The following is a 254,258-nucleotide window of genomic DNA, read 5'->3' as shown; positions in this document are numbered from 1 at the left end:
TTTTTCATTGTACGATTCCGAGATTGTGCTCATGTCCAATCATCGGAGCATGCGCAGGCGGTGGCTGATGATTGGACGAATTTTTGATGTAACAAATGCGGGTGAAAAATATAGATACACGACACAAGGAATTACGTGGTTCGGTTTACTGAGGTAAATCTACGTCCACGGGAAGAAAGGAGGGCGAGATTGTATCGCTTGATCTGGTTTTCAGCTTACAATACAGACTTGCTATATGATATTTTGTGTCTAGAGCGCTTTTCTATCTGATCTAAGTTCTATTTATACATTGAACTAAGATCGTGGCTTGCATCACCACTAACTAGGTCGTGGCTTGCATCACCACTAACTAGGTAGTGGATGTCGTGGAGGTCATGAGATCCTGCATGGGTCCACTATCTCTTTGTTTGGTCCGCTATCCTGCATGAGATCCTGCATGAGTTGACACCACTAAATAGATCGTGTAGTGGAGGTCGTGGAGGTTCTGCATGAGTCCACTATCTCCCAGTTCGGTCGAATACTGAGACCGAACTTCTGAACTATTGCCGAGCAGCTTTTGCCGATCTGAGAGTAGAGCTTGATTGGTCGGCTTTTTACCGAGCTGTAGGCTGGGGCCGAACTCTTTGGTAATGCCGAACTGATTGGTCGCTTTTACCGAGCTGTAGGCTGGGGCCGAACTCTTTGGTAATGCGGCTGGGGCCGAACTCTTTGGTAATGCCGGTCGGCTTTTACCGAGCTGTAGGCTGGGGCCGAACTCTTTGGTAATGCGGCTGGGGCCGAACTCTTTGGTAATGCCGAACTGATACTCTTCCTTGGGCTTTGGGCTGATGGGCCGTCACTGCTATTGGGCTTGTTTAGTACGTACTCCATCACTACCCCCCCCCCCGAAAAGCGAAGTGAATCACTTCGGCGAAGCGAGTCACTTCGGCATTCTGGATAAAGGTACGGGGGAGGCTGACGTCAGGGGACGTGCCTTGCGCGTGACTGCATTAAATGCGACAGTAAAATCCGGCCGTTGAATCCTGAAAAGGTGGGATTCGAAACGGTGCGATGATTTTGAAATCTTCTCCGAATCTGATAAATACGTCCTTTCTTCATCAGTTGAACACTTTTGCTATTGCTTCTTCTTCTGCATTCTCTCTCTTTTGCGAAAAAATTTCCTTCCGCTTTCAAGAATTTCTTCAGAATTTTTTCAGACTTTCAAAGAGTAAGAACTATGTCTTCTTCTTCTTCTTCTGAGTCAGGTAGCGGTAGGAAAGGGGATAAGGGGTCTTCTAGCCGGAAAGAATCCGGGGAGAAGACCGTAGAATATTTTCACAGCATCTTGAGTAAGGATACTGTGATATCTTTACACGAAAAATATTTTTTTCCTGGGGGGAAGGTTGCGATTCCCGACGACCTTCATAGGGCTGACTCGCCGCCGGAGGGTTACGCCACCGTTTATGAAGCCGGCTTGGAATGCGGGCTTCGTTTCCCTCTTCCCCCTGCCTTTGGTAGAGCTGCTAGATTTTTTCAACTCCCTTTAGTCAGGTGACTCCGAACTCTTGGAGGCACTTATCGGCCTTTGCTGCCGAACTGCGTAGGCTAGATAAGGATCTGTCTCTGAGGGGCAATCCTTAATTTCTTCCAGTTTAAGAGGAAGGGATCTTGGTTTTACTTGATCCCTTTACAGCCTTTTAGGGGCCTTCTGCAAAACCAAGTGGCCAAAGTGGCAGCATCGCTTCTTTTTTATAATAGGACAGCGGCTCCGGGCTTTCCCTGGAGAGGGCCGAAGTCCGTGATTCCTCATCCTCGGTTAGAACCGTTGGACGAGCTCGAGGGCGAGCTCAATAAGATTCCTATGATTAGGAAGCAGTACCTGGAGTCTGAGCTCGTCAAGGGCGACTTCGTGTTCGACTCCTCGTCTTCGGACGAAGAGACTGAGGGTGAGGAATTCTTTTTTATGCATTACTGCCTTGACGACGAAAACTAACCTTGTTTTCTTGCTTTTGGCAGTGAACTTGCTGAACAAGATTAGCCGCAAATCCTCCGAATCTAAGGAACCGGAGAGGCCGAAAACCACCCAGCTCGGCGTCTGATGCCGAGAAGAATCCGAAGAGGCAAAAGACCTCTTCGGATCCAAAAAAGCCGGAGTCCACTTCGGCAAAGGGGAAGGGGAAGGCCCAGAAGCCCCCAAGAGCGCCAGAGAAAGATGTGGTCTTGGCGCCTCCTTCGGAACATATCTGTGAGCCCTTTTTATGGCCCACGGACTTCGCCGAGGTGAATTCTCTTCTTGATTTTCTGGCCTTGCTTTTTTCCTGTATTTTTTGTGGCCCCTCGGTTGACTTTTTCCTTTTTCCATTTTCAGAGGAACGATATGCTCTCCAAGCTCGTCGCCGTTGAACTCTCCAAAGCGTCCAACGATTATGCTGAGATGCAGAGGAAGTTGGCGGCAGCTCGTCACCCAGGCCGAACAGGCTAAGGCCGACTTTGAGAAGGCCAGAGCTGCTAGGATCTCGGCCCAGGATGAAGCTCAGTTTGCCAAAAACCAGCTCGTCATCCAGCGAGAGCAGACGAAACGGAGGGATGCTGCCGCCGTGGTTGCCCAAGGGGAGGTTCTCCGTGCTTTCGCGGAGAAACTCTTTCTGAGCAATCAATTTTCGGCCTTTGTCGGTGATCTGCTGAAACTGATGACCGATAATGCCGAGCAGGGGCCCGAAGTCGTTCTGCCGCTGTACGGCCGAGAGATAGCAGCTCGTCTCCAGAGTCTGCCGCTCCTTGAGGAGCTTGCTTCGTCCTCGGTCCTGCTTTCTGCTGACCGAGTTCGTAGTTGCCGAGCTGACCGGGACGAGAATATGGAGGCTATCTTTGCCTCCTTAGGGCCAGTTTCACCCGCTCCAATTTTCCACGGAGAGGGTGAGACCGAGCAGCCTGATCAGCAGACCGGAGACAGGCAGGCCGAGCAAGAGGTGCTGCTGATCGGTGATGGGGGCACCGAGCAGGCTGGGAGGAGCAGGGAGGGCCGAGGCTGAAGCTGAGGCAGACAAGGAGAAGGAAGCTGAACCTCACCGAGGAGCCGGAGACGAAGCTGGCGGAGTATGATTTCGTCTCCCTTCTCTTAGTTTAGTTTCTTCCTTGTTGTAAAATGGCTTTGAAGCCCTCCTTGTGTAAAAAATTTTTTCTTATGAATGAAAAAATTCTTCTTTCTGCACTTGTGTCTTCGTATAGCTTTTCGTACTCTCTTTTACTCCTGTTGTGGTTTACTACCTGCTCAGTAAACTGAAATGCCGAACTGACATAGCTGCTTTGTATTCTTAACTCTTAAGGAGCTGGAGGTACTTCACTGGAAGCGGCTGTACTCTTCCGCTTTAGACGAAGCTGAGAAAAAAGCCATAGCTGACCAGATGAAGAATGACGAACTCTTGGCTTGTTTAGTGAAGCTGGAGGCCGACAATAAGGACTTAGAGTCCGAAAAGAAAGATCTGGAGGCCGAGCTGAACACTGCCGTCGCTGAGAGGACTGCGTATGAGGATTTCATCTGCAGGCGCGGGGGAATGACCATCTCTGAAGTTCAGGAACGAGTTGACGAACTGTGGGAGGAAAATCATGTACTCCGGAGGAACAATGCGCTGGAGAGCTCGGCTTGCCAACAAGTCGTGAAACCATTGCGGCGCTGGGCTTCTCGGTACGACATCATTCTTTCCCGGCGTCCCTCAATCGAGAGATTCCTTAGGCATTTCCCGCCAACAGATGGTCACACTCCAGCTCAAACCCCTGATTCACTTGCTCAAAACCCTACTCCAAGTCAGCAACGAACTCAGGAACAGCCGGAAACGTCAAGACGAGAACGGACTCAGGAGCAACCGGAAACGTCAAGACAAGGACGGACTGAAGTTCGTAGAGGAGCTGTGATTATGAGTGAGCAAGATCAACAAATGCTTCGTGAAGAGACTCTTCGCCGCCGAGGTGCTAGAGCTTCCCGGGCTCAGGGAAGAGGCGGTAGGTCGATTAGAGCATCTCGTCGACCTGCTTATTCTTCAGCTGCCGAGAACGCCCGAACTCGGCTTCACGAGGATTTTGTGAATAGATGGCTCAACTTTAGCAACCAGGGACAGTAGAATAGTCCTTTGTAATGGCGTAACGCCTTCTCGTAGGGCAGCGGAGTTGTATGCCGAACAAGTTTTAATAAATGAAATCTTCATTTCGCTTCTATCACTGCGTATTTACAGCTCAGCGAAAAAATTTCATCGTGCTCGTCCTCGGTCTTATGAAGTAAACTTCTTTGACCGGACTCGTCCTCGGTCTTATGAAGTAAGCTTCTTTGACCGGACTTGTCCTCGGTCTTATGAAGTAAACTTCTTTGACCGGACTCGTCTTTGGTCTTATGAAGTAAACTTCTTTGACCGGACTCGTCTTTGGTCTTATGAAGTAAATTTCTTTGACCGGACTAAGCTTGTGTCCTAATTCGGCGAGTTTTATCGCTCGGATCGGACTTTCCCTTGTCCTAATTTGGGGATCGGACTTTCCCTTGTCCTAATTCGGCGAGTTTTATCGCGTGGATCGGACTTTTCCTTTGTTGCAGTTCGTTTCAGACGGACTGCTTGTTTCTTAAGCTGAATTGTGGTCTTGTATCCTCCTTAGAAGCTTGGACTCACAATCGTTGGCTTATATATGTTCTAAAAAGGGGATCAGCCTTCGAAGAACAAGATACCTCAGTAACATTTGTAAGAGACGACACGCATATAGACAAAACGCACATAGACGAACAAAACGCACATAGACAAACAAAACGCACATAGACAAACATGAAAAACAAGTAAAAAACAAAGAAAGCACATACCCCTAGGACCGAACTAGACACAAGACTGACTGACCGGACTGTCTCTTACAAATGGAACTTCTTGAGGTTGGAAATGTACCATGTTCGGGGTACTTGTTCTCCTGACATGTGAGTCAATTTGTAAGACCCTTTGCCGAGGACTTCTGACACCCGATATGGACCTTCCCATGTGGGTTCGAGTTTGCCCAGCTTTTCTGCTCGGCTTACTTCATTGTTTCTCAAGACGAGATCTCCCACTTGAAATTGCAGCTTTTTCACCCTTTGGTTATAATACCGGGCTACTTGCTCCTTGTACTTGGCTGCTTTTATGCAGGCCAATTCTCTTCTTTCTTCGGCCAGATCTAGTTCGGCTCTTAGTCCGTCATCATTCATTTCTGAGGAGAAATTTAGAGTTCGGGGACTGGGTACGCCGATCTCAACCGGAATCACGGCTTCAGTGCCGTACACCAGACTGTACGGAGTTTCACCGTTGGAGGTTTTGGGTGTAGTTCGGTAGGACCATAGGACTTGAGGGAGATTTTCTACCCATTGTCCTTTGGCTTGTTCTAACCGAGCTTTTAACCCTTTCACCAAGATACGGTTTGTTACCTCCGTTTGTCCGTTTGCTTGTGGGTGGGAGACCGAAGTGAACCGCTGTTGAATATTCAGCTCTTGGCACCAATTCTTGAATGTCTTGTCGGTGAACTGAGTCCCATTATCCGAAATGAGGATGTGGGGTATGCCAAATCGGCACACTATGTTCTTCCAGACGAAATCCAATGCCTTCGAGCTCGTTATCGTAGCTAATGGTTCAGCCTCCACCCACTTCGTGAAGTAATCCACGACAACGATAAGGAATTTCATTTGCCGAGGAGCTTGTGGTAGTGGTCCTACTATGTCTATGCCCCATTGCATAAAAGGCCAAGGGCTTTGCATAGCACATAGATCGGTCTGCGGCATCCTTGGGATATTTGCATGAATTTGGCACTTCGTACATGTCTTGACGAGCTGCACTGCTTCTTGTACCAAAGTTGGCCAATAATATCCCCATCTCAGAACTTTTTTAGCTAAAGCTCTAGCTCCGATGTGGCTACCGCAAGATCCTTCATGAACTTCTCTAAGGATGTAGTCCGTCTCTTCTGGTCCTACACATCGCAATAACGGTTGAAGGTAGGACTTTCTGTATAGGACTCCTTCATGAAGTTCATACCGAAGTGCTCGGCATGTGATTTTCCGAGCTTCTCTCTTATCCTCGGGCAGTTGTCCTTGATCTAGATACTGTAAGATCGGCGTCATCCAGTTCGGCGAGCTGGTTACTGAATGTACCTCAGCTTCATCAATGCTTCGGTGTAGTAATTCCTCCACCTTTGAGCTCGGATATGAGGCCAACTTACTTAAAGTATCTGCTCGGCTGTTTTCCGCTCTGGGAATGCGGATTATCCGAAAATAAGAGAAACTTCGGCTAATGCTTTGCGCTTTGTCCAAGTATTTTTTCATCCTCTCATCTCGGGCTTCACTTGTACCCAGCATGTGATTCACTATGACTTGTGAATCACAATGGATTTTGAGAGATTTGACAAATAGACTTTGCGCTAATTGAAGTCCGGCAAGGAGGGCTTCGTATTCGGCTTCGTTATTAGTAGTTGGGAATAAGAACCGAAGTGAATAAGTTACCTCGTGTCCGTCGGGAGCGATAAGTAGAATACCAGCTCCACTTCCCGTCTTATTCGAAGCTCCATCTACGAATCCACTCCAGCAGTCCGGCGGTTCTACTTCGGATTCCTGGGGCTGTGTTAGTTCGTCATTGGCAGGATTTTCCTGTTCGGCAATAACAGGGATTGCTTGATCGAACTTTGCCTCTGCAAGAAAATCTGCCAAGGCTTGTCCCTTGATGGCTTTCCGAGGTAGATATTCTATTGAGTGTTCTCCCAACTCTATGGCACATTTGGCGATTCTGCATGATGCTTCTGGCTTGGTCAAAACTTGCCGAAGTGGCAGATCGGTTAAGACGCATACCTTGTGAGCATAGAAGTATGGCCGCAGTCTCCTTGCTGCATTTACTAACGCCAGAGCAATTTTTTCCAGAGGTTGATACCTTGTTTCTGGACCTCTTAATGCTCGGCTTGTAAAGTAGATGGGAAGCTGCTTTAGGCCTTCTTCTCGTACAAGCACCGCGCTAATGGTTTGATCTGATGCCGCTAAGTATAAGAATATCACTTCGGCATCTGTTGGAGCAGAGAGAATTGGAAGCTTGGCTAAATAACTTTTGAGCTCGTCAAAAGCCTTTTTCTGCTCGGCTCCCCACTCAAACTTTGGTGCCTTTTTCAACACTTTGAAGAACGGCAGTTGCTTTTCGGCTGCTTGGGAAAGGAATCTATTCAGTGCGGCTAGACATCCAGTTAACCTTTGCACATCATGTATGGACTTCGGCATCGCCATGTTCTGAACAACTTGAACTTTTGAGGGATTTGCCTTGAGTCCGTCCTTTGAAACCCAACAACCCAGAAACTTTCCCGAATCTACCAAAAAGGTACATTTTTGGGGATTGAGTTTGAGGTTGGCTTTTTTGAGCACGTCGAGGGTGGATTTGAGGTTGTCTTCGTATTCCGAAGTGTTTCTGCTTTTGACGACTATGTCGTCGACATACACTTCGACCTCCTTTCCAATCAAGTGCCGAAAAAGCTTATCTACCATCCTTTGATAAGTGGCTCCGGCATTCTTTAAACCGAATGGCATCTTTTTATAAGCAAAGATGCCGAAGTCAGTAATGAAAGCCGTTTTTGAAGCATCATTCTCATCCATTAAAACTTGGTGGTAGCCTTTGTATAAATCAAGAAAACAGAAAATTTCGAAGCCGATCAAAGCTTCTACTTTTTTATCTATGTTCGGAAGGGGATAGCAATCTTTAGGACAGTGCTTGTTTAGATCGGTAAAATCTATGCACATCCGCCATCCTCCTTCTTTTTTCTTGATCATCACAGGATTGGCCACCCAAGAAGGATACTTCACTTCGAATAATACATCCGCCTTCAATAATTGGCGGACTTCGTCATGGATGACTTGACTTCGTTCTGCCGTAAAGAGTCTTTGCTTCTGTTTTATAGGCCGGACTGAAGGATCAATATTTAACCGATGAGTGATTACCTCAGGGGGCACTCCGGTCATGTCCAACGGAGACCATGCAAAGACATCTTTGTACTCCTTGAGGAGCTGGATGGTCTTTTCCCGGAGTAGAGGCGTTCCCGCGAAACCGATCTTGACCGTTCTGGATGGATCATCTTCGTATAACTGAACGGTCATTGAGTTCGACTCTGGTGTGACTTCGGTCATTTCGCTTGCCTCAGACTCCGACTGCTGTGATTGCTATGCTTGATGATGCCGATCTGATTGCTCGGCACTTTTAAGCGCAATCTGCAGACACTCTTTTGCTCTCTTTTGATCACCTCGAATGACCGCTATCCCACCTTTAGTGGGAATCTTGATGGTGAGGTGATAAGTAGAGCAAACGGCCCGAACTGCGTTGAGCCAGTCTCTTCCCAAGATGATGTTGTACGGGGACCGAGCTTTTACCACAAAGAACTCGATCATCGTACTGGAGCTTGTAGGCGCTTTTCCCACCGTGATCGGAAGGCTGATAATACCTTCAGGGCGGGTGTCCTCCTGGGCGAAACTTTTCAGAGGAAGTGGAGCCGGACTGAGCCGAGCTGGATCCACTTCTAGTTTATCGAAACATTCTTTAAAAAGAATGCTGACTGACGCTCCGGTATCCACAAACACTCTGTGGATCAGTTTGTTTGCCACTCCGGCTTGGATGACAATAGCGTCTTGATGAGGAGAGATGGCCGGGACGGGATCTGCATCTGAAAATGTAATCACTTCGTCCTGCTTCAGCCTTTTATGCGTTGGCTCCTCTCGATTGAAGCCTCTGCGCTCTGACTTCAGGGATGATTTAGTCTTCCCGGCAGGGAGAGCATCAATAGTCAGGATTACTCCATCATATTGCAGCTCGTCATCGTCTTCAGGGTCCTGTTGCTTTTTCAGATCCTGAGGAGCGCAGTTTGCACCTCTTTGCTTTTTGTTCTTTTTCGGCTGCTTGCTTTGGTATTTTTTTAACGTCCCTGCTTTCACAAGAGCATCAATACCTGCAGCCAAATGTCGGCACTCCTCGGTATCGTGACCGTGGTCTTGATGGAAGGAGCAATATTGATCCTGAGGTCGACGCGCGGCCGATTTCGTCATCCGCTTTGGTTTTTCGAACATATCGGAATGCAGTTCGAAAATTTCCGCTCTCGACTTGTTCAATGGTACGAACTGAGCGGGCGGCTTCTCAGGATTGAGACGTGGTCCCAATCGGTCTTGCACCGGAGTCCTTTGAATCCTTTCAAAAGGAGTTCGGCGAGGATGTCCCTGATCGCCAAAAGGAGTTCGGCGAGGATGTCCCTGATCGCTATGATCGGGCTTCCTCCTGTCTCCTCGGGATGAGCTGTCTAAAGACCGTTTGCGACGGTCTGCCTCATCGGCACGGGAGAACTGGTCCGCAATGTCCCACATCTCTTGAGCTGTTTGCGGACTGCATTCCACGAGCTTTCTGTAGAGAGCTCCGGGCAGGATTCCATTTTGGAATGCCGAAATGACAAGTAGATCATTGAGATCATCTACTTGTAGGCATTCCTGGTGGAATCTCGTCATAAAGTCGCTGATCTTTTCGTCGCGACCTTGACGTATAGAAAGCAGCTGAGCCGAAGTGATTCGGGCTTCCGCTTTCTGAAAGAACCTCCTGTGGAAAGCATCCATTAGATCTCGGTAAGATCTAATGCTGCCTTGGGGGAGGCTATCGAACCACCTTCTTGTGTTCCCGATAAGCAGCTCAGGAAACAGCTTGCACATATGGACCTCATTGAGACCCTGGTTCGCCATGTTATACTGATAGCGTCCCAGGAAGTCATGAGGATTCTCTAACCCGTCATAAGTCATCGACGGAGTTCGGTAGTTCTGTGGCAAGGGAGTTCGGGTGATATCGTCCGAGAACGGAGTCTTCAATGCTCCGTACATGGCGAACCCGACATCTCTTCGGTATGGAGGAGATGGAGTTCTCCTGTGATTCCGGTACCGAGGAGGAACAGGAACATGTCGGGGTTGAGGATTCTTCTTCCTGGAAGACACGGCACTACTGCGGTAGTGACTTTCATGTCTGGATGAGGAGGGAGAATCCACCGTTTTCGTCTCCGGCTTTTGGCCCTTTTGCAGGAAAATTAAGAACTCTTCCTGCTTCTCGGCCAAAAACAACTTGACAGCCTCGTTCAAATCGGGCTGCTGGGAAGACTCGGTGCGATGAGTCTTTGAGCGGCTTGTTCCTTCTCCGTGAGAACTGGAAGTAGATTTCTCCCGAAGCTGTTTTCCAGACCTGCGGGCTGGACTAGCTTCCTCATGGTTATCATGAACGGTATTATGGGTGTTACGTGATCTGGTATGCATTTTTTTTTTTTTTGGGGTGGAAAAAGGGTCAAAAATTCGCTTTATCACAAATTTGGTTCTCTGTTTCCCACAGACGGCGCCAGTGATGGTTGGGCGAATTTTTGATGGTAACAAATGCGGGTGAAAAATATAGATCACGACACAAGGAATTACGTGGTTCGATTTACTGAGGTAAATCTACGTCCACGGGAAGAAAGGAGGGCAAGATTGTATCGATTGATCTGGTTTTCAGCTTACAAATACAGACTTGCTATATGATATTTTGTGTCTAGAGCCTTTTTCTATCTGATCTAAGTTCTATTTATACATTGAACTAAGATCGTGGCTTGCATCACCACTAACTAGGTCGTGGCTTGCATCACCACTAACTAGGTAGTGGATGTCGTGGAGGTCATGAGATCCTGCATGGGTCCACTATCTCTTTGTTTGGTCCGCTATCCTGCATGAGATCCTGCATGAGTTGACACCACTAAATAGATCGTGTAGTGGAGGTCGTGGAGGTTCTGCATGAGTCCACTATCTCCCAGTTCGGTCGAATACTGAGACCGAACTTCTGAACTATGACCGAGCAGCTTTTGCCGATCTGAGAGTAGAGCTTGATTGGTCGGCTTTTACCGAGCTGTAGGCTGGGGCCGAACTCTTTGGTAATGCCGAACTGATTGGTCGGCTTTTACCGAGCTGTAGGCTGGGGCCGAACTCTTTGGTAATGCGGCTGGGGCCGAACTCTTTGGTAATGCCGGTCGGCTTTTACCGAGCTGTAGGCTGGGGCCGAACTCTTTGGTAATGCGGCTGGGGCCGAACTCTTTGGTAATGCCGAACTGATACTCTTCCTTGGGCTTTGGGCTGATGGGCCGTCACTGCTATTGGGCTTGTTTAGTACGTACTCCATCAGTGGCGTCCGTCGCCACCGCCGTCCGCGCCGCTGGCACGGACGCCATCCGCCGCCGCTGTGCTCGCGCCGCTGGCACGGCGCTGCTCGATGTATCGAGCACGTCCGTGCCAGCGGACGCACACGTGGCGCGCTCCCATTCGTCAACGACATAGCCGTTGTGTTTAAACATTATTTATTTTTTTAAAAAAATCAGTATTTAATTATAAATAATGCTAAAAAATAAAAATAAAAATATTTTCCAAATCCCAAAAATATGGCCGTTTTTTCCCATTTTTTCTAAATTTTTTTGATTTTTATTTTTTTCCCAAAATCATCTATAAATACACACATTCATCACTCATTTATCACATCAATTCACCTCTCATTCATCTCTCATTCATAATTCTTATACAAACTATCAACACATTCAACATTCACTCAAAACATCAAATGGATTTCACTCATCTCATGGCGGAAGCGGAGCGCGAAGAACAAGAATACTACGAACAACATCGTGCCGCTTACGAAGCATATGTCGCGGCGAATACCCCCGCTCATCCTCCTCAACGCACTAGATCAAATCGCCGCTACATCCATCGTGACCGGGAGGGAGCCCACGAAAGGACGAAGCCGGAAGCTCAACAGCGAGGTCTCCCCCACGCCGAGGCGAGCATACGACAGTTGGCCAGAGGATCGAGACAAGACACACAATGCGCGATACTCGAATCCACAATCAACTACAAGAAGACCTAATCAACCACATGTGGGCGAAATTCGGCAACGAGTAGTGGTTTTTTTAATTTTTAGGATTTTAATTATGTAATTTTTAATTTTTAGGAGTTTAATTATGTAATTTTTCATTTTTAGGATTTTTATTATGTAATGTTTAATTTTATTTGTCATTTGTAATATTTGTTGTGGTTTTTAAATGAATTTTAATATTATAGAAATGTTATTGTTTAATTGAATTTTAAATTAATTGTGCTCGTCCTTGCGGAAGAGCACAGTTGTGGGTGTTGTGCTCTTGCCAGAGAGCAGGCATGAATAGTACCGTCGTGGCCCACAACCGTGACGCTGGCAAGAGCACGGTTGTGGATGCTCTCAACGCACTCTCCACGAGCTACCTCAAAGTTTCGGAGCCTGCTCTTGAAGCGTTCCAGAAATTGATCGCCCGCGGCTACTTGCACGGCGAAGCGGACCCCAGCGGCGGGGCGGAGGCGAAGTTTCTCTCGAAATTGATCGTATCCGCTTGCAATTGCCACGATTTGGGGGACGAGTATGCGGAGCTGTTGGTGATCAAGTCGCTTCTCTAAGCGGTCACGTCGGTTTCGCTGCGGCTGCACGGTGATTGCCTGCTGCAAGCGGTGAGGACTTGTTACGACTTGTATTTGAATAGTAAGAATGGGGTGAATCAGACGACAGCCAAGGTGTTGTTGATTCAGATGCTAGTTATTGTGTTTAGGCGAATGGAGGCCGATTCTTCTACGGTGCCATTGCAGCCTACTGTGGCCGCAGAGCTTATGGGGCCAGTAGAGAAGGCGGATGGGGAATTTGAGATAACAACCTCAACTGTAGAGGGCACGAATCCGGCGGATTTGTTGGACTCGACGGATAAGGATATGCTGGACGCTAAGTATTGGGAGATCAGCATGTATAAGACGGCATTAGAGGGTAGGAAAGGAGAGTTAGCAGACGGTGAGGGAGAAAGGGATGATGATTTGGAGGTGAAGATTGGAAACAAGTTTAGGAGGGATGCTTTTTTGGTTTTCCGGGATTTGTGTATGCTTTCTATGAAGACTCCACTCAAGGATGCTGCTGCAGATCCCCAAGCAATGAAGGGGAAGATTGTGGCATTGGAATTGCTCAAAATTTTACTGGAAAACGCTGGGGAAATATTTAGGACTAGTAAAAGGTATTTGTTTATTGCATTATTTCTTCCAAAGTTTTTAGTTTTACGCTGCTTAATTTATGTATTTGCATATAAATATGATGCCTAAGCATGAATATCTGGCTCACAAGATTTGTTGTAGTCTATAGAACACTAGAGATGCTGTACATATATAACTGGAGAGAGTGCCGTGCATTTAGCATTAAGATAAGATATGGATATTCTTTGTGACGGGACTGCATCATTGGGTATAGAAACTATGCTGATATGATGTTGATTGCTAGAATAGCCTCGCACTCTTTTTTTTAATCAGATAGGGTTTGCTTAAATTGGAGGATTCGTATACACTAGCAGTGTTATTAATAGCGTATGGCGGCTTATGGCGGTCGGTCAAAAAACCGCCATAGGGATATGGTGGTCGGCATGGCGGTATTATGGCGGTCGATAAATTAACAAATAAATAAAATATAATACATAACATAAGATGCAAAAAAATTAGAATAGATATAGGAAAATTAGAAAATTAAATGGTGGAGGACAATAATTATGGAGACGCTTTCATCGAGTAGAATAGTTATAGGGAAAGAGAGAGAATTATACAGTGGAATTAATCCATGCATCGAGTAGAACAGTTATAAGAAAAGAGAGAGAATTAAATAGTGGAATTAATACAAACTGAGCATCCATAATAGTGGATTAGTGCCCGCCCTAGCCACAGGCTAGCGGCTAGGGCGGGCGTCTAGTCCACTATTGCAATCGGCTAACGGTAAGGACGAGCGCAGAGCGGACAAGAGGTTGGGCATGGACTAACCGGCTAGCCGATCGCCGGCCGCCTATTTTGCGGCAAGCAATAGGCTACCCGATTTATTTATTTATTTATATTTTTTTATTTATACTCTATATTTACAACTCATTCCAATTCATTCTTTTAATATTTGATAAACACCAATACTTAAAATGAATTAAATCGTATTTGTCAATTTATTTGTTGGGCTAGGGCATTGACTAGGCTATTGTTAGCCTATTGCTAGGCTGTTACTTGGCTAGGACAGTGGCTAGGCTGTAGGAAGGGCATGATGATGTGACAGGAAGAGTTTTTGGCTAGACTATACTAGTCTGATGCTACTGTGGATGGTCCAAGTAGTAGTACATAAAAATTTTCAGTTATCTTGAATCGTGAATGAAAATCTAGAATCTGGAGCCTTGTGCGTGTGGAGACTGGAGAGACGATAACTTGGATTGACAGCATCGGTTATGGTTTTGAAGCCAGAAACTCCCATAAACCCTGTAAATAGACTGTTTATAATGGCCAATAGGCTAGGTTACATGTCACGTGGGCCGGGTAGTGGGGTAAGTGGGGTCGTTTTACAAGGCAAAAAGGCATCTCGACCGCCATGAAAGCCATATCCTGCCACGGCGCTTCGCGAATGGCGGCTGCCATTCAAAAAAGGGAGTAAACTGCCATATCACATGGTGGCGGTGGCGTTGAGCCTAGAAACTGCCACCGCCATCCGCCACGGCGCCGCCATCTCCGCTTTTTAATAACACTGACAGTAGTGAGAATGTAATTTTCTCTAAATGACTAAATGGGAAATTTCTTATGGAGTTTGCGCAGGTATTATTCAATTCGGAATTTATGACCAAACAACTAAGTGACCCTAATGAGGAGTACTCATTTATACCCATGTCATTAGAGGCTCATCTTATTTCCAGTCCTGTTTGTCTTCTAGGTGACACTTTTCTTTAAATTGTAATAATAGAATTGGAGAGTAGTTTAAGAGGACCATATGATATATCCATCCTTTGATATCTGGGAATGGTATAAAAATGCGAGTTGCTAGTTGATTACTTTTTGCTTGTTGAAACATCCATTGTTTGCTGTCTAGCAAGCATTTTATGTTCATTTAGTTATATTGCAATAGTAAATGGTTTGCCATGTATTTTTTACATTCTGCATCAGTTGTTCTAGATTTGACTTACCCTAGTTCAGGTTCTCTGTCCTTGAACTAAAAGTGAACACTTCATAATGTGACCGTTATACAAGTTACTACTTGACTCCCAATGGGTATGGTGTCCCCATGCTCTTGTCTTATCAACACCTATACTACTCAGCTCCTCAAGAAGAATTGTTGAGTTTGACAATTGCTCAAAAATATCTTAGTATTCTTTGAGTTAGACTGTTAGATTCTGCTAGTATAGTTAGCATGGCGATGATATATAGTTACTGTACCTGTTTTGAACTCTCTCGCAGCTCTTCCACCAGGCGCATCCATCTGCTGCTTGTTTCAATTTTATTTTCCAGTATTCCCACTACTGATTTCTTCTTTCCAGATTTGGCTATTCCCAGTTCACATGCTGATTATTGTCTTTAGTCTTTGTATAGGTTGTTTGAGAACTCTCCCTTTTGTCCTTTATAGCTGTTCTATCTTTCTCAGTTTGAATGCAAAGCATCCCTAATTATGGTCATTTGTTAAACAGATTTTTAGATGCTATAAAGCAGTACTTGTGTTTGTCACTATTGAAGAACAGTGCTTCAACTCATATGACCGTTTTCCAGCTCTCATGCTCCATATTTATGAGCCTGGTGTCGCGTTTTAGAGCTGCATTGAAAGCAGAAATCGGGGTATTTTTTCCTATAGTAGTCCTCCGAGTGTTAGAAAACGTTGTGCAACCCAATTTTCAGCAGAAGATGACAGTCCTTCACTTTATGGGGAAGCTGTGTGTAGATTCACAGATCTTGATAGAAATATTCCTTGGTTATGATTATGACTGTGATGCTAATGCTTCGAATATATTCACGAGGTAATGACTTGTCCTCTCTTTGTATTTTTCGTCCAACTTATATCTGATATTTTTGAGTCAATACCTTTTTAATCTTTTGTCAAATAACTGCTGGGATTCTAAGTTATGCATGCAAAAGATATCATTGCTAAAATTCAACAATAATATGGTCTCTTGTTTCTCTTGTCATTTCATTTTCTATTCCAGAATGGTCAATGGACTACTTAAAACTGCTCAGGGTGTTCCACCTGGTGTTTCAAGCACACTTCAGGCCCTGCAAGATGCTAGTATGAAGCTAGAAGCTATGAAGTGCTTAGTTGCTATCCTAAAATGCATGGGTAACTGGATGAACAAGCAATTGCAAATTGCAGATATTCAGTCATCAAAGAAACTAGATGCTGCAGACAATGGTTCTAATACTGGGAGCCCCCCTTTCCCAAATGACATTATAGATGAGCCAACTAAAGGATCGGACGCACAGTCTGAAGCCTCCAGTGAAGTTTCTGATGTTTCAACCCTGGAGCAGTGTCGTGCCTATAGAGCTCGCAAGTCAGACTAAGCTCGATTTTGAAATCTTCTGCCTAATGGCAAGGAATCTAGGACTTGTTTTGATCTTCATGTCGTTTGGAAATTTTAGGTCAATTTATTATTCCTCCATAAATACGGTGGTCCTCAAGTTCATGATTGAAGAATGTTGGGCTCCAATGCTGGCTGCCTTCAGTGTTCAACTTGACCAAAGTGACGATGAAATTGTGATAGCCCTCTGCTTAGAGGGCTTTCGTAGTGCAATCCATGTCACTGCAGGAATGTCCATGAAAACTCATAGAGATGCTTTTGTGACATCATTAGCCAAGTTTACCTCACTTCACTCACCTGCAGATATCAAAAAGAAAAATATTGATGCAATCAAGGTAAATTTAGTTCTTTGTGATTGCTGTGTATGGTTAATCTTATAATGATATGAGAAAGCCTTCCCATTATTTTTATGTTTTAAAATTTTTTTTGCTGTCATTTCATTTTGCTCAGTGTCATTCGGTCTATTCTTGTCTTTTTTGTTGGAATTATGTGCAATCATTATCTTTTAATCTATTTCCGTGTCCCTAACTTCCCTTTCTTGTTTAGTACCGTATTCTGTGATCTGTATTAAATTCTTGTTTGTCTATTGATTCATTTATTTATTGGTGGGTTTTTGGTAGTGTGTAGTTCATTATTCATGGTTACACACCTTACATGGAGTAGAAGTTGGTAGTGCATAATTGAATTGTGCGATTAAGCCCGAGGTCCTTTCTCCTCTCCTTTTTTTTTTGGTAAAAGATATTCTTAAATATATTCTGATTTGGTTAGCTGCATATTATTTGTGGGATGATAGAGCGTGATGTTCCTAAAAACTTTTCAGTTCTGTGCTAAATCTAACTGAAATGATTAATGCTCATTACTCATGTTCAGCAATTTTCAAAATTTTCTGACTACTCCGGTCCATCTGTTTACTTGTTTTAACAGGTTATAGTCGCCATAGCAGAAGGGGATGGGAACTATATACAGGATGGCTGGGAACATATATTAACATGTGTTTCACGGTTTGAGCATTTGCACCTACGGGGTGCAGGTGCATCACCAGATGCTTCTTTCTTTGCAATCCATCTTAATGAATTAGACAAATCTAAACAAGGCAGATCAAATATTCTTCCTGTTTCAAAAAAGAAGGGAGCTGGGAATATTCAGAATGCAGCTTCTGCAATGAGGAGGGGTTCATATGATAGTGCTGGTATAGGTGGTAATGTTGCTGCAGGAATAACATCTGGACAGATGAACAACTTGTCCTCTAACTTCAACATGTTGGAGCAAGTTGGTGATGTTAACCGCATATTTATACAGAGCCAAAAACTTAATGGTGAGGCAATAGTTGATTTTGTCAAGGCTCTCTGCAAGGTATCTATGGATGAACTACGATGTACATCTAATCCTCGGGTTTTCAGCCTCACTAAGATTGTTGAGATCGCGTAAGTTAATTGTCACTTGATCCTTTATTCTTTCCCCGTTCACCGTGGAAAAACTCCAGTCAATTATTTTTACCATTTTTTGCTTATTTGGCCATGCAAGTGACTTCTATTTTATCCCTCTTAACAGGAACTACAACATGAACCGCATTAGGCCTGTGTGGTCTAAGATTTGGCAAGTACTATCTGATTTTTTTGTGACCACAGGCTGTTCAGAAAATCTTTCTATTGCAATATTTGCAATGGACGCTTTGTGCCAGTTATTAATGAAAGTCTTGGAAAGAGAAGAATTGGCTAACTTTAACTTTCAGAATGGGTTCATGAAGCCTTTTGTAATTGTAATGTGCAAGAGTAGTGCTGTTGAAATCCGAGAATTGATTATCAGATGTGTTTCTCAGGTGGTGTTATCCCAAGTGAATAATGTCAAATCGGGATGGAAGAGCATATTTATGGTACGGAACCTTTAATGTGGCCTTGGGAAAATTATTATTATGTGAAGCTTATGGCGATAAATTTCACGTTCAACCCTCTGATTACATTCTTAATTGCAGGTCTTCACAACAGCTGCGTATGATGATCATAAGAACATTGTCCTCCTCTCATTCGAAATAATTAAGAAGATTTTTCGTGATTATTTCACATATATCATTGAAACTGAATCTACTACTTTTACGGACTGCATAAATTGTTTAGTTGCATTCACCAATACTAGATTCAACAAAGCAATTAGTCTTAATGCCATAGGTTTACTTCAGTACTGTGCTGAAAGACTTGCTGAAGGAGATCTAAGGAAGGAAGCTCCTGAAGTGGCTTCTCCACCTTCACCTCAAATTGGTAAAGAAAGAAAAAGTGACAATGGGGAACCTGCAAATAGGGTGAACCATCTCTATTTATGGCTTCCTTTGTTGACGGGTAATGATGTTTTTTTTTGTATTTGAAGCTGATTTCACCTAAAACGACTCTTTTTGCCCCTGCATATGCAGAGTATGATTAATTCAGGTAAAATAAAGTATCTCTCTCTCCCCAGGTTTATCTGAACTGAGCTTTGACCCCAGTCCTGAAATCAGGGAGAGTGCCTCACAAATACTATTTGGTACTTTGCGTAACTATGGGCTTCACTTCTCCCTAGCCTTGTGGGAGAAGGTGTTTGAATCTGTCCTTTTTAGTATATTTGATGGGTCTGCGCACATAGACAATGGTGAGATGGAGGAACTAAATCAAGATTCATGGATGCATGAGTTGTGCACATTGGCTATGCAATTAGTCGTAGATCTTTTTATTAATTTCTGTGATACGATCAATCCCCTTCTGAAGAAGGTGCTGATGCTACTGGTCAGCTTTATCAAGCGTCGTCATCAAAGCCTTGCTATTATTGGTATTACTGGTTTCGTTCGCCTAATGAGCAATGCTGGGGAGATGTTCTCTGAAGACAAGTGGTTGGATGTGGTTTCATTTCTCAAAGAAGCGTTAAATGAAACATGTCCGGATTTTTCCTTTAATCTTGATGATAACAATAGCATAAGAGAGGCCCAGGGAGATGATGTGAATGAGAGCAGCCATGATGAATCTGCCGGGGCAGTCACCTGCAACGATGATTCAGATAGTAACTTAAGGAGTCGTCGTCTGTACGCAGCTATATCCGATATCAAGTGCCGATCTGGAATTCAGCTTTTACTATTAAAGGTAGGTAAAATCATAAGTTTTGTTTGTAGCCCATTCCGGTTATTTAAGTCTGACGATAACTCTTACATGGAATATGGCAGGCTATAGAGGATATCTACAAAATGCACAGAGCTCGATTATCGTATAAACACATTTTTATCCTTTTCGACGTTGTGCATGCTGTGGCATCTCATGCTCGCAATATAAATAGCAATGGAGAGCTACATCAAAAGCTCAAAGAACTAGGGTCCATGATGCAAATGGAGGATCCTTCACTTCGCCTCGAGACAGAGTCTTACAAGCTTTGCCTCAAATTTCTGCAGAATCTTGCACTTGATAAACCTCTTAGTTATGAGGAGTCAGAAGTGGAGTCTTATCTTGTCAACCTCTGCGAAGAGGTCTTGCAGTTCTACATTGTAGTTGCCTGCTCGGGACATCCTCCCGACAGGCAACCACAGTGGACGATACCACTAGGGTCTGGAAGACGAACAGAAGTGGCTGCACGAGCACCTCTTATCGTTGCTACTCTACAGACTATAGGTACCTTCATTCCATAAGAACTTGTCTTGCTTCTTTCCATTGCTTTCGAGCTTGATAGGTTGTGAACACTTTTCCAATGAGGTCCAACTCGTGCTGAGTGATGTGTTCCACTCATCAGTGGGTCCAATTCTCCTACGTTCGTGTTGACCTCTGACCCACACCAATAATTTTTTTTCTTACAAAAGTATAGGCTATTAGTGTGTTATATTACAGTTGATAACTTGATATTTGTTTGAGCTTTTGAGAACTGTATCGGTTGAATTTGGGAAAAGTCATCATGCAATAAATCTATTTTGTGAACTCCAATTTTTACGTGGAAAAGGCAGAAAGTGAGCGAGAAAGAGCGCATATAAAAAAAATGAAAGTTAAAAAGTCTAACTTGGATTATACAATACAACTGGGCTTTTTTTTTTACAATACAACTGGGCTTAAACATATTAAAATTTCCAATTATTACTTGTAACCTAATTAATATATCAACAAATATTATTGACGGATCTGTCGATTAGATATCCATGGCTAATTGCTGAAATTAATTTCTTATATTTCCTCAGTTCAATTTAAAGTGGATTTTTTTGGCACAAAATTCAGTATAAAGTTGAGTTGTGGGTTAAATAGAGAAAAATGTAAAATAGGAAAGGGAATAAAGGAGTAATAAATTTATCGATGGACTCGATCCATTGGTAATTCAGCAAGTTGTCAATTCAGTCGGTCACATCTTTATCTTGTTTTTTCCCATAAGGGTGTCCACTATGGATTTGGATCCCGTGCTGTGCTGTGCACACAGGGGATAATAAAAAAATAATTTTTTTTAATTATTATAAAATTGTTTTGTGAGTGTACACAGCAGTGCTGTGCACCGCAGGGGATCCACCCCCGTCCACTATAGGAGGGCAGCCGCCTCCTGCTGCCGCCCCCCCTCTCGCACAGTCGTTTCATAGACGCGGCTCACTGTTTCCACGCAATAGGGTGCCGCGGCCCTCGCCCCACCCCTTCTTCCTCAGCCGTGTCCTCGGCGCCGAACGCCCTTCCGCCCCCGATTTTTTGTCCACTTCGGGGCGGACGCCCCGCCCACGACAGACAGGCGCGGCTTAGCCGCTTCCGGGGCGGGCGGCGCCGCCCTATAGTGGACACTCAACACTCACAATGCTATCACCCTCTATACATGTCTCTCCAATGAATTTGCACTATTTACTCTCCCTCCGTCCACTTGTAAGGTTTAAATAAATGACACGTGAGTGGAATGAGTTAATGGGTGGTGGTTCTTCAACTACTTCACTTTATTTTTCTTAATTTGATTAACATTTGTAACGTTTTCAATGTTTCAACTACTTCACTTTATTTTTCTTAATTTGATTAACATTTGTAGCGTTTTCAATGTTTCTATTTCTTTTTAGAAGAGAGGGAGTAGTATTCTCTAACATGTAAAACCATCTTCAACAATATTTTGAAATTAAAAAAAAGTACGTAAAGCTCTAATGGTTCTCCAAAGTGCATAACATTTTGAATTTATTAATAAATAAACTCATTTTTAAATTTACAAATACAAATCCCTTCTATAAATTTTGTGAATAAAAAAAACAGTTGATAAAGTAGTACACTATATTCTTTTAAATTTAATATAAATAGTTGAAATATACTCCTTCCATCCCAGCTCAAGTAATTGATCTTTTTGGCTATTGTTTTGCAAAGATGATAATAAATAGTTAAAGTGGAGAGAAAGTAAAGTAAGAGATAGAATAATATAGAAGAGAGTCGTATATACATTATTCTATTAATTATTTTACTTTCTTTCCGCTTTAACTATTTATTTCATTTCTTCAAACAAGTGTCGAAAAGCAGTCAATCACTTGAGATGAGATGGAGGGAGTATTAAAATGGGTTTAAGTTGCATTCACTCCGTCCCACGAAATTATGTGCTATTTTCGTTTTAGTACGTTCAATAAGAGTATGCATTTTCTTATTTAAAAAAAAATTCTCTAATAAGGGAGACTCATTCTTCACTGACAATACATCAATTACTTTTTTTCTATTCCATCTGTCCCATAGGAATATGCCATATTTCCTTTTTCGTCTGTCCCATAGAAATAGTCCATATTCATTTATGGAAACCTTTTTCTCCTTCTTTTTCCTTTATTATTTATGGGCCCTCAATCCACTGCATAATTTCAACTATTTTTTCTCCTTCTCTCTTACTTTACCAATTACACATTAAAACTCATGTCGATCCCAAATGACCTATTTATATGGGACGGAGGGAGTACATCTTTCTTATTTTACCAATTGTACATTAAAACTTGTGCCCAACCAAAAATGCGTACGAATACGAGAGGGAGTAGTAATTAGGGCTGACAATTTTTGATACGCCACGATAATACAATATGGACTAGCATGAAGTTAACATGACACGAACACGCACGTTTAGGATATAGGTCCTTATAGGGTCGACCCAATAAGAATCCGAAGATAACGGGTTGGGTCGGGTTAGTGTTATACGTTAAGAAAAAAAATTACTTTTTATTAATTAAAAATTATTAAACTTTAATTTTAGTTATTTTTGTTGATTAAAAAATATTATACTTCAATTTTAATTAATTAAAAAAATATTATACTATTAATTAAAAAAATACTATACTTTAATTCATTGATTAAAAAAATATTAATTAATTTTTTATGAATTTTAAGAAAATTTTATGCTTATATTTTATTAAAAATTAATTTTTAAATTATTTAATTTTATTATTTAGATATAATATTACTATACTTTAATTTTATTATTTTTGATTAAGAAAATAATTATCTTAATTTGGTAATTTTTTATTTTATCGTGTAATATCATGTTTAAATCGTATAATAACATCATGTTTTAGTCGTTATCGTGTCGTGTCAAGCTAACTGACCATCATTAACAGATGGTTGATTTTTTGGGGGGTACACGATAACACGCACGAATCTGACACGAATCTATTGGGTTGGGACACGATAAGAACCTTATGATTTCGGGTTGGGTTTTGACCTTATTGGGTTGGGTCGATAATGGGTTGACACGATAACAACCCAACCCGCACGATTTGACAGCCCTAGTAGTAATTAGCTGGAAATGCTCTAAGTATCTAACCCCCAAATTCGAACCGAATCCGTAAGGGAATGGATCCTCGGCAGTGTTAAAAAACATAACAGAGGCTGCAGTGTTTAAAACGCAGACCAATTCCATTGAAACGCAGCAAATATAATAGGACCTCATTTCTTTATTCAGTTTAATGTGGGCCCACATACAATGGAACTATATAATGTATGGTTGTATACAAAGTCCATACTTTCCTTTCTCTCTTTATAATTCAGGTAGTAAAATATTTAGTAAAATATTATGACATCATATGTATATATATTTTAATACTTATAAATTATACTCCCCGCCTTATAATAAATATCATACTTTCCTTTTTAGTTTGTCTCACAAAAGATGTCACATTTCCATTTTTGAAAAAAGTTTTCTCTCACATGAATAAAATTATTATATTTCTCTCTCCATTTAACATACAAAACAAAACCTCCTAAAATCTCGTGCCGTCCCATACGTGTGACATCTTTTATGGGACGGAGGGAGTAACTAATAGTATGTTATAAATATTTGTATATTTAATTTTTTAAATATTAATATCTCTAAATTAAATTAAAATTTTTGAATTTTCTCAAATTGAATATTTACATATTTGTCAATATCAAATAGGAACATCTTCACATAAAAAATAAAAATCATGTATGAATCAACATGAAAGAATAAACTATTTAAAAAATGAAATATAAAAATATTTATTACATCATAGTTACAATTTATAAGTATTTTAATGTACATACATATATAATATTTGATTTTATAATAGTGTTAGTATTTATAATTGGTATTTTAATAAACATCATAGTTACAGTTTATAGGTATTTAAGGCTAGGGGTGAGCTAAAAAACGAAAACCGAATATCCGAACCGAACCAAAATTTTGAAATTCGGTTCGGGCGAAAAAAAAAATAAAAAAAACCGAAAAACCGAATTTTATTTTAAATATAATATTATATATGTTTATTCTATCAATTTAATATATTATATCATATATATAATATATATTCTTTTAATATATTTATATAATATGTATTATAAATATTCTATTAATTTTATATTATATATTTATATTCTATTAGTATATATAAAATAAAATAATATATATATATATATTAATATATACTATTTTTTCGGTTTTTCATTTTTTTTAATTTCGGTTTTGTTCGATTTTAGAAGTTCGGTTTTCGGTTTTTCGGGTTCGGTTCCGTTTGGGTTTTGAACTAAATTCGGTTTTTCGGGTTTGGTTCGGTTTTGGCAAAAAACCGAACCGAAACCCGAATGCTCACCCCTATTTAAGGCAAAACATATCCTTAAGTCCTTGTATTTTGATTGTTTGTTTCAATAGGTCCTTATACAAAATTTTGATTTTAGTAAGTCCTTGTACTTTTATATTCGATATATTCCAATCCTTATTTGACGGAACCATTAACTTTTCCGTTATAAAATAACAAATCATATATTAATTATTTGAATAAATTCCATCTAATATCCTAGTTGAAAAATATGAACATAACATTGTTAGGTTTAGTATACTGAAAAGCATGTTTCGAGCAAGTTCGCGCGAATAGAATCTTGCTTGTATACAGAAAAACTCTACAATCCACTTTTAACCCGATTCAGTATTATTCGAGCAGTTTGCACGAATAGAATCAGTATATTATTACATTGTGTTTACTTGTGCGTTTATAAGATGTTTTATAAACATTTAAATGCATAAGAAGTAAACAAAGCCTAAGTCTTTTGCTTAGTAGACTGGTTGTGGGCGTCGTCCACTTTAAGGTAACTACAGTCGGTTCTATGCAATGCTTTGCAAAAGAAAAAAGAAGAATTTCACAACCTAGATAGGCTTTGGCTACCTATCGCGAAAGGTTGCAATGTTATTTCGATTATTTCTAAGCCTTATTGAAATAAGATGACGTTGGTGTGGTATAGCACTGAATGGATCTAACAACAAGACGTGTCTTTATGCTATCTACTGAAAGACTAGGTCTTGATAAAATACTATTTCTTAATCTACATACTTTAGCATTGAGCATACGATATTGATTATGCACTACTTTGACTTATCAAAAGGTGTGGGTTTTTCGCAACCCAATAATCCTGATATATTGGGTAGTGGTGATTAATATCTAGCGATGCTAGGATTACTATTATGTTGAATCGTGCGCGAGGTGAGTTTCGTTTGATAATATCCTCAAGAGGAGCTTGAGCAAGATTTTTATTGTTCGGAAACTTGCCAATTGGAATTTAATTATTCCATGAATAATAAATAAGTGTTTCTTGCTAAGTCCACTCTTGGAATTAATAAGATGTTAATTAATTAAGTCCATAACACACTTTATTTAATTAATGGACATTTATATCTTAAGCACGAGAAATAAATAATAAATAAAATGGAAACCCGGATTACTTGTAATTTCGGATTTGGATGGGGAGGTCAATATTACTTCTGTAGTGGCTGCTCGTAATATTTCAATATAAGCTTGTATTAAATTGTGGGTTCAATTTAATTAGTAAAAAGCTAATTGGGGGAGCTCATATCCAAAACCTTCCATAGATCCCTGACTGGCACAATATGTAGCTATTATAAATAGGTGAATAAAGGAGACAGAAAAGACAATTAATTGTGAGAGAGAAAATTTCATCCCTCTCCTCTCTGCAGTAGGGGATGAAAATTTCAGCTCTCCTCCGTGAGTTTTTCAGCTCCTCATCCGTGAGAAAACTCTGTCTTCTTTATTCGAGTCCTAGTGTTTCGATAAGATCAGCCCACAGTGATATCGGAATACAGTTCGGGAACCAGTCAGAAGATCCGTGGTCTAGTATTGAAGATCATCGTGGAGAAGGCGCGAGCAATCGACGATTCTTTGGAAAATCAAATCGGTAACTCTAAACCGTAGAATTCATGTTTTAGGATTTATATTCTTTAAGCATGAATTATTTACGTTCTAGCATGCAATTCTGTGTTAACATGTGAATAGATTAATCTCATAATCTGTCAAATAGATTATACGGTCTGATTTATTTGTTTTGTACAAGTCTTCCGCCGTGCAAGTGGCTCCAAACCCCAACAATTGGTATAGAGCCAATTTTTGGCTGGTTATGTGAATTGCTTGAATGCATGATCGTTGTTTATATGTTTTGTGTGAAGTAGTTAATTGCTTAGTTGCAATTGATGAAGTAATTGAAGAAGAGAAGAAAGGTGTATGATCGTCTAAGCTGGAGAAAGCTCAGCAGCCGTTCATTCCGTAAGATGAAGATGATTAAATCTTGACCGCAGGATTAGATTTTGTTAAAGTAGCCCTTAGTTGTTATAGCGGTAGTTTAAAAGGAGCTGAATGTATAGTTGCTGGATTGATATTTTCCTTTTTCAATTCAATAAAATTTCTCTTCAAGATTCAATCACAAATACACAACGTCAAGATTGTGATCTTCAACAACTCGTTCGATTAGAGTTAACAAGTGGCGCCATCTGTGGGAACCGAGTGGCGTTGAGGAAGATACCTCCAGAAAGGAGTTGATTGAGCTCTAAAATCGATGTCGATGACTTCGCGATTTGAAGTAGAAAAGTTTACCGGAAAAAATGATTTCGGTTTGTGGAGGATGAAGATCAAGGCGATGCTGATCCAGCAAGGGTTGGCGGATGCACTCAACAAAGATGATCCGAAGCTGATTCTCGATGATAAAGCAAAGGTGAAGCGAGCGGAGATTCTTGCTAAGGCGCATAGCGTCGTGGTGCTATCTCTCGGGGATAAAGTCTTGCGAGAGGTTTCGAAGGAGACTACAGCGATCGGAATTCTTGAAAAGTGCGAGGAGTTGTATATGACTAAATCGCTTGCTAATCGACTATTCATGAAGCAGCGATTGTATTCATATCGGTTTAGTGAGGAGAGAAGTATTTTGGAGCAATTGGAGGATTTCGGGAAGGCCATCGATGATCTTGAAAACATCGATGTTACCATCGGGGAAGAGGATAAAGCGATACTACTATTGAATGCCCTGCCTAAATCGTATGACCAAATGCGGGATGCAATTCTGTTCGGAAGGGAGGGGACTGTGACTTTATTGCAGGTGCAATCGGCCCTCAGATCGAAGGAATTGCAGAGGAATGGGGACAAAGAAAATGAGGTTGTTCCCGAGAGCTTGAATATCAGAAAATTCAAAGCGAAGAAGGGATTCAAGAAGGAGAAGGAAACTCTGAAACCCGGTGGAAGCAATCAGAAAGAAACGCGTTCTTGCCATTGGTGCAAGAAGCCGGGGCATCTTAAGAGGGATTGCTTCGCCTGGAAAAGGAAGCAAGCTCAAGAAAGTGACAACCCCAAGCCGAGTTCTGATTGTGTTGAGGAGCAAGAGATCACTCATGCTCTGAATGTGATGGATTGGCCTTGCACTGAATCTTGGATCCTTGATTCAGGATGTAGTTTCCACATGTGTCCAAATGTGGAGTTCTTTGATGAGATTTCAGAGGCTCAAGGCACTGTGGTGTTGGGAAACAACCAGGTTTGCCAAGTTAAAGGAATTGGGAGTGTGCGGTTCAGGCTTGAGGATAAATCTACCATGATCTTGAGTGATGTGAGATACATACCTGAAGTGAAACGAAATCTGATTTCATTGGGGTCACTTGAGAAGAAGGGTTGCTCGTTTAGCTCTATTGGTGGTGAAATGGAGATCAGAAGGAAAGGGGGTTTGGTGTTTAAGGGCAAGAGGAATGGTAGCTTGTACTATTTGTGTGGATCTGTATTCAGGACTGGTGCTCAGGCAAATGCAGTCAAGGCAGAACCTATGGAGCTCTGGCATTTGAGACTTGGACACCCGGCTGATGGTAGCATCAAGGAGTTGTTCAAGCGGGATGTGATCCAAGGATCTGCTGAAGGATCTAGCAAGCCTTGTGAGGAATGTGTCCTTGGCAAGGCAAAAAAGCTCCCATATCAGAAAGGTAAACACACCTCCACTGCTCCACTTGATTATGTGCATAGTGACTTGTGGGGGCCGTCTCCTGTGCTATCTGTTGGGGGAGGGAAATACTACATGACTGTGATAGATGACTACTCTAGGAAGATGTGGGTGTACATATTGAAGGAGAAGTCAGAGGCTTTCTCCAAATTCAAAGAATGGTGTCTGATTGTGGAGAAAGAAAAGGGTTGTGTAGTTAAATGCCTAAGAACTGACAATGGCTTGGAGTTCCTATCTAAGGAGTTTGAAAGCTTTTGTCAATCCAGAGGCATTAAGAGACATAGGACTGCCCCATTGAACCCCCAACAAAATGGGGTAGCAGAGAGAGCCAATAGAACTATTATGGAAAGAGTGAGGTGCATGTTGTTTACTTCAGGCATGGGGAAGAGATTTTGGGTAGAGACTGTGTCCACTGCTGTCAAGTTGTTGAATAAATGCCCTTCTTCTAGTATAAACAGTGACACTCCTGACTTGAGATGGTATGGGAGTTATGGAGATTATTCACATCTCAAGATCTTTGGCTGCAAGGCATATGCCTACATGAAGCAAACCAAGCTAGATGCAAGAGCTTTAAGGTGTGTGATGTTGGGTTATCAGCCCGGGGTGAAAGGTTACAGACTCTGGTGTGTGGAACCTGGCAGGGAGAAAGTAATTGTGAGCAGAGATGTTGTGTTCACTGAGACTGAGCTCCCTTTCAAGCAAGCTGGAAAACCATCTGAGTTCTCTACTGATTCTACATCAGCTACTGGTACTGGAGTTGAGAGGGTGACTGATTCATCAGAGTCTGAGGGATCTGATGAGGAACATCCAGTGGTTGGGCAAAGAGAATCTGAACGTCCAGTGGCTGTGAATGAAGATTCTGATCTAGCAGGGTACCAACTAGCAAGAGATAGAGTCAGGAGGCAGAATGTAAGAGCACCTAGCAGATATGCAGATTCAGAGATGTTATACTTTGCTCTCTGTGTGGCAGAAGAGTTGGACTTTGCAGAGCCAGGTTCTTACAAAGAGGCAATGAATTGCAAGGAGAGGGACAGATGGTTGAAGGCTATGATTGAGGAGATTGATTCCCTCATCAAAAATGGGACCTGGATTCTAGTAGACAAGGTGAAGGGCAGAAAACTGGTGAGTTGCAAGTGGCTCTTCAAGAAAAAAATTGAGTCTGCTAACAATGAGCAAATAAGGTTCAAAGCTAGATTGGTAGCGAGGGGGTTCACACAGGAGTATGGTGTTGATTACACTGAGGTGTTTTCGCCAGTGGTCAAGCACACATCCATCCGGATCCTTTTGGCCGTGGTGGCAAGAATGAACTGGGAACTTGAACAATTGGATGTGAGGACAGCTTTCTTGCATGGAGACTTGGAGGAGACTATATATATGTCTCAGCCTGAGGGATTCATCAAGCCAGGAATGGAAGATAAGGTGTGTTTACTCAAGAAGAGTATATATGGCCTCAAGCAAGCCAGCCGGCAGTGGCACAAAAAGTTCGATGATCATGTGCTCAAGAATGAGTTTATAAGATCCAAGTACGATGAATGTGTGTACATAAAGAAAAGGAAAGGTGTTGCTGTTGCTTACTTGCTACTATATGTCGACGATATGTTGGTAGCAGGGGCCTCTCAAGATGAAGTCCAGAAGGTTAAAGATGATCTAGGGTATGCCTTTGATATGAAAGACTTAGGTGGAGCCAAGCGGATTTTGGGAATGAACATAGTCAGAAATAGAAAGAAGGGGGAGTTGTGGTTGAATCAGGCTGACTATGTGTCTAGGGTCATCAAGAGGTTCAAGATGGAGGATACTAAACTGACAAGAACTCCATTAGCCCAGCATTTCAGACTGTCATTGGAGCAAGCACCAAAGACAGATGAAGAAAGGTTGGAAATGCAAGCTGTTCCGTATGCAAACATTGTAGGAAGTGTGATGTATGCAATGATTGGGACCAGACCAGATTTGGCTCAGGCAATCAGTTGCACAAGTAGATACATGAGCAATCATGGAAGAGAACATTGGCTAGCACTTCGTTGGATACTCAGATATCTCAAGGGAGCTGGGGATATTGGGATACTATTCAAGGCTGATACTGGAGAAGAAGCTGAGGTGTTGATGGGATTCTGTGATAGTGATTTTGCAGGCAATATTGACACGAGAAAGTCTCAGTCCGGGTATATATTCACCATGTATGGCACGGCCATAAGCTGGAAGTCGACGCTGCAAGATGTGGTGGCATTGTCCACAACTGAGGCCGAGTATATTGCTCTCACATCTGCAGTCAAGGAAAGTTTTTGGTTGAGAGGAATGGCTGCAGACTTTGGGGTGGAGCAGGAAGCCATTCCCATAGGATGCGACAACAATGGTGCGTTGTGTTTGGCGAAGCACCAAGTCTTCCATGAGCGTAGCAAGCACATAGATGTGCGGCTACATTTTGTGAGGGAAGAGGTGGAGAAAGGTAGAGTCAGATTGTTCAAAGTTGATACGGCAGAGAACCCTGCGGACATGCTGACAAAGCCGTTGGCACGAGAGAAATTTGAGCTTTGCATGAAGTTGGTTGGACTGCAGAAACAACAATTTCAGCTAAGCAATGAAGGTGGAGATTTGTGAAGTAGTTAATTGCTTAGTTGCAATTGATGAAGTAATTGAAGAAGAGAAGAAAGGTGTATGATCGTCTAAGCTGGAGAAAGCTCAGCAGCCGTTCATTCCGTAAGATGAAGATGATTAAATCCTGACCGCAGGATTAGATTTTGTTAAAGTAGCCGTTAGTTGTTATAGCGGTAGTTTAAAAGGAGCTGAATGTATAGTTGCTGGATTGATATTTTCCTTTTTCAATTCAATAAAATTTCTCTTCAAGATTCAATCACAAATACACAACGTCAAGATTGTGATCTTCAACAACTCGTTCGATTAGAGTTAACATTTTGTACGTGTAAACAAAGTTTGAACTCTATGCGTGAAGTTTAATCATATATGTGATTCCGTGACGTGATTACATGGAGTTCAAAATCAAGGAATTGTGATCAGGGCTGATCACTAGAATTTCTTGCGCTGAACGTTTTCAAGCACCGTAATTAGTTTTGTGTCATGGGTGTTTGCGATGACGAAGCAGCGGGCGACATAGCACGCTGGGCAGGCTGCGTCGACAGCCCAAGCCTACGGACTGGGCAGTTTGTGCGACGCGGCACAGCAGGTGCAGTCACGACAGCCCGAAAACAGCAGCCACAGCGTTCAGCGGTGACGAAGACGACACAGCAGCGACGTCGTCACGCAGGCAGGAGCGGCTGTGGTGCGAGTGGGAGCCCTTCGTGGGAAGTTCCCGGACTCGATAGGCGATCAGCGAGCAGACGTTGCAGCGCCGATCGGACCGCGACACAGCAGCTGCTACAGCAGCGTTTGCAGGGGAAAAGATGCAGCGGCGCTGGCAGCTGGAGCGACAGCGATGTCCCAGCAGCAGCGAGCAGCGTCGGTGTGTAACGTCAGTGGTTTGACGGTGTCGACGCAGCGGCGGTGTTGATGGCAGTTTCGTCGGGCAGCAGAGGCGGTGTTTTGAGTGGGAGCCCTGCTAAGGCTCCCGGACTCGTGTTCCATCGCCTCGCATAGCTCAACGGATAACTGCTTTCCAAAATGATTAGGATTTTCAAATGCTTGCATTCAATTTTGGAAATAATCAAGATTAATTTAGAAATAAGATTTGAATATATCTTTTGTGGATTTTATATATTATATGAGATTTAATTTATGAATTAAATCATGGATAAATTAGATTTTTTCCTTATTTATGGAATTATATGGATTTAATTTCTTGATGAATCATAGTTATATTTCGAAAATGACAATCTAATTTTTATCTATATCCTATGAATTTCTATGAATTTATTCTTAGACAAATCCTAGTTGGATTTAGATAATGATAATATTATTTTATTCTTATCCGATGAATTTATATGAATTTATTCATATATGAGTTCTAGACGGATTTGGATAGTAATAATATAATATTTTATTCTTATCCTATGAGTTTATATGAGTTTATTCTTATATGAGTTCTGGATGGATTTGAATGGTGTTAATATAATATTATCTAATTCTATGAATTTACTCCAAGAAAAATCCTAGATGGATTAGGATTAATATTTATATTAATTTATTTTTATCATATGGATTTGGATAGATTTAGTTCTATTACGACTAATCCTAGATGGATTAAGGAGACAGAAAAGACAATTAATTGTGAGAGAGAAAATTTCGTCCCTCTCATCTCTGCAGTAGGGGACGAAAATTTCAGCTCTCCTTCGTGAGTTTTTCAGCTCCTCCTCCGTGAAAGAAATCTGTCTTCTTTATTCGAGTCCTAGTGTTTCGATAAGATCATCCCAAACTGATATCGGAATACAGTTCGAGAACCAATCAGAAGATCCATGGTCTAGTATTGAAGATCATCGTGGAGAAGGCACTGGCAATCGACGATTCTTTGGAGAATCAAATCAGTAACTCTAAACCGTAGAATTCATGTTTTAGGATTTATATTATTTAAGCATGAATTATTTGTGCTCTAGCATGCAATTCTGTGTTAACATGTGAATAGATTAATCCCATAATCTGTCAAATAGATCATACGTCTGATTTATTTGTTTTGTACAAGTCTTCCGCTGTACAAGGGGCTCCAAACCCCAACAAACATAAATATAAAAAAAACCAAAAAACTAAAGAATTCCAAAGCATTGAAAGAAATTTGTTGTTTGATTATTTGAAGTTCGAATATTAAGAACCAAATATATATGAATATTCGAACTTCAAATAATCAAACAATAAATTTCTTTTAACGGTTTGGAATTCTTTAGTTTTTTTGTTTTTGTTTTTATCTTTTTTTATATCTATGTTATGTTCATATTTTCTAACTAGGATATCAGGTGAAATTTATTCAAATAATTAATATATGATGTGTTATTTTATAACGAAAAAGTTAACGGTTCCGTCAAATAATGATTGGAATATATCGAATATAAAAGTATAAGGACTTACTAAAACGAAAAAATTGTATAAGGACCTATTGAAATAAACAATCAAAGTACAAGGATTTAAAGATATGGTTTGCCATAATACAATTTATTGATCATTTTCCTATAAATACATATATAATAATATTTGATTTCAAAATATGTTTAGCATTATAAAGCGAGAAAAGCAGAATAAAAACAAGAGTGAATGCCAAAACAAAAAAAAAACACTGGTCAAAACTATGCAAAATAAAAACAAGAGTAAATGCCAAAATTGGTCCTGAATATATGCTCATTTTATGATTTTGGTTCTATACTTTATCTTTTAATTTTTTCATCCTGGACATTTCAACTCGGGTCACAATTGGTTCCACACTAATAATTCTGTCAATTTTTAAATGGTTTTAACCCGATTTTTAAACGGTTTTAACCCGAATGAGACCGTTAAAACCATCAAAATCGGTCAAAATAAAGTTAAAAACGTTTAAAAATTGACGGAATTATTAATGTAGGACTAATTGTGACCCGAGTTGAAATGTTTAGGATGCAAAAATTTAAAAATAAAATATATGATCAAAATTGTAAAATAGACCTACGTGGAGGTAAGTTTTAGCCTTGTACTCTAAAAACAATACTAATACCTGCATTTTAAAGAAATGAGGTCCAGTTTTGGTCCAGTATCGACTTTGTATACATTATATGTGGGCCCACATTAAACTGAATAAAGAAATGAGGTCCTATTTTATTTGCTGCGTTTCAAGGGAATTGGTCTGCGTTTTAAACACCGCAGCCTCTGCAGAGGATCCATTCCAATTCCGGATTCCGTAAAGCCTAAAGCAGCAGCTGAAAATTTTAATTTAGATTTGAACGATGGCAGAATTTGTGGAAGCAGATAATGCAGAAGCCATTTTCACACGAATCGAGCACAAATCGAGCAAGATCGAGAGCCTACTCAAACAGTAGGCCAAAATCTTATACAAAATTGCTATCGCATTTGATGGTTTTGTGAATAATGGTTTTAATTTCAGGTATAAACCGGTTGAAGCTTTGAAGACAGCTCTTGAAGGTTCGCCCCCCGTCACCAAAGACGAGCGTTGCAAGGTAAGAATTAATTAATCATTTTATTTCAGTTTTTGTGTGATTCCCTTACATCACTGATTTCATTAATTGAGTGTTGATTTTTCCTTTTGAAGTCTGCGAATTGGATAGTGGTGCATAGGGCGATAATGGCGATAAAAGATATCGATAGTTTGTTCTCAGCTCTTGATCTGGAGTACTACGATGTTCTGATGAAGTAAGTCTAAACCCCTTAATCGTGAAATAATTGTATCTTTGTTGATATTGCATCATAGTTTATCCAAATTACCATTCATGGATAGTTTCTGTAGATGGTATTCCTATGGAGATTTTTCAATAAGAAGTTTGATCTCCCTGTTTTGCTTATTCAGATGTAGGAGTAGTTTAGCGATATGAGGTGCTGTTCTAAATTTGATATTTCAGATCTTCTAATGGTTTCGGATTTTATCTTGTGAGTTGTGATGGAAGTTGCAGGCTTTACCTATAAGATGCATTTCTCTTTATTGCTTGTGTAAATTGTAGTTGTTGGATTTACCCAGGCATGATCTAACAAATAGTATTTGTTTAGTTTAGAATTTTGGATGATTGGGAGAATTTGTTAAAATGGTTAAATTTATTAGTATTTGGGAAAAGAACAATAACTGTAGATGTTAAATCATGTCTGGAAAAGTTATTGAGCTTGCTGAGAGGTAAAAGAATCAAGGAGACGCAAGTGCTAATTGGAACTGGTGCATATCCTAATAGTTGTAATTGACTTGATATGGTATGGCACTTTTGCAACAACTGCACAAAATGAGAAGATAAGCCAAAGTAGTTTATGTTGTTTATAGATCCTTTGGACACAATTTCATCTAGAAATGTAGCAGAATTCATGAAACAGGTTTAACTTGGACAAGTGACGTATTCTGCATCATGACAGGGAGCAACTAATAACCTGATTCATATAGAAAGTTCTATAAGAAATACAATTGCTGAAGTCTTGTAGATGATTTAACCTGATCCGTGGTATTGTTTGAATATTTAGTTCATGGAAAGGTTTGAAGACGTCTTACTATTGTGCTCAGATTTCATCTCGAGAGTTGAGCCTGGTATAAACCACCCTTAAGCAGCCTCTGGACTCCTTAAGGATATTTTTATATCACCCTAGTGAAGAAGGTTGGCCTGTAGCAGTCATAGTAGATACCATCAGAGGGTGTTTATTTGTGAAGTGGAAAACACACTTTGGAAGGAAGTGTGAGGATGTTGAAAAAAGAATTCTTCCGAGTCTGGATAATGTTAAGTATTGGAGTAGCTGGAAGAAGCTAACTTAGAAGGTAAATTTATATTTTAAGAGGAGACTAATTTAATAAGTAGGCTGCTGCATATATGAAAGAAGAACAAAAAAACGAACCATCTTGTAGGCTATCGTCGAAGGTGCATATACTAAATGTAGAAGCTATGGAATGTATACCTATACTCAGAGTGGGATGATATCTAAATGTTATAGTTGTGTTTTCTGTTCCTGAACATGGTCATGTGATGAATCGTTGAAACATTTCTTCCTTAAGATAATCTTTCTAGTCATCCAAGTCTCTCTGTTGCATAGATATCATCAATCTTATTATAAACAAATCCATCTATGTGATTAATAGGTACTTATATCGAGGTTTATCTACTGGAGATCGTCCTACGTGTGACCAATGCCTAAAAATTCATGAAAAACTCACAGAAAGAGCGGGATTGGGATGCATACTACGATGCCTGGCAGACAAAGTCAACACTGTTTAATTGTAATTTGTTCTTGTCTCTGCACTTGTGTACAGGATTATCAACTATATGTATCCATGAATAACCCCTGTTTTGATGCAAATCATGAGTTATTCTTTGCTCAACTTGTGTTATTATGTGATGATGATAAACAACTTTCAAATTAAAACATCGTTTGATAGTATAATACAATGCTTACACAATCCTAAATCAATAGATTTGAAGTTGCTTTGGAGGAAAGAATTGTGATGATTCTGAACCATTGGTTCGTGTTTGAGCATTTCTTTTGGACACGTTTATATGTGTTTTTAATTGTGGGCGCTGACACTTTTATTCATATAATTGTCAATTCTAGTTGTAAGAGCTCATATAGGTTTTAACGGAGGAGTGTTATGTTGCTAACTCAATACTTAATTATTAATTATAATTAAATAATAGTCATTAGATATTCAAATCAAAGGCCTAGATCATCAGCCTCGGAATGTCAATATGATAAAAAAAATGTCTATAAGGGTATTAAGGTCAATTTACAACAAATTAGTTATAACTAACTTTTAAAAAATATCCCATAACTTTAAAACGCATATAACTTTCTCGTTTTAAATTATATTTTCGCACAACATATATCAAATTAAATATAATTTCATAAGGATTCTAACGAGATTTCACTTGCATATGTTCCGATGTCAAAATTTGAAAAAAAAAATCGAAAATTTTCAATTTTTTCGTACAGCACAAATGTCAACATAGTATATAAAAAATGTCAATATAATATATGTAAAATGTCAATATAAGCAATGTGTTAACATTCTCAAAGCATTATGTTGACATTCTCAAAGCATTGTGTTGACATTCTCAAAGCATTGTGTTGATATTTTCGAGACACTGTATTGACATTTTCATCCAATACCCTAATTTGGTAGTTTTTTATCTTTTTTTATTTAATTAATAAAAACGAAAAATTACACGTAGCAAATTTTAGACCACAAGATTTCTAAAATCCTATGGTCTTAAATTAGTTGTAGTTAGCAATTGATCACTCCACGGTTTTAACAAATCTAAAAGGCATAAAAAAAGTAGGAAACATACAATTCATCAGTCAATAACACTACAAAATTACATTTCCAACTCTATAACATATGAATGTTGTGCATACAAAACAAGCCACTATACGAAAGACCTACAAAGCTCTTGTATATGCCACAAAACATACATTGTGTATGCAAATCTCAATTCAACACTGCAAATTTATTCAGATATGCTTGTGTACCCACGAGGAACGAAAACCTCTCCTCTATCCCATCCTTATTCCGGTGTCCCCTCTCATAGGGAGAGAGACGTCACCGGTTTTGGAAAAAGTCATGTAGAAAAGTTGAGAGAGTATGGCGGTGAAGAATATGAATGCTGCCCCGCCTCCAAACACTCCCTTCCTCAACGTCTCACACGAGGGAGGAGTTGCTGACAAGTATGTCCTGTACTTGGTGTGGTACGCGTTTCTTACTGAGCCAGCTAACAAGCACACCTCAGCAATGAAGAATGCCACCCTGCATCCGCTTGAATTTAGGGCAACACACTTTTTTCGAGTGAGTAATGAATGTTGAAGCTAATCGATACGAAATATACCAGCAGGAGATGAACAACGCAATCGCCCAAACCCTAGAACGACCGGGCTGGAGAGCTCTCCCACCGCATAAACACCTACTTGCAGCCATGATTATTAGTTGGCTAACCATAAGGAACAAGAATGAGCCCACTCCAAGGCCGGTGGCTATGTCCGAATCATAAACACAAAACTCCATGTTCGCCTCAGTTGCAACGCTTGCCTGAAGAGACGGTGGATGTTAGTCCGAAGAATTTATAATAAAAAAATAATAATGAGATTGAAAGACTGACAGATGATCTGCGGTGCTCGGCTGCAACAGCAAGCGAAAAAGCAATCAAATCAAACACGAAAACTGTCACCAACAGAAACTTGGAGGCCATTGTTATGCAGATCAAGATGAAGGCTGATTCTTCTAGTAAGAAAGAGAAAGATAAAAAGTTTTTTTGGGGCTTGTGTAGATATGTTCTTGATATATAGTTGGATTGCTATCTATATAGTGTATGTGTGAAGAAAGCAAAGAGGTGAAATGGCCCTTTCTCTCCCATATATTCACTTTAGCTCACATGCAACATGCTACCTTCACCTCTCTTCTCACACACATACACACATTTTTTGTAGTATTTTATAAAGTTAAAATGGGGAGCGTTGGATAGGCATCTTACCTTTAATATCAAGAATACTCAAAACGAAAATGGACCTTTAACCCACCAAAAGTAACCATCTCTCTCTCTCAATAACAAAGAGTGGGTGAAATTGTGAAGATAGGTACGTGCTTTTATCTTTCTTTAGAAAATGATAGTATTAATTTAAGATTATGATTAGGTAATAACATGAATAATTTTAATTCTACTTATAGTGACATGGTAAGTAGTTTTCTTTCACCAATCTTCAGTTTTAAGTCACCAAATTCCAAATTTATTGAATATGTGACGGATTTTTTATTTGTGGTCATTCGTTAGGCTGGATGATCTTTCACATTAATGGATCAGTATTGGATAATATAGAAAATTGGTATAAGAAAAACCATGAACTTTCAACAAAATTTGATATTCCCCACAACCTTTGAAAGTGCTCTTAAAAATCACTAACTTTTCAAATTGTGCGAATTTCTCTCACTAAAGTTTCCGGCATAAATTCTGCCTACATGTAATAGTCGAAACTATATTCTATCTTGTTGGGAAGATGAAACTGAAGACAATATGAATGCTCTAAAATTAGTGTTAGCATTCCATGTAGGCAAAACTTATGCCGGAAATTTTAGCGTGGGAAATCTACACAATTCGAACAGTTAATAACTTTTACTACTTTTAAAAGTTGTACTAGGAAATATCATATTTTTGTGAAAGTTCAAAGTTTTTCTGACCAATTTCCCTTTACATATAAACTAACTTTAAAATCCATGGAACAAAAATAAATTTCTCAAAATTTGAGGTTTTTAAAAATGATATACCATGAAAAATTAACATGAAAGCTTGGGGTTACATGCTCTAAAACTGAAACATAATGAAATTAAGCATGAAAATTAAGTCATGTATAGAAAAAATCATAACCCAAGACGTGGAAGAGGAAAAAGGGACATGAGAAGAAATTATGAAAAGAGAAAGATAAGGAAACAGAAAAGCTTCAAGCCTCTTCATCTATGACTCCAACGTAGCTCCCGTCAACTCTTGCTCGCTGAAGAGGTCCTTTTGAACGACAAGTGTATCGATTTCCTGGGAAGAAATAACCTCATCGATTCCCTTTCTAGCAGCAGCCGCCTAATCATCAGCAACGGCATCAACCTCAACTTCATCCAATGCTTGTTCCTCTTCCATAGGTGGTGGGACGAAAAACGGTATTTTACCCCTTTGCCAGTCGTGGAGGATCATCTTCGCAGCAGTCGTATAATCAGACTCGTCCCCCTAATCATCGAAAGAAAAAGTGCCTCATGAATGAGTTTGTATTTGCACAATGCAGAAGACATAGCGTCTTTCTTGAACTTTTATGACATGGGAGATTTTACCTTGAGAGGTTTACCAGTCAACTTGCAAAGCTGAGCAAGGAAATCTTTGTCATCCTCCCTGTAAATCAAAAGGTGTTTTATGCAGGTATACATAGCATACATTGTAATGGTTAAGAAAAAATTTGTAAGTAATCTTTTCTACTACTGATTACAATCATACAAACTGTAATGTCAGCTAGCAGACAAAATGGATAGAAAGCCATAGCTGTTTGGGTGAAATTTGCATAAAAAAGGCAGAAATAAATAGCAATGAAATTTGAGTGCAGATTAAAGGTTTTAATTGAAGCTTTAACTATGCAGAACAGACTGAAATATTTGTATCATGAATAAGGTCGGAGAAAAATTATGAACTTTAATATTTTCATTAGTCATTCCCATTTTGCTTCTGATGATAATTGAATTTATTAACCATAGAATCATTCACCAATGAACTTGAACTCTATTATAACTAATCATATCCCACCCCTATATAAAAGGAAAAATGGGACAATCTTCTAGACCATATACAAAAACATCAAGAAACACTAAAAACATTTGACTGATAAAGTATATTACTTACCACACCCTTTAAGACTATATCTGCCTCAGAGTCATTGCTCTGATAAACTGCTCCAGGGCAATCAATTAGAAAGATCCTCTTTGAAAGTGTGATGTATTGCCACACCTTAGTCTCCCCGGGAATCGGCGCAACTTTGCAAACCTGATGATCAAAAGATGTAGCAAGCATACAGAGTTAAAAGGACAACTTCTGAGTTGACAAAATAAACAACAGAAGAGTGGCTTACATTCTTTGTACTCAAAGTATTGATAACAGACGACTTTCCAACGTTGGGATATCCGACAAATCCGACAGATATCGCTTGCTTGTCGCTTTTAAAACGGGAGAACTGTCTTAATACAGCCAGAAGAGAACCCTAACAATAACGAAAAGTAACAGAAACAGACATCAAATATAATTGACTTAATTCAATAAACAAAAGATACTTGCCATTTTCTTCATTTTTAGCAAAGAATCCTAAACATTAAATTTCATATGGAGGCCATTATCCAAAAAGTTTGAAAGAAGTCTGAACGAGACATCAACATTATTTAGATCTAACTAATTCACATACACAAAAGCTTTTTATGGAAAACTCTATTCACAGAACTATGAATGATAACTTAGGGAATCAATCTTGAGACAAATATGGTCTTTCCCCAAATTGTGCGTTACAACGCAGGGACTGACATTATCAATTTCGAGATTTCCACTAACTAGGGATGTCAGTACAACCGAAAAACCAGTGGGATGACTTAAATAGTCAGCGACCCGGATAGGGGGTTAGGGTTGAAAATTTCTAACCCGGTAAAATTTCAGCGCAATTAGCCCACAACTGAGTAGTCCAACTATTAGCCCAAAGATTGTCAAGCAAGGGTTTTCAATGATGATTTTTGATAAACTGAATAACTACAAATAAATAAAATGGACTTGCCCGATTGACATCCCCACCGCCAACAAATCATTATATGTCCAAGCAATCATGGGTCCAATCCCACCTTGTAATGTAAAATTACAACAATAGTTCTTTGTTGCAGTTTTAAGGGGAGAAGTCAATTACTACCTTTCCAAATTACTTGTTCACACTTGCATGAAAAGCAAGAGTAGGGTATTCCTTAGACAGTACCCGAAGCCATCCTTTCGTTACCCAGGCCGAAACTAAATCACACTGTAGAAGGAAGACGGCGAAGAATTAAATTAAATCAGTAAAAAGATAGTGCTCACTAAGGATAACACTTTTCATGCAATATTTAAAGTTCACGGGAAAAACCAAACTATTTTGAAAGTTTATGACTTTATAAGCAGTTTGCCCTTTTTTAAAATCTACATGGATAACAATATCCGAGGAATCAATCACTTTGTAGAGCTCTCCCCATATACGCTTACTCTGACCTTTCTCGAACATTGTGTGGCATACAAGGTCCCTGAACCCATTACCGTCCCCTTCGGTAGAGGTACTAGCACCATGTTTTTCTCCAAATGCATCTGCAAGAAATCATTAGAAGTTGATGTCCAAAAAAGAGGGGTGAGTCATAGACACCGACAAATAGAAAAATATCATATTCAGTACCTAATATCTCGGCCCTCCTGATTAATGATTCATAATCAGATGCCAAAAGTATAACTAAAAGGTTGTGTGTCAAGGAGATGGAATCTTGCTTGCTGAAAACACATTCAGGGAAACAGAACAAAATGAGAGATAAGCATTCAGCAAACAAAAAAAAATAATCAAAACTGTATCTTATGTATAAAGCCTAGTGATGGGGTACGGACTAAACAAGCCCAACAGCACCAACGGCCCATCAGCCCAAAGCCCAAGGAAGAGTATGAGTTCGGCATTACCAAAGAGTTCGGCCTCAGCCTACAGCTCGGTAAAAGCCAACCAATCAAGCTCTGCTCTCAAGTCGGCATCAAGCTCCCAGATCGGCAACCAAAGCAGTTCGGTCTCAGTAAGAGTTCGGCCTCAGCCTACAGCTCGGCAAAAGCCAACCAATCAAGCTCTGCTCTCAGGTCGGCATCAAGCTCTACTCTCAGATCGGCAACCAAAGCAGTTCGGTCTCAGTATTCGACCGAACAAGGAGTTAGTGGACCCATACAGGATTTCCACAACTTCCAACACACCCACTACCACGTGGTGTCTGCTCAGGCCACGATCGTAGGCCATGACCTACGCTACATGCAGGACCTCCACGACATCCACAACCATCATTAGTGGTGATGCAAGCCACGATCTTAGTTCAATGTATAAATAGAACTTAGATCAGATAGAAAAGGGTTAAGCTCTCTAGAGATAAAACACCATATAGCAAGTTTGTATTTGTAAGCTGTAGAAAACAGATCAAGCAATACAACTCTGCCCTCTTTTCTTCCCGTGGACGTAGATTTACTTCAGTAAATCGAACCACGTAAATTCTTTGTGTCGTGATCTGTATTTTCCTGCATTCACTAACATCAGAAATTCGCGGATTCATCACTGGCGCCGTCTGTGGGAAACGAAGAACCAAATTTGTGATAAGCGAATTTTTGACCCTTTTTCCACCCCAAAAAAATGCATACCAGATCACACACTACCCGTAATACCGTTCGTGAAAACCATGAGGAAGCTAGTCCAGCCCGCAGGTCCGGAAAACAGCCTCGGGATACAGCTACTTCCAGTTTTCACGATGAAGGAACAAGCCGCTCAAAAGGTCCACACACCGAGTCTTCCCAGCAGCCTGATTTGAATGAGGCTGTCAAGCTATTCTTGGCTGAGAAGCAGGATGAGTTCTTAGCCTTCCTGCAAAAGAGCCAAGAGCCGAAGACGAAAACGGTGGATTCTCCCTCCTCATCCAGACATGAAAGTCGCTACCGCAGTAGTGCCGTGTCTTCCAGGAAGAAGAATCCTCAACCCCGACATGTTCCTGTTCCTCCTCGGTACCGGAATCACAGGAGAACTTCATCTCCTCCATACCGAAGAGGTGTCGGGTTCGCCATGTACGGAGCATTGAAGACTCCGTTCTCGGCCGATATCACCCGAACTTCCTTGCCACAGAACTACCGAACTCCGTCAATGACTTATGACGGGTTGGTGGATCCTCATGACTTCCTGGGACGCTATCAGTATAATATGGCGAACCAGGGTCTCAATGAGGTCCATATGTGCAAGCTGTTCCCCGAGCTGCTCATCGGGAACGCCAGAAGGTGGTTCTTTCAGAAAGCGGAAGCCCGGATTACTTCGGCTCAGCTGCTTTCTATACGTCAAGGTCGCGACGAAAAGATCAGCGACTTCCTGACGAGATTCCATAAGGAATGCCTACAAGTAGATAATCTCAATGATCTACTTGTCATTTCGGCATTCCAAAATGGAATCCTGCCCGGAGCTCTCTACAGAAAGCTCGTGGAATGCAGTCCGCAAACAGCTCAAGAGATGTGGGACATTGCGGACCAGTTCTCCCGAGCCGATGAGGCAGACCGTCGAAAACGGTCTTTAGACAGCTCATCTAGAGGAGACGAAAAGAAGCCCGATCATAGCGATCAGAGGCATCCTCGCCAAACACCTTCCCCACTAAAGGAGGGATAGCGGTCATCCGAGGTGATCAAAAAAGAGCAAGAGTTTGCAGATTGCGCTTAAAAGTGCCGAGCAATCAGCTCGGCACCATCAAGCATAGCGATCACAGCAACCGGAGTCAGAGGCAGGCGAAATGACCGAAGTCACACCAGAGCCGAACTCGATGGTGTACGGCACTGAAGCCGTGATTCCGGTTGAGATCGGCATACTCAGTCCCCGACCTCCATTTCTCCTCAGAAGTGAATGGTGACGGACTGGGAGCCGAACTAGATCTTGCCGAAGAAAGAAGAGAATTGGCCTGCATAAAAGCAGCTAAGTACAAGGAGCAAGTAGCCCGGTATTATAACCAAAGGGTGAAAAAGCTGCAATTTCAAGTGGGAGATCTCGTCTTGAGAAACAACGAAGTAAGCCGAGCAGAAAAGCTGGGCGAACTCGAACCCACATGGGAAGGTCCATATCGGGTGTCAGAAGTCCTCGGCAAAGGGTCTTACAAATTGACTCACGTGTCAGGAGCACAAGTACCCCGAACATGGTACGTTTCCAACCTCAAAAAGTTCCATTTGTAAGAGACAGTCCAGTCAGTCTTGAGTCCTGTTCGGTCAATGTGCTTTCTTTGGTTTGCTTGGTCTTTGTTTGTCTCTGTGCGTTTTGTCTGTGTGTTTTGTCTGTCTCTGTGCGTGTCGTCTCTTACAAATGTTACTGAGGTATCTTGTTCTTCGAAGGCTGATCCCCTTCTTAGAACATATACAAGCCAACGATTGTGAGTCAAAGCTTCTAAAGAGGATACAAGACCACAATTCAGCTTAAACAAGCAGTTCGTCTGAAACGAACTGCAATAAGCCAACGATTGTGAAGTCAAAGCTTCTAAAGAGGATACAAGACCACAATTCAGCTTAAACAAGCAGTTCGTCTGAAACGAACTGCAATAAGCCAACGATTGAGAGTCCAAGCTTCTCAGGAAGATACAAGACCACAATTCGGCTTAAGAAATAAGCACTTCGTCTGAAACGAACTGCAATAAGGGAAAGTCCGATCCACGCGATAAACCTCGCCGAATTAGGACGACCAAGTTCGGTCAAAGAAGTTTACCTCATAAGACCGAGGACGACCATGTCTAGTCAAAGAGGTTTACTGCATAAGACCACTTCGGTTAACTGGGAAAGTCCGATCCACGCGATAAAACTCGCCGAATTAGGACAAGGGAAAGTTCGATCCCGGCGACAAAAATCGCCAAATTAGAACGCAAACCAAGTCCGGTCAGAGATGTTTATTTCATCAGACCAAAGACGAGTCCGGTCAAAGATGTTTATTTCATCAGACCAAAGACGAGTCCGGTCAAAGATGTTTATTTCATCAGACCAAAGACGAGTCCGGTCAAAGATGTTTATTTCATCAGACCAAAGACGAGTCCGGTCAAAGATGTTTATTTCATCAGACCAAAGACGAGTCCGGTCAAAGATGTTTATTTCATCAGACCAAAGACGAGTCCGGTCAAAGATGTTTATTTCATCAGACCAAAGACGAGTCCGGTCAAAGATGTTTATTTCATCAGACCAAAGACGAGTCCGGTCAAAGATGTTTATTTCATCAGACCAAAGACGAGTCCGGTCAAAGATGTTTATTTCATCAGACCAAAGACGAGTCCGGTCAAAGATGTTTATTTCATCAGACCAAGGACCAAGTCCGGTCAAAGAAGTTTACTTCATAAGACCAAGGACCAAGTCCGGTCAAAGAAGTTTACTTCATAAGACCGAGGACAAGTACGATGAAATTTTTTCGCTAAGCTGTAAATACAGTGTTAGAAGCGAAAACAAAATTTCATTTTTCAAATCTTGTTCGGCACACAACTCCGCTACCCTACGAGATGGCGTTACGCTATTACAAAGGACTATTCTACTGTCCAGGGTTGCTAAAGTTGAGCCATCTATTCACAAAATCCTCGTGAAGCTGAGTTCGGGCGCTCCAGGCAGCCGCAGAATAAGCAGGTCGACGAGATGCTCTAATCGACCTGCCACCTCTTCTCTGAGCCCGGGAAGTCCTAGCACCTCGGCGGCGAAGAGTCTCTTCACGAAGCATTTGCCGATCTTGCTCACTCATAACCACAACTCCTCTGCGAACTTCAGTCCGTCCTCGACTTGACGTCTCCGGTTGTCCCTGAGTTCGTTGCTGACTTGGAGTAGGGTTTTGAGCAAGTGAATCAGAGGTTTGAGCTGGAGTACTAGCATCTGTTGGCGGGAAATGCCTGAGGAATCTCTCAATTGAGGGACGCCGGGAAAGAACTATGTCGTACCGAGAAGCCCAGCGCCGCAATGATTTCACGACTTGTTGGCAAGCCGAGCTCTCCAGCGCATTGTTCCTCCGGAGTACATGATATTCCTCCCACAGTTCGTCAACTCGACTCTGAACATCTGATATGGTCATTCCCCCGCGCACACGGATGTAATCCTCGTACGCAGTCCTCTCAGCAATGGTCGTATTCAGCTCGGCCTCCAGATCATTCTTATCGGACTCTAAGTCCTTATTATCGGCCTCCAGCTCCACTAAACGAGCCAGAAGCTCGTCATTCTTCGTCTGATCGGCTATAGCTCTTTTCTCAGCTTCGTCTAAAGCCGAAGAGTACAGCCGTTTCCAGTGAAGTATCTCCATCTCCTTGAGTGCAAAGCAGCTATGTTAGTTCGGCAGCTATACCGAGCAGATAGTAAAATACAACAGGAATAAAGGCGAGTACGAAAAGCTATACGAAGACAAATGTAGAGAATTTTTCATTCACAAGGAAAATTTTTTACACTAGGGCTTCAAGGCCATTTTACAAGGAAGAAAACTAGACTAAGAGAAGGGAGACGAAATCATACTCCGCCAGCTTCGTCTCCGGCTCCTCGGTCTGGTTCAGCTCCTTTTTCCTGAGCTACCTCAGCCTCGGCCTCGCATCCTGCCGGCCTCGCCTCCGCCTCCTGATCGGCTTCCTTCTCCGGATGCCCGGCCCGCTCGACTTCGGCCTCCGGCTCCAGCGGCTCGGCCTCACCCTCTCCGTTGTAAGTCGAAGCGGGTGAAACGGGTCCCACGGAGGCAAAGATAGCCTCCAGGTTCTCGTCCCGATCAGCTCGACAACTCCGGACTCGGTCTGTAGAAAGCAGGACCGAGGATGAAGCGAGCTCCTCAAGGAGCGGCAGATTCTGAAGCCGAGCTGCTATCTCTCGGCTGTACAGAGGCAGCACGACGTCGGCCCCCTGCTCGCCCTTATCGGTAATTAGCCTTACCAGACTACCGACAAAAGCCGAGAACTGGCTGCTCAAAAAGAGTTTCTCCGTGTAAACACGGAGAGCCTCCCCCTGGGCAGCCACGGCGGCAGCATCCCTCCGTTTCGTCTGCTCTCGCTGGATGACGAGCTGGTTTTTGGCAAACTGAGCTTCATCCTGGGCCGAAATCCTAGCAGCTCTGGCCTTCTCAAAGTTAGCCTCAGCCTGTTCGGCCCGATGACAAGCAGCCGCCAACTTCCTCTGCATCTCAGCATAGTCATTGGACGCTTTGGAGAGTTCGACGGCGACGAGCTTGGAGAGCATATCGTTCCTCTGAAAATGGATAAAGAAAAAAGTCAACAAAGGGGCCACAAAAAATACAGGAAAAAAGCAAGGTCAGAAAATCAAGAAGAGAATTCACCTCGGCGAAGTCCGTGGGCCATAAAAACGGCTCACAGATATGTTCCGAAGGAGGCGCCAAGACCACGTCTTTCTCTGGCGCTCTCGGGGGCTTCTGGGCCTTCCCCTTCCCCTTTGCCGAAGTCGACTCCGGCTTCTTCGGATCCGAAGAGGTTTTTTGCCTTTTCGGAGTCCTCTCGGCATCAGACGCCGAGCTGGTGGTTTTCGGCCTCTCCGGCTCCTTGGACTCCGAAGATTTGCGGCTAGCCTTATTCAGCATGTACACTGCCAAAAAGCAAGGAAACAAGGTTAGTTTTCGCTGCTAAAGCAGTAAAGCATAAAAAAGAAATCCTCACCCTCAGTTTCTTCGTCCGAAGACGAGATATTGAACACGAGGTCGCCCTTGACGAGCTCAGTTTCCGAGTATTGTTTCCTAATCATAGGAATCTTATTGAGCTCGCCCTCGAGCTCGGCCAACGGTTCTAACCGAGGATGAGGAATCACGGACTTCGGCCCTCTCCAGGGGAAGCCCGGAGCCGCTGTCCTATTATAAAAAAAGAAGCGGTTTTGCCATTTCGGCCACTTGGTTTTGCAGAATGCCCTAAAAGGCTGTAAGGGGATCAAGTAAAACCAAGATCCCTTCCTTTTAAATTGGAAAAAATTAAGGATTGCCCGCAGAGACAGATCCTTATCTAGCCTACGGAGTTCGGCAGCAAAAGCCGACAAGTGCCTCCAAGAATTCGGAGTCACCTGACCTAAAGGGAGTTGAAAAAAATCAAGAAGCTCTACAAAAGGTGGGGGAAGAGGGAAACGAAGCCCGCATTCTAAGCAGGCTTCGTAAACGGTGGCATAACCCTCCTGCGGGTCGTTAGCCCTATGATCATCGTCGGGAACCACCGCCTTCCCCCCGGGAAGAAGATATTTTTCGTGTAGAGATATCACGGTGTCCTTACTCAAGACGCTGTGAAAGTATTCTACAGTCTTCTCTCCGGACTCTTTCCGGCTAGAAGACCCCTTGCCCCCTTTCCTACCGCTACCTAACTCGGAAGAAGAAGAAGAAGACATGGTTCTTACTCTTTGCAAAATCTGAAGAAATTCTGAAGAAATTCTTGAAAGCGGAAGGAAATTTTTACGCAAAGGAGATAGAGTGCAGAAGAAGCAGTCGCAAAAGTGCTTCAATGATGAAGAAAGGAGGTATTTATCAGATTCGGCGAAGATTTCAAAATCGTCGCACCGTTTCGAATCCCACCTTTTCAGGATTCAACGGCCGGATTTTACTGTCGCATTTAATGCAGTCACGTGCAAGGCACGTCCCCTGACGTCAGCCTCCCCCGTACCTTTATCCAGAATGCCGAAGTGACTCGCTTCGCCGAAGTGATTCACTTCGTCTTTCGGGGGGGGTAGTGATGGGGTACGGACTAAACAAGCCCAACAGCACCAACGGCCCATCAGCCCAAAGCCCAAGGAAGAGTATGAGTTCGGCATTACCAAAGAGTTCGGCCTCAGCCTACAGCTCGGTAAAAGCCAACCAATCAAGCTCTGCTCTCAAGTCGGCATCAAGCTCCCAGATCGGCAACCAAAGCAGTTCGGTCTCAGTAAGAGTTCGGCCTCAGCCTACAGCTCGGCAAAAGCCAACCAATCAAGCTCTGCTCTCAGGTCGGCATCAAGCTCTACTCTCAGATCGGCAACCAAAGCAGTTCGGTCTCAGTATTCGACCGAACAAGGAGTTAGTGGACCCATACAGGATTTCCACAACTTCCAACACACCCACTACCACGTGGTGTCTGCTCAGGCCACGATCGTAGGCCATGACCTACGCTACATGCAGGACCTCCACGACATCCACAACCATCATTAGTGGTGATGCAAGCCACGATCTTAGTTCAATGTATAAATAGAACTTAGATCAGATAGAAAAGGGTTAAGCTCTCTAGAGATAAAACACCATATAGCAAGTTTGTATTTGTAAGCTGTAGAAAACAGATCAAGCAATACAACTCTGCCCTCTTTTCTTCCCGTGGACGTAGATTTACTTCAGTAAATCGAACCACGTAAATTCTTTGTGTCGTGATCTGTATTTTCCTGCATTCACTAACATCAGAAATTCGCGGATTCATCACCTAGGTTGTCTTCATCATGTGTAGTGCTTCAAACCTTTTGATGATCATTCAAGAGGGACATAGGTAGCTTCTTTCCCTTCAACATAACCTCATAGCTGCTTGAAAGCCGGGTGTAGACATGCCCACGGTTCGTAAACCGGCGGTTCCAGTTTCGAGAAATGTGGAACCGGAACCGAACCGTGAGGCTATTTCACGGTTCCGGTTCCGAACCGTCGGTTTTCCGGCAGTTATTTTACGGTTTTTCACGGTTCCGAACCGCCGGTTTCCAGCGGTTTTTCGCGGTTCCGGCTACATTTCACGGTTTTCCGACGGTTTTTCACTGTTCCGGTTTGGAACCGTCCAGAACCGGCGGTTCCGGCACGGTTTCGGTTCGTAAAATTTGGAACCGGAACCGGCCCGCGGTTCAAAATATGGCGGTTCCGGTTCAAGAAAAAAGTCACGGTTCCGCGGTTAACCGCCGGAACCGAAAACCTTGGGCATCTCTAGCCGGGTGCGAAGCTCCTTGCAGAAGCGTTGGAGCTCTTTCTGAGGCATAACATGCGAGTTACCTACCAATGTGAGCAACCAAAAACATAGTTCAGTCAGTTCTCTTTCAAACTCGACTAAGACCAGAAAAAAACAAATATCCGAACCGATCCAAACCGAAATTTTAAAATTCAGTTAGGTTTTCAAGTTCGGTTCAGGCGAAAAAAAAAAACAAAAAATCGAATTATATTTTAATACTCCGTCCGCCCATAAAAATATGTTTACCTTTATTTTTCGTACATCCCACAAAAATATGTACATTCCATTTTTGGAAAGTTATCCCAATTTATTACACTATAAATCAACTTATTTACAACTTATACCACAATTAAACACTACTAATAATGCGAGTCTCACTATCAACTAATACTAATTTAACTACTCTTCTCATCCTATCACACTTTACCAAATTTGTCTTAATTCCTATGCTATATCAATTCCATATTTTTATGTGTCCAAGGGAAAATTATATATAGTATATTAATTTTTTTATGTATATATATATATATATATATATATATATATATATATATATATTATAAAGGTGTGATCCATTGCTAACTTTTCTTAAATTGCTAACTTGCTAACTCATCAACGTAGTGTATTAGAAATGTCAATACGATGATACTGAAATGTCAACATAATTTATTAAAATTTCAACACAAATATGTACTGACATTTTAACGTGATCGTGTTGACATTTTTAATACACTACATTGATGAGTTAGCAATTTAAGAAAAGTTAGCATTATAACGCACACCTAAATTATAAAGTTTATACCGTATATTCTATATAATACTAGTATTTATATTATACATATAATATATTTTATATATTACTCCATCCGTCCCCAAAGAATATGTACTTTGAGTTCGGCACGGGTTTGAATATAAAATTAGTAAAGTAAGAGAGAGATAGAGAGAAAAAGTAATTAAAGTATTGTTAGTGGAGAATGAGTCCCACCTCATTAGAGAGAAAAGAGATACCAAAATTAGAAAGTGCATATTCTTATAGGACGGACTAAAAATGACAGAGTGCATACTCTTGTAGGACGGAGGGAGTATATTACTCCCTCCGTCCCACTGCAAGTGATCAACTTTCCATTTTGAGTTGTCCCACCACAAGTGATTAATTTCCTTTTTTTACTGTGTTCTCGCATTGGTGTGTCGTCCCCAAAGATAAAACGGTTTTGTCTTGTTCGTTGCAGCACCGCGACGGAACAAACTCCGGCGAACTGGATGATGGCGAGGGCAAAGCATCGACGGAAGACTATGCAGAGAGGGAGAGAGAGCTATGCAGATGATATGTTTAGTTTGTTTGTAAAGTGGTGTAGAGAATGCAAGGGATGCATGTCTATTTATAGGCTAAGTCCAATGCATGTGGAGGTGGAATCAAAACAGCCATTAAGGCTAATTGTACTGGTCGGCGGTTACAAACGTTACACACGTTACAAACGTCAATCATGGAGCATGAACCTGAACGGATATATCTAGACACCTCTCACGTAGTTGTTCATTCCAGAAATGTAAATGATCTGGACAACTCGATCAATGTGCACGCATTCTACGATGCTTTCCCCGTATGCCCATTTGCCACATTATTTTATCTATGTGTCCAAAATAAAATTAATTAATTATTTAATTAATTAATTACATATCTCCATATATCGTGACATACTTTAATATATTATTTCTTACTCACCGGAATCGGCTTAGAGAAAGTGAATATACCACAATCACCTACCCAGAGCATAGATTGATTATAAATTATTTAATTATTTTTAAAATTAAATAATCTGTCATTTGTACGGCCCGTTCAATTGCATTGACCGGACTACGATTTTAACAAATTTGCCTTTGTTGTTGTATCTGTTGACATCGAGAGAGTGCTTCGGCTTCCCTGAAACGTTGGCGGATCTCTTCTTCTTCTTCGCCATGGTTGTTGATAGGTTGATTCGTAGTAGAAAAAATGATATCGTCGCCACAAACAGTGTGGTTATATAAGAGGAATCACGGCGGCGTAGTATTCATGCACACACTCAAAAAATAAAAATCTTAATTTTTATTGATTTAAATTTCTTTTGCAAACTTCGATTGTTTTTAAACGATGAAAGAGTGGATTACAAAAATATTAGTATTTAAAATTTGCTTTGTTTTTAGTCAATTAACTATACTATATTAATTTATACACTATATATTCATCCATGTTGTAATTGAATTTTATAATATTCAATGTTAACAAATTTAAAATTATTATTATTATTATCTTTTTTTATGTATTTACATTTTTTTGTATATATAAAGAGAAAATAAGGTAATTATCTTAAAATGGGTGATGTGATTATTTTTCTACATTTAGGTGTACGATAATTTTGATGATAATTATGGAAGAAGATCAAAGATTTAAGTACATAGGATGATGAATCACTCTTGCATTGTGGTGACACCATAGTTGAAATGACAATCTAAGCAACAATTTGTAATACATAGACAAACAATTTGGCATATAGTTCCAAGCAATCTGGGATATGAAATTAGAGCACTATGGTGACACACCATAGTTAAAATGACAACATATACAAGCAATATGCGATACATTAGCAAGTAATTCGACATATGGTTCCAAACAATCTGCAATACGAAATCAGACATACTCAAAGTATTTGCTATACATAGATAAGCAAGCATGCCACGTGGCAGACTAAGATTGAATCTGCTCCTAAATATAAGGATTCTCATTGGTGGTTCATTGTCATTTTAATTGTGGTTATCATTTTAGTATAACCCTAGTATTTATACATGGAATGTGGGAAAATTTTCTATCAAATTAATAATATGTTGGTAGGGGAGTGTTATATTGTTAACACAATACTTAATTTCTAACTACAATTAAATAATGACTTCATTAGACATATTATTATCAATTATTAGCTCAATGGCTAATAAGAATTTTAATATTTGAAAAAAACATTCAAATTATATATTAGCCCCTAAAAGTCAATCGAGGGTCATAGTGAAAATGTGAAATCAAGTTTATCTTGGGCAATAGGGAAAAAGCATCCCAAATATCCAGTACAAGGAACAAAAATGAGAATATTTCCCCCCCTACAAGAAGAGCCACTGACTGACATGTACTCCTACAATAGATATGCATCTAAGCTAGTAGTATTTCATATACATTGTGAACTCTCAAAAGCAAAATCAGATCATTTCAATCCTGGTAAAATCTTTGAAAAATTCCCAGTATGCTAGAGCTTCATCACCACTTATAGCTGTCGTTAACCGATATACAATGCAGAAAGAATACGAGCCGAGCCAACCTCAATAACATCCCTAATCACCCCTGAACAGATACTTCAGATCTTCCACTGTGAGTCGACTTTGTCTCGTGCCTGTTTCGCACTCTCCATACGCATATGCAACCATTCTCCTCTTCCTTTGCTGGAGAACACCAAAATATTTGCATAAAAGAAATGAAGAGTTAGTTTGACATGATGACATGATCAAACATACAATCCAAAACAAAATCTTGAAAAGAAAATGTACCTGTAGGGCCAAAATGCGATCTTCCACTGTGTCCTTCACAGTTAGCCGATAAACTGAAACAGGGCGCTTCTGCCAGATACGATGCGCTCTATCTATAGCTTGATCTTCAGTGGTCGGGTTCCACCATAGGTCCAAAAGGAGCACATTACAAGCTGCTACCATGTTCAGCCCGAGACTCGCTGCTTTCAGAGACATGATCATAACAGAAACCTGAAACAAAGAAGCTTTATTTACAGAATTGAAATCAAGATGACACGAGGCGAATCAATTATCAGGCTGCCAATAATCATACAAACCTCGGGAAGAAGATTGAAATCTTTAACGGCTCTATCTCTAGCACTAATAGGCATTGTACCATCAAGTCTACGGTACTGAATGTTATTACTTTTTAAACACGATTCTAGCAAATCCAGCATCCCAGTCCACTGGGAGAACACTATGGCTTTCTGCCCCACAGCCTCGACTGAATTTATTGGGTCTCTACGTACATCCGATGTTCTGCTATCATCCCCAGAATCAGTACGCGAATTTTCTGAGTCATAGCCTCCTCCGATATTATCTGAGGAACTCGTTTTTGTGGCAATCATGTGCTTTAGAGAGGGACAACAAGATGTTTGGAAGAACCTTGAGGACTTCTTAATATCTGAGGTACAGAAGAGTCAGTGACTCCGGAACTAGGGCAATCGGCAGTACTTTCTGTACTCAGTTGACCAAACATAGCAGTCCGTAGTGTGATTATAGAAAATATCTTAGACATATTAAGAGGCTTTTTGCATTTCTTGGCCGGACACTCGGTGTCGTCACCTGATATACGCTCCGATATGCATGTAAAAATCATGGATTAAATATGTCCCGGTCAATGGTTTTGACCAAAGAATAAATATGACGAGACATTTAATTTTGTGAAATTAAATGATATAGCGTCGATCTACATTTTACGTAGATAAATGTAGTATATTCACTTTCTCAAATCCGATTTCCGGTGAGTGAGAAATAGTGGATTAAAGTTGGGCATAATTAGCTTTTAATTAAAGCTTTGAGCATGTGCTTAGGGAATAATTAACTAGTGTTAATTATCCCACATTGGAAGATTAATACATCTTTAATGTGTTTAAATTAAGTGACTTTATGTTACTTAATAATTATAGTGGATCAAGATGGGTGAAAAAGCCCATACGCGCGCACACGCGCGCCGCCGCCGCCGCCCGCCCGAGCCCGATCTCGATCTTGGACTTGGACTTGGACTTGGACTTGGACTTGGACTTGGCCCAAACTATTCTTTTTGGACCACCGCCGAGTCAGCAATCCAAGTGGCTTGACACGTCGTCAAGCGAGGCACAGTCACAGGTGCCACGTGAGAAATCCACACGCTCCACACACGGATGGCACACTCCTGCCACACGCCTGTAACCGACGTCGGTTACGAATTGGCCATGATGAGCCTTCAATGGCTGGTTGACCCTGCATGGTAGCTTGGCCTATAAATAGGCTAGTCATACCACTGCATTAGGACACAACACATACACGCATTCTCTGCATAAGCTCTCTCCCTCTCTCTGCATTGTCTTTCTGTCGAAGCTCTGCTCTCTCCTCCATCCAGTTCGCCGGAGCTCTAGTGATTGCGGTGCTGCATCAATAGAGACGTAGCCGTTTTACCTTTGGGCACGACACGCCAAACCGAAGAGCACTACCGGGGCGTATCTCGTCTTGCGGGAAGAGGCCTCCTCGACTCGGCTAAACTTAGTTCACGGTTCTTTGTTTCGAATTCTTACGTTGTAATTTTTAAGTTCAGTTCCTCCTTTTCTTTTCTTTTGGGTTGTATTACGCCCGGTTTTGTTATCTCTTGTAATCCAGAAACCAACATTCGCAAGACGAGATAACTTGCCTTTGAAGGGATTTAGACCTTTTAAACTGAACTAAAAACTTTCGAAACTTAAACCTTTGCTGGAGATGTCGACGGAATCCAACACTGCTGCTGCCACCACCACCTCCGCCATTCCCTCCACCATGGCGACCACTGGACCGGTCAACACTTCATCGATTCCCTCGATGATGCCAACCCCCGGCTTCCCAGCTGCCTCATCCACCGTCCCTTGGGTTTGGGACAACCCCTTCGGGGCGTCCACTGGTTCCACCTTTGGTGGTTCGGTTGGTTCCACTTTTAGTGGTTCCTTCGGATCCTTTAATGGATCGAGTGTTGGTGCCTTCGGGCTCAATACTGGTGTTGGATCTTCCGGGATCAACACGAATGTGGGGGGCACTATGCCCAACACGAATGTGGGGGGTACTATGCCCAACACGAACATGGGGGGCTCTATGCCCAACCAAGTTGTTGGCTCCTTCGGGGGCAACGGAATTGGTTCCTTCAATGGACCAAGTGCGGCACCTATGGCACCAAGAATGATGCCACCCGCCGAGAAGCCACCAAAGTTTGGAGGATCTGACTTCAAGCGGTGGTACCAGAAGATGTTGTTCTACTTGACAACATTGGGCGTCGCCAACTTCCTCACGGAGAACGAGCCGCCCGCACCAAGCGACCAAGAGACTAGGCTCGAAGTCATGGCAGATTATGAAGCTTGGAGGAAAGGAGATTACCTTTGTAAAAATTTCATTCTAAGTGCTTTAGATGATAGTTTGTACAATGTATACTCCAATGTAACCACATCTAAACAAATGTGGGAAAACCTAGAAAAGAAGTATATCATAGATAATGCTGCAGGGACGGAGCAAGTTGTAGCTTCCAAATTTATGGACTACAAAATGGTCGACTCTCGACCCGTCATGGAGCAAGTCCAAGAGCTCCAAATGATCATCCACTCATTAGTGGCTGAAGGGATGACCTTGCCCGACAAATTCCTAAGGTGCACGATCATTGACAAGCTCCCTCCAAGTTGGAAGGACTTCAAGAGTTATCTCAAGCACAAGCGAAAGCAGATGACCCTTGAAGACTTGATCGTGAAGTTGCGCATCGAGGCCGACGTGCGCAAAAGTGATCAAAAGGCTAAGGGATTCACCCCAAATGAAGCCAAGGCCAATCTGTTGGAGCGGGGCGGACCCTCCAACAAACGCCCTCGCCCAAACCGTCCAAATGACAAGGGGAAGGGAAAGCAGCCTTCAAAGAAGTTTGAAGGCGACTGCTACAAGTGTGGCAAACAAGGCCACTTTGCAAAGGACTGCCGCAGCAAGAAGAAGAAGCCGGCTGCCCACGTCGTTGAGAAGGAGTTCAAAGACTGGGATGAAAACGACCCCATTGCTGTGGTCACTGAAGAGGTCAACCTTGTTAACAACAACAATGGTGGCTGGTATATTGATACCGGCGCTACTGCACATGTTTGCTCCGACAGGAGCAAGTTTGCCTCCTACACTGCTGTCGAAGGGAGGAAAATCAACATGGGGAATCAAGCATCGTCCGAAGTCCTCGGCGTTGGCAACGTGATTCTCATGATGACGTCTGGCCTAACTATCACGTTGAAGGATGTGCTGCATGTCCCGGACATCCGCAAGAACCTAGTGTCAGGATCAATACTAGTTAATAAGGGGTTTAAACTTGTATTTGAGTCTGATAGGTTTGTCTTGTATAAGTTTGGAAAATCCCTCGGAAAAGGTTATGTAACCGACGGGCTTTTCAAGCTTAGTGTAGCAACTCGCAGTGTTGCAAAGCCATTGGCCAATAATAATAAAGCATCTACTTCCTCTTATTTGACCGAGTCTTTAAATTTGTGGCATTGTAGATTGGGACATGTAAATTCAAAAGCCATTAAAAGATTAGTGAATTTAGATTTACTAAAGGCTAATGAAGTGGATAATCAAGATAAATGTGAAATTTGTCTTGAAACAAAAATGACTAAGTTGCCATTTCACTCGGTTGAACGAAGCACAAAACCCCTTGAATTAATTCACACGGATGTATGTGATTTAAAGATGGTGCAAACTAGAGGTGGTAAAAAGTACTTTATCACTTTCATAGATGATTGCACAAGATATTGCTACATTTATCTTTTAAGAAGTAAAGATGAAGCAATAGAGGCGTTCAAAAATTATAAGAACGAAGTTGAGAATCAACTTGGTTGTAAAATCAAAATGATTCGAAGCGATAGAGGAGGAGAATATGTAGCCCCGTTTGAGGAGTTATGCAACGCAAGTGGTATAATTCATCAAACAACTGCTCCATATTCACCACAATCTAATGGTGTTGCAGAACGCAAAAATCGAACTCTAAAAGAGATGATGAATGCATTGCTTCTAACTTCAGGATTACCACATAACATGTGGGGGGAAGCTGTTTTGACAGCCAACTATATCTTGAATAAGATCCCTCTCAAAGGAAAAGATGTTACTCCTTATGAGTTGTGGAAGGGAAGGAAGCCATCCTACAAATACCTCAAAGTGTGGGGGTGTTTGGCAAAGGTAATGGTTCCTCCGCCCAAAGAAGTTACAATCGGACCTAAAACGGTTGATGGTATCTTCATTGGATATGCACTTAACAGTAGTGCATATCGATTTGTTGTTCACAAGTCTGAAATATCGACTATAACAGTGGGGACAACAATTGAGTCAAGGAATGCCGTATTTCTCGAAAATACATTTCCTTGCAAAGACAAAGAAAAGGTCGTAACCAATTCTGAGACAAGAATTGAAGAAGAAGCCACTAGTTCTAAACCAGTGGAAGAAGAAGCCACTAGTTCTAAATCAGCGGATGCGGAACCTGAATCGCGCAAGCGTGCAAGGCCCGATCCTAATGATACAGTACTAAGACGTGGTAATAGGTCAGAACACCAAAAACATTTGGTCCTGACTACATTGCTTTTATGCTAGATGAAGAACCGACATCTATAAAAGTAGCTTTCGATGGCCCAGACGGGTTGCATTGGAAAGAAGCTGTTCAAAGCGAAATTGATTCAATTTTGCTAAACCACACGTGGGTGTTGGTTGATCTACCTGAAGGTGCGAAACCTCTGGGTTGTAAATGGGTACTTAAAAGAAAATTTAAGGCCGATGGAACAGTGGATAAGTATAAAGCCCGACTAGCAGTAAAGGGTTTTAAACAAAAGGAAGGACATGACTTCTTCGATACATACTCACCTGTAACGAGGATTACTTCCATCCGCGTGCTTCTCGCGATTGCTGCATTGCACAATCTTGAGATTCACCAAATGGACGTAAAGACTGCGTTTCTAAATGGTGAACTAGAAGATGAAATCTATATGGAACAACCTGAAGGGTTTGTAGTACCTGGACAAGAGAAAAAGGTCTGCAAACTGGTTAAATCCCTCTATGGATTGAAACAAGCGCCATTGCAATGGCACTTGAAGTTTGATAATGTGATGTTATCAAATGGGTTTAAAATCAACTAGTGCGACAAATGTGTCTACATCAAGAGCACTAATAACGGTCATGTTATAGTGTATCTCTACGTTGATGATATGTTAATCTTGGGTAGCAACACTCAAGTAATTAACGATACAAAGGCCATGTTAAAGAGAAACTTTGACATGAAAGATATGGGTCTAGCTGATGTAATTCTTGGAATGAAGATTCTAAGAACGAATGATGGAATCATCTTAACACAATCACATTATGTTGAGAAGATATTGAATAAATTCAAAGCCTATGATGGCGCGCCGGTTAAGACTCCAATTGAACTCGACGTTCACTTGAGCAAAAACAAAGGCGAGCCCGTTGCTCAAGAAGAGTATGCACGGGTCATCGGGTGCATTATGTACTTGACTAATTGCACTCGACCTGACATTGCTTGTGCCGTGAACAAGTTAAGTCGTTACACGAGCAATCCAAGCAAAGAGCATTGGAGAGCTCTTGTGAGGGTTTTGAGATATCTAAAACATACTCAAAATCATGGGCTACTCCTCTCGAGATACCCCCCGGTACTTGAAGGGTACTGTGATGCCAATTGGATATCTGATAATAGAGACTCACTTTCGACAAGTGGATACGTCTTTACTATTGGGGGTGGTGCTGTATCGTGGAAATCCACAAAACAGACCTGTATAGCCCGATCAACAATGGAATCGGAGTTCATTGCCTTGGATAAGGCTGGTGAGGAAGCCGAGTGGCTTAAGAACTTCCTTGAAGACATTCCATGTTTTATCACTACAATCAGACCTCTAGTTACACATATATTATGTTGATCTAGGATATTAACCTCTTTTTCTATGCATATAATAGGAATATCAAGCAGCTGGCACTCTTAAACAGAATTATGTCAACATATTATTAATGCTTTTACGACTTCGACAAGCTTGTGATCACCCTCTTCTTGTTAAAGACTACAGTTCTAATGCAAAAAATACTTCATCAATTGAGACTGTAAAGAAGCTTGCTCCGGAAGAACAAAGTTTCCTTCTAAATTGTTTAGAAGGTTCTTTGGCAATCTGTGGAATTTGCAATGTAAGCAATTTTTTGGGGTCATTTTGTTATCGAATCTTTGTCATTAGAGGTTCTGGTCATTTCCCTATTAAAAAAGTTGTTTACTTTTTCTTGCTTTCCTTTTGTGCTTCATGGTTGCGATTGTAGATGAACTAGTTTAAGTTTTTGGTCCGACTATCTTCTTTTAAATGGTCTATATTTATTTTTATGTTATTTGTAGACTACTCCGCTTCTCATAATTACTAAAGTTTGAAGTTGAGCTTAAAACGTTACTCTTTACAGGATCCCCCGAGGATGCTGCTGTAACTGTATGCGGACATGTCTTTAATAGGGAAATGACCAGAACCTCTAATGACAAAGATTCGATAACAAAATGACCCCAAAAAATTGCTTACATTGCAAATTCCACAGATTGCCAAAGAACCTTCTAAACAATTTAGAAGGAAACTTTGTTCTTCCGGAGCAAGCTTCTTTACAGTCTCAATTGATGAAGTATTTTTTGCATTAGAACTGTAGTCTTTAACAAGAAGAGGGTGATCACAAGCTTGTCGAAGTCGTAAAAGCATTAATAATATGTTGACATAATTCTGTTTAAGAGTGCCAGCTGCTTGATATTCCTATTATATGCATAGAAAAAGAGGTTAATATCCTAGATCAACATAATATATGTGTAACTAGAGGTCTGATTGAAGTGATAAAACATACTGCAAACTGAGCACGCGAATCAGCCTCGAGGCTGCAGTAGAAATCACGCTCCTCCTTAGAAAATTCGACCTTTTTCAGTTCAATAGTTTTTGGCGGGAGATCAATAATCGGTTCTCCATCAAGAAGAGTACCTGGATTAAAAAAAAATCCATCCAAATAATATCAACCTCTAGAAGGATGACATCTGGTTAAAGATAGTTCATAATTGCAGAGCCAAGCAGGACCTTCAAACTGAAGAACTGATTTCCCAGCCATTAATATGTATCACCAAATAGAGCTAGCACGGTTTCCAAATATTAAGCGAAATAGATGTGTTTAATCATGCTCAGGCTATCGTGGACTTAAAACCAATCCTATAGGTTAACAAGTAGGGTGTGTGAGGGATACGACATGTTCTCCCTTTAATCCATTCCTTCTTTTCCATCCTTATCCAATAAAAAAGATATCACCCTTTCTTATTCATCCTTTTCACTACCAAGTCTTATTCATCCTTTTCACTACCAAGTCCAGAGAGAGAGATATTATCACACCAATAGCGCATGATTATCCCCCATTGGAGTGAAAAGGATGAATAAGAAAGGGGTGAAATCCTTTTTAGTAGATAAATTTAGAAAAGAGGAGAGGAATTTAAAGGGAGAGAATTTTCTTATCCCTCATTTTCCTTATACCTCAAAGCAAATGCACCAGTAAAGTATAGTCTATACTATATGTAGAACAGTAAAATATAGAGATATAGTGGAGAAAGTAGTTGTATATATCATTAATAAACATAGGCCATGTATATATAGTACAAGAAACTAAGCTAGGCTATGTTACATAACCGATGTGGGATAGAATTCATATACTATATTAACACTCCCCCTCAAGCTGGATCATATATATTGATCAAGTCCAGCTTGGTACAAAGTTCTGAGAAATGCTTCACAGGCAACGGTTTTGTGAAGATATCAGCAATCAGGTTAGACGATGAAGTGAAAGGAGTAGTAATTGTCCGATTCAAAACACACTCTCGAATGAAATGACAATCAACTTCAATATGTTTAGTCCTCTCATGAAAACCCGGATTGTTCGCAATATAGATTGCAGCTTGTTTATCACAATGCATAGGTAAAGGTTCATTGAAAGTGAACCCTAATTCTCCAAGTAGATTCTTGACTCCGATCATCTCAGTAGCAGTATGAGTCATAGCTCTATACTCAGCCTCGGCAGACGATCTCACAACAGTATGTTGTTTCTTACTTCGCCAAGTTACAAGGTTTCCTCCCAAGTAGGTGCAATATCCAGAAGTAGACTTTCTATCAGACTTAGAACCAGCATAATCAGCATCAGAATATCCTTCAATTTTTAGATGTCCATTCTTTTTGAATAACAATCCGTTGCCGGGAGATTTCTTGACATATTGAAGAATTCGAATGGCAGCATCCCAGTGAACTTGCTTAGGCTTATCCAAAAAAGACTGACGAAGCCAACAGCAAAGAAAATATCAGGCCTTGTTACTGTCAAGTAGATAAGTTTTCCAACTAGACGTCTATACTTAGCTTTATCCTCCAAGACTTCTCCACTGTCATCCCAAACACTTGGATCAACCTCTATAGGAGTATCAACGGGCTTTGCTCCAAGTAGTCCAGTTTCTTTCAACAGATCTGTAGCATACTTTTGCTGAGATAGAGACACTCCAGAATTTCCGTGTGCAATTTCAATTCCCAAGAAATACTTAGGAGTCCTTGATAACAAAATGTTTCTGCAAATATTTCTTAGTTTCCTCGATTACACGAACATCACTTCCAGATATGAGTATATCATCAACATATACAATGAGAATAACAATACCCGATGCTTGATGTCGCACAAAAACCGAATGATCAGACTTGCATTGCTTAAAACCAATAGTTCCAAGGGCACTGCTGAACTTATCGAACCACGCCTTGGGACTTTGTTTAAGGCCATAAATTGCCTTTTTGAGACAACAAACTTTAGTAGCATCCTCCCCCTGAGCAACATATCCCGGAGGTTGCTCCATAAAGACCGTCGGAGTCAAATCACCATACAAGAAAGCATTCTTCACATCAAGTTGATACATGGGCCACGAAAGATTAATAGCCAAAGAGAACAGAATTCGAATTGAATTCATGCGAGCAGTGGGCGAGAACGTCTCAAAGTAATCAATACTATAAGTTTGCGTGTATCCTTTGGCCACAAGCCGAGCTTTGTAACGATTAATACTACCATCAGCAAGAAATTTTATGGTAAACACCCAACGAAAAGATACAATATCCACCGAATCATGAGCATGTACCAGAATCCAAGTACCACGACTCAAGAGAGCTCGCATCTCCTCATCCATAGCGGCTCGCCATAAAGGGTGTTTGAGTGCCTCTTGGTAAGAAGTTGGAATCACTGTAGACAAAAGGCAAAGAGCACAGGCACGAAAAGGAGCACTCAAGCGAGTAAAGGAAACATGATTAGATACGGGGTGCTTGGTGGTACAAGTACGTTTACCTTTGCAAATGGCTATGGGTAACTCATCAGAAGGAGGTGGATCTTCAGAAGCTGGAGGCGAAGATGACTGTGGCAGTGGACATGAGACTGTTGGTACTGTTTATGGGGCTTCAGGGGCTGTTGCAGGTCGATGACGTCGTATATAGACCTGTAAAAGAGGAGCAGGAGGAGCAGAAGACATAGGAGAAACAAAAGTTTGAGAAGGTAAAGGAGTAGAATATAACTGGTTGGTTTGTTTAGTTTGAGAATGAGTAAAATAAGACTGAAACTCAAAGAAAGTAACGTCTGCAGAGATATAATGGCGTTTGGTAAGAGGGTCAAAACATCGATATCTCTTTTTGGTTCTAGAATAACCAAGAAAAACACACTTAATAGAGCGAGGAGACAGCTTATCCAACCCAGGAGTCAGATCATGAACAAAACAAGTACATCCGACACGAAAAAGGAATATCCCCATGCAACACACTAGATGGCATCCTGTTAATAAGGCCTCTTTATCAGGATGAAGACACGAAAAAGGAATATCCCCATGCAACACACTAGATGGCATCTTGTTAATAAGGAAGCATGCAGTAAGAACAACATCAGACCATAGATACTTAGGCACATGCATGTGAAACATAAGAGTACGCGCAACATCTAAAACATGACGATGCTTACGCTCAGCTACCCCATTTTGTTGAGAAGTGTGAGAGCAAGAGGTTCGATGAATTATACCATGAGATTCACAAAAAAATGAGATAGATTGTTGTGTGAACTCAAGAGCATTATCAGTACGAAGAATACGCAGATCAACAGAATATTGGGTCTTTATTTCATGATAAAAAGATTTTAGAACAGTAGGGACTTCACTTCTGTGTTTAAGCAAATACAACCATGACATACGGGAATAATCATCAACAAGAATTAGAAAATACTTGAAACCCCCGGACTCAATCCTACTTGGACCCAAAACATCACAATGAACTAAATCAAAAACAGAAGAGCTACGAGTCTCGACTCGAGAAGGAAAGGAAGTGTGATGGTGCTTGCCCAACTCACATGACTCACAATTAAAATCAACAGACGCAACTGGAACTAGACTACGAAGGTCGGAAGAAGACGGATGACCAAGACGACAATGCCACTGATATGGAGACACAACAGCAGAGAGAGCACTAGGAGAGACAGGTGAAATAGGATCCAATAGGATCCAAGTAGTACAGACCGCCATGCTCATGTCCTCTACCAATCGTCCTCTTCGTCTGCAGGTCCTGAAAGATACAATATGAAGGATAAAAAGTGACAGAACAATTGTGAGTTTTTGTTAGCTGGCCAATAGATATTAAGCCGACTGGAAAATTTGGGGCAAATAAAACATTATCAAGAGTGATATGAGTAGTGGGTTTGACAACACCAGTGCCAGTTACTGGAAAATAGTTGCCATCAGCAAGACGAACAGATGGAAGAGAGGATGGAGAAAAAGATGAGAAAAGGGATTTTGTACCAGTAATATGGGTAGAGGCACCTGAATCCAACATCCAAGACTTACCAGGAGATACAACAAATGCAGCTACAGAGGCAGCATCAGTAGTAGATGAAAAACTTGGCGCCTTAATGGTGGTTTCGATAGGCGGTCTAAAATCAGACATGATAAAAAGAGACTGTAGCATGAGGACAGCAGCAGTAGGAGGAATAGAATAATAGCTGTAGTAGTAGAGCAGCAGGCAGATAGCAGATAGCAGAGCAGCAGAGCAACAGTAGTAGCAGACAGATAACAATTGCAATTACAGCATGTAGATAACAATTGCAGACAGATAACAATTGCAGGCAGTAGAGCCGGAGCAGAATTGAGCAAGTAGAGCCGGAGCAGAATTGAGCAGCAGTAGCAAATAACATAGAATTGAGCAGCAGTAGTAGTAGCAGATAACAGTTGCAGGCAGTAGAGCAGAGTAGTGGAGAAGGGGCAGAACAGAGCAGCAGTAGCAACGGAGGCGGAAAAAAACCTAAATTTCGAAACCCTAATTTTCGTTTTTTTTAACATAGTGACGGATTCGAATCTGCTCTGGTACCATGTTGAACAGTAAAATATAGAGACATAGTGGAGAAAGTAGTTGTATATATCATTAGTAAACATAGACCACATATATATAGTACAAGAAACTAAGCTAGGCTATGTTACATAACCGATGTGGGATAGAATTCATATACTATATTAACACTATAGATGAAGACAAGCAATTTTTTATCACCGCAGACAGCTTAACTTACAGTAAAACCAGATCAAAGATAACTTTTACCTTTAGTTCGACGCAACATTATAGTCTTCAGCACTGCTTGTAACTTTTTGTAACCATCCCTCGGATTCTTACTGATTGGCTCCTTTAGTTGCTCACAGAAAGTCCTAAAGACGGCATACGGCTCATGTCTAAGAAATCTGAAATAGCTATAAAGATCATCTATTGCATTCTGCATAGGAGTCCCTATAAGCACCATCTTCTTTTAGCACGAAGACCCCAGCAAGCCCTAGCTGCTTGAGTTCGATGATTCTTAATACTCTGAGCCTCATCCAGTACAACCCTAAACCATCCAACCTGGGCAAGAGGTCCAGATGCATTTTCAAGCAATTCATTGTCGATTCCACTGCGACTCTTCTTGCTCTTAGAGGATTTCTTGTCAGGAGGCTTCCTTTTTCCACCAGATGAGTAGTCTTTATATGACGAGGAACCTATGAGGTCATCATGTTCATTAACAACAGGCTGTTTTGGCACCTCCATGCTCACAATTGCATATGTTGTAACCACCACATCATACTTGGACAGCTCAAGTGGATCCTTTGTACGATTGCTTCCATAATATACTAGAACAGAGAGATCAGCTTCTTTAGTTACTTTGTTGTGCAACTCTTCAGACCACTGTCGGAGAACACTCGTTGGACACACAATAAGGGTGCCACCAGAAGGCCTGCCCTTTGCTTGCACAGGTATCTTGCAGTTGTTAATAGGATATCCATTAACCATGATATGCTCAGCTCCTTCGGTAGCATGGCCCTTTCCAAGAACGCCATCATCATCATCCAAATCAAACATTTCTGTCACACCTTGTTTTACATTAGTTTTAGAAGCTTTGGACAAAGGGGCCCTCTCCTTTAGAATGAGTGCAATTGTCGATATCGTCTTTCCAAGTCCCTGCCAAAATCGAAATATGATAATGGTTTCGTGGAGATTACCATGGGATATACCCAGAAAGTAAATAAGTAACACCACCAAAGGAACCTGATCATCGGCAAGAATCCCACCAGAGCAACACGCACTCCTTGTTTCCTTCTTAGCCATCCAAGATAAAGCAATACGCTGCAAGGAAACTCAAATAAAATCAGTAGTAATTTAATGTACAATTAAAGAGATGCAGTAGTATTTTAAGTTTTTAACAACAGGAGATATTCATGGTCAACCCTATCTTTGGCAGTCTAAAAATCGAGATAGTTTTACCATAAAGAGTCAAACTTCGAATCAAATTCCTGACAGCCTGACAATTACAAAGTGATGGGTCTTAACTACAGCAACATTTGGTGAAATGAAAGATTTTTTTTCAACAATATTCTTAAATGGACATAAACTAAGAATCTGCATCAGACTCTCTTGAGGTTAAAGACACACTGGAAAAATATAAACAACACGAAAGTATCCATTATAAAGATACCCACACAACACAGTTTCTACATGCAGCTTTTTCCTTGACCAAAAATACAAAACACAATTATCATCAAATAAACATGAAATTATGTGTTGTAAACTGTTGTTCTCAAAATGAAGTGAGCATATGCACCTGGTGTTTCAGCAGGGACACAGACAAAGCACCATCTGGTGGACAAGCTTCAAATTTTGGCCGCAAAAGATCCTGAAATGGAACAAAATCTTGTATAAGTATTATCTCAAACTACTCAAGATCAAACACTCTCAAAGAAATGGCCCATGTTATTTTTCAGGTACAGCAAGTTCACACCTCAGTGTCAAAACATGAAACTGCAACCAATAAAATACTATCACGCCAGGAAATTAAACGCTGAGTATTCAGAAAGCCAGCCAATAATGGAAAAATAATGTACAAAATGGAAGGTTGACAGAGCAAGTATGGGAAAAATGAAATCCGTTGTAATATAGGAATGCTGTACTGAAAAATATGCAGCACTTCTATTTTCCCCTTGTCAACTGAAAAAGGCTATCCAATTGAGAGGGCTTATGGGCACAAATTTTCTGTATAAAACACAAGAGGATTTGGCACTATGTATTTAACACAATTGGTCCATGCAATATTTTAATATCACAACGAATTTTCATGCTTTTTACCCATTAAGTTCAGTACGAGAAAAATACAGCAACAACTCAGCTTAGATATATATCCCAAGACTGAAGTCCAAATAATAGCAATCAATACCAACAACTACAAGCTTGATTAAGTTCAAAACTTTTAGAAGAAGATAATAACTTAGATTTTCTTTTATAACCACATCCTAAGGTTGAAGTCTCCACAAGCTAAATAACACATCAAAATTGCTTTGTTTAGTTCAAATGTGAGGTAGTCGAAGAATATGATTGTTACACTGGACAAAATACCTAGTCTAAACGCAGTATTGCATAAGATGTTATACTATGTTCCGGTAAAAGGAAAGAAAATTTATACTTCCTCTGTCTACGAAAAAATATATACTCCCACTATCCCAAATTAATCGAGACGTATCTTTTTGGCACGGAATTTGGTAAAGTGATGTTTAATTAGTGAAGTGGAGAGAGATAAATTAGGAAATGAATAAATTAGATCAATGAAGAGAGAACAAATCAATACAATAACAGGGATTAAAAGTGTTGATTTTTGCTAAAAGAGGAAATGACACATTTAACTTAGGACGTCTCAAAAATGAATACAAATCAATTAACTTGGGATAGAGGAAGTAACATTTGACTGGAACAGGTTTTTAAAAATATTTGGATGATGTTGGTGGATGTGTATTTAGAAGAGAAGGATCTCGCTATGTAGACACAAGTGTGGTTTTTTATGAATAAGAGATGTTTGTAAAGTGAAAATATGAAGTAGTAAAGTGTTTGTTCATGTCCTAAAATGGAAAAAAAAAAACCTTTTTTGGACGCAAAATGAGACAAATGCAGGGACTATATGAATTAGAAGCCACATAATGATGGCAACAACGAACTCAGAAAAGAAAAAATGTTAATTCAAGTGTAGATCTGAGAGACCGAAAAAATAAAATGTTCATTCAGTTGTAAGTCTAAGAACATCCACTAATAACTATATCTCTTGATGCTTTAAATTATAACTACAATATAGATATAGTAGAACTGGTGGTTAGGTACAGAAAAAGAAAGTTAACAGTACAACAACTTAATGTAAGCTTGCAGAGACAGCACAAGGCTGATTAGAGATTCACCTGCTCTGCAACTCGGAAAATTACTCTTTCGTCAGTTGGTTTCCGCCTTGAATGTGTTTTTACCATTTGGGTGCAGGGGCTCCTAGACATCATAACATGTTTAGTGCCGACCGAGCTTTCATTCATCGCAACATGATCTGGACGTGCTGGAGCACTCATATCCTCAAGAACACACAAACCAGAATCATCATCAGCATTGCTTTGATCAGATGTCTTATTCTGACAGTCGTGGAACTTTGGCACCTCTTTTTCCATCTTTATGATATTAGTTGCTGAGATGACTGATGGGCACGGCATAACTCCAGGATGCTCTGAAACCTCCAGGCTAGGTTTCCGATTTTTAGCAACAGCGGGAGAACTTTTAACAGAAGTAGCACCAGACATGCCAGGAGAAGGGTGAGTTCTCCTTAACTGAAAAAGCTCCTCTTCTGTTTTAACCTTTGAATTGATACCGTAATTCATACATGATGACCACTCAGTTCCTTGGCCCCCATTACTGACATAATTGACTTCAGAAGCTCTGGTAACGATATTAGAAGGATCTTCGGTCTCATTTCCACTGGCAGGCATATCTCGGTATTTTATTTGAAAACGGTTCAACTGGCAGAAATCTGAAGAATCATGGTTATGAATAGCATTACGGAAACTATTGCAGGAAGATGTTCCAGTGCAGTTGGGTGTTTCAACCGGAGCTAAGTCAGCTCCTTTTTCATCAGAAGACTGTTGAACAATATAAGGACTATTCAAATCAAATTGTTCTCTGGTGACTGGGTGTCTCAAATGGAGCTTCCTCAGAATTGTTGTTGTAATAAGGTGAGGAATTGTGAAAACCACCATGCATATCCGTATAGGAAAATTTATCATCGTGACTAATCTGGGATGATGAAGGCTCAAGCATTTCAGAATAACATAAGCTGGAATTCCAATCATCTTTCACTAAACTGTTGGAAGGTTCCCACCTAGATTCTGAGGGCCCAATCTTGTCTTCTGCCCACAGCATCACAGGCACATTGAAATAGCCATTGCCTTGACTAAACTGGGGTGAAGGTCCAAGCATTTCACCATCCGGATTGCAGGGATTCCAAGCAGATTCCACAAAACCGTCTAAAAGCCCCCTTTTAGATTCCGAGGCTTCAGAGTTATGCATGTCGTTAACCCAGAACATGTCTTCAGGAGTTTGCATTCCTATCAAAGTAACATTTTGTTCATTTGACTAGGATGAAATGCAGTACATGAAGATATAATTTTTAACCTTATTGACAAAAAACGCAAGTAGAACCAAAGGGAACCGCAGCCTCCAAACCACACCCATTACAAATACGAAGAAAAACCAAATATTACTTCGAATAAAGAGAAGCAGAAGAGAAAAATATGCTTACCAACCTGTAAGGTCATTAACACGAGATAAATTAGCCAACCTATTATCCTGCAAATCGTAAGTAACATTGTTAAAATTGAAACCACGTTCTATGTTCAAATAAGATCATATGATTGACATGCCACCGCGAAAACTAACAGAACGGCATGGAGTCACAATGCAAGGAAAAACCAGATGTTAAAATGATGGTAAATAATGCAGAAAAGCCATTTGAGACAGTTTTTGTGAACACTATCCCGACGGGCCAACGAATGTCCCAATTCAGTCGGAAAATGTCGGACTCCTACGCCACTAGATCTTGCAAACGGTACACTGTTCAGCTTGGATTGAACACAATACAATGGTCTTTTATGAACTCAGGAAACAAGAAATCCTGCAACATCATTCACCAAATTGCACCAAAACCAAACTTCACATTTCACAACAAGTTCCAAATCAAGCCATTCACTTACACCAAATCACAAACCCCAAAACCCTTCAATTTTACAGCTACATTTAGAATTTCAGCAAAATTCCACCAATAAAATCAAAGGTGAAAAAATGAAGACAGAATTAACCAGTGGAGGATTAGAAGGGTCTTCCATGATTCTCCAAAGAGTATCAATTTCTAATAAATCAAGCTCGTCCCCAATTTCCTCCTTCTCCGGCGATCCCTCTTCTTCCTCCACCATCATCACCTCAAACTCACCTTTCTTCGTTAGAGAAAATAAAAACAACTAAATCTCCACCAAAAACGCGGAATTAGGAAGTGTCGGTACAAAATTGAAGAGAGGAGAATTCGTAACGGACAATCAATTCGAAAAGGGGATCGATGAAGCGCGGTCAAGATTAGGAAAGTAGGAGAGAAGAAAATCAAGTCATTCAATTTGAACTGCATTTCTTCGAGGAAGACTGCATTGTGAAATCATCTCTCTCTCTGCAACTGTACATTCTTCTATTCAAAGCTAGATTCTTTATCTCAGCGGGCTAAATTCTGCTTTGAGAGCGTTCAATCAGTGAGATTCTTTCTTGGTCGGAAAACTTTCTTTTAAAATCCAAGTTCGTTTAAAAGTGAAAAACACATGTGTCTCACGTGTCTTTTATAAACTTGGCTTTTAAAAAAAGCAGCGGGAAGCTAATAGATGTTTCCCCAAGTAGAATTTCGCCTCATAAATAAAGGGAAACTGCTCTTGACTTTGGCAATGATTATGGAAAAGTGGAAAATAGTACTCCCTGGTCCTTTCAATCTCAAAATAGTTGAGACGTAGTCATTTTTTAATATCTAAAAGAAATGGCTCAACAATTTTGAAACAGAGGAAGCATGTCAATTAATATTCTGATTTTGCAACATTTATTTACCTCCCCCAAGTTTGCTATTGTCGTATGGAATCTTTGCTAACCGAATATAAAGTTATCGGATATTTCATAGTATCAAAATCAATATTTGATTTAGGCCATTTCACAACAAGTAAACAAGTAAATTACAATGATCTCAAAATTTTGCTAATTATAAATTTAGGCCCCTGAAAAATAAAAATTTTATGAAATTTGAACTTTCAACACTACTTTTTACTTTTCCTAGTCTAATACTCCCTCTATTTCGCAGTAGCAAAGTCATTTTTTATACAAAGATTGAAAAAGAGATATTAAATGTATTAAGGGAAGAGATAATAATGTAAGAAAGAGATAAAAGAGAGAATAAAGTAAGAAATTGAATAAAGTAAGATGGGGGAAATGTATTACTATGGTGGAACGTTTCAAAATGAAAAAATGGCTTAACTCTCGTGGAACAGAGGGAGTATTCTATAAGGTATAAAGGGTACTTTAGCTCAGTTTCACACAAACAAATAGTAAAAACCCTAAAAATACCATTATCTACAATAAAATAGACATTTTGTAATAGGTATGGAGACCACGTGGAGGACAATAACTGTAAAAGCTATTAAAACTAAAAGAAAGTAATAAATTCGTTTGTTTGAAGAAGTTGACATTAACCTAGAAAGCTTTTAAAAGGCAAAGACTTGCGATTAACAAAAGAAGGAAGAAATACTCCTAAAATTTACATTTTAAAATATGAATAAAAATTTACAAATAATATACTTATATATAGATGTCCTTTTATATACTTATTATTATACATAGATGTCTTCTTAAATATACATTATTTATTATTTTTTAATATTTACTATATCACTACTACCATCTATAACGTAAAACCTTGCTAAGCCTAGAGTAGTGTCGCCTCCTCACTCATCTCGGCGAGAACAAAGAGGAAAAAAGCTGCAAAAGGAGAAGAAGAAATTTGGAAATAAGAGAAGGTGCAATTGATATGGAAGGTCGCTTCTCATTCTAGCTAATCATTACTCAGGTGCACCGATTAGAGCAAAGCATAAGTCCAAGTCACCTACACCCGCGCAACTTGAATTAGGAGGAGAGGGAAGAAAGAAGAAGATAGTAAAGGTACTAAACATTAAACATTTCTCTGAAACGACATATTTTGTAAGAATGCAGAAGGTTTCTTTAGGGTTCAATTCCTTCAAATTAACCTTTTTGGAATTCTGTCATTTAAATCATAGATTGAAAAATAAGGTTTCTTTAGGGTTCAGTTCCATCAAAATAAACTCTTCTTTAAGGTTTTGCCATTTAAATATCAGAGTCATTTATAGAGAAGTTTTTATGATATTTGTTTGAAAATTGCAAGAATTTTCTTAAAAGGTTCTTTAATTTTTTTAAATTGTGCCATTTTAATATTACATTTATCTATCATATTTTAAAGAAGAGTTTATGATATTTTAATTTCAACTTTTGATACCGTGTTGACATTTTCTGTTACTGTTATTTTGTTATCTGTTGACATTTTCTAACTGTTCAAATCATAGTTTGGAGTTTGTACTATATATGGAGTTTGCATTTTATCAGTATCCTATATCTATATCTATATAGATCTAGATGTATTTTTAACTTGGAAGAGCGTAGTACTTGAAACATTACGAGCTAGAAGTGTGGGTTTATCATAATTAAATGTTTTATATCCTATAAATATAACTCATTTTTATCATTATGTATTTGATTGATTGTATATTAATTTAACGGTAGAAACCCGATTAGCTCGGTGGGCTAGCCCGAAACCAGAAGCTTTAAGGTTAGGGTAGAACTTTTACACCGATACAAATCACAACCCAATTAGTCCGCACCCTATTAGCCCGAAACACATTTGGCTTACCCGATTGACATCCCTAATCTTAAGGGTGGATCGTTGATCCGGTTTCGAAATTAACCTAACTATGCATCTATTGGAATGATAGGTTAGTAAATAGAGCCTAGGAGACGTGATCAGTTTATTATAGGTACACAATTCCTCGAACAACTTTTCAACTCTCTGGGGAAGTGTAAAATAATGACAGATTCCTAGAACACAAAAATTCATTAAGGAAATATGAAACTCGAACCAAATTAGGAGTAGTTCTTCCTTCTTTTGTTAATCACAAGTCTTTGCCTTTTAAAAGCTTTCTAGGTTAATGTCAACTTCTTAAAACAAACGAATTTATTACTTTCTTTTAGTTTTAATAGCTTTTACAGTTATTAACTATATATAACTGTATAGAGATATAATCAAATGCTAACTCTATATATATAAAGTATATATATGTGTATATGTTTGTTTATATTGATTCTATTTTAAGGTTTTTATGTTTTTAGCTTTTTCTTCTATATTTAGTCTCTTTGGGACTGAGTGTTATGAATTTCAAAATTTGAACTTAAATTTTAGTATTGTTCATTCTTTATGTTTTATTTTTGTGTTAGATATTTAGTTCTTTAAATATCTTCAATATTTAATAGATTGAACTACGCAAATGGTCCCTGAACTATGCCTTTTGCACACCAATGGTCCTTGAACTTTAAAAATATCGTGGGTAGTCCCTGAACTAAGGTGTAATCACATTTATGGTACTTTTTCACTATTCATCACAATTTTACCCAAAATGCCCCCAAGGCATGAAGGGCATTTTGGGACTTTCATATCTAGGTATTGAATTTGATATTTTATTTATCTAGTACTAAATATGATATTTTCTTATAGTTTGAGTACCTAAAATGATATTATTCACTTCAAGTACCTAAAATTATATTATTCACTTCACTTTTTCAACATTTCTTCTTTCTCTCTTTCTCTAAAAATAAAAATAAAAAATAGTTTTCACAAAATCATTAAATATATTAATTATAAAAATCAAAATTATAAATTTAATTATAAAATAATTTTCACAAAATTTAGTTTTGATTGTGATTTGATTATTTTTTTAATTAAAACTAAGCATTAATTTTCAAAAAATTCTTAATTTTTGTGAAAATTCTTAATTTTTGATGATATATTCTCTTGATCTATTATTGTTCACTCACATGAAGATTGATTGTTGTCAGTTGGGTGTGGAGGGAAAACTCTTGTAATTCACAAAGTATTTGATGTTTTGGGAAATTATGGAAGTTTTATTTTTGGCCAAGAATCTATGATTGCAACTGTTTTTTGACCATGGGAATTGGGATATAGTCATAACTTAATAACCTTACTGATTGATGAGCCTTGTATATGCATTCGTACTCAAGCGTCAAAATTTTCTTTTACCATGTATGTAGGGATGGCTACAACGACTTCAACACGTTTTACATGCAAGTAAGCTTATTAATTTTTTACTTCCTAAAAATTAATTTTGCGAAAATTCTTAATTTTTTTGAAAATTAATGCTTAGTTTTAATTAAAAAAATTAATTAAGAGAATATATCATCAAAACTTATAATAGATCAAGAGAATATATCATCAAAAATTAAGAATTTTCGTAAAAATTAAGAATTTTTTGAAAATTAATGTTTAGTTTTAATTAAAAAAATTAATTTTTAATATTAAAAAATTAATCAAATCACAATCAAAATTAAATTTTGCGAAAATTATTTTATAATTAAATTTATAATTTTGATTTTTATAATTAATATATTTAATAATTTCATAGTACTATTTTTTTATTTTTAGAGAAAGAGAGAAAGAAGAAATGTTGAAAAAGTGAAGTGAATAATATCATTTTAGGTACTTGAAGTGAATAATATCATTTTAGGTACTCAAACTATAAGAAAATATCATATTTAGTACTAGATAAAGAAAATATCAAATTCAATACCTAGATATGAAAGTCCCAAAATGCCCTTCATGCCTTGGGGGCATTTTGGGTGTAAAATTGTGATGAATAGTGAAAAAGTACCATAAATGTGATTACACCTTAGTTCAGGGACTACCCACGATATTTTTAAAGTTTAGGGACCATTGGTGTGCAAAAGGCATAGTTCAGGGACCATTTGCGTAGTTCACTCTATTTAATATTTTCTATTTTTTTGCTTTTGTTTTGGTTCAGTGATATATTTTTCTTCTAAATATTTGTGAATTTGAAACATATTTTTCTAATTCTGAGATACTTTGATTAGGGTTCTATAAAAATTTAATTTTTCTGAATAATATTATATGTTAATCTTTTAGTTATTATGTGAAAGGTCTATTCTTTTATTATGTTTTTCTGGGGAACATGCATCTTTTTCATGCTATTAGTAGGCCCATTTTTTTAATCATATCAGCTCACATTCACATTTCTTCTCCTATAAATACTCATTTATTATTATATTAAAATCACCAAGCAACTGAATTACTCAACTGAATTACTCAATCTGCGTCTGCCTTCCATTGCCGCCAATATGTAATTCTGAATTTTCTCTCCATTGCTTTACGCGCATGTTCTCCAAATACTCAAACTTGAATTGTTGGATTTGTTATTGTTTCTTTAAGTTTTTATTCTGTTTTTGCAGATTTATTTATTTATCTATTCACTATGTTTTTACTTCATTTGTTTGTCTCTCCCATTGCCTTCACTTCACCTATTTGATTTTATGTCCATTGCTTCAGATACATCTTCTTCATCTACTTGCAATGTTGGATTAGTTATTGTTTCTTTAAGTTTTTAAACTGTTTTTGCAGATCTATCTATTATCTATGTTTTTACCTCATATGTTCCTCTCTCCCATCATCCTCACTTCTATTATCTGATCTTTTTGTCCATTGATTCATATACATCTTCTTCATCTATGTTCTTCTACTTTTACAAGACTCAACCTACAATGTTGTACTCCCTCGGTCCCATTAAATATGCAACATTTGCTTTTCGGCATGGGATTTTATGTAGTGTTGTTTTGTGAGTTATTAGAGAGAGAGTAAAGTAAGAGAGAGTATTGTTTTCATTTTTAGAAATGTTTCATTTGTAATGGGACAAACCAAAAAGAAAAACGTTTCATTTCTAATGGGACAGACGGAGTATTAGTTATCTGGTATTCCTAATCATGAATTGCTTTTGAAGGTTGGTGTTCTTGTGATGTTGTTAAGGAATGTTGATCATGGATTGTGTAATGGTACTCGGTTAATAATTACACGTCTTGATGATTTTGGAGGCGAAAGTTTTAAGTGGTCACAATGTTGGTCATAAATTTTGATTCCTAGTATGTCTTTAATACCTTCTGATCCAAAGTTGCCATTTAAGTTTCAGCGACACCAGTTCCCTTTAACTGTATCATATGCAATGACCATTAACAAAATTCATGATCAATCACTTGCTAATGTTGGATTGTATTTGACAAATTGTTTTTTGTCATGGACAATTGTATGTTGTTGTCAACAGTTACAAGTCGTGAATGATTGAAGATTTTAGTTTGTAATGATGAAATTGATGGTGCAATGCTACGCTCGGATTTTGCACTATTTTAAGGCCTTTATTTGGTCAGTTTTGAGTGTCTGATGCACTTTTTATTAGCACTAAATAAACCTGCAAGTATATAGAGCGTAAATAGTGTAGCTAAAGGTCAGTATAGAATATCGATCACGGGGAAACCTATCACAGATTGGCTATCCTTATACTATTTGAAAAAAGAATGATTTTTGGGTTCTGAAAAGAAAAAATTGAAAAGAACGAAAGCAAGTAAACAATTGCAGATAAAATCAAAGAGATAAAACAGATGAGATAAGAGAATTTCAGGAATGTGCTTTCACGGTTATGGTTTATACAAGTTCCAACTACAAAACCCTAGCACAGTTCTTACTTTACTAGAACGAGTCACATAAATATTATCCATGCGGCACAAAGTAGATTACAGACACTAGGGACGTCAATCCTAGATTTGTAACTCCTAAAAGCTTCTTTGACTCCCAATGTTCTCGCTCTCAATGAACAGTGTCGTTTTAAGGGAAGCTAGTTGTTACGTCAACTAAGCTCTTCTAACTCGCAAACCTCCTCTCACGATTATGTTGCAAGTCAATAGATCATCATAGTATGTGTCACTCAAATATGAAGCAAATATCCAACACTTAGAATAGAAGCAAAGTAATGAACAGAACGGATATTAAATAAATAGGAACTGTATAAACCAAAGTCCTTACTAACATATTCCTAAAATTCTATGAGTTTAGTTACAGATAATGAAATAATCTAAACATATAGTTTGTAAGGAAAACATAGAAAACATTATAACTAAAGCAATAGAACCCAAAGGTTGAATTTTGTAGTCTTGATCTTCTCTTGAATCCACTCTTCAAATACCTTGGATCTTGATGAACAGTGGAATGGAACTCTCAAATATTCTACTATGAAAATTATACAGCTAAAGGTTCCTTTGATGAAGCTTGAGTGAGTATTTATAGCCTTAATGTCGAATCCCACAACTTGGTAAATCTTTAGCACGGTATGGTAAGTCTTGGAGAGAATATAGGGCAATTTCTGTGCGTCGTGTTTTTCCAGCGGGCAGCTGCACTTCGTTTAGTGGTCGCTGCACTTGTTTCAACGGTCGCTGCAAATCACTCTGTAGCTACTGGATCTAAATCAGCGGTCGCTGGGCGTGTTCATCTTTCAACCTATTTTCCAAAGCGGACCGCTACATGGGTAGCGGTTGATGGCAGCCAACGGTCGATGGCTGAGGTGCAGTGGACCGCTGGCTGGCTCGATATTCCACATTTCCATCTTCAACTTTTTGCTATCTTTTTAGGCTCTATTTTGCACATTTATCACAAAACACGTCAAAATACAAAATAGATAAAAATATGCAAATAATAGACATGTACTGCAACTTTGACACTCAAAACAGACCAAATAATGGCCTTTAAACAGTGCAAAATCTGAGCGTATCAACTCCCCCAAACTTAACTCTTTGTTTGTCCTCAAACAAAACATAAAAGAAACATATATAGACGCACGGATTGCATAAGGAATAGACGTTGTAATTGCCTCAAAATAAGGAAGAAATAGATTAAGCATGAATTAATGCAATCAAATCAAGCAAGACTTAATAATGCACTTTCATAACTAACTCGTATATCACCTTGAAATCATGCACTCACAAGTGGGCAAACTTCCAAAGATGGAAAGTGTATTTATCTCTTACTCTCAAAGTGTTGGCACTATGTATAAGCATTCAAATCATACATCATGCAAAGTTTACCATAGACTTGCTCAAAGTTTAATCCCTCCTCTACTAGATGTGATTAAGCATCAAAAGTCAGAAAAATCTTTATTTTTTGTTGTAATGTAGGCTCTTTGGTAGGTGAAGAATATTTGGCTAAAAGTGACTAAAAAAAGAAAAATTCTCAAGTAGAGTAAAATAGACTCCACTTTTCTTTCAAACCCAAGACACTTTTGACAATTATTCTAACTTCAACGCATTTTCCCAATCCTTTGATTTTTTTCCTTTTTCTACTCAACTTTTTTTTCTTTTCTTTTTATTTTTCTTTTTATACTAAAAGCATCTTTTCTAGATCAAGCACACTTTTAATTTTTTCTATTTCACAACTTGCACTGTTTCATATAAACAAACTACTTTTCCACTTTATATAATTTCTCCCTTATCTCTCCAATTCCTTTACAAAAATAAAAATAAAAATACTATTCTAACCCAAATAATTGTCTCCATTAATTTGGCTTTCAAAGAATAGGCTTAAAGGATCAAAATTGGCTCCAAAGGTTAAAAGAGATTTTTGAAAAAAGTTAAAAATTTTGGATATAAAATTAGGCTATGAAAAGATGGCCAATCATCTTCCCTTATCAACTTAAACACTATGTAAACTTAGACAGACGAGGAGCAAGTTCTAGAAACATATACATACATGCAGAGAAATCACACAAGAAGGAATTAAGGCTCAAATCTCAAAAGTTATAAGCATGATTCAAGGCGAACAAGCAATTCACTAATTATGCACCTTTTTATCAAACCATCAAATCAACACGTTAAGTCATACTTAATCAAAGATGAAAAGAATTTAATATCATTGGCAACCCAATCTAATGTGTCCATATACATGCGTGTTTCTAAGTTCTCCATCCTATGTTCATGACATATTTTCACCTCCGGTTCTTTTAAAACAAAAAGAAAACAAAAGTTTTAAACTCACGGTTCACCAAGTCATCCCCCCAAACTTATTCTAAAATAAGTGTGGAATAAGTTTGTAGAGTCGGTTGAGACATGAGTAATCTATAAAAGCAGTAAAGATACCTTGAAATTTCACGCTGAAGCTGGACGGAGCAAAAATTCAGCAAAAGTCGAAAAAATGTGGTTGGATTGTGGTGGAAGGTCCAGCGGGCCGTTGGGAGTGTTTCAGCGGTCGCTGGAAAAGAAATAGAACCGTTCCAGTGATTCTCCAGTGGGCTGCTACGCAAGCGCCAGCGGTCGCCGAGAATGATCCAATCAAATAAGCGATATCGCCACTCATGGTTTGGCGCTCCTCTTGTGCTTCGGTGGCCATCCTTTGGAGCTCGGCTATTTGCTGACATTTTTGCACATCTTGAAGCCTGTGAGTCTCCCAAAATTCTTTCTCCGTCGTCCGCCAATCCCCTTGAGCCGCCCAACCTTGACGATTGAAGGCATTCTCTTGTTGTTGCTCCACCCAATGATTGTCCCAAGTGTGAGATATGTTTTGCATGTAGGAGAACATTTCTCCTAGGAGGCAGAAGTGTCGGCTTGGAATTCATCATTGGGATTAGGCCTCCCGCAACGACGGTTAGCTCTATTGCGGCGGCGGTGGCCATCTACTTCCTCTTCCTCTGCTTCTTCTTGATGGACCCCACCTTCTTGAGCATTGGATTGCTCGTCCCCCTCATGATAATTCTCAATAGCATCAAAGGTGGGGTCGTTCTTGGGATCAAAGGCAGGGGTGTGGGTAGGGATGTTCCTTTTCCTAAACTCTCCTTGCATAGGAGTCGCTTCGATGGCACGGCGGTGGGCTTGAGTGTTGAGCTTCCACATGGTTTGATTGTCTCACGTGTCCACCTTGGTCAATAGGAACGGAAAAGTAATCCCGATCCACTTGGAGAAAGAACGTTTTACCACTAGAATCAGTCTTCATGAGCTCCACTGCAAACAACACCTCGTAGGTGATGAACATCTCTCCCATATCGGTGGTGAAATCCAAAGTCGAGATCCCCACATACTCAACAATCACCGTAATCAATCCCCCACAGCAAATAGTACTCCCATCCTTCTTGGAGATGCAGTCGAGGTAAATGGTAATCAATATGCCCAAGTTGAACCCCTTCTTGTTTAGAAGGTACCACATCACATCTAACTCTGTTTGGGACACCCCACCGCCATCTACTCGAGCAAAGATCAACTGTGTCATGGCTCGGTGGAGGTATCGAAGGACGGGGTTGCGGATGGCTGACGACTTAGCGTATCCCAACTCAATTTCTTCACCATCAGTAGTAAATGCCCTCCAAACATCTGAGTACTCATAATCCACCTCCTCATCTGGGTTGGGGTCATAGCATTGGAAGACCTCACACAAGTCGGTCATGGACAATGAGTGGTTCATGTTGCCGAGGCAAAAGTCGATCCTCTTTGGGTTGCGAGAACGACGGTTTCGGTGCACCTTGAGCGTGCTGAGGAACTCGAGAGTGAGTCTGCTATACGAGGGTCATCACCCTTGGAACAGGTGAATGAGGCCGTTTTTCTCTCCAATGTTGCACAAACCCCACAAATCCTCCAAGATGCCCAAAGTAGTCAAGGGGAACTCGTGTGAATACCTAGATGACATCATGTCCTTAGCAGAGACCCTCTTCCACATGGCCTTATGGTCCTCAGTGGCGAGGGTAATGTCATAGCTCTTCGCACTCTCCTAACGTCCTCTTGTTGCCATTTTCCTACAAGAAAAATTATCTCTCTTAAAAGAGGGTATATAGTATAAAACAACAAGGACTCCCCCAAACTTGTATTCAATTATATAAAACAAATAGGCCACAGAATACAAGCTTGCAAAAACAACATCCTAAATTGTAACATATAAACAAGTATGATCAATTTCAACAATTTAGGGTAAACATAAATCATCCCCCAACATGTATCTATCCCCATGCAGAGACGTATCAATATATTCAACAAAAATCAACAATCTATAAAAGAATCAAAGTGTCATAATTCATGGAAGTAATAATAGCCTCATAATGCTATGAACATGATTGTAACATCAAACAATGAAAAACATAAAGGGAAAATCACCAACAATGAAGCAAACTATTCACCACCTTCAACATATGCAAAATTTAACCATGGTAAGCACATGAAAACTAGGGGTGGCAAATCGTGTATGTCGGGTCGTTATCGTGTCGACACGATAACGACACAAACACGATAACAACAAACACGAACACGACCCGTTAAGAAAACCTCAAACACGAACACGAACACGACACGAAACCCTCAGACACGAACACGACACGAACACGACACGAACCCATTAACGACATGAACCAATTCGGGTCAACACGACACGATAACAACACGTACATGAGATGACACGATAACGACTCGATAACAACACGACCTGATAACGGTTAAACCTATTAAAAATGAAAATAATAAGAATTAATAATATTAAAATATTATTTGTTAACGGATAACACGAACACGACACGAACACGACACGGACACGTATTGTTAACGGATAACACGAACCCGACACGAACACGACACGAAATTTTCGTGTCCTTAACGGGTCGACCCGATAAGGACACGAACCCAATAAGCTCTGACCCAAACCCATTATTTTCGTGCCGGTTCGTGTCGTGTTATCGTATCGTGTCAAAAATTGCCAACCCTAATGAAAACATTATCAAACTCATCCCCCGTACTAAAGCATGTTTTTCAACTGAACAATTCATCAATACAAAGCAAATTCCATGAAAGAATTCAAACAAAAACTCATAAATTCAAAAGAGGAACATATCTTCACTTTGAGAGAATTCAACATTGAAAGCTTTAAATAACGATGGGAATGGAAGAATGAGAGTGTGGGTGTGTGAATTTGGAAGAAAATTGGTGATTTTATGGAGTGGGGGTCGTGTGCAAGGGAGGAATTGTAGGTGTGGTGGAGAAAAACTCACCTTTTATAAACTGAATCGCGTCACTAACTCTTCACCAGCGACCGCTGGCGTGAGTTAGCGGACCAGTGGGCTGTACGTTTGAAACGGCCAACTCCACCGGGCTGCTACGGCCCGCCCCTAGGGTCTGAACCCGTTCATGTACATTGAAAATAAGAGCGACCACTATGTACAATTCTAGCGGCCGCTGGAAATTAGTCTATTTTGTTTTCATGTGCACAGAAAAATATGCACGGAAATTTAATGAGAAATATAATAGAAACATAAAGCACAAATAAATAAAAAGGAAAGATAATGTTGGGTTGCCTCCCAACAAGCGTTTTTTTTAAAGTCGTTAGCTCGACATTGAGTGACCCTTCTAAGTGGGTGGACTAATGACCCTCATCTTATACACCGCAAATGGAATTATTTTGTTGCAAATTTTCTTCCACAACTTGAATTTTCCATTCATGGTCTTGATCACATAGACCTCGGAGTTAATGAGATGTAGGGGCTTCTTCTTCCTAGTAGTCCTTTCCTGCAAAAGGAGTATGCTAAAGCTTAGGCCTTTTCTTGTTAGTGACTTGGGGTTCTGGAGTGACTATAAAAATTGATGGTTTAGAAGTATTTTCCCCTTCTAATAGTCTGAAAGACTTTGATTTGTCACACATCATGACCATCCTGCATTCTTCTTGTTTCTTTGCCTGGCGTGCCTCTTCATCCTTGAGCATCGCACTCTCGATGTGGTAAGTTGATTTGTTGTGGTTGTCACTTATAGTGATCTCGCCTCTACCTACATCAATGAGAGCTTTGCAAGTGACTAGAATATTTCTGTCTAGGATTAAAGGTACTTGCTTATCTACTTTCATATCGAGAATAAAGAAATCAGCAGGGAAAATAAAATCGTCAACCTTTACCAATACATCATTGATTACTCCTACAGCCTTTATTGCAGTGTTATTGGCCATCCCTAAGATCACATTGGTTGTTTTGAGTGGCCCGATATTTAGCTTTTCAAAGTACTTCAACGGCATGATGTTTATGCTAGCCCCCAAGTCGCAGAGAGCTTTATCCACCTTGCCATCTCCGATAGAGCACCTAATAATAAATTGGTCGGGATCTCTCTGCTTCACGACCCTCTCCTTTTGTATGATCTCACTGCAGTGAAGAGGTAGCTTAAGGTCAGTCTTTTTGAGCTTTTGCTTTTTCATCACTGTCGCGCTTAACAATTTTGCGTACCTAGAAATTTCCTGCAAAGCATCAATAAGAGGGATGTTATAGTATGGACCTTGCAAAACATATTTAAGAAGTGTTTAAATTGTTCTTCAAGCTTGAACTTCTTTTTAGGCTAAAACAATCTCATTGTGCTGCACAGGTTGTTTGGAATCGGCTGCCTTTGACTATTCACCAGCAGCCCGTGCAACGGTCCGTTGGGGTTCGCACAGTCCCCAGGTTTCGTCCCAGGGGTGCTGGCTTCATCATTTGTCTTCTTGGCAACCCACTTCTTGTTGATATCAGTGACTCGTGCTGTTGTCTTGACTCTTTCCTCCTTTACCTTCTTCTAAACTTGATCCATTTGAGTTTCTATGATCTATTGATTTGCAGCGATCGCTGAACGAAGTGTAGCAGCCCATTGGAAAAATGTGGCGCACAGAAATTGCCCTATTTTCTCTCCAACACTTACCATAATGTGCTAAAGATTTACCATGTTGTGGGATTCGACATTGAGGCTATAAATACCCCCTAAAGCTTCATCAAAAGAACCTTTTGCTGCATAATTTCCAGAGTAGAATATTTGAGAGTTCCATTCCACTGTTCATCAAGATCCAAGGTGTTTGAAGAGTGGAATTCAAGAGAAGATCAAGACTACAAGATTCAACCTTTGGGTTATATTGCTTTAGTTCTTATTTTTTCTATGTTTCCCTACAAACTACGTGTTTAGATTATTTTATCATATGTAACTAAACTCATAGAATTCTAGGGATTTTTTAGTAACGACTTTGGTTTATACAGTTCTTATTTATTTAATATTTGTTTTGTTCATTGCTTTGCTTCTATTCTAAGTGTTGGATAATGCTTCATGTTTTAGTGACACATTTTATGATGATTTATTGACATGCAACATAATCGTGAGAGGAGGTTTGCATGTTAGAAGAGCTTAGTTGACGTTACAATTAGTTCCCCTTAAAACGGTTCTGTTAATTGAGAGCGAGAACATTAGGAGTCTTAGGAGCCTTTAAGAGTTACAAATCTAGGATTGACGCCCCTAGTGTCTGTGATCTACTTTGTGTCGCATGGACAATACTTATGTGACTCTTTCTAGTAAAGTATGCACTGTGTTAGGGTGTTGTAGTTGAAACTTGTATAAATCATAACTGTGAAAGCACATCCCTGGAATTCCCTATATCATTTGATTATCTCTGTGTTTTTATCTGCATTTGCTATTGATTTCTTTATTTAAAAAAATTTATTTTTCAAACCAAAATTTCTTGTTTTTCCAAATAGTAGAGACTCTTAGTAGAGGATAGTCAATCTGTGATAGGTTTCTTCATGATCGATATCCGATACTGACCTTTAGCTATACTCTGTATACTTACAGGTTTATTTAGTGTTAATAAAAAGTGCATCAAGTTTTTGGCGTTGTTGTCGGGGATTACTTTCACATTTCGTGATTGATATTTTTCAACGGATTATTCTGCTACTTTGGATTTTACTACTTTTATTTAATTTTTGTTTCGATAGATTTTCCTACAAGAATGGAAAATGCATACTATTACGATGAAGAGCAACAAGGAGGATATTACGAAGAATATTATGATCCCAACCAAGGAGGAAAATATTATTATAATGATTGCTCTAATTACTCACATTCTGCACAAGATTACTGCTCTAACAAAAATATTGAATTCTGTGTAGGTATGGAAGAAGAACCCCACTCTAAATGGGATGAGCTATTAGAAAAAATGCATCATTAAGGTAGAAGGAAATCGAAAAGTATAGAGGTTGAATAACCTGAAAAGAAACATTGGACTCTAGGAACAAAGCTTATCTAGCCTTGTCTTGCAGGTTGGAGTAGCACGTGGGGATCCTAGCCACTACAATATGGAGTAAGCACACACCAGGGCAATTTCCCAGAAATTAATCATAAAGGGAATTGTCATGAGGTGCAGTTGCGCAGTGGGACTGCGTATGAGCCCCCAAACCCATCAGATCTGGGCAGGGCAAGAAGAGAAAAAGCTAAGGAACAGATCGATTCAGAGCCTACTGCCGACCATTCCCAGTCGCCTGCTGGAAAGTTTCACAGCAGCCCGCTGGATTCTTCATCATCAGTCGAGTCAACATCAACCCCAGCGACCGCTGCACCACTCGACAGTGGTCTGCTGTAAGAGATCTAGACCTCAAATCCGGTACGGCGACCCGCTGAGATTCATTCCACTAGTCAGCCGAAGTTCATCAGTACAACTGGTGTCCGGGAAAGGATCATCTGCAGGTTTGCAAAACACAGCAGGCCATGTTGTGCCTTATACACTGTCGTTTTATACTCCCTCCGTCCATCATTTAAAGAGTCATTTTGACTCAAGCACGAATTTTAAGAAATTGTTTGAGGGTTTAGGGTTGTGGGATCCATTTAAAGTATTAGCTTTATATTGGATTGTGAGTGTAAAAAGTTGGTGGGATGTGGGATCCGCATACTAAAAGTGGAATAAAGTAAATGGTTCTATAAATCGTGGACAAACCAAAATGGCAAAAGGGTTCTTTAAATCGTGGACGGGGGTATGCATAAAATTTGTTGGCTTTTTTCTCCTAATGTGGCGTGACTTTATTTTGGATAAGTTGTAGTATTACTACTCGAGCTTTAATTAGTAACAAGTTTAAGCTTTTGCAATTTGCATCCTATTCGTTATATGCACCCTAATAAATATATACTACTATTATAAATTCACTGTTAATTGTTTTAATACATCTTTAATATTTCCTCCTTTGTATTTCTTTGCATATACATTTATAAATTTGAATTATGTATATATTTTAGTTTTGTTCATTTTGATTTAAAATACTTTCTCATTTATTTATTTTTTATTTTGACTTATTTTTCAATGGTTGCTCTGACTTCTTTTACTAAAATCGTTATTGTGACTTCTTTTATTAAAATCGTTATTGTGACTTCTTTTATTAACTAATGAACACTAAGTTGCCTTGATAAATATAAAAATTAACATGTACTCTAGTTTTTATGTCAATTCATATTTTGAAATCTCAACCAGTAAAACATTGGTTATGATAAAAATTTTAAAAAAAATGGTAATTTGGATGGTTAAATTTGCGTACTAGTTTAGAAAATCCGCTATAACTTATTCAACAAATTAAATTATTTAATTAAGTATAAGATATTGTTTCGTTGCCTAAAAAGTACCACTTAATTTAAGTTATCAAGCTAACGTTGAAATCTTATTCGTTCCAAAATTAGAACAAATTAATAATTTAGTTATAAATTCAGAACAAATAAATAATTTGGTTGCAAATCAAATATATCAATAATTTGATAATTTATAATTGAATTTTAAAGTTGATACAATATTAAAATTTGACAAAAGAATAGAAATTTATATGTAAATTATCCTTTAGCTAAATTATTCAAAACAAATTAATTTAGACAAAAGTAATTTTATTCTAAATCAAAATAAATAAACCAAAATACGCATGTGTATGTAGGAGAGTGATCAATTGCTAACTCATCATTTAATTGCTAACTACAACTAATTTAAGACCATAGGATTTTAGAAAACTTGTGGTCTACAATTTGTCATGTGTAATTTTCGTTTCCTAAATCGAAAAAGATAAAAAAAATACCAAATTAGGGTTTTTGATGAAAATGTCAATATAGTATTTCGAAAATATCAACACAATGCTTTGAGAATGTCAACACAATGCTTTGAGAATGTTAACATATTGCTTATATTGACATTCTACATGTATTATATTGACATATTTTATATACTATTTTGACATTTGTTGTTGTACGAAAAAATTAAAATTTTTTGAATTTTTTTAAATTTTGACATCGGAACATATGCAAGTGAGATCTCGTTAGAATCTTTATGAAATTTTGATATATGTTGTGCGAAAAAATAATTTAAATCGAGAAAGTTATATGCGTTTTAAAGTTATGAGATATTTTTCAAAAGTTAGTTACAACTAATTTGTTGTAAATTGACCTTAATACCCTTATTGACTTTTTTGTTGATCGTATTGACATTTCGGGGCTGATGAACTAGGCTCTTAATTTGAATATCTAATGGCTATTATTTAGTTATAGTTAGCTATTAAATATTGAGTTAGCAATATAACCCTCCCGCGTGTATGTGTACATATTCAAGTTCCTAAATATCTATTCAAATAAATACAAAGGAGGAAATATTGAAGATACGTTAAAACAATTAACGAGGAAATATTGAACATACATTAAAACAATTAACGGTGAACTGTTAATACAGTAGTATTATTATTATGGTGCACATAATGAATAGAGATGCAAATTGCAAAAGCTGAAACTTGTAGTATCACATATCACGCAACACAGTAAAAAATTAACAAATATTGCCAACAATTACTATGCAGTACATTTATACAAAAACCCTTTCCAATTGTGATCTGTATGTTATTTATGGCCGTGCCTCATATTGGTTGAAGTTGATTCCTCTTTTTGATCAAGACAGTGCATAAGGGCACAGCATGGCTTCTTGTGTTTTGCAAAACTATAGAGGATCCTTGCCTGCTGGTGTCCCTTTCCCTCACAGGTTAACAAGTAAAAAGTTGAATGCTCAGTTTGTCAAATTCCTGAATGTGATAAGCAAAGTCTATATCAACATACCATTTGTGGAGGCGCTACAACAAATGTCTAATTATGCAAAATTGTTGGAAGATGTAGTCGCCAAGAAGAGAAAATAGGGAAAATATGAGACAGTAGGACTGACTGAGAACTGCAGTGCTATAATTCAAAAATGACTACCTATCCAATACAAGGATCTAGGGAGTTTCACTTTATCTTGTGCATTAAGAAACAATGTAAAAGTTAAGGCACTTTATGATCTTGGAGCAAATATTAATTTAATGCCTTTATCTTTTTATAGGAGTCACATTTGGTATGTGTACGAGTTTTAAGAAATGTAAAAAAAATAGTGGGTTGGAAATGAAATATGGAGTCCACTTATTTATATTGATTTTATAATTGAATGTGAGTGGAGTGAGTTAGTAGAATGTGAGACCTACTTACCATTTATGATAAAAGTGAAATGTGACTTACTGTGAGACGAAACGAAATGACAAAATATGACTCTTATTGTGGGACAGAAGAAGTATTTCTATATTTAGAAATGTGTCATTTAGAGTGAAACAAGAGTGAGAATATGGAGTAATAATAATAATAATAATAATAATAATAATAATAATAATAATAATAATAATAATAATAATAATAAATAATAATAATTGTGTACATTATTTTAATGCAAAAATCACAAAAAAAAAGGCGTCAACCACTCTAGAAACTCGTATCAGATATTTATCAGTAATTTTTACTGGCTTGTTTATGGCATTACTATCAACTTTTCTAAACAAATACTGTAATTAATTGTAACAGTAACAGAATGGTTTTTTGTTACGAAGATCATTTGGGGAAAAAATTAGGGTTACTGTACCCTAATTTGGGGAGAACATGTTCCGGAGCCACAATTTGGGGAGAACATGTTTCGGCGACGTTTTAGGATGCATCTTCCGCTTTTTCTGCGTATCGTGGGCGCTTTAGAGCGTCGATACGAGTATTTCAGGGTGCGGGAGGATGCGGCTGGTAAACCCGGCCACACTCCGATTCAGAAGTGCACTGCCGCAATCAGGCAGCTAGCATACAGAGGCGTGGCTGACATGTTAGATGAGTACCTCCACATCGACGAGACGACTGTCAGCGATTGCCTAAGGTATTTTTGTCAGAGCGTTAGGGAGATATTCGGGGATAGGTATCTTCGGAAGTCTACCCCCGAAGATTGTCAGGCTCTGCTGGATATGCACGGAACTCAGCACGGGTTTCCGGGGATGCTAGGCAGCATAGATTGTATGCATTGGGAGTGGAAGAACTGCCCCTCTGCCTGGAAAGGGGTGTACACTACGGGTTTCAAGGGCAAGAATTCCACGATGATCCTTGAAGCGGTAGCTGACTACCGACTGTGGATTTGGCATGCCTATTTTGGAGTAGCCGGGTCGAACAACGACATCAACGTCCTCCAGTCATCGCCCCTTTTCAACGACCAGTGCATGGGCATCGGTCCCGCCGTCAATTTCGTCGCCAACGGCAACCAGCACAACATGGTCTATTATTTGGCTGATGGGATCACTGGCGGAGCCAATTAAGGACAAGGGGGGACGGTGGTACCCCAAAATTCTGTAATTATTGTTATTTGAGAGTAACCAATGTCAAAGCTATCACAATGGTCCAATGGTGTTGCACTCCTTTCTCATTGCTTAGATCACGTGTTTGATTCTATTTGGACACCAATTTAATTTTCTTATTTTGTTAAAACAAATTGGTGTCTAGAACTGTAACCATTGGAAATATTTTCAATAATACTTTCCCAAAATAATGTAAAAGATTATTTTTGAGTAACGATATTATTTCATGTAAAAATTTATTGCACCCCCAAATCAAAAGTTCTGGATCCGCCACTGGATGGGATATAACCTATGTGGCCCGTCTTTGTGAAGACGATCAGATGTCCAACAGAAGAAAAGAAGGTATATTTTGCGGGTCGTGCATCGCCGATATGATGTACGCATGTATTATTATGCCTAACATGATTGTCGAAGATGAAGATCCAACACTGACGGATTGGGCCAATGATGATACTGATGCTGCGGGTCCAAGCCACGGCGTGGCCACCGACAATGTACGTATGTGGATACCCCATGACGAGGTCGAGCGAGTGTGTGCATTTGCCGACATGCGCCAAAAACAAGCCCATATTCGACTCCATAACGATATAATTGAAGAAGTATGACAGCGGATGTGTCGTTTTTTATGGAATTTGTATTTATTGAAGTGTATTTTTTATTTTTTTTTTGTTGAAATGTACCTTTCTTTTTTTATTTAATGAATTTTTTATTCCGTAATCGTGGCGAAATTATTTAATTTCGTAAATTGTTTAATTCCGTAAATTGTTTAATTTGGTGAATTTGTAAATTTTTATTATTGTGGGAAGTCCGTCGGGATGTCCTTGGGGTGTCCGCCACTGTGCAGTGGGAAGTCCTTATGACGTAGGAGGTGTTTTTTGGGATGTCTGCCCGCGGGGACATCCGCACCAATGTGGATGCTCTGGCAGCTGAAGGCGTGGACAGCGGTGGTGATTAATACTGATGTCATTGTTTTGGATTGACATTCGCGAACTCGCTGAAATCCAAACTATGGTAAATAAACTCTCTCTACCCTCGCCCGAGAAAATTGATTTCTCTCGAATTGTAGAAGATTCACATTTCGTTATAAGTATTTGGGTTTAATCTGTGCCCCTTGTTCATCACAATTACTCCTTTGGATTCATATGATGTTCGATTTAATCATCAAGGCCTGATGCGGGTGTTTGCAAATTGATTTTGAGTGGCATTTCTTATTCAATTTTAGTTTTTAATTTTGGGATTTTTATTGCACTGTTTTCTAATGATTCAGTTCAACTAGGCTTCTTTGTAAAGAAACTGCTGTAGCCACTTTTAGGGATTGGATTATGCATATGATGGCAGCAATATAACTGGTATTGGTTGACTTTGTGTGTTATGAAAAATGTGATGAATTGAATTTAACCTGCAATGTACTTGGAAATCCACCTCATGAACTTGCTAGTTCATCGTTTCTGTAATTAATGGGCTTTTAATTTGTTAGGTTTGTTTCTTTTCTGTAGCTCCTATGCTGTTATATAAACTTGTTTGTTCCAATGCCTTTTACTTGTCTAATTGTTTTGCTCTTTGCAGGCTACCTCGAAGAAAGTTATAACCAGAGTAGAATGGGAGAAAAAACTTAACGATGTTAGAGTTAGAAAAGACAATATGAATGAATTGGTTATGAACTTTATTGTTGCTGAAAATTTTCGACTTGAATCTGGGACAGAGCGTATCCTCTTTGAAATTTTCAGTGCCCAATTTTCTTTATCTCTGTGTTTACATGATTTGTCTTTAGTTTTAAGCACATATGAATTTCCTTATTAGTAAATAGCAGAGATAGATCTTGCAACCATTACCGATCGTATGGCAGTTAAGAAAGCTGTGCAGAGGGGTAATGTGGAGGATGCTATTGAGAAGGTTAACAATTTGAACCCTGAGGTGCGAATATTTTTGCTTTGTTCTCTCCTTCGTGTGAAAATAGAACTAAAGGACGATAAGTCACATTTATCGCTATAAGCTATCATATATAATACAATCTTGGCTTGCTTTAATGGCTTGTAGATAAAATTGATTGTTTTTCTTGCAGATATTGGATACAAATCCCCTCCTCTTTTTTCATCTCCAACAGCAGCGAATGATAGAGTTGATCCGGAATGGGAAGGTTGAGGCAGCTTTAGAATTTGCCCAAGAGGAACTTGCCCCCAGAGGAGAGGAAAATGTACTTATTTGATCGGTCTAAAACTTTGTATAACCTTATTCTGTTTTTTATTCTTTACTTGCACAGGAATCATACTTTCCCAACCCTTATGCTGTCTTCATTATAGAGACATTTGAGGCAGAATTTCACTGTTACGTTGATTTAAATTATCTGTGATTGCAGCAAAGCTTTTTGGAGGAGTTGGAAAGGACCGTTGCATTGCTTGCTTTTGAAGATGTGGCCAACTGTCCTGTTAGTGAGCTGCTGGATATATCCCAACGGCTGAAGACCGCCACTGAGGTCAATGCAGCTATCCTTACCAGTCAAAATCACGAAAAAGGTTAGTTCTTCGGTTGCATGCAAGTAGATGCAAATAGAAGATGTATGATATTTTCTACTATGTCAAATCTGGTTCATAATAACTCCATATTATTACCAAGTCTTTACTGTCCAAGTTTCAGAGCTTCGGTGTCTTGACATTAAACTGTCAGTATGCATGATGTGGAGCAGTATATACTCATTCACTATCTAAAACAATATTCAATTTCCTCAAATTTAACTAGAGCGTAGATGAGATTGAATAGGACCTGGGCTATAAAAATAGATGAGAACAAGTGGAAGTTCATATAATTAATAGAACCCCTTTGCTCTCATGTAATTTTTCTTCTTAATATTTCTTTCATTAGCAGCTTCTTGTGCTTTCATCTACTGTGGAAGTTCTTTGCTCATAACTATGAATATGATTACATTGTATCTGCATCTATAGATTCTCAAGATTTATAGATTTTTTGTCATCTGGATTTAGATTTTAATTTTATTAATAATTGCTTCAGTTCTTACATACTATTAATTGTACTGGACATTCTACTAATGTTGATTGCTTGCACACTTTCGGTGTTGGCATGATGATAGTTGTTCATTTGAAATACTACCTTGTCGGAATGCATCTCAACTTTGACTAGTTAGTAATTTAAGTGCATGTATTTCATTATTTATTATCTGGATATACGGTCTTTTTATGTTCTTTTTTGCAACTATCAGGTCCTGATATGAAAGTTGGTCCTACATGAAACCGAAATGCAGCTTGCCTATGCTTTTCGCTCTGTTTCTGATGAAACTTTGCTAACACTAGTTCAGCTCTAAACTGAGTTGAGGAAAATATATTATACTTGCTTTCAGCTTTTTATACCGCTCAAAGAAATTTTGAATTTGAAACCTTGCAAAATACATTTTTTGTCTTTGTGCATATCTTTCCAGGTTAGATTGTTTAATTATCGTTGTCTTGCTTTTTGGAGGAAAGTTTGTTTTTCCTTTTTGAGGAAGTGATGTTACTGAGTGGATATGATAGTGCATAAAATTCCAAACTCTAACCAGTGTTGCGCGATGATTCTACAGATCCAAAGCTGCCGAGCTTACTGAAAATGTTGATATGGGTGCAAAACCAGCTAGACAAGAAAGCCTCTTATCCTCGAATAAACGACATATCTGCTGCAGCTTTGGAAGATTCAGTTGTTTGATGTACATTTGGTGTGGTTACATGGAAGCGGAGAGGTTATTTCATAGGGATTGAATGATGATTGTGTGGTCATTAGCTCATGTATATTCTACTATGGTTTCTTGTATTAACTTCACCCTCTGTTCTCAAAGAAATATGTGTAATGTTAAGAACAACTAGTATTATCACCTGTGCTATGCACGGGTCCTATAATTTATACGTACTAATTACACATTTACCATAAGTCAATGAGCATTTACCATAAGTCAATAAAAATAAGAATCCATTTCATTGCGTAAATTTTAAAAATAAGAAATGTACAATAACATTTTATTAGATAAATAAAAAATGTTTCAATTAATTAAATGAGTCTTACTTTTATATATGTATTAATTTTATAATAATAAATAATGAGTGAATAAAAATGTTAGTAGAATGTGAAGCCTAATAATAAATAATGAGTGAATAAAAATGTTACTAGAATGTGAAGTCTATTACTCCCTCCGTCCCCTAATAGAAGTCGCTCTTTGACCGAGCACGAGTTTTAAGAAATGTAGAGAAAAGTTGGTTTAAAAAGTTGGTGGAATGTGGGATTCACATTTTTATATTGGTTTTATAATAAAATGTGAGTGGAGTGAGTTAGTGGAATGTGGGGCCTACTACCATTTATGGTAAAAATGAAGAGTGACTCTTAATGGGGGACGACCCAAAATGGAAATTAGCGACTCTTATTCGGGAACGGAGGGAGTACTATTTATGGAATAATCCTACTGAGACTCCTAAAACAAAATATCTAAAAATGATAAATTGAGACTGCTAAAGTGGGACGGGGAGAGTGATTTTAAAACTTGAAGAAGGGAGAAGTATAAATATTAATCTATTTCTCTTCTATCTCATTCCTCAATTAGAAGTATAAACATATTATGATGTGAATCTTGGAATTATGATACAGTCATTCTGATAAGGCCTATTTCATGCATCGGTTTAGGGGTAAAATGTATGCTACGTGATCAGTTTATAGCGCAAAGCGAGTGTTAATTGTGCAGAAATGCAGCTTGACTAAGGCAACAAGGCCAAGCTGATCAAGTTGGTACAAAAGGCGAAAAAGGCCAAAAATCGGGTGAAATGATCAAGGGGTGATCAAGCAGTTAGGCGGGGACCATTGCGTTCTAGAAGAAGGACACGTGAGGCTAATGAGCCAGATGATGATCATCATTCTGTTATCAAGGACGACGTTCTAGAAGGGGACACGTGCTGAAACGCAAGACGCAAGGACGGAGCTGAGTCATCATTCTGTTATTGAGGAGCGACGTCATTCTAGAAGGAAGGCACGTATCAATCGATGAGACGCTTGATCACAACGTGAGCGAATATCATCTTTCGAGATCGTTATCCAGCTGGAGGTCATTGTGGCAAGCTTAGAAATAGAGGATGTGCCACCATAATTAAAGGATCTTCTTTTTAGCATCTTCCTTTTAGTTTCTTCTTTTTTTAGTTGAGTTTAGTTTCCAGTTCCGAGATAGCTTAGTTAGAGAAAGGTTCAGTCAGAGAGAGAGCGACCGAAGGGAGCGCGACAGGATACTCAATATCTGTTCGGCGTTGTCTCAAGTTCCAACCGAGAGCTCCTCGGCCTTACTCGCTTTCTTACATTCTGAAATTGTTAGCTTAGTATAAATTCAATTTGTTTCGTAGTTCAAGTTTTGATCTTTTTGTATTCCGCATGTTCACCACACTGTTCTGAGCTATAAAAATCGGAGTTATTTTGTTTTCTTCATCCTGTTTACTGCTCCAGTTCAGTTTCGCTTTTTAGTCCTTGATTTAGTGTTTAATCATGATGAATGGCAAAGTGTTTGTGTTTTTCGTAGCATGCCTAGGTAGTTAAGTTCTTATTTCCGCATGTCGCTTACTTGATCCATTAATTGTGTCAGTATGATGAGTAGCTTGACCAAGTAGTTAGTTTACATTCTCCCTAGCATAAATCCAGTAGCGTAAAAACTCCCAACTTAAAGCGTGGCAGCAGCCGAACCCTGTTCACCACTCACACACTCGATACACCGGTTTCTCTGTGGGATCGACCCGTTCTTGCCGCTTTACTGTTAAAGTAGTGCGAGTTTGAGAGTTATAAATTATATTGGTGGCGAGCGAGAGCGAGAACGCCTTGATCAAGTGGCAACGACATTTGCTAACTGGTCCACCCGATCGGTGATAATCTGATATTACTTGATCCGCTCGTATCTCAAATCCCTCCCGCATCCCCACCACATTCTATCTTTATTAATTGAATAAGACAATTAATACTAAGATGAATCCATTTTATACTTGTAACAACGAAGTGTTAATCTATCTTCCGAAGAATCAAGGTCCCGAAGCATCCGATGATGGATTCGGAGTCGCCCAAGATCTAGAAATAAATATTGAAGAATCGAATAATGGGGATGTTTATTGTATTGTGATTGTTCAATTCTAATTACAGAGTTGGTAGCCTTTTTAATAGGCCAATAACCTAATTTACATAAGGTAATACAATCAAGGATCCTAATCTATTTCCGGAGAATGTTCAATTAGGATCAATCACATTAATGTGTGATTTCTTTCCAACACTCCCCCTCAAGTTAAGTAATGGGATTCCCAATGCTTAACTTGCCCAATACTTCTCTGAATGACTTGGAGTTCACCGCTTTAGTCAGAATATCTGCCAGCTGATCTTCTGACTTAACAAATGGCAACTCAACAATCTTAGCTTCAATTTTCTCCTTGATGAAATGCCTATCCACCTCCACATGTTTGGTTCTGTCATGTTGAACCGGGTTCTCGGAGATGCTAATTGCAGCCTTATTATCACAAAATAGCTTGCACGGCTTGGGTGTGTCAAGATCAAGCTCTGTCATGAGCCTCTTCAGCCAAAGTATCTCGGTGAGACCACTCCTGATTCCTCGGAATTCTGCTTCAGCACTTGAAAGCGCCACCACTTTTTGTTTCTTGCTTCTCCAAGTAACAAGATTTCCCCCAACAAAGGTAAAGTACCCGGCAGTGGATTTTCTGTCATTCGGGTTCCTCGCCCAATCTGCATCAGTAAAGCCGTTGATTTCCAAATGCCCATGTTTCTCAAACAATATTCCATGTTCAGCAGTGCCTTTCAAGTACCGGACAATCCGTAGAGCAGCCTCCCAATGTTCTTCCTGTGGGGAATGCATAAACTGACTTACTACCCCTACAGCATATGATATATCTGGTCTCGTGTGGGACAGATAGATGAGCTTCCCTACTAGTCTTTGATATCCCCCCCTGTCTGTGAGTCTCGCCCCTTCAAGTATCTGCAGTCCGTGATTCTGTATCATCGGAGTGTCGGCTGGCTTGCAATCTATCATCCCGACTTCAGCTAGAAGATCAAGAATGTACTTTCTTTGGTTGATGAAGATCCCTTGTTCGGATCTCAAAACTTCAATTCCTAGAAAGTACTTCAGGAGGCCGAGGTCCTTCATCTCAAACTCCTTGAATAAGTTCTTCCTCAGTTCTTCGATTTCTTTTTCATCGTCTCCCGTGATGATCATATCATCAACATAGATGATAAGACACGTGATCTTCCCATCCCTCTTCTTGATGAATAGTGTGTGGTCCGAGTTGCTCTGTTTATAGTCATACTTCTTCATTACCTCGGTGAACCTACCAAACCAAGCTCTTGGAGACTGCTTCAATCCGTACAGCGTCTTTTTGAGTTGACATACTTCCCCAGGCTGGAATTCCTCTACAAATCCCGGGGGAGGGATCATGAATACTGGCTTCGGCAGCTCACCATGTAGGAACGCGTTTGTAACATCAAACTGGTGGAGGGGCCAGTCTTTGTTTGCCGCGATGGAAAAGAGGACTCTTACTGTATTGATCTTGGCCACTGGTGAGAAGGTCTCTGCATAATCAACTCCATATGTCTGAGTATATCCTTTTGCTACAAGTCGTGCCTTGTACCTCTCAATTGAGCCATCTGGCCTTCGCTTGATTGTAAACACCCATCTACATCCGACTGCTTTGACCCCTTTTGGCAGCTCTCCCTTCACCCATGTATTATTCTTCATCAATGCTTTCATTTCAGTGAACATGGCTTCCCTCCAATGTTTCTGCTTCATTGCCTCTTCTGCGGTTTGTGGAATTTCTTCTTCCTCATAGAGTGCCGCCTCGAAAGCTCGAGCCATTTTAGTCAGATTTCCCTGTACAAAGTTCGCCACCCCATATCTGCTCTTTGCACCAATCTTCTCGGGGGAGTACCTCTTCGGGGGGAATGCCTCGGGTGCTCCTAGGTGGAAGAATGTATCTCCCAGTATCACTATCCACAGTGTTATCCACATCTTCTGCATCGTTAGTAACAACTGTAGTAATCTCCTCAGTCTCAGATTCAGAATTTACCTCGGATATTCTTGGAGGAGGATCGGGAGGCGATGGACGAGGAGACTCTTGTGGGGAGGCGTGCTCGGCGGTAGTGACGATTGCCTCTGTTTGATCCTCAATTGAAGGATTTGGAGGTAGCACAAACCAACTTAGACAGTCCCCGTGATTAGTTTTAGGATTTTGCTCCCCCTGACTGCTAAGGTGGTGTGGGTAAAAGTACTCAGTTTCAAGGAAATTGCAGTTTATGGTAGTGACAATTTTCTTAGTCGACGGATCAAAGCATCTGTACCCTTTCTGGTTTACCCCATACCCAACGAACACACATTTGATTGCACAAGGGGAGAATTTGGTTCTCTCGTGTTTAGGAACGTGGACATAAACTGTACATCCAAAGACTTTTGGTGTCATGCTGAGGGATTCGGGTATTTTGGCTTGGGTGGATAGAATATCGAGGGGAGTTTTCTTGTGTAGGATTTTTGTTGGCAATCTGTTGATAAGGTAGACGGAGGTTGATATAGCTTCAGGCCAAAGAAAGGTTGGAACTTTAGATTCAATCATAAGGGCACGGGTAACTTCGAGGATGGTACGATTTTTTCTCTCAGCCACCCCATTTTGTTCTGGTGTATAGGCACAAGATGTTTGATGAATGAGACCCTTCGTTCTACAAAATTCAGACATGGTGTTGTTAACGAATTCCCTCCCATTATCTGACCGAAGAATTTTTATGGTGGTTTGGAACTGAGTTTGGATCATATGGAAGAAGAGGATAAATTTGTCGGGCACTTCAGATTTGTGTTTTAAAAAGTAAATCCACATCATCCTAGTGCAATCATCAATAAAGGTAACGAAATATTTGTAACCATTCCCCCCAATAACAGGTGCAGGACCCCAAACATCAGCATGCACTAGATCAAACATAAATTTCATACGAGTATCTGAGGGTTTGAAAGATTGTCTGTGGCTCTTGGCCAAAACACACGTCTCACACGAAAAATCTTTAGGAAGTGTAAAATCAGGAAACAAAAGTTTAAAATAACCAGGGGATGGATGTCCTAGTCTTCTGTGCCACAGCCAAGCCTCTTCTTTCGTGGATCCGTGAGCCAGCATTGCACTGCCATGGTGAGCTACCCCATCCACGTAGTAGAGTCCTTGGTTCTCAGTGCCACGCCCAACGATCCTCCTCGTCCGAATATCCTGCAAAACGCAAAAACTCGGATGCATTAGGAGTGTACAGTTCAACTCTCTCGTCACATGACTTACAGACATCAACCTCTGAGATAAACTTGGAACAAATAAGCAGTTTGATAATCGAAGATTTGGTGAAATCTCAATAGTTCCAGTCCCGGCCACTGTAATTAGTTCCCCATTGGCAGTCCGAATAAACGTTTTAGTAATTTCCCCAAAGTCAATAAAATCAGTTCTCTCTGGAGTCATAGTATCTGTGGCGCCACAATCGAAAATCCAACCCTTTCTATTTATTCTATCCCCATTTTGTACATTAAACGCAGCGGAAATATTCATCAGAGGTGCAAAACGATTTCTGATCCTAATTGTATCTTTTTCTGGGGCTGACTTGATATTAAAAATTCTCGTGGGTGGTTCATCACATTTTACCAAATCAGGGGGCTTATATGAAAAGTGGGGTGTCTGGTGCAATTTAGGCAAACATGGAGGACTTAATTGAAATAACTGAAAAGTGGTAGGGTTTGGTGGGTGACCAAACCCTTTACCTCCATTGTTCACGCCGCCTCCCCATTTCGTCGTCCCCTCCGCTCCAGTCCGTTCCACAAAGTTCCCGACCCGGATTCCACCGCCTCCGCCGCCGCCGTTGTTCACGCCGCCACCTCTAGGGTTGAATTCGAGATGGTGGTTGTTCTCTCGTTTGTTCCCGTCGCCAATCGTCCCCTCCCGTTGGGCGATTTGGGCGTTCTGCCTCTGGTCCGCTTCCGCGATATTGGCGGTGGCGAACTTTGCCTGAGCCCGTGCTCTCTGTCTCTCGTCCCACCAATCCGGGTATCCCACCCGTAGAAAGCAATTCTCCCTTGTGTGTTTGTTTTTCCCACAGTGTGAGCACCATAGCTTGCTTTTGTCTTGTTTTCCTCCGTTCTGGTGGCTGGCTCCTCCGGCAGGTGGCGGTCGTGGTCCATTCCGGTTGTTCGGTCGGTCTTTTTGCGCTCCAAATCCGTAACCTGTCTCCCCCGATGATGCATCGGCGCTTCCCGCGCTAGAGAGGTCTCCGGTGATTGAAGAGGACGCCGGTGGCATGATCTTTCGTCGAGTCGCCTCCCTCTTCACAATTCCGTAGGCCTCTTCGACTGAGGGGTACGGCTCCAGCTTGAGTATGTCCCTCCGAATCCCGTCGAATTCCTCATTCAACCCGGTGAGAAATTTGATTAATCTCTTCTCGCTGTAGAACTGTCGGAATTGCCTAACTCCTTTATCGCAGCATGTTACTGGCGACTTCTGGGTTCGGTCGACACTCACCCACAAACCGTGGATTTGACGGTAATAGGTTTCGAGATCCATATCTCCTTGTCTAATCGAGATTACCTTGTCTTCCAGGTCGTATATGAGATAAGGGTCAGCCTTGCTCTCGTAGGTGACTTGTAAGTTGTCCCACAACGCCTTGGACGTCTGATGATGGGCAAAATCCGCGAGAATATCAGTTTCGATATTGTCGACGATCCATGAGAAAACCACGAGATCGGTTTCCTCCCACTCGCGGTATCCCTTGCTATCTGGTTCGGGTGGTTCGTCGGTGATATGTGAGTATCCCCTTCGACTCCCTATCGCGACTTTCATTAGTCGTGACCACAACGGGTAGTTCTTTCCGTTCAGTTTGAACGCCACGGTAACATTCCTGGTCGTTCTCAATCTTGATTCGGTTGTAGGTTTTTCCTCCTCGGAATCTGACATATCTGTGTTTAAGGGTAAGGGTTGGTACTGTGTTTGATTTTGGTCTCTTGGTCGAGAATTGGTTAGGCGATGATGAAAGGTTTCTGAGCCAGAATCTCTCCTGCTCTTGATGCCATGAAGAATCGAATAATGGGGATGTTTATTGTATTGTGATTGTTCAATTCTAATTACAGAGTTGGTAGCCTTTTTAATAGGCCAATAACCTAATTTACATAAGGTAATACAATCAAGGATCCTAATCTATTTCCGGAGAATGTTCAATTAGGATCAATCACATTAATGTGTGATTTCTTTCCAACAAATATTTTAAATTTTAGGAGTAAGTGCACTGAGAGATTAAAAAGAGAGTAATAAAAAATAAAATAAAAACTGATGATAATGTTTTCAATTTTGAGATTTGAGAGGATATGCACGGTTATATAGAGAAGAACACACAAAAAAACATATAGCAATAGGAAATAGGAGTAAATAAAATTGCTCAGTTTTCAATTTTCAGATTTGAGAGACAGTGCAGGCCGCAGAGTGAAGAAAATGAAAAAGGAAACAACAAATAAAAGAAAATAAAAAAATAATAGTCGCTCACAGAGGCGCCTAAATTGGGAAATTGGAGTAAGAGCATCTGACACATATGATTACAATTACAAGCCTATTTAAGGTATACATGCGAGGGGCTCCGATAGAGCATGCATTCGACTGTGGAAAACCTGAAGCCGAGGGAGGAAGCTCAACGGGCTTCAAGATATTGCTCGCGAAGCTCTACACCAGGCTCGTCGATACCTTCTCTGGCAAGGGCATCCACACCTCTGATTTTTCGGACCAGGTTTCATGATAATTATCTGGAAAATTATGCCATGTTTCTCTTGTGGTGTTTTATTATGTTTGCTACTGCTGTCTATATGAAATTATGAATGTATGTTGGTTGTTTGAATAAATACATTCTACATCATACAGACTACAGAAACCTAGTAATTTCACATATTGTAATGCTACAAAAGAGGGCTTGTAATATAGCTAAAATGAGATTGAATGAATATTTAACTAAAATGAGATTTTGACAAATATCTCTGTGAAAAATACAAAAAACTAGTACATATTTCTCTCCCTGACTGCTGAAAACGCGATCATGGACTCGTCTCTAAGCCCTGGGGGCAAAGAGGTTCATGACGCTGTGGACTGAGTAGAGAACGACGAGGAAGTAGGCTATGGCGGCTATAAAACCGGCAGCAATCGCTCCGGTGACATGATCGCAGAACTTAGGAACTTGTCCACAGATAGGTAGCCAGCCTGCATGAGTGTTGCCTTTCTTCCCCACTAGCCCTATTGCAACGCATGCTGATATGCTCGAATCGAGCAGCAAGGCAATGACCTGTTCGTTTATTCGAGAAATATGTGTGAGAAATAATATCATATGTTTTGGATGTGTTCTTTAAAATCTTAGCATAGATATATGATTAGTTGATAACTGATAACTATGTCAACAACTTACGTTATTAATTGATGTCAACACGAAGACATTTGTATGTCAATTAATGTAGCTGACAAACAATGTCTTTGTATTGACATCTATAATGTAGGTTATTGACATAGTTTTCAGTTATCAATTTAAGATAGTTATCACCCTAACATGACCCTATGAGCATATATCCCGTCTTTTTTTTTCACTAGATATCATTCTTACCAGATCAAGGACCAAGATCATGTGACCACATGAATTCTTGGAAGGGATACACAGCAATATGAGTGTGTAGGCACTTGCAATAGCATTGACCAACACAAAATATCTGCACAAAATCATAACCATGATATACTAATAGAACTGGGTGTAGCGTCTACGCTGATTGACCAGGGACTTACTTGAACGTCGGGATGTTCGAGTATTTGGCGCTGATATTCATGCCGAAGACTTGAGCAGAGTCGCGGCTCGTGACCATGATCACTATTGCACAGACACTTGCTCCCAAGGCTATGAGCCTTAGTAGAAGCATGGGAATTCTCTTGGATAAACTCATGATTTTTTGTGAAATTTTATTGAGATTTTGGATGAGTTTCTGGGAAATAAAAAGGGAGTAAAGAATGATTGGGAAGCATGGTTGTGTTAGATGAGGTTTGTCTTTGGATCCCATGTTCTTGGTAACCTACTGATAATATCATTTGTGAACTCTACCAACTACCAATTCCTATTTTCTTTTTTGACACAAAATTGCTGCAGAAGTAGGTAGCCTATATGGTATTTTGTTCTATTTTGTTTGATTTACCTGTCTTGATTAAAATGGTTTTAATTTTAGTTTATTTATGATGCTAATGTGGCCACTTGAATTTTATAGTTGAACTAACTAACATGTTCTGTAAATTGTATGTACTGTTCCAACCAGAACCAATTACGTGTACAATATTTTTTTCAATTAAATATATTTTGTTATATATTTGTAATTTCACTAAAATCAATCCGTTTTAGAAACATTTATTTATTAAAAAACGATTCCGGATCTAATTGGATGCGATGACACCTAAAACAAAATACAGCTATTTTGGTAGTTATATTTTGTAAAAACAATTAGGTGATAATAAGGTGTATTAAATTAATTACTCTTGGAACGTAATGCTTGAGAATTGGTTCTATGGGTAACGACAAAAAATTTCCTAGTCTAGGAGTACCATATGGCAATCCTGTCTAGTGTATATAAATTTTTGAAAAATTAAAATACACATGCCCTAATTCCAACTACATATGGAAACAATTTAAATATAACCACACACATATGGAAAGTGTATGCACATTCCATGTGTAATAGAAAAATATTTAATATTCTACTATATATTTTAAATATTTAATGGTCTTTTACAATTATTGTCACTCACACGTAAATATAGAAAAATGACCAAGTCACCCATTTTAAGAGTTTAGGATTTATTATTTTCTCAAATATATATAAATATATATACAAAAAAATCTAGAAATATAAAATTAAGTGTGATTATAACTTTAATTTTGTTAGCGAAAACTATAAACTAAAATAACAATATGAATGATTATATATGCACGTACAAATTAAACTAACAATATCAATAATTACACATATAGTGTAGTTCTTGTTTTATTTTATCATTGCACAATAATCATATGATTATTATACGTTATATTAAATTATGAAAACAGTTAATAATAATAAGTTTATCTAAAATTAATTTTATTATATTAATCATCTTGCAATATATCATGAAAAGCCTTATAAACAAAATTAATGACAGATGATTACATGATATAGCATTAAATTAGAAATTTTAAAACTAAAACTATATAAGTAAAAGTGATTGTGAATCTGTGATCCCTAATTATATACTATTATATGCGTAAATACAGTGCTTATATATAGTGTATCTATTATACATGGGATGTGCATAAACTTTCCATATAATTTAGTAGTGTGTGGTTATATTTAAATTATTTCTATAATTTATATATCTAGTTAGAATTGGAGATATTTATATTTTCATTTGTCATTGTCAAAAAATTATTAGTATGTCATACCAAATAGTATTGCCATCTTGATTTTACTTTGCTATGGAATTTTTTCTCGGTGGGTAACCATGTTTTGAAAACAATTCATATTCTTTCTATATAATAAAAATATTGCTTTCATCTCGCGTTAATTGAATTATTCCTTTCGGATCACTTAGTGCCATGCCACACTAATAAAATTATACATCAAAAAATCCTATAATTATATTTCTTTTATTTTTAAATAAAGCACAAAAAAATATAAAATAAAATATTTTTGTTTTTTGACAAATAAAACATAAAGTAAAAAAAACTCATTTATTTTTTATGCTAACAAAATAAAAATTGTTTAATGAGTGTAACATATGAAATTATCCTCACTATTAGACATGCACAAACCGAACCAGCCCGGCGGTTAACCGCCGGTTCGGGCCCGCCGGTTCATGAACCGGAACCGGAACCGGCGGTTTGAACCGTCCGGAGGGTTGCCGGTAAACACGGGCCGGTTCAGGGTCGGCGAATTGTGAACCGTGAACCGGCGGTTCGGCGGTTTGAACCGCCGGTTCGGCCGAATTTTAAAAAAAATTATTTATAAAAATTGATATTTATATTTAAAATCAATTTTTACAAACAAATGAATACAAGAAATTCATAATAGCCCATATATATTTGATGGGCTTGCGAATTTATGAAACCATTCTTGGTTGTTTCTCTTTTATAGAAACATCCTTGAATGTTTTATGTTCCACTTTCGATGTGGGACAAAATCATTCTTGGTTGTTACTCTTTTATAGAGACATACTTGAATGTTTTATGTTCCACTTTCGATGTGGGACAAACTCATTCTTGGTTGTTTCTCTTTTATAGAGACATCCTTGAATGTTTTATGTTCCACTTTCGATGTGGGACAAACTCATTCTTGGTTGTTTCTATTTTATAGAGACATCCTTGAATGTTTTATGTTCCACTTTCGATGTGGGACAAAATATGTTGAAGTACTTTCTTTTATAACTACATGTTTAGAGCATTCATTCATCTTTTTCCAATGTGTGATACAAAACTTTCTTTTGTCTTCTACTTTTCTTCATGTTTTGTATGATATATATAAACAAAATTATTATTCAAATATATTCTTGATTGATAAAAATAAAGAATTATTGAGAAATATGATTTGTATATAGAAAATATTTATTTGTATAGTAATTATTGTTAGGTTTATACAATTTGCATAAGAATTATTCTTTCAATGTGTATAATATTATTTATTAGTTAACATATACATAAATTTATAAACATAAGCAAATCATTAATGATAAATAACTAATGAATAATAGTTTATGTAATAATAATAAATATTATTATGTAATAATAATATTTATTATTATTACATAAACTATTATGTCCTATTAAGTATTGATATTTTTTAAAGTATTGATACTAATACTGGACATAATAGTTTATGTCCAATATTATTTATGTATTTATAAACTATTATGTCCAATATTATTCTATAATAAATTTATGTATTTATGATCAAAGCAAATTATTCTATTTCATTAGTTATTTATGTATATATTTATAAAATATCAATACTTAATGTTGGACATAATAGTTTATGTAATAATAACAAATATTATTACATAAACTATTATTCATTAGTTATTTATCATTAATGATTTGCTTATGTTTATAAATTTATGTATATGTTAACTAATAAATAATATTATACACATTAAAAAAATAATTCTTATACAAATTGTATAAACCTAACCATAATTATCATACAAATAAATATTTTCTATATACAAATCATATTTCTCAATAATTCATTATTTTTATCAATCAAGAATATATTTGAATAATAATTTTGTTTATATATATCATACAAAACATGAAGAAAAATAGAAGACAAAAGAAAGTTTTGTATCCCACATTGGAAAAAGATGAATGAATGCTCTAAACATGTAGTTATAAAAGAAAATACTTCAACATATTTTGTCCTATATCAAAAGTGAAACATAAAACATTCAAGGAGGTCTCTATAAAAGAGAAACATCCAAGAATGATTTTGTCCCACATCGAAAGTGGAACATAAAGCATTCAAGGATGTCTCTATAAAAAAGAAACAACCAAGAATGATTTTGTCCCACATCGAAAGTGGAACATAAAACATTCAAGAATGTTTTTATAAAAGAGAAACAACCAAGAATGATTTTGTCCCACATCGAAAGTGGAACATAAAACACTCAAGGATGTCTCTATAAAAGAGAAACAACCAAGAATGAGTTTGTCCCACATCGAAAGTGGAACATAAATCATTCAAGGTTGTCTCTATAAAAGTGAAACAACCAAGAATAATTTTGTCCCACATCGAAAGTCGAACATAAAGCATTCAAGGATGTCTCTATAAAAAAGAAACAACCAAGAATGATTTTGTCCCACATCGAAAGTGGAACATAAAACATTCAAGAATGTTTTTATAAAAGAGAAACAACCAAGAATGATTTTGTCCCACATCGAAAGTGGAACATAAAACACTCAAGGATGTCTCTATAAAAGAGAAACAACCAAGAATGAGTTTGTCCCACATCGAAAGTGGAACATAAATCATTCAAGGATGTCTTTATAAAAGTGAAACAACCAAGAATGATTTTGTCCCACATAGAAAGTGGAACATAAAGCATTCAAGGATGTCTCTTTAAAAGATAAACAACCAAGAATGAGTTTGTCCCACATCAAAAGTGGAACATAAAACATTCAAGGATATCTCTATAAAAGTGAAACAACCAAGAATGAGTTTGTCCCACATCGAAAGTGGAACATAAAACATTCAAGGATGTCTCTATAAAAGAGAAACAACCAAGAATGGTTTCTCAAATTCGCAAGCCTATCAAGTATATATGGGCTATTACGAATTTCTTGTATTCATTTGTAAAAATTGATTTTAAATATAAAAATCAATTTTTATAAATAAAAAATATATTTTTTAAATTTCGGTTGAACCGCCGGTTCATGAACCGGAACCGGCGGTTCAGGCAAAAAACTGGCGGTTTTTTGAACCGGAATCGGAACCGCCGGGAGGTAGGCGGGCCGGTTCAGGTTCAAGCATTTCCTGAACTGTGAACCGCCGGTTCATGAACCGGAACCGGCGGTTCGTGACCCTTGTGCATGCCTACTCACTATCATTATCCTCCCCTCTCTTACTTTATAAATTTTGTCTTAATTCCTGTGTCATATCATATGCTCATATTTTTATTGGACGGAAGTGATAGATTACTTTATAAATTTTGTCTTAATTCCTGTGTCATATCATATGCTCATATTTTTATTGGACGGAAGTGATAGAAATCCATAGGTTCCATCCTAAAACCAATTGGTGATAGGAGGAGAGGTCCATGAGAAACAATTGGTAATAGGAGGAGAGGTCCATGAGACTTATATAGTGGATTAAGCTCTTTGTGTATACCGTGTGGGATATTTTTTATGTTCATTTTATGTTTCAATTGCCAACCGGAAGAAGTATTTTATAGTATCATTCTAGCATTTTCGACGTGTTCATTCAATTTACTTTATCCAATCTATTCTTCTAAGAGCATGCAAAATTTGATGGACGTTTGGTTCAATCGAGTTATTCTATTCGTAAATGTCGCCGCCCTTGCCTAAAAGCACTTTTGTATGCTTCAGTAACATTTGGTATGTTAGTAGATTGCGTGCTATTATAGATAAAATTATTTTTTATCCCATTTTCCATCAATGCAAGATATAGTAAATGTTTGAGGTCATTTGTTTACTTTGTACTTGCATCATTTTTCATTATTCTTTAATTTTATCTAGAAGTGCATAACTGGGTGAATAACCACTATTATTACTATTGTTAGTAGATGATGATACAGTAGTTGATATTGTATTTTTAAGACTATAAATATGAACAAACTAACAAATTTAAAAAATCCTCTAATTGTACATTATTGAGTTTTGAATATCATGAGTAATTTTATACAAGATAAACTTCACAAATATTGCATTAATTAAAAAAACTATTAGTGGTTAATTTCTTTATCATATTTAAAAAATTAATTATAAGACATGACTTTGCTTGGCCTGTCCCAGGCCAGACCTTGTTGGGTTTCAAATGGGCCTAGGCCAAGCTTAAGGTTTACAAACTGGCCTAATCAGATCCCACTTTACCAATGAGTCCAAGCTAGAACCGCTCTATTTTATTGATTGGTCAATCCTGGCCTGGCACCTACCTAATTGACAAGTCTTACACTAATATGAACTCAGTTGACCACTGAGTATTGACTAGTGGCTGTAATTTGTTACCTTCTCATTTCTTTACCTTTTAAAAAGTCTTTTAGCTATCAAAACTTATTAAACAAGTCAGAATATCAATGTATACAATATACACAATCTAATATAATTCACATATTATACATTCAAAATTAGTCATAGTTTGGTCTTAGAAACATTGAAGTTACATACTATCAACAATGAGATAAGTCTTTGTTGCTATTTTCTGAAAGACAAAATCTCGGAGCATTGTTATTTCCTAATATTTTTAAATAACATTGAACGTATGATATTGATTATACAATGCTTTAACTTATCAATAGCTGTGAGTTTTTCGTAACCCAAATTGAACATTAGAGCATCTACAACCGTGCTCTTGCCAGCGGCACGGTTGTGGGCCCGACCCCACTTTTTCTGCCTGCTCTCTGGCAAGAGCACAACACCCACAGTTGTGCTCTTCCGCAAGGACGAGCACAATTAATTTAAAATTCAATTACACAAAAACATTTCCATAATACTAAAATTCATTAAAAAACCACAATAAATATTACAAATTACAAATAAAATAAAAAAGACATAATTAAAATCCTAAAAATTAAAAATTACATAATTAAAATCCTAAAAATTAAAAATTACACAATTATTGGCTAATATTACCCGAGGAAGACTACGCATCCGGCGGCACCAACCCCAATTATTTTTGGAGACCCAATATCATGGTCTCGTGTGTTTGAAGTTGCGTGGGGGTCATAGATGACCTATCGGCCATATTGAGTTGGGCCAAAAGGGCCCACAACGAGTTGTTCGGGGGGTGGAGGTGGAACATAGGGTGCGGGTTCGGGAGCGGGGGCAGATGGAGTCGCGGCGCGACGGCGTTCGACCGCCGCCTTCTTCCTTCCTTGCGGTCGGCGTCGGGAACCGCTTGGTCCGGCGTCGGGGCTACCCAAGTTAGCTTCGGCGAGTTGGCTAGCCACTTCTTCGCCGGCGTCGGATAGGGATGCCAACTGTGACCGTTTGGAGGAGCCGCTAGAGGAGGATGTTACGCCTCCCAGATACTTCGGGTGCGTCCTCGTTTCCTGCCAAACATTTAGGTACTTGAACGACTTACCGTTCATGGATTGGTAGGTGCTCAGCGCCGCAGTGATGATGTCGACCTCGCTCCGGCCGCTCCCGGCATTCCGCGACTCCTGGAGGAAATAGCCATTGAACTTGCCAATTTCGTCGTTGGCTCGGCCGATGCAGTTGCGCACCATACTCTCGTTGCGCTCGATCGTTCCCGGCAGCCGGTTTGCATTGTACCGCCGAGAGACGCGCCACCAAAAGTGATCGCCGGATTGGTTCGTGCCAACCACCGCATCTTCGGATATTTTCAAGTACGCCTTGAACAATCTATCCATCTCCGCCGGTGAGTACAGTGTGCGGACACCGGCACGAGATGGAGGAGTCGAAGTTTGGGAAGGGACGGGAGGCCTAGGCTCCGGTGTCCACCCGTATCGCCCATCGGAGCCACCTTGGTCGTCGACCGGGTATGGCCGGTAGCCACCCGGAACGCCCGAATCTTGGGTGAGAGGAGGGGCCGAATAGTCCGTTTCTGGACTAGGAAACGGTTGTGAACCGAACCATTCGGGGTTCCAACCGTGGGAGCCGCTTGGGTTATCGTCGTGACCGGACATAGTGGTGTTGTAGGGTGTAAGAGAATGAAGATGAAAATGGATATGAGAGATTGAAGATGAGAATGGAGATGAGAGAATGATGATGAGAATTGTGTAGTTTGATGTGAATTTTTGGGAGTGAAATTGGGGGTATTTATAGATGAAAGTGTGTATTTTTGGGGTAAAAAAATTAAAAAAAAAGTGGGAAAAAACGGTTATAAACGGATATAATTTTTTTGGGATGTGAAATTTTTTTAATCGGTTTTTTAATTAAAAACCGATTTTTTTTTTAAAAATAATAATTTAAACACAACGGCTATGCCGTTGACGAATGCGGGCGCGCCACGTCAGCTGCTCGCTGGCACGGCGCGGACCGCCGTGGCGACGGACTCCACCGTTGTGGATGCTCTTATATCTTAGGCAATGGTAATTATTATGTATCGATGTGAAAATTGTTATTGCATCGATACATGTGACGCCAAAACTGTGTTCATAAATCCTAAAGAGTAGTCCATAAAAATGTTTCCATAAATAATAAAATAAGTTTTGTGAATTGGACCACTCTTCGTACAAGATGTTATTAATTAAAGTCAATAGTAGATTTAAATTAATTAATATATAAATCTTAAACACGATAAATAATTAAATGAAATAGGAAGTCTGGATTACTCGTACTTTTAGTTTAGGACGGACGGTCAAGTCCTATCGGTATAATCCGAATTTTCCCACACCAAAGATTATACTTGGAGTTGAGACACATACCAGAAGATTTACTATAGAGTACGAAGAAACGCCACACAGAGAAGTCACAAGCCATTGTCAATTCTTTGGATAATAAAAAAAAGTAAGTTATCTTCTTCGTAGAGTTCATTTTTAGAATTTAATTTTTATGGATGAATTTTTGGATTCTTGACATGTAATCTGGGATTTACATGTAAATTGAGTTGATCCAATAATTACCAAAACAAATTCATTTGTGAATTTCTTCTTTTTTTGCAATTTTATCCATTCTATCTCGACCAAAGACTGCAAGAACAATTTTTGCAGTTTTGTCAACAAAGTGACATGGATTTAAACAATCTCACCATTAAAATTTTAATAATTCCTAATATATTCTCAGGCTCAAATTATAGTCCACTCAACCTCTCGGGATCCATGTCGCGTGCCAACAAGAACGACAAGGAAGAAGGATCTAATCCGACCACCAACTACAAAAAATATTATTTGGAGCAAACAAAAGGAGTGGCATGTCTCTTCATCGACATCTCCCAATACTCGCTTATTGGCAACATGGTCAGAGTTTTCTTGGAGAAGATCATAAATGCGTGCACAAATAATTTTGCAGAAGGTAGATCGAGCAACATAAACTAGGATAATCATCGAAAAGAGGCTCTTCGAGCCTTTTATAAAGAAGATAAAAGCACTTTAATTACGAGACATGGTACACATTATTAAGGACCGCCCGAAGTTCACCGAGAAAATTGGAGTTTGAATTTGATCTGATAAAAACAAAAGCCTCCACCTTCAGACAATACTTAATTAACAAGCAAGGACGCCAATTGCGTCAATTTTCATCCCGATGTAGATGAGAGTTTTCATATAGAGTTGATGTCGGGCAGGATCCTACCGATGGGTCATGAAGCCATGAAGTAGAAAGGTGAACAGGAAGACAACGTCGAGGAGAAGCCGTGGAGGCGCGAGTGAGGAGCATTTGAGTGAGTTGTTTGAGAGTGATTAAATAATGATCAACTTTTACTAGAAAGTATTGTATAAAGATCTAGTGACTATAACAAAGACCTATAACTACAAGTACGAAAATTTACCAAACAATTTAAGTTATCTGTAATTTTGTTAGTGAGATTCTTTATTTTTTTTAAAATCAGGATTTCAATTAATTGAATTTTGTGGAGCGGTGGATCGTGAACAGGGTTTAGTTATCTTTTTGTCATCAGTTCACCGCCCTAAGGCCACCTGCAAGGCGTCACGCGGGTGACCCGTGTTCCGTCACGAAGGGACGAGACGGCGGCGTGACGCGTTGCAGTGCCCCGTCTCGTCCCCAGCCCGTTCCGCGTTCCGTCCCGCCGTGACGAATGGCGAGACGTCTCGCCACGCGCCGAGGCGACGTGGCGCACTCCGGAGCCATGCGTGACGCCCACTTGTCGGCCCGCGAGTGGGCATCATCACGCAGACGCAATAATTCATTTTTTTAAAAAAATTTGAATTAAATAAAAAAAATTAAAAAATGAAAAACGATAATATTACCATTATATTACCGTTTTTTCAATTATTATTATTATTATTATTATTATTATTATTACTCTATAAATACTACTAATTCATCCTCATTTCACACACAAATACACATCTATTCTTTCCAAATCATCTCCATTTCCTCTCCAATTTTCATCTAACCTCTCATCACAAAATGTCTGGCGACGGAAACTCTGGCGGTGGCGACTCCGGCGGGTTCGACGACTGGGGGGCATGTACAATGTCCTCGGTGGTGGTTCCGGTTCGTCAACGCCGGGCACTCAGGGTTCGTCGACGCCGGGGGTACCAACCACCCCATTTTGATGTGGATGCATACGCCCGTCGCTCCGCCCCGAGGTATTCGCAGGGATTATCCCAGATTCGGGAGGATTATTCCGTTGATCCCCGGAAGAAGGCCGAGGCGGGGGAGGAGGCCGAGGCGGTGGAAGCTCCAGGGCAGAGGCGGACGAGGAGGAGGAGGAGAATCCAGGCCGGCATCCGTACGTCCCCAAAGAAATGCTGGCGGTGTACAGCGCCTGGATCAGCGTCTCGTACGATCCCATCGTCGGGAATCAACAACCCCGAAAGTGCTTCTGGGAAAAGGTCACCGAGGCCTACGACGAGATTAAGCTGAAGGGGTCCCGCCGCCGTACATATAAGATGCTTCGCGCTCACTTTGACCGAGTTGACAGAGAGGTCAAAAGATTCTACGCCATCCACAAGAATGAAGTGGCTCATTACCAAAGCGGAGCCACGGGAGCCGACATTCTGAGGTCGGCTTTGCGAGTCTACTTCGACGACACCGGCAAACAATTCAAATATGTCGATGTTTGGGAGGTCGTCAAAGACGAGGAAAGGTTGGCCGGCGGTGTCCGGTAGCTCGGGCTCGACCTCGAAGCGCACGAAGCACATTGCGGGTGGTCAATACTCGTCTAGTGAGGGCGGTTCGGGCAGCGCCCCACAAGAGTTTACCTCGCAGGAGGTTGAGGCCCCGGCAGACGATGCCGGGGGGTCCTTCCGTGGGCGCCGTCGGCCGCAAGGGAGAAATGCAGCGAAGGCGGCTAGAGGGAGGAGGGGCCGAGCCGAATCAAGCCAGGCGGGCTCGGGCTCGGGGGACCCTCGAACTCCCTTATGTCCATGTACATGACCGCCACAATGGCGGACACTTCCCGCATGACGCCTCCCCAATACCAAGCCTATTTTAACGGAATTGCATTTATGGCAACACAACTTGGTATTCCGCCTCCTCACGGCTTCAGTGCACCTCCACCGCCTTCGGGGGATGATTCGCCGACGGAGTAGTTTTTTTATTTTCTTTAGAATTGTATTTTAAATTATGTCATTTTTATTTTTTAGGATTTTAATTAAGTGTTTTTTTTTATTTTTTTGAATTTCAAGTTGTATTTTTATTTTATGTTGTAATTTTATTTTGTTTTTAATGAAGTGTGTTTTTTTAATTGAATTTGGTTGGAAATAAAAATAAAAAATGAAATTGAATGAATAGTAATTTAAGGGATGGTTAAGGGACAGAGGGTTGCAGGTCCGTCCTTTAGTTAAGAGATGGAGTAAAAAAGTATAGTGGGACCTATGAATATTAATTTAAGGGACGGTTAAAGACGGCGCTGCGGATGGCCGAGTCTCCACCTATAAAAGGGCCGCCTCGCTCGAAATTCATTCTATTTGAAACTGCTTCAGTTTCCCCCAAATCGGAGGGGTTTTTGAGCTTGACTTCAATTGGACTTCGTAAATCCGAATACTCGAAGATTAAACGGTTAAAATCACTCGGCAAAAATGTATATGGATGATGAGTATGAGCAGGGCGACAACGGTGAGGATGGCTACAACAATGGCGAGGACTACGGCGAGGGCGACGGCGAGGAGGATATCACGCAGGAGGATGCCTGGGCGGTGATCAGCGCTTACTTTGAGGAGAAAGGTCTGGTGCGGCAGCAGCTCGACTCATTCGATGAGTTCATCCAGAACACGATGCAGGAGATTGTCGACGAGTCGGCCGATATCGAGATCCGTCCTGAGTCGCAGCACAATCCTGGACACCAGCCGGACTTCGCTGAGGTCGTTTACTTCGCGGTTGTGTTGATTTTGCGTTTGTGAGGAAATTGTTAGGTTTTAGCGGCTGAGAGTGAGTGGTCTTTGGTTAGGGTTTAGCTGAGTTTTAATTGGTGGTTGTGTGGTAATGCGATTTGAGAAAGGTTATTGGTGAGTTGAAGCGAGGTGGAAGTAACAGGTTTAAAGCAGATTTGGATTGGTTGTTTGATTGCGAGAACTCTATGGAGATTCGAGTGCCTTTAACTTTGAAATTTCTAGACCTGGATTTAGAAAGAAAAGAGTACAGAAGGACATTGAGGCCTTAGCTATGAGACTATTTTTTGGATTTTGGTTGTTTTGAGTAGGTGTTGTAAGTTCTGAATTCCTGATTGATTCTATTCTTCCTATAAGCTTTAGATACTGAATCTGGTTTTGATGTCTGGACTAGTCTTCTCTGTGTGGGCTTAGGTTGTTGCTGGAATTAGGCAAGTGGAGTGGGTTCCTTGAACAGAATTTAGAGATAAGTTGTGGGAATTGATAGCAATGATCTGTGGACTTACTTTAAACTGTCAGTTTGTAGATTAAATTGATGGAATTTAGTAGCTTTCTTTGTAATTTGGGAGAAACTTGGTGAATTTGTTTATTTTCAACTTTCGAGCATTATTTTGCATTTTGCTTACAACTAGAGGGACTTTTGTGATTTCCAGAATTAGGAACTAATGTATATTGTTTTGTCTACGAATGCAGACTATATACAAGATCAGTTTCGGTCAGATTTACCTCAGTAAACCGATGATGACGGAATCTGATGGAGAAACAGCTACTTTGTTTCCCAAGGCTGCAAGGCTTAGGAATTTGACGTATTCAGCCCCATTGTATGTTGATGTGACCAAGAAAGTGATAAAGAAAGGTCATGATGGGGAGGAAGTTACTGAGACTCAGGATTTCACAAAAGTCTTTATTGGGAAGGTACATTTTGTGGTGATGTGGGGTGCTTTATGATCTTGTAAAAATGCCTTAGTAACACCATGATTGTTTGTCTATAGGTTCCTATAATGCTGAGGTCAAGTTATTGCACATTATATCAGAATTCTGAGAAAGATTTGACAGAACTTGGGGAGTGCCCATATGATCAAGGTGGTTATTTCATCATCAACGGTAGTGAAAAGGTATTGATTGCTCAGGAGAAGATGAGCACTAATCACGTCTATGTATTTAAAAAGAGGCAACCAAACAAATATGCCTATGTGGCTGAAGTTAGGTCCATGGCGGAGACACAAAACAGACCACCTAGTACCATGTTCGTCCGGATGCTTTCTCGAACTAGTGCCAAAGGGGTAATAGCAATTTTAATGAAGCATTAGTTTTCATATTATTAACACAATTTTTATTAGTCTAATACTTTTCTCCTTGCAGGGTTCGTCGGGCCAATATATACGTGCTACCCTCCCATACATACGCACTGAGATTCCTATAATTATTGTGTTTCGAGCACTAGGATTTGTTGCCGACAAAGATATATTAGAGCATATCTGCTACAATTTTCAAGATACTCAAATGATGGAACTGCTCAGGCCTTCCTTAGAAGAAGCATTTGTTATCCAGAACCAACAGGTACTTGTCATGCATTGTTATATCAGCTGCTCTTTTCACTGCATCTAGTCTATGTGGGTGCTTCGTATCTGTAATTGACTAATTGTATAGAATAGATTTTCTCCTCTCGTTGAAGTCTTGAAGGGATTTAGGGTTCTCTCCTTTTGGGTAGGGGGGGCATGAATGCATTGGAATGTGAAGTACTGACAGTTTTGGGTAACCTTACATTCAATTTGAACTCTTCTGCAAAGTTTTGATATCTATCTGTAGCTCAATCCAATTTTCTTTCATTTGTCATTCTTTCTAGCATTGCAGAACTTTATTAGTTTACAGCATCCGATAGCTGTACAGCGATGCTTTACCTACTATAAGCCTCAACTTTTTCCTTTGTTAGGGTTGTAATAATCTAACCTTTTTACAAAATGCAGGTTGCTCTTGACTACATTGGGAAAAGAGGGGCCACTGTTGGTGTCACCAAAGAGAAAAGAATCAAGTTTGTGTTGCTGAAATTGTTATACTTCATCTTATTGTTTTATTTTCATCTAATCTGTACATCCTTGTTATGCAGGTATGCCAAAGAGATTCTTCAGAAAGAAATGCTTCCTCATGTTGGTGTTGGGGAGTATTGTGAGACAAAAAAAGCATATTACTTTGGGTAAGGAGTTAATTATTATGTAAGTTTCGGTTTACATGTTTGTGGTTGCTGCTCCTGAACCAGTATCAATTCCTGTTCTCTCCAGGTATATCATCCATCGCCTTCTTTTATGTGCACTAGGCCGAAGAGCAGAGGATGATAGAGATCACTATGGCAATAAAAGACTAGATCTTGCTGGTCCTTTGTTGGGAGGCCTCTTCCGAATGGTTTCTTTTTTTATATACATTTTATTGCAGTCTTTTAACCTTAGAAATGAGGTGTTGGTGTGAAGTTTGATCTTCTCTCTGCGGTGCAGCTATTCAGAAAGTTGACCAGGGATGTGAGGTCCTACGTCCAGAAGGTTTATTTACCTTAGATTTACTTGTTACTTGGATAGCATGCAAATGCAATTTAAGTTTCATATATATTTACAAGTTTCTGTACAATGACAGTGTGTAGACAATGGCAAGGATGTGAATTTACAATTTGCAATAAAAGCCAAAACCATTACTAGTGGCTTGAAATACTCACTTGCTACTGGTAACTGGGGCCAAGCAAATGCAGCTGGTACAAGAGCTGGTGTATCTCAGGTTGAATTGTGTACTTGTCATTTGTTCAAGCCATTTTTAATCATCCATTCAGTTTTCTGTGGTCCAAATCCAGTGCTAAGGTGGATGACTTGTTTCGATTGAAATGTCGCAGGTGTTAAATCGCTTGACTTATGCCTCTACCTTGTCACATTTGCGAAGGCTTAACTCTCCTATTGGCCGTGAAGGTAACTGGCCTATCTTGGTTCATTTTAAAATGCTTTGGTGGTGATTTCTATCTTGTTGTTCCTTTTATTTTACTATTACCTTTCATATAACTCTTTTGTTCATCTTTGTAGGGAAACTGGCCAAACCAAGGCAGTTGCATAACTCTCAGTGGGGAATGATGTGTCCTGCAGAAACACCTGAAGGACAGGTAAGTGTGCATTGTGCATAGTTATTAATTGGACAATCTAGTTCTTTTGAGGTTTCCTTCTGAATCTACCTTTTCTTTGGCCTCTTCGGACAGGCATGCGGGTTGGTGAAGAACCTTGCGTTGATGGTTTATATTACAGTTGGCTCAGCAGCATATCCAATTTTAGAATTTTTGGAGGAATGGGGAACTGAGAATTTTGAGGTGCTGCATGCAATGTGCCTGAATTTCTGGTTTTGATGTTCATGCTGAATATATCTCTAATCACTATATAAAACTTTTATATTTCAGGAAATATCTCCTGCTGTCATTCCTCAAGCCACTAAGATCTTTGTAAATGGTTGTTGGGTTGGTATTCATCGTAACCCTGATATGTTGGTGTCTACACTAAGACGCTTGAGGAGACGTGTAAGTATTCCTTTCATACTTCTGTCTTTCGTCAACGTCTTCTGTTCTTAGGCTCCTTGACTTGTAGAGCATGATGAAGAATTCCAGCTTCCAGATCTTCGATGGTCGTGTATTTTCTAACATAATGTCGTTATCACACCCGAGTAGTTCACTAGATTTGTTCTTGTTTCACTTGTGAATGATTTCTGCAATGTAATGTATAGTGTTATTTGCAATATGCCAGCTAATGGAGGTTGACATTATTGTTCTGCTTACAGGTCGATGTCAACACAGAAGTTGGAGTGGTCCGAGATATTCGTTTGAAAGAACTCAGGATATACACTGATTATGGTCGCTGCAGTCGTCCCTTATTTATTGTGGAAAAGCAAAGACTTCTTATAAAAAAGAAGGATATTCTGGGCTTGCAACAGAGAGTATGTCTGACAAAGTATTTTTATGGGCTGTTTGTCATCTGAAATTTTTGACTGTGTTCTATATTCATGGGCTGTTTGTCATATCATGTGCTTTGATCCCAGGAATCTCCTGATGATGGTGGTTGGCATGATCTAGTCTCAAAGGGATTCATAGAATACATAGATACAGAAGAAGAGGAAACAACTATGATTTCTATGACAATACACGTGAGCAATTATCAAGCAAGCCAGTTTCCATACAAATAGATTGTCAGTCACAGGACAATGAAATTTTTGTTTCTTTTCTTAGGATCTTGTTCAAGCAAGGGAAAGGCCGCAGGAGGCTTATTCAGATACTTATACGCACTGTGAAATTCATCCTTCCTTGATACTAGGTGTTTGTGCTTCAATTATTCCCTTCCCAGATCACAACCAGGTATATATTGTGGTAATCTTAGCACATCTGTAGCTGTTCTTCAGTTAGCTGATTTGTTTTCTCTTTCACAGTCTCCACGTAACACATATCAGTCAGCTATGGGTAAACAAGCTATGGGCATTTACGTCACCAACTACCAATTTCGAATGGTACAGTGATCTTCCATTAAATTCATCCGGCGTGGCTGGTAGCTTGGCGATTTCTTGTAATTAGAGTTTCTGCTTCTTTTGTATCAGGACACCTTGGCTTATGTGCTGTACTATCCTCAAAAACCACTCGTTACAACTCGGGCTATGGAGCACTTGCATTTCAGGCAGCTGCCTGCTGGCATTAATGCCATAGTTGCTATTGCATGCTACTCCGGATACAATCAAGAAGATTCAGTTATCATGAATCAGTCATCAGTTGACCGTGGTTTCTTCCGGTCTCTATTTTTCCGTTCATATAGAGATGAAGAGAAGAAGATGGGGACATTAGTCAAAGAGGATTTTGGACGCCCTGATAGAACCAACACAATGGGCATGCGCCACGGCTCCTATGATAAGTTGGATGACGATGGACTTGCACCGCCGGGAACCAGAGTTTCGGGCGAGGATGTGATTATTGGGAAAACGTCTCCAATAGCTCCTGATGATGCCCAAGGGCAAGCTGCTCGTTACACAAAACGTGATCACAGTACAAGCTTACGGCACAGTGAAACCGGAATGGTGGATCAAGTCCTGTTGACCACAAATGCTGATGGGTTGAGATTTGTCAAAGTGAGGGTGAGATCAGTTAGAATTCCTCAAATTGGAGACAAATTCAGTAGTAGACATGGACAGAAGGGAACAGTGGGCATGACTTATACACAGGAAGACATGCCGTGGACGTTGGAAGGCATCACTCCCGACATCATCGTCAACCCTCATGCTATTCCATCCCGTATGACCATTGGTCAGCTTATTGAGTGTATCATGGGGAAGGTCGCTGCACATATGGGAAAGGAAGGAGATGCCACTCCTTTCACTGATGTAACCGTGGACAATATCAGCAAAGCCCTTCACAAGTGTGGGTATCAGATGCGTGGTTATGAGACCATGTACAATGGGCACACCGGCAGGCGTCTTTCGTCTATGATATTCCTGGGTCCCACTTACTACCAGAGGCTGAAGCATATGGTTGATGACAAGATTCACTCTCGGGGTAGAGGCCCTGTTCAGATTCTGACGAGGCAGCCTGCTGAGGGACGGTCGCGTGATGGCGGTCTGCGTTTTGGTGAAATGGAACGAGACTGCATGATTGCACATGGAGCAGCTCATTTTCTCAAGGAAAGGTTGTTTGATCAAAGTGACGCATATAGGATACATGTTTGCGAGCGATGTGGATTAATAGCCATCGCTAACCTGAAGAAGAATTCATTCGAATGCAGAGGGTGCAAAAACAAAACTGACATCGTGCAGGTAAGTTGAATCCAGCCAGCTGGTTCGTAATTCTGACTATATATATGGTGATTGTAATTAAACGAGATTGGTTGCAGGTTCATATTCCGTATGCTTGCAAGCTGCTATTCCAAGAGCTGATGTCTATGGCTATAGCTCCTAGAATGCTAACCAAGGACATTAAGCAAAACAAAGATCTAAAGAAGAAGGGCGGTTAACGTGGTTGGTCATACCGATTAATCAGACTATGGAACATCGAGGTTGGTGAATCAAGGCGTTTGTTGAATCCCCAATTGAGATGGTAAGTATATTAGAAGATGGGTGTTTTGTCTTTGAATGCCCAAATTAAAGGGTGTTATACATTACTGAGGTGTGGCTGTAACAATCTATGTATTTTCTACCTGAACAAGCTGTTTTCAGTCGGCACTTGTTTGGAACTCTTTCATGGCAATTTTGTTGTAAAAGACTATTTTCTCCTGTCTAAAAAAAATAGTCTTCGTAGTGGCCGGTGTGTATTTTAATTCGACATTGATAGCGAGAGATAATGGTTAGAGGTGTTGATAATGGAAAATAAGATGGAAAAAAGTTACTATACATAGATTGAATTTAAATTTTGTGCAAAGATTAATCTTTCATCTTTGATCCTCTGGAGTTCCTAACTTGGATTTATCATCACTCAAAACTCATCCTTGCTATCTCAATTCGTGTTTCATTCTGTTTTTCGATCTTCACTCAACATGTTATTTACTTGTAAAATCAAATTTTGAGATAGCTCAGATTCACGTCATTGATAGTACTCCATATTTTTACTTTTTTTTAGTTAAGTCGTATGCTTACATATAAAGCTATTTGTGTTGGTCAAAATTGTCTCAATCAACTTTATATCCTTCTATCCCTTTCAAAAAACTTTATTTTATACTATCTTGGTTTACTAAAATTTCGAAACGCTGCCTTGAACTTTCATGCTACCAATTTCATTTCACAACTATTACTCTTGTCGTATTCATTTCAAATAAACTCTTCGTCAAACAACAGAAAAATGCTTATTTATGAATGAGAAACTTAAAACGAAGTAAAATTTTAATCTAAATAATACTCTATGGGGTGTTCAGTTGGCAAGATTAAATCTCATGATTAAATATGTATCATGTTTGATTCATAAGATTAAACCCTTCAACTTAGTGTTCGGTTGGCAAGGTGATGATCATTGAAGCACGCTAGTCGTTAGCATGAGTGTGTGTATAATAAACTTCTAGATCGAGCTGCCAAGTCCAATGAATCCACTAAACACTAGGTCTAGGAACTCAAGGCGACGCGGAAGACTCTGCGATGGACACACAAACTCTCGCGTTCAAAGATCCCTCAACCCGTTATACTATAGACTAGTATAGAGAAGCAATGGGTCGATCCCACGAAGATGGACACGTAAGAAAGCATCTAGAGATTTTTGGTTAGAATACGGCTGCTGCCACGCAAACTTGGGTTGAGATATAACTATTTATAGACCTAAGCACGAAATTAGACACTATACCTAGTAAACTGTAAACAACATGCAGACATCGAACATCCTTAGATCTACGTAATTTTAAACTTACTTCCTAGACAAAGCAAACAATTACCAACTATAGCTAAACAGAACGCAAATAGAAGTGGGGACCAACTTCCAGAAATATCAAGTACGGAAGAAAAGCTGCAACTAACAAACTATGAACGTAACTAACAATGACATGCTTAACTTCAGTTGAATCAAACACGAAGATGAAGAAAACAGAGCACATACCGGGATTCGGACGTCGGAAACTTGCAAACAACCGGAAAATAAAACAGATCTACGTTTACTAGGCGAAATGAAATGAAAACACGAAAGCTAGGCATAAATCTCAATCACTCTTCAGATCCAACGTCGGAAACTCAATCCACTCCGGATCCAAGCAAAACGACCCCAACATCAACCAAAATCAACTCCATAGTTCCCGATTCACCCAGATCTACTTCGATCAACACCAGATTCCAACGATTCCACCCAAACTCAGCAACCAACACGAAACTCAAACATCCAACTCAGTAATCACAACAAACTCAAAATAATGAACATCCATAACCAAAACTCAACTGCAGCTCAAATACGGAAAATAGAAATTGCATAGACTACGGAAATTTAACCGAAAACAGAGCCGAGCTTCGAACGGCGAAGCTCGGTGAAATCTTCAGCAATCACTAAAATAAAAACGGGAAATTGTTTCTTCACCCTCTGCAAGGACGGTATTACACCACAAATATCGAGAATTAGAAAGCAACAGTGACGGCAAACGTAACCCCCTTCGAAACTCCGAAAATCCCCTAAGTATGCAGAAGTGTGTGAGCTAAGAACTAGAGGCCTAAGTGCCAAAAGTCCCCGAGCATTGCATGTTCTCTTCCTTATATAGATGTGGTAGGATCTTCTAGAAACTTTGCAGAAATCTCCATTCTCCCCTTCAGTTTCACGATCCATCCGTCTAGTCATTTTCCTCCGAATTTGCTCACTTATTCGCCGTATTTGCATGGTCCTTGTAATTCATCTTCTTTGTTCCTCAACCTGGTGAATTCTTCTGCACACCTGGCTTAAAACATGTGTTAGACCATATAATTGTATTAATTCAACCCTTAGACCTATGCATGAAATTAGCCTTATCAAACTGCTCACACTTAAACCATGAAAGACAAGAAAAAAGATATAAGGCGAATTTCAATGCACAGTTCCCATGAACGACTCTACAAACAAGCCACGAACAAAACACAAACTACTAGACCTAGACATACTACAGACTCACAAAGGGAAAATAAACTTTTAAAGAAAACACAGAGAAAACACAAAGGCATGAACTAGCTTCAACTTTTAAGCAGGCGTCCCCACAAGTTTAAGGTCTATCTGATTCTTTACAATCTCCAAATCCTCCCTTTTCCTTCTTCTACCTAATCGGTCTGTCAGTTCGTCAAGATAGCCTTTTGATTTCCCACTTGTTGGATTCACTCGATCACTCATTCCTCACCAGGGATGTTAGGATCGAATCACTCTTAAGTCAATGTTACACCACTGATGCGTCGGGTTATGAGAGTTTCTCCTTTCTCTTTAAATTCCTGGGTCAGATTACTATTGCTTCCTGCCCTTAGGTAATTTTTAATTCCCCCTTTTTTATATTTTTCCCTAGACTTCGTCCAGCTTATACCTCCGAATTCTGTTTATTTAATTCTTCCTCTGGACTTCGTCCACCTTATACCTCATTTTCCTGGATCCAGCTTATACCTCCAGAACCTAATTTTTATTTTTCTCCTTACGACTCTTCTCCCTAAGCATCAAGTGGTGGCCCCTTTTATACAAGTTAGCTCACAATGTATAGGCTTATAGCTCACATTTATGGTGGGGCTTCACAACTAGGTCATCTAAGGCATCCTCTATCGTCCTTACTTCATTCAAACCGAATTCAGCTTATTAAGGAAAAAGGCCTCAAAGTTGATATGCATCATATCTTCAATTACTCTTACTAAGGGTATCTTGCCTTATTATATTCACTGGCTCATGCGTTACACATAAAGAAACTAAACCTGAACTAAAGACACCTAAACACATAAGAACATAACTATACGACTCCCTCCCCCTCCCACTTCACTCAAGCTTGTCCCCAAGCAATTCCAGTGAAGGGGGGAAACAGGGAAGAACAAACAAAACACAACAAAACATAAAAAAACATCAGGAACAACAAACGTGAAAAAAAACAAACACGCTTCTCACACTTAGACCGAGCACCGGGCTAAGTGAGAGAAAGTACAACAGAAGAACAACCAAAACATGCCAGAAAAGAAACACAAACTTCTCACACTTAGACCAAAAATTGGGCTAAGTGGAAGAAGACATAATCACAGGCAAATATATACAAAATATGGCATGCTGGGAAAAAGAACATATATAAACGAAAGGAAAGAAGAAAGGAAAAACAGAAAAGTAAAAGCTACTTGTTCATGGGGGATTCAATTCGGAGTCTGGCCCCCGCGGGAGCCAGACTGGGGCGGTACGTAGGGTCGAGTCACCTTTGCTTTCTTCCTTGCCGGCGAATCCGGCTTCTCTGTCACGTCCTCACTCGATTGCTTGGTAAATGTCCTCTTCACAATCAGGGTCTTTGATGCCGACGGGGCTAGCAGGGGTTTAGACGCGGGTGGAGGATGTTGGGGAGGTGCACTTCTTTGCCCTGGCTGGGTGGACACCTTACTGGGTCCAGTAGGCAGTTTCGCCTGGGGCTCGGAGAAGTTCTCCTTCATCCATTTTGACATCATCATCATTAACTCGACAGCCTCCTTCATCTGACCGCTGTGAGCCGACGACTTCCCCACCAATTCAGTCATACGACCCCGTAGGGCCACCATCTCTTCTCTGACCATCCTGATTTCTGACCTCATCCATCCCACTTTTTTTCTCATCTCCTCAACTTCAATCTTGGCTGTAGACTCGACAACTTCCGGTTCTCGCTTGACCTGGGGTTCCACTCGGCCGACTTCGTAGAAACACACCTCCTTCCCGTGCATGTACAACAACCCCTTGTTAAAAAAGTAGTCAACGTTGATGATTTCGGGAGGCTCACACATAACCACCTCAGGGGCCGATTTGGCGATCTTCATTATCGTGTTTCGCTGAAGATAAGCCCCTAAAAGGTGACACGTGTACATGTGTCGGGAAGGGTTGGCGGTTATTTGATGGCATGCCTGGGCTAACCAGTAGCCTAAATGCACCCGTACTCCCTTAGCCATACACCAAGTAAAGTATAAATCCGCCGTTGTCAAAGCCGAGTTGGCAGTCCCCATGAGATTGTAGCTGATAAAGGTCTGAGCAAATCGAAGTATGCGATTCTCTATATGAAACCCCTTTGAAATACTTGTCTTAAACTGTCTCACCTTCGGGTGGGTGATGAACTCCCAAGCTGATTGCGGTTTGAACCTAGACGTAAATTTTGGCGCTCCAACCACCCGATCATTCCATAGCCCCTCATCATCCTTCGTACGCGTAAATAGTCCCATTCGGAGGGACCATTCACGGATACTAATTTCGTGCTCTTCGGTGAACAGACGGAAGGTGATGGAATCGGCGTCCAAGTCAGTGGTTGATTTCAAACGGAATGTAGAAAAGAACTCTCGTGCCAGCGCCGTCGGGACCTCCACAGAACTGTGCTTCAACAACCAATCGAAACCGATGGCGTCAATGAACTACCGGAATTATTCATCAGAACCTATCTCTTTTAACTCCTCGGGATCATATCATTTGCCAGACTTGGCGAGCTTACCCGGGCCACTCCGTTCTTTGTAGGCCGCCGCCTGTTTGGGGTCATCAAACTTCCGCATCGCGTCAAGCAAACCCTTCGTAATCCATACCTCTGCAGGTTCGAAATTTAGTTCTTCCTCCTGCTCCTCTTCAGATTCACTGGACGAAGGAGGGCCGGTAGGTTCCTTGGTGAAGGGAACTTTAGTTGGGGCTGAGAGCGAAGCTGCCTCAGACTTGCTTCCTGTGGTGGGCTTAGCCTTCTTGACCCGAGAAGCAGCGGCTTGCTTTCCCTTCCTCTTCCGCTCGGCCGCCAGACGACGTTCGTCCTCGGTACTCTCCTCTTCGCCAGGTCTAGGAGAGTTTCCCTTCTCAGCTGCTGTGGTTGCTGGACCCAGCACTTCCCTTGCAGTTTGCTGGTCGGAGTTATCAATTTCGTCCAACAAGCTCCGACGAGCTTGTCTCCTGGATTCCCGTCCGTCCAACGGCGAATCCGTCCCCTCCGGGACATCTGTCAGATCCACAATGAGATTAACCTCGTCCTCAACGGGTTCGTTTACTTCTTCAGTAATGGGGGCATCTGCCTCCCCAGACAACCCAGGGGTTGCCCCCTCAATATAAATAGGGGTTTCCCCCTCAGCAACCTCCTTCTCAGAAATTAGGGCATCGCAGCCCTCCATCCTTTCCGGGGTTCTCCCCCCAACAAATTCTTTAGAAATACCAGGGGTCGCCCCCTCCAACTCACCAACAGGGGTTTCCCCCTCAAAAACTTCACCAGAAATAACAGGGGTCTCCCCCTCAACCTTATCAGTCGGGGTTTCCCCCTCCAAAACTTCACCAGAAATAACAGGGGTCTCCCCCTCAAGATCACCAACAGCAGAAACAACAGGGGTTTCCCCCTCAACCTTATCAACAACAGAAACCACATAGGTTTCCCCCTCAACAACCATCATCTGTTCCATCTCCGCAACTAGATCTGCCCCTTGTTCCTGCTCTTCGCCCACCGCGACTTCATTTTTCGATTCGCCAGTACACGGGTCGACTTCTGCATGTACGGTAGATGGTCGGGAAATCGTATCCTCTGGAACTTGCGGTGGTCATGGTGGATGTCGATGCGGCGGGCGTGGCCTTCCCCATCATTGTCGTGAGCAGGGCGAAAGCTTTCATTGGCTCCTCCGGACCGCCAAATTTCTGCATCAATTCTGCCATGAAAGTCGCCGCGTTGGAATCGGCAGATCCGGCGGTGCTTCCTGCATTTGATGTGTTCTCCATTGCCTGAATCTGAAAATTCCTCAAAAACTTTGAAAGAATTTACGGGTTAGGGTTAGTGAATGTTAGGTATCACGAGAGAGAAGAATTGGGGATTTTTTTTGTTTTGTGAGAGAGAGAATTTGTTTTTAGAAGAAATAAGCGTATGGGACGAAAGAAGTAAAAATGGGTAAGGGCGTGTACGGTTTTACAGACGGTTGCAGGCGTGATGTAAGCAACCGTTCACCTTCCCATAAAGTAATACTTGAATTTCAAAACTGTACCACTTCCCTCCCAACCTAAGGTTCTCAGCCCCATGTAAATGCTACTCTCCGCGATACCACACTTAGGCAAAAAAACAAACGAAAATGAAACGCCGGACTCACAGGTCAAGGATTCAAAACGTGACAAAACAATTTCCCTAAGGAGTCTGGTGATTCGAAAATATTTTTGGAAGATTATTTTTTTTCTCTTTGTTTGGTATTTTTTTCTTTTATAAAAACAGCTGAATATTTACACTTTCAATTGAGCACTCTCTAGATTCCCTGGTTCAGTGAAAAGATAAGAAAAGAAACATTCCAATTTACCTGACCCAGGAATTCATCGAGAGTATTCCCCCCAGACCAATTAAGCGATAGTAGGGAGTGCGCGTAATGGCACTTCCTCCACTACACACAACTCAGAATTATCCCTAAAAATCTTCACCCGGTGACCATTAACATGAAAATGAGTAGAGTTTAAGGCACTTCCCTGGATCTCCACAGCTCCGTTTGCTCGAAGACTCACGATAGTGTAAGGCCCAACCCATTTGGACTTCAGTTTCCCTGGCATCAGCTTGAGCCTGGATTGAAACAGGAGAACTTTATGCCCCACTTGTAGTTCCTTGACCCGGAGATTGATTGAGAGCTTGGTACCTCTCCATAGATATGGGTCGTCCCAAAAATAATACTTGGCTTCGCTTTTCAGTTTCATCTTCTGGGCCCGGGTGATTGATTGAGAGGTTGGTACCTCTCCAGTGACCAAGTAGTTTGCTAGGTCTGCGAACCAAGGTTCAGCGTTTAGATGACATTTTCCTTTCTCAGAATCTCCAGGACCTGTTGTTGCCATCACCGGACCTGTTGTTGCCATCACCATTTCCCAACAGATGGGTCTAGGAAATGTTCTTATACAGTACAAATGCTCCTCCGGGAATGCATCAGGTATAGCTTCATCTGTCTCTCCTTGGAAAATCCTGCTCAAGTGATCACCTACTTTGTTTTCTGTCCCCTTTTTGTCTCTGACTTCCCAATCAAATTCCTGCAATAGCAACACCCAACGGATTAATCTTGGCTTGGATTCTTTCTTCGCCAGCAAGTACTTGATAGCTGCGTGGTCAATGAAGACTATCACCCTCGACCCCAGCAAGTACGGGCGAAACTTCTCAAACGGGTATACTACCGCCAGCATTTCCTTCTCTGTGGTGTCATAATTCTTCTGGGCCTGATTGAGTGTTTTTGATGCATAAAAACACATAGCTTTTCCCATCAATTCTTTGACCCAGCACTGCCCCCACTGCGTAATCGCTCGCGTCGCACATTATTTCAAATGGTAAACTCCAGTCAGGCGCCCTGATAATAGGGGCAGGGACTAGTTTATCCTTCAGTAGCTGAAAAGCTTCTTTGCACCCCTCGTCGAAAACGAAGTCAACTTCATTATGTAACAAATGGGTGAGTGGTTGGACAATCCTTGCAAAATCCTTAATGAATCTTCTGTAGAAACCCGCATGACCTAGGAATCCTCTAACTTCTTTTTGATTCATCGGGTAAGGTAACTTTGAGATCACATCAACCTTCGCTTGGTCTACCTGTATACCCCACTCTGAAACTACATGCCCTAGGACAATACCTTCAGACACCATGAAGTGGCATTTTTTGAAATTTAAGACCAGGTGCTTCTCCTGGCATCTTCTCAATACTAGGTCAAGGCTGGCCAAACAAGTGTCGAATGAATTCCCATATACGGTAAAGTCATCCATGAAGATCTCAATACATACCTCAAGCAAATCCGAAAAGATACTCATCATACACCGCTGGAACGTGCCTGGTGCGTTACACAACCCAAACGGCATTCTTCGGTATGCATACGTACCGAAAGGGCACATGAATGTGGTCTTCCCCTGATCCTCTAGGTCTACGTAAATCTGGAAATAACCGATGTATCCGTCAAGGAAACAAAAATATTGTTTGCCAGCTAACCTTTCTAACATCTGGTCAATGAAGGGTAGAGGGAAGTGATCCTTCTTCGTGGCCTCATTCAGCTTCCTATAGTCGATGCACATCCTCCATCCAGTCACAAGCCTAGTGGGCACCAATTCGTTATTTTCATTCTTGACAACCTGTATTCCTGACTTTTAGGGCACCATGTGGACTGGACTGACCCACTCACTATCCAGGATGGAGTAAATGATCCCTAGAGAGAGCAATTTCAATACCTCCTTCAGAACTTCCTCCCGCATGTTCGGATTCAGCTTCCGTTGTGCTTCTCGATGAGCCTTCATACCCTCCTCTAACCGGATGTGGTGCATGTAGAGATCAGGGCTGATTCCTACTAAATCGGAGAGGGTCCATCCTATTACTTTCTTGTTCCTCTTGATTACTTCCAGTAGTTCCTTCTCCTGCTCCTAGGTCAAGTTACTGTTGATGATAACGGGAAAAGTCTCATTCTCTTCTAGATAAGTATACTTGAGGCCTGGTGGGAGCACTTTCAATTCTTTCTTCAGGGTACTTGCCTCCTGGGGCAAGGGATTTTTCTCTGTTCCATCGGATATCATTTCTTTCCCTGACCTAGAAGAAGTCTCCATGCTCGCCACATGGGGTGTCTTCCTTGACTTAGCTACTCCTGGATTTTTACAGAATTCCAAGATTGCTTTAGCCAGCTCTTCATCTGATAATTCACTTGTGTTCATTGCTTCACACCATCCAGCCACTTCTCTGTCGATAGAGTAACTCATCTCCGAATTTTCAATCTGTTCCTGCATCAATTTTGTCTCAAGATATTCCTGGACCAGGGGGTTAATAACAGCGATAGCATGCAAATTTTCTAAATCAAGAGGTTTCTTCATTGCTTCATCAATGCTAAAGGTATATTTTTCCCCATTGTAGTCGAGGCATATAGTTCCATCAAAAATATCAATTATGGTCTTGGCTGTACGGAGAAAAGGCCTCCCTAGAAGTACACCACTAGACTCAGCAGACTCATTGTCACTCATCTTTATCACATGAAAATCAGCTGGGTACAAGAAATCTTGCACTCTAACTATCACATTCTCAAGCACTCCTTCAGGGCAAATACACGACCTATCCGCTAGCTGGATTACCACTTTCGTATCTACCATACTTACTCCTACCAATTTCTTGTAAATGGAAAGCGGTAACACATTTATTGATGCCCCTAAATCACACATTGCGTGCTCAATTTGTACATCACCAATGGAAATGGGTAAGGTGAACATACCTGGGTCAGTACATTTTGAAGGCATCCTTCGTTTTAAATTCCTTAATGAACTTGCTAAATACTGGTAACTTCAAGGCTTGTAAGAACGGCAAATTAATCTCCAGCTTCCCAAAGATGTCCATGAAGTCTACCGGTTCTTCCTTCTTTTTCCTAGCTTCCCCTCGATGTGGGAACGGTTTCATTTGTTTCTCTGCACCCGTAGAACCTCCAGCTGAAAACTCATCCGTTCCTTTTCTCGCCACCTCATTCTCTACTTCTGGCTCTGGGTCTAGGAAAAATGGCTCAACCTTACTTGGTAAAGGTTTCTCCAAATCACCTTCCTGAAGGTCATCTATATTCCTAGAACCCCCTGCTTCCAAATTCTCAGACTCAGGAGTTAAATCCTTCCTTACATTGTCCTTCACGGAAGGCGTTTCTTCCTCCTTCCTCATCGCTGGACCTTTATATCTTCGCCCAGATCGTAAAGTTATCTGACTGATGTTAGCTCTGTCTGGCAGCCTTACTGAGGCAGGGATCTTGCCTTCATTTCCTCGCATCTCGCTCAAGGATATAGCGATCTGGGACATTTGCTTTGCCAACATATCCATTGATGCCTTCTGTTCTAATTGAGCATCCTGGAGCTTATGCACCACGTTATTGTTGGACTGCAAGTTGTTCTGCATATGCTGTTGAGAACTGACTAAATCATGTACCATATCATCTAGATTCCTTGGTGGTTTAGGAATAGACTGTCCTGCACTTGGTCCTGGACCCAGATGTGGACCACTTCCTTGATTCTGGCGGAAGTTTCCTTGACCTCCTGAATTGTTGTTATATTGATTTCCCGACATTTGATTCCCCTGGTAGGTAGGTTGGAGATTTTGATAATTCCCGGTGTAATTCCTTTGATGTGGCGGCACATAAGAGTTCCCCTGATTCTGATTCCTGTTCCCCCAATTAGAGTGATCTCCCTGGTTCCGGTTGTTCCAGCCGTTTTGCCCCTCCTGATTTCTCTCTGACCAATTAGTCTGTCTTTCTGATTGATCCGTCAACTGAGTGTTCTGTTGTGGAGGTGGCTGGTTCGGATCGTTGTCAGACCATCTAAAATTGGGATGGTTTCTCCACGGTGCATCCCTCTGTCTTCCGGGGTTCCAACTCCCATCTGGGTTCCAACTTCCCATCGCATTAGCCTGGGCCTGATAATCTTCTATGTGAGGATCATAATATTGCTGTGTTGGAATTTCTCCTGGACTTGGAGATTTATTCTTCACTTGTGCAGCTGGCGGAGTGGTTTTCTCTATTGCATTCAACAATGCTTTCTCGAGCCTATCTATTCTTGCCTCGACTCTCTCGTCATCCTGCTCCCTCAGGGAATTTGCTGATCCCCTCCTCATAACATTCCTCGGGCTGTCGTATGCCTTTTTAGCCTCTATCAACTTTCCCAGAATCTCTCTTGCCTCGCTACCCCTCTTCTTCGTAAAATTTCCCCCGCTCGAGGAGTTCATCAAATCCTTCGACTCGGGGTTTGCTCCTTCATAGAACAAATAATAAATCTCTGCCTCGATCATTCTGTGATTCGGGCAGGCGTCCAGCAAACCCTTGAATCGCGACCAATATTGGCTCAACGACTCGTTGTAATCCTGCTTGCACTCCACTCTCTCCTTCTTCAGAGCATTTGTCTTGTTGGAGGGGAAGAAATAATCTAGGAAATCCAATTTAAAGTCCCTCCATGTGCGAATAGAATCTGGGGGTAACCTCAATAACCACGTGTTGGCTTCCCCCTTCAAGGTAAAAGGAACCGCGCGCAGGCGATAGTCCTCCTCCGTTGCATCATTTGGCCTCTTCTGAATGCTACACAATTTGCTGAATTCATTTAAGAACTCGTACGAGCACACATTCCTACGCCCAGAGAATGTTGGCATAATGCCGAGCACATTCGTCTTGATCTCAATGGCCCTCTGGCGCAGATTCATCACTATAGCTTGGGCTGGCTCACCATCGAGATGGGCCGTGAGCAAACCAATCTCCGGATCTGGATCGACCACGTGTGCCATGTCTCCTATTTCTGCCTCTTCTGTATCTGTCTCCGAAGATGATTTGGGATCCTCCTTTCCTGACAAACTCCAACTCTCGTCGCTTTCTGAACCAAACGAAAATGGATCTTCTGTTGATAAACCCGATCTGGTGGTGACCGTAGATGCTGTGTTCTTGACTTGCCAAATAAACTGCTCGTTCCTCCACTCAGATGAGTCACCACAGTGTCCAAACCGCGAGTCTTTGCTCATAAACTGAAAATAAAGGAAAAGAAAGAAAAATTAAGAACTATGTACACCAAAATTCTCTAAACACAATCACAAATTACGCCTTCCATCCCCGGCAACGGCGCCATTTGAAGCACGCTAGTCGTTAGTGTGAGTGTGTGTATAATAAACTTCTAGATCGAGCTGCCAGGTCCAATGAATCCACTAAACACTAGGTCTAGGAACTCAAGGCGACGCGAAAGACTCTGTCGATGGACACACAAACTCTCGCGTTCAAAGATCCCTCAACCCGTTATACTATAGACTAGTATAGAGAAGCAAGGGGTCGATCCCACGAAGATGGACACGTAAGAAAGCATCTAGAGATTTTTGGTTAGAAAACGGCTGCTGCCACGTAAACTTGGGTTGAGATATAACTATTTCTAGACCTAAGCACGAAATTAAACACTAGACCTAGTAAACTGTAAACAACATGTAGACATCGAACATCCTTAGATCTACGTAATTTTAAACTTACTTCCTAGACAAAGCAAACAATTACCAACTATAGCTAAACAGAACGAAAATAGAAGTGGGGACCAACTTCCAGAAATATCAAGTACGGAAGAAAGGCTGCAACTAACAAACTATGAACCTAACTAACAATGACATGCTTAACTTCAGCTGAATCAAACACGAAGATGAAGAAAACAGAGCACATATCGGGATTCGAACAAAATGTAAAAATTTGGACGTCGGAAACTTGTAAACAACCGGAAATAAAACAGATCTACGTTTACTAGGAGAAATGAAATGAAAACACGAAAGCTAGGCATAAATCTCAATCACTCTTCAGATCCAACGTCGGAAACTCAATCCACTTTGGATCCAAGCAAACCGACCCCAACAACAACCAAAATCAACTCCATAGTTCCCGATTCACCCAGATCTACTTCGATCAACACCAGATTCCAACGATTCCACCCAAACTCAGCAACCAACACGAAACTCAAACATCCAACTCAGTAATCACAACAAACTCAAAATAATGAACATCCATAACCAAAACTCAACTGCAGCTCAAATACGGAAAATAGAAATTGCATAGACTACGGAAATTTAACCGAAAACAGAGCCGAGCTTCGAACGGCGAAGCTCGGTGAAATCTTCAGCAATTACTAAAATAAAAACGGGAAATTGTTTCTTCGCCCTTTGCAAGGACGGTATTACACCACAAATGTCGAGAATTAGAAAGCAACAGTGACGGCAAACGTAACCCCCTTCGAAACTCCGAAAATCCCCTAAGTATGTAGAAGTGTGTGAGCTAAGAACCAGAGGCCTAAGTGCCAAAAGTCCCCGAGCATTGCATGCTCTCTTCCTTATATAGATGCGGTAGGATCTTCTAGAAACCTTCGCAGAAATCTCCATTCAGCCCTTGAGTTTCACGATCCCCCCGTCTAGTCATTTTCCTCCGAATTTGCTCACTTATTCGCTGTATTTGCATGGTCCTTGTAATTCATCTTCTTTGTTCCTCGACCTGGCGAATTCTTCTGCACACCTGGCTTAAAACATGTGTTAGACCCTATAATTATATTAATTCAACCCCTAAACCTATGCATGAAATTAGCCTTATCAATCGTGTCTTATCTATATGAGTGGATAACCCTTCTTCTTATGAGGCCTTCTAAGGTGAGTGACCCTCAATACGTCATTGGTTGTGAATATTTTAATTAAACTATTTTGACCATCAAGTTTCAACAATGTGGAATATAATTTAGCTTCCCGATTAAATATTTTTTTAAAAATTCCATAAACAACAAAAGGTCAAAAGAGGCAATTAATATAGGTATAAATAGTTAACAATATGGGATTTCACCACTTTAGAAAACACATAAGGGGTAGCATGGCTGCTCCACATGCAACTTGCCGGGTCGGGTCAAGGCCCAAAAAAATAAAGTGCCCCGCCCCGTTTATATCCAAAACCTTCGACCTCCTCGACGCGGCCGAGGCTGGTGGCGCGACCGGCGTGGTTTCGTGGAACTCGGGAGGAAACGGATTCGTGGTATGGTCGCCGGCGGAGTTCTCCAAACTCATGCTTCCTAAATATTTCAAACACAACAATTTCTCTAGCTTCGTTCGACAGCTTAATACCTACGTGAGTCATCTTTATTTTCCTTAATTTTATATATTTACCGAATTAAATTAAGTTTATGGTCGAATAGATTTTCTTATATTTGTTTAGTTTTTGGGAGAAAGATAATGTATAGTTCAGTCAAAATAGTTATGCTACTGTGTTGAATCGTATATTGGGTAAAGGGACTAGGGTTAGTCAAAGAATTTTCATTCCTTGGAATTGAAGGGCATATAGTTGGGATATGTGTTACTACTATTATTCTATAATATGTAAAGACATGTTTTTTACTAAAAATGGATTTTAAATTTTAATAAATTATTTGACCTTATTAAAGGAAACTGTTGATAAAGTTAAAAGGGAATATGTGGATTCTATTTTTATATACTCCAATTAATTTTTAAAGTAATACTCTTTCCGTCCATAAAAATTAGATCAATTTTACTATACTGGGTCGTCCAGCAAAATTAGACTAATTCTAAAAATGAAAAGTTTTAAATCATACTAATCTTACACAAACATCATTCTAAATGTAGACTCCACAATCCAATAATATTACTTCCACCACATTTTCTCTCCATCCCTCTTACTTTAGCAATTGCGTATTAAAACTCGTGACATTTACAACTTTGTCTATTTTTTGTGGACGGAGGGAGTAGTATTGTAATGAGTTAGCGGAGGGAGTATTGTTCTTCTCTCTTCACTTAACACACACAACTACATTACAAAAAATTATGTGCCACCAAAAAAAAGGTCATCTTCATTGGACAGAGGGAGTATAATTGTAACAAATATTAAGCTATGTTTTCTAAATCAAATTGAACACTTGTTGTTTTAGATGCAAAATAACTACTACTATTTGGTAACTTCATCAGAGGCGAGGAACCTATGCGATAATAGTCCTCTTTTTAGTTCTTGTGTAGTAATAGCATATCACAAAATTGAATATTTTTACAAAACATTTCAACTATTTGAATAAAGATGTGCTAACATTTTCACAACAGGGCTTCAAGAAAACAGCATCCAAACGATGGGAATTCAAGCACGATAAATTCTTGAAAGGTTTCAAGCATCTGTTGGTGGAGATCAGCCGCAAGAAGGTCGAGCCGAGCATGTTCCCGCAGCTTCTAGAAGCTTCCAGAGGCGGCCATCGGGATGGGATCACTTCCCTCATGAAAGAAAATCAAACCCTAAGAAGAGAGAGAATGGAACTCAAATTGCAAATATCTCATTTCAAGACTATGGAAATGAGGCTGCTCGGATGCATTTCACACTACATGACCACTCGTTGCTAGGGGCAGACGCAGGAAAATATCTTAGAGGGAGCTAAAATCGAAAACTTTTGAAGAAAAGGGCTGCCAATTAAAAATTTCTAAAAAATTATGTAAGGTTAAAAAATATGAAAATGGCCTTTTGACAAAGTTAGGAGGTTAATTAGGTTAACTTTACTATCTTTTATTTTGCACGCGTAATATGTACGTTTTAATAGTATGTTTTACTTATATAATTAAGTGCATGCAAATGGCCAAATGCATCTATAGGTCATTGTATTAGTTAATTTTATTTTAGGTTCTTCTAATTCATGTTCTTTTTTTTTTTTTTTTTTTTTTTTTTTTTTTAAAAATTAACTTCATATATTTATATCATATATATGAAGGAGGAAATTACAAATCAACTCCTATAACAAGGAGGAAAGACAAATTACGCCACACTCGAGACCTCCAGGATGGACGCGGTATCCAGCACCCTTTACCGCTAGGCCAAGGGGCTTGGATTCTTCTAATTCATGTTCCAATGCATTTTGTTTCATTAAATCTTTTTACAAATTTTTTGTTTCATTGGATCCTTTTACTAATGCATTTTGATTTAAGAGGTTTTATATTTTAATTTTTTATTTAGTTATATCTTTATTTAATGGAATTCCAAATTTAATTAATTTTTTTGTGTTAATTAAATTTATTATTTTTTTCTCATATTTATTTTGGAATTAATTCATTTGTAATATTGACTCAAGAATCACTAAAAAATGAAAAATTTATTGATATTGTTCGCTGTCAATTCATAAATTTTTAATTTTTTAATGATGTGTGAGTCGATATTGCAACTGAATTCATTCAAAATAAATAAAAGAGAAAATACTTAATTTAATTAAAATAGGAAAAATTCATTAAATAAAATATTCAATCAAAGAACCTCTCAAATCAAAATGTATTAAAATAAAAACCTAATGAAATAAAAAAAATTATGAAAAGATCTAATAAAAAAATGCAGATATAGTGAAACAAATATTTTTACTAAAGAATCTAATGATTAATATAAAGACTTGTAGATGTATTTTGCAATATGCAAATTAGTGGTATATGAGTATGGGAAACAATGTTTTTTGATGTGGTGAATTTTGTATCAACATATTATAGCGTGTATATTGGCGACAGTGGCGAATCCAGGTGGGGTCGGATGGGGTCGGCCGGCCCACCACCGGCCATGGAGTGCCACCGGGAACCTACTTTCTTCCGCCTCCGACCCTACGGCATCCGTGACTCCGTCCCCACCTCAAGCAGTGTGAGATGATGAGGAGACTGAGCATAGAGAAAGGAAGGATGTGAGGCAGTCGGACGTCGGCATCACGGCAGGGGAGGCTGTTGTCTAGAACGAAGGAGTTGGAGGGGAAGAGTCCTTTCGGTTTTTGTTTTCGAAGAGAGATAAATGATAATGGAGATGTCATTATTGTTTTCTTTTCCCTATAATTACTCGTGAATTAAACTGGAAGATACACGCCCACATAATTTGACTAAATTTAAAAGATTAAATATCTTATTGTTATCTAATTATAAAATGGGCTTTGAATTTTTTTATATCAAAATCAATTTATCTAAATTAAACACATACTTATAAAGTAAATATTTCTTAATTTCTTTTAATTTTAATTTTATAATTTAAATTTTCAGCCTTATTATTCATATTCAGTTTTTTTAATATTTAAAAATTTGGGATGTTATCATGCCATTATAAGTGAAGCGTATTTCTTTTTGGGACTTCCCATTATAGTGAGACATTTCCTTCTAAGGTAAAAGCAACACGCTGCCTCTCTTTTGTACTTTATTCTCACTCCTATTGTTTTTCTCTACTTTTTTTCACTCCCAAAACCTTGTGTCCAAAAGAAATGTCTCACATGGAATAGGACGGAGGGAGCACTACTTCGATCCTACCATAAGCGACTCATATTCTTTTTTTTAGCACGTCCCAACTAAGGTATGTTATTTTTTTTGTCAAGACACTATTGTTCTCTTTTACTTTATTATCTATTTCCACTTTTATATTTATCTCACCTCACTTTATTCTTTCTCCACATAAATATCTTTTTCTTAAATTCTGTATTCAAAAGAAACGTCTCGCTTGTAACAGGATGAAGAAAGTGGGGAAAGTTGTTTTAAGATACCTCGCACGCATGAATTATTTAAATTAAAATATATGTTTATAAAAAAGTAGTAATTATTTTAAATATTTACTATCTTATTCAACCCCACTATATTTAGTTTTTGGATCTGCCATTGATCTGGGACTTTAGTAATTTTCAATTTAACATTCAACGTTAACACCTTTTACTAGATTTTTCATTAGAAATTCCAACTTTGGAATTTGTTTACATGAAGAGACAAAAATTCAGTCCAAAAGGTGGACTTCATGGTTAATGATGCATGTGGCAAGTTGATATATTTTGGGACGAAAAAGCTAGTGTGCATTATTAAAAAGTCATTGTTTATCGAAAAGTGTATTTTTCAGTTTTATACTATTCCTTTTTTTGTCGTAATAATATACGCTCTTTCCTCATTTTTTGTCTCACAATAATATGTACATACAGAATATTTTTTAATTTTAAAAATTCTTCTCTATAACTACATGAAATTATTTTTTACTAGCAATACTTTAACTACTTTTTCTCACAATCTCTTTCTTACTTTATCAATCGTGCATTAAAACTTGTGTTCAATCTAAAATGTCTATTTTTGCAAAATTGAGGGAGTAATAGAATAGAACTCAAAGTACATATTCTTATGGGATGGAAGGGGTAATAGAATAGAACTAAGCGAAACAATTATTTCAATTAGACATGGAAATTATAATTTCATGTAATTGCTTTAATTTTCTTACTAATTCCATAGATTCTGATTGTGGATATAATTATCATGTAAGCGTTCCAATCAGAAAAATCAAAATGAATACTATGTATTATTTCAACTATATGAAAAGTGGGGTCTCTTGCTGAAAAAGGGACAAGTTTTATTAAATACAGTATACTAAATACTGATATCAACTTTAAAAAAAAGTCATTTATTTTTCAGGCTTAGTTAGAACTTAGCAACCTTAAAAGCAAGACCTTTAGGTCATTTTTCCAATCCCAGCTTGAATTTGTAATAATTTGAACCACAAAATTATATTAATTTCACAAACTGACCAAAACGCCACCTCTATTTGTACCTACGTGTATTTTTTTTAACTAGTCACCCAGAACAACGTATGGAATAAACTATAAAGAATAAAATCATGAAGAAAATTTTCAAACGTCAATCCATCTTCAATTTCAGTTGAAAATCTTCACTTTGGCGTAAAAAAATGGGCATGGTGTAAATTTGTATGATTTCAACCGCAAAATGGCGTAAGGTGTGAGATTTAATTAAAGTATACGATATTGAGAAAAGTATAAATAAAAGTATATTATGAACACAGTATATGCATGCAGCCCAAATCCATGAACATGAAAAATGAGTCACCTTCAATTCATGCAAACCTACTACTAGTTAATTAAACTGGATTCATGCTCTAAAATATTCCCAACATTAATCCCCTCCTCCAATCTTCTCAAATATGAATGGTCCCTCGTGGCCTTAACCGCCATGTTACCAAAGGGCCCACCCCAATCGCATTCGGGCCGGGCCCTTTTCAGTTGCAAGGTCCATTGGGTCCAAATCTACCTCTGCTAGTGAGCTTACTTCAATTGGAGTAAATCAGTCAAATTTGGGCCTACAGGGATCCATTCCAGCTCCTACTCTAGTTCAAACCACTCGAGTTAGGTCTGGGCCTACTCTAGTTTATGGATTTATTGATATAAAATCTTCTTATCAACTTATACGAAAACAAAAATAGAAATTATTAAATTCATCATCTGATCATCGTCGCAACATATGCAATTGACATCTCGTTCGAATTATTATAAAATTACCTTTAATTTTATATATTTTTTTTACCAAAAATAATTTAAATCGAGAGAGTTATGTAAATTTAAGGTTTTAAGATGATTTTGAGAAGAGAGAAAGTGGTTAGTTTTATTTAAAATATAATCTACTTGGCATTATTTCAATCATTATATCTCTTAATCTAATGGCTAAGGATTGATCTTAATTTGAGATTTCTAATTAGTTAGCAATTCCTATTATTGTAAGTGTGATATATATTTAATTATCTTTTATCAATTATAAAATTTTTAAACTCACTCCGTCCCGTCATAAGCAATGTGTTTATTTTGGGCATGAGATTTAAGAAAATGATATTTAGAGAGTTAAGTGGAGAGAGAATAAAATTGGAGAGAGAATAAAATTGGAGAGCAAATAAACTAAGATAGAGTAATTATGTTATATTTTGCCAAAAAAAATGAATTGACCCACTTTAGGTAGGACGTTCCAAAAAAAATATGAATCGCTTATGGTAGGCGGATAGAGTAGTATCAGTCACTAAATTTTAGTATTGACATAATATACATATATATTTAATTACATATAAGTTTTAATATTATTTAATTATATTTATACTTGCTTATAATTGAATTATTCTAATCATCTGCTGAATCCGTTATTATTTTATCATATACCAAAAATTTATAACATTTAGTATATAAATTTTGATATATTTGTATACTATTGTTATAGTATTCTGGTCCGTTGAACAGTAAATTAGTAATTTTACCGGTTTGCTTACCCGATTGATTTTTAAATCATTGACACATAGAATAAAACTAAAGGGACAAAAACTACATTTCTTAAAATCCATGCCGAATCAAACAATATCAATTAATGAAAAACAGAGGGAGTATAGTTTTTCTCAAATCTAAATTAACAGGAAATTAAAATAAACATCACAATTATGACATAATTTTTAAAATTAAATTTGGTGATATTTGTGACAATTTGCTAAAAATGAAATTAAGCCGAAAAAGAACATTTCGATCCAGCCCAATCAGAAGCCCAGCTAAAAGCACAAGCAAACTTACGAAAATAGCCTTTGCTTCTTCAATTCCTTCTTCGCTATGGAAGAAGAAATACAGATTTCATTACAACCAAATATAAAAAATTCAATTGCAGAGAAGAAATGATTCCAGAACAATGGGCGCCTCCATGCAACTCTCAATGCACCCACAAATACGCTTCTCTCGTTCAAATTCCATGTATATTTTTTTTGTTTGAATAATTTTTAATTTTTTTGTTTTTTCTCCATGTTAATGTCGATTATGGATGTTAGGGTTAAGAAGCTTTGCTCTTTTTCTATTTTCGAAATTGATTACTTTTTCCATCTTTGATTTTCCTGATTGTGTGTAGATTGTTAGATTATTCTCGAGTGATGGTGAGATTCAATTTGATATCAACAACATCCATTTCCTGTTGCATTATAATGGCTATAATGATAATGAGTTTTATTCCGATTTCAGTGAGAAGATAGCGATTTGTTTATCATTAGTTTTAGTGTTAGGCCTTTGAATCTCTGATCAAAATGGGGTAAAAACTGTGTTTTGAGGGTTGTATTGTGACAGCAAGTGCTGTTATGCGAAAAGGGGCCATTTTGTTTTGAATCTATATAGGGTAGACATCATTGCTCTTTGTGGGAGAATTTTGATGTAGTTAGGGCCGGCGAGGGATCTCTCCGTTTCAGTCAATTTCCATGTCTTCAAAGAATGTAGATAACGGGGACTGAGATTTTTGTCGTGAGATGAGAGTAGATGATTTTTTTTCATAATGCTATATAACCTCCAATAGTTATAACATTAATTTTGCTGTTGGGTTTTAGAAGAACCTCTAATCTAAGTGTTTGAGGGTTGTATTGTAAAATCTGTCATGCAAAAAGAGTCCATTTTGGTTTAATTCTATATAAGAGAGACAAAATTGATGCTTGCGGGACAGTTTTGAGATATCATCATAACAATAGATATATTTTTGTAATGTATAACCTCAAATTTGTAATAATCGTGATGTTCTTGAGCCCCATATGTTGTAGCCTGGGAAGGAGAATTGTGATGGTGAATGATTTATTGTATTTTTCCCAGTTGAGCATTTACTGATGTTTCTTACTGGATCTTAGTTAAATCATGCCTTTATCCTTAGAAGCACACATTAGTGTTCTTGAAAATTGTGGTATATATTTTTAAAAGAGACATATAACAACTGAATGGTTGCCCCTAGGGTGTCTTTTAATTATTCGAATGACCATTTCGGGTATCGTCAGTTGCATTCGATGATAAAGGATGCATATATGTGAGGGTTTAGGGAGAATGATTTCAGGTACAAAATAGGTAGAATGGCTCATTGTTTGAAAACATTGACTCTTATAAGTCAGCTAATATACAACGTAGCCTGTATTCGAGTAGAACTTTCTGTTCCTAATCCTGCCTTTTGTTGTATGAATTTGTCTTTATCTGATTAGCCATGTACTGATTTCGTTTAGGGAGAGTATTCTGCAAAAAGGGATGTGATGCTGATGGTGACACATGGGACGAATGTAAGTTTGAATCTGCACTTGTAATGAATTTAGTAGGAAACTCTGATGCTAGTGATGTAAACTTAGGTGTGGGAGAGTGCGACGAGATATGCTACAAAGACCCTGTCCTCAAGGACAAGCAGTGGAGCGCCTATATTGATCGTTCCCCTGGTTCTGTCACCTACTCAGAGGTTCATGCCACCTCAACTTCTTGAATATTTCTTCCTTTTTGCTTGTGCCTGATTTCATTCTTGCTTTCAGGAATGCTTTCGTGCTTGCGTATCTGGCTGCAGTTACAAGGTAAGTAAAGCTCACTTAGGAATCTAATCGGTCAAGATAAATATTTAACACAATGCCTCAAGTATTCTCTCGTTCTTTCGATTTGCAGTTCGATATTCCTGAAGAGAAACTCAAAGAAGTTCATGCACGACCAACAAAGCCTCCACCGATGCCACCTGCTGCTGAGTCCAGACCCACTCCCGTATCCATTCGTGTAGGAGATGAGGTTTTGAGCACTTCTGCGTAAGCATAACTGGACAACAATGCTGTTTAGATTCTTCACTGGAAATATCTCAACGAGGCATCAGACATTAAAAGTAACATTGTTTAGGTCAAATTTGTTGCCTTGCAGCTTTGTTGAAGTTATTAGTTAGGTTGAATAGTTTGATTGAAGATGGGATGCCCATTTTCGCAATTTTCTGGGAATATTTATGATGATGACAAGTTTTAGGACTAACATAGATACTTGAGCTAAGGAAAGTGTAACTAATTAATCATAAATGGAACGGAAATGCCAAAGAATGAATTTACAAACAAACAATCTATGAATCATCAAACTCAGAGCAGGTGCAGCCAGCTTCAACATCCAATTTTTTTAAAGATTTTAATCTTTCCTAGTGCTTCCCTCGAGAAAATCTTCTCAAAAACAATGTTTTAATACCATAAATTTCAAAATATGATTTACATATGTTCATCTATGAAATTGTTCTTGAGATATTAGACTGCTGCTCTCAACGCTCCTCTTGCTGCCTCGCGCTTCAGCTCGGCAGCTTTCCCGCTGCCTCGAAAATACATGTAGACTTGCTGTGAAATGAGAGCATTATTAGATAGGTGAGAACCGTTCCATTTTCTATAAGAAAGTGATGTTGTGCTCGTACCTGTATGACCCAAATGCTGAGAACTGACTCGAGGCAGAAAAGCCCGAATCCAATGAAGTAGAAAATCTGTGTAACAAGAACGATGTTGAATAAGTAACGATGCATTCTCTAGCTGATAACTCAAGATCTGAGCAGTGTATATATTGAGAATAATGTAACGCCAACTTACCCCGACTAGCACGTGGTCACCGTCACCTATGACATCAATCGCTGGGAGGATACCTCTGCAGAAACAACGTTGAGGACAACGTGAGATAACAACTTACCAAATGAAGAAAAAGATTGGAGTTTCAATTTCAACCGATTCTCTAAAAATTTGTCAACAGATGGGGTTAGATAAGACAATATATAAGAAAGACAAACGTAAAACCCGGGGCTCCATGAAATCGAAAAATTAACAGATATTATGCACATTAAGAGAGGTGACCTACGTTAGAGATTTTCCTCTGAAAACGACAGGAGGTGCAACTGAAGCAAATATGCAGAAGCCAATGTGCAGCTGTAAACAAATCAATTCAATCAAACATTAGTGTGCGTTCACTAGAAAGGAAATCCATTTCTTAATATTATAAAATCAACTTACCATGTAAAGCATGAAAAACCACCCAAACTTCATAGCACTTTCAGTCCTGTTACATAAAGTATAGATACAGTCAAACTACATGTAGATGAGATACAATGCATCTATCCTCAGCCTCAAAGAAAGACGATTTTCATCATCAGATGGAATTCTGATCATTCAGTATCCAATATCCTCTTCCCCACTTTGTAAAGAAGAAGAAAATTAAAAGGGATACAGATATTACCAACCTAAAAGCGCGGTAAAGTGGTCGATACCATAAGACATATGCTCCTGGAACCCCAGATATAAAGTAGATAATAGCAAGAAACCAGATCTTTGCATCTAGTAGACATACAGGTCTGGTCAGGAAGCCACTTAAAATACACCTACCGAAAGGAAAGACTATGGGCTCATATAAAACTAACCTCCCAGTTTAATCCATGCAGTAGTTACAGCTATAACGTTCCAGAGAAGGGCAAAACAGAGGCCTGTTGTTCACCAGGTAAAAAAAAGGCATGATTAGCTGATTAGCATCAAGAATATTCAGTAAAGAACCTCTTGGAAGTGATACCAGAGGCTCGTGCCAAGGGCCAAAATCCAAGACAGTGAACAAACCAGCAACATGTGAAAGAAATTAAACTAATTACTTCTCGGCAACATAACTTTTGAGGCTGGGGTTATGTATTGCATGGAAACAATTTGGCAACTCTAATTTATTTGAAATTATAAGATATTTGCACAATTCAAAAGGTACTCCTCCAGCAACTATAAGTCATTAGCAGCCAATAATAATAATTGACTTTATGCAAGGGGAAAAACAAAACAAAACAAAAAGTTAATATTATATGCCTAACTATGCACAATCAATATGCCAATTTTCCATAACACAATTTTCTGGAGCTTACTTCAAGCTGTACGAAAAAAGTCAGCTGTCTGACTTAAGATGCTAATTTTCCAAGTCTGGGAATGAAGGATGTAGAAAACGAGAAAAAGCTACAAATTCAAGTAACCAACAGAGCATCATATTGATAAAGGTTTACATACCCAAAAAGGTTGTAAATGCAACATATTGAATCTTCTGCAAGTGAATTGGTATTTCATTCGCGATGTCATGATGAATGATAGGGAAGAATGGAGGCCAGTTTTTCTCCTCGAGAACAATACCAGCTGCAAAGAAAAAAGACTTTAGTGCAACACTGCAACTCCTCTTGGATTTGCTCCAATTACATGATAGTCAAGAAAATCAGACTCCTCTTAATTAATGGTGTTGAGATATGGTAATAAGAACATCCAAATTGAGAATATAAAGCACCTCTTGCAGCAGCCTCTTCTTTCCGCCTAACTTCCTGCAGAGTATCAACAGAAATTGAAAACAACGTTCAGTATTTAAACATTAAATGCAAAAATCAATCATCTGCAGCAGTTTCTTCCTTAAATACATTTTCCAGAACTAATAGTTACACACGTCTGTCGTCCAATAGAAGATAAGTTCTTGGCCTTTTAAATTTTTGTGTCCAGGGAGCATCATGTAAGACATCGTATAAATAATTATAACAGGCAATGTGATCCTTACCCTTAAATATTAACTTTTGTATAGAGATAAATAATGCATTTAAAGAATTACATGATTAGATTTGCAGAAAACGCAGGGAACTTGGGAATATAGGGACTAATATTGAATTTTTTTGGTTTCAGAAGAAAAGGTGGAAGTGAATGAATTAGACTATACACTGTGTATGTAAAATAATTTTCCCAGGAAGACAACCAAACATAGTCCACAGTTTGAGATGCTTGGTGACTGATAAAATAGTATTAAAAGTTCAAAAAACACAAATAAACTTCAGCAAAACAAATGGCCAAGAAGAGGAAGTCACATTCATTCATGCCAAAACCAACATCAAGAATGTTAGCTGACCAAGAAAATAGTATTACTACTCAGTAGAGCGTGGGTAACCATCGATATTTACCTGTTCCCTTCTCTTGAGTTCAGATTCCTTGGCCTGTAGCTCTCTCTCTTTCTTTTTAAGGTCCTAAATTCAAAATATTCTTTTATTAGAAGCCATGGAAGACATTCCAATGTGGAAAAATTAACCATTGCATGATTTCATGTTAAACTATATACTAAAAGGCACATACAGAAGCACTATCAAGAGGAATATCGACTGGTGCAGTAGGATTGTAGAAATCAGCAGGCTCTGGAGGGAGGGGAGAGAGCCTTGAGTTTATAGCAGGAGAAACACTTCCAGAAGTCTGAAAAAATCATATAAATTTGATTAAGAAACAATTCAATCCCAACATATTTTTTGTCCAAAATTCTGGTGGAGTACAAATATGATACTATATGTCGGACCAATTATGCTGCCACCCGACAGTATGCCTACTACAGAATCTTATAAGTGTACCACCACATAGGAAACCTAACTGGATGGGGAGCTGATTAGATAGCAAAATAATAACTGGCATATGTCTAAACACAGAAAACAGGCATTTAAGATTTTCCATAAATAAATAGGCTGTATTTCATACATCATAACTCCAAATATATAAAAAAAAATTGGATTTGATCATTCATGAGTAGAAACTAGAAACAAAAATTGCATCCTCACTAAAGGCTTATTACCAGGCAACACAACCATTATTACAAATCCCTAGCCCCTGCCAGCAAAAATGGTGATACACTAGAATTTAGTTCAAGAACTCTGAGAGATGTGATTATAAATGCAGGAGAACTCTGAGAGCTCTCTCCAAATTCCAAAAGGAAGAGAGTTAATAGAAACCCACAGTATAGAAAGAACCTCCACTAAATTGTTGTCCCGATGCCTTTCCTCTCCCTCCATTCTGGATATAAGAAGATACACAAGCATGTCAATTCTTTAAAGTAAACATAACTTGCAAACATGCCAAAGAACCAAAAATCATAATAAAAACTAATCACTGGAACACTTTCTGATAGATAATAATGTGAGAGCTCTCTGTTCATCATTCTAAATTGTTTGAATTCAGATATTCTAAAAGTTAACTGCATCAGCTGCATCTCTTAATTGCGTTTTTATTAGATCCAGTCAATTACTGCGAAATCATTTGATAGTAATACACATACAAAACCCTAAAACAAATCACTAAAAGATCAGTCAACCTTAGTCAAATCATCATCGAAACCCCTACCTTCAACTTCAAACTCAAATTGTTCAACTCGAGAGATATTCTACAAGTTAACTGAATCAGCTACATCTCTTAATTGCATATTTATTAGATCCAATCAATTACTGTGAAATCATTTGATAGTAATACACATACAAAACCCTAAAACAAATCACTAAAATATCAGGCCACACAGTCAACCTAAGTCAAATCATCATCAAAACCCCTACCTTCAACTTCAAATTCAAATTGTTCAACTCAAGAGCACACGGAATTACATTCCCAAACAACTAAAAACAAAAGCAAAATAAGACTGCCAAACATTCAACGATTCATGGCAATTGAAGGCGAAACACTTACAGAAAATGGATTCACTTCTTCTTCCTCCTCAAATGGATTCCGATCGTAATGGCCTGCCATATCCTTATCGACTGTTTCCTTCAACTAAATCCGCTCACAAACACTGAATAGCAGATTTCGTAGATCCAAACAGTGCGATTCCAATAACAATAGAAAAAATTAAAAATTTGTCGAAGCTTATAATGGAAGAATACTAATGTGTACGGGATTCAAACGGTTGAAAAGAATCAATAGAGAAAGAGGATTGGTATGTGGTCAGCGACCGCGTGTATGCTCACGGTTTATAGGAGTATATTTTACTACTACCTATCAATCCACTGTTAATTGATAGCGTGTACGCCCTCTCCCGTTAAAAATGAAATTTTATAAAATAGAAACATCTCAATCTCTACTTTTTCACATCTCTCACTTTACTCTCTTTTCATTAATCCACAAAGTAACATTATATAAAAACATGTGCCAATTCTCAAATGTTACATATTTAATGGGACGGAGAGAGTAGTATTTAAGAAATACTGATAACATTTTCTTAGAAATGAAACATTTATTTGTTGCACGTGTTTTAATTTTGAGTAAATTATAAAAATAGTCTCTGAACTATGAATTTATTTCGCCAATAGTCTGAATTTTAAAAATATCTACAGTAATCCCGCTGCTAAGCATTGAGGATCACCTACATCTAATCCTACAACATCTCCTACTCCACCTCTCACAAACATGAATAATGGATTGTGAGAGGTGGAGTAGGAGATGTTGTACTCCACCTCCACATCTCCTACTCCACCACTATCATATACTCCATCCGTTCCATAGTAATAGAGTCATTTTGCCATTTTGGTACGTTCCATAGTAATAGAGTCATTTCCCTTTTTAGTAAAAGTCAACACATTTTCCACACCTATTTTACTTCCTCTTACTTTTTTTCTCTCTTCCTCTCTCTACCTTTTTCATTTTTCACTTTATTCTCATTTTACTTAACTCACCTAACACAATTTTTCTTAATTTCCATGCCGAAAAGAAACGCCTCTATTACTATGGAACGGAGGGAGTATTATGGTTGTGAGAGGTGGAGTGGGAGATGTAGGTGATCCTCACCGCTATTTCGCCATCGTTTATTTTGTTTCATTTTTAAATATCAGATTTAATTTTATAAAACTAAATTCAAAATTTAAATTTTTAAATATCAATAAATTATTTATGTATTCTTTTTTGACTCACAACTATATATAGAAATAAAAATATGGAGCCAACTTACACCAAACTCTTTTATAATAGAATACATAAATTAATAATTTTAATTAAAAATAATTTATTGGCATTTAAAAATCTAAATTTTAAATTTAATTTTATAAAATTAAATATAATATTAAAATAAAGAAACAAAGTAAGGATGTCAAAGGGAAGAAGAAGATTTTTTAATTAATATCAGATTTAGTATACCATTAAAATAATATCAGATTAAAAAAGTGAAAATTGTGCAAAGATGAAATTACCCAGCAGCCCAAAAGGGCATTTTAGGGTGGAAAAATGTCAAAAGGACCGATTTTGAAATAAACCCTTAGTTAAGGGACTACACTAATAGTCCATGATCTTGTCGAAAAATGCACCAATGGTCCCTATAAAAATTTTATATCATTTTTGGTACGATAAGACTAAAGTAACCCAAGGCACCACTAGTGTGAATATTTAAAGTTCTGGGGCATTTTAGGCCTTTCAACTCTCCTTTTAATTTTTGTCATTTTTTCTTCCATCACCATTTTCTTTTATAAACTCAATTATACTTTCATTTAAATAATATTTGATGCTTTATGATTTCAAAATTTAAATAATATTTGATGCTTTATTTTTAAAATTAAATATTATTTTTTATACAGATTAATCTATATATTTGCGAAGAAAATATTATATGTAATAGTAACATTTTAAAATATAAATATTAAAGTGAATCATAGAAAATTCTTTGTGGGATTTATTTTTACTTAAATTTTTTACTAAATTTTTTAAAATTTGAGAAGAAAAAATATTATAGTGAATTATAGTAATTTTTATTTAAAAAATGTTACTTAATATTTAAATGTTACTAGACTTAAGTGAAACATATATATTTTAATTACGTTAATTAAAATATAGTATAGTGAAGAATATTTTTAAATATAATAATTAAAATTTAAGTGAATTATATCTAACATAAATTAAAGCAAACACTTGCAAGTAACAATTTTTTACTAAAAATATTAAAGTGAACTATAGTAATTTTTTCATTATAAAGCTTAATCTATACATTATTAAAGTAATTATCAGAATGAGTGACAATGAGTCGGCTGAGTCTAGTGGTGTACTTCTAGGGAGACCTTTTCTCCGTACAGCCAAGACCGTAATTGATGTTTTTGATGGAACTATATGCCTTGACTACAATGGGGAAAAAATATACCTTTAGCATCGATGAAGCAATGAAGAAGCCTCTTGATGTAGAAAATTTGCATGCTATCGATGTTATTAACCCCCTGGTCCAGGAATATCTTGAGACAGAATTAATGCAGGAATAGATTGAAAATTCAGAGATGAGTTACTCTATCGACAGAGAAGTGGCTGGATGGTGTGAAACGATGAACACAAGTGAATTATCAGATGAGGAGCTAGCAAAAGCAATCTTGGAATTCTGTACAAATCCAGGAGTAGCTAAGTCAAGGAAGACACCCCATGTGGTGAGCATGGAGGCTCCTTCTAGGTCAAGGAAAGAAATGATACCTGATGGAACAGAGAAAAATCCTTTGCCCCAGGAGGCGAGTACCCAGAAGAAAGAATTGAAGGTGCTCCCACCAGGCCTCAAGTATGCTTATCTAGAAGAGAATGAGACTTTTCCCGTTATCATCAACAGTAACTTGACCAAGGAATAGGAGGAAGAATTGCTGAATATGATCAGAAGAAACAAGAAAGCTATAGGATGGACTCTCTCCGATCTGGTAGGAATTAGTCCGGATCTTTGTATGCATCATATCCGGTTGGAAGAGGGAGCGAAAGCCTACAGGGACCCACAACGTAAGCTTAATCCGAACATGAGAGGGAAAGTTCTGAAGAAAGTTTTGAAGCTGCTATCCTTAGGCATCATCTATTCCATACCCGATAGTGAGTGGGTCAGCCCAGTTCACATGGTACCAAAAAAATCAAGGATTCAGGTAGTCAAGAACGATAATAATAAATTGGTTCCCACTCGACTTGTTACTGGGTGGAGGATGTGCATCGATTATAGAAAGTTAAACGAAGCAACTAGGAAAGATCATTTCCCGCTCCCATTCATTGATCAGCTGTTAGAAAGGCTGGCGGGAAAGCAATATTTTTGTTTCCTTGACGGATACAGTGGATACTTCCAGATCTACGTAGATCCTGAAGATCAAGAGAAGACTACATTTACGTGTCCTTTTGGCACGTATGCTTATAGAAGAATGACATTCGGTCTATGCAATGCGCAAGACACTTTTCAACGGTGTATGATGAGTATCTTCTCGGATTTATTGGAGGATTGTATTGAAATTTTTATGGATGATTTCACTGTGTATGAGAATTCTTTTGACTCCTGTCTAGCAAGTTTAGATATAGTATTGAGGAGGTGCCAGGAAAAGCATTTTGTCTTAAATTTCGAGAAATGCCACTTAATGGTCCATGAAGGAATTGTCCTAGGGCATGTGGTTTCAGAGAGGGGTATACAGGTAGACCAAGCGAAGGTTGATGTGATCTCAAAATTGCCTTACCCTACGAATCAGAAAGAAGTTAGAGGATTCCTAGGGCATGCAGGTTTCAACAGAAGATTCATTAAGGATTTTGCGAGGATTGCCCAACCACTCATCCATTTGTTGCATAATGAAGTTAATTTCGTTTTCGATGAGGGGTGCAAGGAAGCTTTTCAGCTACTGAAGGATAAACTAGTCTCTGCCCTTATTATCAGAGCGCCAGACTGGAGTTTACCGTTTGAAATAATGTGTGACGCAAGTGATTACGCAGTGGGGGCAGTACTAGGTCAAAGAATCGATGGGAAAAGCTATGTGATTTTTTATGCATCGAAAACACTCAATCAAGCCCAGAAGAACTATGACACCACGGAAAAGGAAATGCTGGGGGTAGTATACTCGTTTGAGAAGTTTTGCCCGTACTTGCTGGGGTCGAGGGTGATAGTCTTCACTGACCACGCGGCTATCAAGTACTTGTTGGCGAAGAAAGAATCCAAGCCAAGATTAATCCGTTGGGTGTTACTTTTGCAGGAATTTGATTGGGAAGTTCGAGACAAAAAGGGACAGAAAACAAAGTGGCTGATCACTTGAGCAGGATTTTCCAAGGAGAGAAGGATGAAGCTATACCTGATGCATTCCTGGAGGAGCATGTACTGTATAGGAACATTTCCAAGACCCATCTGTTGGGAAATGGTGATGGCGTTAACTGGTCCAGGAGATTCTGAAAAAGGGAAGTGTCAATTGAGCGCTGAGCCTTGGTTCGCAAACCTAGCAAACTACTTGGTCACGGGAGAGGTACCAAGTTCTCAATCAATCACCCGAGCCCAGAAGATGAAACTGAAAAGCGAAGCCAAATATCATTTTTGGGACGACCCATATTTATGGAGAATGGGAGCCGACCAAGTAATCAGGAGGTGTATTCCAGAATGGGAACAGAGGGATGTGCTTAATCATTGCCATGCCCTAGCTTGTAGAGGTCACTTTGGACCAAGGAAGACAGCGAGGAATGTGTTAGATAGTGGTTTTTATTGGCCTACATTACACAAGGATGCCTTCGAATTCTGCCAGAATTGTGAGAGGTGTTTCCAGTAAGACAGCAGACAGCAGACAGGGGGAATTTCCAAAATAGACGAAATGCCACAGGTCCCAGTAATCGTCTGCGAAATCTTCGACGTCTGGGGAATGGATTTCATGGGACTGTTTCCATCCTCATATGGGAACACGTATATCCTTGTGGCGGTAGATTATGTGTCGAAATGGATAGAGGCCAAGGCTACCAGCTCTTGTGAAGCCGGTGAGGTGGCAAAATTTCTTAAGTCTAACATTTTTAACAGGTATGGTGTGCCTAGGGCTGTTATTTCGGATCAAGGAACACACTTCCAAAACCGAATGATAGAAGCTCTAATGAAAAAAATATGGAGTCCATCACAGACTGTCTACACCTTATCATCCTCAGTCAAATGGGCAGGCGAAATATCAAATAGAGAGATCAAGGCAATACTAGAGAAGACGGTGAAATCGTCAAGGAAAGACTGGAGTAAGAGGCTTGACGACGCACTATGGGCCTACAGGACAGCCTATAAAACGCCTATTGGGATGTCACCCTACATGCTAGTGTTTGGCAAGATGTGCCATTTGCCTGTAGGTGTGGAACACAGGGCATATTAGGCGGTCAAGGAAATTAACATGAACCCTCAGGCGTGTGAAGAAGAGAGGAAACTGCAGCTTCAAGAACTGGAGGAATTAAGGCTTGAGTCTTATGAGTCCGCGATGTGGTACAAAGAGAAGACGAAGCTATGGCATGACAAAAACCTCCGGGTCAAGGAACTTCACGTTGGTCAGAAAGTTCTCCCTTTTAAATCCAGACTCAAGCTGCTACCAGGAAAGCTAAAATCCAAATGGATTGGGCCGTAAACTATTGTTGGCCTGCGAGTGAATGGAGCAGTGGAGATCCAGGGAGGTGCCTCAAACTCTACTCCCTTTCTTGTTAATGGTCATCGGGTGAAGGTTTTTAGGGATAATTCTGAGTTGTGTGTAGTGGAGGAAATGCCACTACGCGCACTCTCCATTATCGCCTAATTAGTTTAGCAAGCAGTGCTCTCGATGAATTCCTGGGTCAGGTAAATTGGGATGTTTTTTTATATATCTATTCACTGAACCAGGGAATCTCGAGAGTGCTAAATTGAATGTGTAAATAGTTTAATCATTTTTTTTTCTAATTGAAAATCCCAAACAAATGAAAATTTTTTAATCTTCCAAAAATATTTTCGAAACATGAGACTTTTCAGGGAAAATGTTTTGTCACTTTTTGAATTCTCGACCTGGGAGTCTGGCGTTTAATTTTCTTTTGTTTTTGCATAAGTATGGTGTCGCAGAGAGTATCGTTTACATGGGGCAGAGAGATTTTTGTTTGAGAGGGAAGTGGTACAGTTTCGAAATTCAAATATTACTTTATGGGAATGCGAACGGTTGCTTACATCATGCCTGCAACCGCCTGCACAACCGTACGCGCCCTTACCCATTTTTACTTCTTTCGTCCCTTACGCTTTATTTTTTCAAAACAAACAAATTCTCTCTCACAAAAATCCCCAAATCTTCTCTCTCGCGATACCCAGCCGTCACTAACCCTAACCCGTAATTTCTTTCAAAGTCTTTGAGAAATTTTCAGATTCAGGCCATGGAGAACACATCAAATGTAAGGAACTCGGTGACGCGAGGAAATAAATGGCCGGGATACGGACATAACTCAGGGGAGTTAGAGAAGAGATGCAGGCCTTCAAGGGGCGCATCACAGTCATGGTGGGGAAGTCATCTACGCAAAACGATCGGATGACGGAGGTTGTCCAGTTAATGATGATGATGACCAAATGGCTGAAGGAGAACTTCTCCGAGCCCCAGGCGAAACTGACTACTGGACCCAGCAAGGTGTCCACCCAGCCAGGGCGAGGAAGTTCATCTCCACATCATCCCCCACCCACGTCTAAACCTCTGCTAGCCCTGTCGGCTTCAAAGACCCTGACTGTGAAGAAGACATTGACCAAGCAACCGAGTGAGGAAGTGAAGGAGAAGCCGGATTCGCCGGCAAGAAAGAAAGCAAAAGTAACCCGCCCATACGTTCCACCGCAGGTTGGCTCCCGAGGGAGCCAAACCCCGAAATGAAGCCCCCTTGACCAAGTAACTTTACTTTTAGTTTTCTCTTTCTTTCGTTTTATGTTTATATATTTGCTGTTTGTGTCTGTGTTTTCTTTTTCCCAGCATGTCGTATTCTGTATATATTTGCCTGTGATTATGTCTTCTCCTACTTAGCCCAATTTTTGGTCTAAGTGTGAGAAGTTTGTGTTTTTTCTGGCATGTTTTGGTTGTTCTTCTATTGTGCCTTCTCCCACTTAGCCCGTTGCTCGGTCTAAGTGTGAGAAGTTTGTTTGCTTTTTCAGGATTGTTGTTCCTGAAGTTTTTTTATGTTTTGTTGAGTTTTGTTTGTACTTCCATGTTCCCCCCTTTCACTGGGATTGCTTGGGGACAAGCTTGAGTGAAGTGGGAGGGGGAGGGAGTCGTACAGTTGTGTTCTTATGTGATTAGGTGTCTTTAGATTTAGGTTTAGTTTCTTTATGTGCGTCGCATGAGCTAGTGAATATAATAAGGCAAGATCCCCTTAGTGAGAGCAATTGAAGATAGGATGCATATCAACCTTGAGGCCTTTTTCCTTAATAAGCTGAATTCGGTTTGAATGAAGTAAGGACGATAGAGAATGCTTTAGATGACCTAGTTGTGAAGCCCCACCATAAATGTGAGTTATAAGCCTATACATTGTGAGCTAACTTGTATAAAAGGGGCCACCACTTGATGCTTAGGGAGAAGAGTCTGAAGGGAAAAAAGGGTTCTGGAGGTATAAGCTGGACGAAGTCCAGGAAAAAGGAGGTATAAGCTGGACGAAGTCCAGGAAATGGAGGTATAAGCTGGATGAAGTCCAGAGGAGGAATAAAATAAACAGAATTCGGAGGTATAAGCTGGACAAAGTCCAGGGGAAAATATAAAAAGGGGGAATAGAAAAAGGAGAAAAATTACCTAAGGGCAGGAAGCAACAGTAACCTGATCCAGTAAGTTAAAAAGAAAGGAGAGTTATAAGAAGGAGAAACTCTCATAACCCGACGCATCAGTGGTGTAACATTGACTTAAGAGTGATTCGATCCTAACATCCCTGGTGAGGAATGAGTGATCGAGTGAATCTAACAAATGGGAAATCAATAGGCTATCTTGACGAACTGACAGACCGATTAGGTAAAAGAAGAAAAAGGGAGGATTTGGAGATTGTAGACAAATCGGATAGGCCTTAAGCTTGTGGGGACGGCTACTTAAAAGTTGAAGCTAGTTCATGCCTTTGTGTTTTCTCATTGTTTTCTTTAAGAGTTTGTTTTCTCTTTGTGAGTCTGTTAGTGTTTCTAGGTCTAGGAGTTTTGTTTTGTTTGTGTCTATAGAGTCAGTCAAGGATGACCATGCATTGAAATTCGCCTTATTTCTATTTTTTTTTATTTTCATACTTGAGGACAAGTATGGATTAAGTGTGAGCAGTTTGATAAGGCTAATTTCATGCATTGGTTAAGGGGTTAAATTCACACGTTTGTGGGGTCTAACACATGTTTTAAGCCAGGTATGTAGAAGGTTTTCGCCAGATCCAGGAAAAGAGAAGGACATTTGCGTGGTCCAAGGAACAGGCGGATAAGTGAGCAATTTGAAGAAAAATTGCAAGACGGAGGAAATCAAGATGCTGAAGGGTAGAATGGAGATTTCTACGAAGGCTTCTAGAAGATTATGTCCGCACCTATATAAGGGAGAAAATATGCAATCTGAAGGAGAGGCTGGGTGGAGACCTCATTTACAGATCGTAGCTCATAGCTCACTCACTTCTACACACTTGGGTATTCATGAGGGAATCGTAGGGTAGTTCTGGGTTATAGTTTGCTAGACAATAGTTGGGTAACACCGTCCTCAAGGAGGACGAAGATACAATTTAAACGCTTTCATTTTTAGTTTCCTGTCATGGATTTCGCCGAGCTTCGCCGTTCGAAGTTCGGCCCTGTTTGCGGTTTAATTGCTTTTGGTTATTAAATTTCTATTTTCCGTAATTTCTCTGCTTATGTCGATTTCGATTATGGATGTTTATTATTCTGAGTTTGTTGTGATTGCTGAGTTGGATGTTTGAACTTCGTATTGGTTGCTGAGTTTGGGTGAAATCGTTGGAATCTGGTGTTGATCGGAGTAGATCTTGTTGAATCGGGAACTATGGAGCTGATTTTGGTTGTTGTTGGGCTCGGACTGCTTGGATCCGGAGTGGATTGAGCATCCGACGTTGATCTGAAACAGAGTGATCGAGATTTATGCCTAGCTTTCGTGCTTTCATTTCATTCCGTCTAGTATTTGTAGATCTGTTTTATTTCCGGTTGTTTGCAAGTTTCCAATGTCCGAATTTCTATATTCTGTTTGAATCTAGATATGTGCTCTGTTTTCTTCATGTTCGAGTTTGATTCAGCTCCTAAGATACATGTCGTTGTTAGTTAAATGCTTTGTTAGTTAGTTGCAGCTTTAATTTCGTACGTTCTGTTCTGGAATATGGTCCCCACTGTTTACCTGCTTTCTGTTTAGAGATATTAGGAAGTCGTTTGCTCGGTCTAGTAAGCTAGTTAGTTATTTTGTTGCACAAGGTTGTTCGATGTCAGCATGATGCTTACAGTTTCCTAGGTCTAAAGGTTAATTTCGTGCCTAAGTCTAGTGGTAGTTAAACCTCAACCCAAATTTGCGTGGCAGCAGCCATTTTCTAATCCAAAGTTCCTTAGATACTCTCCTACGTATCCATCTTCGTGGGATCGACCCCTACTTCTCTATACTAGTCTATAGTATAACGGGATGAGGGATCTTTGAACGCGAGAAGTGTGTGTCCAACGACTGAGCCTTCTATATTCTCTTGAGTTCCTAGACCAAGTGATCTAGTGGATTCATTGGATTTAGTGGCTCGACCTAGAACAATAGAACACGAACACATGTCTATCAGCTTTTCCCGTGCTTCACTAAACTCCTGGGCACTAGTTCGTTCTTCTCATTTTTCACCACTTGTATCCCAAATTTGTTCGGTACCATGTGTACCGGACTTACCCACTCACTGTCTGGGATGGAGTAAATGATTCCCAAAGACAGTAGTTTCAACACTTCTTTCAGAACTTCTTCCTGCATATTCATGTTCAACTTCCTTTGCGGATCCCGACACGCTTTCGCGCCTTCTTCCAAACGGATGTGATGCATGCATAGATCAGGGCTGATACCTACCGGGTCTGATAGAGTCCACCCTATGGCTTTCTTGTCCCTTCTGAGCACTTCCAATAATTCACCTTCCTACTTCCGGATCAAGTTGCTATTGATGATAACGAGGAATGTTTACACCGAAGAAAGAGCTGAAAACACTTCTACTGGGTCTGAAGTATGTACAAACAAATTATTCCATCAAAAACATCAATTATAGTCTTAGTTGTGCGTAGGAATGGTCTACCTAAAAGCACTCCGCTAGACTCAACAGATTTATTTTCACTCATCTTAATCACATGGAAATCAGCAGGATACAGGAAGTCATGCACCTTAACTATCACATTTTCTAACACACCTTCTGGGCTTATGCATGATCTATCAGCCAATTGAATCACTACCTTCGTATCAACTAACCTTACTCCTACCAATTTCTTGTAAAGCGAGAGAGGCAACACATTGATTAACGCACCCAGGTCACACATTGCATGCTCAACTCTCACATTACCAATTGAAATAGGTAAAGTGAACATACATGGGTCAGTTCTCTTTGATGGCAGTCTCCTCTTTTGTATCACTGCTGAAATGTTCTCCCCGATCACAATTTTTCCATTAGGTTTAGTCTTCCCTGCGATGAACTCCTTGATGAATTTACTGAAAAGAGACAGCTTCAGAGCCTGTAGAAATGGCAGGTTAATTTCCAGCTTGCCGAAGATTTCCATGAAGTCCACCGGATCCTCTTTCTTTTTTCTTACTTCCCCTCCGTAGGGAAAGGGTTTGACTTGCTTGCCTATGTTGCTGGAATCTCCCTTGGAGGACTCTCCAGCTTCCTTCCTTGCTTCCTCATTTCTCACTTCAGTTTCTGGGTTCAAGAAGGCCTGATCGTCCTCTGTTCTGGCTTCCCCTGTTCCGATGTTTCCCTTCTGTTGAACCATGTCCTCAGTCTCCTTACTCATCACAGTCGGCTCTTTCTCATCAAGCGTCATTGTTGGCCCTTTGTACTCCATTCCTGACCTCAAGGTGATTTGACTAATGTTTGATCTGTCCGGTGGTTTTACTGAGGCATGAATTCTCCCTTCGTTTCCTCGCATCTCACTCAACGAGGTGGCAATATGAGATATCTGTTTGGCAAACATATCCATTGCGGCCTTCTGTTCTTGCTTAGCGTCTTGCAACTTGTGGACCAAGTTATTATTGGCCTGCATGTTTTTCTAAAAATGTTGCTGCGCATTGAGTAGGTCTCCCATGATATCATTTGTATTCCTTGGCTGCTTGGGATATAGCTGACTCGAATTTGATCCCTGGTTCAGGTTGAGATTCCACTGTTTCTCTTGGTTCGAATGTGGTCCTTGATTTCCTTGGTAATTGGCTTGGTAGTTCCTCTGGTGGGGTGGAATGTAGTTACTTGAGGGTTGGTTCTGACTCCTGTTGACCCAATTGGGTTGGTTCCCCTGATTCCTATTTCCCCAATTGTTCTGCCCCTCTTGGTTCCTGTTGGCCCAGTTCTGTTGGTTTCCATCCAACCATCTGAAACAAGGATTATCTCTCCACGGGGCAACTTTGATCTTCCAAGGGTTCCAGTTAGTGTTCTGGTTATTCTGGTTCCAGTTTCCCATTGCATTTACTTGAGCCTGGCATTCCATCTCCCATTGAGTCCCATAGCATTGGTACCCTTCCTCTGGGCCGGGCATTTGCTTGGCCTTCTCTACTGGGACTGGTGGATTATTTTTTCCTAAAGCGGTCAGAATCGTCTCCTCCAGCTTATCCATCCTAGCGTCCATCCTATCCTTAGTTTGCACGTTCACTGTATCCACATTTCCCCTTCTATGGATAGTACGAGGGGAACCATATGTCTTCTTTGCATCAATCAATCTTCCCAAGATCTCTCTGGCCTCGCTTACCAGTTTTTTGTGAAATTTCCCCCGCTTAAGGAGTTCAACAAATCATTGGACTCTGGATTTGCTCCTTCATAGAAGATGTTGTAGACCCCTGCTTCGCTCATTTGGTTGTTCGGACAAGCATCGAGCAGTCTCTTGAAGCGTGACTAATACTGGCTCAAAGCCTCATCATAATCCTGCCTGCATGCCAGAATTTCCTTCTTGAGAGCATTAGTCTTCTTCGCGGGGAAGAAGTAGTCCAAGAAAAACAATCTGAAGTCTGCCCATGTGCGGACATAGTTGGGTTGAAACATTAGTAATCATGTGTTGGCCTCACCCTTCAGCTCAAAAATGGAAGTGCGCGCAACCTATAATCCTCTTCAGTCGCATTAGGGGGCCTCTTCTGGATACTGCAAAGTTTGCAGAACTCGTGGAGGAATTCATATGGACACTCGATCTTCCCCCCATAGAAGTGAGGCATCACGGCCAACAGGTTCGTTTTGATATTAATCGCCTGCTGGGCGGGAGTAATAACAATGGATTGGGATGGTTCGCCATTCAGATGGGCATTGAGTGAGCCAATCTCGGGGTCGTTATCTGGTTCAGCCGCCATGATAACACCTTGTTCTCTTCCTGAGTCTGAAGATGACTCTACTTCTTCTTTGATTGGTGAGGTTGGGTCTTCGTCACTTTCCGAACTCAACTGGACTGGATCTCCTGTTGTTAACTCTGACTTGGTGGTGACAAGGAATACTGCTCTCTTGACCTGCGAACTAGATTGGGCGTCTTTCCAACCGGGTGAAATGGTCCAGTGTCCAAACCTTGAGCCTCTGCTCATAAACTGAAAAAGAAAAAGGAGAAAACAAAAACAGATCAAAAAACTATATACACCAAATCAATTTAAACACAAACATAAAATACGCCATCGATCCCCGGCAACGACGACATTTGATGGGTAATAAGAGTAGTAATGAGATGTAGATGTGTGTGCTATGCGGGTGAGGTGCAGATCAAACAGGTGCAGAGGATTCACTTAACCGCTAGGCCTAGGAACTCCCTAAACTTATCTGTCTGTGTCGTTGGGATACTCTCACTTCCTATCAAAACCTTAACCCATTTACTATTGGCTAGTACAGGGTAGTAAGGATCGATCCCACAAAGATGGACGAGGTAGGCAAGTGTTCCGATGACTTGGAAGGGGCCGGTTGCTGCCACACAACTCATGGGTTAAGATTTTTTTATTTGCTAGACTTGGGAAAATTAAAGGTGGCTATCCTATCTGCTGGACCTAAGGAACAGAAAAAATACGTACGCATGCATGAGTAACAGGAATGAGGTTAACTAAGGGAATTCAACAACTAAACTACTTAACCAGGTAACGGGTTAAACAAAGCGTAAACATGCAGAGGGGACCACTTTCCCGAATTAACTAGTACGAAAGAAAAGCTGCAAAAGAAGTAACACAGGCGACGAATCCTACCACTAACTAACTTCTACCTTCATCTTTTCCAACAATCAAAATAACACACATGAAAACAGAGCATCAAATATATGAAAACAGAGCAATCACAGATCCGACTTCAATCATTACGATTGAACACGAAATGACTAGATCTAAACTATTAGGCCGGGCAAAACAATCAGAAAACAGTAAATATCCATAACCATGCAAAATTCAGAACATCACGACTCAGATCTACAACTCCGTTCAACAATTCTACTCGGATCAACAAAGAAACAACTCCACTACGTCAAATCCATACTCCTCAACTCCGACTCAACCAATTTAACGACATTCAACTCCGATCAACCCGATCTCCACTCCACGTCAAACATCAATTGCGAAAATGTATCCAAAACAGTAAATCCAACAATCAAACATAAGAAACAGCTAAACAGAAAACATAAACTTCCATTGATATGATATTCATGGTTCAACACTGAAACGATAAGCACCGAGCTTCTAAAATGGTGATGTCTCGGCGTAAAACGACGGAAAACAACAGAAAATGGTAAATTGTATCTTCACCCTTCACGAGGACGGTGTTATACCACGGAAATCAAATTAGGCGACCACGAACTCCCTGAATTTACCCCATATGTATCTAAGTGCACAGAGAAAATGATATGTGTGAAGTAATGAGCTAAGGGAGAAAAGTGAAAAGTGTATAATGCTTGGTAATGATCCTCTCTCTTCATGTTGTCTCTATTTATAGTTGAGGCTCGAACTTCTATGGTAGTCTCTTTGCTGAATAGACGATTTTGCCCTCTTAGAAAGTCATTCAAAAAGATACTTTTCTGCTCACATCTACTTCCTCGATCGCCCCGGTCAGGTTGCAACTGGTTTTTTTACTTCACTTTCCCTTCAGTTTCCTCTGCCTGGTAGATTTTTCCTTCCGCTCCCTTTACCTGGCAAATTCTCTACGCACCTAAACTTAAACCATGTATTAGTTTACTGAAATCATAAAATTTAACTCCATAACCGATTAATGAAATTGGCCTTGTCAATCCTATCTCATAAGGCACCACTATGGGAGGTGCACGATCATAGACTGCTTCAAATGGTGTCATTTTAATGGCTCGGTGATAAGTAGTATTATACCGGAACTCTGCCCAAGACAAATAATTTTCCCATAATCTAGGTCGATCTACAACGATGCATCGAAGATATTGCTCTAAACTCCTATTGGTCACTTTCTTTTGCCCATCAGTTTCTGGGTGATAAGCGCTACTCATACGTAACTTGGTCCGCATTTGGCGGAATAGTTCTTGCCAAAATAGACTCATGAATACTTTATCTCGATTAGAAATGATAGATTGGGGGACACCATGTAGCCTTACTATATTTCTAACGAATGTGTCAGCCACACTTTTTGTAGTAAAAGGATGTGAGATAGCTATGAAATGACTATATTTCGACAATCGATCGACAACCACCATCACTACATCTTTCCGGATGACTTTGGTAATCCTTCTACAAAATCCATCGAGATATCCGACCATATAGTCTTGGGGACATCAAGCAGCTCTAATAGCCCTCCAGGCTTGCGAGTGTCTGCCTTGTTGCATTGACAAACGTCACATTGTTGTACGTACTTTAGTACTGCTGCCTTCAAACCTTTCCAACAAAAATTGCATGCAATTCGGCTGTAAGTGCGCAGGATTCCCGAATGACCCCCAATGATTGAATCATGGAACTCACTGATGATAGCTCGTCAGAGTTCATCGTTTGCTGGTACCACCACCTTACAATCCTTCAATAGGCATCTTTGGTTGATTGTGTAGCGACAATCAGTGCCACCTCCTCCTTTTTCCACATCATCAATCAATTTACGTACTTCATCATCCAAGGTAGAGTTTCTTCGTATTTCCGTACATAAATTAGATTGTAGGACGGATATGGCATTCAACTCAACTAAATCTTCGCGCCGTGATAAGCTATCCGCAGCACTATTATCTCGTCTTGGTCGATAGACTATGTCATAGTCAAAACCGAGGAGCTTGACGAGCCACTTTTGTTGCTCAGGAGTGGAGATCCTTTGTTCCAAGAGGTATTTCAAACTTCGTTGATCTGTGATGATCCTGAATCACCTCCCTAAAAGATATGGACGCCAAATTCGAATAGCCTCTAAGATTGCTATCATTTCCTTCTCGTAAGTTGACCGCATCCTATGCTTTTCACTCAATCCCTTACTCAAATAAGCAATTGGCCTTTTTTCCTTGCATTAAGACAACTCCTACTCCATAACCACAAGCATCAATTTCAATGATAAAATCTTCTTCAGAGTTGGGTAATGCTAGTACCGGAGCGGTGGTCATGGCCTTTTTCAATGCTTCACCTGCAACCTTATCCCAAAAGAATGCCCCCTTCTTAAGCAATTGTGTAAGAGGTCGTGCTATGCTCCCATAGTTACGGATGAACCGGCGATAGTACCCAGTTAACCCAAGAAATCCACGAAGACTAGTGACTGTTTTAGGCAATGGCCATGATGTCATAGCTTTTATCTTCCGGTCATCAACTCGGATTCCCTGCTCCGATATATAATGGCCCAAATATTCTAGCTCACGTCAACCGAACTCACATTTTGATGGTTTTAAATGAAAATTATGCTCACGAAGGATTTGGAATACATTATCCAAGTGTTGTAGATGATCCTCCCAACTTTTACTATAAATGAGTATATCATCAAAAAACACTAGAACGAACTTTCGAAGGTACTTATGAAATATTTCATTCATGGCTGATTGGAAGGTTGATGGCGCATTACATAACCCAAAAGGCATGACCACAAACTCATAATGACCATTATGTACACGAAATGCCAATTTCAAAATATCTCTTGTATCCTTCCTGATTTGGTGATACCCTGCCCTTAAGTCCATTTTACGAAAAAACTTTGCACCGTTAATTTCATCAAGCATATCTTCAACAGTGGGTATGAGGAAATGATCTTTCACGGTCAGGTCGTTGAGAGCCCGATAATCCACTGAAGTGGAGGATGTAATCGCTCGACTCTAATGTCGAATGACTAGACTCAGGAGTAAGCGAGTGTGCACATATGAGAATTAATGCAAAGCTCGGTCCAGACACAACGCTCCTTAAATCCGCTGGATCACTGGGTCCAGGAACTCTAGAGAACTACAGTGTTTTTGTCGTTGGACACACTCGACTCCTCTTCAAAAATAAATCTCTCAACCCGAATACTATGAATTAGTATAGGGAAGTGGGGTCGATCCCACAGAGATGGATTCGCAAAGTAGTGCTAAGAGACTATGAGAACAAACGGCTGCTGCCACACAAAGGGGTTGAGATTTAAACTACCACTAGATTTAGGCAAGAAATGTAAACGCTAGACCTAGGACACAGAAAACTTACTGGAGTCAAACATCAACACCAACAGACCCAATTACCCCCTAGACTTAGTAAACGACTACCTAATCTAGCTAAACAGTAAGCAACTGTAAAAAGCTGCAGATAACCAACCCATGCTCCAGCTAACTACGACATGCACCTTCGCAACTAAATTAAACTCGCAGATGAAGAAAACAGAGCACACTCCTAAATTCAAACAGAATATAAAGATTTGGACTCCGGAAACTTGCTATGAATCGGAAATACATCAGATCTACGTAAACTAGGCGAAATGAAATGAAAACACGTAAGCTAGGCATAAAATTAAAACACTCCTGCTCAGACTTACTTCAGACGCTCAATCCACTCCGGATCCAAGCCATCCGCACTCAACAACCAACAAAATCAACTCCATAACTCTGATTCTCACAGATCTGCTCCGATCAACTCCAGATTCCACAATCACAAACAACTCCACAACATCAGCAAAACAAAACCCCGATTCATCCACAAACAAACTCCATTCTTCCAGATCTCACCGTTAACCTGCAGTAATCCAGAAAATAACCACGAAAACAACCAACTCCAACAATCCAACTCCAAAATTCAAGTAAACACAATCAATCATCAAAAGTCATCACGATCTACGTAAGCGAAAACGAAACTTGCATAAAGGTAGAGAAATATCCAGAAACAAAAGAGGACCGAGCTTCGAACAGCGAAGCTCGGCGAATTCAGCAGAAACGAAAAGAAAACAGAAATAAATTGTTTCTTCGCCCCAGAGAAGGACGGTGTTACAACCCACAACACTATCGGAAAGCTAAATATGAACCCCAGCGCGAATTAGAACCAAGTATGTGAAAAGCGAACTTAGCAACAGGCTGTTCGTGAGGCCTCCACCGAGAAGGTCCCTCCAGCTTGCATGCTTCTTCCTTTTATAGATGCGGACATAGCCTTCTAGAGTCTTCGTAGAAATCCCTATTCTACCCTTCAACTCCGAGGCTTCCTCCGTCAAGCAATTTCTTTCATAATGTCCGCTCTTTCGCCAGTTCCCTAGGACTATGCAAGCGTCCTCTTCTTTTCCTGGATCTAGCGAAATCCTTCACACACCTGGCTTAAAACATGCGTTAGACCCAGTAATTTCACGAAATAAAACCCCTAGACCGATGCATGAAATTAGCCTTATCAAACTGCTCACACTTAAACCATGCTTGTCCTCAAGTATGAAAGACAAGAGAAAGAAATAAGGAAAATTTCAATGCACGGTCCCCAAGAACGACTCTACAAATAAAAACAAAAACAGACTCCTGGACCAAGACAACTGGCAAAATAAAAAAAAACAGACTTATAAAAGAAAACAACACAAAGAATCAAAACACAAACAAGCATGAACTAGGTTCGACTTTTAGGCAACCGTCCCCACAAGCTTAAGTTCAATCCGATCGTCTACAGTCTTCAAATCTTCCCCCTTCCCTCTTCTACCAAAACGGTCCGTCAGTTCGTCAAGATAGCCTATTGACACCCCAGCTGTTAGGTTCGCTCGATCACTCATTCCTCACCAGGTATGTTAGGATCAAAACGCTCCCCAGTTAAAGTTATGCCACTGATGCGTTAGGTTATGAAAGCTTTACCCTTCTTACTTCTCTTTTCCTTTTTAATTCCTGGGTCAGGTTACTATTGCTTCCTGCCCTTAGAAAATTATTATTATTTTTTCTTTTTTTTCCTTTTTCTTCCCCCTTCTATATATATTTTTCCCCTGGACTTCGTCCAGCTTATGCCTCCAATTTCAATTTATTTCTCCCCCTGGACTTCGTCCAGCTTATACCTCCATCTCCTAGACTTCGTCCAGCTTATACCTCCATTTCCTGGACTTCGTCCAGCTTATACCTCCAAAACCCCCTTTTTCTTCATACTCTACTCCCTAAGCATCAAGTGGCAGCCCAATTTACATGTTAACACAAAAAAGTGTTTAGGCTTATAACTCGCTCTTATAGTAGGGCTGCACAGCTGGGTTATCTAGGGCTTTTTCCATCGTCCCAACTTCATTCAGACCGCCTTTGGTTTATTAAGGAAGAAGGTGTCAAAGTTGACATACATTCTCTCTTCAATCGTTCTCACTAAGGGAAACCTGCCTTATTATCTCACTAGCTCATGCGAAACACACATCCTAAAGACTCTTAAAACAGAAAGAACACGAACACCATACTTACTCCCCCCCCTCCCACTTCACTCAAGCTTGTCCCCAAGCTATCCTAGTGAAGGGGGGAAAAGGAAGTAAGAACAGCAGACAACAGACACAAACGCAAACAAAGCACAAAAACAAAACAAAACTTCTCACACTTAGACCGAACATCGGGCTAAGTGGGAGAAAGCGCAACATACAAAACCAAAACAAGCAACCCCTTCTCACACTTAGACCAAAAATTGGGCTAAGTGTAGGAAGGTATAACACATATATACAGAACGATGCATGCTGGCACATAAAAACACAAGCGAACGAAAAAACGAAAAGTAAAAGACAGAAAAGTAAAAGTTACTTGGTTCTGGGGGAAATTCACTTCGGGTTCTGGCCCCCGCGGGAGCCAGACTTGGGTGGCACTGTCTGTGGGGTCACTTTAGCTTTCTTTCTTGCCGATGACTCCGGCATCTCCTTCTGATCTTCTGTGGGTCGGGGTACGGTTTTCCTCAAAAGTACCGGCCTGGAGGAAGACGGGGTGGTCTGAGGCCTTTGGGCTTGTGGCGGCTTCTGCACAGCTAGACTCCCTTGACCCGGCGTCTTGGAACCGCCGCTAGGTTCAGGAAGTCCCATCGGTGTATCGGGGAACTTCGCTTGAAGCCACTTCGTCATCTTCATCATCAGTGCGACGGCCTCCGCCATCCTGTCGGAACGCCTTGACGATTCTGCCACTAAGTCGGTGATACGCCCCTTCAGGGCTACGACCTCCTCTCTACTTCTCCCTATTTCCCTCCGTATCTCCGTCACTTCTTTTCGTACACCGATTACCTCCATCCTCACATTCTCTACGTCGCTTCTCACTTCCTCGACTAACTTTCTGACTTTTGCATCCTCAGCACGGTCCCTTCCTTTACCCCGTAGGGCCACAATCCCTTCCAAAACCATTTTCATCTCTGACCTCATCCATCCGACCTCTTTCCTTACTTCTTCTACTTCTATCCTGGCTCCGGCTTCCTTGTCAGCAGTATCCTTCGCCTCCACCATCTCAGGCTCCTGCTTCGTCTGCGCCTCCGACTGACCAATCTCATAAAAGCACACGTCCCTTCCCTGTGTAATGAGCAACCCCTTATTGAAAAAATAGTCCACGTTGAACACCTCCGGGGGTAGACACATCTTCACTTCTCTGTAGGACTTGTGGATTTTCATAATAACGTTGCGTTGCAGGTAAGCCCCGAGAAGGTGGCATGTGTAAAGATGTCGGGAAGGGTTGGCTGTCACTTGATGGCAGGCTTGGGCTAACCAATAGCCTAAGTGAACACGTACTCCCTTGGCCATGCACCAAGTAAAGTACAAGTCGGGGGTCGTCAGAGCGTTGTTAGCTGTGCCCATCAGGTTGTAGCTAATGAAGGTCTTGGCGAATCGCAGGACCCTGTTCTCAATATGGTGGGCCTTCGACCAGCTAGTTTTGAACTGACCTACCCTAGGGTGAGCCACAAACTCCCATGCGTTCTGTGTCTTGAATCCCGGCGTCAGCTTCGGCGGACCAATCATTCTCTCGCTCCACAAACCCTCATCATCCTCTGTGCGCGTAAGCAGTCCCATCCGTAGAGTCCATTCACGGGTGCTCATCACATGCTCTTCATTGAAGAGCCGGAATTTGATGGAGTCAGCATCCAGATCGGTGGTGGACTTAAATCGGAAGGTGGAGAAGAATTCCCTTGCCAGGTCGATTGGAACTTCGGCGGTGCTGTGCTTGAGCAACCAATCAAAGCCGATTGCGTCGATATAAGTTCGGAATTCATCATTGCAAGCGATCTGCTTGAGCTCCGATGAGCTGTACATTTTTCCAGACTTAGCGTACTTGCCCTGGGCACTCTTCTCCTTGTGGATGGTTGCGCGTTTCGGGTCGTCAAACTTTCTCATCTCGTCCAGGAGCTTGCTTGTAATCCAGATCTCAGTTGGCTCAAAGTTGAGCTCCTCTTCTTGTTCTTCTTCAGACTCACTAGACCTAGCAGAATCCTCGGGCTCTGCAGCGTATGATACCTTGGCAGGTCGAGGAAGTGGGGATTCAGTGGATTTCCCTTTCGCCTTCTTGGTCTTAGAAGGAGCAATTTGTTTCCCCTTCCTTTTCTTCTCGGCCGCGTGGCGGCGTTCCACTGCATCACTCTCCCCTCTGCTCGGTCTGGGGGATTCTGCCGGTTCAGGTGCTGTGGCCTCTAGACCCAGCATTTCTTCCTCCGTCTGCCGGACGGTTTCATCTATCTCATCAAGCAGGCTCTGACGAGCCTGTCTCCGCGCTTCCCTTGCGTTAACCGGTGAATCAGTCCCTTCGTGGACATCAGTCAGATCCACTATCAACTCCAACCCGACATCGACGGGTTCTTGGACATTCTCAGCACCGAGGGCTTCTCCTTCCTCGTTCAACAATGGGGTTGCCCCTGCAAAATAAACAGGGGTCTCTATCCCCTCTGAACCTTCTCCAACGTGGGTTTCTGTACCCGCAGACTTCTCAAGGGTTTCCCCCTCTCTGACATCTTCCTCAGTAATTAGGGCTTCGTCGCCCCCAACCACTTCTGGGGTTTCCCCCTCCACATTTCTTTCAGCATCTAGGGCTTCGTTGCCCTCTGGAATTTTATCTCCATCAACAGGGGTTTCCCCCTCAACAAACTCCTCCAAAACAGGGGTTTCCCCCTCAACACGGCTATCAGTAACAGGGGTTTCCTCCTCAGAAACACCAACCACTCTTTCCTCTAAAACAGGGGTTTCCCCCTCAGTGGCAGATCCTAACCTGGGTGCACTCACGGCCAACAACTCCAACCCCGCGGCCAGATCTGCTTCGTCTTCGCAAGTTTCTGCAGCGGTTGGTTCTGAAACGGCGATAGTGGGTTCTGCGATGGCTTCCGGCTCAGCGGTGGTTTCTTGAACGGTCTCTGGTGGTGGTGCGGAGGATGTTGAGGCGGTTGGTACGGATTTCTCCATTACAGCCGCGAACATGGCAAACGCCTCCATCGCCTTTTCTGGTCCCCCAAATTTCTGTAGCATGTCTGCCATAAACGCCGCCGCACTTGAATCGGCGGATCCTGAGGTGTTCCCTGCACTTTGCTTGTTATCCATGGAGAATTCTGCAAAATTTTTTTGACAAAGACTTGGGCGGAAACTTCTTCGATTAGGGTTAGAAAAGAAAACCTAGAGAGTATTTGGGATGTACAGAGAGAGTAAGTAAGTAAAAATAAAAGAACACGGTATTATCCGATAAGTATGGGCGAGGACTGTTTCTGCAGGTGGGTTGCAGGCATGACGCCAGCGACTGTACGCCTCCCATAAAGGTGTCTTTTGAAATCCGAACCGGTGCCAACTCCCTCCAAAATTTTTACTCCACAATTCCCTGCCCAAGTAACTTCCTTCTGCAAAATCACACTTAGAGAAAAACATTAAACTAAAAATTGAAATGCCAGACTCCCCGGGTCTAGGGTATGACAGTATCAAAAACATTCCTTAAGGAGTCTAGTATTTCGAAAATATTTTTGGAAGATTATTTTTTTCTGATTTGTTTGGGTTTTTCTTGATTTTAAAGAAAGCGATTAAATATTTACATTTTATGTTCAAGTGTTCTCAAGATTCCCTAGGTCGGGACATGTTAAAACTTCTTGGATGCAAGACCTAGGAAATTCTCTAAGAACACTTACTTCCCAGACCGATTAGGCGATATCAGGGAGTGCGCGTAGTGGCATTTCGTCCACTACACACATCTCCGAATTATCCCTAAATACCTTCACCCTATGACCATTGACAAGAAATGGAGTAGAGTTTGGAGCACTTCCCTGGATCTCTATTGCTCCATTTGCACGAAGACTCACAACAGTGTATGGTCCGACCCATTTGGACTTCAGCTTACCAGGCATCAACTTGAGCCGGGATTGGAATAGGAGAACTTTCTGCCCAACTTGCAATTCCTTGACTCGGAGGTTCTTGTCATGCCAAAGTCTTGTTTTTTCTTTGTACCACATTGCCGATTCATATGACTCCAGCCTTAGCTCCTCCAACTCCTGCAGCTGCAATTTCCTCTCTTCCTCGCAAGATTCTGATCTCATGTTTATCTCCTTGACCGCCCAATATGCGCGGTGTTCTACTCCCACGGGCAAGTGACACATTTTGCCGAACACAAGCCTATATGGTGACATCCCAATAGGCGTCTTGTACGTCGTCCGGTAAGCCCATAGTGCGTCTCCAAGCCTCTTACTCCAGTCTTTTCTAGACGGATTAACCGTCTTTTCCAGTATCGCCTTTATCTCTCTGTTGGATATTTCCGCATGGCCGTTAGATTTAGGATGATAAGGTGTAGACAGTCTGTGGTGGACGCCATACTTTCTCATCAAAGCTTCAATAGTCCGATTGCGGAAATACGTCCCATTGTCAGATATTATAGCACTCCGTACCGATTGAAGACATTAGCTCTAAGAAACTTCGATACCTCCTTAGCTTCGCAAGATGTGGTCGCCTTGGCTTCTATCCATTTCGAAACATAATCCACTGCCACTAGTATGTATGTATTCCCGTATGAAGATGGGAATGGACCCATGAAGTCCATTCCCTAAACATCGAAAATTTCACAAACGATCACCGGGACTTGCGGCATTTCATCTCTTCTAGAGATTCCCCTAGTTTGTTGACACCTCTCACAATTCTGACAAAACTCGAACGCATCCTTATGCAATGTAGGCCAGTAAAAACCACTATCTAACACCTTCCTTGCGGTCTTCCTAGGTCCAAAGTGACCTCCACAAGCTAGGGCATGGCAATGATTCAGCACATCCCTCTGTTCCCACTCCGGAATACACCTCTGGATTACTTGGTCGGCTCCCATTCGCCACAAATACGGGTCATCCCAGAAATAGTACTTGGCCTCGCTTTTCAATTTCATCTTCTGGGCCCGGGAAATTACTTGGTCGGCTCCCATTCGCCACAAATACACGAACTGGGCACCTCTCCAGTGACTAAGTAATTTGCCAGGTCTGCGAACCATGGCTCAGCGTTTTGATGACATTTCCCTTTTTCGGCATCCCCTGGACCTGTTAACACCATAATCTCTTCCCAGCTGATAGGTCGAGGAATTTTTTTTACGTAGTACAAATGTTCCTCTGGGAATGCATCCGGTATTGCTTCCTCGGTCTCCCCTTGAAATATCCTGCTCAGATGATCGGCCACTTTATTTTCTGTTCCCTTTTGTCTCTGACTTCCCAATCGAATTCCTGCAAAAGCAACACCCATCGGATTAATCTCGGCTTGGATTCTTTCTTTGCCAACAGGTACTTTATAGCCGCGTGGTCGGTGAAGACTATCACCCTCAACCTAAGCAAGTACGGGCGAAATTTCTCAAATGAGTATACTACCGCCAGCATTTCTTTTTCAGTAGTGTCATAATTTTTCTGAGCTTGATTTAGCGTTTTTGAAGCATAAAAGATCACATAGCTTTTCCCATAAACTCTTTGACCTAGCACCGCTCCCACGGCATAATCGCTTGCGTCACACATAATCTCAAAGGGTAGATTCCAGTCGGGCGCTCTAATAATAGGCGCAGATACTAGCCTGTCTTTTAACAACTGAAAAGCCTTTTTGCATTCCTCATCAAAGATAAAATCAACATCGTTATGCAACAAGTGGGTGAGTGGCTGAGCAATTTTTGCGAAATCTTTTATGAACCTCCTATAGAAACCTGCATGCCCTAGGAATCCTCTCACCTCCTTCTGATTCGTCGGGTAAGGCAGTTTTGAAATCACCTCAATCTTTGCCTGGTCTACCTGTATACCTCTTTCCGAGACTACGTGCCCAAGGACAATTCCCTCAGGGACCATAAAGTGGCATTTCTCGAAGTTAAAAACCAAATGTTTTTCCTGGCACCTTCTCAATACTATATCCAAACTAGCCAAACATGAGTCAAATGAATTCCCGTACACAGTGAAGTCGTCCATAAAAATCTCGATGCAGTCCTCCAAAAGATCCGAGAAGATACTCATCATACACCGCTGAAAAGTGCCTAGCGCATTGCACAGGCCAAACGGCATCCTCCTGTAAGCGTACGTGCCGAAAGGACACGTGAAAGTTGTCTTCTCCTGGTCCTCGGGATCCACATAGATCTGAAAATACCCACTATACCCGTCTAGGAAACAGAAGTATTGCTTGCCTGCTAGCCTCTCCAGCATCTGGTCAATGAAAGGTAGAGGGAAATGGTCTTTCTTGGTCGCTTCATTTAACTTCCTATAATCGATGCACATCCTCCACCCAGTAACTAGTCTGGTGGGCACCAGTTCATTCTTGTCATTCTTGACCACCTGTATTCCTGACTTCTTGGGTACCATATGGACTGGACTCACCCATTCACTGTCTGGTATGGAATAAATGATTCCTAGTGAGAGTAATTTCAATACTTCTTTCAGCACTTCCTCCCTCATGTTAGGATTCAATTTGCGTTTAGGATCTCTGCAGGCTTTTACTCCTTCCTCCAAGAGGATGTGATGCATGCACAAATCTGGACTAATTCCTACCAGGTCAGAGAGTGTCCACCCAATAGCCTTCTTGTTTCTTCGGATTACCTTCAGCAGTCCCTCTTCTTGTCCCTCGGTCAAGCTGCTGTTGATAATCACAGGGAAAGTTTCGTTCTCCTCTAGATAAGCATACTTCAGGCCTGGTGGAAGTGTTTTCAATTCTTTCTTGGGAACATCTTTTTCCTGGGGCAAGGGATTTTTCTCTGTTACTTCCGTTGTCATTCCCTTCCTTGACCCAGCAGAACCTTCCACACTCGCCACATAAGGTGTATTCCTCGACCTAGCTAGCTCCGGATTTGCACAGAATTTTAGAATTGCTTCAGCTAGCTCCTCATCTGATAACTCGCTTGTGTTCATTGCTTGACACCAACTGGCCACTTCTCTATCAATGGCATGACTCATCCCGGAGTTCTCAATCTGTTCCTGCATTAATTCCGTCTCAAGGTATTCTTGGACCAGAGGGTTAATAACATCTGTAGCGTGCCAATTTTCAACATCAAGAGGTTTCTTCATTGCCTCATCAATGCTGAATGTGTATTTCTCCCCATTATAATCAAGGCAAATTGTTCCATCAAAAACATCAATGATAGTCTTAGCGGTACATAGGAAGGGTCTCCCTAAAAGTACTCCGCTCGACTCTGCAGACTCATTATCACTCATCTTAATCACATGGAAATCAACAGGGTACAAGAAGTCATGTACTTTGACTATCCCATTCTCAAGCACCCCTTCAGGACAGATGCATGACCTGTCCGCCAGTTGAATCACAACCCTCGTGTCTACCATGCCTACCCCCACTAATGTCTTGTATATGGAAAGTGGTAACACATTTATCGACGCACCCAAATCACACATAGCGTGCTCGATTCTCACATCACCAATAGAGATGGGCAAGATGAACATGCCTGGGTCATTGCATTTTGAAGGCATCTTCCTCTTCTGAATCACTGCGGAGACGTTCTCGCCTATCAGGATTTTCCCACTGGGCCTAGCCTTCCCAGCTATAAATTCCTTGATGAACTTGCCAAAGACTGGCATCTTCAGGGCCTGTAAGAATGGCAGATTGATTTCCAACTTCCCAAAAATGTCCATGAAGTCTACCGGTTCTTCCTTCTGTTTCTTGGCTTCCCCCCGACTCGGAAAGGGTTTCAGTCGCTTCCCTGCTCCGGTAGAACTTTCAGCTGATAACTCTCCAGTTTCTTTTCACACTGCCTCATCTTCCAACTCCGGCTCTGGATCGAGGAAGAATGGTTCAGTTGATCTAGGCAAAGGTTTCTCTAAATCTCCTGTCTTAAGGTCATCCGTGACCAAGGGACTTCCTCCCTCCAAGTGTCTTGGCCTAGGAATTGTATCCTCTTCTTCCCTGTCTTCCCTGGGATCTGTCACCTCCTTTGTTCTTACCACTGGCCCATCATATCCCTTCCCGGATCTCAAGGTAATCTGACTTATATTAGCTCTGTCCGGTGGCCTTACGGAGGCGGGAATCTTTCCTTCATTTCCCCTCATATCACGCAAAGAAGTAGCTATCTGGGACAACTGCTTAGCCAACATATCCATGGCTGCCTTCTGCTCCTGTTGAGCATCTTGAAGCTTGTGAACTACGTCATTGTTCGATTGCAGGTTGTTTTGCATATGTTGCTGAGAACTGACGAGGTCGTGCACCATATCATCGATACTTTTTGGTGGTTTCGGTGGCTGACTGGGTCCTGGGCCAATACTTAGAGTCGGTCCACTTGCTTGATTCTGACGAGCGTTTCCTTGACCGCCTGAAGAGTTATTGTATTGATTTCCTTGGCCCTGGTAATTGTTCTGAAAATTCCTTTGGTGTGGGGGTACATAAGAGTTCCCTTGACTGCTCTGATTCCTGTTTCCCCAGCTCGAGTGGTCTTCTTAGTTCCGATTAATCCAGTTGCCCTGCCCCTCTTGATTCCTTCCTGACCAATTACCTTGTCTTTCGGGCTGAGATGCAAACTGCTGACTTTGTTGCGGTGCCGGCTGATTCTGTTCATTGTCAGTCCATCTGAAATTTGGATGGTTTCTCCAGGGCGCATCTCTCTGTCTCCTTGGATTCCAGCTCCCATCGGGATTCCAACTTCCCATTGCATTGACCTGGGCCTGATAATCTCCTTCCTGGGTCTCGTAATATTGTTGAATTTGATTATCTCCTGGACCAGGAGATTTCTCCTTCCCTTGTGAAGCCAGTGGAATCGCCTTTTCAATCGCGTTCAAAAGAGCCTTCTCGAGCCTATCCATCCTTGCTTCGACTTTGTCATCTTCTTGTTCCCTCACAGCATGGACCGATCCTCTTCTCACTGCATTCCTAGGGTTATCGTACGCCTTCTTAGCGTCAATCAACTTCCCTAGGATCTCTCTTGCCTCACTTCCCCTTTTTCTTGTGAAATTTCCCCCACTCGAGGAGTTAATTAAGTCCTTTGACTCGGGAGTGGCTCCTTCGTAAAACAGAGAGTAGGTCTCTGGCTCTATCATTCGGTGATTCGGGCATGCATCCAACAACCCCTTAAATCTCAACCAATACTGACTCAACGATTCATCGTAATCTTGCTTACACTCTAGTATTTCTTTCTTAAGTGCATTCGTCTTGTTGGATGGGAAGAAATAATCTAAGAATTCTAACTTGAAGTCCCTCCACGTGCGGATAGAATCCGGAGGCAACCTCAATAGCCACGTATTAGCTTCCCCCTTCAAGGTGAACGGAATCGCTCGTAGGTGATAATCCTCCTCTGTTGCATCATTCGGCCTCTTCTGAATACCACATAATTTACTGAATTCATTTAAGAACTCATACGGGCACTCATTTCTACGCCCAGAGAACGTCGGCAAGATGCCGAGTACGTTTGTCTTGATCTCGATAGCCCTCTGGCGTGGATTCATCACTATAGCTTGAGCTGGTTCTCCATCTAAATGGGCAGTTAGAGAGCCGATTTCTGGATCCGGGTCTACCACCTGCGCCATGACTATTTCCTCTGCTTCCCCTGTTTCTGACTCTGTTTTTTATTCGGGTGGTGATTCTGAATCTTCGCGTCCTGATGACGTCCAAGATTCGTCGCTAGTGGATTCACTTGGAAACGGATCCCCCGTGGTAAACCCTGATCTGGTGGTCACAGTAGAGACTGTATCCTTACCCCGCCAATCAAACTGGCCGTGTTTCCACCCAGATGAGTTGCTCCAGTAGGTAGATCTTGAGCCTCTGCTCATAAACTGCAAACAAAAGAAAAAGAAAACAAATCAAAACTATTTACACCACAGACTCTGAACACTAACACTAAGCACGCCATCCATCCCCGGCAACGGCGCCATTTGAAGTGGAGGATGTAATCGCTCGACTCTGATGTCGAATGACTAGACTCAGGAGTAAGCGAGTGTGCACATATGAGAATTAATGCAAAGCTCGGTCCAGACACAACGCTCCTTAAATCCGCTGGATCACTGGGTCCAGGAACTCTAGAGAACTACAGTGTTTTTGTCGTTGGACACACTCGACTCCTCTTCAAAAATAAATCCCTCAACCCGAATACTATGAATTAGTATAGGGAAGTGGGGTCGATCCCACAGAGATGGATTCGCAAAGTAGTGCTAAGAGACTATGGGAACAAACGGCTGCTGCCACACAAAGGGGTTGAGATTTAAACTACCACCAGATTTAGGCAAGAAATGTAAACGCTAGACCTATGACACAGAAAACTTACTGGAGTCAAACATCAATACCGACAGACCCAATTACCCCCTAGACTGAGTAAACGACTACCTAATCTAGCTAAACAGTAAGCAACTAACAGAGGGGACCATCTTTCCAAAAATAGCAAGTACGGTAAAAAGCTGCAGATAACCAACCCATGCTCCAGCTAACTACGACATGCACCTTCGCAACTAAATTAAACTCGCAGATGAAGAAAACAGAGCACACTCCTAAATTCAAACAGAATATAAAGATTTGGACGCCGGAAACTTGCTATGAATCGGAAATACATCAGATCTACGTAAACTAGGCGAAATGAAATGAAAACACGTAAGCTAGGCATAAAATTAAAACACTCCTGCTCAGACTTACTTCAGACGCTCAATCCACTCCGGATCCAAGCCATCCGCACTCAACAACCAACAAAATCAACTCCATAACTCCGATTCTCACAGATCTGCTCCGATCAACTTCAGATTCCACAATCACAAACAACTCCACAACATCAGCAAAACAAAACCCCGATTCATCCACAAACAAACTCCATTCTTCCAGATCTCACCGTTAACCTGCAGTAATCCAGAAAATAACCACGAAAACAACCAACTCCAACTCCAACTCCAAAATTCAAGTAAACACAATCAATCATCAAAAGTCATCACGATCTACGTAAGCGAAAACGAAACTTGCATAAAGGTAGAGAAATATCCAGAAACAAAAGAGGACCGAGCTTCGAACAGCGAAGCTCGGCGAATTCAGCAGAAACGAAAAGAAAACAGAAATAAATTGTTTCTTCGCCCCAGAGAAGGATGGTGTTACAACCCACAACACTATCGGAAAGCTAAATATGAACCCCAGCGCGAATTAGAACCAAGTATGTGAAAAGTGAACTGAGCAACAGGCTGTTCGTGAGGCCTCCACCGAGAAGGTCCCTCCAGCTTGCATGCTTCTTCCTTTTATAGATGCGGACATAGCCTTCTAGAGTCTTCGTAGAAATCCCTATTCTACCCTTCAACTCCGAGGCTTCCTCCGTCAAGCAATTTCTTTCATAATGTCCGCTCTTTCGCCAGTTCCCTAGGACTATGCAAGCGTCCTCTTCTTTTCCTGGATCTAGCGAAATCCTTCACACACCTGGCTTAAAACATGCGTTAGACCCAGTAATTTCACGAAATAAAACCCCTAGACCGATGCATGAAATTAGCCTTATCATCCACGTAAAAATGCCATGATCCATCTTTTTTCTTTACTAGCAACACCGGCGATGAGAATGGACTAACGCTTGGTCGAATTAATCCACTTTTCAACATTTCCTTCACTTGCCTTTCGATTTCATCTTTTTTATAGTGCGCATACCTATAGGGCGCTATGCTAACCACATTATTTTCATCCTTAATGGTGATTCTGTGATCGTAGGTTCTGGGTGGGGGTAGCTCCTTTGGCTCGCTCATCACGTCATCAAACTGGTTCAGTATTCTTTGTATGTCTGTGTGTACTACCTCTAAGGCAGACTCTGTCTCTGAAGATTTCATAAGCACAAACACTGATATCTCATTACTCGGCTCTTTGGTTAATTCATCCCACTCAATGGACCTGGCCTTCGGCGAAGGAGAAAATCCTCTAAGGATGTGCTCACACCCTCCTTGCTCAAAGTTCATTGTCATGGTTCGATAATCTGTCAACACTGGTCCAAGACTTTCCAACCAAGGCAATCCCAATACTACGTCGAGGTTACATACATTTAACCCATATAATGTAGTTTGGAAATTAATACCTTGAATCATTATGTTCACGGCTTCGAATCAGAGACTACATGGCATCTTGTCTCCATTGGCTACTCGAACATATAATGGAGGAATATGAACCACACTTAGTCGAAGATCTTCTGCACGTTGCGGGTGAATAAAATTCAGGCTTGACCCACTGTCGACTAGCAACTGAATTGTTTCTTCCTTGATGCTGCCAATCATTCTTATTGACTTCCCTCTACTTTCACCCATGAGTGCATTCAATGAGATTGTAGGTTCTCCATTCTCGACCTCCTCGTCATATATTGGGCTTGAATCTTCTTCTTCATTTCCATTTTCAATAAGGAAAGCTTGTGCAAGTCTGCACTTGTGGCCTCGTGAAAAAGGCTCATCACAATTGAAGCACTCATTTTTTTCTCATTTTTCTTACATCTCTGCCCATGTTAATTGCTTTGTTGGGAATGAATTTGTTACATTTAAGGGTCGGCTTGTTGAACTCATATGAGTTGTTGGTGTGGAGTTTGTCATTTTCTGATGAGTTTTGACAGGCAAGCCTCCTGCTCGTCGAGTCTTAGCTTGCTCATCAGGATGCCTAGCTAATTCGATAGCTTGTTCTAACGTTTGGGGTCGAAAGAACCATATTTCTTTAGCAAGGTCGTCTCAGGCTCTAGTCATAAAGGCCCCAGTAGCGCCTTGTCCTTCCAATGTGGTACACAATTGACCAATCGCTCAAATTCAATGCGATAAGAGAGGAAACTACCAGTTTGTTTGAGCCTAACAATGGCTTCATCAGCTTCTTCAAGTTCTGTTGTACTAAATCTTTGTAGCAAGCCTTTCTCAAACATGGACCAGGTAATACGAGTGTGGCGTGCTCTGAACCATTGCCACCACTGATTCGCCTCACCGTCGAGATGATAAGAGGCCCACTGAACCCATTTCTTTGCAGGAGTATCTTGGGCACGGTAGTATTGACGTGTTCTGTTTAACCACACATGCTGCTCGTCAGTGCAATTCAACTTGGAGAAGTTCATGCGAATAGGATTCTTCCAATGTTGATCGGTGTGTTTACTATTTTGTGAACTTTCATCATATTCAGAATTTTCATTCTCCCATTCGTCTTCTTCTTCATAATCGTCTTCTAAAGATGCAAACGGGTTTCTATTGTTTGCCTTTGTTTCTTTCTTCTTCTCTTTTTTTTTGTTTTCAAAATTGTCTGCATTTCTTCCATTCCCTCAAACATTGTTTAAACCATCTCCCGTAATTTTGTCATGGATGCTTCAAGTGATTCAAATCTAACACGCGTTGTTGCCATAGTTAAGACAGATATGTTTAAATTTTGCCCAAGTTACTATCGTAACGAGGCTCTTGACCAATTGTCGAGACCGAAAGGCTTCGGTGTGATCAATTGAAATATGCAAGACAAGTTTATCCTTAATAGCTATATATATATATATATATATATATATATATATATATATATATATATATATATATATATATATATATATATATTTCTGATATCCTATAATAATATACATGGGCTCCTTTTATAATGTCCCAAGAGTCACATATGAAATGACACGACTCTTGACATAGACACCTATTGAAATGAAAAGACACCTCTTCATGAAAGGACACCTCTCTTGACTAAGACACTATTAACATGAATAGACATGACTCTTCATTAAGTAAACTTCCGTGGAGGTCTTCTCTCTCTTGTGCTCCTACGGATTACTACAGACTCATCAGACATTTTGGAGAGGACGGTACCCTAGGGATCAGAGCCCTACAGCTCTCTCTATATAAAAAGCCTAACGCAAGAGGGAGGGGGTCTCACGTGCGCACTGAGAAATATTTGAGGAATTCAGCTCTCTTCTAGGGCTGAAATCGGAGTTCATTTTACTTCATCTTCCTGAATTCTGTCGCACACTGATACGCACAGATTTTGCACTGTTTTAAGGCCTTTATTTGGTCTGTTTTTAATGACAATTCATGTCCATATTTTGCATATTTTCTCTAATGTGGTATTTTGACGTGTTTTGTGAGATATGTGCATATTTGATGAGCCTAAAAGACAGCAAAAAGTCGAAGTTGGAAATCTTGAGCTTTCGAGATGCCCAGCAGTCCACTGCAACTCATACACCGACCGCTGGGTCCCAACGACCGCTAAGCCAGTAGCAGTCCGCTCCGGAGAAAGTGGTGTTGAAACGAAGAACACGCCCAACGACCGCTGGGGAGTGCGCAGCGACCGCTCGAAGAATTTCCGAAGCTACGGGATTCACAACGACCGATGCAATATAGTGTAGCGACCGCTATCCAAGAGGCAGAGGCCACGGATCAACGTGCAGCGACCGCTAGCCAAGGTGCAGCGGTCCGCTGGGAAAATGCGACGCACAAAATTGACCTACTTTCTCCCCAAGATTTACCAAACTTAGCCACTTTTTGCCTTATTTGATGGAGCTCGAATTTTCTCTATATATATCCCCTCAAACCTCTTCATTAGGATCTTCTTTTTGCCATATAATTCTAGAGCATAAATTTGAGAGAGTTCTTCATTGTGCAAGAGGTTGAAGAAGGAATCAAGAGAAGATCAAGGCTACAAGGATTCAACATTTGGGTTTTATTGCTTTAGTTTTTATGTTCACTCTGTTTTTCCTTCATTCTATATTTTTAGATTATTCAATTATGTGTAACTAAATTCATAGGATTCTAGGGATGTGTTAGTAACGACTTTGGTTATACAATTCCATTTTCTATTTAATATCCGTTTGTTTTTACTTCGTTTCTTTCCTAAGTTGTTCAATAATACTTCACGTTTGAGTGACACATTCGGTGATGATTTAATATAACTTGCTACATAATCGTGAGAGGAGTTTGGCGAGTTAGATGCACTTAGTAGACACTACAATTAGCTTCCCTTAAAACGACACTATTAATTAAGAGTGAAGACTTTTCAAGGGTCTTAGGAGCTTTTAGGAGTTACAAATCTAGGATTGACAACCCTAGTGTTAGTAATCTACGCTTGTGCCGCATGGGAAAAACTTATGTGGCTCGTTCTATCGAAGTATAAACTGTGCTAGGGTATTGTAGTTGGAATTTTTATAACCATAACTGTGAACGCACATCCCTGGAATTCTCTTATCTCTCATATTTTACCTCTTTAATTATTTGCAGTTAGTTGTTTATTTGCTTTCCAGTTGTTTTTATTTGCAATCTGTGATTGTTTTCCCTGTGTTCGATATCTGGTACTGACCTTTAGCTATACTATATATACTCTGTATACTTGCAGGTTTATTTAGTGCTAATAAAAAGTGCATCACACACACTTGGTTCCTGTTCTAGTTTAGTTTAGTCAGTGTTTGGTGTTGGTTTTTATCACTCTAAGCTTTTGGTTCTGTATTTTCGCTTCGAGAAGGAGCGATGAAACAATTTCTGTTTTCATTTGTCTACTTTTAGTTCACTCTTTTTGTTATAAACTCTTGATGCTTTTAGATTCAGTAAATTTAGTATTATGGTTTCGATCTTTGTGGAAATGTTTGTTTACCATGTATGAATGCTCTGATCTGCTTTTGATTTCAGTTTTATGATGCATATCTTAGCTCAAGTGTTCTGTTTCGTTTTGATTTGTTCAGTTCGAGTTTTAAACTTATGTTTTGTCCAGTTGCGAAGAAAATTATGGATCAAGTGTTTTAGGATGTTTAGATCTGATAGATGAGTTGTTATTTCTGCATGACTATGGGTTAGTTTCTTATTTACATAAGTGTAGTTTAGTTCTTAGGAGTAGATCTAAATTTATAAGTTGTCATGATAGCTTTGTTGTTTGTAAATGTTCAGATCTGATTATGCTCTGCTTTTCATGTTGATTATGTGAAGAAGATGAAGTTTTAGAAAAGTTTTACTTTATCATACGTTTTGCAGGAGACTGACAGTCGTCCACTTATTTCTATTTGTTCATTTCAGGAAAGTTTTAGTATGAGTTGATCAGTTTAGTTAGTTTAGTCTCTCAAGTCAAGTAGTTTAACTTAACCCACCCCTGAAAAGCGTCGCCGCAGCCATTCCCATTCGTGTCCACAACAAATGTAAAACACATCATCTTTGTGGGATCGATCCTTACTTCCCTATACTAGCTAATAGTATTATGGGTTAAGGTTTAGAAAAAACTTTCGAGTCATTCCGTTCACCTCACTCAAGTCGGATTAAGTCAAGTTGACCAGTCTGAATCTCCACTAGACCCACCCACCGGCATTTTGCAGGTAGAAGACATACACCTGGCCAGCTGGATCAGTTTGACGATTTAACTTGAGCAATTCATAACGATAAAAATAGGAGAACAACGACAAAAGACACTCAAGAGAAATCACAGTTTTCACCCTCCGTCCCCCATTTTTAGTTCATTTTGTGTTGGGCCCAGAATTTAAGAAAAATAAAGAATAGTGAGTCGAAAAAGTTAGTATAATGTCAGTCTCATTTTTATATATTAGTTATATAATAAAATGTGAATAAAATAAGTTAGTGGAACGTGAGGCTTATCTACCACTTATGTAAAAGTGAAAATGGACAATAAATGTGGAAACAGAAGTAAATGGCAAAAGTGGATAAAAAAGGGGAACAAAGAGAATAATAAAATATGAGTGAGATATTTTAAAGTAATTTTAATCTTAAAGTATTTTTATTTTTTTAAAATATTTTAAATTTTAATTTTTTTAATTATGTAATTGTGCGTTATATATTATCTTATATTTCAATTTTACGGTAAAACCATGAATAGAACAAATTCGGGAATGTGGAATTGGGGGTTGTAAAATTAGAATTGAAATTGAAAACTTCAATTTCAAATTCAATATTTATATAAAAAAATATTTGAATTTGGAATTGAATTACAAATTCTAATACTACTTCAATTCCACAATTTAAATTTAATATATAAAATAGATATTGGATTTCTAGCTACTTACAAATTAGATACATTCATTGCATAATCCATATAATACACGTTGCACATACAATACATAAAATACACACATTGAATGTATCATACATAAAATACACATACTACACACATAAATAAACATACACTGCGTGTGTGTGCGCGTGCAATATGTCTTATGTGTGTATAGTGTGCACTATGTGTGTACATAAATGCTTCAAATTAAGTTTCATACTATCAATTAGTAGTATATTCATTTTACTAAACATATGATTTAAAATTAAATTAGAATTAAATTCCATAAAATTTAACTCCATAGGATGCAAGTTTTTAATTTTAGAATTGAATTATAATTAAATTTCATCGAATTCTAATTTTAGTTCTATGTATCAAACGGGCCCATAGTAAAATTCAGATTTGACATCATTTTCAAAATATTGTACTACTAAGCTAACGATTCATATGTTTATTTCTATTATTTGTGATTCTAACCCAACAAAGAGATATACTATATTATGGTTATATTTATCATGAACAGTGAATATTGAGAAAATAAAATAAAAATCTTTTATGTTAAATTATATACATTTGAAAGAAGATATTGAAAATTAAGAGTGAATGAATTCTAAGCGGGAATCTTTGGAAAATCAAGTGTGTAAAATCTCTCGTGGAATTTATTTGGATGACATTCTATCATTTCTATGTGCGGGCATAACTATAATAGTACTAGTATTACATCGAATGGATATTGGTCTCTAAAACCATGAATTTTGCCCAAAATTCAGTATTTACCATAAACTTTAAAATTGGTCTAGAATATCACAAACTTTGCACTTTGTTTGGTATTTCCCAAACTGGCCCAAATAAGATATTTTCATCAAAATCTTATTTTACGTGAGCAACCGTGACACGTTTTATGGTATTTTAAACCACATTTTAAGTTCATAACAAGTAGGATAAAAAGTTATATAGAAAACAATATTGATTTAATTGTGTCAATGATAAGGCTCATTTCATGCATCGGTTATGGGGTTAAATTCTGTGATTTTCATAAACTAACACACGTTTATAAGTTTATGTGCATAGAGAATCTACCAGACTCAGGAAGCAGATGAAAAATTTACTAGGCAAAGGGAAACGAAGAAAATTGAAATGAAGAAGCCAGCTTGCAACCTGACCCAAGGGATTACAGGAGCAAAGGCGAGAGCAGCTGTGAGCAGAAAAACATCTTTTGAAGGATTTTCTAGGAAGGGAAAAAATGACAAATCAGCAAGGAAGAGTGCCCTAGAAATTCGAGTCTCAGCTATAAATAGAGACCACAATCATGAAGACATGCATCAAGCTCGTCACATTTATTTTTCGCTCTTAGCTCATTTCTCCTCACTTCACGCACATACTTCTCTGCGCACTTAGCATCAATGGGGTTATTCTGGGCGTTTGTGGTGGTTTAGTGTAGTTTCCGTGGTGTAACACCATCCTTGCGAAGGGCGAAATACAATTGCTTTACTTTTCTGTCGTTTTCGAGCCGAGACTTCATTGTTTTGGAAGCTCGGCATCTGATATTTCTGTGTTGAACCTTAATCTAGTAGTTATGGAAGTTTCTGTTTTCTATTCATCTGATTTTGATGTTTGATTGTTGGTTTTTACTGATTTGGATGCTTTTCGCAATTGATGTTTGATTTGCTGTTGAGATCGGGTTGATCGGAGTTGATTTATGGTTGAATCGGTTGAATCTGAATTGAGAAGATATGGATCTGAATGTAGTGGAGTTGGTTTTTGTTCATCTGAGTTGAATTGAAGTTTGGAGTTGTGGATCTGAGACGTGATGTTCTGATTTTGCATGGTTATGGATGTTTACTGTTACTTTCTTATTCTGTTTGACCTAGTAGTTTAGATCAAATAGTTTATGCTTAATCGTAATGTTGGAAGTCGGATCTGAGATTGCTCTGTTTTCATATGTTTGATGCTCTGTTTTCGTTTGTGTTTACTTAACTCACTGAAAAAGATGAAGTCGGAAGTTAGTTAGAGTCTGATCTGTGGTTGGCCATTAGTTTACCTTTTTGCAGCTTTTCTGTCATCGTAGCTAATTCGAGAAAATGGTCCCCACTGCATGTTTACGTATTGTTCAACTTTTTTGGAAAACTGTTTACCTGGTCCAGTAGTTTAGTTATTCGAATTTCTTTAATTAAATCTCATTTCCGTGGGTCATGCATGCATACGTACTTTTCCTGTTTCCTAGGTCCAGTAGATAGATTAGTTACCTTTAAATTTATCTGAGTCTGAGATTTTCTCGACCTAGCGGTTTGGTGAATCCTCTAGACCTGTTTGATTCACACACACACACCTGTAGCACACACTCACTCCAAGTCACTTCCAGTCAAGTATGATAAAAAAAATCTCGTAAGTTAGTCAAATATGGTGATAGACATGTTGTGGGAAATACCAAACAAAGTACAAAGTTTGTGATATTCTAAACCAATTTAAAAGTTCGTGGGAATTACCAAATTTTGGGCAAAATTCATGGTTTTAGAGACCAATATCCCTACCCAAACTTCGATGGACTGACCCGATAGGTTGGACCTAGATACAATTATTGTCTACTATTTCTTCATGTTTAACAATTAATTTGACATTTCATTAATTATTTTTATAATATATATAACTAAGAAAACACCTTTAATTTTATATTTAATGTACATATATGTCAGATCTTTATTAATATAATAGTAAGAGATAAATTAATAAAGATTTATATTATAAGAAATATCCTTTATTTTTAATTTTATTTATATAAATTTTAAATTAGTATTAATTATGTTTGAGTTTGAATATATATCTCAATATTATCATAATTAAATATTTTATATCCTACAAATATGACTAATTTTCATCATTATGTATTGAATTGGCCACATGTTAATTATATCGGTAGCACTCCGATTAATTCGTTGGGCTAGCCCGAAACATGAAGATTTAAGGGTTGGATATTTATAACCCGATAAAATCACAACCCAATTAGCCCGCAACCCGAGGAGAGTTAGCTTGATCCAATTAACATCCTTACTAATTATTGTAAATAAAAGGCAAAACACATCTAGAAGTTATTCTGCTAATACATTTTATTTCATGATTAAATTTTTGGTTTATTAGGTCATTGTACTAATGCATTTTGTTTTATTGGGTTTATTTACAATTTTTTTTTTCATTAGGTCCTTAAACTACTCATTTAACAGGTTCTTTGGTTGGATCTTTGCTTGTGTCGATTAAATTTTTATATTTCTCTCTTTTTTCTTATATATTTCGAAATTAATTATGCTACTATATTAACTTGATAATCATTGAAAAAATGAAAATAATTTATTAATATTTTCAAATATCATCTTATAAATTTATCATATTTCAATGATTTTTAAGTTGATATTGTAGCTAAATAATTAATAAGAGGAAAAACAAAAATAAATAAATTTAATTAACAAAAAAAATTAATTAAATTATGATGTTCATTAAATAGTGATCCAACCAAATAACTTCTTGAATAAAATAAAAAATTATAAAAAAATTCTAATAAAACAAAATGCATAGTACAAAAATCTAATGAATCAAAAATTTGTAGAATGATCTAATAAAATAAAATATATTCCCCCGCCATAATTTTTTTGTTAGATTGTCACATTAAAAATGACATTTACTAAAATGGAAACATTTTCATTATCATCTCTACATTTTTTCTATCTTAGTTTATTTTCTCTCTATTTAATCCACGAAACACTACATAAAATCTTGTGTCAAAAAATAAATATTTCATACTCCTCTGTATTTAGTGTAACGGAGGGAGTATTAATATAAGGGCTTATGTGTTTTGCCAAAACACAAACTTATATACACAAACAATAATGAGAACTGACATGTGCGAAATTTACAAAATCAGGAGCCAAACAAAGTGAAACGGCGGTATTATATAAGACTTGGTTGAACAAATAAATGAACAAATAAGACTTGGCCAATATTTGAAGACTTAAAATTGATCTACAGTGTAACACAAATAGAGTCGGATCATGTTTCTTATTATACACGAACGAGACATTTCTTGAAGTGACTAAGCAAGAATTTCTTCTTTAGCTACAGGAAATCTGTCTGCGCTTCACCATGTTCTCCAAGTTCTTCGACACCAACGTAGTCAGATTCGGATCTTCATATTCGAGTTCTGGACCAAATCTGCATTATTATTGAGATAATTAAGCAACACTAGCACGTAGATAGCTAGGATAATGCATGTTAGTAAATTATAAGTGATCACGGGCTAACGTAGATTATGTGCGAAGATAATGAAATAAGTTGCATACTTTGGGTCGAGAACCAGCTTCTGAACCTCTTTAATGGCTGAGCTTGCTGCATATAATGATATTTTTCCAACCTGAATCAACCACAGACTACATCATTGGGTAACAATGTCACAAACAGGGGACTGAGAGAAAAATAAACTAGAATAATTGCTGACCTCCAGTTTTTGAAGCTTCAAATCATGATCATGTGGAAGTCCACGGATTTCCTCAGACAGTCTCATAGATTCAGCCAGACTTTCAGGAGAGAGAAAATCAAGCCCCAATTGAACCGAGGACTGGAAATTGAAGAGGTAAAAAGAAACAGAGACGGTAAGAATTACAAATATTTTTTCACCATGTAAGCAAGCGAATCATTAAGGGGTGTTTATCTGTAACTCACGTGAAGATGCCGTACTTGGAAGGGGATTCCGGCAGGGATGAATACTGCTTCTCCTAAATGCTGTTCAAACGACCAAGGTTCAACTCCTGGGGGCAAGAATAAAAAGATACGATCATTGAATAATTTTAATATATCATAATTTCAGTAGTGCAACTGATGTACTATCAAAGAATCATAATAAGGAGCTAATTATACTTGCAAAAAAACTGAAACTAGTTTGCTATCTGCTCTACAAAGTCTATTTGAAGAACATCATAAAGAACAACTAAAACTTGCACTTACCGAATTCATCTTTCAACCTGCTTTTATGATGCCTATTCAAGTATACTACCCCATCATATAGAGGCCGAGATGCCTGATGATATTGAAGTGCAGTTTCAGCTACAAAGAGAAAAAAATGTAACACTAGGGATCTAATTATATATCTAAAAAGATAGAGTAACTTACAGAATTATCATTAATATCATCAGCATTCCCAAAATCTTCCCTGTGCAAGCTTACATACTCCATTAGTTTGGGTATATCCTCGTGGCGGAATATATCCCAGTGAGCACCTGCTTGGACATTTACCAGAACATTCTCGCTGGACCTAATCTTAGAATCATTGACACCTTTCTCTTCAACTATGCTGCTTTCTTCATTTCCTTTATCATCATTTTTCTCAGAGTTATCTGATTGTGCATCGGCCACAGAGAAATCCATTCCATCAGGTAACGAGTTGGGCGATCCACCGCTGTTCAGGTGAATTTCAGAATCACTGTGCAATTCCTTTGTATCTGATTGAATCACAGTATTTTGTACATCGATTTGTGTACTCTGCAGACCTTTTAACTTTGCATCAAATGAATGCACCAAAAGGAATACCTGATTAAAAGAGATAGTGTCATTCTAATATATCCAGATTGACACGATTATCAGAATGAATATTTGTGAATGACCTCAATCGCAATTATACAACAAAATTCCCCAATAAAGCGCACAGCATACTCACACACTAATGCAAAAAACTATAATACTGCTCAAAATAGGCATTGGTCCATACCATATCGCGCATATTGAGATGAAGATTATTCCTAGAACCACCCTTGCCAATTTCTTCTACATTGCCATAAGAAATAAATATCTTAGGACCAACATCATTTTGCAAGGAATAATGAGGCAATTTTGCCGCAACATTTAGAAGACCCCACTTGGAATGGATGAACTCAAGCAGGGGAAGTTTACTGATGAAGTCAGGTCTTTGATATAACAGAAACTCTTCTGAAGCACTAGGTGAAGGCCAATCCTTCAACTTTAACAACTGACGTCTCCCATTTTCATCAACTCTACCATCGAAGTAACCTTTTATGAACTCTTCAAGTTCTACATTAACCTGAAATTGCATTATGTCAAACGAAATACGTAGTGGTACATATTGGAGGAACATCATAAGTATGAAAATAAACATGATTCTGCATAGATGCCCCTCATGCACTAAACCCTAAACCCACAAAAAGGTAAGAAAAACTAAACCAATGCCAGCTTACAACATTAAACAGCAGACCTCAGCCCCATCAGTGCAGTCAACAGCCTTCAAAACTCTTTTAGCATCCTTCGATTTCTCTTCTGCGGTCTCTTTAATTCCTTTCCATATAGTCATAGGATCCCACATTGTCATTGCAGAGTCATCAAAAACCTCCTTAACAATAACAGGCTTCCGTTTGCTCCACTGCATTTTGAAATTTTTAATCCCTTCACTTTTCAGATCTTCTGAAGATGGATTATACAAGAAGTTATCACTATCATTTTCTCTGTTTGCGGCCTGGAGAAGACTGAGACTACCTTCAGTTTCCTCTGAATCACCACAATTATTTATTTTACAGCCATTGACCATTTCTTCAACATTTTTCACCAATTTGGCAACCCAGTTCATCTTGAAGATACGCTTTAGAGTTAAAATGCAGGACCCACAGCCTCCATTTTCCTTTGGGGGACATTGGATACTTCCATCATGATCAGCTTTCCAACTGGAAAATTTTTCGATGAAATTTAGCTGTGTTAATCTTGCTGACTTAGGCTCTTTGTCACTATTATTCGTTGCAAGAGAAATGTCATCTAACTCTTCATTGACAGAAGGCTTGGATGCTCTCCTGACATCTTTGCAGCAGCTAAGGCACAAATCGTACGAGCATGTTGTGCAGTGCAGGTGATAATCAATAATAGGTACCCTGCAGAAATCACTGCAATGAGAGGAGAAGAGCACAAATCATCATAATTTGTCAATTGTGTTACCAAAAAGACACAATAGTGAGAATGACTTATGGCTACAGACCACTCCAATTGTCATAAGGATGTCAAGAAACAAGATGGACATTGATACGTAAAATAACTGAACATATGGAAATCAGCAAAAACGTAGCTCACCAGCACATCTGTTCATCAGCATTTAATTTAGTTCTGACAAGATCTATTTCATTTCCTGAAAGACAACAAAGAAGTCAATAATGTAAGCAAAAATTCATGAAAACTCTAATTCCAACAACTGGACAAGCATAATAGCATACCTCGGAGCCTTTTCTCCAGCTCAACCTCAGAGCACTGCATTGCATGGATCCGTTTCACAATTGGGAGCACCGCTGATAAAAGACAGTAAAGGTACTGCAATTTGTCTTGTGCGGATATCTCTCGAATCCTTGCCTGTAAGAGGAAAATATAAAATCAATTCGCATAAGAGTATGCTTTCACAGAAAAAATTACAACTAGCTGGAAAGGATATCTACTGACAGTCAAACAAAAAGGGAAAAGATGTATACTTTAATAAGATTATCCCCTCGCATGCACACCCTGCAACTACATGTACCACGACATGCAGGACAAATCCTCTGAATTTCCTGTATGGATATGCCCGCATACCTGAGAGACGATGTATCACATTACCATCTCAGGGTCTATTTTTTAAGAATAAAAACAAAATTAAAAAGATAAACCTATCAGATGATATTTTCTCTCACCATGTCGAAATACAGTTCTCACAATACCCTCTTTGATCACATTTAAGGCACCAAACCACTTTATCCTTGTTATTGCTCCGACATTGATGACAAGGCTGTCCCTCAGTATCATCAGATGATTCTGAAATTCCATCAGAAGTCTCCTACAAAAATCACACAACTTGTTAAAAGAAAGCAATAACTTCAAGTCAGAAGGTAAGAGGTATTTCCTAGCCGAATAACTAGGTTTCGATCTCCATCATCAGAAACTGGCAACTGCCAAACTAGAATCGTCTCTTTATCTAAGTCACAACAGAAAACCTCCATCCCCACCTCACCACACCCTACCCAAAGGAAGATGACAAATAATATGCAGGTAAGCATCATTTCCTTGTCTATTTTCATAATTGGGAGGACTAGTAATATTTGAGGTAATGTGTTCGAGCGTCTCCAAAATTTGTCATCTTCTATTTTGACTTGAGACTTTAACATAGCACTTCACAAAAGCAAAGACTTAGCCTCAAAACCATGAAAGACTGATAACAGAAAGAAAATTGGAGTTAATGCTGTCAGCTTATTTCCTACTCACCATAGGATTATTTTCAAACATCTTCTGCGATCTGCTTCTGTCTGAATCTACTGCAGCAGATGTAGGGGGCGTTCTATACGATATTCTACTGTCCTCATAGTCAGACCCATCTCCATCGAGATCATCAGTTGACCTCAGAGAGCTTCGACCCGAAAGACTCCTACCAGCAGGCATCTCAGGTGAGTAACTGGCTTGGGCTTTTGATTTATCCTTCTTCTTCTTCCCAGACAACCCAGAGTAATCCCCAAATTGAGAACTGAGTGGTAGATCCATATCATCACTCTTGCTTTCCAAGTATACATCATTTTCATCTACAGATTTCCTCTTAGCTTTCTTTATACTTGCACGCATTGCGGAATTAGCTGCCCTCTTCTTTGCCTGGATGTAATGCTTTTCGCATACAGTCTTGTCAGGCATGGACATTGCAGTGCATCTCCACTGTTTCCCATCGGACCTCTTACAACGCAAATCATCAGGAATTGCGACATTGTCCTCACCTCCCCCAGAGATGGAACGTGAATGATCCATTGACAATTATTCTACAAAATCGCCAACAAACGAATTCCTATATTTCAAATCAGCGGCATCAAAATAGACAATAAAGGAGGTGTGATTTTGATAAAGTAAAACACCCTAACCAAGATACTTACAATTGTAATTCATGAGATAATTGCATCAGAATTACAACAACGATTCTAATCCTCATCTTTCTCTACTTCAATAACTAAAACACCACAAAAAAATCACGTGCATGATGAATTGCCACCATAAAACAAGAGATACACAATGTTGCGATGATAAGATAAACCCTAATTAAACTAAAATAACTTGAATTCACAATAACTGCGGAGTTTCAGAGGGAACATGGCACAAGTATCATAATACGTGAGATACCGCCTTTATCATTCGTATTTATAGGCGAAATGGAATAGAAAAAATCAGCAATTACATACATGAGCTCGTTGAAATCTTGTAAACGTGCAATTCTTCCAATAGGTGTGATGTGCGAGGGACATACATAGTGTTGGGGTCGTGTTGCCGCCGATCTCTCTCTCTCTGATTACAATCGAGCTGTAAGTATATATGGGAGTCAAGAAGAAAAACAAACTAACTAATTTGTTTCTAAAAACAGTTACAACCGCTAAACACCAACGGCTAGTTTCAGCTCGGCAGCTCAAACCAAGCTCCCTGCTAGTTCCAGTTCGGCAGCTCAAACCGAGCTCAAGACCGCACTCCCTTCTCGGCGCTCAAACCGAGCTCAAGACCGCACTCCCTTCTCGGCTCAAAACCGAACTCCCTTCTCGGCTAGTTCTAGCTCAAAGCCGAGCTTCCTTCTTGATCCCTGCCCCGAGCTTCAACGGCTCTGTCACTTGACTGAATCAGTGAACTGCAAGGACACACCTTCACAAATCTCCACCTTGTCCTTGCAAGTCTCCATCAACATCTAAATTCCCTTCTCAAAACCTGTTTCATACCTCAGCACTCCACAACCTCAACCAACTTCAAACAATGCTTGAACTTTGAAGCCGGTAGAGATTTTGTCAACATATCTGATGCATTTTCTTCAGTAGGAACCTTTACCACATCAATCCTTCCATCCTGAATTTCATCTCTAATGAAGTTCCTCCTCACATCAATGTGCTTGGACCTCTCATGGAACATTTGATGTTTTGCTAAACATATAGCCGAGTTGCTGTCACAGTTAATCTTCACTGCTCCCAGCTTCATTCCTAAATCTTCCAAGATTCCTTGCAACCATTTCCCTTCCTTTGCAGCCTCAGTCAGAGAAATATACTCAGCTTCGGTTGTGGACAGTGCAACCACAGACTGCAAATTTGATTTCCAGCTAATTGCTGTGCCATATAGTGTGAAGATGTAACCACTCTGAGACTTTCTGTTGTCTAAGTTAGCCGCATAATCCGAGTCACAGAATCCTTCTAGGACTTCCCTCTCCTCAGACCAAACTCCACCACCAAACTTCAAGCCAACCATGACAGACCCTTTCAGGTATTTCAGAATCCACTTTAGTGCTGCCCAGTGATCCCTACCTGGATCAGCCATATATCTGCTTGCAACGCTTATGGCATGAGCCACATCCGGCCTTGTACATATCATCAAGTACATCACACTTCCCACTATATTTGCATAGGGTATCCTGCTCATCTCTTCTCTATCCAAATTCCACAATCTGTATCCTTTCACCCCATCTTGGTATCCCAACAACACACATTTCTTTGCCCTTGGCTCCAATTTACTCTGCTTAATGTGTGCATAAGCAGCACACCCAAACACCTTCAAGGCTGAGTAGTCACCTAGGCTTCCATACCATCTTTGATCTGGGGTCTCATTGGATATAGCAGATGATGGACACTTATTGATCAGATTAGCTGCAGTAGAGACAGCCTCTGCCCAGAATCTCTTTGGCATTCCAGAGTAGAATAGCATGCACCTCACCCTTTCTAGCAATGTCCTATTCATTCTTTCTGCCAGCCCGTTCTGTTGAGGATTTCTTGGCACGGTCCTATGCCTTCTTATCCCTTTCACTTTACAGAAACTATCAAACTCCGCAGACAGAAACTCCATGCCATTATCAGTCCTTAGATATTTAAGCACTGAGCCCTTTTCATTCTCATATCTAGCATGCCATTCTCTAAATTTTTCAAAAGCTTGGGACTTCTCTCTTAGAATGTAAATCCACACTTTTCTTGAGTAATCATCTATGATGGAGATGAAATACTTGCCTCCACCTATGGATTCAGTTTGGGATGGCCCCCACAAGTCACTGTGGGCATACACAAATGGGGCTGATGAAGTGTGTTTCCCACCAGAAAATGGCAGCTTCTTTGCCTTTCCTAGAATGCAAGATTCACATTTCTTTAGGCTGTCTGATGCACTTAACTTCATCACTCCTCGTTTAGCCAGCTCTCTTATGCCTTTCTCACCCACATGTCCAAGCCTGGCATGCCATAGATACAGGTCTTCTGTCTGGGCAAGATTCACAGCATCAACCACGGTTTCACCCAGCAAATAGTATAGGCTGTTCTTTCTCTGAGCCTCCATCACAATTCTGGTGCCTTTTGTTACTGTGAGGATCCCATCACCAGAGTTGAATCTGCACCCTTTTGACTCTAGCATTCCAAGAGATATTAAATTTCTCTTGATTTGAGGAATGAATCTGACTTCTGTGAGAGTCTTCATACTCCCATCCTTCATCCTCAATCTGATGTTCCCAATGCCCTTGACATTGCACACTTGATCATTTCCTAGCATCACTGATCCTTCCCAAGCTGATAATTCTTGGAACCAAGATTTGTGTGAGCAAATGTGGAAGGAGCAACCTGAATCCATGATCCAGCATTCCTCAATCTTGGCCCCTGAGTGGATATTCAAAGCTTCATTATCTTCAACATCCTGAGCCAGATCAGCAGTCTCTATGTTCCCAGCCTTTTCTCGCTCTTGTTTCTTCTTCCAAGCAAAGCAATGCTTCTTTAAATGGCCCGGTTTCTTACAGTAGTGACAGCTTCTCTTCTCCTTCCATACTCCACCTTCTTCCTTCTTCTGGAACTTCTTCTTGGAACCCTTTTTATTCTGATTATTTTTCACATGCAGACTCTCAGCTACTGGATCAGTTTGTTTGTTATCAGCCTTCTGAGATTCCTTCATCTTTAATGCAGAATGAATCTCTTCATAGGTGACCTTGGTTTCTCTTCCAAGAAGCACTGCATCCTTGAAGTGCTCATAACTTTTAGGCAGGGAATTGAGCAACATCAATGCCTTATCTTCATCTTTAATGACCTCATCGATATTCTCAAGATCATCTATGCATTTCCCAAACTCCTCAAGCTGTTCAGAAATGCTCTTTCCATCTGAAAACTTGAAAGCAAGAAGCCTTTGCTTCAAATGTAACCGGTTCGCCAGAGACTTGGTCATATACAATGACTCAAGTTTCCCCCATACTCCTGCAGCCGTCTCCTCCTTGGAAACTTCCCTTAGCACCCTGTCCGTGAGGTTCAAGATCAGGGTGCTATAAGCCTTATACTGCATATCTTGAAGCCTTTGCTTCTCCTTGTCATCAGTATCAGGTTTGCCTTCTTTAGCGTCACCTTCATTCTTCAAGATATCCCATAGGCCTTGCTGCATCAAGATGGCCTTCATCTTCAGTCTCCACAGCCCAAAATCGTTTCTCCCGGTGAACTTTTCCACCTCGAACTTGGCTGTAGACATTTCTCAAAACGAGCGGTGGGCAATCGCCAAGATCAGCTTATACAACGGAACCTCTAGACACGAACTCACCCAGAAACCAATTAATCGGCAAATCGTGGAAGTCTTCCCACAGACGGCGCCACTTGTTGGGGTCGTGTTGCCGCCGATCTCTCTCTCTCTGATTACAATCGAGCTGTAAGTATATATGGGAGTCAAGAAGAAAAACAAACTAACTAATTTGTTTCTAAAAACAGTTACAACCGCTAAACACCAACGGCTAGTTTCAGCTCGGCAGCTCAAACCAAGCTCCCTGCTAGTTCCAGTTCGGCAGCTCAAACCGAGCTCAAGACCGCACTCCCTTCTCGGCGCTCAAACCGAGCTCAAGACCGCACTCCCTTCTCGGCTCAAAACCGAACTCCCTTCTCGGCTAGTTCTAGCTCAAAGCCGAGCTTCCTTCTTGATCCCTGCCCCGAGCTTCAACGGCTCTGTCACTTGACTGAATCAGTGAACTGCAAGGACACACCTTCACACATAGCGTACCTGAAGAGTGAGAAAATTTCAGGCTGAGCTTAGACAATCTTCTCTCTCTTCCTCTCCCACTCTTCTCTCTCTCGCCGAAATTCCAGTGATTGCAATAGAAGCAGGCTGAAAGTGGAGAAGTGAAATTTTGCAGAGACGGGGGGAGGACATATGGAACGACGTCGTAGGAGGTGCAAGACGGGATAAGAAATTTAAATCAGTTGTTTAGTTACTCTATCCGTTCCTCATGGTTGAGGCAAACTTTTCGGCACGGAGTTTAAGAAAATGATGTTGATTGTGTTAAATAAATAAACAAAAAAATAAGAGAAAGAATAAAGTAAGAAAGAGTAAAGTAGAAAGTGAATAAAATAGAGAAAAATAAAGTATGAGAGAGTAAAGTAAGAAAAAGGAAAAAATTACTATATATGGAAATGACTCAACTATGAGGAACTTTCTTAAATGGAAAAATGACTCAACTATGAGGGAATGGGTGGAGTATTATTAAAATTAGGGCTTCTTCGGTGACCCTTAATTGACCATAAATGGAGTCAAATCAGTACAATTAATGCGGTTCGTTGTTCCGTAGATGATTATGCATGGCCCTCGATTTGACCAAGGACCCACACTATTCCTTTTGACTTTTGACAAAAATAATTAATGTTTCCCACTTGATTTTGCATATCTGCTCCGCTATAGTGGTAGCAGATTTGCGTGCAAGATTACCAAAAGTGCTGTCATTTTGTAAGTACACACTTCAACATATTTTCTCTCTCTAGTTCAGAAATTTCATTTTTCCCATCATCCGTCGCCGTGCTCCGCCCACTGTCAAACAACGCCTCCTGCTCCTCGTCTGCGGCCTCCGCCACCGGCCTAGGCGGCAGGCGCCAAGGCCAAACGCAGCACATCATCTTCTCCGCTGCCGCCGTCAAGAATATCATAAATCTCACTGTCGAAAAACCCAGACAATTTTCTCTCTCTCCTAAAATCATTCCTCATCACCCAATACGACTCGGTCTCCTTCTTTATCTTCGACTCCTACTCCTTTATCTTCTTAAAGTCCCCTGCCAAATTGCTCCATCTCTTCCGGCACTGGACCGGCCCTCGGTTCACCTCGTGTCTCTTGCAGTAGGAGGAAATCGACGCCCCCTTCGGTTCTATCTGACCCGACCCGAACGCAGACCCGAAAGCCCGCCCCCTTCTCACCCGATTTTCCGCAACTCTTTTGCCCTGAATCAGCACCAGGATCTCTTGCCTCGTCCACCGCAGCCGGGCCGTTTTGCCCCCTTCGTCGCCGGCAACGGCACCATCACAGGAGGGCTGATGAAGCTGCTTCTCCACGTGACTATTCAGAGGAGCCTCGGCGCGGCAAGGGTGGTGATGCCGCCGGAGGCGACGACGGAGGATCTGATTGCCGCGGGCTCCGACAGTACGAGAAGGCTACTTCTCATTCGATCCAGCGACGAGAAGGAGGAGTGGCTGCCTCCCGCGCGTCTATATGTGATTGGGGTAGTCGGTGGAAATTGTAAAAAATGTTAGGGACATTATTGCCCATCCACTACCTGGTATATGGTCAACCACACCCACAAAGTCAAAAAACTGATGCTCAATTAGTGTGAACCAAACGATGCTGAAGAATACCAATGTGATGGGGTCACCCACATTCATCTCTTTCCACATTTATTTCTGCCAAATGGAATTGTGGACAACCGAACACGCCCTTAATATGGACATCCGTCTCTAAAACATCACAATTTTATATTCTATTTTTTATTTCCTAACTCAACTCAAATAAGATATTTTAGGATAAAACTTATTCCTTATTGGCAACCGTGAAACATTTATGTAATTTTATACTACATTCATCCCTTAAAAATAGAACCTATTTCCATTTTTAGTCGTCCCTTAAAAATAGAAACTTTTTACACTCTCTATTTTAAAGCTTGTATCCGACAATCAACTAACACTACTTCCACTACTTTTTCTCTGCCTCTCTCTGACTTTGCCTTTTTTCACCTCAATTACTTTACCAATTTTTCTCTCTTACTTTACCAATTGTCCATCAAAACCCGTGCCGTTTCAAAAGATTCTATTTTTAAAAGACGGAGGTAGTACTACCTTTTAAATTTATGGTAAGTAGGATATAAAGTCACGTTGATTTCTTAGTGATAAATACGATAAAAATGTCATGTACGTTAGTCTATGATGAATGACCCATCGTGGGAAATTACAAACGTAAAGTTTGTGATATTTTAAACCACTTTTAAAAGTTATAGAAAATACCAAATTTTGGACAAAATTTATAATTTTAGGTACCACTATTCCAAATTAACATAAAATAGTTTAAAACAGTTCACAAATTAAATTAATTAGTACTTACCGGATAAAATGTGAAATTACTCTCTTTTCACTTCTATGAAATTTACCCATCTTCCACAAATAAAAAACAAATAAATGCAAAACAAAACACATTTTAGAGGTTTTTGCATTAATATATTTTATTTCATTAGATTATTTTACAATTTTTTGGTTTATTAGGTCCTTGTACTAATTCATTTTATTTCATTAGGTCTTTATAATTTTTTGTTTCATTAGATCCTTATACTAAGTAATACATTTTTATTTAAGAGATTTTAACACTTTTATTTTTAATTTTGTTAGATCTTTATTTAACAGTGATAAGCCTCGTTTCATGCATTGGTTTTGGGTGATACTATATGCTTTTGGGGGAGATAATGCACAAATTGTGAGCTTAAGTGTGCAGGTATCTGCTGGATCAAGTAGATGGTGCAAACTGACCGAGCAGATTAGATTAAGCTGAAATGGAGCAAAAGTGCAGAAAAAGTAGCCTAACTGGTCAAGCAGATTCAGATTGAGCAGAAATGGAACAAAAGTGCAGAAAAAGTCACCTAACTGGTGAAGGAGACAGAATGGCGTGCTGACATGAAGATCCTCAATTACTGCAAGGGTAAATTGGTCAAATCGGACAAGAAGTTGCCTTAGGGTTGAAGTTGAAGCTGCTCTATAAATAGAAGCTTTCCACAATGAAGAAGCAGCGCTTAACGCTACCATTTTCGTAGTTTAGGTAGGAAGCTCTCATAGGCTTTTAACGCCACCGCTCTCTTAACTTAGTTTAGTTTAGTTACTGCTTTCTTAGCTTAGTTCAATGGTTTCGACGGGGAATTGACGACTCCGACGTTGGATCCTTGCTTTCTTTACCGCTTTCAGACGTTGTAGTTAGATCTCGAGTTTCAGCGGAGGAATTGACTACTCCGTCGTTGGATCTCGATTTATTTCCAGTTTTATGAAGCTTTGGTGTTCATTTTCATGTTGATGATGCTATTTACTCATGTTTCTTGGATGATTTTCGCAATTGGTGGCTTAGATGTTTAGATCCATGCTTTTCGCAATTGGTGGCTTAGATGTTTAGATCCATGCTTTTTACATGATTTCTAGTAGTTTAGAGGTTGAGATCTAGTTATTCACGTGCTTAGTTTCTGAGATCTGTTAGTTTCGGTGATGCATGCAAGGTTAATCTATGTTTATTCCACTTTCTGCTTGACCGAGCAGAGGAGATCTGGTAGTTCTAGCTTGAATTTCGTGTTTACGTCTCGTTTTGAAGCATGCTCTGTTTTATTTCGTCAATGGTGTTGAAGCTCTGTTTCATGCTCTGTTTTTACTTAGTTGTTTGGAGAAGATGAAGTAGAAGTTAGTTAGAAAATCAAATCTGTTTTTTGCTTTTTCACAGCTTTTCTGCCAACCCCAGCCAGTTTAGGAAAAATGGTCTCCACTTGCTTTTGCATCTTTGTCTGCCTATTTTGGGAAAGTTTCAGCATGTTTCTTCAGTTACAGGTGTTCTAGTTAGTTTAACTCCAGTTTACAAGTTTCCTTGAGTTTAGTTGTTATGCAAGTATCCGTACTTTTCTCATCCGGTAGGTTAGTTAGATAGAGTCCAGTTTAATTCCGCCAGGTCAAGTAGATTAGAGTCTTAACCCACTTAATGAATGTGTGGCAGCAGCCGACCCCTTTTCCGATTGTGTCGTAGAAAACAATCTCGAGTAGGTCCATAGTCCATGTGGTTCGACCCCGCTCTTGCCGCTTATACTTAGTAATATTTGTTGCACTAGTGGGAAAATTATAAATCTTGTTGAAAGGAGGGACACGTGCATGCGACAAAAATCTCTCACTTCAAATGGCGCCGTTGCCGGGGACTATGGTGTTATCTACTTGATTTTGTTTCTATGACACTGTCAATAGCTTTTGACTTTCTTTAATTTTCTGTTTTTGATCGTTTTGTTTTGTCTATGCATGACTTCTTATCCAAGGTGTTTCCAAGGTTGAAAAAACAAAGGCTGAGGTGAAGAAGGAAAACTCTCCAATCACATTCCTACGGGACTACAGTGGGCTTACTGACCCAAGCATGTGCTTGGATGGACCCAAGTATGTGCTTCGTCCTTAGAGCTCGAACCCACGCGCAGAGATAGGTAGGAGGCTTTCCAATAGTTCTACGTTGTCAATGAAAATGGGAGGGGGATGCTGAAATTTAATATTTGTAGAATGGGAGAGAAGTCGGGTGGCGGGATTCTGAAATTTTCGCCCCTCTTTCACCGCTAAATTAGAATTCTGAAATTTTCACACCAATGTTTACCGCTAAATTAGGGTTCAAGGGTAACATGGGGTTTACAAATTAATTCAAGGGATATAGTAGCCTTTTTGGTTGCATATTCTATTATTTTGCTATTTAAACAAAATCTAAAAAATGTGGCGAAAGAATTTCTAACCTGCAACCAAACAAACAATGAAAAGGGTTACCTATCTCTATCATGAAAAGTTGTAAAGTATTATAAACTAGTGATAGTATTTGCTTTCCTACATTTTTCAACATAGGCAACCAATCGAACCCTACAAGTATAAATGGAAACCCACATATTTTTATTGGACGGATAAAAATGAAAAGTACACATATATTTTTTTTGGATGGATGGAGTATATATAAAATTTTTTATAAATTCTATGACTTACTTTTGTGAGTAGTTCCATCTGATAAAGTCTATGATATTCATCGTATGACATAACTCTTTAAGAAAAGTTGTATCATCTATTGCCTGAATTCTGTGGTTGTTGAACTTAGGAGTCAATACCTTACAACCGTCTATGGATGAAAGCCAAATTACGACAAATCGTACCCGATCAGGAAATGTAAATTTATTTTGTGCGAAAAATATATCCTTCTCAAAGATAGAATGATCCACGAAATTAATTCTAAAAGTCATTTTCCCCTTAAATAGCACCATAACGAGAATAAATAAGTTCAAAATAACTTAGCCCCACTAATTTAGCATTGTGAATAAATAAAGTGCAAACAAATAAAAATGGTGAATAACTTAACCCATATTAAAAGAGTAGTCATTGTGAATAACTTAATATACAATTGATAAAATAAGAGAAATGAGGAGAGAGGTAGTTAAAGTAGTGTTAGTAGATACTGAGATTCACATTATTATTAGTGTTTAATGAGTTGTAATGGTGGGCCATAATGATATAAGTTGTAAATAAATTGATGTACGTACGTAATGAGTTGGAGACAACTTTTCATAAATGAAAACCACTATATTTTTATGGGATAGACGGAAATGAAAAGTGTATAGTAGTATATTTTATGGGATGGAAGGAGTATGATTTTTGTATTTGCAAGTATAATGATTTTCTTTGGTCTCTAAAATTGGTAATTGCAGTCGTATTGTTATTAATATGTTGAAGAAAAAGCAAGAAAGTTTGAATCACACCAATATTAAAGTAGATACTACTATAAATGCGAAAAACTTGTATGCACGCGTTTGAATTAAAATATATCAATCCAAATTAAGTTTAGCTACCCTTCATCAATTTAGAAGTAGTAGTAGTAGTAGTATGGTGTAAATAGATATACGATTTTACACTTTATACTTATGAACAATTTTGGAGACAAATTTATATATATGCTTGCTTAAAGTGTAAAAAATACTACAAAATGCATAATAATAATAATAATAATAATAATAATAATAATAATAATAATAATAATAATAATAATAATAAATGGTCAGACAATCAGTAGTAATTGCTCAGAGCTCGGCTCTGTGACTGCGTACACCGGAGAGTGCATCTACATTATGCAGTACATTCGTCCACAAAAATAATTTTAATTGTAAATGACACAAGTTTTAATGCAAAGTTAATAAATGTGAACTTCAATTTTAGTTTCAGTAAAAATGCACTTTACATCTTTTATGTTCTTGAAATAGGAAATTTTTTGCCAAATGTCTCTAAATTTCAAAAAATGTCATTTGATGTCATCCATTTCCATTATTACCCTTGAGGCATAAAAGAGTTCCTTTTTTTTTACTCTACCGGTCTACCCCTTCTCTCCGGGCAGCCTCATCTTATAGTTAAGATAGTAATCTCATGCATTCTAGCTAAAATGACACATTTTATAATCGGTGCTAAGATTTTTATGAGTAATAATTTAATAAAGGGATAAAAAAAATAGAATATTTCAATTAAAAAGAGAATAAATGATTGAATTTGGACATAGTGTATCATTTTAGATGGGATTGATGGAATATTAGATAGGATAGTTAATCATATGTGGTGGACAGTGATTAAGGTTAAGGGATCGTTTCATGCTAAACGTTACAAAAAATAGGATGCAATGTCTTTATTTTAACTTTATGAATTTGTCTCTCCTCCCAACTGCCAAAGCCACCAAGCAGAGCTGAGCTCCTTCAAATAAATAAAGCCATCACACCCTCCTCTTCTTTTCAACCACTCCCACCATGGGCAGCTGCCTCGGCACAAACTCCCATCCCGACGGCGGCAGCAAATCCCCTCCGCCCGTTTACGAAGAAACAGTCAAAGAAGTCCTCTCCGAGACTCCATTACACCCCATTCCAACATTTCATTACAGAGAAACAATGCCCCACCAAAACAAAAATGCTTTCAACGGCGCCAGATTGAAGAGAGAGAAGGCGGCGGAGGTATCTCCAGCGCGGAAGTCCGATGCCAAACCGGGTCGGGGGAGATCGAGGTCAGATTCCGGGTCATCCAAAACGGGTCTCGATACGAGCAGATCGCCTGTGAAAACGGGTTGTCATCCGGGTAGGGTGGATTACGGGTCGGGCGACAGGAAGGAGGAGAGAATGCCACCGACAAATATTGAGTTGCTGGAAAGTTCGCTTGTGTCCTTGGAGTGTTTCATTTTTCTATAGCATTTCTTGTGTAATTTCGGCGGCGGATCAGGGGTATCTTTGGCATAATAAATATAGTCGGCGGACCTTTTACTTTCCGGTTCTGCGGTAATAACTGTTAACAAGATAAAACTTTGGAGGGAAAGATTTAGATTCCTATGTTTCATTTCCTCGTATTTACTACTTTTAATCCCCCCTTCTTTTATTCCACGATCTACTGTCTGACCATGTAATAAATCTTATTTGTAATGGATTTAATTCAATTTCTATTTTATGTAAAATTAATAAATAAAACATGTAACATTGTCGTTGTTCGGATCGTCGACTGCAATATCAGTTCGATATTGTCCACTTTAAGTCAAGTCCGCATGGATTTATTTTTGGGTCATCCCCAAAAGGCCTGAAATTAATTGGGGTTGAAAATGAATTATATACAGGGACGGACCTAGCTCAGGCCAAGCCGCCGCTCCAGCGGGGGCTTGGGACTCAGTAACCCCACGCTGTTGTCCGCTATTCGCCCATATGTTTTCTCGACTGCTATGTGAGATTTTCAGAAATAGAGAGATAAAGCATTGGAGAAGAAGACTTTAAGTGGTGGGCCTTAGCATTAATTATTTAACTTCAAAATATTGGCCTTGTAATTTGTTTTTGAGAGATTGTTGTATTAAAAGGGTTAAATTAGATTTAAATTTTAGTACTAGCATGTAATTAATAATTTTATACGGAGTATCAAAACTAGTTGAAATAAATAAGTAAAAACTAATCTTTTACAAAAATTCTTATCCAATGAACTTCTATACGTGTATTAGAAGGAGGGTATATTGATTTTATGTGTAGCATCATTGGTAATAATTTTTCTTTATTATGATAACATGTTTTTTAATTTCAATAAAAATATTAATTTTTTAAACTTAGTTCTACTTTTTTTATGTGATTTGATATTTTTACAAACCAAACAAATAACAAACTGAATTATATTTTTATGTATTTTTTTTTATTATTTAAAAAAATTAGCCCCGGCTACTTAAGTTTTTCGGTTCCGTCCCTGATTATATACATCTTGTAACTTTCCTCAAACACCCCGATGTGAGATAGGTTTGTAATCAACCATCAGTAGATGTATTGATACTTGTGTGCAATGATGAGTGAAAATTGATTTTGCGTTTGCTTGATTTGTTGACTCATTCATATGTTTTCACTCATTTTATAGGAGTATTAATAAATACTAATGTTTATTGGCTGTTAAAGTAGGGATTAAGTGATTATTATTTATTCATCAATAAATATCCACGCTAAAACTGTTTCTAAGCATTTTAGTGGTGCTCATATTTATAGTTGTGCTCGGATTTTATTGTTGCTCGAAATGTTGTCGAAAATTTGCAAGCACTCTCGTTGCTAGGGAGCGAGGTTTTTTTTAGTATGATGTAGAATGAGTAAGCAATAAATTTTTGGTTTACCAATTTAGATTTAACAACCTCTATTATTTAAATTATTAGTATGAAATAAGTTAGTTTTACTTTTACAGCTTCATACATGCATTAAGATGGTTACATATAGGAGTATATTTTAGTACAAAATTATGTAGGTTGGGACCGTAGGTATATTAATGTCATTGATGTGTAATTAATTGAATCCATGTTATTTGATTTATCGACCCATTAATGTTCATCAATCAACTTTAATAAACTTTGAAAGTATACACACCACAGTAAGAGTCTCACTAGCTAGATAGTAAATACTCGATAATGTATGCCAGTTCATCACGGTTTTATTTACTACTATATTTGTTGAAAATATAAATTTATAAAATTCTACTTGCATGAAGCTTAAGATTCTTTAAGTAGATCTAATACGATATGGCCACTGAATAAATTCTATTTGGAAATAAAATAGTTGTGGTGCTTAAATTAAATAAAGTGTAATTCTTGAGAACTCACTAAATCCTCACTAAAAATCCAAATAGTACTATAGTACTGTCATTTTATAGATAAGGGTCCAGGTTCCATTTACTAGCTTTAGCAACGTATTTTCGTCAAGCCGAATACTCTATCCGTCCGTGATTAAATATTCCATATTTGATCGACTCGTATCTTAAGAGATTGTTTGACTTTATGTAGAAAAGTTGGTAAAAAAGTTAGTGGAATGTGTGACCTACTTTTATATATTGGTTTTATAATAAAATGTGAGTAGAATGAGTTAGTGGAATATAAGATCCACTTATCAAATATAGTAAAAGTGAAATGAGACATTTATTGGTAAACGGGTGAAAAAAATGAGATATTTAATGGTAGACAGATGGAGTATAAAGAGAACGTACGATATTACCATAGGAGATTGACATTATTTCATTGATGTAGTTTTTGATTTATTCAAGAAATGCGACCAACAAAAGTTACTTCGAAATTAAATAAACAAAAAACGATCAATTACTATCTGATAAAATTCAGCCTACCGAATGCGGATAGAGATAAGCCAGAAAATAACTTCACAACTATTAATAATACTCCTTTCCCCCATAAAAATATAAAAATATGTGCATTTTTCATTTTCGTTCATCCCACAAAAATATGCACATTCCATTTTTGGAAAGTTATATTAATTTAATAATGTAGGTTCTACTATCCACTAACACTAATTTAACTATTATTTTCATCTTCTCTCTTACTTTACCATACCATTATCCTCTTCTATCTTATTTTACCAATTTTATCTTAATTCTTATGTTATACTCATTGCTCATATTTTTATAGGATAGAGGAAGTATATATATAAGCTGGTGCTAAAATTTTAAATTAATAATATTTAAATATTGAAATTTAAATTATACCGTATAATTTTTACTAGAAGATAGATGATAGTTGTTCCCTATTGATCGTCATATCTAAGAGTGAACACATGAAAACAAATATTAGTGCGATATATTTTCATCATTGGACTCACTATATTTATCTGAAGGGTATACTGTACAATCATTCATCATGAGTTTGGACTCCATAAAAAATACTCCATCCGTCCCAAGATAAGCAAGTCGTATTCTTTTTTGGGATGTCCCACTATAAATGAGTCATTTCACTTTTTAGCAAAAAAAATCCTCTTTCTTACATTATTCTCCACTAACTTTATTCTCTTTTTACTTCTCTACTTTTTCCTCTCTTATACTTTATTTTTTCTACTTTAACTCTTTAAATATCAATTCCTTAAATCTCATACACAAAAGAAATGCTTCACTTATCTTGAGACGGAGAGAGTATTACTTTTTAATAATATATACATCTTATATATTACATAAAAATATATTATAAGATAAATAGTAGTAGTAATTAAATTCTATGATTTTTTTACTAATCAATTTAGATGGGTTTCGTGATACCATTTTAACATTGTTGCAAGATTCATGTGATTGATGTTAGTGGCGGATCCATAGTCGAGAATGATAGGGGGGTAAATTACTATTGGGCATGTCAATCAGACCAACTCGTTCGGGTTATGAGATTGTTCGATTGCAAGTCATTTCGATAATAATTTCTAATTTCGGGATAACTCGTCAGACCAATTGGCTCCTGATTTTTTGATAATTTTGTATTGAATCGGATTAACATTAGTTTGCTATTAAATATTAAGTCTAGAATGATTATTATTCTAAAGTTTCACATAAAAAAATAATTAGTTATCACAAATAATGTACTGTAGAATAGAAATCTTGTTAGATTGGAAGAAATAGGATCAAATGTGACTGAATAAAGTAAAATTAGGATACAATTATATGAAACATTAAAAAATACTAGTAAAAATTAAAAAGAATAATGAAAATCACTCATTATTATTAAAAGAATAATAAAATTAAAATTAATATATTACATGGAAGTTTGATAATATTTTACTATTACCTAATATACAAGATCCGTAAAAAATAAAAGTATGAATAGAAGTAATGTAGTACTAGTAAATATTTAATTCTTATAAAATATATTAAGAGTTTATTTTCGTACGTAGTACATAATAAGATGTGTTATGAATTACATTAAATAAAATAAAGAAGAATAACACCATTAGTCTAGAGATTAAGTATAAATTATATTATTTCAAAATGAAAAAAAGTCACGTAAGGAATTGGGAAAATCACTCATTATTAGAAGAACAATAAAACTAAAATTAGCAAATTGGGTAGAAGTTTGACAAGACTTTTATTTAGATAATATATGAGATCCATAAAAAAATATAAATAGAAGTGATTTAGTTAAAGTTCAGTTCTCCTAAAAAAATACTCCATCGGATCCTGAAAAATATGAACTATTTTTTTATTAGTCCATCCCTAAAAAATATGCATTTTCTAATTTTGGAATAGTTAAACAACACATATTCCTACATATTATTATATTTACAACTTATATCATTAGACTACACTACACTACTAATAATGCGGAGCACACTCTTCACTAACATTACTTACAATACTCTTTGTCTCTCTCTCATTTTACAAGTATACATTAAAACTCGTGCTGAACCAAATGTTTATACTTTTCAGGGACGAAGAGTGCATTAAGTATTTATTTTAGTACATAAATTATATATATTATGAATAAACAAAATAAAATAACTTAAAATAAAATGATAAAAGTGGGAATTGAACAAATAAATTCATGCATTTAGAGTAATACATTTCCACTAGACCACTTCATTGTTTTTGTGTTAAAGTACCACAATAAAAGTTACATTTTACCAATGGTCCATCCCATAATAAGAGTCTTATTTCACTTTTACCATAAAAGATAAGTAGGTCACACATTCTACTAACTCACTTCACTCACATTTTATTATAAAATCGATATAAAAAAGTGAACTTCATATTCCACTAACTTTTCCAACTCACTATTCTTTACATTTCATAAAATCCGTATCCACACCAAATGTGACTCCTATTGTGAGATGAATGTAGTATTAATCAATGCTCCCTCCGTACCATAGAAATAAGCCGAATTTATTTCTTTGTCCGCCCCAAAGAGATAGTCTATATCCATTTATGTAAACCTTTTTTCTCCTTTTTTACTTTATCATTTATGAATCTCACAATCCACTGCATTATTTCAACCACTTTTTCTCTTCATCTCTTACTTTATCAATTACGCATTAAAACCCATGTCATCCCCAAGCCGATTTCCATGGGACGGAGGGAGTAATGTATTTGTAGCAAGGGGAGGAAATATAGTGTAGGGATCAGACTAGGGTCGGATTCACTAATTACCAAGACCTCTTTATTCTTCATTAAGAGAGCTCAGTCAAACTCTAACCACGCGACTGATTTATACAATTCAAGGCTTACAAAACTTGAATACAAGATTACAATCTAGCTATTACAACAAGATTAAGATCCTCTTTAATCTCTTGCGATTCCACTGCCTGCACACTCAATAAACGAGTTAGTAACACAAAAGATAGATCCTCTCGGATCTTAAACAGTTATCCAAGTAAATCAAGAATAAGCAGAAAACACAGAAGAGAACAAGACTTCGGCTCAGCCACCCGCCGATAGAACAAGTTTATTCTCCAGAAAACAGATCCAAGGGAGCACAACTGAATCTACCAGTGATTAACCTCACACTCCAGATTCCAGCGTCAACAGACTCCTCAACACCAGAGCTAAAACCTCCGAGAACAAACTCACACAGAAACACTCACACACAAACCCTAGTTTTCACCAACACATCAGCAACCGAAGTGGTTGCCTTCTCTAGCACTGTAGCCAGATCTGCTACACTCTTAACAGTGAGAGATCACAAAGAAACCGCCGGAGTATCGCCGGAGAAGAAAGCAGAGAGAGAGAGATAGAGCTTCTGAGAGAGAGAGCGTTCGAGAGAAAGAGAGAATGAGTGAATATCTGAATAGCAAGAGACACACATCTCACATAACTAGCACACACCTCAATCCAATGGCTGAGAGCCTTAATCCGGGTGGGAGTACACGTGGCTGAAATCTAAAGTGTTAGGGTTTAGTTTTGGGCCAAGCCCAAATTAGCATCACCTGGGCTAAAGAAATAGACGGCCCAAAAGAAAGTCCATCACCAAATATTCAACATATAGTATTTTCAGCTCGATAATAAGGGATAGAATCTTGATTGGGAAGTCCGTCTTTTCCGCTGGGATGAATTTGGGCATTTTCAGAGTCGTCCTATAAAAGGGGAATCAACATCGAAGATTCACGGTCTACACTCTCGGTTCTGATTTCACTCTTGAAATGCTCTCTGCCTCCTAGCTCGGAGGAAGGGTTCTCTCTATTGCCGGTTCACCTCAGTGTTCCATCTTAGTTATCATGTTCCACCGCTCTTAGGAGCAAAGATACAATCTTTCTGTTTCTGTTTCAATTTTACATGTTTATTTGCATTTCCCAAGTAGTTTAAGTGCTAGATTATTCTAATGCTTTGAATTTCTGTTATTTTATTGCTACTTGGTTGGAAGTTTATGTTTGTTTCGAGATGTGTCGTTTTACTTCTGTTTGTTATATGCTTTTCACAATTGTCAGTTGTTTAAACCGTTAGATCTAGAGTTATTTCACGTTGGATGTATGTTAGGGTGGTTCATTCTTGTTCCAGTCGCCATGGTAGTTGGTCAATTTGAGTAGATCTGTTAGAGGGTGTTCCATTTTCGAGTCTTATCAGTTTAATAGAAGTAAGCTCTATTATCTTTTTATGTTCATCCATGGCGCTTACATTCTTATTTTTAGTGGTTACTTGAAGAAGAAGAAGAAGTAGGACAGTTAGAGAATCATATCTGAAATTAATTTATGCTTAATGTATAATGCATGTTTTAAGCTTTTTAGTCCTTTAAGCTATTTAGGGAAATGTGGTCCAAAGTTATTTTTCCAGCTTGTTCTCGCCTGATCTTGTTTGATTTTAGTACTTTTGTGTGTAAGGTAAATTGTTTTTGTGTCTCCCACTTCATTTAAGTATCATGCATTATCCCAGTCTAACTGACCAGTCCAGAGTCTTGTTTTTCTTACTGGTATTTAGCAAATCTATATCTCGTGTCTCCCTTTTGGCCAACTGATTAGTTTAGAGCATGCACCATTGTTTTGGACAAGCAATAGCTTTGTCATAGCCTAACCACAAACTCCTTCTGCCGCATCAACAGCCCTAAAAACTCCTCCTGCCACATCATCATGACAAACAACTGGACAAGCAATAGTCCAGCCATAGCCTAGTCACAAACTTCTCCTGCCACATCAGCAGCCCTAAAAACTCCTCCTGTCACATCATCAGGACAAGCAACTGGACAAGCAATAGCCCACCCATAGTCTAGCCACAATAAACAAAATTATAAAACAAATAATTAACAATCACACAAAATACGGAATTAAATTTTCGACACAGATACGTGAAAACTCAATAATAATATTAAAATTTAAAAAAGTACATTAATTAAAAAAAATACATTAATTTTTAAAAAAATTACATAAATAAAAAAAATCCTCCTCCACACACGAGCCCCCCGCCTCCGCCTCACTCCTCGTCGACGTCGCCGTTGTCGCCGCTATCCAGGACCCCCAAATCTGCGGCATCTGAGCCCGCGTCTGAGGCCCCACCTGTGCCGCGGCAGAGGTTAAATCGGCCCTCATACTCACGAGCATCGCATGGAGAAAACTCTTCTCCTCGCGAAGGGTACATGTTGACTGGATAGCGCATTTGAGAGCGCATTTGAGAGCGCATTTGTTGACGCGCGAAGAAGGCGAGGTCGGCTGTCGACTGGCCAACAGGGGGGATGCCGACTGGACCTCCTGGGAGACCTGGTGAGCCCGTTGCGCCCGCCTTTGACCAATCAGGCGAGTGCGGCGAGCAAACGCGGGAGGGGACGGGAACTCCTGTGCATCCTCGGGGAGGTCGTGGGAACCGCCGCTGTAATCACCGGTATATTTCAGGCGCTGCTTCTTCGGCCAGCCAGCGTCGACACCTGCCCGAAACTTCTCGGAGTCCATCAGCACCTCGTAGCAGTTCCAGTAGGTGAACTCCTTGTAAAGCCCGGGCACGGGGAACTCTTTCTCCGCCATCCTCCTGCAGTCCTCGTCAGCTTGGCCACTGGACTGCATGCGGAGGGCGTTGGTGTACAAGCCCAAAAATCGGGAGACCCCAGCCCTGATTCGGTCCCACGCCTTCCGGCACTCCTCCCCGCTGCGTGGCCACCCCTCTGGGCAAAATGCCTTGTAGGCTGCTGCTATTTTAGCGCACGAGTTGACGATCCTCTGATTGTTCGAGGTAAGAGGATCATCGCAAACACTCACCCACGCCTTGGATAGCGCGACGTTCTCGGCGTCCGTCCATTTCCTCCGTGCCGGGCTGTCGTCACCAGCCAGCTGCGACGACTCGCCGACCACCCTCTTCCCCTTCTTCTTCTTGGGCGCGCCCCGACCCCGCCCTACTCCCCCCGTTTGAACGGGAGTGGCCGCATCCCCGAGATCTATTCTCAACTCCTGTAAGGAGAAGGTCTCAATGCCAGTGAACTGTGTCTCCGCTGGGGTCGATGTGTGCGAAGAAGCAGTAACAAATCAAAACTGAGGCGATAGACGTTGTCCCCCCCGACGTCGACGTCCCCTGCATCCCCGGGTACCCCGGCATCATCTGCATCCCGAGTGCCCACCCCCGGCATCATCTGCATCCCGGGTTGCATCCCCGGTACCCCCTGCCCGCCCGGCATCGCCGGCCCCCCGGCATCCCCCGCCATCCCGGCACACCACTCTCGGACATCATCTGCTGCCAAGGGTACATGTTGTAGTACCCGGCCATCGGACCCCATCCACCTCCCACGGGTACCGTGGGGTTTGAGACTCGCTCGTCCCTGAAGTAGGCTCGTTGTTGTGCTCCATTCCGCGTTGTTGCTCTTGTACAGAAATTAAGATAGAGAGAATACTCGTTATAACAAGTGGTGCAAATGAAAATGACGTGCAAGTCGCGTATATATAGTGTTTTGAAAATTAAATTAGAAAAAAATCCACTCGCCAATCGGGAGCCTGCAATGGCGGCCAGCCGATCGGCCAGCGCGAGGAATCGGCGTGCGCTCGCCGTTTTTCTCACCGATTTGGCGCTCGCCGGCTGCAATGGTTCAGCGAGCGGACCGGCGAGCGCCAGGGATCGGCTAGCCGGTGGGCTTGCCGCCATTGCGGATGCTCTTAGTCTCATGTTTTCAGTCGAAACATATGTAGTTTAATTCTTAACCCACTCTTGATCCGAGGCAGCTGCCAAACCTCTTCCAAAATGTCCTTCCACATGTTTTTACAATTCATTCATCTCTGTGGATTCGATCCTTACTTCCCTATGCTAGTTAATAGCTAGTAGTTAAGGTTTTGAACGCTTGGATTAAATGTTCAATGACACGTGAATAATCTAAGAGTCTTCTTGATCAGGTTGCGTATCCTTTCATGCATGCATGTTTACCAATCCTAAAGGCGAATTTCAAGAGGACTTGGCCTACAAAAATCTACAATCTCCTTGTTTTCCTTTGAAGTTTATATATGAAAGTTAGAGATAGGCTAAAAAAGTTAAGTTCGGAGAAATATATACTCCCTTCGTCCTATGTTACTCGTACTTTTCATTTTAAATTGTAAATTTAGGATTAATTTTTAGTGTAATTAAATTAGAATTTTAAATGTAATGAGACATCACTTAATAAATGAGCTCTTAACGTAATCTAACATATTAATTAAATACATTAATTCTAACTTAAACTATAAATAATGTAAGTAGTTTGTGACGAGACGAAATGGAATAGTGCAAGTAACATGGGACGGAAGGAGTATATATGTATTCCTTATTTGATGGAGTAATATATAATTACAGTTTGATCAATTTGGATTTTGAAATATTCCCTCCGTCCCAAAAAATAAGCACACTTTCTTTTTTCGCATGTTCCATTAAATTATCCCATTTAAGTTCTCCCAAACTCATTACCCATATACATCAATTTATTTATAACTTATACCACTAGGTCCTACCATTAAACACTAATAATAATACTGTCTTACTATCCACTAACATTATTTTAACTACCATTCTCCTCATATCTCTTACTTTACCAATTATGCATTAATTCTAGTACTTCTCTTTTAAGAAAAAACTATGATGAAGTTTTGTCTTTTGTAAATCTTTTTGTTTTATTTGTTTTTGAAGGATAAGATGTGCCTTTGAAAATAAATTAATAGAAATAGAACCCTAGTTTTATATATTGATTTTATAATAGAATATAAGTATAACGAGTTAGGTGAATGATAGATCCCCTATCTAAAATGAAAAAAAGTAAATGAGATTTTAAATCATGGAAATCTAAAAATGAAAAATGGGATAATGTTTCACGGACAAACACGAAGGAAGCATTAGTTTTTGTTTTTAATGGATGTTGTGATGTTGAACTTGATGGTACTTGAAGACTTAGACAAATTTTCTTGGATCACATGCATTGCCCTTGAACTTTTTTCCCGGTTGAGACCCGCACGACTACTATTGATTTGTACTATTAGGGGTATTCGGTTTGCAACATTGTATCCCGGATTAAATTAGTAGTGTGTTTGGTTCATGAGATTTAGTTCATCAACTCAATCCTAGATGGATAATCATGAGATAATTAGTCATAGCTAACCACATATGACTAAAATAATATCACAACTCAATCCAAGATTATATCTTGGCATTATTTTATCTAGGAAACCAAACAGCACCTTAGATTAGAAATTTATTTTTCTTGAATATCAAATTATATTGAACCTTCAAACGTATTTACCAGTATATTATATTTTCCCAGTTGGAATTACTCCTTTCGTCCCATGTTATTAGCATTTTTCTTTTTAAGTCGTAAATTTGAGATTGATTTTTCAATATAAATAAACTAGTATTTTAAGTTTAATGAGAAATCAATTAATAAAAGAACACTTAATTAACTATAATCTACTCCATTAAATACTTTATTTCTTAAATAGAAATAGTGCAAATCGTTTGGAACAATCTAAAACAAAAAAAGTGAAAGTAACATGAGACAGATAGAGCATTATTTTGTTATAGGAGCATTCACTAGAAGGCCCTTCTTTTTTTTTTTTTTTTTATTTCCATATCATCATTTTATTCCACATTTTCTTAAGGGCCTATCTCCTTGCAATGGAAGCGCCTATCAAAGGCCTATCTCACTTTCCATTTTATTTCACATCATTAATATTTGTATATTTCAATTTTAATTATTTCACTCAACTAAAATGCGATAAAATGGTGAACACGAATAAATTCACGACAAATAAATTATAGAAAAAATACTATGATTGGCCCTATCTACACAATGGAGGGCCGGTCAAACGCCCTATCGATCGGTTTTGGCCGATACAACAACCATTTGGGGGGTAGGGGTTGTGTTGGCCGATTATCGGCTCCTCCGCCGCAATGGGGGTCCAATTGGGGAGCCGATCAACGCGTCATTTGATTCCCTCTCTAACTATTTTTGCTTATCCAAAAGTTCGTCACATTATCGTAATCCCTTTTTTTATAATTATTAAAGCATTCAAAAGACCAGGTCATCAGTCATCACATCAAAAATATAAATTCAATTCAATTTGGTTCAATTTAAGCAAATATCTGAACTGAAATCTAAACACGGCTAATGAATTGTGATCCTCTGAAAACAAAATTCCAAACATCAACTAGTTTTACAGTGAAAATAGATCTAAAGGAATGAAGTTCGACTCTAAATACTCATTTATAGCTAGACTAATGAAAGAAGAATAAACTATACTGCTAAGTAGGTTGCTTTATATGAAAAACACTTGAAAAGAAATGCCAAAAATGAATAATAATACATTGTTTATATATGCATAAGTACGATGGTTCATATACATGTCATCTTCCAATTTCTAAATGCTTCTATTTATTTACCAAATACATGTAAAAAACATCTCAAAAAACACACACACAAACAAAAGCCATTTCTCTCCGTGACACCATAGGCAAATTTTTTTTTAAAGAAATTAGGCCTCTCAACAAGTCTTGACATTTTACCTAGTCGGGGATGGGCACATCGGGATTATGCAGAGGCCACGAACCACGCTCCGGAGGGCAAGGAGCCGGAGCTGGCTGAGCGATGAAGGTCGGCACTTTCTCACCCGGCATCACCACAGAAACCTCCGTGGCCTAAGAAAATAATTGTACACCATTCACTAAAATATTAAGGTTGTTACCAACATAATCAAATAGACCTCAAAGTTCAAACTATCTATGCATTTACATGATTACTATTGCAATTTAGTTCCAAATTCCCAAGAAATTATATCAATACACGCAAATATATAACAAGATTGCAAGTACAAAATGATGTGTGAGGAAGAAAATCACACCAAATTGAGGAATCAATTAGTCCAAGATGTTCTATAATCCTAAGACACTAGCTATAAATATTTTAGGATAAGCCAACATAAACAAAAGCAAAGTGTTATCCTTATCTCAACAACCATCATTTAGCAAACACATACAACTAAGACTGTCTCTCTGTCTATATCATTCTCCCATTATTATACAACAAACAAAGTCCAAATAAGATTAAACAAAGTCTCCATAGCAAGAAACAATTGAATTTAAAGCCATGGTAGCTTGTCCCCGGAACAAGGAGGGGGCGATCGACGATCGTTATCATAAATGAGTAAGCGATCGAGGAATAGAGAGGTCACGTACGACAACGCGAGCCTTATCCCCATTCAAGAACTATAAAGGCGGGTAGGGACCAATAAACCACCAAACTTGCAGATTGGGGGGGGCCATTTTATAAGCTAACATATACAAAGAGGACTCCTCACTGTACTAGAATCACATGGTCAAGCACATGAAATTAATTTTTATTCTGAGAAAATGTGAGCTTTATGACATGGAAAACAACAATTAAAACACAAAGTTCCATTGTTTAATTACTTGTCTGCATATGCCCCATATTTATGCTGCAGGATTTAATCTTTCAACAATGTTAGTACTTGTGTAGCTTCTTAGTAAGATTTGGGATCTTTATAGGTTCAGATTCCCTCTTATGTGGTGCAATAAGATGAATTCTCAAGTACAACATTAAAATTGTTTATAGTTAAAGAATAAAATTTCCTAATTATTTTATCTAATTAGTACTCTCTATTCACTATTTAAAGAACTATTTTGCCATTTTGGATTGTCCACGAATAAAAGAACCATTTATTTTTACCACTTTTGATATAGTGAGCCACATTACACAAACTTTTTACACTCACAATCTATTATAAAACTAATACTCTCTCCGTGCCACTTAAAATGATCCACTTTCATTTTTGATTTATTCCAAACAAGATGACTAATTACTAAAAATGGAAACATTTTTATCTCTACTTTATTCTCTTTCTCTGATTTATTCTCTCCACTTAACACACAAAACAAAGTTGCATAGATTCCCATACCGCCCAATGAATAGGTAATCTTTCTTAGGACAGAGGGAGTATAAAAACGTGTCTCACATTCCATTTACTTTCTCCTTTTACTTTTCTTTACCAAATTAAGTAATTTCTTAAAACTCGTGCCGAGTCAAAATGACTATTTAAATAGTGGACGGATGGAGTAATTAATAGTGCAAGCAATTAAAGTAGTATGTAAATAATTTGAAGAGACAATAAATGAATAGTTACTCACTTTGTGAGATGGGTAGTAGCCGAGCTTAGCACTGAAAGCAGCAACATGATTCTGGGCTTCAATAACGGAGCGGCGGCGGCGCTCCGGCGAGGTGGTTCGGAGGAATTTCTCGAAAATGGCCATGAGAAGAAACATGGAGACGAGAATGGCGGTGGCGATGAAGCCGAAAGATACTGCATTCACGGAGTTGTCAAAGTGAGTCCAGTGGTCGTCTTTCGGTTGGTACAGCGGCGGCGGGCCTTCTCCTTCGCCGCCCATATACGTGATTTTGGGTTGAAGCCCTTTTTCCAAGATGAGATTTTTAAGCGAGGTTTAAGGATGAAAGGAATTTTTGAACGTAATCGAAATTTCTGCCTGTATCAGTTTGCACTTGGAGATGGAGAGAGATGAAGAAGCTTTTGATACGAGAGAGGACGGTCGATGACTTTGTGTTTGAACTTGATTTATGTCGTTGCTTTGTTTCGGTCATTAGGCCATTCGCAACACTGTACTTTTCCCTCCATCTCTTAACTAAAAGACAGAATCTGCAACCCTCCATCTCTTATCTGTCTATTAACCATCTCTTAACTTACTATTTATTTAATTTCATTTTTTATTTTTTTTCCAACAAATTCAATTAATAAAAAAAATACTTCATTAAATAAAATAAAAATACAACTTAAAATCCTAAAAAAATACATAATTAAATTCGTGGCAAAATAAATTAAAAAAACATAATTTAAAATACAATTTTATAGAAATTAAAAAAACTACTCCGCCGGCGAATCATCTCCTGAAGGCGGTGGCGGTGCACTCAAGCTACCTGGAGGCGGAATACCAATTTGTCTTGCCATATACTCATTACCAATTTGTCTTGAAGTCTTAAACAAAAATTTAAATACAACGAGACTACTAGTCAACAACGAAGCTAAATACAAATTACAAAAAAGACTTAGAAGTTCTGAACAATAAATTTATAAGTATATACTCTTAGTCGGCGAAGGAGATCTTTCTACATAACTAAATTGATGACACCTTTAGCAATTCAACTTTAAATGTTGAGTTTAGTCTAACAATCAACAATTATAGTAGAATTGCCAAAAGTTTCCCGGATTTAGACTTATAGAGAAATTCTATTTCACCGACTAGAGTATATACAAATAAAATTATTTAATTATATTTGCATATTTTTAAAGTAGAAACAAATGGGAAAAAAAAGAAATAAAGGAAAAAAGACTTGAGCTCTACTTAAAATTTAAGTTGAGGTGCCGACGTATCCCCAATGCTCATTTGCATTAGGGAATCAAAGCCCACGTAGTTCTCTTACCTTACTTACCTATTTGGCTTGGCCGGCGGTTGACGGTTGGCCTACGATTCATCCCCGGTGAATTTTTCTTGTGATCTCTCCTGACGATCATCCCAATCATTTTCTTCTTCTCTGACGTCAGCTTTGGCCCAATCATCAAGTAACATCACGACTTCCATATTTTTCGCGGAGAGCTTACTTCTTGATTCATCCAACACACGCGAGCCAACACTAAAAGCGGACTCGACGGCGACAGTGGAAGCCGAAACTGAAAAAATCTCCTTGGCCATTGACGCAAGTATGGGAAAATCTTTCTCGTGTGTTCCCCACCAATTGAGGACGTCGATTTGGGCGGGAGGAGTAGGACCTTCATCACCAAAGGAAAAGAGTGAATCGAAATATAAATCTAACTCACTTACCATACCCGAGGACCTTCCGCCAGTGCTGTAGCTGTATAGGTCGGCTAATTGGGATTGCGCGTCGGGGTCATCATAATCGGCTTGAAATGCGAAGCCAAAGTTGTGTTGTTGAGGAGGGGGATGTCTTCTGACTTGGTGGGCACTATTATACTTGGTTTCATATTCGGTGTAGAGAGCATGCAAGTTAAACTCGAAGGTTTGTTGGATAATTGACCGGTTTTATTTGAAATGTTTCTGAGAGGTCTACTCCGAATTCATCACTGGTATCCGATTGCAATGCTTTAAGTGGATCAAGATCAATAGAACTCAAATTGTTATAATAAAAATCTAAAATCTTGGAGGTACCGACTAATTTCCATTTTGGATCCAAGACCTTTGCAATCAAAAACACCGTTGGAATCTCACTGAAATACTTAAGCAATTTCTCAATCATATAATATAAAACACATATCAATTCAGATGAAGAGTAAGCATTTTCATCGTAGTTTTAAAACCAAGTGATATATATATGCAATGCTCTGAAACACGAACAACAGTGCAATAATAAACACACGATAATTCAACAGTTGCATTTTTGAAATATTTGAATAATTAAATAAAGCCACGCTATGATCCCAACAACTATGCGAAAGATATAAATCATGAACGGGATAGGTTCTTAAAAAATCACACAAATAATCTTTATGCGTCAAAGTAGAATTCAGACAATCATATGTCGAATTCCATCTATGAGACACATCCATAGTAAAATTCATATATCTTACATTCTTTTGATGACAATACTTCTTCCAAGCTTTGCAATAGGTGGCTTTTGATGGATTGCAGTTCTAATAGGACTAACATGCTTTTGTCATAATTCAAGTGCATCTTATACACATAAATTCAAAATATGACATATGCATCTTTGATGAAAATACTTACCTTCAATAACTGGAGCACAAGCCGCAATCAAGTCATTAATACTTGCAGTGTTAGCAGTTACGTTATCAAAACCAACAGAAAATATCTTATTGCATAATTGAAATTCATTCAAAACTTGAATAATTAAAGAAGCAATTACGGGTGCAGTGTGTAGTGTCTCAAATTCTCTAAAACCAATTAAGCGTTTGTTCAAAGTCCAACTATTGTCCACAAAGTGAACCTTAATGCCCATGTATGAATGCCGGTTAAAACAATCAGTCCATACATCTGAGCAAATGTTCACTTTGTGTCCCAAGTTTAGTAAATAACGTGATAATTCAACTTTTTTCTCCAAACATTGTCTAACGGTAGATCGTTGAACAGTCATTCGACCTACTCTTTTGATAGCTACGTTCAAACCACTTTGCATAGTAACCTCAAATTTTTTGTCATCATAAACATTGAAAGGAAAATGCTTCATTTGCAGCCCATCTAGTCGTAACGTCAGCAATTTTAGTTGATCATATTTAAAAAGAGGCGTACGTGACAAACCTGAGCCACCGGGTTGGAAGTTTAGTTGGGTTTGGGTAGAGGTAGTGCCACATTCTACCAGATGCTTTGTCACCAAATGACGACGGAGGGTGCCATATCCCCACCACTCGTAAATTTGTAGACTTTATCACAGTAGTTACAATATGCATGAAACACCGATGTCTCTTCTTGAGAGTGCGGATCATAAGGACTTGGATTCACCACCGGCACCTTCTTATAGTGTTTAACAAAAATATCAAATTTCAAAGCTTTTGTAGTGTTAGTGGGTGGAGGGGGAGGAGACATGTCCTCATTTCCGCCGGTGCTAGACGGAATATGAGAATGAGATCTATCATCATTGTTGTCCGAGTCCGACGATATAGACACGTCGTACTCGTCATCTTGTTGTTGGGAATTACCACCGCCCCTTCCCCCACCTTGATGCATTTCAGCGAGTAGCATGACCATCCTATGATCTTATTCTATCTATAAATATTATATAAGTTGAAGTTTTAATTAGGAATACAAAAAAAAATTAAAAAAACTCAATCTTATGAAATTATGAATTGTACCAATAATTTTATATTTTAGAACTTACTTGCATGCGTTCAACCGCCACTCGGGAAACCTCTTCCATAACTTCTCAACGACTAGGTCGCCTTGATTTTGAGGGACGACTACTTTGATCTTGGGCAATTCCTTTGCCCCGATCACCACGACCCGGTCCACCACGAGAAGAAGACATAATGCAAAATGAAAGTAATATGGAATATGGAGTATTGAATAAATGGTAAATTACGAACACACCAACAAATATAGTAGTAAGTAGTAACTAGTAAACAACTTGAGCAATTAGAGAGAATGAGGAGAGAATAGAGAAATTGAGATTGAGAGAAGGAAATCCTTGTTAACACAAGAATGAGGTGAGTAAAAATGATGGTGGAAGTAGGGTATTTATAGGAGTAAAATTGGAAGAAAAAAAGTTTTCAAATTTCAAATTCGACCGGTTTACCGCATGAACCGGCGGTTCAGTCCAAAACTGGCGGTTCTGTCCACGGTTTCTGACGGAAACCGGTGATTTCTGATCGGTTTTCAGGCCTATACACTGCCACCTACGCTCTGCCACCTGAGAAAGCATCGGAATTGTCGGAAACTGCCGGTTTTCGTCAGAAACCGTCGGTTTTTTTGCATACCTCGCCTGCAACCCTACGCCCTAGCCAGAATTTGCCCGTTGGGACCGTTGAACCGCCGGTTACGGTTTGTCATATTCCCGAACCTGAACCAGCCCGCTTGAACCGCCGAACCGCCGGTGCCGGTTCTCGTTCCGGTTCATGAACCGGCTATTCCAAACCACTGGTTAACCGCTGGGCCGGTTCGGTTTGTACATGCCTAGGTCCAACCCACCAGGCCAACCTTATCCCAGTTGCGGGCTATTCAAATTGTAATTTTATCGGGCTTTAAATTTTTAACCTAAACCCTCTAAATTTAGCAGGCTATTCTCAGCAACCCATGGGTTTCAGGTATCACTAACATCTTTAGGTAGGTTTTCGATCTACCAAAGCCTATTCTTAACCCTCCATTATGTTGTTGCCAACACTAATATCTCTACAAATTAGGAAATCAAATAAATACCAAAATATTTAAGGAATTTAGGAAACCCTAATTTATTGAAGGGAAGAAAATTAATCTAATTAATTCTAACCATGTATGCATCGTTCCTCATTTCTTCAGAATGATTTGTCCTCAAATCATGAATAGTATTCCTTGTCGCGACCAAAATACTTCTTCAATAACTTGTCTTGTTTCAGCCCTCTAACATGCAAGTTAAGTATATATAACTTTTGTAGTTGAATCTTTACACATTTCGTGCGCAACTTGAAAAACTAGGGCATCTCATTGAACCTTTCTACTTGGTTCGATCTATCTTTCTACTTCATAGCTCGAACTCTGGCATTTAGAGAAATGAAGTCTGGAATGACATATGGTATTGGTGTCTTTGTTAGTTCCACGAGAGTTGGAATTAATATTGTCACAACATGAGTACGAATTGGAAGTATCGTTGTCAATGCCAAAATTAGGACTGAAGATTGTAACTCTGTCATGAATATTGATTCTGAATTTGAAATATGTGCACTGAAATTCTCTGAGGCTTCGATAGGTTGATTTGTATTACGTATTTTCGATCACTTTCTATGTGTTTAATGGGCTTATTTATATGTGTAGATGCATTGGTGGCCGGGATTTGGTGTGAGCGCATGAAGTAGAGTTGGAAGAAGGGTGGCGCAATTGTGAAGGTGGATCTAAGTGTTCCATATTGCCTAAGTTGGCCAACCTATGGACCTTCAATAAACAAATAAAGGGATTTCCAGCTTGCGAAAGAGGGAAACATTACTTCTTGAAGAGTGTGTTACATACTTACATGTGCCGCACACGTGGTACCGTTCTAGGATTGGAGGAGTATTTAAGGAAAATATGATGTAAATCATGTTAGTGTTGCACAACATAAATATGCAAAAGCAAACGGATCCCTACAGATCTATTTAGGTGATTATGAGAATAAAACCGGATTACGTGTAAAATTGACAAACAAGGATTTTGCATGTTTTTAAGGGCTAGATTTGACTCGTTTTAAATTCCAATCATGAAAATTATGTTCTTAAATTGCATATGTTATACATTTCGTATTTTTCATGTATTTGTTGATAAATGATAAAAAAAGATAGAAAAGGTGAAAAAAAGGTCAAAGTGCAGCAGCGTCAGTTCAAGCCGATTTTTCCAGCAAATGTGAATTTCAATCAGTTCTTAATGCATACCATTCTCTTCATCTTTGAAATATCTTCACGTGGATATCTCGTATGTCTCAATCGAAGTTCTGTAGAGAAAGTTATGACTATTCTACGAACGTTGCGCAGTGCAGTCAAAGCTGGCGGGAATTTAGGCGAAAATTCACGGAAGAAAAGAAATTATTATATTGTGAAGCCAAATATCTCTCATTTCTTGTAGGCCACGAAAATTATCATAAATAAACCTTTTTCCAACCTCTAAATACCTTTTACCTAATTCATAATCTTCGTCTCAGAGCCTCCAATCCTTCCCCCTCTACACATTCTTCCTTCCTAACTTTGGGTTTTATCAATTTCTTTCATGTCTCGTACTTTAATTGGTGTATTTACTTGTCTACGAGTAGAACATCTTTTGTAGAATTTTTGGTGAATATATTCAATTGATTTTCCTTTTTAGCTCTTGCAGTGATTTGATTTATCCTTGTGCTTTCTATGTTCAATTGATTAGCTACGTCTTGAATACAGAGTTGATTAGAGTACTCGGGAGACATGAAATAATTGACTTGGAAAAGAGATAATTCACACTTTAATTCAATAAAACTCGGGAGAGTTGAGATTTCACGTGAGGTCATTGGTCTTAACGATCTTTTGGGAGTTAGATGTTAGAGATTTAAAGGGGACTTTGATTTCAACACCTAATCTACGGATTTCTCACCTCGGGAGGGGTTTAATCTAGTTAAGTGACCGACTTGATAACTCTAGAGACCATTATTCAAGGAAGTCGATTGGAGAATAGCTCGTGACTGTGTTTTTGGATCCTAAAATTCTACATCCATTCGACTGCTTTGTATTATATAGTTTTATGCTTTGTTTTATTTGTGTATTTATTTCTGTCTAGTTTATAAATCCAAACTAAAAATCCCGTGTCTCTAGATAGTATGTGATGCTTAGTATATGGTAGTCAGTTGCAATCTTATTCCCTGTGTTCGATATCCGGTACTGACCTTTAGCTATATTAGATCTACCATGTATGCTTGCAGGTATTTTAAGTGCTAATAAACAGTGCATCAAAAATACATAGATCTATGAATATATCACATAAATTTACACAAAGGCAAATTAATTACTCCCTCTGTCCACGAATAGGAGTCTCATTTCTATCCGGCTCGGGTTTTAAGAAATGTTAAGAAAAGTGGGTGGAAGAAAGTTAGTGGAATATATGTCTCACTTGTATATGTTAGTTTTAAATGATATGTGAGTGGAATGAGTTAGTAGAATGTGAGACCTCTTACCATTTATAGTAATAATGAACCGGGACTCCTATTTGCGGACGGACTAAAATGGCAAAACGGGACTCCTATTCAGACAGAGGGAGTAGATATGAATGTGTACCTTTTGATTTGCACCTTTTCCACGTGTCGTGTCGGTACTCTACCTTGAATCTTCTAACATATTGCCAAACTTATGTGCATCCATTTGCGTAGGCAAATCTCATATTAAACGTATATGAATTGATGGGCATGGGGACAAGAACTTATATCTAGTGAAGAAGAAAACAAAAGAATTTCATCTCTCCTCTGAATCACGAGACAATAAAAAATTTCTCTCCCACACAAAAGTGTTGCCGCCTCTCTACTCTCTACACTTTAGGGTTTCTCTCCATTGTGGATGTTGTATTTCTGTCTCAATTCCATCCCTATTTATAGAGTTGAATATGAGCTAGGTTAGAGATCCATGGAGGTTGAACTAGGGTCAATCTTTCGAATATGTCTTAATTAAATTAATTAAATCCATAATCTAACATATATTCAATGGAACATTATTTTGTACCACTACATAAATAATATTGACTTTCCGTCTAATCCCAAAATAACGAGTAATCTGAGTTTCATTTTGATTTATAATATTTCCTGGCTCTAAGATGCCAGTATCCATTAAATTAATTCTTTTTACAAGTAAGAAAGTGCATGAAACATGCTGATTACAATACACTAATACTCCATCCGTCTCGCAATAAGAGTCACATTGGTGTGGGCATGAGTTTTAAGAAATGTAAAAAATAGTGGGTTGGAAAAGCTAGTGTGGTATATGAGGTCCACTTTTATATATTGGTTTTATAATCGAATGTGAATGAAGTGAGTTAGTGGAATGTGACTCTTATTGTGGGACAGTCCGAAATGAAAAATGTTACTCTTATTGTGAGACTGGGGGAGTATTAAACAAGAATGAAGATGAACTTGGTGAATAAGAAATTAAGAACAAACTGTGTTTCTTAAGGAGGGTACGAGAGATAAATGAAGGACAACTAACGAGACTTAAGAACACTTGGACTAAGAAGAGTAAATGCTACAGATATTTACATCACCAACAACATACCTAACAACTTAACCATAAATGCGCTTGAAATTCAAAAGCAAAAACATCATAAATTTATAACAATGAAGTAGAAAGACGTTCACATTCATAAGCAAAAGCAGAAATTTAACTAAAAACAAAATTTGAGAGTTTTAGAACTAGGAGACATATAATTTGAAAGTAAAAACAAACTGTGGAGAGAAAATTAAGTTATGCTATACTAAAACTAAGGAATGAAACATAAAAGCTAAAATTAAACTAGATTAACTCCAAAAAGCAGCAGAATAGTACCACTTAATAAGTGGCCCCGCCCCGCCCCTTCTATAAAAAGTCTTCCTTTTCTGTCCACGGTTGGAAGTGGAACCCTTGATTTGTTTAGCTCATCTTCGCAAATTAGCCAACTTCCGCATATTAAAACAAATAGGTCATTTTAGAACCATTTTAGTGATTTAAGTAATGCCACATGGCATGTGTCATTTATTTAACTAAAATATTGTTGGGAGACTAATTTAAAATACACAAAAAAATCTATCATTTTTTGTGAGGGGGATTGAAGGGTAGCAAGAACGACAATCCCCACCTCCATTTCACATATCATTTTTCTTCTTTAATTTAATGTGTTCGTTGGGAAATCGAGCATGTAATCGGCGGAATATAGCTAAATCAAGGTAGTTAATCACTTCAATCATATTTTAATAGGGCATAAATTAATAAATTCTTGAGTTTATGAACCCTAATGTTTTTCCTTTCATAGTTTGAGATTTAAGGATGATTTATTTCCTGAGTTGTTAATGAATATGTGACTATATGATGGTATGGAGCATGTTTTGATCATTAATTTGAAAGCTTAATCTCTACTATGTTATGGTAAGAGGAACGACAAGTATAGCTTGGGTTCTTAGAATTCATTTCTTGATTGATTATGTAAAATGAGTTTACATATATGATTTATATGAATAAACATGGATTGTATTAGATCTTGATATAAATGATTGGAAAATTATTATTTCCTCTGTTTTTCTACCACTTGATTCGAATTTTATAGTATGTTCAGAAGAGTCTAAAGTTTTATTTAATAATTTTTCAAATAACATTTATGCGTCTTGATACTCCTTGAATTATCTGGAGAATTTTGGAGTTTGTTTCCTCTATGTATAAAATGTTATTACAATACAATTATAAGCAGTCATACTTTTATAATTGCTATGTCTTTTTATGTCTCTTCTGAATTATTCTGAATTATAAGCAGTCATACTTTTTATATATAATTTTAGTATTTATAATAAATTGTTTTAGAAAATGTTGCTATGATTTTGTCTGATTTTGATAGTACATGGGAAAATAGTGATATCTCCTATACCATTAATGATTTTTGAATGCATCTTGTGTTGGGTTGTAAACTAGAATTCTTTGAGTATTAGAAAATGTTATGCATAAAGCTTTTGATAGCCCAGTTCCAAAGAAAAGTTCTAATATGCATTAGTGTTGGTAAAATGTAACTCATTAAAAGAAAAAAGGAAAGTTTTTGTTTAAGTATTCGTGAAATCGAATGGTGACACTATTTATTCGTTGGATTTACGAAACGAGTAAGGGGTGTTTCATATTCTCTCTCTTACTTTACTATCTCCACTTAACATTCAAAATAAAGCTGCATAAAATCTCGTGTTGTCGAAGGAATGGGTCATCTTCTTTCAGATGGATGGAGTATGAACATTCTAATTTTGGGATAGTTAAACAACACATTACCCTTACATATCATTTGTTTACAACTTATACCATTACACAATATTACTAATGGTGTGGACTCTTACTGTCCACTAACACTACTTATAATACTATTTATCTAATTATCTCTCTTTTTTACTTTACCAGTGTCACGACCACATTTTACAAAGAATAGTAAAACTCGATTAATTGTGATTTGGGGTGGAAATTAAGAAGAAGTATAAAGACAATTCATATGATTACGAAGTATCTCAAATGGAATACTTGAATAGGATACACTCAATCATAAAGATTCGAGTTAAAGGTTCATACAATACTGTTTATTAACTTTCAGAGTCATAGGGGGAAAACAAGATTTAACTTGTTTAATTAGCACATCAGAAACAATTGAACGCGGTTCCATGTATGAACACATGACCATGCGAAAGTACTGTATAGACACAGGAGTAAGCCCCACATGGATCAGCACCCTCCACTCCATCACAACTCAACCTACACATTTAGAAATACATGCAGGACTGAGTACAAAGGTACTCAGTGAACACATTGCCAAAAGATACAATTTTACATTTAAAATATTGTCAAGCCATCAATCACAATAATACTCATGAGTTTTTCATAAAAGCCCGAGCTTACCAAATTCTCATACTTAAATGTTCAATTGTGCAATCTAAGTTCATCCTGTAATTCGCCGTAACTGAACCATCTTGTGACGGGAAAGTGACCACTTTCCACGATCACCGAACCGGCCAACCCTTTCGATGACACACATTCCATGTGTACAGTAGTCCGAGTAGGGACTCTCCCCTTGCTGGACCCGAATTCGATTTCTATGTTTTGGTATAGCACATTGGGTATAATCAAAGCAGATAGGCATCACATCACATAGAACAAATTATTTGTGGCAAGACAACATCATTTGCATAGATAAATATACTTCATATTTTTATCCACATTTATATGTAGGATAGAAAAGTTCACCTCGTACGCTTCTGACTCCGTATAACAATATTAACTCACTTGGAGTCTTATTCTGTGCGATGGACCCGATCCAATAAAAGATAATAATCTATTTAGCTTCAAGGAAATAACGATAGCGGATGATATGCTCCTATGATACGCATCCTATTTTTCCTCTTTTGTTCCTGAACCCATTCACTTTAACAAAAAAAAAGGATTTAATTCTTCGCATCAATTAATCAAGAGATTAATTAACTCGATAAATTCAAGTATTCTAACTTGAATAAAAAAAATTGCTAGATCGCTTTAAATTAATTCAAGGGAACTTAAGCCTAAGTAATTAATTTATTCAATTAATTAACTAACTTAATTGTAGCTTTAGTTATTATCTTGGCCCAATTAAATTATACAAGCCCACAAGCACATAAATTAAAAGATTTGGACTTTGTTAATTTAATTACTATAGTTGGCCAAAATAAAAGAACCGATAAGAGAGCCCAAGTAAAAATAAAATCTCCCTCAACCCCACACACGTGAATTTGCCCCTCTCTCTCTCTACTGCGTTCTCACTCTCCCACCCAACTCTCTCTCACTCATCGCAGATATCTATCTCTTTCTTTTCATTTTCGCCAAATAAGAGATAGTCTCAGTTTCCTTCACGATCGTAGGTCCAAATAATATCCGATTGTCATGAAATTTAACCATAGGTGGATGACACAAAGCATCATTCCTAGCGAAGGAAAAAAAAATTTAACGGTTAGATCTTCTGTCATTTTCGGAAGTGCCTGTCATTTTCAACAGTAGCAGCGTATGTTTTCTACACGATCGGAGGTTCAAACGTTGTCCGATCGTTCTGAAATTTTCTGGGAAGTTAAACAACTCGCTCTACTTCATTTTGACCGAAGGAGATTACCTTTGAATGGTTAGATTTACCGTTATTAATTTCCTAAGTGACTGTCATTTAAAAAAAATGCTTATTCCCGAATTGAAACATGTTAGGAGCTTTTCTACTTTCTTGAATATGAAACAAAAATATAGCGTATTTGATAATAAAGAGAGCAGGCTTGACTTTGATCTATGTTCTATATGATCTCTCCTACTATATGACATGCTTAAATGAAAGAATATGAAATTTGGATGAAAGGCTTACTGAAAAGAAAAGGAAGGAAATTTGGTTGGACTGCAAATCTCTTTTTTCCTTCGTACTTGTGCGAAAACTTGAATAATACTTGATTGAAAGCTTGGATAAATTTTGAGAAAGTTGGGAGACAGTCAGAAGGTATTGTGTGTGTGGTTGATGAAGGAAATGTGAAGCCCGTTTTATACTAAATTTGTCCGACAAATGAGTAAATGCTATTCTGTAGCAAGTTCATTCAGACAAGTCATTTGCATGATATTAGGGATAGCTCATGACGAAGATTTTGAAAAAAATACTCACATATGATGTAGGAAAACACATGTGATAATTTCAAAAGGCTAGGCCTTTGGCTTTTCACATGGTGTAACCTTTATAAGGTGCCCTAATTACAAGACCTTTCACTTGTGTTTCCTAGCCTATAAATAGGCTTGTTTTGAGGAGAAGAAGACACAACAAAAACAAATCTTCTCTCTACATCACTTAAGCTTTCTAGTGGGCATTCTAGGAGCATTGTCTAGCTCGGTTCTCGCCTCCAATTCAAGTTCGCCGGAGCCTACGAGTTTGAGGTGCTTCAACTCGATAGGAGGAAAGTCGTTTCATCTTTGGGGACATTACGCCAATCCGTGAGCACTAGCCGGGGCGTATTTCGTCTTGCGGAGAGAGGGTCACCTCGACTCGACTTGAAGAATACTATAGTTTGCATCTCTTTACTTTCGTTGTAATTTTTATTATTATATTTACCTTCCAGTTTTGTTCTTTTGTAATAGCAAGAGTTTTCCCGTGTAAAGGCTACAATATTTCCAACAATCGCAAGACGAAATATTGTACTCTAATTGAAATCATGTCGACCGATGTCGGAGGAAACATGAAATTCAAAGCAGGAATAAAGCAACGAACGGTCGCAATGTCGATGCGCTATGGAGTGGTTAATTCCTTGAGATCTATTCTCTTGAGAATGATGTTTATCGTTTGTCATTTGACAAGCAAGACCAATTTAGATTTGGTAGTAGTAATTGGGATGCATGGGTTGATGAATATACCAATGCACTTTTGGTTCAATATAATTGTGTACTTATTGTTGGCAACAATACTGTACAAATTATTTGAACGTGTTGTTATAAACAACAAAGATCACGAGGTGATCGCAGTGGTCTCCGACGAGGACCATGGTAATAATCCAAATGAATGGTTTGTTGATACGGGTGCCACATGTCATGTGTGCTCTGAGAGAAGCGTTTTTTCTACTTACAAATCTGTTGGAGGTAGAAAAGTACGTATGGGAAACCAAGCCTCTTCCGAGGTGGTTGGTGTGGGTAATGTGTTCCTAAAATTAGGATCCGGAAAGGTTCTTACCCTCAAGGATGTGCTGCATGTCCCAAACATCCGAAATAATTTGGTGTCAGGCTCACTTCTAGTAAATCATGGATTTTCACTAGAATTTGAGTGTGAAAAGGTTATATTGACCAAGTATGAAAAGTTCATAGGTGAAGGTCACCTAGTGAATGGGCTTTTTGAGCTGAATGTTACGGTCATTCACCGTGGAAAAGGATTAAGAAATAAGGAAGATGATACATCCTCCTATTTGCTTGAGTGCTCTGATTTATGGCATAAAAGATTGGGACATGTAAATCTAAATGCCATAAAAAGATTAGTAAATCTTAATTCACTAAAAGTAGATAAGTTTAACTCACAAGAAAAATGTGAAGTCTGTGTTGAAGCAAAAATGACCAAGCTACTGTTTCGCTCGGTAGAACGGAGCACAAAACCTCTAGAGTTAATCCATACAGACGTATGTGATTTAAAATTTGTGCAAACCAGAAGTGGTAAAAAGTACTTCATCACATTTATAGATGATTGCACAAGGTATTGTTACCTTTACTTATTAAGAAGTAAAGATGAGGCAATTGAAGCATTTAAAGACTTCAAAAATGAAGCCGAAAATCAACTTAATTGTCGAATTAAGTGTGTTCAAAGTGATAGAGGTGGTGAGTATGTAGCCCCGTTTGCAGAATTATGTCATGCAAGTGGTATAATTCACCAAACAACGGCTCCATATTCTCCCCAGTCAAATGGAGTTGCTGATCGAAAAAATCGAACACTTAAAGAGATGATGAATGCTCTGTTGATTAATTCTGGTTTATCCCAGAACATGTGGGGGGAGGCTGTGTTAACAGCGAATCATATCCTGAATAAATTTCCACTAAAAAATAGGGATGTGACTCCTTATGAGTTGTGGAAAGGGAAGAAACCTTCATATTCATACCTCAAAGTGTGGGGGTTTTTAGCGAAGGTAGAAGTGCCACCTCCGAAACAAGTTGCAATAGGCCCTAAAACAGTCGATTGCATCTTTATTGGCCATGCACTTAATAGTAGTGCCTATCGTTTCCTAGTCCATAGGTCAGCTCTGCCTGGCGTGGCTGAAGGAACAACGATTGAGTCAAGGAATGCTATATTCTCTGAGAATGTATACCCTTGCAAGAGGCAAGAAGATCGTTCTAGTGAAAGAATGATGGATGAATCCACTAGTTCTAATCCTCCAAAAAGAACGAGGTCAAGTCTTGAGGATGTTGAACCAAGACGTGGTAAAAGAGTTAAAGTTGCTAAAACATTTGGTCCTGACTTCATAACTTTTATGTTGGATGACGAACCAAAGTCATTGGCGGAAGCTCTGTCTGGTCCAGACGCGGCGTGGTGGCAAGAAGCTATCAACAGTGAAATTGAATCCATCATGAGAAATAACACTTGGGTGTTAGTAGACTTGCCTGAAGGCTGTAAGCCTTTAGGGTGCAAGTGGATTCTGAAAAGGAAATATAAGCTCGGTACTATAGATAAGTACAAAGCTCGCCTAGTTGTCCAAGGCTTTAAGCAGAAAGAAGGGCATGACTTTTTTGATACCTATTCACCTGTTACGAGAATCACTTCCATTCGGGTGCTTCTTGCGATTGCTGCTTTGCACAATCTTGAGATTCACCAAATGGATGTGAAAACTGCGTTTCTGAATGGTGATCTGGAAGAAGAAATATATATGGAACAACCCGAAGGGTTGGTTGTGCCTGGGCAAGAGCGTAAAGTATGCAAACTGGTAAAGTCATTATATGGGTTGAAGCAAGCACCATTACAATGGCATTTGAAATTTGACAACGTGATGTTGGCAAATGGATTCACTATCAATGAGTGCGATAAGTGTGTTTACATTAAGAACACAGATAACGGTTTTGTTATTGTGTGTCTGTATGTTGATGATATGTTGATAATGGGCAGCACTAGTGCCATTATTAACGAGACAAAACACATGTTGAAAAGAAATTTCGATATGAAAGATATGGGTCTAGCTGATGTGATTCTTGGAATCAAAATATTGAGGACTAATGAGGGAATTGTCTTAACGCAATCTCATTATGTTGAGAAAATGCTTAAGAAATTCAACTCGTTTGATTGTAAGCCAGCAAAGACTCCTTTGGAGCTCAATGTCCATCTGAGCAAGAATATGGGTGATTCTGTTGCTCAAGAAGAGTATGCAAAGGTCATAGGAAGTTTGATGTTTATCACAAACTGTACTCGACCTGATCTTGCTTGTCTTGTAAACAAGTTGAGCCGATTTACGAGCAACCCAAGTAAGGAACATTGGAAAGCTTTGTGTAGAGTTTTGAGATACTTGAACTATACTCTTAACTTTGGGTTGCATTACACAAGATATCCCCAAGTACTTGAAGGGTACTGTGATGCAAATTGGATCTCTGATTCAAAAGACTCATTTTCTACAAGTGGGTATGTGTTCACTGTGGGGGGTGGTGCTGTCTCGTGGAAATCAACGAAACAGACGTGTATTGCTCGTTCCACCATGGAATCTGAGTTTATCGCTTTGGATAAAGCAGGGGAAGAAGCCGAGTGGCTTAGAAACTTCCTAGAAGATATTCCATATTGGAAGAAGCCAGTGCCGACAGTAGTGATACACTGTGATAGCCAAGCAGCTATAGGTAGAGCACACAGTGGCTTATACAATGGTAAGTCTCGACATATTCGTCGGCGACATAATACCGTCAGACAATTGATCACAAGTGGTGTTATCACAGTTGACTATGTAAGGTCAGTGGATAACTTAGCGGATCCGTTAACAAAAGGTTTAAACCGTGATCAAATGCATAAATTGCTAAAAGGAATGGGACTGAAAACCACATCTTAAAAGATGAGTATAGTGGTAACCCAACCATACGATTGGAGATCCCATGGGATTGGTTCAATGGGAAAATGAAGCTATACAAATCTAGCTGTAACACTTAGAAGAGTTTTAATCTTCGCCCATTCTTTAGAAAGCTCTGAGTGTTGTAACCTGCAGGTGGTAAGAGGTTAAGTCTTTTGACTTTTAATGATTCTTGAAATCTCAAGGAGAAGCAGTATGGCAGGATACTCATGAAAGAATCACCTATATAAGTGAGAAGTGAGGCCGCTTCGTGTGAGTAAGTCACTTATGAATTCCAAAGAGGTGTTCCATGGCCGAAACGGACACAAACGTGAGAACTGATGGAGTTGAGACAATATTGTGTTAATGCTATTGACTAGGCATACACCAAGGAGGAATAGTTCAAGGCATCGCGTCCACTAGTCCGCCGGTATGTCCGATAGTGTTGACTATGGAAGGTTCAAAACCACAAGTTACCTCTCCAAATACAGTATCGTTTCCTGAGAACTGAGCAAAAGAGTCTGCATACATGCATACATGTCTAGTGTTGGTTTGAGCTTGCAGCGCTCTAACCAATGTGGGGGATTGTAGGAAAACACATGTGATAATTTCAAAAGGCTAGGCCTTTGGCTTTTCACATGGTGTAACCTTTATAAGGTGCCCTAATTACAAGACCTTTCACTTGTGTTTCCTAGCCTATAAATAGGCTTGTTTTGAGGAGAAGAAGACACGACAAAAACAAATCTTCTCTCTACATCACTTAAGCTTTCTAGTGGGCATTCTAGGAGCATTGTCTAGCTCGGTTCTCGCCTCCAATTCAAGTTCGCCGGAGCCTACGAGTTTGAGGTGCTTCAACTCGATAGGAGGAAAGTCGTTTCATCTTTGGGGACATTACGCCAATCCGTGAGCACTAGCCGGGGCGTATTTCGTCTTGCGGAGAGAGGGTCACCTCGACTCGACTTGAAGAATACTATAGTTTGCATCTCTTTACTTTCGTTGTAATTTTTATTATTATATTTACCTTCCAGTTTTGTTATTTTGTAATAGCAAGAGTTTTCCCGTGTAAAGGCTACAATATTTCCAACACTTGACACTATTCAAGGCCCTATTCACGTTACTATTCACTATTCATACTATTGCATCACTATTCACGTTGTAAATTACTACGCGCTGACGGGTGTTTTCATTTGCAAGAGCATGCTTTGAGAATTGGAGTTTCTCCAATAATAGAGCACCAACTGTGTGTAGCTCGTATTGTAATAATATAGATATACTTGGAGCATTTTCCACTCGTAGAGAAATGGCTCTATTTTGTAAATGGACATTTAATATCCATTTTAGCTATAGTTGTACACGAACAACTATTTGCTAACTTGAATTTTCCTTGCACGTCAAACTCTTTGATCATAATTACTTTTTCACATTGGCACTCGGTTAATAAAACCCCAAAGGATTTATAGTAACAAAAGATAGTAGCTTAAAGTACTACTCACTTTAATATAAGCATTTACTTGATAAACGAACATATTGACAAACGTCAAACGTTATTAATAGAACGGGGTATAACAACCAATTATACATTAAAACTCATGTTGAACCAAATGTTCATATTTTTCAAAGACAAATGGAGAATTTGTTACGAGAGTGTGTGTTCATCTTTTTCCTTGAAAATGATCGCAAAAAACCATGCTTTTATAAATACGACTTAAAATATGACTAAACAAATGATATACTAGTACTCCCTCCGTTCCCTTATAGTTGAGTCATTTTTCCATTTCGGAAAGTTCCCTCATAGTTGAGTCATTTCCATATATAGTAAATTTTTTTTTTCTTTCTTACTTTACTCTCTCTTACGTTATTCTATCCACTTTATTCACTTTCTACTTTATTCACTTTACTTTTTTCTCTCTCTTACTTTTTTATCTTTTTATTTAACATACTCAACATCTCTTTCTTAAACTACGTGCCGAAAAGTTTTTACTCAACTATGAGAGAGCTGAGGGAATACTTACTTTATAACTTTAAACTAAGTTGGAATTCCTGCAACAATATTTCTGTCCTGCACACTATTTGAAACCCTAATACAGTTTTAAATTGTTTCAATTCATCTATCTCCCAAACTATTTCAAACTAAAAAATAATTCACATTAACAATATTTCGCAATTATTTATGGTAATTTGGACCCAAGAAATAACTTATGCCATTGCTTGATACACACATAACTTTAAACACTATCTTGCACATTATTCGTAACCCATATGCTAAAATTATGGATGCCAATCTAACCCGAAATCTGTGGATTGACCTGCTTAGCCCGATAAAATTAGCAGGTCAGAGCTTGATAAGGCTTGTTTCATGCATGTGTTCTGTGATAAAAATACACCCAATTCTGTAATCTAACATGCAAATGTGAGCTAGGTGTGTGTGAAGTCCGCCATATTCAGAGAATCAACGGATCAATTGGGCGGGCGAACGGATCAAAGAATCAAGTCAAAAACTGCAGTGCTAAGTTGAACAAGTCAGAATCAAACGGAGCCAACAGGAGTTTCCCACATAGAAGATGGAGCTAAAGACCCCACCCCAAAAGCCAAGGGCAGGAATGACATTTTGAGAGGACGGTACCCTAGGGATCAGAGCCCTACGCCTCTCTATAAATAGGAAGCCAAGCGCGAGTAGGAGGAGGACGCTTACACATACGCATACATAAACACATTTAGGAATTCAGCTCTCTTCTAGGGCTGAAATGGTAGCTCATTTTACTTAATATTCCTGATTTCTGTCACGCACACACTTGGGTTCTAGTCTAGTTTTAGTTGGGTGGTAGTTTATCAAATTTGAAGCCATGTAACACCGTTTCGAGAATGAGCGAAGATACAATCTTTATTTTGAGTTTTGCTACATTTGTTTTTAAGTTTCCTTGCTGTTATCGAACTTGAATGTTTTGTTTTGCGAAGTGAATTCGATGAATTGGTTTCAGCTTACCTTGGATTGTTCTGTTTCCCATGCATGAGTTCTCTGTTTTACCTTTGGTTTCTGATTTGTGAGCATCTTTTAGCTAAGTGATTTTGTTACTGTTGAATCTGTTGAATCTGAACTGCTAACTTACGATTTTGCTTAGTTGCGAAGAAATTATGGATAAAGTGTTCTAGGATGTTTAGATCTGGTCGTTTGTGGTATGGTAGAGTAGATCTAAGCAGGTTTATGTTGGTTGAAAGTATGATCATGTCTGCTTAGCTTCGGAAGTTGTGGATCTGGTAGCCGATTTGTGATTCTGCATGATTATGGCTTAGTTGCTTGTTCACGTAGATGCAGTTTAAACCTTAGGGTAGATTTTAAATTACAAGTTTGTTGTGTTAAGATTGTTAGGTCATAAGTGTTCGTAAATGTTCAGATCTGAGTATGCTCTATTTTCTTTTGAATCAGTGAGGAAGATGAAGTTGTTCGGAAAAGTTTACTTTATCATACGTTTTGCAAAAGACTGACGCTCGTTTGCTTTTACTTTGTTCGGCCATTTCTGGAAATTACAGTATGAGTTGATAAAGTAGATTTTAATTCCATTTAGCAAGTGGATCAGTTTAGTTAGTTTAGTCTCTCAATTCATCAAAGCAAGTAGTTTAACTTAACCCACCCTGTAAATCGTGGCAGCAGCCATTCCCATTTTGTCCTCAATAAATGTAGAACACATCGTCTCTGTGGGATCGATCCTTACTTCCCTTTACTAATTAATAGTATTGTGGGACAAGGTTTTGAAAGCCATGAGTTCCTCCATTTGCGCACGAGATAAGTCGAAATAAAGTCAAGTTGATCAGTTTAAATGTTCACTGGATCCATTCACAGGAATCTGCAGGTAAAAGACATCCATCGATCAGCTGGATCAGTTTGACCTTCCGATTTGATCAGTTCACAACGACAGGAGAATTCAGAAATCAACTACGAAAGGGAAAAGAGACAACAAAACACACATGACACACTCCAAGAGCTTTCAAATGGCGTCATTGCCAGGGTTGATGGCGTTCATCATACATTTGTTGCAAGACACTTTGCCACTTTGGTGTAAATATTGTTAATATTTTCTTTTTCTTTCTTTTGATTTCGGTTTAGAGACAGCTCAGGGAGACAACAGCGAAGAATCAACGTCCTTATCTATGTGGATCAACCGCTTTACTCGCTGGTGACCAAAGGGGCAACTAGGGCAGAAAAACACATAGATGGGCGGAGCGTCTCAGGTTTTGTTTAAAAAGATTAGTGTAAATGTTGTAAATAAACTTTTCGTGGTTTTTTGTTTTCCCCAGTTGGACAGTACTGAGTTCGGGAGGCAAACAGAGAAAGAAGTGGAACCAAACACTGTCCAAAGCAAACCACTTCCCATTCCACCAACCAACTTGGATGGTAATAGTAAAGAAAGTCAGGACATCATCCTAGCGAGTCCATCCGACTCAATAGCCACCCCAAACGAGGAAGAAACAACCATGGTTTGTGATAGGTTCACTCTATGCCCACTTGGAGAATGAACCAATACCTGCCATCTCCACCACCTGGGGACAGGAAGTAGTATATGTGGAACTTGAATTACTAGCCATCTTACCTGTATTTTTGGGAGCTAGTACCAAAAGTCCAATTGAGTTCTTACGTGAGTTCAACAAAATCTGCAAGATACAGAAAAGGCCATCTGGGTCAAGTGAGGAGGATTTAAAGCTAAAAGCTGTCCCCATCTCCTTAAAAGGGGAAGCAGATATTTGGTTTAGGGGGTTAGAACCTAACACCATCAAGACATGGTCAGATTTCAGGGGGGAGTTTTTCAACCAATTCTTTCCAGCGGCGAAGACAAATACACTCCAGAGGGAGATCAAAGAAGCTACCCAGGCGTATGATGAGAGCTTGAGTAAATATTGGTGCAGATACAAAGGTCTTCTAGACGCAAGCCCAAACCACATCAAGGTAAAATAGCTAATCCGTAGAAAAGCATGTTTTAGGTTTCAATTATTCTTAAAGCATGATTTATTTGAGCTATGAGCATGATACATGTGATAATTGCGCGAATAGAATTTGTCTAAATAATATGCTAAATAGATCGCTTTCGTTATCTGATTTATTTGTATGCACGCTTCCGCTGCCAACCCCTTCAGTTGGTATCAGAGCCAGTCTTTGGCTCTGATTATTTGGATTTAAATTTCGCGAAATTCATGTATGCATGTGTTATTCGATTGCGAAGCATGTTCTTGTTTTTGTTGTTATTATTTTATGCATATTAAACTCAAGAACAATCGAATCAAAGAACTCAAATTTTTCGAGCACACAAGAGGTGCAATCCGTCAGCGCTTGCACCGAGACAGATCGCGCTACATGCGCCCGAAGTAGGGTCGTCTATCGAGTGGGAGCCGAGGGTTCACGATCACTGGGCGATGCGCAGACGAGCGAGGACTCGTGTGCACCGCCGGCCGAGACTGCAAACCCTAGGAGGCGCTGACTCAAGATCACCGGTGGGAGCAGGGGCAACAGATGGTTTGACCGAGAACCACCCAGATACCGCGAGCCGTACCCCATACCCTAGACAGAGGATCTGGTCGCTGCACCAGGCTCTAGCCGAGAGTGACACACCACCCGGCGCGATGATGGCCGAAGTAGTGGGAGCGGAAGATAGGAGCCTAGTCGAGATGAGATATCGCGCCTGGCCGAGAGCAGCGCCACCAACGTGCGTGCTGCAAGCCGAGAACCGTGATACCCGACGAGTCGAGGCACCGAACCGGGATACAAGTAGCTGGCCGAGTGCCAGCGCCACCCGACGTGCGACGGCTGGATAGTACGTTGGCGCGCGCTGCCGGCCGAGAGCTGTGCAAACGTCATGTTCCGATGAGTTCTTCGTCAGATTTTCATCATCGTCGATCGTGCGAACCTCGATCGATGACATAACGATGAATTATTATTTTTATGATTATTTAATTCTGGAAATTAAAAGAAATAATTAAAATATTATTATTTAATTGAAATAAAATTTTTTTAGAAGATTTCCCTAGATTTTAGGAATATTTTGATTATTGACTATATCTATTGAAATAAATATATTTATTTATTCCTAGATGATATGGACAAGAATAATTTAATAGTTTCCTAATTATTATATATACCTAGAATCCTTATAAGGATAAATATGTAGGAATACATTAAATAATAAGATTATTCTCTTCTTAATATTGAATGAGGAATTAATTTAAGTTTAATTATTCATGTCGGTCCAAGATATAAATAATTTAATTTATTTTAGATACAACTTATAGAAGATATTAATAAGATGTTAAAAGATGATAAAAATTTTAATTATCCAGTCAATTAAATGCCAACAGAATTTAATTAAGTATTTTTCTACCTTAAGGCTAAGGATAATTAATGAAAAACCATAACTCAAATATCAAAGCGATAATTACGAACTATGTTTTGTATATGGTCTCCATCGATTGGTCCACAACTTATGAAGCCATTTTCTGAATATTATCGCCACCCATGTCGTGGGGACAATAATCCTAAGAAATAGAGAGTTCGTATAGGTGGACTTCTCAAATTTGAATAGTATGGACTAGAATGTAGTTTTCAATATTATCGCCACCCATGTTATGGGGACAATAATCCTAAGAAATTACGAGTTTCAGAAGTCTAAACAAAATTTGCGAGATAGCTTGGTCTTGATATCAACTCATAAGCATTGTTATGGGAGTGTGCTGTAGAAACAAGGTTCTGTAATGCTAAATCTGATGGTCGTGTTTAGGCAACATTTGGCGGTCATGTCGTGCTGCGGTCTCTGGACTATTCGTCGGTGTTGTGATCAATAAAAATGTTAAAATTTTAATACGTATTGACCTCTTCTTGAGGGTACAAAATTTTAATTTTTTACAGTTGTAAGATTTTGAAAAGTTGTATGGTTTATCTCTTCACTTTCATTACATAAGTTTATGACAAATAGTAAATCTTTTGTTTTGTAGTGTAACCTAAACCGTCACAATGTCACTCAATCCTCTATCTGCAATTCTTAAAGAAAACAAACTCGATGGTCAAAATTACATAGAATGGAAATAAAATTTGGACATCATTCTCACGGCTGATGAGTACAAGTTTGTGCGGGACCACGTCCTCGAGATGATGAGCCACCTCAATCAAATTGAGGTTTTGAGAGGGTCGATCGATCCCGAGTCCCAAGTCACCATCATCCTTCAAAGTCTACCCCCTAACTTTCAGCAGTCCAAGCTCAACTTTGAGATGAACTAAATGAACTACACCTTGGCTTAATTGTTGACTGAACTTCAGTCGGCGGATGATCTTATGATCCAAGCTAAGGCAGCGATGGTTAGTTCGACACATCACTCCTCTGGCCCTAGGCCTGGCACAGGAAGGAAGAAAGTGACGAACCAGGTTGCTGCTAAGGATGCTAAGGGAAAGAAGAAGAAGAAGCCTAATAAGAAGCAAACATGAAAGTGTTTCAAGTGTGGACAGAAGGGGCATTGGAAGCCTGATTGCCCTAAAAGGGGTAAGGGGACAGGTATGCACCAAGCTCTAGTTGGCGAGTCATGTTTGGCTTCGACATCATCTCATACTTGGGTTATTGACACAGGAGCTACTGATCATATTTGTTTTGATCCTGATTTAATACAGGTGACAAGGCGGCTATATGATCGTGAGATCGAGGTCCAGCTGGGCGACGCTACTAAAGTGGCGGTCGTTGCAGTGGGAGACGTCTATTTGCGTTTTAGTAGTGATAGATTTTTGATTTTGAAGAATATTTTGTTGATACCTTTTTTTAGAAGAAATTTAATTTCGGTTTCTAAATTAATTTTTGATGGATATTAGATTTCTTTTAATGACAATTGCGTTATTAAGAAAAATGGCTCTTATATCTATCGTGGTATTATGAAAAACTCAATAATGCATCAAAAATTTCAAAGAAAAGGAAAGAACCTTCAAGTTCAATGAACGAAACGTACTTATGGCACCTTAGACTTGGCCATGCCAACCAAAGATGGATTCAAACTCTCGTGGACCAAGACCTTCTTAAAGGTCTAGAAACAAAGTCATTCTCCACGTGTGAATCCTGCTTAGAAACCAGGATGACTAAGAGACCTTTTAGGGTGAAAGGTAATAGGGCCAAGGAAGTACTAGAGCTCGTTTATACTGATGTGTGTGGACCAATGTCAACCGAGGCAAGAGGTGGCTATCGTTATTTCATCAATTTTATTTATGATTACTCGAAAGTCGGATATGTTTATTTGATGCGTTTCAAATCTGAATCTTTTGACAAGTTCAAAGAATTTGAGGCTTATGCGGAGACACATCATGGAAAAAGTATCAAAAGACTACGATCTGATCGCGGAGGCGAGTGCCTAAGTGCCGAGTTTTTGGACTACTTATTGGTGGAGGGAATTGAATCCCAATTGACTGCGCCGGGCACACCCCAGCAGAATGGCGTGGCTGAAAGAAGGAATAGGAGCTTGTTGAATATGGTCTGATCGATGATGAGTTATGCACAACTACCTGTTTCATTTTGGGGACATGCCTTGCTTTCTGCAAGCCATATTTTAGACAATTTACCATCAAAATCTGTTCCTACTACTCCATTTGAGTTGTGGAATGGGCGCAAGCCCAATATAGAACATCTTAAGATATGAGGGTGTCCGGCTCATGTATTGGAAAATGATCCAACTAACCTAGAATCAAGGACAAAGTTATGTTTGTTTATTGGTTATCCCAAAGGTTCGAAAGCCTATGAATTCTATAGTCTCCGAGACAAGAAAGTTAACGTGAGTACTCACGCGACATTCGTAAAGGAAGACTTTGTAATGAATCATAAACCCAGCAGTGAAGTGGCTCTTGACGAGCTAACTTTTGTCACAAGTTTCATTAACCAAGAACAATTACCTAGTGTACAAACAATTCCCGAAATTTCAACTTCTACTCCTAATGTTGTAGTGTCGCGTCGCAGTGGGAGAGTCTCTCATGAGCTCGATAGATACATTGATTTGGGAGAATCTATGGATCACACTTCGGACAACAATGTATTAGATCCCTGGAATTTTGCAGAAGCTCAGGTGGATGATCATTGCGAATGGGTAAAAGCAATGGATTGGGAACTACAATCAATGATAGACAAATACGTCTATGATTTTTCTGTCCTACCCGAAGGTTGTATATCCATTGGGAGCAAGTGGATATACAAACGTAAACATGGACCCAATGGACGAGTTAAAGTCTTTAAAGCAAGACTAGTGGCTAAGGGGTACACCCAAAAGGAAGGTGTCGATTACGATGAGGTATTCTCCCCGGTGGCCATGCTCAAATTGATCCGGATACTTCTGTCTATTGCAGCTTACATGGATTGGGATGTATGGCAGATGGACGTTAAGACTGCGTTCTTGAACGGTAGTCTTGAAGAGACCATCTACATGGAACAAACCGAAGGATATGCCATGAAGGGCAAGGAACACATGGTATGGAAGCTTAAGAAGGCCATTTATGGCCTCAAGCAAGCATCTAGATCATGGAACCAGTATTTCGATCAAACTGTTCACAAGTTTGGATTCGAAAAGTGCCCAAATGAAAGTTGCGCGTATAAGAAGGTTGAAAAGAGAAATGTTGTGTTCATAGGTTTTTATGTAGATGACATTCTTTTAATTGAAAACAATAAAAAGATGTTGTCATCAGCACGAACGTGGTTGTCAAACTAGTTCGAGATGAAAGATATGGAAGACGCGAGACACATTCTCGGTATCAAGGTTCTTCAAAATCGTGAGAAGAGAATGTTGTGCTTATCTCAAGAACCTTACATCGACACGGTACTTAGTCGCTTTAGCATGCAAGATGCCAAGAAAGGTTTCTTACCTTTTAGACATGACATCCATCTGTCTCAAGAGATGTGTCTTAAGACGCCGTCTGAGATAAAAGAGATTAGAAGAATATCATATGCTTCGGCAGTTGGTAGTCTCATGTATGTTATGCTTTGTACAAGACCTGATATTTGCTTTGCTGTTGGCATGGTGGCAAGATATCAGTCGAATCCAGGCCAAGGACATTGGACTGCCGTGAAGAACATACTCAAGTAGCTTAAACGGACTAAGGACTATGCTCGAGTTTACAATGCAGCCGAGCTCTATCCTTTGGGATACACTGATTCAGATTTCCAAGCTGATCATGACTCGAGAAAATCTACTTCTGGATATGTGTTTACCTTAGGAGGTGGTGCCGTGAGTGTAAAGCAGAAATGCATTGCGGACTCTACCATGGAAGCCGAATATGTGGCTGCTTCGGAGGCTGCAAAGGAGGTTGCATGGCTTAAAAATTTCCTTTTGGACTTAGGTGTGGTTACAAATCTGCCCTAGAGCATCACCATTTATTGTGACAATTCTGGTGTTGTGGCAAACTCGAAAGAACCACGGGCTCACAAAGCGAGCAAACACATAGAGAGGAAGTATCATATAATTAGAGATATAGTGCAGAGAGGAGACATACAAGTGGTCAAGATTGCGTCGGAGAACAACCTGGCAGATCCCTTTACAAAGGCATTGGCGGTGAAACCATTCAAGCGCAATGTTGAAGGGATGAGAGTTCGACGCGCTCAAGACCTCAACTCGATTTCAGTATAAGTGGGAGAATTAGACGTAGTGAACATTTTTTGTATACGCAAAAGAAGGAGGAGATTGTTAGAGTTTGTATACTAGAAATCACCTTTCGAGTGATTGAATACTGTAAAAACTCTTATTTTATTTTCCAAGGAATAAAACAGATTATTTTTATCATAATGTTGTTATGTTTTACATTTAATGGATGTTTATTGCATGTTTAAATGTATAAGTAACTTAACAAGTCTAAGTCTTTGTTTTAGTAGACCGGTTGTGGGCGTCATCCACTTTAAGGTAACACGGTCAGTTCTGAACAAATAAAAATAAGAATTTCACAACCCAGATAGGCTTAGACTACCTATCGTGAAAGATTGCAATGTCAGTCCACATATTTCTAAGCCTTACTGAAATAAGATGACATTGGTGTGGTAGAGCACTGAATTGGATCTAACAGCGAGACAAGTCTTTATGCTATCTACTGAAAGACGAGGTCTTGATAATTATTTGTTTTAATCAATGTATGTTAGCATTGAGCATACAATGTTGATTATGCACTACGTTGACTTACCAAATGGTGCGGGTTTTCGCAACTCAATAAACCTGGTGTATTGGGTAGTGGTGATTTATATCTAGCGGTGCTAGGATTGCTATTATGTTGAATCATGCGCGAGGTGAGTCTTGTTTGATAACGTCCTCAAGAGGAACTCGAAATAAGAATTTTATTATTCGGAACCTAGCTAGTTGGACTTTAATTACTCTATGAATAATAAATAAGCGTTTCTTGTTGAGTCTACTCGTGCAATTAATAAGATGTTAATTAATTAAGTCTATAGCAGACACTAATTAATTAATGGATGTTTCTATCTTAAGCGTAGGAAATAAATGACAAACAATGGAAAGCCAGATTACTTATAATTTCGGATTTGGATGGGGAGTTCAATATTACTTATGTAGTGGCTACTCATAATATTCCAATTAAAAGCTTATATTAAATTGGGATTCAATTTAATTAGGAAAAAGCAAATTTGGGGAGCCCATATCCAAAACCTTCCATAGATCCATGTCTAGGCCCAATATGTGACTAAATATAAATAGGAGAATAAAGGAGACAGAAAATACACTTAATTTCATCATAAAATTTCGTCCCCCTCTCCATCTCTGAAGAAGATGAAAATTTCCGCTCAGCTCTCATCCGTGAGATCAATTTCTGTCTTTTTTATTTAAGTCCTAGAATTCTGGTGAGATAGCCCACCCTGATATCAGTTTACAGTCCAGGAACCAATTAGAAGATCCGTGGTTTAGTTTTCAAGATCTTCACGTGGAGAAGGAGCTAGCTATCTTCGATTCTTTGAAGAATCATCAAGGTAAAATAGCTAATCCGTAGAAAAGCATGTTTTAGGTTTCAATTATTCTTAAAGCATGATTTATTTGAGTTATGAGCATGATCCATGTGATAATTGCGCGAATAAAATTTGTCTAAATAATCTGCTAAATAGATCGTTTTCGTTATCTGATTTAATTGTATGACGCTTCCGCTGCCAACCCCTTCACAAGCTCCTTCAATCAAAACCCATACCCAGACTGATCAAGTTAGTAGTCGCCAGAATACGGTTGAGATCTGGAATTCAAATAGGAGTTGGAATCCTGGGGGGGCGAGCAGACATGAGAAAACATGAATACTCACACTATGGAGAACGGGAGAGCAGGAGTGCCCCACCTCAATGGAGCTGGACAGAAGAATACCCACCTTTTCCATACTAGTCAGAACCACATCCAATTGTCACCTAAATCCCCGCATGGCAGATGGGATGTCCAAACAACCCACCTTACCCTGATTTTCAAGACTATGAATCCGGACAACCGATGTATCAACCGACATATCAATCCAACTACCTCAGCCATTATCATTCTTCCCAATATCAACTCCATCAACCATGGCCCTCTGATGCCGAAGATAGCCTCCCGACATGGTCAAGTGAGGACTGGAAAGCTCGGAATCCCCAGTATTACCAAAGCCAAGTTTGTCCTGGTTAGAATCAATATCAATCTCATCCTCAGCAGGATTTTGGACCACCTTTAAATGTGAATAAGTATGTAAATTCTATAGAAGGAAAGATTGAAGGACTGATCGCCTCACAGTAGAGTATGAGGAGTTGCTTGAAATCGAACGTTGAACTAGCATCAGAAATGCAGATTGCTCATGATGGGCACAAGGCTAGCATGGACGAAATGATCAAGCAACCATCCCTATTAGCTGACATCATGAAGAGGAGACAAGAGGATAGGGCAAGATCTCAGGCGAATGAACAAAGGTTAGATGAAGAAGGTGTATGCGAACCCGAGGAAAGGGAACCATTGAGCATTGAACATGAGTCGGGGATGCAACCAGAAAAGCAAGGAGAGGAAAGAACTGTTAAGGTAGAACCAGCAGAGGATGAGTCCCAAGCTGAAGAAGAGTCGATCGCCACGCCTATTAATAACGAAACGTCACAGGAAATTTCAAATGAGGAGAATGATGAAACCTCAAGAGAAGGAAGAAGAGGTCATTAAGCGTTGTGTGGGATTCGCCACTACATTATTCTACCTCCAAGCAAGAACGGTGCATGTATTCGATGAGAAGGTGGAGAGATTTGTATCTGGAGTGGAAGGAGAGAATGGACCAATAGAGAGACCACCTCCAATGATAGACAAACCGTATGGATGCTGCGAAAGAGAAGGACCAAGGCTGAAAGATGAAAGGCCTAAAAGAGAAACTGCGAAACTAATCTACTGTGAACAGTTGGATTACGTCCCAAAGAAAAGAGGAAAGTTCAGGGAACTTACAAGAATCATAAGAAAAAGCGGGCAATCATGATCGGTGGACTTGCAAAGCTGCTAAAAGAAAAATTATAACAGGATCGGTTTTCTGATTTCTTAACTAATCAAGTTCGAAGAAAAATTATATCAGGATCACCAGTTAACTGTAAAAAGGGCAACGGAAACCAAAGGATGGATGACTGTGAAGAGGGAAGGAAGTTGCCGACTAAGGAGCATGAAGGGGCGATGGCGACAAGCGTGGCAGAAAGTACTACTCTTCCAGTCTTGGTAAGAATCGATATCAGTCAAGTTCAGACAAGCAAGGATCAACCTGCAAGTGAAACGATCCACCACATCCTGGGAATTGTAAAGTTTCAGGGAAGTATCCTGATCTATGGCTTTTTCTTAATGATCCTTCTGAATGGGATAATGGTGAATAAATCTGTAGTATGCGCAGTGGGAGAAATCCCATTACGCATATTCAGCTTGATCAAGTAAATAAATAGTCGTTGAACAACTCTGAGATTCGCTTGCGCAACTCAATACATGTGTGTGGGCAATGCACTGGCTCAAGTGGATCCCGAGAGTTGTCCTTGACTGGAAATAAAACAATGCAATTTAAGAAAATGAAAAAATATTTTTTGAATTTTGGGATGTATCTAGCGAGTGTTTTAATTTCAATGCAATATTTCTCAGAATCTTGAAAATCCTCAGCCAGAACTCCAGGAAATCTTTTATTTTGTTTCTTGTGTTTTATTTCTAGTACGGAATTGAATAAATAAGTGAGTGAGAGAAAATTACTGTGCAATTTGTTTTTAACCGGAAGAGTTAAAAAAGGGTATGGAAAATTTTGAAATTCAAATTTGGCACTGGGAAGCGAACAGTCGCTGACATTATAGCAACCGTTCCCTCTTCTCCCTCTACCTCTATTTATCACACTTCTCCCTCTCTCTCACCTTTTCACTTTTTTATCAAACCTTTACATTCTCAAAACTCCTAAAATTCCTAATTTCCTCTCTCTCAGTTTCAGGCGAAGCCATTCTCCACCGCCGACGATGGACAAGTCATCCGCTTCTAGCCAGTCCCAAAAGCCCTCGGCCGGACGACGAGTACATATGATCTCCTCGACTCCTAGCCCAGAAACCATGACACCCCAACTCCCCAACCGTCGGTACATCTCAACCTCTGGAGAAGTCCGTGGGTAATATGTACCTGAATATTCTTGAAGAAACAATAGGGAAATTCAGCCCTAGCAGCAAAATAAGTGAAGTTTTTTCCCATCTGGCCAAGAAATTTAAAGATAAAGAGCAACAACTTACACATATTCCCATCGGAATTCCAACTGGAGCATCCGTCTAGACGGAACCAGCAGCAGAACAACCCCTCATCGCACTGGCGACTTCACAGACTCACTCACCTGCGACGAAATCCACAAGATTTGTCGATAATCATGAGGAAAAGGCTGAGTTCGAAGAAGAAGTGGAGTCCATGCGGATGATAGGAGTTAAGGATCCTTGGATACATCAGAGCCATCGTATTTGACTAGTTGTTGGAATACGCACCATGTGAGGTGCTGGTTAACCTTGCGAAGGTGTTCTTCACATCCTTCTACTTTGAGTATACTACCGATTTGGACAAGGAGTCCATCAATTTCAGAGTGTTCAATCAGGAGATGGTTATGTCAGAGAGTAGTCATTGAGATTAGGACTGCTGAGTCCCTAGGAGGATAGGATAGGGGGGTGGTCTTTGCGGGAGATTGGTCAACCCAAGTACACTGAGGAGTTCGACGCTGAGGAAGGGTGAAACATGATAGAAGCCGAAGGTGTAGATCCGTTCAAAACTAGTGTGTCAACATGGGAGGAGATTGCTGACCCCGATCTGAGGATGGCGCATGTCTTCTTGGCTCACAACCTCCTTGGCCAATCAAACACTATGATCACCACGATTGAATTATATTTCATGTGGTGCTTGCTCAAGGAAGTCAAGGTTCATCTGGGCTACTGGCTGGCTCACTCATGCCACAAAATAGCCGACCATCCTGTCCGTCACTTGTACGCCTGCCACCTGCTTGGAGTGTATCTGATAAGGTACATAATGCCAAGGCTAACGATTCCCAAATCCTCCATCGTGATGTGTGAGGATCCAGAATGGTTTGACACGACATATTTCATCAGCATTGGCATTATTAAGAGAAAGGGGGCTGCACTGGTGTTCTGCGAGGCTGGACAAGCAGAGGAAGAAAATGAAGAAGTGGAAAATGAAGAGGATAGTGAGCCTGTGGAGGCTGAGGAGAGGAGAACTACTACTAAGGAGAAACCACGCCCTACCGAGACGAGGCCAGAAGCCACTGAGGAAAAGTGGCAGAGAAAAAGTGGCAGAGGATCATAGCACATTTGGCGAAGCTAATGATAAGCAACAAGCGTTTCTTGAGCTCCAGACTAAGAGCATGACCAAGGCCCTCTCTCTGATTGAGAGGATGACTAACCTGGCAGAGCAGAACAATCAAATTGCCCAACAGCTCATATCCGCTACCTCTACTTCAAGAGAGAACCAGCCACAGGGAGCAAGTCTAGATGTTAGCCCAGACACCACCCCTGTCAAAACAGTCAGGAAGAAGAAGACCACCACAACCACCGCCAGCCAACCACCCACTGAGAGGCCTACCTCATCGACATCCAAGAGGGTCAAGCTGACACGGCATTCTGGCTCCCAAGGGAGCCAGAAGAAACATTAAAACTAGACTAACCAAGTAATTTTTAATTTCTAGTTTAGTTTTATGTTTTTCCGCTTGTGCATGCTTTTGTTTGCACGTATATACGCTTGTGTTTACTCTTCTCCCACTTAGGCCATTGTATGATCCAAGTGTGAGAAGTTTTTCTGTATACATGCTTATGATTGTTTACGTTGTGTTCTTCTCCCATTTAGCCCATTGCATGGTCTAAGTGTGGGAAGTTTCATTTATATAGCATGTTTTGTATAGTTTTGGTTTTCTGGTTGTTTTTTCTCCCACTTAGCCCACTTCTTGGTCTAAGTGTGAGAAGTTTGTCTGTTTTCTTGTTTGATATGTTTGGGTTTTCCGTATGTTTTGTTTTGCCTTCTCCCACTTAGCCCATTGCTTGGTCTAAGTGTGAGAAGTTTTGTTTTCCTGTTTTGACACTAACAACTCTGTTTTTTCCACTTCATCAAGTTCGCTCGGGGCAAGCTGAAATGAAGTGAAAGGGGGGAACAGTTAGTGTCAACATATGTGAGTTTGAGTCAGTTAGGAGTCATGTGCTAGTTGTTTTGGACTTATGTATTTTTGGATATAAACTAGTTTAAGAAGAATAAAGGAAAGATTCCCTTAGTAAGAGTGATTGAAGAGATGATGCATGTTGATTTGTGAGATTCTCTTCTTCAATAAGCCAAAATCAATTTGGAAGATGTGAGAACGATAGAAATGCTTTAATCTGAGCCCTCTGTAAAGCCCTCTAAATGTGAGTTAGAAGCCAGAGTAGAATACTTTCTACTAAAATAAAAAAAATAGAGACACCGTCATTGATGCTTAGGGGGGAATAACATATGCTAGTAAGGACTAAAGGCGATAGGAATAACCAGTTGAGCCTAACTCTTTCGAACCATATGAACCTGCCTCATTTTAAGGGCACCAACTAGTAACACTTTTTGATCCTAAACTGTAATTGTCCCTTCTTTTGGAAACCCTAAGCTTTCATGCCATGTGAACACAGGGATATGCTGGGGCAACTCACCAACTGAGCATACGGTATTGATTATGCACTACTTTGACTTACCAAAAGGTGCGGATTTTTCGCAACCCAAGAATCCTGGTATATTGGGTAGTGGTGATTAATATCTAGCGGTACTAGGATTGCTATTATATTGAATCGTGCGCGAGGTGAGTCTCGTTTGATAACGTCCACATGAGGAGTTCGAAACAAGGTTTTATTATTCGGAACCTAGCTAGTTGGAGTTTGATTATTCTATGAATAATAAATAAGCATTTCTTGCTAAGTCCACTCTTGGAGATAATAATATGTTAATTAATTAAGTCCATAGCAGATATTGATTAATTAATGGACGTTTCTATCTTAAGCACGGGAAATAAATGACAAACAAATGGAAACCCGGAATACTTGTAATTTCAGATTTGGATGGACAGTGCAATATTACTTCTGTAGTGGCTGCTCGTAATATTCCAATATAAACTTATATTAAATTATGGGTTCAATTTAATTAGTAAAAAGCTAATTGGGGGAGGCCATATCCAAATTCTTCCATAGATCCCTGATTGAGCCTAATATGTGACTTAATATAAATAGGAGAATAAAGGAGACAGAAAATACAAGATTTATTTTATAAAATTTTCGTCCCCCTCTCTTTCAAGCAGATGGACGATTTTAGCTCTCCACCGTGAGCAGATTCCGTCTTCTTTATTTAAGTCCTAGTACTCTGGTGAGATCAACACACACTGATATCATATTACAGTCTGGGAACTAGTCAGAAGATCTGTGGTTTTAGTACCCAAGGTCTTCACGTGGAGAAGACGCGATCTATCTTCGATTCTTCATTGAATCAACGAGGTAAATTGGCTTACTCCGTAACAAACATGTTTTAGGTGTTAATTGCGCTAAAGCATGTTTAAATTCAAGTTATGAGCATGATACATGTGAGAATTACACGAATAGAATTTGTCTAAATAATCTGTTAAATAGATCAGAATTATTATGTGATCTGTTTGAACGCACGCTTCCGCTGCCAACCTCTACATTATGTTGGTTGAAAGTATGATCATGTCTGGTTTAGCTTCGGATGTTGTGGATCTGGTAGCCGATTTGTGATTTCTGCATGATTATGGCTTAGTTGCTTGTTCACGAAGATGCAGTTTTAAACCTTAGGGTAGATTTTAAATTACAAGTTTGTTGTGTTAAGATTGTTAAGTCATAAATGTTCGTAAATGTTCAGATCTGAGTATGCTCTTTTTTCTTTTGAATCTGTGAGGAAGATGAAGTTGTTAGGAAAAGTTTACTTTATCGTACGTTTTGTAGAAGACTGACACTCGTTTGCTTTTACTTTGTTCGACCATTTCCAGAAATTACAGTATGAGTTGATCAAGTAGATTTTAATTCCATTTAGCAAGTGGATTAGTTTAGTTAGTTTAGTCTCCCAGTCCATCAAAGCAATTAGTTTAACTTAACCCACCATGTAAAGCGTGGCAGCAACCATTCCCATTTTGTCCTCAACAAATGTAGAACACATCATCTTCTGTGGGATCGATCCTTACTTCCCTTTACTAATTAATAGTATTGTGGGTTAAGGTTTTGAAAGCCCTAAGTTCCTCCATTTGCGCACGAGATAAGTCGGAATCAAGTCAAGTTGATCAGTTTAAATGTTCACTGGATCCATTCACAGGCATCTGCAGGTAAAAGACACCCATCGATCAGCTGGATCAGTTTGACCTTCCGATTTGATCAGTCCACAACGACAGGAGAATTCAGAAATCAACTACGAAAGAGAAAATAGACAACAAAACACACATGACACACTCCAAGAGGTTTCAGAGCTCTAACGAGTTAATTCATTAGGGTTGTTGGGTTAAGCTGGCCAGGCCAGGTTGCGAGTTGGCCCGTCGGGTTGTATTTTTTAGTTAAAAATACTACATTTTTGAGTTTTTCTTGTATTTTTGGATTTCATATGCCACATTAAATTAGTCTTCTTAAATCTTCATTCCACACATTTCTACATGGTTGCTAGGTTACCACCGCCAAAGCCAATCAATAAAAAATTGATAATTAACCCATCAAAAATCGACTATATTTATCGTTATAACAATGATTATGAACAATGCCAAAATAATGACACGAATTCAAACTTTAATTCAAATTTATTGCTCCAATTTTAATTTAACTTTATTTATATTATAGTATATCATGATGAAAGACTCATCTCCAACTATTACGTGAAAGTCATGAAAATTTGAAGGTATTATGTGATTCTAAAACTAGGTATAGAAAAATATAAAAAAATTATAATCAGTTTACAGAGGAAAATTTTGATTCCATAAGTTTGTTTTCGAAAGCTTTTTGTCCAAATAACCCGATGGGTCAGCCCGAAACTCGATGGATTAGGATTAGAGTTGAAAATTTATAACCCGAAAAAGTTATAACCCGAATAGCTTGCACCCAAATAGTTCGATAACTCGAATGAATTGGCCCGAACCCGAACGAATTAGCCCGATTGACATCCCTAACTAAAATGTTTTTAATATTTCTAACTTGCACACTATTCGAAATACAGTTAGGTACTATGCTTACTAAATTATTTTCAATATTATTTTTATCTTGCTCACTATTTAAAACCCATTTACTACTACTTAATTGTTTTCAATTTGTCAATGGTACGTGCAATCAAGTGTCTGAATACGACGTACAATTCTATATTCGTGATTTGTGTTAAGTGGGCTTTGACATTAAACTAATTCATTGATTCGGTTTGTCGTACCGACGTGATTAGACCCTCTCTAGCTGCTACGCAATTTTGCACAACCGACTTTGTTCGTGTACTCCTTCCGTTTCTGTTTAACCCATACATTTTTCAATTTTGGACGTCTCACTCAAAATTGGTAATTTCTATATCTCACTAAACATGACTCATTTTTCTTTTTGATTTGTCCCAATCAAAATAACCTATTATTAAAAATTGAAACACTTTTGTCTTTACTTTATTCGTTCTCTCTTAATTTACTCTCTCCACTTAACATATAAAATAAAATTGTATATAAACCCTTGCTACCCAAGGAAGAGATCATCTTACTTGGGACGGAGGGAGTACATTTTTAAATATAAGAACATCACTTTTTTACTTTTTCTTTTCTTATTTTATTTTCTTCATTTAACTTACAAAAGAATACTATATAAAATCTAGTGAGGAAACAAATATATTAAAAAATTAAACGAAAATCTAGTGAGGAAACAAATAGATTAGAAAAATAAACGAGGCCAACTTGTCAATATTTTTCACAAATTTGGAAGGCGAAGCCAGAAAAAATTATAAATGTGTTTTGGCTTAAGATGTGGTTGTATTTGCTTCCACGAGCATTAGTTATAAGTATCGTTTAGATTTCAGACTTGATTAGATAGCAATAGTACAAAATGCTTAAAGGATCGACACAACAAACAGTCGCACGTTTATATTATGTTAGTCCAACATTTACAACAAAAATTAGTCGCACGTTTAAATTATGATAGTCCACCGTCCACATTGTTAAAGTCGTATACAATTCTCACCGACTTCAAAAAATGAGCTAATAAATGGTGAAAATTTTGTAAAAATGGGAATTAAAAATGAATTGTCGTTCATTGATCTTTA

At 39.3% G+C, this 254,258-nt stretch overlaps 11 protein-coding genes and 3 pseudogenes across 15 annotated transcripts; 6 read left to right on the top strand and 8 right to left on the bottom strand.

The window, feature by feature from the left end:
* The first annotated feature begins 12,092 nt into the window (after positions 1–12,092).
* Positions 12,093–20,312, top strand: LOC121783351 (annotated as a pseudogene).
* A 13,514-nt stretch (positions 20,313–33,826) lies between these two features.
* On the top strand, positions 33,827–36,009 carry LOC121783572 (actin-related protein 2/3 complex subunit 5A). Its single transcript, XM_042181685.1, has 4 exons — positions 33,827–34,020; positions 34,090–34,162; positions 34,255–34,355; positions 35,770–36,009. The coding sequence occupies exons 1-4, from the start codon at positions 33,932–33,934 to the stop codon at positions 35,903–35,905; spliced, it is 399 nt and encodes a 132-aa protein (XP_042037619.1). The 5' UTR covers positions 33,827–33,931; the 3' UTR covers positions 35,906–36,009.
* Positions 36,010–36,975: 966 nt separating this feature from the next.
* On the bottom strand, positions 36,976–38,004 carry LOC121783858. The gene is made up of 3 exons (XM_042182032.1): positions 37,778–38,004; positions 37,508–37,707; positions 36,976–37,428 (listed from the first exon to the last, which is right to left on the bottom strand). The coding sequence occupies exons 1-3, from the start codon at positions 37,865–37,867 to the stop codon at positions 37,179–37,181; spliced, it is 540 nt and encodes a 179-aa protein (XP_042037966.1). The 5' UTR covers positions 37,868–38,004; the 3' UTR covers positions 36,976–37,178.
* A 1,063-nt stretch (positions 38,005–39,067) lies between these two features.
* Positions 39,068–51,791, bottom strand: LOC121784174 (annotated as a pseudogene).
* Positions 51,792–52,874: 1,083 nt separating this feature from the next.
* Positions 52,875–70,807, bottom strand: LOC121784173 (annotated as a pseudogene).
* Positions 70,808–90,526: 19,719 nt separating this feature from the next.
* On the top strand, positions 90,527–93,547 carry LOC121783568 (protein GID8 homolog). Of its 2 annotated transcripts, none has more exons than XM_042181681.1 (6): positions 90,527–90,646; positions 91,202–91,340; positions 91,443–91,549; positions 91,698–91,829; positions 91,992–92,148; positions 93,204–93,547. In XM_042181681.1, exons 1-6 carry the CDS (start codon positions 90,596–90,598, stop codon positions 93,323–93,325), a joined length of 708 nt encoding a protein of 235 aa, XP_042037615.1. In that variant the 5' UTR covers positions 90,527–90,595; the 3' UTR covers positions 93,326–93,547. The 2 variants fall into 2 exon arrangements, with proteins under 2 accessions (XP_042037615.1, XP_042037616.1); XM_042181682.1 differs by lacking the exon at positions 90,527–90,646 and adding an exon at positions 90,792–90,812.
* A 7,979-nt stretch (positions 93,548–101,526) lies between these two features.
* Positions 101,527–102,692, bottom strand: LOC121784493 (CASP-like protein 1C1). Its single transcript, XM_042182635.1, has 3 exons — positions 102,454–102,692; positions 102,278–102,380; positions 101,527–101,965 (listed from the first exon to the last, which is right to left on the bottom strand). Exons 1-3 carry the CDS (start codon positions 102,606–102,608, stop codon positions 101,735–101,737), a joined length of 489 nt encoding a protein of 162 aa, XP_042038569.1. The 5' UTR covers positions 102,609–102,692; the 3' UTR covers positions 101,527–101,734.
* Positions 102,693–113,985: 11,293 nt separating this feature from the next.
* On the top strand, positions 113,986–120,678 carry LOC121784749 (DNA-directed RNA polymerase II subunit RPB2). The gene is made up of 19 exons (XM_042182971.1): positions 113,986–114,363; positions 115,084–115,305; positions 115,383–115,673; positions 115,753–115,950; positions 116,358–116,422; positions 116,498–116,584; positions 116,670–116,790; positions 116,880–116,924; positions 117,016–117,153; positions 117,266–117,338; positions 117,450–117,526; positions 117,620–117,727; positions 117,815–117,931; positions 118,189–118,344; positions 118,447–118,551; positions 118,634–118,759; positions 118,831–118,908; positions 118,996–120,198; positions 120,276–120,678. Exons 1-19 carry the CDS (start codon positions 114,082–114,084, stop codon positions 120,393–120,395), a joined length of 3,612 nt encoding a protein of 1,203 aa, XP_042038905.1. The 5' UTR covers positions 113,986–114,081; the 3' UTR covers positions 120,396–120,678.
* A 13,639-nt stretch (positions 120,679–134,317) lies between these two features.
* Positions 134,318–136,114, top strand: LOC121784516 (heat stress transcription factor A-2c-like). Its single transcript, XM_042182672.1, has 2 exons — positions 134,318–134,575; positions 135,556–136,114. Exons 1-2 carry the CDS (start codon positions 134,324–134,326, stop codon positions 135,844–135,846), a joined length of 543 nt encoding a protein of 180 aa, XP_042038606.1. The 5' UTR covers positions 134,318–134,323; the 3' UTR covers positions 135,847–136,114.
* A 4,751-nt stretch (positions 136,115–140,865) lies between these two features.
* LOC121785244 lies at positions 140,866–143,030 on the top strand. Its single transcript, XM_042183628.1, has 5 exons — positions 140,866–140,990; positions 142,262–142,315; positions 142,382–142,485; positions 142,556–142,594; positions 142,683–143,030. The coding sequence occupies exons 1-5, from the start codon at positions 140,915–140,917 to the stop codon at positions 142,818–142,820; spliced, it is 411 nt and encodes a 136-aa protein (XP_042039562.1). The 5' UTR covers positions 140,866–140,914; the 3' UTR covers positions 142,821–143,030.
* A 65-nt stretch (positions 143,031–143,095) lies between these two features.
* On the bottom strand, positions 143,096–147,789 carry LOC121785243 (secretory carrier-associated membrane protein 3-like). Its single transcript, XM_042183627.1, has 13 exons — positions 147,515–147,789; positions 146,795–146,851; positions 146,150–146,263; positions 145,981–146,043; positions 145,326–145,359; positions 145,058–145,180; positions 144,439–144,501; positions 144,262–144,355; positions 144,035–144,080; positions 143,883–143,950; positions 143,621–143,675; positions 143,452–143,517; positions 143,096–143,377 (listed from the first exon to the last, which is right to left on the bottom strand). Exons 1-13 carry the CDS (start codon positions 147,572–147,574, stop codon positions 143,291–143,293), a joined length of 930 nt encoding a protein of 309 aa, XP_042039561.1. The 5' UTR covers positions 147,575–147,789; the 3' UTR covers positions 143,096–143,290.
* A 9,905-nt stretch (positions 147,790–157,694) lies between these two features.
* LOC121784171 lies at positions 157,695–158,735 on the bottom strand. The gene has a single exon (XM_042182347.1). It carries the CDS (start codon positions 158,733–158,735, stop codon positions 157,695–157,697), a length of 1,041 nt encoding a protein of 346 aa, XP_042038281.1.
* A 28,548-nt stretch (positions 158,736–187,283) lies between these two features.
* On the bottom strand, positions 187,284–196,511 carry LOC121784962 (lysine-specific demethylase JMJ25-like). Of its 4 annotated transcripts, XM_042183253.1 has the most exons (15): positions 192,580–192,617; positions 192,277–192,350; positions 191,627–192,165; positions 191,059–191,201; positions 190,861–190,960; positions 190,612–190,744; positions 190,472–190,526; positions 189,612–190,287; positions 189,111–189,440; positions 188,516–188,932; positions 188,351–188,423; positions 188,069–188,154; positions 187,845–187,964; positions 187,690–187,760; positions 187,284–187,561 (listed from the first exon to the last, which is right to left on the bottom strand). In XM_042183253.1, exons 3-15 carry the CDS (start codon positions 192,152–192,154, stop codon positions 187,462–187,464), a joined length of 2,832 nt encoding a protein of 943 aa, XP_042039187.1. In that variant the 5' UTR covers positions 192,155–192,165; positions 192,277–192,350; positions 192,580–192,617; the 3' UTR covers positions 187,284–187,461. The 4 variants fall into 4 exon arrangements, with proteins under 4 accessions (XP_042039187.1, XP_042039186.1, XP_042039188.1 ...); XM_042183252.1 differs by lacking the exons at positions 192,277–192,350; positions 192,580–192,617 and adding an exon at positions 196,370–196,511; XM_042183254.1 differs by lacking the exons at positions 192,277–192,350; positions 192,580–192,617 and adding an exon at positions 196,370–196,509 and having other exon boundaries at positions 191,627–192,191.
* An 18,864-nt stretch (positions 196,512–215,375) lies between these two features.
* LOC121783980 lies at positions 215,376–217,639 on the bottom strand. The gene is made up of 2 exons (XM_042182161.1): positions 217,226–217,639; positions 215,376–215,719 (listed from the first exon to the last, which is right to left on the bottom strand). The coding sequence occupies exons 1-2, from the start codon at positions 217,481–217,483 to the stop codon at positions 215,588–215,590; spliced, it is 390 nt and encodes a 129-aa protein (XP_042038095.1). The 5' UTR covers positions 217,484–217,639; the 3' UTR covers positions 215,376–215,587.
* Positions 217,640–254,258: the final 36,619 nt, after the last annotated feature.

The sequence above is a fragment of the Salvia splendens genome, chromosome 21, assembly GCF_004379255.2.
Source record: "Salvia splendens isolate huo1 chromosome 21, SspV2, whole genome shotgun sequence".
NCBI classification, from domain to species: Eukaryota; Viridiplantae; Streptophyta; class Magnoliopsida; order Lamiales; family Lamiaceae; genus Salvia; species Salvia splendens.
This window is presented reverse-complemented; position numbering and strand designations above follow the sequence as displayed.

Excerpts from the sequence above, each read along its gene's own strand:
- LOC121783572 (XM_042181685.1), top strand. The coding sequence starts at position 33,932 with ATGGCAGAATTTGTGGAAGCAGATAATGCAGAAGCCATTTTCACACGA. Across the intron at positions 34,021-34,089 it reads ATCGAGAGCCTACTCAAACA|GTATAAACCGGTTGAAGCTT; the intron begins GTAGGCCAAAAT and ends TTTTAATTTCAG. Across the intron at positions 34,356-35,769 it reads TACTACGATGTTCTGATGAA|GTACTTATATCGAGGTTTAT; the intron begins GTAAGTCTAAAC and ends TGTGATTAATAG.
- LOC121783858 (XM_042182032.1), bottom strand. The coding sequence starts at position 37,867 with ATGGCCTCCAAGTTTCTGTTGGTGACAGTTTTCGTGTTTGATTTGATT. Across the intron at positions 37,708-37,777 it reads CCGAGCACCGCAGATCATCT|GCAAGCGTTGCAACTGAGGC; the intron begins GTCAGTCTTTCA and ends CCGTCTCTTCAG. Across the intron at positions 37,429-37,507 it reads GCGTTGTTCATCTCCTGCTG|GGTGGCATTCTTCATTGCTG; the intron begins GTATATTTCGTA and ends AAGCGGATGCAG.
- LOC121783568 (XM_042181681.1), top strand. The coding sequence starts at position 90,596 with ATGTCATTGTTTTGGATTGACATTCGCGAACTCGCTGAAATCCAAACT. Across the intron at positions 91,830-91,991 it reads CCCCCAGAGGAGAGGAAAAT|CAAAGCTTTTTGGAGGAGTT; the intron begins GTACTTATTTGA and ends CTGTGATTGCAG. Across the intron at positions 92,149-93,203 it reads CAGTCAAAATCACGAAAAAG|ATCCAAAGCTGCCGAGCTTA; the intron begins GTTAGTTCTTCG and ends ATGATTCTACAG.
- LOC121784493 (XM_042182635.1), bottom strand. The coding sequence starts at position 102,608 with ATGAGTTTATCCAAGAGAATTCCCATGCTTCTACTAAGGCTCATAGCC. Across the intron at positions 102,381-102,453 it reads TCGAACATCCCGACGTTCAA|ATATTTTGTGTTGGTCAATG; the intron begins GTAAGTCCCTGG and ends GATTTTGTGCAG. Across the intron at positions 101,966-102,277 it reads TGATCTTGGTCCTTGATCTG|GTCATTGCCTTGCTGCTCGA; the intron begins GTAAGAATGATA and ends ATAAACGAACAG.
- LOC121784749 (XM_042182971.1), top strand. The coding sequence starts at position 114,082 with ATGTATATGGATGATGAGTATGAGCAGGGCGACAACGGTGAGGATGGC. Across the intron at positions 114,364-115,083 it reads ACCAGCCGGACTTCGCTGAG|ACTATATACAAGATCAGTTT; the intron begins GTCGTTTACTTC and ends CTACGAATGCAG. Across the intron at positions 117,728-117,814 it reads GGGGAACTGAGAATTTTGAG|GAAATATCTCCTGCTGTCAT; the intron begins GTGCTGCATGCA and ends TTTATATTTCAG.
- LOC121784516 (XM_042182672.1), top strand. The coding sequence starts at position 134,324 with ATGGCTGCTCCACATGCAACTTGCCGGGTCGGGTCAAGGCCCAAAAAA. Across the intron at positions 134,576-135,555 it reads TTCGACAGCTTAATACCTAC|GGCTTCAAGAAAACAGCATC; the intron begins GTGAGTCATCTT and ends TTTTCACAACAG.
- LOC121785244 (XM_042183628.1), top strand. The coding sequence starts at position 140,915 with ATGATTCCAGAACAATGGGCGCCTCCATGCAACTCTCAATGCACCCAC. Across the intron at positions 142,316-142,381 it reads TGGTGACACATGGGACGAAT|GTGTGGGAGAGTGCGACGAG; the intron begins GTAAGTTTGAAT and ends ATGTAAACTTAG. Across the intron at positions 142,486-142,555 it reads GTTCTGTCACCTACTCAGAG|GAATGCTTTCGTGCTTGCGT; the intron begins GTTCATGCCACC and ends TCTTGCTTTCAG.
- LOC121785243 (XM_042183627.1), bottom strand. The coding sequence starts at position 147,574 with ATGGCAGGCCATTACGATCGGAATCCATTTGAGGAGGAAGAAGAAGTG. Across the intron at positions 146,044-146,149 it reads TTCCTCTTGATAGTGCTTCT|GACCTTAAAAAGAAAGAGAG; the intron begins GTATGTGCCTTT and ends TTTTGAATTTAG. Across the intron at positions 144,081-144,261 it reads CCACTTTACCGCGCTTTTAG|GACTGAAAGTGCTATGAAGT; the intron begins GTTGGTAATATC and ends TTTATGTAACAG.
- LOC121784171 (XM_042182347.1), bottom strand. The coding sequence starts at position 158,735 with ATGCAGGCCAATAATAACTTGGTCCACAAGTTGCAAGACGCTAAGCAA.
- LOC121784962 (XM_042183252.1), bottom strand. The coding sequence starts at position 192,154 with ATGGATCATTCACGTTCCATCTCTGGGGGAGGTGAGGACAATGTCGCA. Across the intron at positions 188,424-188,515 it reads ATGATATTAATGATAATTCT|GCATCTCGGCCTCTATATGA; the intron begins GTAAGTTACTCT and ends CAATATCATCAG. Across the intron at positions 187,965-188,068 it reads TCCAAGTACGGCATCTTCAC|TCCTCGGTTCAATTGGGGCT; the intron begins GTGAGTTACAGA and ends TTCAATTTCCAG.
- LOC121783980 (XM_042182161.1), bottom strand. The coding sequence starts at position 217,483 with ATGGGCGGCGAAGGAGAAGGCCCGCCGCCGCTGTACCAACCGAAAGAC. Across the intron at positions 215,720-217,225 it reads GCTACTACCCATCTCACAAA|GCCACGGAGGTTTCTGTGGT; the intron begins GTGAGTAACTAT and ends TTATTTTCTTAG.